The sequence below is a fragment of the Melozone crissalis genome, unplaced genomic scaffold (genome assembly GCF_028551555.1).
Source record: "Melozone crissalis strain CALT ecotype California unplaced genomic scaffold, PUWL_Pcris_2 ptg000106l_1, whole genome shotgun sequence".
Taxonomy (NCBI): domain Eukaryota; kingdom Metazoa; phylum Chordata; class Aves; order Passeriformes; family Passerellidae; genus Melozone; species Melozone crissalis.
Window position 1 is genome coordinate 4,404,848 of NW_026535883.1, and position 259,160 is coordinate 4,664,007.

Here is a 259,160-nt window from a genome sequence, read left to right on the forward strand (position 1 = left end):
ACCACAAGACCCCTGCGTGGCAAAACGCTGCACAACATCCCCCCCCGTTTCTCCAGATGGGAACTGGCGACGAGTTAGTGCTCGGCAGAAATAACACGGCTCTGTGCACCGCAACAGGCGACACCAGGAATGACACTGCCAACAGCAGGCTCATATGAAAGCTCCCCGGTGCTGCTGTGCAAAACTGATCAATACAACACTGCTGCTCCTCTCTCTGACCTGGGACAAGTAGGGGCAAACACCTCCAAAACACCTCAGATGTCTTTCAACGCACTCAGAAACTGATTTACAGCCCCTACGAGCTGGGCGCAGCGCTGGCTTTTACTGTGATCTCATATCCACGGAAACACGTGTTTCCTTAGGAGATTAGTCTGGCATCCCCGCACCCCCGTGACCTCTGCCGAAACATTAAATGAGGCGGTATTTGTGGCTGAGAAAAAAAGCCCTGATCAATGACAGCAATTACCGACCAAATAAAAATAACCACACCTCCCCTGTATTTTTCTTGTCTCTAAATATGTGACCTTAAAACATATGACATATAGTTTGAATTGCAGGACGGTACAGAGCGACTGCAGAAGACACAGGCCTCTCCTCAGTTCGGGGGCAAATTCCAACAGTTATTTGGAACTGCAAGAACATGCAAAGAAATATTACTGCAAATATTACTTGCAGAACGTGCAAAGAGATATTATTGCAAATATTGTTTGCAGAACGTGCTAACAAATACTATTGCTTCTTTTTAGCGTTCGACCTTAGTTTGTTCCGCGCAGGCCAGCGGGTACAAGCGGCCCAGGAGGGCGCTGAGCCCGCCCGGCGCAGCAGGGGCGCCCCCTCCGCCCCGCTGGAACCCCCGGGCGGGCAGAGCCGGGCCCGGCACCCCCTGACCCCCGGCGGGGCGCTCGGTGGCGGCGGCACCGGCACCGAGCGGCCCCGGCACCGAGCGGCCCCGCCTTCCCCGGCGGCTGCTCTGGGAGGCCGCAGGGGCCCGGCCGCGGCCCAGCCGCCGCCGGCCGCCGCCGCGACCCTGCCCCGCCGCCTCGGAGCCTTGGCGCGCCCGCCCCGGCGGCGGCGGAGGGCGGCCCGCGGGCCGGCGTTACCTGGGTGCCGGGGCGCCTCGGCCCGGGCCGCGCTGCCGTCCCCGCGCCGCCGCTCGCCCGCCCGCCGGAGGCGGAGCCGGAGCCGCCGCAGCCACGGCTCGGCGCCCTCTGCCGGAACCGGGGCTCGGCGGACCCGCTCGGCGCCCCGGGGCGGAACGGGGCCCGCTCCTTCTCCGCCCCGTGCCCGCCGGTCTGCGAGCCGAAGCGCTTCTCACGGAATCACGGAACGGGCAAGGCTGGGAGGCGCCACATGGTCATCTGGTCCAGCCTCCCTGCTCAAGCAGACTGTTTCAAGGGAGGTACGGTGAAATAAACAGGAATGTCCATACATCCAAAACATATATTTAGAGAGTCAAAAAAGCTACACCAAAAAAAAAACCCCTCCACAAATACTGAGTTATTCCAGCAATAAAAGGTTCAAAAGTTAAATTTTAGATGCATGGCACATCTTTCTAAGTAGCAAGTTGTTTCTTCTGTACTTACTTTCTTGCCATGTCTAGACCAGCTTTCAAGACCACATTATATCGAAGAGACTGCGCTACTTTTTCATCCCAGAGCACAGGGCACAGGATTGTGTCCGGGCAGTTGCTGAGTATCTCCAGTGAAGAGACTCCACAAGCTCTCTGGGCAGCCTGTTCCAGTGCTTGGTTATCCCAACAGTAAAGAAATTCTTCCTCATGTGCTGGTGAAATTTCCTGTGCACCATTTTCTGCCTGTTGCCTTTTGTCCTAATAGTTGGCACCACCAAGAAAAACCTGGCTCCATCCTCTTGGCATCCTCCCTCTAGATATTTGGGGCTGCTTCTCGCCTTCTGCACTCTGTGGTTTGGGAGCAGAGGCTGGAGGGAGCTGGGTGAGAGGCAGGAGGGCAGGAGGCTGAAGCGGGCGTCCTGCCGATCCCTCCTCAGCAAACCGGGAGGCTCCACGGGAGGAGCCCTCTGTGCTTGGGCCACCTCTGCCCTGTCCTCTGCTGGACGACTGGTCCAGCCACTGATGGTCTCCTGCTCCACTGAGATGTGCTGGAGCTGTTTCCCATTATCATTTCCCCAGCTTTCTAGGGAAGTTTTTTTCCTATGTTTTCAGCCCCTCGTGCTCTGACCAAATGCCCAAACCAGTAAAACATTTAAAATCTCTCACTGGGGAAGTCACTTCAGCAGACACACAAGTTTTCCAACCACACATTGATTTGAAGGGCTTGGCCACCACGACAATTTAATCCAAACCCCTCTGTGGGTTACTTTCCTTCACAAAACATCTCCCTCTTTTACTCTGCATCTCCATTACTGGAGGTAATTCATAATTCCTTTTCTGTGGAGCTCAGAAACTAGGAGAGGTCCATCCCCTCTTCTGCCTTCTCCCAGATTTCTCTAGGCTGTGCACCAATCTCTTGGTGCTTCTGATTGCTCCTTTTTCTCAGGATTTGGGGAATTCTCTGTGTCCATACAGAACAGGCACAGAATGCAATCAGATTGGTAGCCTCTTGTAAGTGGCTGCACAAGATTAAGGGTAATTTTGGCAAATGGAAAAGCTCCTCAACTTTACAGTTTTGCTTTAAAATGCTGGCCACCTCACCTGACAGACCAGTCATCCCTTGGAAAAATACTGGCAAATCTGAAAAGTGATATAACTGCAGAACTACTCCTGAACAGCAGCTGTGCAATTAGCATGGGCATTATAAGTGTTTGCTTAATTTTTCACCTGTATAAACTTTGTCATAAAATGTTTGAATGGGAGGTTTTTTTGTCAGGGATATTTGGTAATGGAGCAATTAACGGGCAAAGCTATTTCCCCTCCTTAGAAACTTCACTGGGAAGAAATCTCTGAACACCTTTGTGTCTTTATGTATTTTGAATGTTCCAGTGCTAAGTTCTGTGAGATTCTGACCAATTTCAGTTGAGAATATAGCCTCTAACTTTTTTAGGACTTTTCCCCTATATATCATAAAATATACATACATACTTACTGAGAGGGAGAAAAAAAAGAACAGTAAGAGTAACTTACTTGCATTCGTAGTGGCACATAGTGAGTCAAAACAGAAAAAAATGTCAAGAGGAGCATGGATTCCCTAAGCAGAAATGCTACCTTCTCCAAGGAGTAAAAAACCCCTCAGCCAAAACTCAACAAAAACCACTGCAAACCTGTCTTTCCATACACCCCATTCTCTTCAAATATTTCAGAATTTGAGTTCTCTCATGTAGGATTAATGATCTAACATTGCTGAGAGTGAAGTTAACTTACTCCTTGTAAACCAAAATCTAAGTATTAGTGCCTTTCTATGTTGTTCAGGTATTACACATCCTTATTACCCCTTCATATTGAATGGCAAGGTAAAGAGTGTGTCTGAAGTCACTCTGTCTTTTATATTTTAAAATATGATGATACTGTTGCATCTCACAGAAGCAGAAATTATTCAGATGCAGAGGAAATATGACTTGGTTGTCATGAGCAGGCATCACAAATCTGATTTATCTCATCATTTCGCAACCCCAAACAGAGACATCACCTCTGTCACACTTGCTGAATTTCCTAGTCCAGCTATGAGGGCAACTGTTCCAGTTGTACTGGTTGGAAAGGACATCATGTTATTATTACATCTCAGTCATGAAAGCAGATGCTTACCAAAGTTTTTTGGGATTCCCGCCCCCCCACGCTGCCAGGACTCATTCAGCCCTGGACTGTAGAGGAACTTCAGCGTCTCTCAGGTCTTCTTGTCAGACTCCCTGCGTGCCACAGAGTTGAAGGGTCATGAAAGGGAACTCCCAGCATGGGTCAGTATGTGCACTTTTTAATAAAGAACGATGCAAAAATTAAGTTGAGAATGATTAATCCTGCTTTTAATATATGGGACTGTAATTACAACCAAAATGTTCCGAGGGAGTGAAGACCTGTGTACTTTTTCTCAGTCTACCATTAGATGGCACTGAAAAGCTCCTCTCAAAGCTGTCACGGGCTCAGGCTTCCCGCACGAGAGGCTTTGCTCAAGCTCACTTCAGTCATAGCTATCTCTCTGCAGGATGTTCTTTAGGCTGCTTTCAGATTACTTTTTTTTTTTCCTTTTTTTCTTTAAATATAAAACCTCAGCAACATACAGTCAAAAGTTTCAGTTTCGGTAAGAAACAGTGATCATTTATCTCTGGCATATTCATGGTGGTCTATTTTTTTTTTTTTTTTAATTAGTCTGACCAAATGTGTTCTTGACATGGCTATTCTTATAGAGTTGATTAATTTCTTTTATTTCCAGTGGAGTCATCTCCTCTCTAGGAAGGGTAATTCCTCTCTTGTTTGATTTTCATTTTGTATATTTCACTATACTCCCTATGCCATTCACTCACAAGGAGATTAGTCTTTTAGGTTTGATAGCTCAGAGAGAAAATTCTCAGTAGCTTTTGAGCTGTATGTTTGAACCTGTAATTGGGAATTCCCTCCCCACTGCCTAGGGTTTTTTGTTACCTTTGTTTTCCTGCAAGGTCAGTCAAGTGACAGCACTGGATCTGCTGACACTCATTGCATCTCAAAATAAAGAGACCCATGCTGCCATTTGGGTGCTGTGAGTAGCTCTGACTAACATTCTGCAATGCACATCTCACCAGATCACTTGTCTCTGCAGATTTAGCTCCAGCATTGCGTTGTTGAGACCACACACTTTTTAACTTACAGTGCTTATTTCAAGGTGAGAAGGTGACTGGACAGTGTTCTATGCATATTTATGCTGCCTGGCCAAACAGAGTGTTCCCATACGAGCATCACCTTTAAGTTTGTCCATATTCATTTGAATAATGAGCTTCCTGACTGCTAATTCACCTCTTCCAATGTCACACCTATTGTAACTGCTTAGATGTTCCTTTTTCTTAGTCCATAGCCTAGAGACAATTCCTCTAGTTGGTTACTTGCATTCAATCTGTGACCAAATAATCCTATCATCTGTTTCTCTAAAGCCCCTCTCTGAAAAATAATGCAGCAGAATCTCCCTTTCCAGCTCTTCCAGTGCTGCCTTTTCAGCTGACACGCTGCTCTAAACTTCCCTTTCTCACACATTTGCCCATATAATCTACTGTGCTATCTTTTACTGTAAAATATTGTATTTATTCTCTTTAGAATACCTTTAATGTATTCAGCTCTTATCCCAGCACAGTGAAACCTCTGTTTCTCTCTACTTACCAACTCTTTGTGTTGCCATTTCGTCTCTTGTGGTAACAACTGCATTATGAACTTCTGTCTGTTTTTTTCCTGCAGCCACATTGACATCCTGCAAGAGAATCCCTTGCAAGTTTTCACAAAGCACCTTTACTTGCAGTTTACTTATTCCTTGAAAACCCATCTTAGACATTAAAGATGGTAATTAGGGGAGTAGGGGAAGGTGGATGAATTTCAGGTATTGTTTTGTATTTCTTTAAGTGATGGAGATACAACCACTTGTTAATGTAGCATTCTCTCTTTTTTTCACCATCCTTTTCGCTACCTGGCTAATTTGGCTTTTGTTCTCTTATTATCTTCTAAAGAAAGAGGCTACATTGAGCCATGATAAGAAAGAAGATGGAGGTGGATAATGCAGGTTGCTCTGATTTGCACTGAAGAAGTGATGTGAGGCCACTCCATCAGTCAGAGCATGGTGAACCACCTAAACCAGAAACTCATTGCTGCCTTGCCAGTGAAAACTGGTGTTACATCAGTGGTTAAGCAAGTGGGAGGAAAAAAGTGAGTAACTTCCTTCAGCCAGTCTGGTATTAAATCCAGCTGCACCAAGATTAAAAGCTCTGCAGTTTCACTGCTAATTCTTTCATTTCCCAGTTTGGTGAGAGCTTTGCAATGAGATTTGTTTTGTTGTTTCACCCTCACTTTCTTGTTTGTTAATTGTCTAAAACACAAAAATTTTTTGGTAGGAAAAGTTATCGTGCTGTTTCCTAAGACAGGATTTGAGACTTTCATTCATTCTGTAGTGAACGTGTTCAGATTCTGCTGGTGTTGGTTGCTGCTCTAGGATTTATCTACCTACACCAACAGTGAGTGGCAAATGCAATAAAACCCAAACCAAATCAATTAAGCATTCATTATTTGAACCTTATTTATTAGCCATAAAACAACATAGTCCATGAGCAAATGTTAAGTAGTTGGAATTATTTGTTTACTTTGGTGTTTCCTCTGTATCCTTCTCAGATTAATGTCTTTAGTTACTAGAAAATAATGTTCTCTTTTCTAATTGATAGCAACTAATTCAAGATATACACATGCAGGTTTAGCATTATTAATTTCCAGTGGGGAAATTTCAATTGTTTCTCCGTGTATGTATAATTAAAGTTTCCTTAAAACAAGCAAACTAAAAGCCCCAAACAAAACCAAACCAACAATATTTTGTGTCAGGTTTGCTTTTAAAAGCATAAAAAAGGCTGAGCAAAGGACTTCAGCTTCCAGTGTGACTCAGGGACCAAATTTTCTTGATTAGCATCTGTAAACAGAAAAATTTATCTGTTTCAATGCACCTTTGAGATACACACACACACACACACACACAAACACACACATAAAGAAATAATATCAATAAAGGTGCAGTAAAGAGGGATAAAATGTCAGAATAATATTGCTTGGTGTCAAGGCTGTCCTGCCCTTTCACAATGTGCAGCTCCAGAGGTGTAAAAGATGTGCGAATCCCATGGTAGAAGATCTGGGATGCTTTATCTCCCGGGGAAGCATGTCCTTGCAACACTAGCTGTTTCAGCTCTGGGTGTTCTCATCACCGTGTGACCACTCCTTCTCTGTACCTTGCATAATGATACCATGTGATAAAGTATTCACCATTTAAAAGATACATGAAGTCCTAACACTCCTAGTGATACATGATACATGTTTTCTTTCAGCAGTTCCTCTTTTCAAATCCTAGACTGGTCCCTTTTTCTATTATGAAATGGGAAGAATAGCTGATCCACTTTACACATGTTTTAATCCTATTTGTTCTTATTTTGATTTAAAATGTTGTGTCTTCCCATCCAACTTTAGATCTTCCTGTTTATCAGATTTCTCCATGGTTCGTTATCATTACTTTGTTATCTCTGCCTGTCCTCTACTCAAACTAGAAATTACCCAGAAAAGATTACAAAAGAATATCCCCTTCAGGATGCCATGCAGTAGTAATTAATTCTGAACCTAGGTATTCCATAAGACAGCTCTCTTTTCATATAGACCATCTTCTTGATAGCTGTGGGTAAAAATCTGCCCTGTTAACTGGCAAAGAGAAGGCAGTAAACAAACAACAACAACAGAAAACCAAACCACAAAACCAAGGAAACAATAGCAAACAAAAAAAATGGAAGCAGAATACAAGATCCAGATTGGAAGGTGCAAGTGTTTAACATTTCTCAAAAGAAGATAAAGACTTCCACTGCTATCAGAAAAAAAATGCTTTATACGCAGGGCTGAAAACATAGGTCCTGTAAAGTGTCAGGGATAGAAGAAATCCCAGCAGTCATAAACTAATGATGATGATTAAAATGACTAATAAGGATGCAAGGATTTTCAGTGTATATATTTTCATTTGTGTGGAAAGAAGCACAGCAAAGTAGCAGTATAGTATGAGGATAGCTAACTTTCTATCCCCAGGTAAGAGAGGTGATGCAGAATATCAAATCCAGTGAAAGAAATCACAGCTAGGGCTCAAGATAATGGTAAGAAGAACTTGGCTGCAATAATTGAAATTACTAATAAGTTTCGTCATAAAAGGAAAATTCAGGGAGATGGGAAAAGTGCTAACATTGCACTATTGCTCAAGAAGTGGAGTGAGATAATCTCAAAACTGCATCAAATCACAAACAAAACAAAACAGCTGGAAAAAATTGTTCTTTCTAAGCTGCATCAATGGAGCTGTTGCATGATGAAGTCTTATCTTGAGTAGAGTGTGCTACTTTGGAAAAGGTGATCTAATTAAGACAGATTTGAGAGAGTACAAAGGAAAGTGACAAAAAAAGCATAAAAATCCTGTGAAGAAAGCTTGAAGGAATTGAATCTGTTCCTCAAACTACAGGAAAATATAGTGGCAAATGTCAGAGTGAATAATCTATACTCTTTTAGGAGTTGGTGAAGAGATGTCAGCATCTCCAGGAAGTGATTAATCTATTTCAGATGTCTGTGTTGAAATGAGATTATTACGTCATAGAAGCACTTGTTTCCTTTCATCATCCATCAAGGGTTTCCAGGGAGCCTCACTTAGATGTAGATGGCTGCTGTCATGCAACCCTTCCTTCTCTCAGTGCAAAGTGTCTGATATGTTTTCAACCAGTAAACACTTCGCTACAAATCTGGTCATCATTATTATCTGTGCACTTTACTAGGCACTGCAATAAATTGTTGCAGTACAATGTAAACTTGCAGCAAGAAGACTTAAGAGAATATTATGCAAAGATAGTTTGGCAAACAAACAGAAGGCCTATGGGCTGGGGAATGGCCTTCACTGATTTTTTTTTCTGAGTGTAATGTTTAAACTTTCCTCAAATCAGAATAAATGGCCTTTGGTCATTTTTACTTCTTCATGTCTATAGACCTGTTATCTGACATTATGCCTCATGAGTGAAGAAAAGCTCTGCCTTGCTTTTGTCCTATTCCAAGTAGCATGATCCCAAACAATTCTTGACCATGGAAAAGTTCAGGGACAGCTATGTACCAACAGGCAGCTTAGACTTAGCCTCCATCTTCTGGAGACTAAGAGAGTTTAATAGTGTGGACAGGGTTAGACATGTCAGGTGGCCTGAAAGCCAAAGAACAGGCTCTGCTACCATTTAATTTGTTTGTATTGATGTCACCCAAGAGTTTGTTTCACTTAAGGAGAAAGGTGTGCTTTCAAGCAGATCTGAAGCCACACCTAATTGTGTAGGCTGACACCATCCCTTGAAGTCAAATGATCCATGGACATTAAAGCAGCAACCCTTACACATTTCTTCTTGAGACTGTTTCTGGAATCATAATTTCCCTTCTGCTCAAACTTCCAGGCTTACAATTCCAGGTCTGGAAATCATGGTTTTGTTTACTATGACTATAACCATAACTATACCTCTAACTAACCAGCCCAACACCTTTGTCTCAGACCAATACAGAAGGGAAACAGTGCCACTGCTGGGATCCTGGTTCTGCATCATGGCAGCAAGGCCCATGTCTGAAGACATGTGTAGCTGAATCTAATCAACATTTATTACCAATAAATGTAGATTTGCATTACCACCAATCATTAAAAGCCTTCCATTAAAAGCTTTACTAACAAAAATCTAATAGGAACCCTTCACTGGAAGAGGAAATGCAATCCTCAATATATATTCTGAGTTCTTATCCAAGACACATGCCAAACAGCTTTGTCCAGTTGTCTAAAATCAGTTTCAGCCAGTCCCATCAGTATTTCAGTCTTGTTCTGCAATGGTAGTGAAGATGCAAATGTAAGGAAGGGTACTTCAAAATATCTGGCAAATTTTGATTATATGGCTGGAGCTGCTGCAACACAGGTCCTTTCTACTAAACAAGCAGCAAGAGAAAGACCAGACTAACTAATGAAATATTAGGAAATATTAGGAAATATTGATGTGTGAGTTTCTCAAGGCAGAACCATATGCTAAAAATGGATATCAAGGAAACATCACCAGATTATGTCAGCTTAGATCAGCATATGTGGGCTAGTTGATGAACACTGCTAAAATGGACTTCTCCAAATCTGTCTTTTCTAAAAACATCAGGTTCTAATACATAAATTCACGAGTTCACAGGTGGGTATTAACTAAAATAACTCATAATATGACTCAGGTGAGTACTGAGAGCTGCAGTAGCCTGAGTAGCTGCAGTAGCTGCTTCACCCTGAAGTGGGTGAAGATACTGAGAGGACCCACAGGGTGTAGTAAGTTCTAATATATAAGTACTAAGTTCTAGTCTATGCACAACCAAGGAGAGTGAAGAGCTGGCTGGGGGAACACAAGATTCAATGATTCTCACTGGCAATTGATGATCCTCAAATATTTTGGATGGATCAAGATTAGCATCTTAAAGTTAAGAGTAAATTAATGGTTAACTCAAAATTATTTCTCATTCATTCCACTTAATGCTCTGTCTCCACTTATTTTGCTAAAGCTTTTTATTTAAATGTAATGTATTTAAATAAATTACTTATGTGTCTTGTAGACTTCTCTGCCTCTTTTTATAGACAACTGTTGGGGTTTTCTGCCAGTCAGTTGAGCTGATCTTGTTTTCCAGTGCATTATGCAAAGCAGCACAAGTTTTGCTTCTGCTCACTGAACTGAGAGCTATGCCTATTGCGAAGTTCAATCAGCTTAAAAGTCACTAGTGGAATATACACATGAACTTACATTTAACTCAAAAGATCAAGATCATTTTCTCCCTTCTCTTTGCTAACCTTTCTAATCAAATACTATGTATTTAACTGGGACAGGTGCTGACCTATGGATAAAAACTAAAGGAAGCAGAACAACAGGGATTCAACAATATTTAACACTGGGTCTCAGCATGATGAGAACCCTAAGAGCACACTGCTGTCAAAGGGTGTTTGATTGAGGGAGCACATTGTCTTTTCTGAAAGAAAAATATCTGAAATTCCTTTTGGCCACCAGATAGCAGTACTTCACTTCGAATGGTTCTCAGCTCACAGCATTCCTTGCCTTGTTGAAAAATCCATATATTGGATCCTGGGCTCTTGCTCAGATATATCTTTTGCAGACCTCATGATAGACTTCAGCTGTAAAAAAAAGATTTTGGAATTAGGAATGCAGATGATTTATGTGTTCAGGAGGAATCAATACTGCAGCTTTCCTGAATGGGGAAAGTTGGTTGTACAAATCTAATGGAGTGTTGGGCGTTGTAATTTCCAATGACAAAAGCTTCAATGAAAATCTTTGGCTTAAAATATTTTTAGCATTTCTCTCTTGCTGACAGAACATTTCCTTATTTATATTAGTATTTCAGGAATGGTTCAAAAAAGCTTTCTTTTGGCCTCCAAACATAAACTTTACAGAGTTTTACTATTTCTGTAATTTATAATTTCTGCCAAATGTAGTTAAACCTCGGGTTTTTTTCTTTATTTTTAAGTAGAGGAACAGACTTCACAATATTTTTAGAAAAAAGAATGATACCCTCATTTTCACTGGAACTTGTTAAAACACCAGAACTGCAATAGACTGTATAGTAATAATAATAATAGTCAGTTGTATCATGCTCTATTGGTTCATGTCACCTTACAAGAACTGTGCATCATCCTCTTTTTTTACAGTTACAGACCTCAGGCAAGATGCCCAGGTAGAGAGAATGGGAAAGGCCCTCTGACTGTTATTCTCTCATTCTCGTCTGTCCTGGTGTTGACATTTAAGTGTTTCAGCTGCTGCTTCAACCTGGAACAGCCAGTTATGATCCCTATGGGATCATGCAACAGCTGTATCACTTCCTTTTCTCCCAAACAAGATGGGAGAGATAATAATGGCAACCATCTCAGTCAGATTTACACTAGAATATTCTTTGCTTTAGCTATTGTTGAGCCCTAACTGGATTCCCTTCATTTTTCATCTCCTCCATGGAATCTGGTGTCAGAATCACGTGAGCCCTGACTTTATTGCTGTGATTCACATGACTTCTCTCACAGGAATTTCACTTTTCTGTAGTGTTAGGTTTATCTACTGAATGAAAAGGTGGCCTTCCTCCCCATGTGTGAGTCATTTAACTATGACAACCAAAACTAACTGTTGGCAAGGCGAAGTAGTGATAGAAATGTTTTCAGCTTTGTCACTCCTCTGTCATTTGAAGTCCACCACAGTTCTCTTCTTTCTCTCCTTATAGCTCCATAATCATGAAAACCCGTCTTCTGGCATCCAGCTTTCAGTGGATTCACAACCAGAGAATATTCAGAGACCATCAATTTGTTGACTGTTCCCATAGTTACTCTATTGACAGACTATGTCTCTTTATAGTTAAGGACTGGACTATGGCTGTGATCAGAATGAAGGAAATGTTGCTTCAGAAGTGCTTCAGACTTTGCATAGCTCTCAAAAGCTCTTTTGTCCTGGTTTGATATCTTTTGTCCAAGGATATCTTGGGTGGTACAGCTTGCAAAATGCCTTTATTTCTGGAAAAATAAAATTACCATAGCTTTGTCAGGCATTCTGAAAGAATTAATGAAAGACTTCGTTTGGAACGAAATATTCTTGTCCAACACAAGTCCCAGCACCTGGTTCTACAGTGAGGTTCTACACCACATCTCTCAAAGGTGATGGATTTCCTGTGCTTTTGGACTGAGTTCTAGCAATGTCCTTGGAAGCTCTTCAAAAGCAGTCCGGCCCCTGAAGATGGCCAATGAATTCTCTAGTGTTGGACTTGGGTATCTCCTCACACTTTGTTCTGAGATAAACACAAATCTGTCCAATTTTGAAACCTGTTTTGTCTGAGCCAACAGAAAATCTTAGATAGAAACAACTGGTTTGTGACAATAGAATCAGCACATGGGTGTCTTTTTTTGTAGTTTATAAAGAGGACACAGACTATTTTTGTTCAGTTGTCTGTATACTGAGACATCTGAAAGGTCATGTCAGGGCCTCACCAAATCAGTCGTCAGTCAGCCAAGGGGGGAGATAAAAGTACAGCATTTACTGAGCCAGAAGGTAGAACCTCACCTACACAGAGGCTACAGCTGGAAGAACTTTGTGTTCCAGAACTTGTTACATAGGTTTCTTTAAAGAATAATGGTAATAATAAAATATTTAGATCCAAAGAGTGCTTGAAATTGCAACCTGTGGTCTGAAGCCTGAGCACTGATGGTGAGGCAGCTCCGAACAAGATGGGATCTTAACTCCCCAGCTTTTTTTCCACTGCTCCAGCCATTTAGAAATATTTACAGCCACTTTTACCTTTCCTTCTTTCGCTCTTTTTTTTTTTTAATGGAAAAAGCCTTGTGTTTTTATAAACACAAGCGTTTCTCTGGAGTAACTGCAGCTCGAGCGCCACAGCCCTGTGCCAGTCCCTCCATACCAGAACACGACGCCGGCACTAGAGGGGGGCCAGCGCCTGTAAGAACCCAGGGGAGGCTGCAGAGCTCCGGGTCTGTCGGAGAGGGTTCGGCAGGAGCCGAGCGCGCCCGGTCCCGCGGGACAGCCCGGGCAGGGGCAGCGGAGCCCGGAGCGGGACCAGGGGGCGGCCGCGGCTTGCGGGCCCGGCGGGCGCGGAGGGCGGGAGCGGAGGTTCGGGGCGGAGGAGGGAAGGCGCGGCGGCGGCGGGGCGTTCACGGCAGCCCGCGCCGCTATAAAAGGGGCCGGGCGCGGCGGAGCGGCGTAACCCTCTCGTCCGCAGCCACAGCGGCAGGAGCAGCACCAGCATCGCGCCGGGACAGCAGCAGATGGGCATGGGGACGGCGCTGGCGGCGCGGCTCGGCCTGGGGCTCCTGCTCCTTGCCCTCCTCCTTCCCACGCAGGTGAGCCCCGGAGCGGCTCGGCGCTTTCCCTCCGCCGGCCCCAGGGCGAGACGCGGGAGCGGCCGCACCGAGACCCTCCCCGGCCGCCTCGGCAGCGGCGGAGGGCGGGTTCCTCCCGAGGGGAGCTCCCCCGTCCGTGTGCGCCGTCCCGGAGCCCGCCGTGGGTGGCGGCGGGCGGGAGGAACGAGCCCGGGCAGCCCCGGCTGCGGACGGGCGGGGATGGGCGCGGCGGGGCGAGCCGGAGCCCTGGGACGGCGGTGCCGTGGATTACCCCGGTCACATCAAAAAAGATCGAGTTGGAGTTGGCCGCCTTTTTTTTCCCCGTGGGATCCTCGAGGGAAAGCCGCGGAACCGCGGTGTGAGCGGCAGCTGAGCGTTCATTGCCCCGCTGATCTGGGGGAGAGCGATCCCTCCCAAGCCGAGAGAGCTCCGAGGAGGTTTTGCAGCGGGACCCGGGTCTGGTCCTTCCCCCACCCAAAGCTCTGGGGCTGCTCCTGGGCTGGGCTCTCGGCAGGAGCGGGAGGTTCAGGGCTGGAAGCGAAGGCGCCGGGCTCTGGCTGCTGCGCTGGCCGAGCCGTGCCCTTGGCGCAAAGGTGATGGATGCAGGGGCGATCCGCTTCTCTTTGAGCGGCCAAGCCGAGCGGGGCTCGCAGGTTCCGTGTCGGTGTGTTGTTCCTAAAGACCACCTCCTCAATAGGGTGAATAGCACAGTATCAGAAAAATGAACAGCAACGGCACTGCTGGATCGTGTGCCCTCCTCCTCTCTTTGTTTGCAAGGAAGGGCATTATCCCTTCTCCTTTGTGCTCAGTGGAGTCTTACCCTTGGCAGTGATTGAGAGAAGGATCAGACTCTTTGGGTTACCGGTATTTATCACATTTACCACATTCACGCTGAGAAAACCTCTGGGGTCCCATCTACTGTGATGCTGGGGAACTTGGACATAAGCCCATTCGCTTCCACCAAAAAAAAAGAGAAAATACTCAGCAACTAGTTTTTTTGTTTAAAACCAAGAAAACCTAAAATATACATAACCAAGAGTGGAATGATGGTGGAGTCTTTGTATGGAGACTCAAAAAAATTCCAGGGCAGGCTGGGACTTGCCTTGTAGGTTATTAACTCGGCAATTCACTATTGATCACTTTCAGACCGGTTTTAACAGAAACTTCAACACAGCGACTTTTATCCTGCAGTCCTAAATTGCTTCCAACACGGTGCCGATTGCCAGAAATGCTAAATATCAGAAGCTTTACACCATTCTTATGTTTTTCTATTGTATGGGGGTTTTTTTAGTAGGAAATATCAAAAGAAAATGCTTATGCAATTTTCTAATTAATTTAACATAGACTTCATTGCAACAGTATTGAGGGATTTATTTTTTTCCTCCTGCTAATCTATTTTCTCAGCAGTACTAGAAACATGAGAAAATAAGGACACCTTTTGTGGACAGAATTACTTCTTAAACTAACTAACCTCTTTTTAAAAAATATGGTTTTACTTGAATTAATTCTAAGAGCTTACCAGAATGCTCTGGTGGAGTACAAGTTTGCTGCCATGGGGTTGAAACCAAGCTTTCTGTATTAGGCTCATTTTTGGGGATGAGATATTGTGATTCTTGCTCTTGTCTTTCATCCTTGTGTTTCACGTGCTTTTTTTCACAGGAATAAACATACTTTAGGTTATCTTTGAAAATTTTCCTGTCCATGTATAGGAAATAACTTGATATTGAGGTTGCACAGAGTGCAAGTTTTTGTTCTGTCCCTATAATGCAGAGTTATGAGGGGAAAAAGGTATTTTTTATTTTGTTTTCTGTCAGCATTTTTTAAATTTGCTAATATATGGTCTTTTCACTGCACTTCTTTTTTTTTTGTCTTCTAGAATGCCAATAGGTTGTGATTTAATCAGTATGGTTTCATTGTTCTAACTTCTGCAGTTCAGTGCTACCACAGCAAGATAAGACAGGCTGAAATATTAAATCCACTCACATTAAGCCCCACCATTGCTTCAAAGGAAGCTGCAGACCAGCCCCAGAAACAGTATCAATAGATTCTTGACCATGGTTTCCTCGTATTTTTGTTTGTGGCTTGGTCTGCAAACACAGACTGCAATTCACACAGTTGTTTGAAAGTCTTTCTTATCCTAAGGTCTGCCTTTACATAGCTCTACATTTGCACTTTTTTTTCTGAGGTTTTTTGAAACCTATGTGTCTTCTAATTTAGGGAAGGATTAAAGGATTTCCGTAAAGAAATAGTTATGTAAATACATTTAGAAAAATGTTAGATTTATTTCTTCAACAAATCCCACACGTGCAATTCAGAATGTCTTTGTCCTTAAGTGCACAATGAAAGGCGTGAGCATTTGTATGTATCGTTGGAGTGCTGTGTCTGAGGGGGGCCACACGGTGTTCACTGCTTCTAATTTGTATTCTGACTTCTAAAAAGAGACAATATAACCCTTTTTGTTACTTCCTCTCCTTTCCACATTCTAGATCTACTGTGGTCCCAATGGAACAAGTCCAACACCTTCAAACAATTCTTCAGCAAATTCCACTTCTCTGTCAGCTGTCACAAATTCACTGAACAATACCACCACTCACGGACATGGAAATTCTCTTCACTCAACCACAAGTCTTTTTTTCATTCTCTCCGTTTCTCTTCTGTATTTTTGCTGTTAAGAGACTCTGGCATGGAAATGGCTACCGCTCCCCACCCCGTTTCCTGAACCGCCCGAGATGGCTAGATCTCCAACCCAGCATGAGAAGAAATCAATCCAAACTCCACATCAAACCAGCTTGGTTCCACTCCATACTCAAATCAGTACCAGTCTGACCTAGAGAAACACTCAGTATTCTGACTTTCAAAGCTGACCAGTGTGAAAAGATCAGCTTCAGCAAGGAGGTAAAATTATGAGCTCTTTCACCAAATGAGCTGGAATCTGAAAAACAAGATGGAAACAAAAAGAGACAGTACTGACAAACCAAATTTAAAGCTGAGAAGAAATACAGTATCTTATAATAAGGATGGATAATAACACTCCACGAAGAAAAAAGGCTAGAGAGTTTATCTACCATTTAGAGTAAGGACTTCAAGAGTTTTTATTTTTTGTTTAAGTTCAAAAACATCAACAGGCTCATAGAATCCCTAGAAAACACAGAAAAGCTCAAATAATTCTGTTTCTTGCACAGCCTGTATGGTTATAACTTATGGGTATTAGGATGTATGAAAAAGAAACAACATCAGTGAAAAGGGTTTCTTCTAGATTTCATTTGTATTAAATTGTTACAAGGCTAAAATAGAATAACAAATTTTTTGCAAGAATCCTCTTATTTAACCAAATGGTTAGCCAGGCAGGGCTAGTTTTGAAATAGCTAAAACCCCACCAGTTTTCATAAGAGTGGAATTATTTATGGTGGGAATTTGAATTTGACATTTTATTTAAATTGTTTGTATATTAAACCATATGTGCCAGAGAAAGGAGGTGTGGAAACATTAGAAAAAGTACCAGGAGCTTTTTGTAAATGAAATTCAGAAAGAATGAACAAACAAACAAGTCAATGGATATATGTCTCCTGTTTCCTTTATTTCTCCTCCCAAGTTGGATAAGGTTTTTGCTCCTGGAACTTTCCTTAATTATGAAGGATTTATGAAATCTTATGAATAATGTTATAGTAGTGCTTTTTTTTTTTCTTTTTTTTTTTTTTGGCACAAGGTGAATAACTTACTGTTTTTTGAAGAGTTTTAATTGTGATAGTCTACTTTAAACCTGGGCTAATATTTGTGGTGGGGAGAAGGAATGGGGAGAGGAGAGCAAACCGCCAAAAAAAAAAAGAAATTAAACGAACAGGTGTTTGGAATATGAAGACTGGAGTCTTAATTTAATCACTGAATTTAAAAATTACCTTTGTAAATACTACTTTTTAAAAATTTTTTCTGAATCAAAATTGCTACACTTGCACAGATTGTTTCTGTATCATCCAACACTTTAGAAAATACTATCTGGTACTTGATCTTAGCAAGCTTTGTTGAGGAGGTTCAACTACCTTGATGATGATACCTTGTCAGAAAAAAATTAACTATGTTGATATGATCACATGTGTGAATGTACATGATCATACCACTGTCTGTAGATATTTATCTCAGTATAAGATCATGTCAAACATGAGTGGCTCTCTAATTTTTTTTAATACACATCTGTCTTTCAGTTATATTACCACCAATTCACAGTATCATATATTAGAAGCAGGCTAACACAAATTCATGTCAGTGGGTGTACATGGACATTTCCTTATGCTTATCATTTGTATCCAGTAAAGTGTTAATGATTGTATTTTGTGTTTGTGTAATAATGCTTTGATTTATTAGCTACTGATTTTCATTGAAAAAAACTGTAAATAAAACAGTGGGCAGGCAATGCATTCTAGATGCACTTCCAGACACTTCTACAAAAACCTGTACCTTGCCTGTGTTAAGTGAATGAACTGTTAAGCAAGATGGTATATGTGATTAAAAACCTCAAGGTCTAGAAATGCTGAAGTGTAATTAGTTTTATTTCTCTGGAAGGTTTTGTGCCACTGGGAGTCTGGATTTTGCTTTGAAACCAGGCAGTGAGATTTAGTTAGCATCTCTGGTAACTGTAGTAAATTTTCCATGCTTATACAGACTCTTCCCTTTTAAAGCATGACTGTGTTTTCATGTTAGACAAACAGTGCTTAGACAGTTTTCTTTATTTCTTTTGGTGGCAATGAGCAGTTTTCTTTATGGTGGCTAAAACTGTTTCTCAGCTACTGGGTATCAAGCAATTTGAATTAACTGCTTAAGGTTTCTGCCTCCCACAGACTACCCTAACACAGTAGGTCTATGCCAATAATACAAGCTGAACCATGCTTGATGAAGGACAGAGACTGGAAGAGGTAGGAATTTGTGCAAAAAATTGCTTTAAAGCAAAAATTAACCAGATGAGCATTCAGTAACAAATAGTTGCAGTTCCTGACATTCCAAAACCGTGTCTGTGTTGTTTTCCAGGTATGTTCCTTTCTAATACCCCTTAAAGGCCCAGGGTTGTTCTCTGTGGTTATCTTCACTCCCTACATGTGGAGAAACACATTCCCAAGTGCCTAAGCACTTAGGCATGCCTAGGCTGCATTTGTCAGTGGGAAAGAGGCCCCTGGAGAGGCCTCCCAAGGCTGCAGAGGGAGGGAATGCGGCGTGGCAGGGCTTTGCTTCTGTTCCTTTGCTTTTCCAGTAGGCTGAGCAAACCAAGGAGCAGGATAAGTTTATCAAAGCTGGCTGTTTAACTAAATCTTGGAACGTGCAGGGAGTATCAAAGCACGTTGTTCCTTTGTTTAGCTTTTCTCCAAATGCTCCAGGAGAAAGCAGGAAGATAAACCAACCAACCCGGCTGTGGACATTTTTTAAAAAACATTTAACTAAAAATAACCTCTCTCCAAAGACAGGCAGACAAGGAAAAAGGCTGCAACAATGGGTCTTAATTCTATGATATGCCAGCACAATAAAAGAAATAAAGGAGTGTGTTGGAAGCTTTTGCAAAATAATCAGACATAATGGGTGCCATGCTTTTTTCAAAATTTTTATTTTTTTTTTAATTTGGGAAATAGAGCCAGATTGCTCTTCAATAGCATTTAAGCTATTTAAATTCTCTTGAGTTTTAGAGTTTTCACCAGACTAGATGAGTGATTTAGAAAAATGATCTGGTAACCTTTGTTCTGTTCCATTCCATCACAGGACAATGGAATCAGTGATGAAGAAATCCACCCAGGGAAAGAGGATGTGATGGATGCATTTAACAGAGCAGGGAGGGCGGGAGGGGAGGGGGCACAATGGAGCCCACGCACTTCACAACTCTTTAATTTTTTGAAATAACACCAACAATAACTAGAGCCAGCTCTTACCTGTGCCCCTCACTTTCAGAGGTCTGTCCAGCTGAAGTGTGTCAGGATAGTGTATATTGCAATGACTCTGAAACAATACTGCTCTGTCTGATGCATGGCTCTGCTTTCGTTGTAAACATGTGCTAGCCACACAAGTCCTGAATAAAGTGCAGTGTTATTATTTGAATGGAAATACCTAAAATGAGCCCTTACAGTTTGTGTGCAACTTACTACTCCCTCCTTCTCAACATCATACTCTGAATAGCCCTTAAATCTTTCCAAATTGCAGTTTTCAGCTAGTTTAGAAATCCACAGGGACTTTGAATGAACAACTTCCATTCAGCAAAAATCTCTGCAAGGTGAAGTATTTTGGGCCAGATCCAACACCACTGCCAGTGGCCTCCTTGTTTTCAGCAAGACACAGCCCTGTCCCCTGAGCCTTTCTCCACACCAGAGCAGTGTACAGGCAGTGCTGTCTTGTACCAAGGGTAGTCCCCCTTTGTCCACGTGGGGATGGGACATTGTTAATGTCTCAATAAATGAACTCAGGCTTATTTTGACAAGCCATTCCCAACTCTTAGCCAAACCCATCAAAGTAGGGTTTGCCTGTACAATGCACATACTCTCAAGCTAGCTGGAGGCTGCGGCCTGCTCTCTAATGTTATTAGTACATTAGTACATTAGTACATTGTTTAATATGCAGTAATTTCTCCCCAGAGTCGTTCTTATGCAGCCTGTTTGCCTCTGGGAGGGCTCATGGGAACAAACACTTGCAGGGCTGGGCTCTTTGTCACACATCTTTCCAAGTCAGCATTTCCCTGGACTCGGGTTACACCAGGCTCTGCAGTGAGCTCACAATAACACCTTGTATCTGAAATTGAGGATGGATGTGAATGTGGTTGTATTAAAGGCAGTTCAGAGCAATTTGCATTTTCTGTGCATTCAGGCTTATAGAGATTTGATTTCCCATACATGACTGAAATGATTTAGGCAGCAGACTTTATCACCCAGCATCTTTATTGTAATGGATACAGTTGGGAACGTTTCTTGTTTTTGCATTAAAGATAACTTTGAAACTGGAGCTGTCAGCTCTGCCTCGTAGCAGCACAAAGCTCTTCATTCTAGAACACACATTATGTTTGATGCACTGTAGAGGTCTACTGAGCCCCGACAGATGAAGGGGCTGGTTATTTTAAATCCATCAGTTTATCTATAGCAGCCTGAAGAGCAGCACTAGGCTTTCTGCAATACGTGCTTTGAGATGTGGTCTTTTCATCATTATGCAGTAGCCTCAGGAAAGATACTTGATCCTTACTTTGGTTATCAGCCTTCAGTTTTCCAAGTGAAACCCTCAGCATCCTGCTCATGAATGCATAATTGCTCTGGTTTAGACTTCATCAAAATGTCCAGAATGAATGACCTGGAGCTGAAGAAAAAACCTGATAGATTCTTTACTGCCCAATCAAAATCCTAAACTAACAGAATCTCATCTGTGAAGGGTCGTTCAATTCTCTCTTGAATCCAGCAATACTCCCTGCAATGTATGTGCTACAAATACATGAATAAAACATTTTCAGGCTTTTCAGAAGTGAAATGAGACTCTTTTATGCTTTCAGCTTAGCAGGCACTATGCTTTAACAACTGATGGGTGTACAATATAAAATTTGAGCACACAGCAGAATTAAATCGTGGTAGCTTGGTTTTGCTGCATAAACTGAATGATCACATTCCACGAAAATCTCTCTTGAATGACCTAGTGTGAAAAGTATTCTTTATGTGGCACAAATTATTAAAGGAAGCAACGCCTCTGTAAAGCAATTGTTCTGTTTCCCGCTTTTCATCCACTCTCACTGAAAGCACAGCGTGGACTTTTTCAGATGGCTTAGTGTGCATAAGCTGGACTTAAAGTCTGTGTTCATCATGCAGAAATATGTAAACTTCTCATGACAAAAACTGTATATTGTCTTTACTGGGTTGTATAAAACCCAAATGGTTTTTGGGGAGTAAGACTGAACCTTGAGTTCAGAGGGATACATACACCTGAGTACAATAACAAATGCATTTTGTGTGATTGCTTGGATTAGTAAGATTCAAAACTGAGCACATATAGCTCATGATAGCAATTAAAACCATAATAGCAAGAATTAAAAAAAAAATTAAAATGGGTAGAAATCATGTTGTGAGAACCTCCCTTGTTTGAGGAAGCAGGAAGAATTTCCTCTGAAAGCAGATTATCTGGTGGCTGTTCAGTAACAAAGACAGTCTGAAGCATATTAGTAGAATGAAAATGGACTTCATTGAATCACAAAACATGATATAGAATATAGATTTGGTGGAGTCTTTGCTAAAACATGGCAGTTTCAGTGTTTTAGTATGATGAAGTTTTTGAACAATGAGGAAGAAAAGTCCTTTGGAGGGCTGTGTGAGTAATACAAAAAAGATATCATTATTCTGAGACACAAGAATGACATTTGCTGTCATGTATCTGCTATCTACATTTTTAAATATATTTTCTAAAACTTGTTGGCATTTTGTGCCTTTTTATGTTTCCAACAGCATCTCCAACTTAATTTTTTAAGGTTGTTGTCACTACTCTGATTTTGTTGTCTTTCCTGTTTCAGGAAACGAACACAAAATTACATGCAACACAGCAATTTTTTCTCATTGGAATTATCCTCCATTCCAAAATTCTCAGGCTCCTGTAAGGTGTGTCCTCTTGCAAAGTGCCATCAGTAAATGAGCCAACCTGAAGCACTACCGGGATGACATACGGGATATTTTCTTCCCTGGTAATTTGTGTTTTTACTGAAATTAAAATATCAAAAGAACATACAGCTATTTTCAGAACACAAACTCCACAGTAATTTAGCCCTGCTCATCTGGCACTGACCTGAGGCCTCTGACACAGTTTTACTGCAAGCAAAAGCACATTGCCAGCATGGTGGAGGAACAGGATGAGAGAGGTGAAGCAGCCACGCATACTCCTGTGACCTCACTGAGATGTCAACTTTGATCCCAAAATGTGTGATCCATTCCACTAGGGGTTTGGTGGATTTTGCTAGGCTGCTGATGGGGGTCTGTGACTTTAATTAGTATTTCAATGTGTTTACATTTAGTGGGTCTGTTCTTCCTCAGCAGTGCAGGCTCACATTGTTCAACTTCTGCTTTATTCTTTTTTCTTTCCCTGCAGTCTGATATGAAGTGTTCCTCAGAGCACAGGCAGACTGTGCTGAGAGCTTGCAGAACTCCTGCTAGGCATTAGCCATTCATCAGCAGGTTTTACACCATTTTCTGTAATTAAAGCCCAGGTCTTCAAAGGTAATTTGGTGCCTGACTCGAATTCCTGTTAAGATCAGTGTCCTTGTGGGCTGTAGTTTGACGGCCTTCTGTGTAAAATCCCTGTATAATGCTGAAAGCTCTTATAGACCTCATGGGATCCCTGCTTATTTTTCTTTTCTGTTTTGTGTGCCTGCTGCTTTTGCTTCCTGTACTCTAGAACCTCTGATTGCTATGGCAGAAGGAGTGTCTGTAAATATCTCCACCAAGGTGCTGTCTTTTCCCTCTGCTGCAGCTGGATGGGGGGAATTTGACAAGGTCAGATCTGCCTGGGCTCTGCAGTCTGCCCACACTCCTGTCCCAGGCCTGCCCATGGGGATCAGCACCCTTCCAGAGCAGCCACACTCCTTGGTGCTCCAACCAGGGACAGCTCAGGGCCCCAGTCAAGCCCCAGTTTTGGGCTTGAGCCAATCATTGCACTAAAGACCAGAATGGGTCTATAAACCCAGTGATGGATTTATATTGATCTCTGACAAGGAAAAAGGAGGGGCTGAGTGAAAGGCCAATGAACTGACAATAAGGGAAATTGCATCCTTTTCCAGATGGACCCTTCAAATTTGATTTCCAGTGGCACTGAAATAGCATATTTACTCTTACTTATGAGCTGAATGTAGCTATTATAGTTAATATGTAGGTGATATATCCATATCAATATCTTTTATATAGCTAGTATAGAGAATTATAGCTAATAGGTTATAGCTAAGTGGCTTTTAAGATGGTTTCAGCCCTGAAGAGCTTGCAGTCTTGCTGGGTTTGTTCCATGTGGGGAAAGGAGGAAAAAGATGTGTTTAATTGCTGTCCTGCATATGACAGGGTGTGGGTCAGGAAGACTGGGGAGAAGGCAGGGGCTGGATTTGCTGGGAAAAAGGACTCTGCAAAAAACAAAGAAACTTCTGGAAAATGCTTAAGGCAGACACTTCAAAAGAAACCTTACAAGCTCCAAATAAGAAGTGCTGTGTCCAGTTTTGGACACTGCAATTAGCAGATGCTGACTGGTAAAATTTGGAGTAGGGTAGTGAAAACCACAACAGCTGTAGATGGGAAAAAAGTAGAAAGAGTGGAGCATATTTAGCTACAAAAAGAAAAGTAGGAAGCATATTGAAACCTGCAGGCAAAAAAGTTTCTGAGATGTAGGGACTTGAGAGCTTGTCCCTCCTGTGTGCTCTGAAGATAGCAAGTCACGTTCATAGGCATTGACTGAGGTTGCTGGGGAAGGTTGAGGATGTTTCTGAAAACAGGTTAGATAAACACCATTTCAAAATAATTCAGATCTAGCTGATCATACCTTTGGGCAAGAGGAAGGCTGGAGGGCCTCTCACAGCCCTTCTTTCCCATCTGGTTCCAAGATGATAGTGTTGGTGCAAGGATTTGGGGCATCTGGGGAAGCAATGTGGCCTCATTATGTAGGACTGGCAGGGTTGTTATAAGAACAACAGTAAATAAGGAAGACAGACAGCTTGTGTGGATGAAAGATAATTTTACTGATGAGGCATGGTGGGGATAAGGAATTGCTATCAAATCACTATTTCACTGCTTTTGGAGTTAACTTGATTGCCCCTTAGTGGAGAACCCCACAAACACTGAAGCCAAGGGATTCCTGGTGCTTCCTGAGTGAGCTGAGTCTTTAGAAAGGCTCACTGTCTCTCACATGGGATGAGTGTATGCTGTTTCCAATCTCTTAATTAAGGCTTTCAGAGGATGATTTTCTTTTCCTTAACCCCCTCATTTTCATGGGATGAGCAGGAATTTAATTCTGTTTATGGCTTTGACCACCCTGTTAAAATGTATTGACACGGGTCAGCGGGTTCTAACACTTGAATTAAGGATATGTGAAGATGCACATACACCACGTGGTCATGTAAGCCTAAAGTCAGTTAGACAGGCTAGAAATTATGTGAGCTTTAAATAATAAAAAAGTTTTCCTCCCTTTGATGGCATGAGTGAGACAGTAAGGAAGTTCAAAGAAGTTGTTTCATAATGCTTTATTCCTTGAAATATGCTCCTGTATGTGGCAACACTTAAATCAAATGGTGATAAGGCATTTGTCAAATACCTCCGATTTACTCTGCTTGAAATTGAAAGAGGGGTTATTGAAATTTTAGTAAGTGCACAGGAAACCCGAAGCTCATAATATACTATGAAAGGTTTGTTTGTTTTGTCTAATTTACATCTTTCAACCCTTCATTTTCTGTAGAAGGAGGTAGAATATGAATTGCTTTTTTTAACGCAGCAAAGATTCTCTAAAGGTTACTATAGTCTCTGTAGTCCATTCAGCACATTCAGAATGCAAATTAGCTCCACATCAGAGTCTTTTTGTGAGGCTTTTCATTACAGGGGGACATGTAAAGCACTCGAATTTCTTTTTTAATTTCAGATAAAGGTGGATCAAAAAGTGGATAGATCTCTTTATTTGTATTTTTAAGAGTCTTTTTAATACTTTTTCCTATCAAACATGAAAAGGGAAATAGTTGCATTTCTAGGCATATGGGGACCCCTTTGAAGCACTGAGAAAAGGAATGCTTAATACTTTGAAACTATGTATTATTGAAACTATCAATTACTTTAACATTTTTCAAAGGCAAAACAGGATCCTCACCAGACCAGCTTCGTGTCTCGTTTTTCTTGTTCTGAGAGATTGTCTATCTGTATTGTAATGAGAAGATGGTCAGACTAGCTTCATGTTTAGCACTTCTTACTTTTCATCTTCAAAATGCTTTGTGAACATCAAGCAGGCATATCAACCTGATTTTCTCTAGAAAACACTTGTGTTGAATAGATCATGAACAGATCATGACTTTTTGAAAAATTTTTTGGCAGTTGTTAAATACTAGTGGTTATTTTAAAACCTTACAAAAATGAAATAGAGCAAAATCATGTTTTAAGTTTTTTGAGTTTTGTTTTTTGGGTTTTTTTTTTCCAAACTAAAATAACACCTGTTGGATTTCTAGTGATAAATAACATTGTTGAAGATTTTGTATTATTGAGGCCTGGCTTTGTAATTTTGACTCAGATTTTTCTTGACGTCAAAGACTGCAACACTGAATTCTGTTTGAAGCAATTGTTTTATTATTTGCAATGGGTAGGGTTTGATTAAAGATTTTTTGGCTCCTCCCATTCATCTTGTTCTTGCTCACATTTTACTACCACTTTTAGAATGTATCAACAGAGATGAAAATTCTACCTAGACTATGTGCTGGGTCCTGACAAGAAGGGCAGGGAAGATACCATAAAAACCTGGTATCATAATGGTTTATTGTGAGAAAACTCTTTTGGGGGGTGGCTTTTGTTCTCTAAAAAGCTCTGGTTTATCAGGCAATATGTAAAGACTTCAGTGCTAGAAAAGGTAATGGAGAGAAGAAATGGACCAGTTAATTGTTCACTTCTGATATCTGGTACTGCTGTATGCTTATTAAATAAGTCTTGACTCATGCCATGTGCAGTGGTTAAAAAAATGAAAACCTCCTCATCTTGAAGGAAGAAATAATTTGGAAAAGTCCTGGAAGATTTCTAAGGAGGAGTGACACCACTGCACATCTTTATATTGTTGAACATTCAATATATTTATGTAAGGAAAAATGTGATGACATAATGAAGAATATAAATGAGATATGAAATTCTCTGACTATATGTTATTTGGTTTATGTGACCTGTCTTATTTTCTTTTATTTTCTTTTAGAAACAATATCTCCTTTTGCTTGTTCATCCATTTTCTTAGCTACTTCTTTGTTTTCAATGTTGATGATTTTTTTCCCTGGTGATATTCAGTGCCATAATCTATAGCTGGTCTTGACTCCATTTAAGTTATCCATAATCCTTCTCCCACCCAGCTTTAAATTGTGCAAATGCTCCTACAGCCTAGGAACTGAAACAATATTTTAAAATCTTGTTTCTCTTCCTTTTTTCTCCATTCCCTGAATTTTTTCTCCTCCAGGAGAAACTCTTACTGTTTTAATGATTGTGTAGAATTCATCCCTTTTAAAGATGTCTGTAAAAATTCTATCATCTTTCTCTGTTTTAAAATCATAAATGGATGATGCAGATGTTGAAATATTGTGAAGATCTTGAATAATTACAAAAGCTCTGTAATTACATTTATTATTAATGATTTTCATTAGCAAATTATTTGAGTTTATGTTGCTCCTTTCATTCTAAAGACTTATGGTGCTATATAGTAAAACATTCATTACAGCTGAAGACATCTCTGGAAGACAAATGAGTCCTCAGGCTTGTCTGAATGTGTGCAAGAGGAGCTGTAAGTGAAGGCTGCTCACAAGACAGGAGCTGTGGGTCAAGTCAGAAGACAGAATAATTCCAATGTGGCCTGACTTCTTTTCCCCCCGTACGTTCCAACCATATGAACGTTTTTATTTTTGGGTGCAATTTTGAAAGAGCTTTATCTACATCTCTCTGTGTCACAAGCATTGCCCAGGGGAGAATGAGACAGCTGGAGAACAAGAAAAGTGGGGATTTCTCTGGTCACACCCTGAGCAGCTGCTCCTGGGGTCACAGGGGTTTGTGCTTGCATGGGGCAGAGCTCCGGGGCTCCTTTTGCTCTGCTCCTCCAGGAACAGCTGCCAGAGCTGAGACAGCTCCTCTTGAACATGCACCTGAGTTTCCTTCTGGGTTTAAGCCCATGATCTACCCCTGCTTTGCCAGCACTCTCTGACACCCTTGAACAGAGAAACACACACTCTTTATGTGTTATGTCAGATACCTCTAACCTGTGCCTAGAAAAGAGGACAGAAATGAAGTCACCGTAACTAACTGTGACATTTATTGTGAATGTGCAACTTTTTCTTTTAATAACAGAGAGTAAAGATGTTCACAAGATGTTGTTTGGTGCTTTTTTACCCACGTTGGCACTGGAACACTGAATAGCTTCCAATTAATCACTGTTTTGCTGGAGCTAGAGCAAAAATCAACATCTACTCTTCTGCAGAAGTCAAATGCCTGAGTGTTTGTCATTAGTGGCTTCTGCTAATGGCATGATATTTCATCTTACAAATAACCTGAAGTTTGCATTGATCCATGGGAGTAGGAGGGAAGGCCAAGTTACCTATTAGATTTGGCACCTCACTAATGGACAGATTAAGTTTCTGCCCATAGTATTTCCTTGCAGTGCAGAGACTTTTTCTGGCCTTTTTTCAGGGAGAAGAGGGTAGGTGTGGGGGAGTAGAGTGGTGGTGAGTGATATCCTGGATGACATCAAGAAGTCGGGCACTGACACCTGAATCAAGGATATAAAATTCTTCATTTGGTGCAGCTGTTTTTTGCACCGTCTAAACTGGAACCTTGTGTTTTTTGGTTTTTGTTTTGGTTTGGTTTTTTGGGTTTTGTTTGGTTGTTTGCATGTTTGTTTATTTAAGTCATCATGTTAGAGCAATCTGCCTCTGATGCTGGAGCTTAAGCAAAGGAGCTGTCAGAACCTTTAAGCTCCTTTCCTCACAGGAATCCCACTTTGCATCTGCTGGAGGAGGAGAAATTTGATGGTTGCTGATGGAGTCCCTCCTCTTCAGGTGGGATTTGGTTATTCACCTGCTGTTTCCTATGGAATGCAAGGTCCTTTGATCAGCTCCTTTGATCAGGTGAGATGACAGCAGCATTTCTCAGGGTCTTGGAGGTGGTTTTCCACAGGAATTGCACAATCTTTTGCTGAACCTAGCAATTTCTTTCACCTTCCAGACTTACCAATTCTGCAGCCCATTCTGTTTCTAGTCAAGGTGGCACTGGCAGCAGTACACATGGATTCTAACCCTGCTACCTCTTGCACAAGCAACAAGCAAGATGCCCCTGCTTCAAAGACCTTACACTTGAAGAAGCTACCATTTGCTGTTGCTGCTTTGGGGCAGATCCCTGCCTTTTTACACCTCATTGCTCATTTTCACTCTTCAGTTTTAATCCCTCATATCTGACAGATTATTCTGTCAGAATTATCAAATGGGTATTTTTGATTTTTCATTATATTGTGAATAGGAATTATTTTTTGCTTTGAAAACTGTGACATGTCCAAGTATCCTTCTTATCTTTGGGCAGCATGAAAAATATCAGAAACTTTCAGCACCTTCTCAGTTGCTGCCTTCTTGTATTTCACGGCTGGAAGCAAGCCCTTCAACCAGTGACATCCATCCATTTCTTTCTTTTAATGAAAAGTGTTTGAGGATGCTAAAAATGATGAAGCCTGACAGCTCTTCTCAGACGTTTGCTGAGCATCATTCACCATAATCCCTTTTGGTTGTGTGCAGATTTATAAATATGCTATCTGAGCTGAAGGGGGGGTGTAGAAATGGTTCTTCTGCACTGGCACAGCTCCAGCTGTGGGGCTGGGACACTTACAAGTGTGAGAGCCACTCCTGCAGCTTGGTCTGAGCCTGCCCAGCAGGCTCAGAGGTGTCTCTGGCCCAGTGCAGGGGTGCCTGAGCTGAATGGCTGGCTCCCTTCTGTTGGCAATAATCTTCTCTTTTCTCTGGCTTCACCCTTCTGGGCTGAAATAATCCAGCTTGTCCTTCATTCCCATTAGAGAGTTGTTTGGATACAAGCAAAGCAGAAACATATCAATGAGTAAGTTGAGGACACTTGGAATGAAACACTTTTTTTTATGCTGACAGTAATTTCATGTGACTATATGAACACTCTGCAGTGCAATGAGGAATTGGGAGAGTAATACAAGAGTCCACCTGGCAGAAGAATAATATGTGATCTGTTTAAAATGAAAAAAAACCTGTGCCATCAACCCATATTCTGTTCTGATTTCAAATGCAAATTACACTCAAGAAATGGGAAAGGCCAAAAGGTAGATAGAAAATGGAAATTCTTTGTTCCAGAGAGGGTATCTCATGAAAAAGGCAACATTTTCTGAACCTTATTCACACTTTTGGCTTTATTGTTAAGAAAAGTCTCTGGTTCTTGTGATTGATAAAACAGACACCTAAAGTGGTAGGAATCATCACGCAACAGAAGGACTGTGGGATATTCTTAGTCTGAAAAGTTTCCATCCAATAAGAGACTAAATTGTGTGAAGTAGATTGATGGTAAGAAAAACTGAGTCCTGACAGTAAATGTCAGGGAAGATATATTAATGTACAGTAATGGAGTAGGAAATAGCTTTTTTTTTCTTCTATTGCAACTTCAGTAATTACTTGCACAAAATGTCTACTAAGTGTCTTTTAAAAAGACATGAACCAAGCTACGCTTTTCCTTATATAAAAGCTTGAAGCAAACTAAGGACTAATTGGACACAGTGTAGAAAGAAAAAACTGATACAAAAGGCTCCCATTTATTTTATAATCATGAACCTTACTTTAATATAGTGATTTCTTTCTTTGTCTTTTTTAGGAGAATTAGGCAAAAAAGTCAGTGATTTCTTATATAATTTTAGTGCTTTTTTTGATTCTTCTTATTCTTTTTTTTTTTTTTAAAGAAAAATGAGGAGAACTTGCAGCATGCTTCCAGTCACTCTTTTTTGAATGACCAAGGTGGTTGACATGAGCATCCTTACCTGAGCCCCTCCCCTGGAAGTGTTAGAGCAGAAATTCCATCCCATGGAAAGTCATTCCATCCCATGGAAAGTTCTTGCAGTTTCTGAAGTCTTTCTGTATCTTTTGTGGGAACAAACTACAAAGCAGAGCCTTTCAAATGCCTCTGTGAAAGAGAGCCATATTGACATGCCTAGTTTGAGATCAAAGCCCTCAGGTTGGAAGGTTTCATTTTGGTCACAAGCAAAACTCTCTTGAAATGTTCATGTTCTTCTGAGGTGTTTCATCTTTGATGTAGTGGGATATTTGGCTAAATACCACTTTGAAAATGTTCAGAGCAGGTCTGTGTTTGTGGTGCCAATGTGCTAGGATGAGAGGGACTTAAGTAGGGAGAGCTGATAGATGAGGAATTATGAAAGACCTGGAAAAGGAACATGAACATATAATAAGGTGTTAGCTGTGTGCAGGATCCAGACTGCTTAAATTGAGAGTCGGGAGCCCAAAGCCCAAGGCTCAGACTGTCTGGTCCTTGTACTGCAAGGTACCTCTAGTCTGTGCCTGAAAATTTCCTGGGCACTTGGAGAATTTGCCAGTGTCCTGCTGAGGGATCTAGAGCACATGGGATTTTTTCATGGCAGTGTGTAAAATGAGCACTGAAGCCAGGTGTTTATTACAGCCCTTTATTACAAATCTGTTTCTACATTCTCCATCCTCCAGCATCAGTGGTGGCAAGATCAGGCATTTTGTATGCTGCTGCCTTGCAAACATACTGATGCGTCCTCATCATTGTAGCTGACAGGATGTGCACTGCAAGTACAGGGTGTGGAAAGCACGGATTGCTTTAAAAGGTATCTGTATTTGTGTAGATCACATTATTTTTGTATTACAGGAATAAATGGACTTGAGACAGTACAGTCTTGTGGAGATGGAAGCATAAATCAAATTAATCATGGAATCATAGAGTGGTTTGTGTTGGAAGGGACTTTAAGGATCATTTTCTACTGGATCAGGTTACTCACAGCCCTATCCAGCCTGGTCTTCAACACCTCCTGGGACAGAAGTCTACAAACTCTCTGGGCAGCCTGTTCCAGGGCCTCACCACCCTCACAGTCAAGAACTTTTTCCTAACACCTATTCTAAACCTGTCCTCTTTCAGTTTCAGGCCATTCCCCCTTGTTCTATCATCCATGTCATTATGAAAAAATCCCTCTCCAGCCCTCTTGCAAGCCCCCTTTAGGTACTAGAAGACTGCTGTCTCCTCTCTAGGCTCAGCAAGCCCTGCTCCTATCAGTCTGTCTTCACAGGAATTAAATACTGGACAGGAGAATTTTCATATACTGATCTAGCACAATTACAATAACTGTTCAGTATTATGGAAAGGGGGGAAAAAAGAGGATCAAAGCTGGTAAGGTTTGGAAATTCGTGGCTTTGTTTCATGTATGATAAAAGCATTTCTATGTGAATCACATTTTCAGGCACTGATGATAACAGAAAATCAGGAATGCAGAAATAAGTTTTTGAAGAATTTGCATCACACACACACAAGTGGAGCATCTGGATGTAAATGTCACTGTCTGTGGTGCACCCTTCCCCACAGAGACTAAAAATATTTAATTTTCATCACATGAACATTCAGATATAAAAGCTCCATTACTCTTGAAAGTTCATATATAGAAAACTAGGAAATTAAAAAACTGCTTTTCTAAAGAATTACACACAGAAATGGAATCTGTGGATCCTGTACATTCTCACAAGATCTTTCAATTTTGCCCAGGAATTTTTCTTAGAAAGATGGCTTGGTGCCAGAGCTAGTGGCAAGTATTTCTGGTGCTCAGTTGACTTGGTTCCAGCTCTACCCTGTGCTACATCTTTGGCTGAGTGGTTGGTTCTGTACCCTGTTCCTCATCTGTAGAAACAGTGCCATGGGTCTTTTCCCTCCTGCAGTGGAAGTTTCTCTGCTCTGGTGATGTCTTTTATGATGAGCATGGAGGATGCAATCTTGTTTAGTGCCTCTGAGCTTCCACAGTATGCAATTCTCAATGTTAATGTCTCCAAATTGAGGAAGTGATTGGATCTAGCAGACTGCTTTGTTGTTTGTTTGTTGTGTAATTATCAGCATTCATTACAAACAGGTATGTCTAATTTTTCCAGCTCTCAGCAAGCTGACTACAATGATGGTATTATGGGTTGGAGTAAACTGACTTGAACTGGTGAGTGAAATGGCTGCCCTTCTGTTATGAATAAATGCAACAAACACAGAGCTAGGCAGATTAAAAAAAAAAAAAAGAGTGAAAAAAGGACTTGTTCAGTATGTGCATTTGAGCTCTCACAGAGGAGTTAAAAGCATGGAGCTTTGGTGGGATTTCCCAGGGTATTGTTTAACCATGTGCACACAGCATTCTTCAGTGGGCAAACAGCAGGTGAGAGAGAGACAGAGAACAGTAAAATTGGAAATATGGTCTAAGAAATATATGCAAGAGAGAAAGCATTTGAGCAGAGTCAATAGAAACCAAGAGCAAGGAGCAAAGAATCACCTGCTGTACCCAGAGACACAGGGTTCTGGCCAGCCCCAGCAGCACACAGGGTTATATCAAAGAGCCTGCCCTTGGCTGAAGGGCTCCAGCAGTTGGATTTCATCAGCAAAAAAAGTTCTTGCTCCAGCACACTGATGTGCGTCCTCTCTGTGGTGCAGATGGGAGGCTGAAGCTACACTGATGCTCTGCCTGACAAAGTCCTTGCAATTTTATAATCAGGAACAAAACCCAGATGGGAAACATTTTGTAAAAAAAACAAATCCCTTCACACCTAGACATATCTAGGGGTGATAATGTTTGGAAGGGAGAAATACCATCATTCAAGAGAACACCTTGCCATCACTGCTTCTCCTGTATTTTCCCTGCTTTAGTGCAGGTGCTACAGCTTGACAAAGACACGTGAAGTGCTCACAAGCACAGAGCCTTGTTCTCAGGTGTGCCGGCAAATCAGCCGGACCCAGGGCAGCCCCCAGCCCTGCCCAGCCGCCGGTTCCAAGCCCAATCCCAGGGACTGGGATGCGCTGGGCGAGGCCCCGGGCCTGGGGAGGGCCGGAGCCGTGCGTGCCGCCGGTGCCGGTGTGTGCGGAGCCGGCAGGGTCTGCCTGCATCGCCCGGGGCACCCAGGGCTCCGAAACCAGCCCTGCTGCTCGGGGCCGACACAATGGCTCCTTTGTTCACCGCGGTGGGAAGGAGCAGCCGGGCGCGGAGGATGCCGTGGGGAGCGCTGCCAGGGGCCGGGCAGGGCCCACAGGGAGGCCCGGCCCCACACTGGGCTGCAGCCAGAGCTGAGGGCAGCACAGAGAGAGAAAAAGGACTGAGTTCACCAAGAAAATGTGCAAAAAAGAGGCACTGGTGCTGTTTGGAAAAGCAAGGCGATGTTTCACTTGGTCTCAACAGCAGGAGAAAGCAGAAAGTGTTTATTCTCTGTTCATACGCTGAGGGTGGTTTGGCGGGGGGAGGCAGACCAGGCTCTGTGCAGGTTTATATAGGTTACTGTGCCAAGAGAAATTATGGGGTGTCACAGAAGGGCACTTTGGAGAGGTGTATGGTCCTGACCTTAATAAAGGCAGATGTCACTTGTGTGCCACGACAGGTAATTCCTACATGCCCTTAATTTTGCAGCTCAGGGTGCAATAAAATTCAGATGGCTAAAGTATTGCCTTGCAATGCACAGCAAAGCAATTTCTGTTGCACAGTTATGCAGCTGAAATTGGTTAAAGCATTTCATGTGGAGTAGACACCAGTCCTGACATTTGCACCCACCAAAGAAATAACCTCTTGTTCACGCACTTCCTAAGTTTGATACAGGAAAACAACACCACAAGTATGGATTTTTCCTGCAGATCTAGGTCTGAACTGCAGGAAATAACAATGGATTCTGAAATTGCCACTGGTGATGCAGAGTAGCCATCCAAAACCACAAATGAGAATGGATTCCAAAATTTTCTTAGTTGCAAACAGAATAAATAAATAGTGGACAGTTTGAGAAAGTATTTGGTGCTGGACTTACTTTGGCCCCACTAATGTTTTGCTCAACTGCTGCAGTCAGTTCAAAAATTGTATCCTAAGCACAGGGTAGATTGACAGAGAGAAGAAAACCCCAGTTCATCCCATATAAATGTTACCAAGGTTGTATCAAGGGCACAGAGACAGTTCTTTGGCTGTTAGAAAATATGCAAAGGGGTATTTCCCCTGTGAGTTTTATCCCGCCCTCTGTTTGTGTTTCTACATGCCGTTAGTGCCATGGCTGTATCAGGGTGCTACAAATTCCTCCCCGTTTAACCACAGTCAGTGTTTTTAAGGCTGGCACTCTGGGCCCAGTTTCAGATCTCTGGTGTGATGAAGGAAATATGAGAAGGATTTATTGCACCACCCAGGGTTTGCTCCTGCACGAGCAAAAGGAAGAGTGGGAGGCAGATGGGCAGAGACTGCCATGGAAGAGTTAAGGGGGAGCAGCAGTTAAAAAAAACCCCAACAAAACAAAGAGTAGGAATAGAACATACAGCAATATTACTTTTTATGCATAGTGTTTTGTTTAAGTTTCTTAATGATGTTTTGTGGGTGCTTCCTCCTGTTCTAATTTTTTAGTCTATTATCATAAGAGCAGGTCATGTAAGGTTTTCAGGTCTCTCTGATATTGTCAGTTTAAAAAGCTGGCTGAATATTCTGCCCTGTGCTTCTGTATATTTTGCTTCTCTGCACACACTTTGCTCTGTGAATAGTAGTTAAAATTCCAGTGAGCTGCCCTCCCATTAAAATACCTTTAATGTTTTATTGGGATACCTCCTACTTGAAATGGTTTAACACATAAAGGTCCTTTGCTCATTTGAGAAAAAAATAAGCTATACTGCTGATGCAGAGGCAAGATTGTTTGGGTGGCTCTGCTGTAGATTGCTCTTTATGCAAATGGTGCCTTGGGAACGGGCAGATTAACGTGTTTCAGGGCAGGATGGAGACGCAAATGTTGCATCTACTTGCCTGGGAGTGCTCTGATGCAAGAAGGAAAACAATGTGCTCTCCTGCACATTGCTGACTGCTCCCTTTCTGTTTGAAAGTTCCGTGAGTGTCCTGGAAAATAATTACTCATTTAAAGTAAGGAAGGAAAGTCCAGAGTGACTGTTTCTGAGCACTCTGCTTTCTTCAGGAAGAAAAGGTTTGAATCACTGTCTTGCTGAGGATGAAGAGTGGAAGAAAAGTAAAACTGGAAAAGGTGATGTAAACTAAAAAACAACAAAGAGAATTCAGATGAAATCTGAATGTAAAAAAAAAAAAATTAACCAGTGCAGTTTAGTTCTCTTGAGTTACTAGAACAGGATTTTCTATGACTGTGAAAACACATGATTAGCTGCTGGTTGAAAAAGGCATTTTCTAAGCCAGTCTAATGAAAAAGAAATCTGCATTTTGAGAAAGGGAGAAGAGACTAAACCATCCAAGCTGAGACCAGAGAGAGGCAGAATTCAACTCCAAAGATTTTGGTTAAAGGTTTTTTCTGAGAATCAGCCGTGTCTGGGTTTTCTTAGCCCTTATTTTAACATGCTTGGTGGCTGTCTGCAAAAATCTTTCCCTAAGTGTTCCTGTTGGGTTCTCTGTCTTGTTTTGATTTGATTGTCTGTTTTGGTTTGATTTCTTCTATTGTTAATATTTATCAAAGCATATTTATAGTGCAAAAAATGCTTTGTGCATCCAAACTGCTGTATAGATGTAACTTTCCTGCCTGTGTGCAACTGCTGACACAATCATGATGGGATATTTGGCTGCCTGCCCTGGGGGGTCTCCCCCAGGCTCTTGCCAGGACTTCAGACACAGAGCTGGGATTGCTTTGGTGGGGCAGTGGGACAGGTTTGTCCTCACCAGTGTCCTCCTCAGAAGGCAGTGGAACATGCTTCATGAATTGCTGAACATGTCCAGGGGAATCAAAGACCCTGGAGCCCACTTGGAATCTCTGAAAGAACTGGAAGATTTTGGGGGTGAAATAGAGTTATTTCCAGCTCTGCTCCCTGCAGGACTCTCAGCAAAAGCCTGATTCAGTACCAGAATTCACTCTCCAATAGCGTCTGTTTGGGCTCCATGGAGATGCCTGCAAGGGGTTGACTGTGGAAATTCCTGTTTTTCTTGCCAGCATTTCGTATGACAAAAGAAGGAATGGCACCTGGTGGGGGGTCTGAGGTAAATCCCAGCACATGGGTGTGTGTAGAAAACCTTGTTGTAGCTACCAGTAACCATGGCACGGTTTTTCTCTTTGCCACCCTTACACAGCATTTTCTTTGTCACTGAATTAGTTTCCAAACAACTTCTTGTTATCCTGGTTGTCAGTGTACCCATGGAATGCAGCAGAAGATTACAGGAAGCTTAAAGAAAGACTGGGACACCACAGGTATTGCAAAGAGCTAATGGGGCTTTCTTCATTTCTTTAAAGAAAATCTTTACATCCCCATTGAAATGGCTAAGCCCTTTTACTCAGTCTCTCTGCAAGGAGCAAGATGTTGACAACATCCCTTCAGAATGTATTATCCCCAATGGTGCCTGTAAACCAGGTCTCTGCCACTGCTATTTTGACATGGCTGTGTAATAAATATCATTCCAGCTATACAATTGACTGAAATATTATTGCTGCTTCACTTATGACTTTAGTTAACAGCTTGCTGCAAAACTGAAGTAAACTTTCATGCCCCATGCTCTGGTACAGACCTACTATGCCTCCCTAATTCAATCAAAATATCTGGGAAACTGTCAGGATCTGAAGGAAAAAATGTCATTTGCAGTTGTGCAACAACTCCTACTGGAATCTCCTTAACTACTACTAGAAAAGAGCAGATATTCAGCCCTTCCGTTTGCCCTCCCTCTCATCTGTCCCGAGGAGGACAGTCCATTTCCTCCACTGATTGAATTAAGGATGGAAAATTCAATTGGAGAAGGAGAGAGGAACTGAAGATTTATTTTGATATGCTAAAGTCTGGGGGTTTACTTGTTGGTTTTGGTTTGGGTTTGATTTTGGTAAGGATGAGGAGATTACTCTGGGGTGTGGTGTCTACTTGGAGCAAGATTTGTCAGAATTTGTGCTGTCCATCATCCAGGCTGGAGAACTGATAAGGCAGACAGGGAATATGACGGATTGATTGCTGCAAAAAGAAGTGAAAGTAATTGTGCCTAGAATGAACTGGCCTCCATTCCTAAACATAAATAGGTTTCTACATTTTTCTTCCAAAGCATTACCCATAAAAGTAAATGGAAAAAGTAAGAGGGAAGTGAATACTCAGTGTCCATTTTCTACTTGAATTGAATTTTCATTTGCAAAAAATGGGAGAAGAGGCAAAAATTATGGGAGTATGACACAGTATGTTAGATGCATCAGAAATAATGAGTGATTAGGTCTGAGCTGTTGAGGAAAGTTAAAGGAGAAAGTTGTTAGCAAAGTACCAAGGAAAGTGTCTATAAACCATATTTTTAAAGCCTTTCTGAACAGTATTGCACAGATTGTACAATATTGTATTGTATTGTATTTAATACAAGCTAATTTGCTCAATAGGGAAGTCTCAGGTGGAGAATGAGAACAACCTGGAAGTAAAATGATAATTTTCTTTCTTCCCAGCCTCTAAATTTCAAAGAGATCCATGTTTTTTTCATAATTAAGCAATTAAGACACCAAAACCTGTCTGTTAGATCATTGTAATCATATGGGATTGAAAATAATTCTAAGCCAGCTGTGAAGAGGAAGAAGAGATGCAGGTGCGTGGGATAGATGGACACACCAGTCAGTTTGCTGTTTTGGTGGCACAGCTCAGAATTTCTCAACCAGGAATTTACAAGCCAGCTTTGGCTGTCAATTTAAAGCTAAACTAAATAAAGGTTCTGCATGTGAAAATGGCCCAAAAAACACATTCTGAAAGGTGGGAATAAAAAACTTGTTAAAATTTTGAAGAATAACTTGTCTGGGAATTGTTGTTGTAGTTGTAGGTGACTTGTTTGGTTGGTTTTATACTAGTATTAAACAAAAAAGCATGACCAACAAGTAATTTTCATTCTACTTTTCAAAACATATCTGTTTTTGTTGGCAATGTTCTAGGTACCTGGAAGCCCAACCTGAGCAAGACTCTGCACAGAAGCTGGTTACAAAAAGGACTCCAAAGGTGGCAGTATCTTTTAGGCAGCAGGGAGAAAAGGTAATGCTGACACCTTTCTTGCACAAGGCTCATATGTCAGTGATCAGGGAAGCCTGGGACAGTGTTTCTTATTAGGTTTCTGTAATATGATGCACACTCAGATAAGTAAGCCACTCACTCTTCTTTTTTTTTTTTTTTTCTTTTTTTTTGTGCCTGCATCTCTAATCTAGGAGGGTCTGGTGGGATTTCTGTGCTCTTCTTTCTTAGGGGCAGGGGCTAGGAATAGCAGACTCTAACAGGAGACAGTGACCAGGGGCAGTCAGAGGTACTTGTGTAAGCAGATGTTCTGCCATGTACTACCTTAGAGTGAGTCTCTGCCAAGATCTATTTACTGATACAATTCAGCCTTCTGCCTGTCTTGAAAACAAGGATTAGAGGATTAGGGACATGATGCTGGAGGCAAGCTTGGAGTTCAGATAGAGATGTGTAGATTTTCTGAAGGAAAGGGAAGAGCAGCTGCATGGGCTGCTCAAAATTTGCCCAAAAAACCCACCTAGAACATGAATGGTTTAACGAGGAGGGTGACCATCCAAAAGTTCCATTAAATGATAAGTTCCTTATCATTTAATGGTGTAGATTGATCTTGAAATACAGACAATCACTAGAACAAACAAACAGAAGAATGAGTTGGTGATGGAGGAGGGAAGATATGATGCTGGTGAAGAAGACATGTAATTCCCATCCAAGATTCAAAGTTATGCTGAGTTTGTGAAGAGAAAACATCCCTGACAGTTGATGGAGTGCTTGGCAGTCTCAGTGACAAGGACAGCTTGACTGAGAAAGAGATTTCTGTGGGGTTACAGGGAGCTGCAGCCTCCAATACAAAAGCCAGAAGAGGAGTAAAATCTGAGAGAGTCTTTGAACTAGAGGGTTCAGAAGAGGACCATGAAGATGATCAGGGGGCTCTGATCCGAAGACAACTTGAGATACATGGGGTTCTTCCTCCTGGAGAAGAAAAACCTCCTGGAAGACCCTGCAACAGCCTTCCAGCACTAAAAGGGGGCCTAAAAGAAATCTGGAGACAGAACTGTTCAAGTTGAGGTTGGACAGAGCTTTGAGCAACATGGTCTAGTGGAAGGTATCCCTGTGCATGGCAGCAGGGTTGGAACTGGATGATCTTTATGGTACATTCCAGCTCAAACCGTTCTACAAAAATGAAATGTCTGAAATTTTAGAGGTGGAAATGTAGGCAAAAATCTCAGTCAATGGAACACGAGAATTTTCACAGCTGCCTTCTTTACCTGGGTTGCTTCAATGGCTCAGATGTCCATGGCTGACCTGAAAGAGGAAAGGAGACCATATTGAAACAGGAAAAAGTGTGTGTGTGTGCTTGTTTGTGTGTGTAAGAGTTTGCATGCACAGAAACTCTTCTTGGGTGAGAATTTTGGTGCCTCAATAATGGGATCATATCCTGGCGACACTGGAAGAGGAAACATAGTTTGATAAATCACATCATGATGTGATGTGATATGTAGGTTTCAGTTGTGGGTGTTTGGCAGGTGAGAGGATCCGTGCTGACCACGAGATGTAAAAATGAAGAGCTGGTAGAATTCAAGAGCTCTGTGTTTTGTGACAAGCTAAGCATCATTCCTGTGCCATACACAGCAGTGCTCCCTGTTTGTCCTCCTGCCTGAAACACCCTATCATGGGAAGTCAGCAAGTGTCACAGACATTTTTTCATAGAAATCCTTTCTTTGGGATTTGTTCATCTTCTGGGAAGCTGAGGCCTCAGAAAGAGAATGAAAACAATTGTTATCGGCTGCTGTGGAATGTAGCAGGTGCACCTGTGATTGGTCTTCTGTGAGTGTTTGGATTTGCCGACCACTCACAGGAGAGATTGTCCTGCTTTCTGCCTGGACACAGAACCTTGTTGTAGATTCTATTCTATTCTTAGCTTAGCAAGCCTCTGCAACTTTTCTCTCTATTCCTTTTAGTATAGTCATAATGTATCTTATATATTAATAAATCCAGACTTCTGATCATGAACCAAGATTCTCGTCCATCTCTCTCACCCTGAGGAACCCTCATCAAGTCACTGTAATAAGCAAGCACTCTGGCTTTTAGTTCTGTAGATGAAAAGTCCATCTGTTATTACAGTTGAGGGATCACATTAATTTTGGGTATTCTCTGAACACTGTTCCACAGATGTGATCACCTCTCTTTAAGCTGTAGGCTCTTATCCTTTGTGTAAGAGAACTGTCCCCTCCATCAACACACTCCTGCTGCCTACTTAGGGGGTTCTGTTGATGCTGTCCAAAAATGCTGCTGCTGCCCAGAAATGTGCCTGAATACATCCAGAAGATTTTCTCACTCATAAATAACAGGTTTGGTAGGGTAATTTCTTCCTTATGCCACTTAAACACAAGCTTTAAGTATTCAGTCTGTTCCTAACAGCACTGATGTCAATTTTGTGTAGATTACATGTGAGTCTCTGCTGATTCTTCTTAATTTATCTCCACCTGTTGCTCTGCTATCCCAAGGAGCAAGAGAATGAGGAAGAAGTGGGGTAACTTGGGTAAGGCAAAACCAAGGATAATGCAAAACCTTTGTATATTTACTTGGCTTCTGCCAACTGTGTTCCTGTTCCTCAGACCTTAGTTCTGCCTCTCTGCATTATGTTAAATAAGGGTTAAAACCAGCCTCTGTTCTGGAGTCACTGTTTAGGGCCTCCCAGGAATGCTGGATCTCATTTATATTTGCACCACACCAATTTGGTCATGGTCTGGTTGAAGTGTAGATGGTTCACGATAGGCGCAGCTGCTGGAGCGTGATTCCACACAGCGTGTTCCTGTCCTTGGGATGGAGACAGGGTGGAAATGAAGGAAGCTATCCCTTCCCGTGGTGCACCATCGTGTTCCTCTGATGTACAACACTTCCATTTGGAAAATGCCACCTTGCAATTGAAATGAGACCTTAATTTAGAAAAATACTGGTTTCTAAGTTGCCCGTGGGCAACCACCGGGCAAAAGCAGCTGTGAAAGTGATGCCACTTTCCATTTGACTGTGGATCCTGTGTACGTGCTGGAGCTCTGCTCCCAGGAGGCCCCACACCCACCACCCTTGATTATTTTGGGATGTGAGGGAAGGCTGAAGACTGACTGAGAGCTCACTGAACATACAGGGACTCTCTCCTCCCTCCAGCTGCTGCCTAGCGATGCATTCCCACAACAAAATTTTTAATTAGAAACCTTTTGCCTCGGGAGTCGTACTAAACTTGCTAAACTTCCTGGCTTCAGTGAAGTTCCGCTTTCTTCCCTAATTATTTGTTATTTTCTTTCTTCAAACAGGTGCTAGATACACTCCCTTCTCTTGTGTCTAAATTGTATCTCATCAGCATGGATGAGTGAGTTGCCTGAAAGGCACTGCCCAGTGCTCTGCTGATTTTATGGTGGTAACTGGACTGGTGAAACTTGTGGGAGTGCAGGGCAGGCTTTCTGTACCTGCCATTGTACCACACTGTACATTCTTCTTAGATTAAACATTTACAGGAGAAAAGTTGGGCTCCTGTTGCAGGAATCAATACACCTGCTTCACTCAGCACAGTGCAGTCTGGATGGGCCTGCCAAGGGCCACTCCTTGACAGGAGCCAGGAGCCACACAAGTGGGCTGAATGAAGCCCTTGGGTATCTGAGACAGGAGCACACCTTCTTCACAGCTCTTCAGTGATTTGATCTGGTTTTTGCTGCTGCCTTTACTGCAGTGGCAAAGTGCAGGGATTCCTCTGGCATGCAGATGTAATTAGGCAGAAATGTAGAAAATTCATGAGCAAAACCTTTTTTCTGTCTGACAATCCAAAGTGTGCCATATAATGAAGAGATATTTAGAAAGCCCTAGATGGAAAGGATGAAAGCTGGAAATTGCTGTCACATTTGCCAGCTGTATTTCAGGCCACATGAGATAAAAATCTAAGAAAAAAATTCTGGACTTTGAATATTTAATATTTTTGCTTTAGATAGGAAATTTTTGCTTTTCACATAGGCAAAGGTAATGTTATCGATACATACTGATATTGGAACCTTATGCTATTTCTTTTTTTCTTAAAACCCAGTGTTTATGGGGACTAACTGCAACACATATTGTACAATTAGCTCATAAATAGAGTTGCACATTTGAGTATTACCAGGTATTTCCATACAGACAGAAACTTCAGCTGAGTGACAGCTGTCCCTTCCCAAACAATAAAACTTTATATAATAAAGATGAAAAATTTTCTTTTTTTTGGTTAAAACTCCAATAGAGAAAGTTAGAGATCTTGGCATTGCCTCATTTATAGACATAAAGAAGTGTTTGGCAGTTCAGTAACTGATGTAAATTTTATTCCTTCAATGAACTATTTTAAAATTGGTTGTTAGGCCATAGTTGTAATCCACATGAATAGCAGGAAAATCAGAATGGCTGCAGCACCTCTTTGGGACCACGAGGTACTGAACTGTGCTTACAGCTCTGCACAGCTCACACAAGTGCCTCACACTGTGCTTGTACACTGAGCAATAGGCAGGAGAAGTGACATGACAATTTTCAGATCACTGCAGGGCTTAAACTGAGAGGGACGTACCTGCTGAAACCTGTGGATGCTGGTTATGCTCACCTGAGTGCTATCAGAGCAGCCTCCCTGGCTGGCTGTGCTGATGGCAGTGACTCACTCTGCCACAGCACTGAGCACAGACCTGTTGTTCTGCTTCCCAAGGCCTCCTCACAGCTTGAGCTGTTTGTACATTGTGAAGCTGGAAGAGCTAAACCAGGCAGATTCTCAGCAAGGCACACTAATACTAAATAGAAGTGATATTTTCTACCAGAAAAGACATTGTTCTTCAGGAGAACACAAATTATTTTGGAAAACAAGTGAATATTTTCCTCCAAAATAGTCCACCCACTCAGAGAAATCCTTGTCTCTGTGCTGTTGTTTTCAGCTGATGCTCCCACTTCTCCTCTTCCAAACATCTCTGGTCATTCCTTGCCATCCAAGGGAACACTTGCGACCCAGCAGTTCCTCGTGCTCCAGCTCCCACAGCACAGTGGCAGTGCCAAGCCCCAGCTGTGACAGGAGTGCGCCCCATCTGCAGCCTTTTCCCTGCAGGTTTATTTTCCTGTGTAGGGGTAAACTCTGTTTTTCCTCTGCAGAAGAGAAGAACCTGTGCGTGGGCTGCTGCGTGTGCCACAGCAGAGCAGCTGGCAGGTGGGAACTTGTTTATCTGCAGGAAGGAGAGCTGCTCCCGAGCCTTCCCTGCTCCCAAGCTTTCCCTGCTCCCCCAGCTGCTCCTGGGCTGGGGCTTGCCTGCAGAAGCAGGTGAGAGTCAGAGCTGCTCCTGTATGGTGTTGTGAGGGTCCCCAGGATGAGGTGAGAGATGAGAATTTGACTCTGTCTTCTCAGAAGGCTGATTTATTATCATATCGTATCATATCATATCATATCATATCATATCATATATCATATATCATATAATATCATATCATATCCTAAAACGATACTAAAGAAAGAGAAATACATCAGCAGGCTTCACAAGAATGAGAATGAAAACTCTTGATCGACTCCTCAGAGTCCGACGCAGCTGATGGTGATTGGTCATTAATTAAAAACAATTTACATGTTTGGATAAACAATCTCCAGACCACATTCCACAGCAGCAAAATATGGAGAAGCTGAGGTTTCTCATCTTCCCAGGAGAAGAAATCTTGGAAAATGGATTTTTCAGAAAATATCATGGTGACAATCCTGAGTTTCCCCTGCTCCTGAGCTCTCCCTGCTCCCCCCGCTGCTCCTGGGCTGGGGCTTGCCTGCAGAAGCAGGTGAGAGTCAGACCCGTGAGAGCTGGAGGCTGTCATGGGCTGACCCTGCTCCTACATCTCCTCTGTGCTTGGAGGAAGGCTGGAACCACAGCACGACTGCCTCCCAGTCTCCTGCACCCATCCCTACAGCTGTGGGGTCACCTCTGCCAGCCACAGCGAGAGCTACACAAGTCTCCACAGCCCCTGGGCTGCCCCTGCTGCCTGTTCCCCACTCAAACATGGGGAAGAGCTGGTTTCTTCCTGCTCTCCTGGGGATGAACATGTGCTTATATTCTGGCTTTGGCTGCCCATTACAGTGGGAGTTTCCCAGGGTAAGACTTATCCTTGCCACCCCTCCGTCTGCTTGCAGTCAGGAATAAGATCCAAACTGTATTTCTGATGCCTTTTTCAGAGTATGATGTTTTTCTCACTGCTGGCAGTGGCTGGAAAATGATAGTTGCCATTGCAATCAGCAGGAGCTGGAGATACTCAGCACTGCTCTAGATGGGCCCTGAGGCATGGCAAGGCAGACATCTGAACCTGAGCTGGTCACCCTAGTCACTTATTTATACACAAGATAAAGCTCTCATTTCACATGTTTTCCTCTGGCACAGAAGATCCAGGTGGTTCAGCTGTTAAGTGATTTACACTGCAGCCACCAGTGAGTCAAAGGCTCCCAGAGATGACAAGTTTGGCAAAACATCAGACTGATAGAACCTTTGCAGGGAGGGCTGGCCTCACTGTCAGGTGTTCAGGAGTGTGTTGCATTAAACTGCTTCTGCTGTTTACTGCCCTGCTGACTGATAGCAGAGAAAACACATGATGATTTCTGCTTTGGTTCCCTCAGTTGCACAACACCCCACTAGTCCTTTAGGATTACAGGAGCTGAGTTCTTTGATGTTGCAACTTGAGGCTACTGTAGGTTTGGTTTACTCTATAGTTTTAACTCTTCTGGAAGGCTCCAGTGAGTTTCCATGCAGATTACAAGAGCAGGATTACTTCAGGAACCCTTCTCTCTGATGAGAAAATGCTCTCAGCAGGCCCTGCCTCTTCAAGCAGAAGACAATAGGTTTTCTTGGCAGTATCTGAATGTTTATCAGGTATTCTAAATTCATTAAATGAAATGGAATGGGGCTTTTAGCAGTATTATTAGCAAGATGACTATAATTTAAGAGAGCAGGAGAGTGCTTCATTTCCTACCTTTAGTAATAAACTGAAAATAAAATGTAAATGTCAAGTGGTAATGTAGCAGTGCGCTTAGCAACCAGATGATCAAATGTTAGGAAAATGCCAACAGCAGTAAGTCAGAGCTGCCTGCTTGTGTGTTTGTGTGCATGTAAATAATCTTTCCTCAACTAGGGCCCAAGTGTCAGCAAAGGTTATTTTGCTCCCTTTCTCTTCCCTATTTGTGTCATAATTCAATCAAAAATATTAAAATGCAGTAGAGAGACAATATAACTTTAGCAGAAAGGCAGCCCCAAAATCTCCAGATACAGTAATATGCCTTGATATTAGCATGGCAATCGAAGTGGTAATAGGCAGGATGGAATTGAGACAGACTTTTCATACTCTTTACAAGGCTGAAGTTGGTGTGAGGAGGGGATATCTGCTAAGCAGGACATTATAAGCACTGCCCTTAGGCTTTGGGATCTTAGGTTAGCTATGTTTGTGGGGATTTAGATTAAAAAGGTATGTAAAGGGACAGCCTTGCACCTAAGGATGTTTGTGAGCCCTTCATATCCATTAGAAAATCTTGAGGCAAAGAGAAGGAACTCTTAGGGTTTGAAGAAAGCTTCTTGGAGGCATCATGAGGAAGAAAGAGAATTATTTCACAGGCTAGCCAAGCTTTAGTGCTAGGTCATGGCATGGACTTATTAACCATGGTTTCCCTGCCTTCATGGTTTCCTGACTGTATCATATTACATTTCTTTCCTTTCTCAAATATTTGCACTCTTACCAGTCCTTGGTCATATGCTCTTAAGAATTTTTCTCAGTTTTTTTCCCTGTTAAATCAGCCTCTCTAGGGCATTACACAATTTTCATTGCTTTTCACTGAACTGCCTGTATTTTATCAATATTTTTTTGAAAATAAGCTACCAGTTCTTACCCTGGTATCTGCTCTCATGTGAGCAGATTGCTCCCTTTGCTGGAATAGCTGTATTTTATAAAGCAAAGAGATTTTTCCCCCCCTTGCAGCCATTTCAAGCAGCCTGCAAACACCAAAGGACTGAGCCCACCAGAAAGCCCTTCCTGTGGCACCATGTGTGAGTTTTATTCATTAACACACAGCCAGATGTGGTGCTAGGAAGCCATAAATGTCTGTGGGCATCACTAGTGAGAAAAGGGCCCAAGTTTTTTCCCAGATAGCACACAGATTTCTGGAAAACCTACTCTACATGTAACCCAGGTAGAGTGGCTGCTGCTGCTCTGCTGCCAGGGCAGCCCTTACTGCTTTGAGGGGTCGACAGGCTGAGAGACAGAGCCTGGGCAAATGCAGTGCCTTATTTAGGTCTCTGTAAGTGTAGGATGGATTAAATCACACTCAGCATGTCCAGCCTTGCCCTGCCCCTCCTCCTGTATTGATTTTCTTCATGTGGGGTAGGAGAGCTTTGTTCACCTGGGAGCAGCAGCCCTGACCCCCTCTGTCCTGCCTGCCTGGAGCTCAGCCCAGCACTGCCTGCCTCCTTCCCCTGCCAGCCCTCTTCCTCAAAGGAAGGGCCAGGCATATCAGCACTGCTTCATGCTGGTATTCATCAGCAAAACAAAAGCCTCACTGACTTCACTGAGCACAGAAATTCAGGTTATTTTAGGGGGGCTGCTATTTTATTTATTTTTTTCCGAAGGAGATATATGATTGACTACAGTGTCCTCTGTGTTGTCTTTGCATCCAGTTGGTTTCAAGTGAAGGTTTGTCTCCTGAAAGTACAGGTATCATCTGTCAACCCAAAAGGAAGCATGAAACCATGAATTCCAAACAGTTTTTCAGTCTGTCTTCTCCCCTGTGCCTGTGCTGAAGGCTGTACTCTTTGGTAATGACTAGATCTAGGCAGGAGTTTGATTATTCCTCTTATGAGAAATTCCCAGGGTTCCCAAACATGCTATTTTTTACTAAATGGTCTAGAATAAAAGAGAAAACTCTTTTTCTGTGGGAAAAAAAAAAAAAAAAAGAAAGCAATCACAAAGGAAACAAAAATGAAGCAGTTCTGATTTTGATGGTTGTCTTGAAAGTTTTGAATATACAAATTTTAAAAGCCTGGAAAAGTATTACAAATCCTTTTGTAAATGAAGGAGCATATGCTAAAAAAAAAATGAAAAGAGCAGATGCTACTTCTAAAGAGAGTGTTTATATTCCAACTTTCTCTCAAAACAAAGCTGGCTTTCCTTTTAAAGGACATTTCCCTGAGAAAAATCTCTTGCACAGTAAGCAGTTGATGCCTGGTAGCTTGCTTTTCCCACCTGTGTTTTGGTTTGCTTAGGTCCCCTAAAGCCTTCTGGGGTGCAAAATCAGCTGGAAATACCTTGCACATGGACTCCTACATGGCATAGATGGACTAACTTTTTTAAGTGAGTGCAATGAAGCCAGTGGCAGGGATTTTGTAGCTAGATCTTTGTGCAGCTGAAGGCTGCAGGCTGTGGAAATGCTGCTCTTGGGGCATGGGCAGCAACAGTCCCTCTTGGCATGGTCCTCAGTGGAGACACAATGGAGACACAGTCCTGGCTTGCTTGCTAGAAACCAGAGAGGGAGTGGTTTTTAATGAATGTTATTACTAAAAATATCAGACCTTTAGAGAAAAAGTAGTCTATGAAACATAATTATCTTCTTCCATGGAGTTAATGAAGGGATAATAACTGTGTCCACCTTATTCTGCTGTAACTATTTTTAATACCATATCACCAACAGCAGCAGACTCTGGTGAAATGCTGGTTTTCTGTATTGACTTCTATTTAAATATTTTGTATCCAGATAATGACCAATTCCAGTTACAGTGATCTGAATATTGCAAATACAGCTAACTAACAGAATTATGAACTATTTGATGAAAAGAAGGTATGTTGGCAGCACATAAAAACTCCTCTCAAGTGTAACTACAAATCTACAGTAGCATCCTTTTGGGGTACCCTGTTGGTGACAGTGTACACACAGCCCTGTGTGAAGCTGTGGGTTCTGCTGCCCCAGGTTAAGTGAATTTCTGGCCCTGTCAGTGTGGATCCAACCTGGTCAGAGCCATAATGCAGCAATTCCCTCACCTGCACAAACCTGCCCTTGGCACAGCCCAGGTAGGGTTATTCTGGGTAATTCATGTGTTGACTACCAGATCATGGCACAGGCTCCAATTTGTTTGGAGAACTTGGACTCAGGGAGGAAAAGTTAAACAGGAGGCTTGGAAATTTTGTCCAGACACTGCAGCTGGGAAGAGGTTAAAGCATCAGAATATCTGGACTGCTGATATAAGAGAAATTCCTGGAAGCCTGGACACCGCTGCTTTCTGCAACATTGTGAGTTATTTTTGCTGTTAGTGCCACTTGTGCTCAATTATTAGTTAATTAATGTGAGTACAACTACGGTAGGGAAAAACATAATAATCAGTCTGCTTGTTCTTTCCACTCCCAACAAAAAAAAAATAATGCAAGCCATTAGTTTCTCCTTGATGATTTGAAAGCCCAAATAGTGCATTTTTATACCTTTTGTGTGTTTGTGTGCATTAAATTATAAAATTTGTATACAAGGTGGATGTTAATGAAACTGATTTTTAAGGATTCATGATTAATTTTATAAGTTTTTCCCCAAATATCTGGCTTTGATTATTTTCCTTTTGGATGTAGGAAGAAATTTTTTAGGAATTTGAATCAGCATCACAGGCTGGGGAACTTTTCTTAATGTGCTTGCCAGCTCACATTTCACAGCTCTGGGTTTTGGTGTATTTGTTTGGGTTTTTTCAGAAGATTTAAAGTGAATACAAGTGATACTGTCTTCTGACTGGCAATGAATGAGTTCAGGGCAGTTTTTGTCTGTCATTAATTTTAGCCAGTGATATTTTTGCCAAGATCTCTCTTCACTGCTCTCTAAATTGCAATTCCTCTTTCGAATGGGAATAAATGTTGCCTATACAAATTCTCTTGTATGGTTTTATGTAGACTTAATTTAACACATTGATCTCATCTCACTCGAGGCTAGAAGTAGAGCATCTCTCATGTTCTCACATTTTAAAATTAGTTCTGCCAGATTCGCTGTGATTAATTTTTCAAGAGAATTTAACTTTCAGAAATAAGAGAACTATCAGAGGGTTCGCCTTAATGAAGCTGTTTCCATTCTGCTCTACCATGACTGATAGGTTTTATCTTAACCAGTTAAACAAAAATGTGGTGATGAAAAAGGAACTTTAGAAAGAAATAATCTCTTAAGATATTCAGTGTACCAGAATTAGCTCTCTTCTCCAGGAGGCTGAACATATGAGTATATACATATCATAACTTTTCAGAGGGTTTTTTGGTCTTATTGCTATGTTTTGCACAGAACACTTAAACTGTCATTTAATCAGCTTGATATACTTTCTTAGGAAGATTAATAGATTCACAAAGTTCCTAAGAGGATTTAGATACATTACTAATCACAGAGCCAGCAGACTGGCAGTAGTTAAGTTTTAAAAACCCCAATTAAGCAATTTGATGAGACTGCAAGCACAGTTCTGCAGAGTTCACTGTTTTTATTTGTGTGTGCGAGGAGAAAAAGAAAATATTTTCTGTCAGAATCTCTGTGAAGAGCAGCTTGCTGTGTGCATTGTACATGGGCTGCATCCAGGATGTCAAATCCAAAGTCTGCCCCTCTGGTCTTTTCAGTGGGATGGGGTACATGTGGTGAGTGCTGTCCCTCCAAGACCAGTGATGGGTAATTCACAGTAAGAGCCCACAGCAAGTTACAGATTTTTTTTCCAATCTGTGTGGTCAACTCTTCCAGGGGGGAAAAAATAAAAAATCAAATAGAAAAGCTGTACATTCAAATGTCAAAAAGTGTTGCTCTCTTCTGTTGGTTCCTTTGGTTGGACTGATGCATCAGCCAGTCTGGACTGCAGCAGTAATGGATGCCTCTGGTGGCACCCACCTCAAAGCAGACAGGCTCACAGGGAAGGAGAGAGAAGAAAGGGAGGTTTCAGGATTAGAGCTGGAGGCATTTCTAAAGCCAATGGCTTAAAAGAAGTGGATTCCTGTACAGAAGGTGAAATATTTATCCAACTGCCAAAAGCTTTTGCATTCACCTACTCTTGTCTTCCAGCTACCATCAACCCTGGACCTTCCTTAACTCCCATTTTGAGCCAACGTATTATAGCTCAGTATTTTTAAAAAAACCTTCGAGTTACAGAAAAACTACCAGAAAAGCTGAGAGCCTACTCCAGTATCTGAAAGCACATAAAATTAAAACTTTTTTTCCTTGTATTTTTTCTACCCTTGGGTTCCTGCCCGTTACAGAATTGCTCTCTACCTCTTTTTCTGTATGGTTGGCATTCACAGTAAAATATACATTTTAGAGATGTAGTGAGCTGGGACTTACTCGATAAAGATGCAGAGCACTGGATATGGATATCTGTGTTTGAGGTATATTTTCAGTTCTTTTTCAGGTTGTCTTAACCTCTGTTAGCCTCTTCCACAACTGTAGGCATTAGAATTAGTCCAAGACCTCTAATAGCACTCACAACCCATTAAAAACACAGAGGCACAATGCCGTGTTTGATACTGCCGCATACTCCTGCTGCTCACTGTGGGATTGTGCTCTCCTCCAGCTGGTGCCATCAGGGATCCAGCTCAGCCAATCACCCCATGATATCCAAATCCTTATCAGAGCTGCTCTTTCCTGGAAGAGAGGCTTTCTGTGAGTCTGGCATGCATGCTTTGTTTCTAGATGTTCACTTTAAGTTTTATTATCTTAGTATTTGTATCTCATCCCGTCTACTCTTCTGCTCTGTCCCCCCAGTTGCTCCCTTTCTCTGTTCTTCAAGTCACTTGAATACTTGGGTCAGTATCAGTTTTTATACCTCCATTTCACCACTGAAAATTGTGCAGATTTAATGTCCTCATGAACCTGTCAGAATCCCACCTCTTCAATTATGATATCTTGTTTATAAAACCTGTGCTTGTAATTTCCAATCTGGTGTTCAGTGTTGACTCTTTTTTTCCTCCAATTTTTTTACTATATTAAATTACCTTATATATAGCTACAGTTAATATATCAGTGCTATTAATTTACCAAACTTGTAATATTACATAAAGGTCATCAAATTTATTTGGTAAAATTGATTTTCCATAAATCTGTATTACTGTCATTCCTTGTCTCATTTACTTTTACATCCTAATAACTGTCTCTCCTGTCAGGGTATCAGTTATATTGTCTTGGATTGTTATACAAGACAATTGTATACAATACAACTGATGCAGTATTTATTTATTTTAACTTTCTTTTGTAAGCACAATATTAGGACTCTTTCCAACCTTTTGAACTTCTCTAATATGCAATGAGCTACTGATAACTGGCATACTGTCTGATTTGTATAATTGTTTGACCAACAATTTTTAATATTTGGATACATTATTTCAGGTTTAGAATTTTTTAAAAAGCATTTAAGTTTTGTTTAGATTTAACTATTTATTATTCTTCTAAGTTACAGATGAAATAAAAATCTTACCAGCCTCTGGTTTAGCAGTACCATCTGGCTGGGTTTTTTTTTTAATTTGAAACTTATCAATGTTTTTTTTTTTTTACTGTAATTTCCTAAATAAAAGATACAAAACTATTTTGCAAGCAAGATAAAAAATGGAGATGTAAGTCATATAAAGCTACCTGAATAGAAGACATAAACATGTCTTCTATTCAGGTAACATAGACATAGAAGAGTATTTGTATAAACCCACAGAGTGATAATGAGTGTCCAAAAGTCCTGTACTTTCAAAGAAATCTTGTAGAAATCTGCTTGTATATCCTTAAAAAAAGACTTAAAGCATAGCCTTACACATCAGAAATATCCTCATCAGGTTAGTGGAAAAACAAAATACCCCACTTGCCTTCTAACAAATGTGGATTAAGGCAGAGAGATTCTTTGCTGTGAGATAGTGTTCCAAATGAATGAGAAAAAGAGAGAGAGAGAGAGAGAGAGAGAGAGAGAGAGAGAAGTGCCAGCAGGAGGCGAGGGTGGAAGAGTTTGCACTTGCATTTAGAAGCTTCAGTGTTTCCTGCCTGGAAGGGAAAGGACTCCTGGGGAACCTACCCAGCCCTGGTGGGCAGATTTGAGAGGAGATTAGGGAATACTCTACCCTCGTGGGTGGCTTCCCACTGAGGGGCAGGGGAGACAAACAGCCAGGTTTGCAAAGGAAGGTGAATAATGCTATTGCAGGTACCAAGAAGCCCTCAGGGTGCATTGCAGCCTGCAGTTCTTTGGATCAGCAGGATAGGAACTGTGCTACTGCCACGTATCCATGTGATAAACACACAAAAATGAAATCCTGCAGCACCTGGAAGGCAATAATTCACTCTGCAGGTATCTTTCCCAAGCCCTTAGACATGCTTCTAGCAGGTCAAGTGTGCAGTTTAGAGGGATAAACAGATGGTGAGGAGGACAGAGAGAGAGGATCCTTTATGGCTTTTTGTCTTCCTCATATGGCACCTCATCTTCCTCACCTAGGCAGCAAAACAGAGAACAGAGTAGTTTTGTGTTATCTACCCAGGACCAGCAAACTAGTTGAATAAAGCTCTGCAGCCCAAGGTAAATTTTGTTTTATAATAAAAATGATTTTACAAAGAAATTCAGAAAACAGGAAATTAGACTCCTTCTGGAAACCAGCCTTTTCCTCCTCTTGCCCCAGCTAATTTAAACATATTGACCAATTCCAACCTTGCCTGGCAGGAAGATTTGAGGAATTAGGCTCCTGCTGACTTTGTCAAAAGAGTTGCTGTGAGGAACCGTTCCAGGTCTGATGGAAGCTGCAGCACAGGCACAGTCCTTGTTAGCCATCAGAGAGCCCACAGTGTTGTTTACTTTCAGGATGTGAAGCACAGTACATTGGGTTCCCACGTACCTCACAGAACTGCTGCCTCTTGCTCTGTTTGTTTATTCCACATCCTATGATTCTTAATCTAAAACATTAATGATGGAACGATTTCCTGCCTGTTCCTCAATTTACATCATTACCTGGACCTGAACACAAAACTGCACTGACCCTTCTTCATTAAAGCAGAAATTTTGTTGATAAATACTTATGAAAGGGTGTAGTTAAGTTAGTCTGTAAACATTTTTGGTGCTTGTTGATGTTCAGGCTACAGCACTCTACCCTGAAATGCTCCTGGGGAGGTGGGCTGGTCACTCATCTGATGAGTGATGAGTGACTGATAACCTTTTTTGGGATGAAGTGTGGGAGGGTTGTTTTTACTGATCAAAAGCTGATCTACCATCTGCAAGATTTTAGAAAAGTTTTTGTTACAAATGTGTTACAGTTCCTTATTTAGTATTCATTGGCATCCCTGAAAAGCAAAGGGAGTTCAGATCACAGGAATCCCAGTCCCAAACACCCTCATGAAGACAAACTGATTTGTTTTCTAGGGCAAATACTTATCTAGGTTTATTTCTTCAATTACATTGAAACTGTGATTTGTAATACATCATAATGCAGCAGTTGTAGAAGTCTTGTGAGCAAACAGAAGCCACCCTTTGTCCAGGTGCCTTGTTAAAATGACAGCAGGGTCACCTTTTCAGAGGCAGTGAATTCGTGTGAATTACCAATATCACCTGAACACCTCCTGTGTCCAGCTGGGGATGTGAGAGGAGGAAAGAGGGGGCTGCAGGAACCCTCCACAAGGGCTGTGCCCTCTCAGGGCTGAGCCCACCCCTACCGCAACCCAGCACCTGCTGCAGGTGCTGCCCCATTGGAATAGCACCGTCTTTGGTCACACCGCACTTGTCACATCTCCTCTGTCACTGAGGCTCGTATGCAAATGGCTATGGTGGCAGGAGCCCCACTGAAAGCATTTTCTTACTCTCAGTGTAACTTACTTAAGGGAAAGTGTCTTTTTAATTATTTTGATGTAAAATCTTCACTTAAACCCTCGGGTACCTTATCCCCAATTTACTAAAACTTCTGCGCATGCCTAATGTGTTCTTTCAAGGATAACTTTTCCAAAGTGTAGAATTCAGCTTAGTTATCATCAAAGAGGTAAAATCCAGTACTTCAATGTTGCTGGTAAGACTTTATTAAGTCATTAATTGTGCTAATGCCAGCAGGGTATCCTTGCAAATTGAAAGAACAAAGGCAGTTATTTTGTAATATGCACATTCCAGGACATTTAAATTATTGACCAGGTATGTAAATAATTGATGGCTCACAAAAGTATCGCTGTAAGAGCCCTGGAAAGCATTGCATTCATTTGCCAGGGAGATGGTGGGGTCAGGAGTTGTGTAGTGAATAATGATTCATTCTTTCCTTCCCCACTCTGGTGCCATTATCCTGCCCAGCTGCGTGAGCAGGACATTTACGCCCCAGCCAAGGAGCAGCACCTGACGCATGCACTAAGTATGAGGAACATTGTGTAAAGGTGCCTTTAGTGACAAACACGTGAGCCTGTTTTCATTTCTGTCCTGTGCCCAAAAAGTGGCCTTGGAAACGAGGAAGCTCTGTGAATTTCTGAGAGTACAAGCTGACAAAAAGAAAACAGTGGTGTCCATTAAGGAAAACTGACCCTTACGTGTCACCCTCTTGCTGCCTCTGCTTTGTGCCATGTCTCCTGCAGCCCCAGCATCTCTGCCCTGGCACAGCCATCACAGGCAGGACTCCACCAAGCTACTCAGGTTGGCACAGAGGTGTCAGCCCTGAGGAAAAGTTGTGGGAATCTGCCCCATATGCAGCCTATGGCATGCAGGAACTGAGGTGGTTTTGGCTGTGGATTACAAACAACAATGCAGCCACATTTCCAGACCTCTAATGCCAGGCTCTCCCTATCAAGGAATGCCAAACCTTTGGTGGCGTGGCAGCAAACTGTGATCCCTAGGCAGTTCCGATGAACTCCCATGCCCCCAATGTGTCCTTGGCATAGGGCTTGCCAGGGCTCTGTGTGGGTCTCCTTTGGAGGCAGGTGAGGGAGGAACACGGCTGTGAGCCAGCTGCAGCCCAGGGTGGTGCCCCTGAGCTCCCCTTGCCCCTGAGGTGGTGCAGGAAGCCGTGACAATGAGCTATGGATCCACAGTACCACGTGTGAGCAAAGTCCATACTGCACAGTTTATAGACATGAAAATATTTGTGAAGTCAACCAGAAAGATGTAATATCTAAAAGCAAGAGAAGCAGAAGTCCTCTGTGCACTCTCTTGAGTGGGAAATTTATCCCTTTTCCTAATAGCTCTTGTGGATGCTGTTGGAGCCATGTCCACACAAATATTGAAATATTTTTTAAAGCCAGTTCAAGTCATCAGTTACTTAGGCTGATGTTTTTCCTTATCCAGATTTTGCCACAGGCTGGCTGACCTTTTTTTTTATATGCCAAAACAGGAGAAGGGGGGCATGGAAACATGAGAAGTGATGGGTGACCTAGAAGTAGAGATGCAAGAACATGATGAAAGGTGACCTGAGCTCACTCTGGGCAGTGGGGTGCTCCAGCAAAGGGTGAGAAGAGCAAGGAAAGGCCAGTGGGAAGCCCAGAGGAGGGAACACCAAATGAGGTTAGAAACCCTTAGTCAGGAGGAAGATTTAGTGTGTCCTTCCTTGGCAAATGAGAAACAGGAACAACATAAAAGTCAGGAACAGTGTGGAAAGGTGAATTGCAAAGAAAAAGCCTGGGCCTTGTGTAAGGAGACAGTCCCTGAGGGTACAAGCAGCTGCAGCAGCCTGAGACAGTGCCCTCCCAGGGTGAAGGAGCCTCACCATCCACCTTCCTCATGGATCAGATGCTCTCAGAACCAGTCATTACCCTCTTAAATCTCTCCAGCTCAGCTTTCCCTTTGGCCTTTAAGTGCAACACTCCAAAAGGGACTTAATAGATTAGTGCTGGAAAGAATGAAATTATGTCTCCTCTATCTCTCACAAGTGGCAACCCTCTCAGTATGCCCTAGGCTTACTCAGCTTCATGCTGCTCATCCATGAGAAATTTTGGAGCCATTTTACAGCCCAGGTCTTTTGCCAATCCTTGTTTTGTACGTGATTTCTCTCCTTCTGCAGTGTAGCATTAGCACTTGTCCTTGTTGAATTTCTTCATAGTGATTTCATACCCTCCCTCCAAGCTATTACTGATCACTTTAAGCTCTAACCTGCCCTGCAAGGCATTTGCAGTTTGTTGTTATCCACTCTATGTACCATCATTTAGTTGTTGATAAAAACATTAGGTGAGAGGGAGCTGCCAGCCTCTCTCCCCATCTGACAGTGACTCACCAAGAGCCCCTGTGCTGAAAGCAGGTTCTCGTTCTCAACCCCTTTTGCCCATACCTAAGGTTAGTTACAGCTGGACCATGTTGCTGAAGCTTGTTTATTAGGATGTCATGTGAGATGGTTGTAAGTGGTGCATATAGATTCCCCCTCAGCCACCAAGCTGGTCACCTTGTCAGAAAAGGACACTGGATTCATCTGGTGTAAGTTTTTGACAGAACAGAACTACTTGGGTTGTTAGCTTGATCCTTTTGTCACCTTGTGGGCACATGTGGACCAATTGTTCCTTTGTTTTCCTGGGATACTGGTCAGTCTGTTCTGGCATCCCCACGTCCTTTGTACCAAATTTGCCTTCTGCAGACGTCTCCTGTCTTCCACACAGTATTGAAAATAATTGTTGGTGATTTGAGGCTTTGTTGGCATGGTATATTATGATGAAAAATGCTCACCTGGGCAAAGCCCAGGTGATGTCTCAGACAGGGTCTCATAGAGTTTCAACAATTGTTGAATTTTCCTCACTTCTGAGAAGGTCAGTGATTGCTCAGAGTAGATAATCCAGCTGTAGATGAGAAATAAGCTCAGGGAGGTGAGAAATGGGGAGGGGAGAATTAGGCTTCGTAATGGCAGCAATGTTTCTGACAAGCATGGTATACAGCAAAACTTGATAAAACTTGCTGCTGTGAGAAGATGAGTCTTCCTGGTAGTCTTTCTTTTTGTTGGCTGCTGCTAGCAGGCACAAAATGAGAAGTATGGCATAGGCCTCCCTTTCCAGAACTGTTTTAATTTTGGAAGACCTGAGCTGCTCTGTTCTTTAGGCGGTTATTTTCTCAATTCTGATTATAGATGATAAGCAGAAATTCATCAAAGTCAAAGAAATCCATGGCATTTGTGTTTCCTCTGGGCCTCTGATTCCTCCTAAACCTAGGGGTTCAGCTGAGGGCAGACATGACTGCAAGAGTACCAGGAGAGAAGATAACTATATATTTAAAATATTTGAAGAGTCTGAGATAATAAATTTGAAGTCAGATAGCTCTCCTATGCTTTTGGAGATATTTTCTAATTTGAAGTGCTCTAATGCATAAACCCTATATATTTTAAGAAAATTGGAAAATAAATATAATTCAATGTGTCTATCTGAACATCATCACCTTGCTAAACCCAAGCTAGTCTCCCTAAGTTTTATTTACCTTAGTGGAGAGAAATAGGCCCCTTGAGAAGGTAATTCATCAAACCCACTTAATTTACATCACTTTGTGAGTCATTCTCTTGAGGTATCTGTAGCTCTCTGTTTCATATATGTGGAGATTAGGATGATGCCCATGTTAGGTGAAACAACTGTTCATCAGTAATAGGAGAGCCAATGAAAGCAAGTTAATATGCTTTAGCTACAGGCTGTTGGGCCCAGGAGAATTCAGGAATATTCAAATTTCATTTTTCTGAAAGGCAAACTAATTACTATTGTCAAATTTAATATTATAAAGCTTAGAGCAAATACAAAAGCATTCAAAGATCAGTCATTTCTGCTTTGCATTCAGTACTGAAGGAGCTGAACATTTGTTTTCCTGATCTTTTATGCCTACTTTATTGTCATATGTTGTTTGACATTCAGGAAATAACACAATGTTTTAATCAACAATGTAAGATTGCATTAAAACTTGATGGCCCATGGCTTAATGGCAAAACTGAGTAATTAAAGCTGTGGCGTAAGTAATACTTGGAGGCAAGTTCTGGTAAGATTTCTCCTGCAAACAAGGAAACTTCCAGGACTTACCTACCTGTGTCCAGGGACACAGAGCGGGAGGAGACATTTGTATTTCTTTCCTCTGTCCTGGTGTGTTTGGTGAACCCACCAGACTTTCAAATTGTCATGAATAATGTAGTACAGCACTCTTTCCAAAATGCAGCCCATGCTGATGACAGTGAGACTGTTACTTTGCCTGCCAGACATACTACCCTCTGGTCAGGTAGTTCTGTAATTGGGATAAACAATAGCAAGGATACCATTATTGCTAAGTCTTGAAGATGCTTCTGGTGCAAGCAGAGGAGGCAAACTCTGCTCTGACCAGCCCCACATAGGTATCCTGTGTCTCTGACAAGTTAACAGAAAGATTTTCATTACCACCAAGAGGAAAATCCGTACTGAAAAAATCTGGCATGAGATAGGTCTCCTGTTGTTTTCTGGAACCCTCTTCCTCCTCTCTTGCTGTCACAAGTCAGCAAATATGTCAGGTGTGGAAGTTGCTGTAATCTTCATCTTTCATGTCATGTCCAATATAAACCATGATTTGAAACTTGTGTCTGGAGTGTCTGGTTTGTAACATCTTCCAGTGCATGTGCAATAAAATAAAAACCAATTCTGGTACTTTAGAGAACATTGCCTTCCCAGAGATGTCATCCCCACACTTCCACCATTCAGGCCTCTCGGGTTCGCCCCCTGTACGTACCAGTTAGGAAAGGGAGCATCAAGAAAGGAACAGGGTCTCTCCATTTTCCATCTTCTGGATCTGTTTCTCACAATGCCATCATCTCACAAGGTGAGCTGGAGGTGGTGTTTGAGGTGGATGTGGAGGTGTTTGAAAATGAGAGCTTTGAAACCAATGCCCATGTGGCAATGTCCTTGGAAGGAGTCAGGGAGTGAGGGGACACAAACATGCCTCTCTGAGGACAGTGAGTCACAGAGCTCTGAAATTTGGCTGGATCTTAGAAAGAATTGAGAGGAGTGAGGCTACATCAGAGATGTGCTGGATGATGCCTCACACATCTCTGGGGCTGCATTTCAACCAGCAAATTGAACATAGTGCTTAGAGGTCTTCCTTTGTGAAATGTAAAATTACTTACTAGAAAAGCTCTCTGTATAATGTACAATGTTCCTGATCCCTCTATAGAATTGAATATCCATTAATTTTGCATCTGAAAGATGGCTTTTTAAAATCTTTAAGTGAGACATACTTAAGGTTTGTAGCACAGTGGCTGTAGCATCCTGCAAGTTCTTTTCCTCTTCCATAGGGCATTTTTTTGAAGGAATTCACTCATTTTATGGAAACAGAATCAGAGAACAGTTAGGGTTGTGAGATCATCCATGGCAGGGTCACCTAGGGCAGGTGGCACAGGAATGCATCCAGGTGGGTTTGAATGTCTCCAGAGAGGGAGAACCCAGAACCTCCCTGGGCAGCCTGCCACCCTCAGTGTAAATAAGTTCTTCTTCATGTTGAGGTGGAGCTCCTTGTGTTCCTTGTCCTGTCAGTGGGCACCACCAAAAAGAATCTGGCACCATCCGCTTGACAGCTGCCTTGGAGACATTTACATCCATTGATGGGTCTTGTATTTGTGGGTTCCCAGATGAAGGAAGGAAAGATGAATCTGACTCCATGTTCTTAAAAGGCTAATTTATTATTTTATGATGCTATATTATATTAAAGAATACTATACTAAACTATACTAAAGAATACAGAAAGGATACTTACAGAAGGCTAAAAGATACTAATGAAAACTCGTGATTCCTTCCAGAGTCTTGACACAGCTTAGCACTGATTGGCCAACGAGTGAAAACACTCACACCAGAAACCAATGAAACAGCCACCTGTTGGATAAACAATCTCCAAATGCATCCCAAAGCAGCAAAACACAGGAGAAGCAAATGAGATAATATTGTTTTCCTTTTTCTATGAGGCTTCTCAGCTTTCCAGGAGAAGAATCCTGGGCAAGGGGATTTTTCCAGAAAATATGATGGCCACAGATGGGATCCCCTGTCAGTCTCCTCTCCTCCAGACTAAACAGGCCTGGCTCCCATGGTATCTCCAGATAAGAGATGATCCCGACCCCTCATCATCTCTGTGGCCCACTGATGGACAACTGATTCCAATTAGTTTTCAAAATCGTTTGGACACATCTGTGGATCTATCTCATGGATCATTAAAAGGAAAAATAAAATCCTAAGCAAAGTATTGCTCTTGTTCATGCAGTGTTTGCTTCCAGTAGCACCTTCTTCATATAAAGTGAATTAAGTTCTTGGTTTTTCAAAAGGAATAATGTGGTTGCATTATCAGTACTATGGCAGGCAAAAAAACCCCTGCAAGCCGTACCCCTTTTGTTGTTCAGCGTAGAATGTTGAAAGGAGAAGATATTTATCATTGTACCCAAACCCAACTTAATGGCACTTGCTTTGGGAATTAGAATCACTTTCTTAAACTATTTTTTAAGATATTTTTATTGGTCTGGAGATAAACTAAATTAATTTGGGTCCTACATGGTCCTTCTCAGCTATCTTGTTAAAATAGTATTTTTCTGTGTTACAGCATAATAAATATTCTAAGTAGTAAAAAATAATGGAGCCCTTTTTTTTTTCTTTGTGGAGTATAGGTTTTGTCCTCTGTCTGTTTGTCTGTATGTTTCTACTGGTTAATAAATAGGGAAGAAAGAACTACGTTTTAGGATCCTTGAGGCCTTTGCTTTAGAGGCTGTGCCCTGAACTTGGGGTCCCTCAATAAAAGAGCTGAATTGTTTTATTCATGTGCACACTAGAGATATTCTACAGCCAGTCTTCAGTTTCTGTGTTTCATTTGAAAAGGACAGAAGAGACAAAAAGTAGTTTTGAACTGATATTTACAGCACAGTTCACCTCATCAATATGTAGCAGCAAAAGTGAGAAGAGGTCCACAATTTACCTTACCTGGGCTCAGGAGAATTCAGGAATATTCAAATTTAATTTTTTTGAAAGGCAAACTAATTACACTGATGGAGACAGAGCAATGGGAAATATGAACCTGTGAGCTCCCCAAAAGATTGCCCTGGCTGCATTTATTTATTCATGTTGTTCCTTGTCCAGAAAGATTATTCAGGAAAGAAAAAACTGATTTAGAAGACAAAAATAAATGCATTTACCTAGCAACTAATAGGATTTATGCCAGTATCTGCTGAACCCCCTGTGGAGCAATTCTTACTGATGTGTCATGGAACCTATCAAAAGACCTTTTCTAACTAGAGACATGCTGTATGTGAGACTGAAGCTGGTGAACCCTATTGCGCTCTGTTCCTGGAAACCTTTCTGCTCCTGAGACCAAAAGAAAAGATTAAGAGGTTTATTATTTTCATGTCCTTTTCATATGCTGGTATCTCTTAGCTCAAATAATTTAGATGCTTCTCAAGTGAAGTTGGCAAAGCCTTCAGAGTGGGAGAAATTGTTTACTTGTGTGTGCAGGTTAGCTACCAGGCGGCATTCCAAAAAATAGCCATGCTAATTAGGGGCTGAGATAAGGTCTACAGTCGGGCTAAGTTAATCATAAACTGACTTCTGAGTGAAACCATTAAAAAAATAAAGCAACAGAAAAACCAACAAAAACACCTCAGCCTCTTTTGTAATTCAGACCAAAGTTTCAGCAGGGAAGGATGAAGGGTGCTTGCACTGAGAGTGGCTGTACAGCCCAAGTGTTTCTGTGTGTGTAGAGCTGCGGTCAGGCTTTGCCTAATGATCTCAGGAGGCTCTCTTGTAATGGCCTGATAGCATTAACTTTTGCTCTGAGACCATTTAGATGTCCATTCTGATAAGTAAGCAGATTCCAGGAAGGCAACCCCTCCTCCAGTGCTATGGTAGTGTTTGGAGAGCTATTCAACCAAGGATGGGAAAAACACACCAAGAGCATTGCGAGAAGAATATTGAATGGTCTAATTGAGGGAGCAAGAGTGAGCGGTAAAGCTGATGTAACAGAAATGATGGGAAGAGACATGACTGAAAATACTGAAATTTATGGTCTTCTCACTTTGGTTTATTTTTTTTTTTTTACTCTAGAGCATTTTGATTTACATTCAAACAGCCTGGTAGGTTTAAATTTTAAATGAAGCTTGCTTAGAATTATGAATAAGGCCATTAAGTATTGCCTTAATAACCTTTTATTGCATGGAGCAACTTCTATAATTGCAACAGGGAAAAGAACTTCAAGCATTTGCATTTGAGTAATTGATGGGCAATTTACAATGTTTGTTTTCTATTTTCTGGGGGGAAATGAAAGGGCCCTAATTCTGTTGTTGACATTTGTTTTTCTCTAATGGCATTTTCAGAATCCAGTCCTATTGATCAGGTGTGCAGAAAATGTAGCCAGCGGGTTTGAACCTTGGAAGAAGGAAATCGCAGAAATTCTTGGGATGAGAAGTGGATGTAGTTTGGGCAAAGTAGTCTGTGCACACTTACAGCGGCTCTGTGGAGTTGTCAGCTCCACTGGTCTTACTTTTGGCCATCACCTTGCTGCATACTCCTGCTCTACTCCACCAACCCCTTTCCAGCTCCCAGAAAAGGTATAATAGAACCAAGACAGGCAGAGAAGAGGGGAGAGAAGGGCTGAAAGCAAACAAGGAATGACTAAATAGCCACTTTTCAACCTGGGAGCAAGGTGACTGAGTCTGGCAGATATTATAATATTGCTAGTGGGTATGAAGGACAAGTCTAGGGAAAAATGTTTATTGTACCTTTAAGCACCACAGCTAGGAGTCCTCAATCAAAACTTGTACTCAGCACATTCCCAACAAACAGAAGAGATAACTTCTAGGAAACATGCAAATAAACTGGAGAGCTTCTGACACCGGAATTTGTGAAAGTCTGAGGTTTATAACTCGTCAAAATGCAAGTGGAAAAAAAAAAAGGATTCAGAGGTTTGACCCCAGAGACCCTTGCATGGTGGACTGGGATATGCACCAAGCTCAGTGCAAACACAGCTGCTCTTGGACATCAGTATGGGCCACTGATGGAGACAGAACAACTGAAAATACAAACCTGTGATCTCCCAAAGTGTGACTGTTTTTCTTTTCTTATATTAACATTCTTCCAGTCTTGAGATAATGAAAAATGCCAAAACAATGGATGTGTTTTGCCTTTGTTTCTCATTGGAGATTAGAGCTGGTGGAAAACAGACGTTGGACACAAGAGTGCATCCAGACCGCGTGACCTCCACTTATGACTTGCTGGAACTGGAGTCACCCCAACAGATATTATACAGAGTGCACTTAAAAAGATCATTTCCCTGTGACTGTCTTGGCATGCTATTTGGTAGTACTGTGCAATGTGTCTCTGGAACTGAAATTTTGGTATATTAAGCTTAAACATCCACCAGTTTTCACAGTCTGAGCCAGAGAAAGCCCAGAGCTTTTGTTTTTCTCCATGCTAAAGCTAAAAGGTCACAGCATACAAATTCAACTGATAAGTGGCTTATGGGAAAGTGTACAAGAAGGTAAGATGGGAAGCTGAGTAATAAAGAAATGTTGTAAGGGTTTTTCCCCTCTCCCCCTCCTTACCTTATCCTTACCCACTAAATCTGTGGTTATCTGCCTTCTTATACTTTCAGGTGTGGAAGTGAAAATTCAAATGAAATGAAAAATTCAGGAGTTCTTTAAAAACTTAGCCTCAGACCTGTGCTTTACATTAAACCAGTTTTGAGCTACAGCAACCAATACTCAAGCTGGGCTTAAAATTGACATGCCACGATACTACATGTGAAAGTTTTTCCTGTGGAGCAGCCTCTACAGCTGAGGTTGCTGTTTCCAAATTCCTAAATGTGCATTTCCTCTTCAGCAGAGACTCTCTGAGGGCAGCTGCATGAAGTTCACTGTAGTGACTCCCTGTACACACAAGCTACACCAAGTGGAACTTTACATCCATATTACTTCCTTGGGCATCTGTTCCTTGGATGCCTGAAAAACAGGCTGAAAAACAAACCTGAAAAGAGCACCCCATAACTGTAAATGAAAGCCATATCCTGGGGAAAACTGCAGGCTTTCCCCTTTAGTGTCCTTATGTGCGCCAAGCTTTGCTGCAGGAATAGCAACCTGGATTAAAATCCTGGTTCATGATCAGGGCCACAATTTTCAGTGGCTGTGGCAGATGGATGAGGCCATTGCTGCAGAGTAAAAAGGAGGATTCTTGGTACAGTACAGCAGGACTGGAGGTCTGGCTCATTTTCCTGTTGGAGTAACAAAAGAGAGGAGTCCTAGTTATTGAGTGCAGTTTTCCTTGCAAAAGCAAAAAGGATTTTCATTACAAATGTTTTCATAATTTCTAGCAACTTAGGAAGTTTGCAGAAAACAACTGAGCATGGGGATTTTGAATCTTGATACAGAGCTGTCATCTGTAAATGTTAGTCACAGGCTGTGCTGGAAAAACAACTTGTTACAGATTCATTTGGGATGTATTTTTTCCTTCTTTCCTGCCTCTCTTTCTTCTTTTTTCAGTGTTTTATATGAGATGATTCTTACCCTGAGATGACTGCTAAGATCTTGTATAGATCTCATTGGTTTATAAAGAAGTATAAGGGAAGATGTTTTTCTTGTTTGGTTTTTTTTTTTCCTTTCCCCCCATTCTGATGTAAAAAGAAATCGTGGCACAAAGGTTGACGAACTTGCACAGAGCAAGAAATAGGAACAGGTCCAGTTTTTCTCATTTCCCTCTACCTTGGCATGTTATCTGCTGACTTGCATTCACTCTCCCACAATAAACAGCATAGCTAATGCCAGATTTGTCTCTGTGCATCAAGACTTATCAAGGACTGCTGCACTCTTCATACCTGCCAGTCACTTCATCCAAAGCTTTCACCCATCTATCGTTTCCTAGAGGTCAGTTCTTGTATTTGCCATGCAAAGGCTGATATGTTCCATCTGCTCTCTACTTTCACAGTTGAATATTCCAGGACTTGGCAAGTTATTCCAGTCACTTCCTGGACACCTCTTCAGGCAGAGTTTTCTTCATTGTTATTGCTGTCATCAGGACCAGCATAGACACCAGGCAGGGACAAGGCAGGAGATACTGTGGGACTCTGTCTTTTTCCCTAATGGTGCAGAAGCATCTGTGATGTTCTTTGCCCCATGCGGGAAAGTTCCTATCAAGCAATCTCTGAGGAGTAACTCAGGCAGCTGGTCAGAAGGACTGAAAATCAGTTTGCTGGTCAGTGTGCATGACTGAAAATCTCATCTGAAACTTGCAGAAGGCTTTATTCAATAAAATGTATTCAAGCCTAAAGTAAATGTCAGTGCATTATGCATCTTTAAAAAATTATTAGGAATATTAATGGCAGCAAATTTCTTCTACTACTTGTCATCACTTCCCACGCTCTAGATCACATCTTAAGAACACCCCATTGATGCTGCTCTTTTTTCATTTCCGCATTGGCAGATGCCACGGGAATAAATGTCTTGACAAGCAGTTGTCATAATTTCTTTTTCCTCTTCTTTTAGATAGTAACGTACTACCAAAATGCCAATTTTCCAACACACTGTGTCATACATTTAGAATGCATTATGTGTTAAATTACTTTGAAATAGTTGGCAAACGAACTGGCATCTCTCTGATAACTCCCAAGGAAGCCAAACATAATATGCATGCACTTTTAAATTATCTATAAGCAGTTCTGTTCAGTTTTCAAGGGTGAATGCTCAGCTGTGTTTCACTTCCAATGCATTTTTGTTTAAAGCTCATATTTAAATGTGAATGCAGTAGTGCATAGGGGGGAAAAAGGAAAATTAATATTGCTAGTGTTTCCATAAATTCAAATACTTTCAGTTTTTATATTTGAAATGAAACAATGAAACATAGGGAGAATTTAAAAACCAACATATTTTGAAGGGATTTTAAAGTAGGATCTTAAAGTGTATAGTTAAAAAATAATATTCTCTAGAAAGTAAATGCAAATTCTAACTTTTAATGGCAGTTTGCCACTTTGCCTTTAAGCACTGCATTTTCTCTATCAACACCCTTCTTGAATTTAAAAATGATACTACCAAGTTGTTTTTTATTAAAATTATATGTAAAAAAGACCTAGATGAAAAGCTATGAGAAAGCTCATAGTAAAGGGAGGGAAATACTTTTGTGCAAAAGAAGATCCTACCATGGCTGCATGGGCCAAAGAAAAATATGAGTAAGAGCATGGCCCAGCAGAAATGGTCCTGGCTGATGTGAGGAGATGGGCTGCTGTGCTTATCCAAATAACTGGAAATAGAGACATTGCAGGATTAGTGGTTACACAACCATCCAGTAGTGCTGTCCCCTCATATGACTGTGAAAATATGTCTTGAATCAGGATATAAATAGCTGTCTCTCTGATTGTCAGCATGGCAAGGGCTTGGGAGACACACTAGCAAAGCCACCTCTTGAATGAAGTGCAGAATAGCATCATTCCAGGGCAAGGGAGAGATTTGCAAACAGAATTTCAGCGGAACTTCAAGAAGGGCCCTGGAAATTGAAAGGAAAAGAAATAATAGGCTCAAGAACCTGAGAGTTCCTCTTGAGCTAATATCTTGAGGGATGCAAGAAAATGACAAATACCCAGGTACAGTTTGTCTGATAGATATATAGACATTAATCAAGTTAAGCATATGTTTCATTTCGGCCTTAAAAAAAACCTTTGAACTACCTTATTGCTTTTGGCTTCTGCAAATAACCATGAAAGAAAATGAATGCATTTGTCCTAGCTTGGTCTAAGAATTATTTTGATATTAGTTAACATCAAGTTATTTTGTCATTATCATTATAATCTCTGAACCACACAAGGGCACTGGCAATTCAGTGCCTTTCCCCAAAGCAGGGAAACTGATATTGGGATGCCTTCACTAAAGATGATGGCAGACTGTTTGAAAGCTGGTTGCATGGAGTTTTAATAGAAGGTGTCTCTTCAGAGCACAGCATTAAATAAACAGAACCTGCTGAACCTGTGCTGATTAGCACTTCCTTGAAAAATTATAATCAATATGTTTTAAATACATGTTTGTGGAACTCTGTCTTGGAGAAGGTAATAAGCTGCTACCTCAGTACTTGCTGTGAACCAAAATGTTTGTTACCATGATGTGATTATGGTAATTTAATTTCCATTATACACAGAACAAAACAGACAAGTGGTTTGCTAATGGGTCTGGAACACAGAGAAAAATCCCAGACAAAATAACAAGTGTAACATCTCAGTGTACTTAGACCTGACTCCAAAGGTCTCCCAGTCTCTGTAACACGGTAGACAATCTGGAGGTTGCTCCACAGCAGCTTCATCTGAGGCATATTCAGTACTCTGTCATCATTCAGTATCCATCTATAGAAGGGAAGCAGGATTTCCCTCTGCAGCCCAGGCTTTGCCAGCTGCTTGTGCTCTAGCCTTTTTCCTCTCTTTGTTTACACTTCCTTCTCTGAAGGAAGAAGTGCCCTGGCTTCTCTCCTCACCCATCACTGATTGCTGTCACACAGCTCTAGGAGGGCCTGGCATCCTTAAGCATCATCCAAACTCCAGGTGAATATTTGCATTCTTTTCCCCCTTTGTACTTTCTCCTACAAACTGTTCACTTGTACTCTTTGTTTGTATTTTGTAAACAGATTATTTTATTTGATTTTGTTTGCTTTTATTTTAACCTTTCTTTCCTTTGAGTGATTTTAAAGTAATTATCATTTAAAATCCTTCTGGCAATTTGAAAAGAGAAGATAATGGCTGTTTTTCAATCCACAAGCTCCATACTGTACTCCATGGGTTATCTCAAAGTGGGTCTGTCTCTACTACTTTGGAGAGTAGTTTGAAATTGGTTAAAAGGGTTTGGGAAGGGGAAATGTTTCCTGCTTATCACTGTCAGCCAGAAAAGTTCTCTCATATGTAGCAAACATGGAGGAGCTCACCTTATCTCCAAGGGTACTTGAAATTTCTTCTTTACAGATTGATTTCTCCTCTGAAGGGAAAAACATGGGTGTTTAGAATAGAGGACATCAGTTCCTCAATGACCACTAGCCCTGATTTAACAGTGCAACAGTTCAATTCTTTTAGTTCACATTTTCTTCATTTAATCCATTTAAACTAGAAAAAAAAAGAGAAGGTTGGGATGGGAAGGCAGAAATAAGACAAATTCAGTTTCAGGGAAGCTAATTGGGCGTAGCTGATAATATGAGCAAGGGAGCGTGGAATTGAGGCAAAGTCATTTATCCCTGTGTCGTGGTTTAGAAGGTTTTGCAGCCTGTGATGTCCTCAATATTACTTCAAGGGTTTTTCATGCGGCACCTGCCTGATCCAGCCAGCTCAGGCACATCTACTCAAGCTGCACTTGAGCAGCTCACATTGTCATAGCATTTGTTTTATGGGTAGCTTTTTGAATATTCATTGGGAGCTAATTCTACTTCCTGGATATTAAATGGAGTGTGAGTCTTGGCCTCAGTGACAGGCGATCACTCACACAAACACCATCCCCCCCTGAATATTCAGTAAGATAGTATGGCTTGGAGTGTTGTGTACGACCATATTAATATAATTTTTGGAGAGGATGTGGCTTTTAAATTGGTGGCAAAGTAAGCAAAAAGCAAAGTAAGCAAAAAGCTGTGGTGGGGTACTAAAGACTAAATAAAAATACAGTTGGCTAGCTTAATTGTCACTGGCAGTGAAATTACATGCCATTGGTAGAATAATGGCACTGAAACATTGCTGTGTTACCCATGCTTATTTCTGTGCATCAGCCTCTTGAATGGTCCCTGGCAAATGAATAGGCACCAAGTTTATATTCAGAAGCTGCTCACTCCTACAGCTGTGTATCCTGCAATCAGACACTCTGCAAGGAGGAGCAGTCACTGCTCCCCCCATACATTATGTACATTATATTGAATCTCATCATTTAATCAGCCATGTCTGGGAAGGGATGAGCATAAAGAAATTACTTTCTGTAATCAGCTGAGAAGCCCTGATCTTGGCATTGCAGATGGCTCCTTTCAGCTAAGTAATTAAGTGTAATGTGTAAGAAGTGTGTGTTACATGCAGCAGTTGACTAAACCGTAGTGAAGAGTAGAGGAACAATTTTACAATTCTCAGATGCTGGAGCATTCCCCAAAGGTGACTTTAAGAAACAAAACCACTCCTGGTAGTGGTGATTTCCTAGTTTCCTACCTCTGGTTCTTGAGAGGTGAGAGGAAACAGAGCCAGGCCAGATGCTCATACACTATAAATTTTCACTGTTCTGATGAGTTTTAGCCTTGCCAGGCTAGTCTTTGCCACCAAACCTAAATTATTTTTTTTTTAACTATTGCAAACACTTAAATAGACATAATTCTCCTTCAGTACACAGGTGGATTTAACTCTGAAGTGAAAATAATAATAATAAAACTTTTTCTTAGAACAGATACAAGAAATCCCATGTCATGCTATACCCTTTAAAGTCTTTTTCATGAAGTTATAAATCATAATGCCATAAAGGCAGCGTGTATTGAAATTTGCTGATTATTCAAGATCCTGATCTTCCAGGTTAGTAAGAAAGTTTAAAAGATTTAACTGACTAAATGTAGATGTCTACATATGAATTACTCACCTTCAGATGTCTTCACAGAGATACAGTTGAAAATGTAATAGGTTCATGATGAATATGGTTCATGCCATCTTGGAGCAGATTTTTAAATGTAGCTCAAGAGGAATTTCTCCTTCTGACTATCATCTGTTGTGCTCTATCAGATACAAAGGAGTTCCAGAGCATTTAGATATCTGCAGTATAATTATCTAGATCTGACTTAAAGTGAACTGTGCCTTATCATCCCTTCAAATTTTTTCCTGCAATGACAATAATGTTGAATGTTTGGGAATCACTCTGGGTTCAAATAGCAAAACAACATAAACTATGATAGTGCTGAGATGCCCTGTGATACTGCCTATATTTGCACTGCAAACTCAAGAGAAGAAAAGCCAGTTTGTGAAACCCTGCAGTACCCCTTTTCCCTGATATACCAAGTCAATGTAAACCACATGTAAGTGCAAAGAATCCCTCTAGTAGGCAACTGTGTTGAGTTTTCTTTGCTTGGACATCTGGTTCCTCATCATCCCCCACAAGAAACCTTTCATTCCAGGAGGCCTCATTTGGAGCATATCTGTTGTGAGGGGTCTCTGACTACATCAATGTAAGTACTGGGTTTGACGTTTTTAACTATAAAGTACGAATGCTCAGCTTTATTTCTTACCCTGCAAAACTCACTGAACTGTTGCTGAAGGTGACGCTGAGAGAATCACAGATTTACGCCGGGTTTTGGTGCAAGTTAGAATCTGCTTGCTTTCATAATATAGTTTACAGCATCTTCATAACCTAAAAATACTGCCAGTCTATGGCTCTGGATGCATGAGGCAGAGTAGTTTGTTTCCACTGATAGACTTCACAAGGCTTACAGTGATGTACATAAGGCTGGTTCTAGGAGGCAGCAGATACAAAAACCCTTGTGAAGGTGTTGGCAGTCACTGAGCTTTGTTTGGTGCCAGCGTTGGAACTGAGACCAGGGTCTGGGATTGGAAGATGGATGCTGAAGATGTTGTTTAATCACTAGGTCTGGCCAAGTGCTCAAGTTTGGAACTAAGGAATGGTGCCTGAAACAGACAGATTAATGATGTAAAGTATCTGGGGTGTAACGTTCACTCAGGGTGTAGTTGAGGCTTCCTTTGGGTTTGTTTACTGTTCAGATCCATCAGAGATACAAATGCTAGGTATTTCTGGGTGTCAAAACATACTTTTGAAGGGAGAATGATGTGGGGCTGCAATAGCAGTTTCAGGGGTTATATCTAGGTTTAGCCTCCCCTTAAGGCGATGGACAGCTGGGTTGGACAACCAGGCTTTAATCTGCAGAAGGAATGTTGCTCTGGCCTTAGTTATGGGTTGGTTGCAAAAGAGAAACCTATTTTGTGTCTTTGTGTGGCCTTCAGCTAAGGCAGAGGTTATGGCTAGCAGGGCCTGATGGAAAGTAGATATTTTTGTGGCAGTTCAGGGTTGGGACCGGTAGCCAGAGGGTAAGGGCTCATTCTCTTTTCAAGCTATGATAAGAACCTAACTCTAACTGTGGCCAGGTGTCATGTTAGGGAAACAGACAGCAGGGCCAGAAGACCAGTGTTTAAGGTGCAATACAGAAGGCATTGTGGACTAAGATATGGGCTTGTCCAGGAGGCAAGAATATTTCATGCTTCTCTACAGTCTACAGAAGGGTTTCAAAGATATGATCAATTTTACAGTTGGAAGTGGCAGATCCTGAAATACTAGTTTGACTATTTGACTCCTTGGAGGTGCTGTGTCTAGGAATCAAGCAGATATTGGCTTTGTAGTCTCATAATCCAGTGTATAACTATTCCAACTGGATATTGGATTTTTGGCTACCAGGCCCTTACAAGTTTAGCTTAATCCAGGAACACGAAGACTCTGTCTAGGACAAAGGGCTGTGCAAGATCTTGGTGGCTTTGAATGGTCTTCATATTACTTTGGCCTCTTCAGAAGGCTATGCACTCATATATAAGTGATACATGTGTGTGTATATTAATTAATTGATTTTCTATGCTTTTGTAAAGGGATAATAATCTACTTGTGCTAGGACTGGTACAGTTGTTAACAGCAGGTCCTGAAGATTTCAGTCTTCAAGTCTTAACCTCTTACAGCAAGAAACATTACTAGAAGGGAGCAGAGTCTTACTCTGAGTTGAAAGTTGTCTTACTTTGGGTTTGTTTATTTCCAGCTAGGCCTCTCTGTGTTAAGACTAAAGCCTAACTTTATGAGTTGGGAATAAAATGAGAAGTTTTGGTATGTCAAATTATATACATTTAGTATGCAGGACTAGTGTAAGCCAAAGTCTTGTCAGCAAGTCTTTTACAGTGAAGAGCAGAGGGGAATCATTTCCCCACCACTGCTGTGCAGCAACCACACTCCTGACAGTAGTTGTACCAAGAGACACATCCCAGTAGCAGAGGGATAAGGAGTAAAAGGAGTATAAGGAGTGTAAGGAGTTTGTTTCCTTTTGGTATCAATCCTCATCCTAATCTGCTAGGCCTGACAAGATTCTAGTCCTCCAGTAAATGAGGACTCTGCAAATGAACCATAACCACAAACTCTAGCCACAGGCTTAATAATAATAATAATAAACAACTTATCCAAACAAGAAGAAAGGTCATATTTTCCTACTGGTAGCAGTCCAGTCCACAGGCATTTCAGTATCTGTGAATCCAACTAGCTCTTCAGTTGAATCCTGTCTTAATTATACAGCCCAGAGCTGTCTCTTCTCTGCAGTTCTCCCTTGAACTTGGAGTAACAAAGAAACCACACATGGCCCCACATCTCATCCTCAGCAGTGGCCCTTGCATCACTAATTTGAGACCTTCAGCCCCTCTTCCATAACTCTCATGTCCTCACCAGTCTTAATCTTAGGTGTAAATAATTTTTCAAGAAAAATAAAATCATTTTAGCTACAGAGATGAACTTCTGACTAACCTTAATTCAGTTTCTTTCCAACGTGAATTCTATCCCACTCCTCTGCACATGACATGACAAAGCTGCTCCTGCTCTCAGCAACTGCAATCATATGAAGTAGCCTAACCCTTTTTCACAAATGTTCTAGAAATTAAAAAATAAAGGAAAAACCAAGCAGGACCCAGAAAATGTCCTAGCAATTTGATCCTTCCAGTTTAGAGCTCTACATCTAAGCCTATCCTCAATTTAGACTTGTTTAGGGCCAGAGAGATTCCTGCCATAGCAACAACCATCTAATTTCAGTATTCACCTTTATTCCAACTCAGAGTGCTTTCTAGCTTCCTTTAACCTTCTGTCACCTCTCTGCAGCACCAGTTCTAGCTGTAAACCTAACTATAATGCAGAAATATCTACTTGGACAAGAAAAAAAAGTGTAAGTTTTTCTATTCCTTGCTTGACCACATTTTTTCCCATATCAATGGACCATGTAGAAATGAGCCTTGCCTCCATTGCTGCATATGTTCATGCCTTATCTCTGTTCCAGCTCATTTTGTTCCTGCCCTACAAGTGACACCATGGTTGTTTCCCTACCTCTGAGTTTTTCTTTGGCTAAAGATGTGTGAGAGAATGGCGGGCTCAATCCTTTAAACACGGCAGCTGTTGCAGGAAAACACCCAAGATGAATTGCTTACAGATGTCCTGGACATCCTTCTGTTTCAGGAAGGAGAAAAGGACAATGAGTTCTTGGTAGTCTTTGTGTTAAAGACCTCTGAAGCTACTGTTCAAACTCTCTAGTTCTGGGTAAAGAGAGTGGAAAATGAGTAAGAACTTATCTATTGTTTTGCACTAATTTACACTTATCCAGGTATTTGCTTTCCTTGAGTTCTTGGAAAATAATGGTGCTTCTGATGGATCCAGTCCAACTGGTGCCTGGCTGGGGGCAAGCAGAGCTCCATCAGTGTCCCTGTGTGCTGCAGCCTCTGTGGCTCACCAGCTGGGCTAGGAGCTGCCAACTCTTTGGAGAGGGGGCAAGAGAATCCCCAGAGGGAGGAAGAGCTGGTGCAGCACCCTCACACTTCCAAGTGCAAATTCAGTGTCACACAGCCACCTCTCACCTAGGGGGTGACTATTACCAACAACTACAGGACATGCTAGATTACCTTTGTGTCTGTTAGAAACCAGACAAATTGTAGATAAATGGGGCTGAACACGTTTTTTTTGTACTGTCACAGTGTATCCCAGGTTCTCATGCTGTTTCTCAGGCTCTGGCAATGCTCCATGAAGTAGGATGCTGATAATCTCTCTTTAGTTTTCTTCACCACTCATCTTTTCTCATCAATTTCTCTTTACAAGTTCCTTTCTACTATCCAAAACTGTTTTTTACACCCAGTCAGAGGTTTTATCCCGTCTGCTATGGATGTCTTATTCTGATTTGTTTTTTCTTTTAACTTGCTAAAGCCTGGTAGTCTCTGAACTGACTCTATCCAGTTTATGTTCTTACTGAGACAGATTAAATACAAGTAAGACCTTTTCTCCTCCAAGGTCAGTTTTTTCTCAGGCCCTTGCACAGCAGTTTATCTAGCCAGGTTGTTTTGGGACCCACAACACCACGTGAATAACAATGCCTCCCATTGCAGCTGGCACCAGCTGCTAAAACCTGCTTTGGAATCCCCAGGAACAGACTGTCCTGCAGACCTTGGGGCATTAGCAAAACACAGTTACAGACCCAAAAGCCCCTTTAAGGGTGGGAGTGCACTTGGAGAGGGCCTTCCAGGTCTATTTTGAAAGGAGTTTGCATGCACCACAGCTGCCTACAGCACAGCACAATGCATGGTATGTGGGAATGATTAGTGAATTAACTTTAAAAGCATGCTGTAGCTCTGATTGAGGAAGCTATTGTAAAATTCCACAGTAGTATCCTTAGAACGGCTGCAGTAAGCCTCACTCAGACTAACACAAAAATAACAATTCTCTGCCCTGATGTCCTGGGGTGACCCGGTAATGTTGGTACTTTAGAGCACCAGGCAATTCACCACCTCACCCATCTTCCACACTAGGTTTTGAACCTTTGCTAATTCATTAGCCAGAGGGGAGATCTCTCATCTCTCCTGGGAACAGCAACAGTTTTCTCTTGCTTCTCATCCTATGTCCCTGCTGCCCCTGTTACCTCCTGCCAGCTCACAGGCAAAGGAGACCTGCTTACACCCGAGTTAAGCTTTAGTCCTCACACACGTCTTACACTAGTCCTTGCAATTTTCAGAGCCACCTCTGCAAAGTTTAGACCTTACTGGCAGTAACCTTAAATCCTTCTCAACCTAAAAGCTAAAATAAAACCTTCCAGCCCATGCCCTACTTGTATGACCTTCTCTTTAGCATAAATCAAACTCTTCACTCTCTGCTTTCCTAAATAATAAATCTTAACCTATCCCTAATCCCAGTGCAAGTAGTAATCCTGCTACCCCAGCACAATCTGGTATGCCAAATGACTGTGACATTTTGGAGCCTGTTGCTTAATGCTTTGGGGTTTTTTCTTAATTGAACTGTAGGTCATTATAGTCAGTGTCATTTCTTTTCTCATTTGTTGCCATTCTCCTGTTGATGCTAATGACACGTAGGCTGAGTTAGCAGTCAGGTTATGCTAACAGCACAGACTAAGGGTTGGAGCTGCTTCAGCATTCAAGGTCAACAGGATTAGAATTTGGGGGTGGAATTAGGGGTCAGGGTAGGGCAGAGAGCTCTAACACAGGTTGTACCAGTATTTCTGGGCAGTGATGAGGGTATTAAGGAGTTTGGATTTGCAGTTAGGGTGTTACATGTTGAAGAGATTGGTTTGGTGCTGGGCCCCAGAGAGCCCCACAGGCGGTCTGGAAAGGGCTCTCCCGATATGGGTACTGCCCACACCAGCTCCCAGTGCTCTTCTGTGAATAGTGGAGGGGATTTGGTGCTCCCTTCCCTTGGCCTAATTTAGGATGGGGCAGTTTGGTCAGACACCTGCTGCTCCTGTCATGGCACTGGTGTCAGTGAGCAGTGCGTGGACTGAGACAATCCCACTGCAGTGTCCTCATTACAGAAGCTTGTCTGAGAGCAGATGAGGTGCAGATGTCGTTCAACAGACATGGCAAGCAAGATTTTAACCTACTGAGAATTAATATTTATTCCATGCTAGTAGCACCAGCAAAATGCAGGCTCAAAGAGTTTTATTCCCACAAGGATTAGAGAGAGTTAAGGTACAAGTGCCTCCTTCATCATCCCTGTTAATTTAAGTGAGCACCTGAAACTTGCATGCCTTGCCAGCAGACCTGAGCCAGCATAACAGGTTCTGCTTGGAGTTGCCATAGCATCTTGTTTAACCTAAAAAATAACAGAACCTGAAGTTTTCTTGATGTGGCAAGAGGTTAATTTTGCTGAGCCAAAGGGCCTGCAGATAAAGAGGGATCTCGTGACAAAGATAAAGAGGCAATTTGCAATGATGGAGGTCCTTAAATATGCTGGGAACTGTATAAGAAAAAAATTATACAAACATATTAACACAATACCTGTAAAAACTGAATGTAAGTCTTGTTGAAACAGGTCATATTGGCAAGCCTAGAAAATGAATTCACTGGTTATGTAGGGCTAGCAGCAATTCATTTACCACAATTTACAACACAGGTCTGTTTGAAAGCTGAATTCACCTTGGTGGGCTTTAAGGGAGTCTGCATACATATCCCAAGCAGTCGGATTTTTCTGAGTGATGATGAAATTGAGGATTTAAAGGGCAACTTTCAAAAATATATTTGTATTTCTGAATCTCTCAGCTGCTGATGGAGAGCAGGTAGAAGAACTGATGTGTGGCCTGTTTTCAGCCTGATGTGGGTATGGGGCTGTGCCTCAGCCTGAGACATTACATACAGTGTCTAATCCTCTAAACCATAAAATCTCATGTGAATAGTGCCATTGATGAAGCTTGCAGGTAAGGGCTGCTTGTGTGAATGACTGCTTGAAGGACCCGGCCCTCTAATTTCAGTCTGGAGGGAACTTTCCGAGCTGTGTTTTGTGTAAAAACACCTAAAAATCAGATCCTAATAACATTCCTGGCAGCCTTGCTGCTGTGGTGTAGAAGGTATTGCTGATATTTAGCTGATGGCTATGACTGTGGAAAACGATGAACAGATTAAGGCTCTCAGTGGAGCTGATCCAACTGCACTGGGAGCAGACGTCGCTCCCAAATGTTGGTAAGGCTGAACTCTGGGACTGGGGATAGAAAACAACCTGTGAAAACACTATGAAATACAGTGGAACTGACCTTCCAGTCTCAATTTTATGCCCAAAGGAGAAGGTGGGAGGCAGGAAAGAGGGAAAGACTCTGGTTAATAAACTTGTGTTCATGATGTGAGTCATTCCTCCAGTGTCTGCAAAGAACCAGTTAATTTATCTACAAGGAATAAATTAACACTGTAACTGCTTTGCCAGTCTAATTACCTTGCAAGCTGAAAGGAAATGAGCAGTTGTTCCTTAATAGCTTTTTCTGCAATGAACTGCTACAAACATTGGCAGTAAAAATAATGGAGATGAGAGGCGTGTGTGGAGTGAGGCCAGTATCTTGCCCTAAGTAGTGAGGTTTGCTCACCCTTAGAGAAACTGGAGAGAGGCAAATTTCATGCTGAGATACATTGGATATATATGGCAGGCAGTTGTCTTGGGTTAAGCAACTTGGAGAGGCTTCTTCCTTACCAAGTTTGCTCTGCTGCATACAAGGACTGTTTTGTGATAAATGAAAATGATTCATGCTAACAATTGTAACTATATTGATATTTTAGAAAATAGTTGTTAAAAAGCAATAGAGGAAAAGGATATTTAATTAGTGCCACAAAACAGATGTTTTCAGATGTTCATGAGAAAACAGGATACAGGATGTAGTTTGAGATAAGTAAAATCCCAAAACAGAATAGGCCTCGGGATAAATAAAGAATCAGCCTTGAAATTGACAAAATTGAGATGATTCCAGGTATCTATGAAATAAATAAGGCTTATTTTTGGAATATAATGCTGGCTTCTATAACACAAAGCTTGGGGTGCATGTGCAGCCTGTGGGGTTGTTCAAAGGACAGTGATGATGAGGAGAAGCCGTTGTCAAAAGCGACCACCAAAAAGCCAAAAGACCCCTTAGCAACAACTACAGCATGGGCTGTGCAGTATAGTGGCCTAGAGTTCAAGAATCAAAAATAGGAGGAGATTTACAGGAAAACATTGATGAATATGCATTAGCATACAAGTATGTAAGTTGTGCTTGGATTCCTGTGCTTTTTGTACTTGAGGCAATGTGAGAAAAACCCTCCCCAAAACCCAATAAATGGTTTTGTTTATGCTTTGTCCAAACCACTGCCAAATTATTTTGTATCTGCTTGATTATATTTGATTGTATTATTCTATATAAAATTGCTGCTCAATTAAAATTGCTGCTAAATTTAACTTTGTTGTTTTATTGAATTAGACATAGAGAACTTCATTCAAAACAATTTCATTCCAAATACTTTACCTAAATGTGAACTATTGATCATTCCAACCAAGAGATATATAGGTTGGTTGGTTTTGGTGGTTGTGTTTTTGTTTTGTTTTTTTTTCTTTACCATTCTATATCTTTCATGCAAGGCATAACTGGGGTGATAATTCATGTAATTATTTTGACTCATATTCCAATACAACACTATGTTTTTTGTCATGAAATAGTTTTTCTGGTGCATCCAGGGAAAGGAATATTAAAACAAATACATGCCTGAGAATGTGAATTTGAAGGCTTCAGAGAGCCAAAACTCTAATTCTGTGTCTCTTTGCTCTTCTTTGGAAGTTTCAAATGATGCCACAAATTTGGTTGTGAGCACTAGCTGAGTTCTATGTGGAAGTTTCAAATGATGCCACAAATTTGGTTGTGAGCACTAGCACTAGTTTGAGTTCCATGTGCTGTAGCTGCATTGAAACAATTCAATGGCTATAGTGCATGGAACTCAAACTGAGGAGATTTGACAGGTAGTCATTTGTCACATGATAAGCTTGTTTCTAGATGTTTCTCTGGGCATAATCAAACATTTAAGTATTGTTATAAAGACCTCTGCAGGTGGGATTTTAAATTTTAGGCTGAAAATCTCACAGGATTTAAATGTCACAGTACTAAAATGCTGCAATATAGGTAGAGGGGAGGTGAGCTTTTTGGAGGCAGTAGTTGAAGCAGAAAGAATCAAGAAACTCACACTGGGAATATTTGTACCTGCAACTTCCCACTCAAACCCAGTATTTACTGTGAAGAGGCTTTCAGAGCCTGTCTAGTGTGACAGTTGCTTGAATTAAATGCCAATTATTCATTACTTAGTCACCAAAATGTCTGATAGTTCATCAGTTCCTTAGCAATTGTACAGCTGGTTAGAGAAAAAAAATAATCAATACAACACCTACTCAGCAGAATTTATTGATTTTTAGTCAAAACTAAAATGTTATGCAGAGATGGTTCTGATTCAGTGGCAGCCACAAATAGGTATTTTCTCCTGGGACCACTGTGCTTGACAAAAGGGGCTGATGCAGCTCCTCTGCCAGAGCTGCTACCCCAGCTGAGCTCCAGGCCAAGTGCTCCCTAAGGCCCCTCCTGCAAAACCAATCCTGGAAAATCAAAGGGAAGGATGGGGAATAACGAGCTTGACTGGTTAAATGAGTGAGGGAGTGCTCAGGTGGGAAAATCCTGGGAAACCGGATCCTCTTCTCCCTGTATGACTGAACTTGGAGGGAACACCCTGAGTGCCTGTGACTTGGATGTCCATGAACCAGGTTTGTTTTTGTCTTTATTTTGACTCCAGACAATTTGTTTCACTGGTTCCTCTGTCGGGTACCCAGGGTTACACCTTGGGAGTTTCCAAGCCCCACATCTCTGGGGCACTTTGGTTTTTTCTTTGGTGGTATCTGGAGGACATGCTAAATGTTTTTTATACTGACAGAGTTTTGAATTGTGCTGGAGACAAAACTGTTTCAAAAGGCTGAAAGTCTTCTGCACAGAAGAGTCTGATCTCCCAAGATGTCTCTGTTTTGAAATTAAAATTATATTTTGACTGAAAGTGCACTAAAAGGCAGGCTCAAAAAGTGCTGGAAACTGAGATATAAAGGTGGTTCCTGAGCAAAACAGTCAATTCCACGTAGCTGACATAGTGTTGTAGGAAACTGGAAGGGTAGTGAGATGAGTTTGGAACTCTCTTCAGGGAAAAATAATGCCAGCAAGCTTTGGAAAAGCTTACAGACTTTTCTACCACCCCTCTTCTTCCTGTGTTATCTCTCTGAAGTAGGAAGAGGAAGGTTCATTATGCAGTAATCTTCTCAAAACCTTTGTGAAGAATGCACTTTGGGGCAAAGAATTGAATGTAAGCCATAGAAAACCAGTTTGCCATGAAATGGCTGGAAATTCAGTGAGGACACCTCTCCATTTCTTTATTGCTGAAGGGTGTTTGAAATACAGAGCCTCCCTGTGTTGTGCCAGCAGGGCAGTGGGTCTCCCACACTGTGGGTCCATGGTAGCATGTGGCTTCTGTATGAAGGAAGTAGGATATCACAAATAAGGCCATAGAAAGTGATTTTATCCTCAAGTCTCTCACTGGTGGCAGTAATTAAAAAGATTAGCTATTCACATTTTGAAATCTGGAAAATTTGTGAGTTTTGGGGTAAAAAAAGAATTGTCAAGAATTGCAGAAAGAACTGTGCTTTCAATCTGTGTTTAGCTCCATTAAATGATGAAACCTAAAAAATTGCATTAGTCTCCTAATTCTATATTTTCAATAAAATGTGGTCTTACTTAAATTTTTGCTTTTGTTAATTCCTTTTTCTGATTCTTGATTTGTGTCCCTATTAATTAGTGTTTTGTATACTCTTTGAAACAACATTTGTTGATTTCCAATCATTTGGCCAGGAGACAGTAAGGAATCACAGCAAAAGGGGATTTTGATGGGCAAGAAATCCATCTGCTGGATTTTCTATTAGAGATCCATCATAGCTGAGAAAGCAGAGGTAGTTAGAATTTGTAGTTAGAATTTCAACAACAATATTCTGTGAATTGGGTTTGTTCCCTGACGCTAAGTTGGTCAGACACAACCCAAAGTATCTCTTGTTAATTTTAAATGTGCTGGAGATTTTTATAATCATCCCAGCATTGGGTGAAAGGGAAAGAAGAAGACTGATTGCTAGAGAACTAAATTATAACTGAGTATGATTGATTATATCTGTATTTTTTCACTTTATTCACAATGTATTTTTCTCTTAGAATAGTTTGTCTTATATGCCAAGATGTCAAGAAAATGTTTGTTTGGTGTTATGAATCTTACTTTAAGCTAGAAGAGGCAATGAATAAGTAATACCAAGCCTGTATTAACTTTTTATATATGTCCTTAGTTACTGAGGACTTCCTTACAAAGCTGGATCTTTTCATACCTCCAGGGTACATTGGTGTGATACACTTTTAACCATTATCTGCCTCATGCTCAAACGTTTTGAAGATTGTTCTGCAATTATTAGACTATTTTACTCACCTGTGGAGTTTTCTTTATGTTTGTTTATTTATTTATTTGTTTATTTGTTTATTTCTTTATTTATATACGCACACATATATTTCCAGTTGCTTCTTTCTCAAAAGTCAGGAGTAGTCACAGATTCCACAGTGTAAGAGGAAAGCCACAGTCTTGGAGAATGGGGGCAGTGAACCAAAAATTGAATAAAACTAGAATATAATATTATTAAAGTTGGTCAAAACCCAGTAATTCATTATTTCTGGCTAAGCTATTGGTGGCATTGCATGGTTTATACAAGTGTGCTGTCCAGAAACTTCCATTACCTGGGAGAGTCATGAGTTGTTATATTACAGTTCTTCATCTTAGAAGGTGGTCATAAGAAAGTTTAGTGCTGAAACTAGAGGAATTATACCAGAAATAAAATGCATAAGGTCATTGAAAATGCTTACACAAGCATGTGTGGCTATTTGATTATAAAAAGCCTTTTATTTAGTAAAATACCTGCTGTTTAGGAAAGGCTGGAATTCATATAAAGGTTGGTCTTAGACTTAAAATCTATTAAAAAGTATTGTGAATAATTGCTTGTGGTAAATGTTATTGACATTGACTCATAGGGTCTGATGTGCACTGGTTTAATGTTCCAAATAACAGGTCTTAAAATCCAGATTCTTCTACTTTCAAGTGTCCCTAATGCCCCAATAAATTAACTCTTAGATTAACACTTCATTGAATTAAGGTAATCAAATATGTTCTTTAGAATCTGCACCACTCATAAAAGAGTTCAGCTGTGTTTTTCAGAAATAATTAGAAATTTAGAAACTTTGAAAATCTGGAGTCTCACTTTCTTGTAGCTTTTGGAAAACTGATTAATTTTTCTTCTTCTGTCTTTTTCTTTCTTCCTGTATCACTGTTCCTGAGCACTGCTGAGCAAAGATGGGCTCAGTGCTGTTTGTGTGTCTCCAGCTCAGGACGTGGACAGCTGTGGTTGCTGTGGTGGAGAGAGCAGATGAGGAGAGCATGGCTGGAAGGGCTCAGGTCTGTTCTGTGACCGTGGTCACAGGGGTTTTCAGGACTAGAGAGAGGCGAGAATGTTGACTCCATGATCAGAAGGCTTGATTTATTATTTTATTATATATATACTACATTATAACTGTACTAAAAGAAATAGAAGGAAAAGTTCTCAGAAGGCTAGCTAAGGTAAGAATAGAATAGAAAGAATGATAACAAAGATCTGTGTCCTGGCAGAGAGCAAGAGCAGCTCTGCCGTGAGTGGTCAGTCAATCCAAACATCCACAGGACACCAATCACGGATCCACCTGTTGCACTCCACAGCAGCAGATAACCATTGTTTACGCTTTGTTGCTGAAACTTCTCAGCTTCAGCAGGAAAAATCCTAACGAAAGGATTTTAATGAAAAGATGTCCGTGACACTGTTTCTCTGTGTACTGAGGGGCTGTGAGCAGCTAGTCCTTGTTTTCAGGAGCATCCCTTGCTCCACATGCATTGTGCTGTGTGTGTGGTAGTTATGGTTTAAGGGTCTATCTTCAGTAAGATCTCCTTTCCCTGTAGTCTTTAGAATGAGGAGCCCCAGACTTTGGATAAGAACAAGAAAATCTGTCTTCTAAAGAGAAAGGTGTTAAGCCACAGCTGAGGATGACAGACTTTCCCCATGAAATCACTGCATTGCACTATGCATTAAGTGCTGTACCTCCGCTCCAGGTAAAGAAATCTTCTGTGAGGAGGAGAACTTCTGAAAACTTAATGTTAGTGACTATGTAAATATAATATGCTTTATTGGGCAAGTCAGTTCACAATTTCACAGAGTGTGTTGTGCTAGGGAATGATGGAATGCCATTTCACTCAGGCATGGCATGGAAATTTCTGTGCAGAAATCATAACAAGGCCCTCTGGAAATGTTCATTTCGCAGCCTATAAATAGGTGAGACCACCAGCCCTGTAAAGGGTTACTAGGTTGCTGGCACTTTCTGGGCAGGCTGGGAAGTCATAAAATGAGGATTTCATTACTTGGTTGTGGAACTGGAAAGAGAAAAAACATTGCTTTCAGAACTGAGGAGGAGAACTGAGTAAGAATTCAGAAAAGACAAGAGGAGCAGAATGCCTTCAGAAGACCGAGAGTGGAGGCTCCGTGGGTGCTGTCTGAAGGCTTTGGCTTGAAGGCTGGAGAGCCCAGCTAAGTGAACAACAGAGAAAGATTTTACTCTGTGATGGTGTTCACAGGGGTTCTTGGATGAGGGAAGAGACGAGGATCTGACTCCATGTTTCAGAAGGCTTGATTTATTATTTTATAATATATATTACATTAAAACTATACTAAAAGAATAAAAGAAAGGTTTCATCAGAAGGCTAGCTAAGAATAGAAAAGCAAAGAATGATAACAAAGGTTTGTGGCTCGGCTCTCTGTCTGAGCAAGCCGGGCTGTGATTGGCCAGGCTGTGATTGGCCAGGCTGTGATTGGCCAGGCTGTGATTGGCCGTTAATTACAAACATCCAAGACGGGCCAATCACAGATGCACCTGTTGCATTCCACAGCAGGAGATAATCAATGTTTACATTTTGTTCCTGAGGCCTCTCAGATTCTCAGGAGGAAAAATCCTAAGGAAAGGATTTTTCATAAAAGAAGTCTGTGACATTACTCCTCCAGAAAGGTTCTCTGAATTCCTGTCGCAGACAATGCCAGAAGGCTGGGTGCTCCTTACTTGTTGAGACACCAAGTCTTTTAAATTTGATCGAACAAGAGTTTACATTGGAAAGGATCTTAACATTAGTTGCACACTGAAATACACTTTGCATTTACTTTCATTTCTAAAATACCTATAGCCTGTGTAAAACACTAGAGCCTGTGATTATGCTTAACTGCTTCAGCTTCTGGGATTTTGGGGTGATTTAATTCTATTTTTCATTACTTAAATATTAACTAGAGTACATCCATGGCTGGTTGTGAAACAAGACCAGTCTGAAACACTATTGATGTGTTATTGGTTTGGTTGGTGTCCATAGATCAGGACCAGGAGTACAAAGGAAGCATTTCCCCAATATATCTGCTCTTGCCTGTTTTGGAATAAATGCTTTCTTACCTTCCTGAGAGGAGGAATGGCTTTGCACAGATCAGTTTAGGTGTGTGAACATAAAGCTTATCAGCAAATGCAGAAAATATTTCTTTGACTGATGGGGTAATGTCAGATGTAAAAGAGCAGGCAAAGCAGAATAGATAAGAAAAAAATAATTGTAATATAACTTGTACAATAAAAGCTCAATAGGTTTTTATGGAGGACAATGAAAATTAGTGTTGTAAAAGTGGCAAACAGCAATCATACTCTCTGCAGCCATACACATAAATCTCTTTACTATGATGGCAAATTTTGTGTAATTTTCTACTCATTTCTGAAGCAGCTTAAGATTTTACATTGAGAGCTCCATTTACTGTGAATAAGATGAACCTGTTTCAACTTAGAAAACAATTAAAGACAGTGGCTACTGGTGCCTCCAAACCTTGGAAATATCCAAGTATTTATGACATTTATTGTTGGGTAGGTAGAAAAGAGCAATATGGTCTCTACAAGAATATTTTTAAGACCTCATTTAAACAGCATTATGAATACACAAAAATTTAACAAATGCACTACAAACAGGTGGTTGGGGTTTAACCTGACCTACTTCTGCTTGCAATTGCTACAGCTAATGCTGCTGTTTAGAAAACACAACTTTCCTGTGATTTTGTAGACAATAAGAAGCAAGACTTGCTTTCAGCTGCTTTTCTAGATAACAGGCATTTTAAATCACGGGATAAACATATTCCTGAAAAAGATTTGGCAAAACCTTTTGCTTGTTTTTCTGCAGATCTGAAAAATAAGTTTTGGAAATCATTCTGTCAGTTCTCAAAACATGGAAATGTTCAGGTACACCTTAATAAGAAAGATATTTAACTTACAGTGAACAGGATCAGGAAATATTTTACAGCTCCTGTAAGTTATTTCTGTCCTCTAGGTAAGGGTTCAGTAATTAAACTTTGTCTATTAAGGGTGAAGAAGAGACTCTTTCTGTGATTGCATAATGCTTCTCTTCAACAGCATTTAGCATGTTTACTGATAGTCTTAAAATAGTCACATCCTGACTGTGATGTGTTGGGAGAACTTCTGTAAATATATGTTAGACCATTAAAAATCTGATTATTAATATTTGATTGTGAGTGTACCTCTGCACAAACACATTATTGCCCATGTCTGCACTACCTCTGGAATATGTGACTTTCTTCTGTTTTTAGAAAATAAACTTGTTAGGTTAATTTAACCACCTTCCCTGAGAAAACAGTGCAGACTTCAGGCAATTCTCCTGCTTGCTGTACAATTCTAGAGCTCCCAGATTCAGTGGAGGTTGGGCACTGTGTTTGTCTGAGCAGTGCTCTGTACTGACAGACCAGGAAGAATGTGTTTACATGCTGTGAGAGTATGGTTTCAGAAATGATATCATTTTCTGACCTGTAAAACCATATTTGCTTGATTATTCAAAGTCTACAAGTACTGCATTCATATCTACTGCTGTAATAGCTGAAAGACTACTTCCTTTGAGTAAACTGACTTGGACAATCTGTGGAAAACTTGGAATCAGTACAATCATAATTTATAACTTTAATTTATTTTGCATGTCTAAGGAATGGATTTGTTAAAAATCTAAAACAGGTGAATATTATTTCGAGTAATAGACACTTGTATTTGAGCATATAAAACTTGCATTTACCAGAAAAGTACCTGACCTATTGAGAAACATTTTCCTAAAAAGCTTCTTAAATTAAACTTTGTCAATTTGTAGGGGATTTTTGTAGGGGAATGAATAGTTTATTGTCTGGGGTGGATATGACAAAAAGGACATCTCACCTCACAGTAAGTCTAGGTAACAACAAAAGCTTTCCATCAAGGTTTCTAGACTTTCAGCAGATTCAACTAGTATCTATAATTAATTGTATGAACTGAGTTGAACTCTGGAAGAGAGCTGGTAAATTATTTCCTGGGATCCTTTTAGCTTTGCTTCCTTTTTCATTCTTTCCCATAACCTCACCACCTCCTCTGCTCTCCCTATCCCCCACCAAGGATCTGGTCATTAGTCCTTTTCAGAAAAGGAGTGAGCTTTCCTAGACATCCCTGGAAAATCTGTGCCACACTGGTTATAGCCCTGAGGTTTCTGTATCACAAGCAATGAGTCAACAACTAAATCAGGTGATAAAGCACCTCATGGTGTTGGTTCTTGTCTAGGGCTTTGTTTGTGGGTATGTTTTCCTCTCACTGTCAGACTGAGCATGGAAATCCCCAGATGTGGAGTTTCCTCCCCTGAAATGTGAACTTTCCTCCCCAGCCCATTTGTGGAGCCAAAGCCACTGTAAGAGCAACCCCCTCGAGGCAAACCAGGCAGTCACCACTGGCTTATTCCCAGGGAAAGCAGATTTAGAAACCAACCTTTAAAGGCCATCTGGATTTGAGATGAGATGGATTAACCAAGATGAATTCAGCTAGTACTTAACCAGCCCCAGATATGTGTGTGCTGCTGAGTTACCTGGAGTGTGCCATCCCTTCTTCAAGGAACTTGTCCTCGTGTGGTTTTCATTCCAAACAGAGAAGTGCTCGTGGCTGACAGACAGTCCCTTGTCTTTGGAAAGATGTCATTCTTAGAGTCATGGCTTTCTGCCTCAGGATCAGGTTTTGATCCATGTGTTCCTGTCTTTGAAAGAGCATGACAAAAAGAGAGAGTAACCAGGGCAAGCATATACATTTTAAAATACATTCCAAAGCATTTTTATGTTATTTGTTAGTGCGAGGTGCTTTGCTCACATTTCACCAGGTGGTATCTGGCTTGACTGGGAGTGTTCTGTCAGATTGTAGCCATTGTCATTTGCTGGGCACTTCAGAGTTTGAAATTTGGCTGAGCAGCCTATAATCCTCTCACATCATACCCAGTAGCATTTTTGGCAGTCAGGTAACGCACTTGTTTTCCGTGTGTTTGCTAAAGGTTTTGAGATTGCTTTGTACTATTTTAAACAATGGTATCTTGATATTCTTTGGACTTTGTTTCAGTGCCTGGTACAATTTATGCTGCATTTAATCAGTGGTGCCTGCAAGATCGTCTTTGTTCCTTTACAATGTAAGCTAATTCCCAATAACACTACTTAAAATAATAGCTCTTGCAAAGTCATAAAAAGAACAATCTCTTTGAAAGAATCAGAATAAGTGAGAATGAACAGAAGTTCACTCCTTGATTTACAAAAGGAGAAATAAAATTTGATGTATAATTACTTATTTAATCTCTAACTGAACATAGGAACTAATTTTCTAATGAGAATATGTGCATGCTAATAGAAAAATTTAAAAATATAATAGAGATATTTAGAAATTTTTTGATCAACCAGTCTGGTTCTTTTAATCAGTGGCTCAAAAGCAATAACAAAATAAGCATGTTCCACAATGTTACATATGGACTGTAGGACTTTGAATGCTGGCTGGGGAGTGCTTAAAGAGAAGGAAGAGGTTGTTCTTGCCTTCTGACTGGCAGCAGGGTCTAGTGCAGATAACTTGAGGACTTCCACAAATACTCTGGTATGGTCTTAATGGGAAGCTACACTGAAGGAAAATTCAATTCAGTTTGGATTTATATTGTATTTTCTCTTCCTTCTGGACATGCATACTGGAATCTGGCACTGTCTGAGAGGACAAACTGTCTAAAGGACTCAAGATGGACATATAGGGATCAATCAGATACAAGTTGCAGAAAAAAATCACTAAAAATTAGTAATTTGAATCACAGCCACATCAAGCCTTTCCTCTTCTTGTAGGCAACCGTAAATCCAAGGAGATTAAACTATCCTTCCCTTCTCAAGTTCTGCCAAGAAGTTACACAAAACTTCCTGATCAGCATTTTTCTTGATGCTTTTTGCAAAGCTTGGGGTTATAACTCATCTTTATTTAAGCCTGGAATAGTGCCAGAAGAGTTGTATCTCAGTCATTTGAGGAAGCAATTTCTGACACTTGCCCAGTCCAAAAGGAAATAAAACTTCCAAAAAATTTATTTGCAATGTCCGGATAGGTCCTTGTGATTGCAGTCCTTGCAAAGGAGAGTGCAGAGGCTGCTTCCCGCTGGTGCCTCCAGGAGGACACAGCACCCTGGTCAGCTCAGGGGTGGGGCTCAGGTGGCACTGTCACCCTCAGCATTAACCCTGGAGTGGCTGGCCTTCAAGGGAGAGAACAAGGTGTTACTAAAGCAGATGACTGTGACGGCGTTCACAGGGGTTTTCAGGTGAGGGAAGAGATGAGAATGTTGACTCCATGTTCAGAAAGCTTGATTTATTATTTTATTATATATATATATATATATATTACATTATAACTATGCTAAAAAGAATAGAAGGAAAAGGTTTCATCTCAGTAGGCTAGGTAAGCTAAGAATAGAAAGGAAAAGAATGAAAACAAAGGTCTGTGGCTCAGACAGAGAGAGAGAGCCAGCTCTGCCATGACTGGTCACTAATTCCAAACATCCACAGGAGACCAATCACAGATGCACCTGTTGCATTCCACAGCAGCAGATAACCACTGTTTACATTTTGTTTCTGAGGCCTCTCAGCTTCTCAGAAGGAAAAATCCTAAGAAAGGATTTTCATGAGAAGATGTCTGCGACAGACAGCAAAGTCCAGCTTCTCCTGCTCTGCTCCTCTGCACCTACCCCTGAATCCTTTGATATCCTTAAAATCAAAGGGAACTGATGAAGAGTCTGCCTAGAACTTTTTAAAATCCTAATTGGACCTCTTTCAGGTCATATAGCACTGATAGCTGGGAATGCCCCTGGTTTAATATTTTTTTTGACTCAACACAAGTGCATCAGAGGCTGCTGGTACCTGGAGGAAGGGACTCCCCCGCATCTCAATGAGCTGTGTGACCAGAATACAGCAGCACAGTGTGCTTGGGATGTGCAGGCCCTCAGAAACAAAGACCAGCAGTGTGGAAAAGGCTCTCATTGTTGAGGAGTCCTAGCCAAGCAGCTCTGCAGCTTTTTGTAGGTAACATTTTCCAGCTCTTATGTTTTATGACTGATGCTTAGGCACAGTAGAAATGGCCAGGGTGTGAAAAGAACAAACAGTTCAATGTCAAGAGCAAATCATGTGGCTGCGAGTCAGCCTGCTGCTTGCTGCACTGGAACTGCAGCCAGGTTACAGCTGGAAATTCCCAGCCAGGACATAAAATTAGAAACTGTTTTGCCAAAAATAGCGGAGGTGTGGAGAGAGAGAGACCCATCCACAGCAGCAGGGAAACCCCCATGTTCTTGAGAGGGTTTCAAGAAGGTGGAAAATCAGATTTTTGTGGTGAAGGTGAAATGGCAAAGGTTCCTGGAGGCTTCAGTGCAGTCCTTCAGAGATCTGGAGGTGGAGCCAGCTGCAGACCAAGCCACCCTGCTGGGCTGCCCACGCCTGCCTGCAGGATTTCTCCCTATCCCATCCTCACCCCCGCCCCACTGCCTGTGCCTGCTGCCCCTGGGCACACAGTGGCTGGGCACAGCAGGGCCCAGCTGGGGACTTGATGCCAAAACCTGTTTTACACAGGCACATTCTGGCAGAAGAAAGTCAAAGAGCTTTAGGGATGTTTATTTTTACTTCCACCCTCCTTCTTGCTTATTTTTGGCAGAGGTATATGCTGCACTTGCCTTAGCAGAGGATTGATGAAATGTAGCCTTCCCTTCCTGACGTGATGCTGCTCTCAGGGCAGCAGGACTCATTCTGCTTTCCCTCCCTGTTTAACAGTTAATGATCTGGAAAAGAAAACAAGGGGTAAGGTGACATTGGCAGGCTGCAGCTCCCAGGGGAGATGGGCTCTCTGCAGGAGCTTGTGCCCTCTCTGCCTGTCAGGGCCAGCAAGTTAAAGCAGCTGCTGGTGCTCCCCTATAGCAGCCACCCCTCACTACCTCTTTTCTCCTTGAGACTGGGATGGGAAGGCAGTACTGGGAACTGCAGAATGTCTTCTTTGAAAGCCATTCTGAATAAGGCTTGACTCAATTTACCATTCTGGATTTTCAGAAGGTGCATCATTTTCTCTCAGAAAATGTATGTTCAAGAGAAAAAAACAGCCAGCAGCAGTTCTAAAATTGCCACCTCATCACAACTGCTCAGGTATCAAGAATATCAGCAGTACAGCAGGTTGGTGAGAGCAAGGGACTTTAGCTCCCACCCTGGATAAAGACACCATGATCACAGTAATGATATGCTGATTCTCTAGTTTATAGCAGAGAAAAGAAACAGAGGTGGCAAGGAAGCATATTTCAGTTTTATACTCTCAAAAATGTTTCAAGTGTATTTATATTTTTCAATTGGGGGAATTGCTGGAAGATTAGAAGTTTTATTTCTTCCATGAATCCAAGTAAATGTGAAGCATTGATTTAAAAATAAATAAGCATTGATTCCTTTAGTCACTGTCACTTTAACACTCACAGTGGCAGTGCTGCTTGGAGAAGGTGAACAATGTACTTTGCTGGCTTTTGAGTCACACAGCAGAGAAGACAAAGCTCTTCCAGCTCAAATTCTTGATGGTGCGCTGCAAAATGAGATGATAATTACATCACGCAGAGCACACGTTCACAAAGTCAGCAGCTCAGTTTTGCTTAGCTTGCAGCATGCCATAGGCATTTAGGGATGTTCTTTCATTTGCTGGTGAGATGGAATCTTTTACACATCAGTGTGGCTTTGGGACTGTAGTTTGGAGCTCATCAGGAGGTATCTGCATGGTATCTTCTGTTAGACCTTCTCCTTCTGCTCTTTCAGCCAAATGATACATGTATACTCCCAATTCTAGTATTTCAGGTTTGGTATCAGTCTCTTTGGTTGTCCATTTGTTTCTGAGAAGAGTTCTGCTGCATTTTTTTACAGAGAGATGATCAAGAAATTCAGTCCCTAGGCTTCAAAAACATAAAAATGTTGTTGGTTCAGGTGCTTCACTTCAGAAAGTTGAAACCACAGCAATTCAGACTTCTCAATTTCCCTGTGCCCCATCATGTGAGACACCTTGAGTTGTGTTATTTGATCTGGAAGGGCAAAACACTTGCACAACTGGTCGCTGGTGGGAGGGTGAGATGAGGAGGCCCTGGCTGGTGTGTCTGCAGCCCTGGCAAAGGCTGTGGGGCTCAGGGATGAGGGATGCTGCAGTGGGGCACAGGGGCTGTGGCGCAGTGCTGCTGCCAGGGGTACCAGTGCTGAGAGCAGCTGCTGGGCAGCTCTGGTCTCTGGACACAGAGCTGAGTGAGCCATGGGGATTCTGAGTCAGATTTGGGGGAAATACTTCCATACAGTATTCATGGTGCTTGCTAAGTCATGAGCTCTTAAATTAATTCCCAGTAACCATGATCCCAGTTCAGGGACAGCGCCCATGGAGGCTGCTGGGACCTGGTTCACACTCACTACTTGTGCCAGCAGGTTTCCTCACATGAGCAGTCCCTGGTAACTCTGGTAAAGGATGTGGGCAAGGCAGGCTGGTCAGAGCAGCTCTTTGGGAGTCATTGAGTGCTTTAGGAAAGAAACTGTCCTGTCTTTGACCTGGCTGTGGAGGAGGCAGGGAGTAACTGTTGCTTAAAATGCAGCTCCAAAGTGCAGGAACCTGGTCTAGTTTCACTTTTCACACTCCTTAGGATGTGCCTACAGAGCACAGCTTATTCTGCTATGACCTGTCAGGTAGATAAAATGGTACAAGCTCATTAAAGTGGGTGGAGTATAAAGAGAGCAAGGTTTGTAAAGAAAAGTAGTAGCCCTTGTTACAGCAACCAGTGTACTGGAAAATAAACAGTGGAGATTTCAGGTTCTTGGGCCTTTTCCCAGATTGTCTGCTCCTTACACAACCATGGGTGCAGACATGGTTACTACAACAACGTAGATGTGCTGTAGTAACACAGCTGTTCCCAGGTGGAAAAGGTAACAAAGGTAACAAGCCCTGCAGTGGGTGGTTGCATTAAAAAAAATCCCCAAAACCCAAAAAACCACCCAACCAAATGAAAAAACCCCACAAGAAAAAAAACCCCAAAGCAAACCACTTTAACTAAACCATATGAACTCTTCACAGCTCAGTTTGGATTTAAATCAGGATTTACAGCAAAGTTTATCCTGCCACATATTACCAAAATACAACTTTGCAAACAAGTCCAAGTTTTCCATATCCACTTCTGCAGAGCAGAAAAAAATCATAAGCTTTTCCATTGCACTGTAAAGCAATAATAATTCCAGAATAGAAGAATGTAAAGCAAAAATAATAATAACTGATAATTCCTTTTGCTGACTGATCAGCTTGCACAAGGCATGTACACCTGGATGCTTGGGATAACTGGGATCTGAAGGCTCCATCACTGCTCCTGGCTGCAATGATGTGAGGTCAGGGCAGGCTGGAAAGTCCAAGCAGTCACTCTGAAAATTGATTAGTTTTGTACAGTTGTGAATAAAATGTTCATACATTTGTTTTCCTGATGCTTCCTGTATATTCAGAGTTTTATGCACTGAGTTCAAGGATTTCATGCTATCTTGAATGTCCATATTGCTGGTTCATGGATATGCTGTAGGAATTACGAAGGATGAACCTGGAAGGTTTTGACCCCTGGCTAGAATGTTACTGGAATTCAGAGTGGAATATGTTTTAGTAACACAATTATTTGTGAGACAGATAAAAAACCTCATTATCCAACAGATTGTCTGCAGCTTGGTGATCAAGGAGCCCATTGAAATGCACGAGGTGATTTGTGCTTTACAAACACCATGGATTTATTCTGGCTGCCAAATTTGGGGATGAATGCTGTAGCATTTGTGCATGTTTCATGTTTTCATAGCTGTTGATCTGGAGATGTAGATCCAAAATCAAAAACAAGGCCTTGAATTTGGGAGGACTGGGGGAATACTGAGCTCCACAGAGCAATGATGAAAGACTAAAATGCTGGATGCCATTCAGCCATTCTCCTTGTTAAGGCAGACTGTACCTTTGTTCTTGGGGGCAATTTTCTAGACTTTTAAAAAATTTCTTTTACTTTATTCCAACAGATTGGCAAGGAAATATTTCAGAACTACAATAACCTACCAGTGATATTGACTTTGAATTGAATCTAGTTTCTCTGTGCATTTGAAATAACAAGGAGGTCATTAACTGTGAGGTTGGTATTGGGCTAAGCAAACTGACTAAGAGGTGGTTACAGAGAATACAAAAACCATCTCCTAAGCAAGAGAATCCTTCAGATATGTGAGGAAAAGAGTTTTGGCTTTCAAAGTGGCTGTATAGACAATCGTTCTTTTAGGACACTTGACTGAAAAGTTGTTTATTTGATCTCACATGAAGATGGAAAATCTCTCAGCACAGAATCCTGAGCCATTAGGAGATTTGGATTAGGAAGGAATCATTTCTGTTCAGAGAGAAAGGGAATACTGCAGCTGAGATTTTTATCCTACAAAGATACATAAAGGGCTAGCAGCAGAACATTGTGCTGCTACATTGGCAAGATGACAAGATTTGAAAGTGGCAGATTTTAAATAAATAGGTGGAAACACAATTACTTAAAATAAATTGGGTTTTTCTCTCTTTATTTCACTATTTTTCTCACTTTCTTTTATTATTGCTGTTAAGGACTAATTACACTGTGATTTGTACAGCAATCTGTAAGAATAATTGGTCCTGTTTTAAAGAACATCCTATAAAAGCACCATGTTACAAGGCATTGATAGGAGAGTGCTAAATCCATTCTTGTTTGGTGTGCAATACATCTCTGGTAAGACACAGTCTCGATTTTAAGAATGAGTTTCTGTGGTTTTGGTTATTTATTCAGAATAACATCCTGCTGCAATTCAGGATCATACTAGAAATCAAAGTCAGGACTGCATCATTAATGCCTGAATTTATGTGGAATAAAGCAACTTCAACATTTAACTGCTTGTTATTGTTTTTATATAGCACTTCCTATAAAAGAATGAAAATTAAGAGTAAGGATATGGGTACACCCAAAAATTGTTTTTGCTTTAAAGGTTCATTTCTCTCTGTCTTCCTCTTAAGTGCAAAAACTACTCATGGAGCAAGATTGGGGCTTTTTTTAAAGGGAGGGGGGGTAGACAAAGCAGCACATAGTCAAGTATTAACCACAGCAATGTCAGAAACCACTTATCCACAATGAAGAAAGGCTGCAGGCATAAATTTGTTTAATGTCTCCTGCCCTTGGCTGCGGGGCAGAGGGGAGGCTCCTCTTCCTGGAGGGTTTCTGGTGAGCAGGGAGCCTCTGAGTGGGCTGGGAAGACTCTGCAGCTTCCACTCTGTGAGAAAGGAACTGCCTGGGGACAAATGAGCACCCATTTCACTCCAAGCCATGCCATGGTGAATAAATCAACTTACATGGAATGAATAAAACAAACTTTCCCCCCAAGGACATGGGGGGAAATAATTTAGCTGCTTATGCCAATGTGAGGGTCCTAGATAATAAACATAAAATATAATGAAATGAAATAAACATAAAAACTGGAAATGCTCATTTATGTAAATTCAATAGAGATGGCATTGCTGGAACTTGATGGGAATTTTCTGCTGATTGAAATCTTTAAATCAGTGGTAAAACTCTCTTCTGAAAGGTTTAGTGGACAGAAGGGGAATAGAAATGGCACTCTATGACCAAAAATAACAAAAGGACATGAATATTTTACTAGTGACAAATAACAAAGAAATTATCTCATGGACTGATTTCCCATTGTGAAAAGTGCAAAAGGGAGTAGGAGGGTCTCTGTGAGAGAAAAACTCCTAGTTTTTATGAGGAATAGGTGACTGGCTCTTCAGTTACCATCTATAATTTAAAGGAGGAAAAGGAAAATTGTGGGTTTTGTGGAGACATTAATCCAAATGTCATATGTTGGCAATCTCATGCTGCCAGCACTGAAACATCTTCAGAATCACTAAATAACATTCTTAATTTTTTTCTTTAAAATGACTGTTCCAGATATCAAGAACACTCCAGATTCTGCCTCAGCAGAGGAGAGGAAGCACAGTAGTAAAAATTAGTGGTACAATAAATAAGAATGTTCATAACTGAATTATGTTTGTTCAAGAAAAACAAAATGCAAATTAGTAATTTTAGCTGATACAATTTCACAAAGCAGAAAACAATTCTGAACTAAGTCATTTGTGGGAAAAAAATGTAAATTCTAACTGTAAATATCCAAGAGTATTTTCCAGGCTGCCTAATTAGGCATAACTGGGAAAAAAATAGGGGTAGATTCATTTCAAGAAAAACAACAACATCCTGGCTGAAAGGGAACTGTTAAAACAATAACCCTCCTCTCCATGAATGTAAAACAAGAATGGGGAAGCCGAGAGTAACAAATACAGGACATAAATTTCTAGCTGGAAAAGCTAATACAGCTTTTTCCATAGGATAAGATACTAATTATGTGGAATAAGGTAAGATATTAAACACTTCAGCCCTAGGCTTTCCTAAGAATAAAAATCCACCTTCCCTTCTCAGCCCAGCTGTGCTCCTGGTCACGCACTGGTGCTGCTGGCAAAACAAAATCTTTGTCACTTGGAGATATGTATAGATACAAACCAGAGACATCATAGCTATTTATATGACTGTACATCTTCCCCTCTGGTAACAAAGTGGGAGCGGGCCAAATTGCAGCTAAACATTTGAAAATGTGTAATTTCCCTCCAGGAAACCAAGCTGAGAGGCTGTTGGGGTGCGTGGTGCTGTGGGCACCAGGGAAGCCCTGAGGAAGGAGGGGAGGAAGCTGCATCTCAGAGATGTCAGGATTTCAGTGGGCACTCCCCACCATCAGTCTGTTGCATCTTAGCCACAGGAAAAATAGCAGAAACCATGGTGGGGGACTGGACTGATAACAAATTGAAAAGAATGTAATGAGTGTCAACAGATTGGTAGAAAGCATTTTCCTATCAAACTTGAAAAGTTTGTTATGTTGTTAAAAGAGGTGGCTGATATATATTATAACGTTGCCACTGTACATTTAGAGTTGTAGAGTGATTTTTTTTTCTTGGATAATGTTTGACACTTGCATAGAAATTGGGAGTGATACAAAACCAGTATAGCACACTAACATAAGTAAAGCCTCCTCCAGCTGGATAGTGATAAAAATTATTTGCTTCAAGTGCAGTCTCTGTGTATTGGCCTTTTCCTTGTAATATTTCATCAAACTCCTGAAAAGCAACCTCCACTCTGAGGCCTGACCAAGCTTTCTGAGGCAGTGACATGAGTAGAGAGCTAAGTCACTTCTGAAAAGGATCAGTTTGAAAATTATCTCTTCAGTGTCCCTGTGCAGCTGGTCTTCCTCAGTTCAGCAGAGAAAACCAGACCCTCCCAGCTATCAGTAAAGACTAATGTATTGAAAACAGAAAAATGTATCAGATGGTCTAAAAGTGGCATATGGGTAGGGACTTGACAATATTAGCCTTACAGAAACAGTTAAGTATCACCAAGAACTATTAATGAATAATGAAACTTATTTTCAGGTTTCATCTTTGGAGAGTTCATAATTTTTTAAAACTGTTTCTTGCCAATGTTCTTTAATGGTAATTATAAAAAAAGGCTAGTGCTTGCAGCAGGTCCTAGAAAAAAAAGACTTAAAAAATTGAATAGATCAATAGAATAATTGAGTGGTGTTTAGTCTTCTTGTCCCCCACCCCGTACATTGTGCTGATACTTAAGGCAATGTCAGCAATTTCTGGCTGTAAGAAATGGAGCTTGAGATGAGCTGAATTCTCATGTATTTAATAAGATTGAAGAATGCTCTAAAATACTCAATAGCACACTCACTCTGATAATACTAGACTGCATGGAAATGTAATGTTTGTTTAGTGAGTTTGTTCATGAGAGGCAGAGTCACTGGTTTAGGAAATGTCTGTGCTTTCAGAGTAAAATGTACCAGGAGAAGGAAATTTTTGACAAGTCTATGGGGAGGAGTACCCATAACTACACTCACTGATGTCTCTTCTCAATGACAGCACGACCAGTCCATTTACACCGAGCAGAATGAGTTCTGAAAGGTTTTCTACACCATCTCAGGTCTATCAATGAATTCTGTATTTGTTGGCCAAATTCATTGGGAAATCTTGGGTTTGAGTGGAACAAATGAAGTGGCATTGAAGAGCAGGAGTCAGAAATGCTCTACAGGAAAACTGCTGAGGTTACACAGAGAAAAGCAGTAGTTACCTAAAGTTCCTCTATAGCTTGTCTTAGGGTCTCACTTTTAAAGGAGAAAGGGAAATAATTATTTTCTTTATTTTCAGTTATGTTGCTAGGTCAGTGCAGGTTCATCTGAAGTCTGTTTTTCACCAGGTTCAAAGTATGTTAGATCTACTCCTAATCCTTCAGTGCTCTGATTTGCTCTTCCTGAGGCAATGGAGCTGGAGCAACACACTTCCCCTTCATCAGGCTGTTTGTAAATGTAACAGTGCTTGAAGAGCAAATGCATTAGAATATTTTACTGACTTGCTTGCAAAAACTATTTCCTCCTTTGGTATTTCATTTTTCTCCCCTCATTTTTTGAGGCATGCTACAAATTTCTCACCACCATTCTTCCCTGCCATAGCATGTACTCAAAAAGGCAAATTTGATTTTAGAGAAAAACATGCTGTGTGGGAGAAATACACTTGGCACCTGCAACATCTCAGTTTATATTCTGGAGACCAAAAAAAAAAAAAAGAGTAGTTTGGCTTAAGAGTAGTGTGTTTCACTAAGTTCCTCCCCCAAGAGAGATGCTAGGAGGTGTAATCTCCTCTCCCTTTGGCTGAAGATCAGGACAGCCACTTTGCTTGTTCTGTGGGGCAGTGTCCTGTCAGGATGTGCTGTCGTCCTGCTGGGCTGCCCTCAGGTGAGACCCTTTGGTCTTGTGGCAAAAATGTGCAGGACTGTTGGCTACAACACAGAGTGAATGATTTTTTGGCTTTGTAAGTGATTCTGTCAGATGGATGCTTTAAGTCCCAAATCAAAGAGGCATGAACAGAGCTGGAGTTTTGTTCCTCCCTGATAATGTTTAGCCATGTTCTCCATGGCAGGCCTTGGGATGTGTTATCTCTCTGATTGCACAGTCAGTGTTTCACACAGCCCTTGGGGCTTTTGTAAGTTCCTCACATCCTCCATGTGCGTGCTGCTATGGTGCTCTGAGAACTTTGTAATTGATTTAAGATTCAAAACTGGGATGGCAAATGAAGAAACACAAACTTCTCCCTGAGTCCTTGGAAGCCAACACTTCTGGAGAGGCATCAGGTCTGCCCTGAAATATCCCCAGAGACAGCCTTTGCCCTGGCGTACTGGGCAGCCCTCCCAGGGACAGCTTTTCCTCCTAAGTTCTCTGACTTGTGTCACTGAGCAGGTGGAGTCCAGCACTTTCCCACCTCCCCCTGTCTGCAAGCAGGCAAGCTAGTGTCCATGGGAGAGGGCAGATTGGCTCAGAGATGGATGATGCTTCTTCCTGAAGGGCCTTTTGAGGTATTTTGTGCTCTCCCTGAGCCAGGCTGTATCAGCAAAGTCCACATCATCAGCGTGGTTGTGAAGCACAGAGGACAGACACAAATACAACTCTAAATGGGAGATTTGGGATGAAGCATAGCTTATAGTTGAGTTCCACAGTGTGGACATCCCTCTGCCTGTCATATTTCTGGCTAGGGCTGCAATTGAGGATTTTGTTGCTTGTCTGTTTAAATACTGTGAAGCTAAAAGTTTACTTCTATAAAAGAAATTACATGGTTTTACATGCTGCACAAAAAAAAAGCACACAGCACAATCTTTGTGAAACAATTGTGCTCTTCCCCTGGCTTTTCTGCCAAAATCATGACTACAATATCCTTTTAAAGTAGCATCATCTTGCCTGTGTAAGTGATACCCTCTTCTTTCGTGGCTTATCCTGTCCACTTCTTTGGAGTATTAATTTTCACCACTAAACAAAACTCCACACTTTGCGTGTTAACAAGAAAGCAACATAATGGACCCTCCTTCCAGCCCCAGTAGCAGTGACCATCTGGAGACCTCCCCATTCAACTCTGGATGAACTTCAGCTGAAGTATGAGAGCCACTTTGGCTCCATACAAGCTGTTCCAGGCCTCATTGTTGCTATTAGCAGTTTGTCTTAGTGACAAGGCTGCATTTTGCCTATTGAAGGTTGGGTTTTAGTGATTCAGCGTGTTTCCATTGTCCACAATTGAGAGTAGATCATTCAGGCTCTTATGTTTCCAGTGCTGTGGATACAATAGCTCATTATCCTGGGGTGGCTTTTTTGTTGGGGGTTTTATGGGGGTTTTGGATAGATGCATAATAGATGCAAGCTCTTTTCAGGGGCAAGTTCTTTTCTTGATACCCACACAGTGTTTATTGCAATGGGACTCTGTGTGGTTTTACCCATCAAAGCAAGCCAGGCATGGAATAGAATGAGGGCTGTAACCCCAAGTTTTTGTTAAGAAAGGCTACAGCTCCTCAGCCTGCATGTAGCTTTCTCAATAGGTGGTTGCATCTACATGATTCATCAGGGCACAGGTGAGATTTACAGAGGCCACACAGGAGAAACTGGATTTCATTGTCCTTTAAGTCCATTGGCAGCAGTGGCTTGGAGAATGATTGCAATGAGGGTAAAGTTATGGTGATAAGGAAAGTTGTTTGAAGGACACATTCTTTGTTTCTGATGACATGAAGCTGAGATTACTGTTAAATCAGCAGAGAGTTGGACTGCTACAGGAAAAACTGGAAAACTCCAATAATCCAAATAGCAGTGATGAGAAGGAGTGCAAGGTCATGAACCTAGAGGCTCAATAATGAGCTCCCAGGAAATGGTCTCATACAGGAAATGGTTATCCACTGAAAGCCATGGAGGCAGAGCCAGCCCCAAGAGGACCGGTTAATCATAAATTGGCTCTGAGCTACAGTATGGTGTAATGTGGCTGAGTAAAGGACAAGTGTGATTCCAGGGTGTTCTGGAGAAGGATTTTTCAGGAGTGGCAGGGAGATATTAATGCTGTTGTGCTCATAAACATGCACCTGGAATTGCCTTTACAATACTTGTCACCTCTGTTGGAAGACATGGGTTCAGCTGGAGCAGGTGCAGTGAATGGCTACAGGGATAAGCACAGGGCACTCATATCCAGGAATAAACTGTTCTAGCAGAATAAAGGCCGAGGAAGAATGTAACTGTGCTCTATAAATACAAGAATGAATTAAACACATAAATTGAGAAAGCATGTTTAAACAAAACAGCCAATATTGCCTTGAGTAAATAGGTGTGTATGGCTTGGCTGATGTTTTAAGTTTCCAAGCAAAAGGTTCTTGAATATTAATAGGAGAAAGAAACAAAAAATACTTGTTAGATTTTAATAATGGAGATGACTGTATGAAATGGTTATTATCTATATAGAGAAATCAAGCCCACATGGTCCCTTTTGCAGTTTGTTCCAAGGCTTCCTGAAGTATATTGTTAATCACATGTTTTGATCTTTGTTAAACATGGATTTTGTGTGTTTGTGTCAGATGTTATATGTGCCTGAGTAGCACTTACCTTGGCACTAAAACTGGTGAATTAAAGTCTTAAATACTCTGGTCTTGGACTAAATCAAGTTGCCTCTCTGTTCAGAGAAGTACAACTTATAAAAGGCATCCACCTTCGAAGATTTCAACTTAGGAACATGAAGTCAAGGCCCCTCATTCACCAGAATAGTTCTGATGAGCTTTGTGGGTCCTTTCCACCTCAGAGTATTCTGAGATTATGTGTGCTTCCTCATCCCCATGTCCTTTATCTCTTCAATCTTCCTCTCCCAAGTCTGGCTACTTGAATGAGTTTTCAGCTTTTATGACACTTAATCCTTTCCCTCTTTTGTGTGCTTTCTACCTGTGCTTTCTACCTTTCTGATGTTTCTCAGCTTGCCTAGACGATATTTCTGTGCTTCTCAGTGTCACTTCCCAAGCTGAAACGTCCCCTCCTGCGTGGCACAATGAAGTGCCCACTGCTTTTCCTCCATACCCTGCAGTGCAGGATCTTGTCTCCCCTTTGGAAGTGGTGCTGGCAGACAGCAGGTACAGCCCAGCAGCTGTCCCAGGTCACAGAACAGTGCAGGCAGGTGCCCAGTGCTGCCAGACAGTACTGACCTCCTACGGCCTCTGCTCCTGCCCTGATCTCACATCCTCCTGCAGCAGCCATTCACACAGTCTGTCCTCTGCCCTTTCCTCTCCACATAATGCACCTGAGGATCCTGAAAGGGGCCTGTAGCTGAGGAGTCCCTGTTGTGCCCCAGGTGTCGGATCCAGCACACACGGCAGTGCCCTGTGCACCATGGGTCACTATCAGTGCAGCAAGGCAGGACACACAAATCCTTTCACCACTGGCTGTCACACACAGTGACATACAAGAGCAGTCTCTTCAGCTGAAAAAGATTACATTTCCAGCTCTTTGAAATCCATTTCATCATGTATTGTGCTGCAGACTTGGCTTGTGACCCTCTACAGCACTTTCACCCTTACAGTGACCATAGTCCAGGCTGTAAAATGGCACAGGACATGGCAAAGTGCCCTGGCTGTGTTCCTGCTGCTTTCCCTGAGTGCCCTGCACCCCTGAGCTAAAGACACCTTTTACTGCTGTTCAGCAGCAAGTGCATGAGGATGCCTGTGCTGGGTGGGAAAAAACCCTTTCGTCTGCTTAAAAAGAAAGGTTAGCTTGGATTCACTTAATTGCATCTGGACATTGGTCAATCAGAGGTGTGGTAAGCTAATTGGGAAGATTGTGTTTTTCATTTGTTGCCTCTCTCTCACATTCCTGTAACTGGATACCTTCTTTTTTATTTGAGAGACAGATGGAAAAATTACAAGCTTAGAAAAACCTTTTTTGCTCCTCTGGCTTTTTTGCTTATTTCTGTACTCTCTGGTGGCATTGTGGGCATAAATTTAACATGAAGTACAAATGCCATGTAACTCCAGCTGAGATTTTTAGGCATGCTGTGCACACCTCTTTCTCCCTTTCCAGCTGCCCATCTGTATGCAGTATGATTAGTACTGCTCTCAGTATTCTGGGGGGCAGAGCTGAGGGGGAGGCCTGTGGGATTCCCCAGGTCGGGTACAAAGCCCATTCCCTATTGCAGCTTTCCACAGATTGGTTCCTGGGTGAATCATACAACTCATGGAGAATGACTAGCACTTTGGAAGTTATAATGAATTTGTAGTTGCTATTAAGTGCATGATACATGGAAACTAGAAATGCAGGAACAGAGAAGGAGCAGCACTTAGCACTTAGCAGCAGCACAAGGTTAAATTTTGCTTTGAATTTCTTCTTTCTTTGAGTGCTCTTAAAGAGGGCGAGGGAAAAACTCATATGTGGAAACTGCATAAAGTGCAATATCAGATGGCAATTGTATTTAAGAACATCTTAAGCAAAAGCACTTAACAATTTTCATTTCAAAAAAAGCTTTTCCACTATACAATGTCCTTACAGGTTCTCATTACCCGAAGAAAAAACAATTTGCACCAAAACCCAGATTGCTTGTTTGCTAAAGCTCTAGCTTTTGTTTCTTTCAGGAAACACTGGAATTATCTGGGCTCAGTGTGTGCTAAGGTTACACCTACCTCCCACTGTGACCGTGCTGCAATGCCATGAAACTTCCAACTCTATTATTTCAGTGAATTGTTTTTCAAGACAGCTGTACAAAATGTTTGCATAGGCAGGGTTTTGGGCTTTTCCTTTTATTTTTTTTTACCTCCAGACCTTCCTGCTCCTTGGAATTCCTCTGCTTCTGTACCAAGGGGTTTTGGGAGTTTAATTATCTGGCATAGCAATTTTTCCTGTTCATAACTCTGGAGCTGTGACTTGGCAGTGGGAGCAGCTGCACAAAGCTCTGCTCACAACCACAGTACCTAGAGGCAGGCTGGGGTGGAAAGCTCCTTTGGAACTGCTGGGGGCTCCAGAGTCAACTACCAGTTTTTCTAATAAGAAGACAGCAGAAGTCTCTTACCTATTCTCCTGCAGTGTAAGGAACTCTTGCTTACCTCCTCTAGCAGCTTCACCAAACTGGTTCCTAAGTTCTTGCCTCTGGCTTGATGAAATTCCAGCTTTAGAAAGGGGAGGGCAGAAAGAGCATATAGGCATACAGTCCCCAAAAATGCAAACCAGCTAGGAGTGGGAAGAGGACAGAAATCTTGTTGGGACTGCTGTGAAACTGATAGCCCAGAAATTTAAGTATCTACCCAGGAGTTTGTTTTTTAAGTCTCTGCAATTGTTAATTCAACTGCTAACATACAGTTATAAATGCCAGGCAGAATGGGTGTCTGGCTGGTTGGTTGGTTCCTCTCCCACTGTGTATTTCCCCACACAGCTGTTCTATGCTCAGAAATCTGCCAGCAGCAGAAACTGAAGGGCCTGTGTCAGAACAGGTCATCACTGTGATCTTCTGAATGCTCCTTTAGAGGGTTCTCCAGACTGGAATTGGAGCCCCACTTCAAAAAAAGGCAGTGAAGATACAGGGACTCTCCATCTCTCTTCCTCTAACTGCTTGGAGCTGCTCCTCTAATTGCATGGAGTAGGGATCTATGCCTTGATCCAGTTTTCCCACCAGGTATCTCTTTACATCAAAGTTTTACGAGAAAGACTGCCAAGCATAAGCAGTGATCTTCCAGCAGGTCAGAAGTCAGTCTAGAATGAATTTCCAAGGGAAAGCACAGTCCTCAGCTTGTTCTCTTCTGCAACACTCCAAGGTGCTTCAAGTCTCTCCAGGAATGCTCTGCACAGCCAGGATTTTATCTCAAACTCTGGCCCAAAGACACTGACCTTTACTTTCAGAAACAGCAAGTGGTAGGTCTGGGTTTCAGATGTGCACATCAAAGAGCAACTATTTAAAGTACCTATCCAAGTACAGCAACTTGGATAACCTCACTGAGAGCCCTGGTCAGCAAGGTGCTGTAAGACACACCTGCATGGTTACAGTACACCTACATTACTGAACAATACATTAGTGAAAATATTTTATTAGGACTCTCAGTTCATCATTACCCACTAACAGAAAAAACAACTTCCCTAAAATTGTTCCATGGAAAGTTCTGTGTTCTATTAGCTTTTTAAATGGGGTTTTTACTGGTGTACCATTTTAATTGTGTAGGAAAGGTATTGAAAAAGCTCACTTTGGCATATGGAAGATTCACCAATTCACCTGCAATTTTTAGAAATAATGTTTTCCTTTTTTATATGGGTGACAATATGGTACATGACAAGATGTAATTCTGGAAGATTTATTATGTTTCCATAGGGGATTCCACCTCAGTCATTTTTCTCCCTCTACACCTTTTCCATCTCTGCATCCTGTACACTATGACTGAAAGCAAATCTGATGCAAAACATTTACAAACGTCATCCTTCATGTTTTTAACTATCAAGAAACGCAAAATGCAACATTTGAAACAGGTTAAGAGTTGTTTAGTAAGTCTTCCAGTCTGCATGATGACAGTTTGGAAATTCAGTTGGAATTACTATTGTGTTGAATGACTGTCCATGAAGGAATAGATGGCATTATTCCCACACTGAGTAAGAGCTCTTTCTTAGCAAGTGTTTAGGTGTTGATTATAAAGAACAGTGATGAAGGAGGAAGAAAAGAACTACTCAAGTACTACTACTACCACTACACATCTTTCCCCAGAAGATATCTGGACTTCATCATTCTTACACAGATATAACCACAGTAATCTAAATGATTTGTAAAACCAGAGGTAATTTTTACCTTCTGCACCAGTTAACTAGAAGTAGGGAACATTTTGGTTTTTAAAATGAACTAACATTTCCACATGTTGGATTTTGATAAAACAGGGATCTAAAGGCAGGTGTGATTTAGCTTTCTCACAATGGCCTTAATAACCACCACATAACAGATGTGTAGATGTGGCATTAGGGATATGATTGAATGCTGAACTTTGTAGTGCTGGGTTGGACTTGATGATCTTAAAAGTCTTTTCTAATCTAAAGGATTCTATGGTTCTAAGTTATTCCCTTGTTTCCCTTAGTATTTAACTTTTGGTAAACAGATCCTTGATGCCTTTGTTCCAACAGAGCTTGTCTGGTTGTTGCCATTACAAAAATCTACACTCCAGAAGGAAACCAAGCCCTTTGGCAACCATGAAATTTTCACACAACAGTTCAGGCTAGTTCTTTAACTGGTCAGATACCTTACACACCCTCTAGGGATTAAAAAATCAGCTTCACAGGCGTAACATACACAATTTCAATTTGGTATTTTTAATATCAGTAAGAAATGTTGCTTAATAACATGGTGATGTTTACTTAATGATTCACTTTGCCTTAATTACTCTGCAACAAGCTGTCGTGATTCCATCATGCATTACTGCATAACATCTTCTTAGGACAGATTATTACTTCTGCAAAAGACAATTAACTGCAGAAATTAGTTTCTTGACCATCCCCACAGCTGTCTTGCTCTAGCTGACTAGCAAGTCCCAGGCTATGAAAAAGAAGCAGATTTCTGATGCTGAAAGACATCACTGTCATGCCTCTTTACTTCTTCTAGTTGAATCAGTGGGAATTGTACTTGTTTCTCAAACCATTTGGCTACAGTGAGAAGCTGCTTTTCCTGGAATGAACGTCCAATGAACTGAAGCCCAACTGGCAAGCCTCTCTCTGAAAGAGCTGTAGGAACACTTATGGCTGGCAGTCCTGGAAGACAAAAAAAAACACATGCAAAGACTTACTATAAACCTTAGAGTAATTTCTGTATCAATTTTAAGAGAACCAGAAAAAAAAATGAAGAAAAAAGACTAGCTAAAATAATTTGATTCAATGAAGTGAATGCTAGATGATCACAAGAAATTAGAGAGATTTAAGAGGTCAGCATCCTCTGAAAAAGATATTCAGCTCTCCTTAGGAAGAGATTTCTGTCTCTGGAACAGATTCATCTTACCTGCAGCCCACACTTGACTCCAAGGTACTCTACTTTAAAATCTGGTCTTACATTTTCAAGCATTTAATAAAACTGTCCTTAGACCCAGTTATCACTGTAAGAGTTGGGACATGGGGGTGAAATATCTTGATTCTAAAAGAGAAGGTTAAATACCTAAAGAGACTGGACTTTTAAAATGATGAGGCAGGGGAAAATGTATTTGAGCTCCTGTCCCTACTCACCAGCCATGTTTGCAGCCTGTGTCAGGATGTCATCCTGAGCACTGCGGGTCCTGTTGTCTTCTTGGATGAATTCTGTGTAAGGTGCTGCATCCCTCAGAGTGGTGGGAGTGAGTAAAATATCAACACCACTCCTGAAAACCTTCACAAAGTCGTTGGCAATGAGACGTCTCACTTTCTGTGCCTTGACAAAGTACTTCTCATAGTTCCTAGAAAGGAATAGGGACATAAAGGCCTGACACTCTAATTCCCAAAATACAGAACTTTATTTTTTAGTTACTGTGGAAAAGACAAGCCCAGTAATCCTTTTGGACAAGGTTTTAACTGACACTGGAAGCTCAGTCACCACACATGTGTTTGTGCTCTCATAGCAGAGGAGCTGCCAGAGAAGGAAGAGATGAGGGCACACAGCTGAAGGAAGGTGAACGGAAAACAAAACCCTACCTTAAAATAATTAACTAAAAATCAAAAACAACACTTTTATGACCATTTGGAAACTAAACTGTGCATTGAATTTCACAGAACCATGGAAAATGCTGAGCTGGAAGGGACCCATCAAGATAATGAAGTCCAACTCCTGGCCCTGTGCAGAACACCCCAAGAACCACAAACGTGCCTGAGAGCACAACTCAGACTGGCTTGGTGCTGTGAGTCCTCCCCTGGGGAGTCTGTTCCAGTGCTCAGTCACCCTCTGGGTGAAATGCTGGAATCTAACCTAATTTCACTGTAGGGTAGCACAGCAAAGTCTAGAAAATACAGAACTACACAGGTCTGAAAAATAGGAATTAACCATTTAGGATTCAATCCAGCAAGATACTTGAAACAAATTAAAAAGTCCCATCATCTGTGGACAACTCCAAATGGATTTAAAACTATGTATGTGGTTGTAGTATACTTCTCTGTAGAAGACCTTATCTTGACCCATTTTTTCCCCTCATGTAAACATGTGGTCTATGGATTTCTGTCTTTACACAACTCTGAAGCAGAAACATATTGGTCAACTCTATCATTCCTTTTAACTTCATATGCAGAATTAGTAAATATAGAATCTTAAATACAGAGAAATTCAGTTTCAAAAGTAACTGTCATCTAAACCCTCAGCTATTTGGGAAAGAAAAAAAAAGTAAAGTGAAAGAAAAATGGAGTGGTGTATTATCAACTGCTACATGCCAGAGTGTTTACAGATAAAACAACTACAACTGCCTAAATCTCACTTTGTTAGAGTAATCTAAAGATTTAAGATTCCAAGAAACAGCAATGAAAATGGTTATAATCAATAAACAGATTCAAGTTAGTAAGTTATACAATGGCAATTAGACATTTTTCTACAATCACTTCAGAAATCCACCTAGCTGTTAACTTGATAAAGTCCCTAAGTGCCACCTCTACATGTCATTTAAATATCTCCAGGGATGGGGAGTTCACCACTTCCCTTGACAGCCTGTTCCAACACTTGACAATCCTTACAGAGAAGACATTTTTCCTAATATCTAATGTAAACCTCACAGGGTGCAATGTAAGGCTGTTTCCTCACATGTTACCTGGGAGAAGACACTGACTCCCCACCTCACCACAACCTCTTTTCAGGTAGCTGCAGTGAGAGTGAAAAGGTCTCTCCTTTTCTCCAGGCTAAACATCCCCACCTCCCCCAGCCACCCCTCATAAGATCTGTGCTCCAGCCCCTTCACCAGCTCTGCTGTCCTTCTCTGGACACACTCTGGCACCTCAATGTCCTCCTTGTTGTGAGTGGCCCAAAATTGAACATAGGATCTGAGGCATGGCATCACCAAAGCTGAGTACAGGGGGACAATCCCTGTCCTGGTGCTGCTGGCCACACTGCTGCTGATCCAGGCTGAGATGCCATTGGCCTTCTTGGCCACCTGGGCACAGCTGGCTCAGGTGCAGCTGCTGTTGACCAGCACCCACAGGTCCTTTTCCCCTGGGTGGTTTTCCAGCCCCTCTGCCCCAGCCTTTAGTGCTGCCTGGGGTTGTTGTGACCCAAGGGCAGGACCTGGCCCTGCAGAACCTCACAGCACTGGCCCCAGCCCAGCCTGTCCAGATCCCTCTGCAGAGCCTTCCTGCCCTCCTGCAGATCAACACTACCACTCCAGCTGGAGCTGTCTGCAAACTTCCTGAGGGAGGACTCAATCCCCTTGTCCATGCCATCTCTAAAGATGTTAAACAGAACTTCCAAACAATCACCTAGTCATTTTAAAACTTTGAAAAGCAAGATAAAAATAAGCTGTACAAGGCAACATTTGCAAGAGACACAGATGGGTTTTCTCTACTACTTATTCTAAGAATGCTTTCTGAACCCTGCACTCTGTTCTTCAAAAGTAATTTACTGTGGAACAGGAACACAACTCTCCTGTTCCATCTGGGTGGAAGCTAATTGTGTATTCCTCCACAGAAGAGTTAACTATGTGGATTTTAAAGCAGCCTCAGGAAAGCTGATCTGGACAGCTGTAAGCAGAGGGAGCACACTTGGCAGGAATACTGGCATTCCAGAAAAGCTGGTTGTTACAGACTGACTGACAACATTCCTGTCTCTGAGAGCAATCAGAAGTCACAGCTGATGAATACTCTTGCTGACAGAGCTCTTTCAAAGCAAGTGCACTACAGAGACTAATTACATGCCTAATATTTTTGTTAGTATCTGAACAAATTCAGACAAAGAGAAACAGCACATTTACTAACATAAATTAGGACTGCTGGATAAGGATTGAAAACTAAAAATGTAAAACTGATCCATGCACTAACTTCTCTACGTGAGCTGGATAAAACCCTGACTTCTGTAAGGACTTCAGTCCAATACTTCTGCCAATGCTTCTCTTTCCCTGTACTGAGACACAGAGCTGCAGTTAATTTAATTGCTATGTGTCTGGCTTTCTCTAGAAGATCTCACTAAAACGTACCAGCGGTTTCTCTATGCAGTTTTAATGAAATTAACAGCTACAGAACTTCTAACACTAAGACAGTAAAGACTTCAGTATGATTTCAATGTCATACCATAGGGTAGATTTCTGCCTAATTTAACTAATGGATGCCAATAATGCTCTGGTAGGGGGAAAAAATCACTAAATTGTTCTACTTATTTAATTTAGGACACTCACTGGTAAGACTCTGGGAAAACATTTTCGTTCATTATCAACAGGCATTATAGAGCTAAAGCAATAATAAAAATACAAACAGCTACTAGTGTAAGAGCAATTTCTTCCTCATGTCATGATGAGCAACTAATCATCATTTGCTCAAAACTTCATTAATCTGGAAAAGCTGAATTTCAAGAAGTTCTGCTTACTGTTTCAACAAGAAGTAGTTTCCTGACAGAATCCTTCCTCTTACGACATCATTGAAGCCCTCTCTCCGTGTAGCAGCATACAGACTTTCAGTGGAATCCTTCATGTCAGAACGATGGCCTGGAAAGAAAAGGCATTCTGGGTGTTAATACTTCTTGTAATCCTTTAGATTTAATAATGTCATAGTAGCACAATAGGTCACTGTTTGCTGCAGCCTGACGTGCTACTACTCTGGAAAAACAACAAAACACATTCCTGTTTTATTATGGAAATACTAAACTAGATTTTGAGCCCAGACACTAATATGCCTAGTAGTGAAATATATTATGTATTTATTTACACATTTTTATCTGCACAAGGTTTTTTACTATATTCCATCTTGGAGAAATAGTATCAAGCATCCAACCATGAAAAGAAAATCTATGAAAAACACTTTTTAATCTATGAATAACACTTTTACATGGCATCCAGCAATGTTTCTACTGTCTGAGAAAAAAGGTTTTTCAAAGGCCTTACCATATTCCAGTCCATCAAACCTGGCCATATTTGATGCCACTTCTGCTGTGCACAGCACATGATAGCAGACAATTGAGTAAGGAGTGTGTGGTAGGCTCACTTCAACCACTTTAGCACCTGCATTCTTAAACAGGTCAGCAGCTTTTGACCAGAGAGCCAGAATTTCACTTGACAGCCCTGGTGCATGATATTCCTTAGAGGAAAAACAAGAACAGGAGTTATTTTACATACTGGTTTACTTCTAATAGCAACTAAAACAAATACTCCTTGCTAAACATACATTGCAACCATTATCTCACCACTATATGATTTAAAGTGCCAATAAAAGCTTTTTGCATCTACTAAATCCTATACAATCAAGGGGTATTAAATTAACAGGATTGAGTCTTCTTAAGAGTATTATGTTCATTTCAGTAAGATCTACATATGTATCACACATCATGGAATTTCAGTAGTTTCTTCTGAAAGAGTAATTGCCCAGCTATTCCCTTATTTATCTATCAAGACCATACTGTACTGCTCTGCAGTCACAGGAACAAATTCTCCAGGTCTAAATCCTAAAACCAGGGCTGTTAGCCCCTGTTGTTAATGCTCACAATGTTATCAGTGGCAACTGGCACACCTTGGTGAAATAAATAAAACCACCCACCAAAGAAGAACTACAATCAAGGGGTTGAGAGAAGACTTAGATTAGCTACTTTCCTATTTCACAGACAAATTATAGATATTATATTAAATTTCCCTGTTTTTGAAGATACCTGCTTTAGTTCCAACCCATAATATCAAGGTCATAATACTGTCTGATTTCTGAGTAGCTATGACCCATGTTTAATGTATGCATGTATCTGTTTAGAATAACCTGTAGCAGTAGAAAAAACTGTCCAAAGGATAGGAAAAATTGAACAACATCATTTTAGATTTATCAAGATTTAAACAGTATGCAGCTGATCAATTTTCCAGGCACATAATTTTTCCATTCCACAGATTATGAATAATTGGTCAGTGGACATCTCTGCTTACCAAATTAAAACTTTTGGTATGCCTGTTCTAGCTTAGGTTCCAATGCTGAGAATACAATTAATAAATGTTATTTACATTGTCTCTTTGAAGGCAGAGCCTTTATTAAATTAAAAATAGGCTGAAGTCCCAAACTTTGTTCCTAAATTTCAAACAAACATGATTGAATTGCATACATCAGATGCCAAATTAGATGTCTTTCAGTTCTTATTAGGACTCTGCAAATCACAACTCCTTGTGCCATTCAATTGCCTTTAAAATTCTGCTCAATATTAAATGCCACACAGTGGCATTTAGGCAAGGATCCCAAAGCTCTGCACAAACCATTATCAAGCTCACTGTGTGGGAAGGCACCAAGAGCAACTTGTTGGAGGTTACAGAGTAGACTATGGAAACTGAAGTTCCCCATTTCCCCTAAGTTCCTGACAGTGCTTCCCCCCACAGTGACAACATGTTTTAGGTGATGCATTACTGTATGCTTACTCCAAATTGCCTGGACAGGCAACAGGGCAAACACAAACTGTTCTTTTCCAGGAGCTGCTTTCACTCTCTTCACTGTTTCAAATCATGGGAGACTGGGAAGTGGTGGGCAAGACACAAATATTTTTTTGTTATGTGTCTTTTAATTGTTCTTCTGGTCCATAACTGTTAACAGGATTTAAATGTTACCTTTGGAATTCCAATTGAAAGCTTGCTGACATCAGTCAAGTTAGGTAGTTCAAATGGCTTAAAGTCATCCTGAATTGTGGTAGAGTCCTTAGGATCATGTCCAGCAAGTGAACCTGAAAAAGACACAAAATGTGAAGACCAGGAAAATGTTAGTCAGGATTCAGTCTGTTTTGAGGAAATGTTGTAAACAATGATGTTTGACAGAGTAATACCTAATAAAACTGCTGCATCATCCACACATCTGGTTAGGATTCCTGGCACATCCATGGAGTTCACTAGAGGAATGAGACCATGGCGAGAGATCAGTCCATATGTTGGCTTTAAACCTACAACACCACAGTGAGCAGCAGGGTTTCGGGTGGATCCTCCTGTGTCTGACCCTAAGGCTCTATGGTTTCAAAAGGATCATCATTAGTAACATAATTCAGAACATTTCCAAATCATAAGAATGTGTGGCTTTGAGATGCATGGATTTAAAATTGTAAATTCTTCCAGACCAGGAGTCATAATCACACAGCCTAAATTCCGGTCTGCTCTCTATGTCTGTTTTTCATTTGTTCTCTGATTTTTCTTAGGGTCTCTGAATTTGCCGTTAGGAGAGTCCAGTTCTCTTTACAAAGCAAAGACAGATAGGTAGAATTCAGACCATCTGAAAACGGCCCCAAATGTCTTTTTCTGCCTTCCCTGTCCCAGTACTGTGGTCTGTTCCAATGCTGTGGACTCCAACTGATACATCTCATGTGATTTAGGGAACAATTTTCAACACTTATATCTTATTTATTGGGTAGCCAATGCACCATGAATCAGCATTTTCCAGGATAAAAATGAAGAACGACACTTCTTGCCCCTAACAAGAGGGCATACTTTGGAAAGATGCTTTTCCTGTTTCCAAATCTACAAAGATTGATCAGAACTCCCAGTTTACAGTAGCTTAGGTACAATTAAAACACAGCATATTATTATTATTGTGTTGAATTCCTCTTTCCTTATCCACAAGTGAAACCTTGTTCTTTCTAAATTGAAACTTTTATTTCAAAAATTGTATTGCAATGAAACATGCTGTTCTCTTGTTTTTAATAAACTTAACTCAAGCAGCATTAAAAAGATAAAGCAGTTTTCATTCAAATCTTTGCCAAAACCAATTTAAACTCCAGAAATAGGTATAATTTTTATTGAAGTGAGTATATGACTTTTCCCATAGCCATTTGTTTATGAGATGGCTGAACCAATTAAATTGACTTTCCTGAAGTGGAATTTTTTCCAAAGCATTTGTGTTAATGTATAACATCCTCAATTTTATAGCATTTTTGGACATCCAAATCCCAAACTGAAAATGTAAAGACTGGCAGCATTCCTGGTGCTTGAAAGACACTAATAGGATGGATATACAATAGGTTATATGCAATAAAATAGCTGGACAAAAAAAATCTCCCTGATCTGACAGTGTGCTGAGCAGTGCAAAATGGGAGCCCAGCAACTAAGAAAAGGTGCCAGACCCTCTCAGGATCAGCCCATTCTGGCTCAGGATTAGAACCAGCAGTCCTTGGGAATGGCTGCACTGAGTTCAATTTCAACAGTATTAAAATGTTGAGTAGATTACATCCCAGTAAATGGCAAGGATATGAAGAGATACAGAACTTTAAAAAGTAATTTAAAGAGGTGTAATCAACATTATCAAGAACATTTAAACAACTAAATAGATGTTTGTAATGCAGTCTATGGGCAAACACATATAAAGTAAATAAAGAGCATTTTTAAACACTTTCCAATTAAGAGCACAATTGAAATAATTTTCTATAAAACACGCTCCAACATGTATCTCTAAAAATTGCATAAAATGCAAGGTGTAAAGGTTTATGATCAGTTTTAACAATCAGATGGAGAAGACAGTATAGACAACTGACTTGCTAAACAGTGTGTTGATATTCCATGCAGTTAGTAATTACTATTTTTTTAAAAAGTCCAGTTTGTTTAAATTACTTTAGGAAAAAAACTCCAAACCACCATAAACACACACTTGCCTAAAAAAACACCCCAACACTAAAACTATTTTCTAAGTTAAAAACAGGGAAGTCTGTAAGTATCTATTTAGTAAGTACTCTATACTCTTTTGTTAAATAAGAGATTTGAAAGTTTTTAGGTCCCAAATCTCATGTACTATTACATAACTATACTATAAAAACAAAGGAGCACAGGAAAGATTATTATTCTGTTACAAATTGAGGGATCTCTTAATTTGCTGAATTACATTCTCAGTGTGTATTTGTGTAATGCAATTAGGGAGGAAGACGATGCACCACAAACCCCTTAAGACTTTTTACGAGATTATGTGGGAATAAGACTAAAACTGTCACTCCCTTACTGCCATCATAATTTTATATATATTTCACAAAGTGCAAAGTGGTCATACCACTGAATAATGCCTGAAATGAGTAAATCTAAATTTGCCTGCATGGATTAATTCTGGCTTCATGATATGCCATGAGTAACCTAGGGATGCTGAATAAATTTTTGCATGCCAGTGCCAATAACCCTGCTATTTCTTACTAGCTTATGAGAAAATTATAAAATTAAAATATTCCAAAAATATTTTGAGACATTTAGGGAAAGACAATTTTAAAAGCTTCTTACGCAAAACATGTGAAAGACGCCACAGCAGCCGCGCTGCCTCCGGAGCTCCCTCCTGTTATCACCCAGTTTGACTCTTTGTCCTCAGGATGGGATTTTGGGACAGACTTTTCCTTGTACTGTTTTGAATAACTCCAGGGATTTCTGACTGGTCCGAACACTCCATCCGTGCTCCCAGAACTGAGATAGTCATACAGGACAAATACACACAGAAGTGACAAATGACACACTTGTATTCATCAATTTAATTTTTTTAATCCAATTCCTCACCATGCTTGCAAATTCAATTTCAACACAAGAAGACTGGTGTACGTAAATCCTTAAGCAGTCAACTTCTACATCATTACATACAACTGTAAAATTCATAGCTGTTCATCATTTTCTGACACAGAACCTGAACTTGTACCTCTTTCTAACTTCTGCTAATGCCACTGAAATGAACAGAATCACAAAGACAGAAAACTGATTGAAGCTATGTAAAAGTACAGGAGCACATCTCTTTCAAAACCAAGGTATTCTGTTTTTCCAGCCCTGCATTTGATGCAAGATCACTGTTGTGAGGAAAAACATGCTGCTAGAGGAGGAGAAAAAGCTCCACAATACCAGGAACACACATTTCTCTGAAATGCCACACTATTATTCACCCTGTGGCCCTCTGCAGAGGGCACGGTTCACTGGTTCAGAATGCCAGACAGGCTTCTCAGAAACTGGTTTCAGCCAGCTTGTGTCACCCAGGTGTGAGCTGACACCAGAAGCAGGGGCAGGGCACACTTTCCTCCTTCCTCAGGCCCTCTACCCCACGCTCCCCCTGACTGCAAGGTGCCAGTGTTACCAGCTGTATCATCACACAGAACAGGCAGCTCACAGCAGAAAACAAACCTTATTCAGACATCACTACTTTAGAGCTGGATCTGCTCCCTGATCAAGAAATCACTCAAACACACACAGCAGAATGAGAAACTAGTATTGGGATAAGCTCTTTAGGAGAACCCTGTGCTTTAATGAACTTAGACCAGTTGTAATACTGCATTATCAGGTTTTTCCCAAGCTTTTTGCCTGCTCTTCTTCTGAGGAAGAGCTTTTTTACATAAAAATTACTTTATTCAAAACAATATTGTCCAATTACTTCCACCCCATCCACAGGAATTTCCAATCAAACCTTGGACTCTGGTTTAAGTATAATAAAACCCAAATACAGCATTTTTACTGTTTTTCACATGTACTAGAGTCCCAGAGATTCCCTTCCAAACCTGGCAGCAATTCCCATCCCTAACAGCCCGACGCCATTCTCTGCTACAGCTTGGCTGCCTTCACTGATTTGCAGAAGAATCAATTTGTAGGATTTTTCAATGTGCTCCTGAGAAAAACTCACCACCATTAGCTGAGGCAACCTAAAAGCCTTGCTCTTGATTAGCCTGTGTGCAGCAAGTCAGGGAGTACCCATATAAATCCCCCCAGTGGCTGCCACCGGGGGCACGATAACAATTACCTAAGGGCTAAAAGCTATCAGTAAGGAGAGAGGAAAAGGCAGCAATTAACTGTGCTGTAACCAATTCTATTAACACACTACTGAATCTACAAGAAGGCCACTTGTCCTCAGCCTTCTGCACAAGCTGGACTGCTTCCTGCCTCTCAAGCACATTTGAACACTATGTTCACAAAACTCAGCGTCTGTATCATTTACACAACACCACAAACACGCAGGGAAAAGTTCCTGCAGCTCTGTGTACCCTCCCAGTAAGTATTCATTGTTGTCTCACCTCACAGAAACAGGAGTTAAGGATTACAGGTAGATTGGAACAGATGGTATGTACGGTATTTTATGTAAAATCAGCACATTAAAGATAATAAACATCACTCACCCCATTGCAAATTCATCTAGGTTTGTTTTACCTAAAAGCACAGCTCCCTGATCCAGTAACTTCTGAACTACTGTAGCATTGTAAGGAGAAATATAACCTGAAAACAATCACAACAATTAAGAGCAACTGGTGAGATACAAGTTATTTTTACAAGTAGCTATTCTGAACATTTTGACGCTGTCATTACCACTCAGACCTTACATAACCTAGGATGAGAACTATGAAAATGACACAAGACCTCAAATGGTAACCAATTCACTTCATGAATGATAACAGGGGCTTCTTCACTCCCACTTCCATCAGGAACAAGGACATCACTCCTAATACTCTTTGCAATCAATCACAACAGGTCTGAGAATGTGCTTTAAGGAACAGCATCTCAGGTAATATAACAACTTTTACAAATATGAAGTCATGGTTTGTTTCTTCTGCTATTAAAAAAAACCACAATCAAATCAGAGGTCTGCTAATTTACTTCTGCTATCTTCCACAAGGATTAATATAAAGTTTTACTTTGTGCAGAATAAAACAGATATAAGAAAAGCATTATAAACATGATTGTATGTTGGGATTGTTAACATCTGCTTTTCCTACAGCTATATGAGAAAGCTATTTAAGTCACCAATTATAAACAGAACAAAAACAAAATAGGACTGTCTTTGGATTTCACTAGGTAGAACAGCACTGACTGCTCTCCTCTAGACCTAAAAGCAATGTGAAGGAAAATGTGAATTTTGGAACCATTTTATTGTAGTATATAGGTTTTTATTATAACTGTTGTTAAATGCATACAATTATAAAGAGATCATGTGCTTAGAAGAAGAAAAAAATGAACTTGGCTAGTGAAATTGGATAAATGTATTTCCTCAAATGACACCAGCTCATTTTTTGAAAATACCTGGGTTTCTAGAAGACTCCAGTCCATAAACCCTCCAAAGAGTGAAAGATCTGGTTTTACTTTAAAAGCTTTACTGTACCTTTTAGCATATTTGATGCACATGTTGTCTCAATGCCAGCTGTATTGAAGTTGTCTTTTACAGCAATAGGAATTCCATCTAGAATGCCCAGTGGCTGACCTGCATTAGAAATGATTGCAAAACAACAGAAATTAAAGCAAAATGTGCTCTATATATATAATGTTCTCATCAATTACTGTTTATTTTACATGTCCCTTTGGGTGGTTTTTGAAAGCAAGACTGCTTTCCACTTGGCATTTGATGGTTGTCTGTTCCATTTTCAAGAACCACCTTCCATTCCAACTCAAGCATTGAGCACTCTGCCCAAACCAGACCTCGTGTCTAAGCCCTCTGCCTGCTTTCACCCAGGCTGGCTATCCCAAAGGAGTGCATTCCAATGTCACCCCACAGGGCTTATTGCAGTCATAGGTGCTACTCAATCCACCCTGTCACTAGGCTGGGAGCCATAAACTCGGCCTACCTGACACACACAGTAGATTAATTACTGAAGCAGAGAAAATGCTTCCCAAGTAATTGATTATCCACCATCAAAAAAAAAAAAAAAACCCAGAACCAACAAAGACCACAAAAAAACCCCAACCCAAAACGTAAATGGCCTACATCAGGAAGCAAAACAACCTGCCTGACAATTTTATTGAGCTGTCAGAGAATAGCAAGCGTCACCCAGGAAGGAAAATGTGTACTCTATTAGGTGAAAATTTACCTTTCCTGCCTTTCTTGAAACACAAAGGAAAATGAGGATGGCCATCTTCTAAATGCTGCAGATAACAGGACTGAAAGCTGTTCTGTTCTCCAATTCCTAACTGCAATTAATAAAGCTGCATTATTTTAATTTGCTTTCTTAATTAAAAACACAATAGGTTGTGCCAGCTGTGTGCCTATCCCAGCCTGGAGGCCTGAGAATGACCACTGCATTTGCCTATTCATGGCACCTGTTGGCTGCATATTCCAAATGAACTGCTGAGCAGACACCAAGTAGTAATGCTGTCCAAGAGGCACAGAGCCTATTTAACCTGCAGTGCCTCGTTTGGTCCAGGTTTTCCCCGTTTTTTTGGCCTAAATACTCTCCTGAGTGCCAAGTGTACACCCATGGAAACCTCAAGTATGAGCTTCATCTCCCAAGAGTCAAACAAGCCAAGATACCCCTTTTAAAAAGCAAAGGTGCTTCGTCTAACAGACAGCTCCTCCTCTGCAGCTTTTTAAGGACTGACATTACTTACAAACCAACGTACCTCTTCTGTATCTTTCCTCTGATTCTTCAGCCTGCTTCAAAGCGGTCTCTTCCGCTACGGTGATGTATGCATTTAGAAACTTGGTGCTTTTGATGAGGGCCAAGCATCGCTGGCAGAGCTCCGTGGGAGCGACTCGTCCTTCCTTCAACGCCGCCGACACCTGGGAGCGCAGCCCGCCGTTCAGGGCAGCCGGGTGCCAGAGGCCGCGCCGGGGTGGGACGGGAAGGAAGCGCCATCCCCGCTGAGGGAAGGAGCGCACGGGACGCGCTCTCCCGGGCCACCCCGGGAAAGGGGAACGCGAGGGGAACCCGGTCACCTTGCGAACCCGCCCCGCTCCTCGGCATCCCCGGCAGGCGGACAGACCCCACTCACCTGGCGGAGAGAGGCGCGCAGCATGGCTCTCCCTGCCCGTCGCCGCCTCCTCACGCCCGCCGAGCGACCCCTATCCTTCCCCCGGCGCGGCGGCCGCGCGCCGCCATCTTGGCGCAACACCCCGCGGCACCATTGGCGGGGCGGCCAAGAAGGCGGCCGCCCATTGGCTGCGGGGCCCGCCGGGCTGAGCGCTGTGGGGCGAAGGTGCGACCCGGCCCGATCCTTATCCCGACCCTGATCCCGATCGTGATCCCGATCGCGAACCGGGGGCACGGCCCGGCCCGGCTGCCCCGGCCATGCTGTCGTGGGGAGGGGCGGGCGGCCGGGCGCTGCGTTGGGCGAACGGGCGGGTACCGACCCGCGGGTTCCGCGCCTCTCCGCGGGCGCGGATCGCCATGCCCAGCTGGGTCATAGACCGGTACGGCAGCAACGACGTGCTGCGCTTCACCAGGGAGATGATGTTCCCCATCATACACTTCCCGAACGAGGTCATCATTAAGGTTCACGCTGCGAGCCTGAACCCCATCGACCTCAGCATGAGAAGTAAGTGCCGGGATGGCAGGGGCTGTGCTGGGGCTGCGGCTCCGGCGGCCCGAGCGGTGCCAGGGCAGCGGCAGTGACCAGGGGTGGCTCGGCAGTGACCAGGGCTCCGGCCCGGCCCGGCAGCGACCAGGGCTGCCTCAACACACGTGTTTCCCCGAGCCCTTTGGAAAATCTCCGCCTCTTGGAAGCTCCACTTTTTTCAGGTTCTCAGGGAAGAGCGATACAAAAAGCCACTGACAAGAGTGTGCGTGTGCGTGTTGAGAGGGTGAACTTTGAATTGAATGATTGTTGTGCAGCTCTCTTTACCGAGATACGCCCGGCCAAGGAGCAGCATTCCCCTTAAGTGATGCTGCATTTTCCCATCTCCTTGAGGTGAATGGAGCTGGAGGCCCAAGTTGCTGCCAAGTCTGCTTGCACGACCTAAGGCAAACCGCGGTGTTCATTGCCATGCCCATCCTAAATTGGCATCTGGAGACGTGCTGTCATCCCGCCCGGGAAATCTGTCTCTTTCATTGCCCGGCTCTTTGTATTTGACACATTTAATTAGGTTTTTTCCCCCAGTTTCTGGGTTTGAAACACGAGAAGGAAGTTGTGGTAGTAGAATACCTTATATTTCCTGTAGTGTAGAAGTGCTTACATATTGAATCAGATTCAGTAGAACAAGCAAATATATCTGCAGGAACCACAGCTGTAATCTGTGCTTTGGATCTCTAATAAATGAATTCTAAAAAAATCTTTGAATATAGTTGGGGGTTTAGTGATGGGACATTTCCTATCTGAGGATTCCTGTTAAGACACTTTTTAGCATGATAGGGCCCCTAGGTGGTCTTGTCCAAACACTTGAGTGGGTATACATGCCCAAATGCAGGCTCTTTATAGGCTGATCAATGTTATTAAATGGGTAATTCTAAGACTACACAGCATTTGTTGCTTACTGAATAGAAGTCCAGGTTACTCATCTTAGGAAATATGCCTTATTATTTTTTACACTTGCTCTTTATCTCTAAAATCTGTGAAAGTGTGAAATATCGCAGATTTTTTGCATGCTTCAGTTATAACAGAAATGAGGCATGTTATGGATAGCCAGTGCTTTCTAATTGGAATTGCACTGTTAACAGATGAGCACTCAGTGTGGGGTGTTGTGGTTGATTCCATGTTTTGCAGGTGGTTATGGTGCAACCGCGTTAAACATGAAGCGGGATCCCCTGAAACTCAAAGCGGGCGAGACTGAATTTCCTCTAACACTCGGTCGAGATGTCTCTGGTGTGGTTATGGAGTGTGGACTGGGTGTGTCTTATTTCAAACCTGGAGATGAGGTGAAACCAACAATCTCTTATTTCTTTTTTTCAAAATATACACTTAAAATATACTATGAGATCTTCAGCATTCATTCTCTTCATAATTTTTTTTTTAATGCTGTTGCACTCTTAATAAGGCCTGTCTGGCAGTAAATTCCTAGAATACTTTCTTCCCTTCATTTTTATCTATGAAAAACATGGTCTCATGGCCTTTCAGAGACTTACTTCTGCAAGTTAATTTGCCTTCTGGGTTTTAGTTTTTGGACCATTGCAGCAGTAGCAAGAGTGGAATTTGCTTGTTTATAAGTGCACACTCAAAGTGCCACTTTGTTTTTAATTGAAGGTAGAATTCTAACAAGAAGGATTTTGTTTTTATTTTTCTTAAGTTACTTGGAGTAGGAACTTTGGCTTAACCCAAGAAGGACTTCATGGGTGCCCACACAAATACTGATACTGTTTGCTTTCACCTTCACCAGTTGCTTTCACATTTCACTAGTTTTAGCATAGCAAATCCTGATTCTGCACCATCCTCACCCCTCTAATCTGGGCTTTTCTGGCATGGGAGTAGTTTGGGGGAATTGAAAAATGATGTTTTATACACAATGCAATGGTACAATTTGTTAACATAGCCCTTCAGTCCTTCATTTAGTCGGTTTTGTGTTTGTTTTTTTTTTTAGTGTAAAATAAGCTAAAACTTGTTTCTGATAAACAGTGAAGACATTCTGTGAATTAGAAAAAAGGTTTCTTTAACAAGGGAATCTTTTGTGCACATACACTTGTGTGCAAAGCTACAAAAATTAATAGCTGTTTTCTGTTTGGTTTTAGGTGTGGGCAGCAATTCCCCCATGGAAACAAGGCACTCTGTCAGAGTTTGTAGTAGCTAGTGGAAACGAGGTAAACTTTCAAAACTCTGGATAACAAAACCTCAGAGTTGTAAAGACTGGCATTTTTCTTCTTCAGTATCTAAGTAACTTTATTTCTTAGTGCTTGGATTGATTCATACTCCAGCTAGTTTTGAAGATGGCTGAAAATGTGCAATACACAATCTGCAATTCAGTGAAGCTTTTTAAAATATTTCACTGTCACATAGGAGCTGCTGTGTGACTTAGTTATGGTTCTATTTCAGGTATCTTTTAAGCCAAAGTGTCTCAGTCACACAGAAGCTGCTGCCTTACCATATGTTGGTCTCACTGCGTGGTCTGCACTGAACCAAGTGGGAGGACTGAACCAAAGTAACTGTAGTGGGAAAAGGTAAGTAAACAGTTCTGGTGCCAAAACTAAAGTTCTTCATTTTTATATTGACGAGCTGCTTGTAAGACACATCCAGCAGTGATAAAGACTGTTACACCATGACATTGATAAATATCAGCTGTCTGAGGATGATGGATTCTGTCTACACAGCTGCTGAGAGAGGCTTCTTTAGAGGAAGGCTCAGATGAGGTCCCTGTGTAGAGGTAAAAAATGCCCAGAGAAGTTGTGGATGCCCTCACATCCCCAAGTGGAAATACTTAAGGCCAGGTTGGGTGAGCTCTGGACAGCCTCACCCAGTGAAGGGGGTCCCTATGCTCAGCAGGGCAGTTAGAACTAGATGATCTTTGAGGTCCCATCCAACCCAGGCTGTTCTATGATTCCAGTCCAATGTATATCTAATGTATGGGCTGTATAGAGAATTTGAGGATGTTATCTCCAGGAATTTGTAGGGGCTTTGCCCTTCTGCCTGTTGAGACAGCTGGCCAAATGTAATACCCTCTCAGTTGTACTGGCAGCTCACAAAAAGCCCTCTCAGGGACAGAGATGTGGTTCACTCACTTTCTGCCTGTGTGGGCCATTTGGAACAGACTGGTTTTCCAGCTTTTTGAGAAAAATGCGCAGGTGACTGACTCTTATTTGACCTGCAGGCCAGAACTTTGATGAGGTCAGGAATGCAGACAAGGAAAGGAGAACGTACACGATGAGCAGCCAATCAAAGAGAAAAATTGACTTTGTTTATCAGTCTGTTGATCTGACAGTGGCAGATGAGAAAAAATGCAGTGAAAGGTTGGAGCAAATACCATTTTTCTCCTGATAATTGAAATTTTCAGTTATTTTGACCTTTGGATGTTTGAGTAAATAGATAGCAAGATCTTCAGAATGGAAATAAGGACAAAAGTAAAACTATGGGAGTTGAAAAACTGTAGTTAAAATTACTGTGCTGCATCACAGGTTTAGGTCATAAAGTAATTACTGGGCAGCAGAAGTCTTGGATGCCTGACCTCTTCTTATCTTGGCTGATACTTTGTAATGCAACACATTGCAAAGAACACTAGATTGATTAAAATTCTTCACCCACATCTCTAGAAGACAATAGAGTGAGTGGTCATTCATGTGTCACAGTGAACTTCATCATGAAAATATTATAAGTAATTGTAATTTGTAAAGATAAACAATGTTTTGAGAAGATGAAATTGCAAAATTTAAAGCACTTTCAAAGAGACATCATTGAAATTAACTTCCAGCTAGTAATAAAATTCTAGATAAGATCACCTTACTTTTTAATTTTCAATATTTAGAGTTTTTATTATCTTAACTTTCACATGTAAATAGAATTGACCTAAAGATACGCTGATAGGCTAGCCTTGTTTAAATTCTCTTTCCAATCTTCAGGTAAGTGTTTGGATTGTTGACAGTAAAATTGAAACTGCATTTGTAATGTGTCTTTACATTTAATATTTACTTTCATGTTCCAAATAAATTTTTAATTACTCTGTCAGCAAAAACCCATTTTAATGTACTTTAAAAATATTATATTTCCTATCTATAAATTTTGAACTGTAAAACCAGCAGTGAGTGACTTATGTGATGGTACCATTTTTCCTCCTGAAATAGTGCTTGTAGGAAAGTGTTTAAAGTGCATTGAAGAGGCTGTGCAAAATTATATTCCATGAATCCTCAGGGCAATAATTTAAAAATACAACAGTTTAAACAGCATTTCCTAATTTCTTTAGATCATATATTTGGTAAGAAGTTACCTACATGTGTGATTTTGTGTCAGCCTTTTTGTCTCCTGTAGTTGTAGGTAAATAGCTATGTAGAAGGGTGCACACACACAAAAATGTCTTGTTTTGGCAGAGCAGCTGTATTCCTTGATGAAAGCTCCTTCACTGGTGCTTTAGTGCAATGTTAAGACATCTTAAAAGCAGCAATATTTTTCTATTGGTGGATATTATTGTTCTTTTTGCCTCTTTTGAGGTGTTAGCATGGACTAACCAGAAACACTTGCTGTGAGTCCAGTGTCTGGTTGTGCATTGATCTGGCAGATTGTCTGCTCCATCTGCACATACTTTCACAGGTTATGTTCATAGAAGTTTCCTGAAGTGTGCTCTCATTGTTTGTGAACCCTCCTGCAATTCCAGTCATTTTTCCATAGCCTTTATTCTATACCACTCTAATTAACATCCATATTCTTGTAGAAGCTAAAATGTTCTTACTGTCCTTAAATGTTCAAAATTACTGTGTTGTGTTGAAGCTCTCTGTGGCCACCTGTAGTTTCTCATATGTGCCACTGACCTGTTTCAGTAGAAAGCTTTCATATTCAGTAAATATGTTTGTTCAACACTAGCTATTCAATATCTTGCTTTCTGTATTCACAAAATGCGTGACAGAAACAGACCTGACAGTTTGAGAAGTTATTCAAAGTGCTTACATTTCTTTTAAATAAAAGTCTTTATGTAAATACAGAGGCAATATCTTAGACTTTCACGTATGCTGGGCAGAGATGCTGGATTCTGTTAATGTAAGCTACCAAACAGACTCCTGGTTCATGTGGTTACAGTGAAAATTTGAATGGTTTAATACCCCAAGAAAATATTTTTTCAATGTCTGTATGTTATGTCATCATTTTATCTGTTGAGAAGTACAAATTGAGTGTAGGTTGTAAAACTTCTTGATAGGGTAAACACTGCTTGATCCAGGAATAAATTTCTTGAGGACATTTTGTTGGCATAATTAAATGAAATATAATTTTGTATCTAAATAAAGTTGATATATTTAGTCAATACATTAATTTTTCAACTATATAAAATCTCTGCATTTATTCAATTGTTATCTTGCATGTAACTCAGCCACTGAAATTTTTTAATTATTTATAATCTGGAGAAAATATTAGTCCTTGATCTGTACCCACTCCCCACCCTGTATGTGTTCTGGTGGGGGGCACACACAGCTGAGACAGGTCCTGCCTCTCTGATGCTCATTTCTGACCACACCATAGCTCCAGGCAGGGCCTAGGGAGATGGGCCAACTTTTCAAATCTTGGTGTGCTTATTTGGAGAGATCTGCTCCCTGTCATCATTTGAACTGCTGAGCCCCATAGGAGGCTTGGTGAATGTTGTGCCTCTGTCAGAAGGGAGGAAAGCCTGGGCTACAAATGTTCTTTTTGTTCTTTTGAAAGAACTGGTTCTCTTGGATCCCTGCCCAGGTCAGAAGATTTGTTAATTTGGTCCCTTGCATATTAGTTTACTCCTGAGCTCACACTTGCAGTGAAAACAGGTAGTTTCTATGATGTGTTTTCTCCTGGCTGTGTTTTCCTGAGGCAGTGCAAACAAAACTGTTCCTGCTTTGGCACTTGCCACCATCTGTCATTCAGTACTGTCCTAACAGGTCCTGCACCTTCAAACACCACCCCTGTTACTTGTGTGTCTTGCTGTTGTCAGTGCTGCTGGGCTGCTGCAGTGGATCTCCTGTGCAGATGTGGTTTGTCTCAGAAATGAAGAGCTTTCTTGAAGTCACAGTGTGTGGAGAGAGTTTTAATAATTGGAAGGTGTGATAGAAAATTGCCCATGTAACATAGAAACAAACTGAATCTGGAAAGTATTTCTACCTGAAGGAATCCTGAAGGGCTTTTATTGAAGGAGAAAAAAAAAGTCCTAGCCAAGCTGCTCCCCAAACTGAAAATGTTACCTAAAATCCTTTGAGCAAATTGTACTTTTTAGGATGGCAGCTTTCCTCCAAATATGTAGTAGAAGAAATGCCCTTTAACTAAGGAGTGAAATTGTAAAGGCAGTTTGAAAAGGTTTTTTTGAAAGGATTTAATTGTGACTGTCCTTTTTAAGGATAAAGATGGGTTTAACCCAATATCTTGAGTGTAGGATCCTGGAGCCTTTTTGAGTGTACTGAAATCGGAATATGCATGTTGCTCTGGGCATCTGTTGTTAGAAGCCTGGTTTTGAGGATAAGTACATTTTGGCAGATTTAAAAGCTGCAGGCTTTGTGGTATTGTGGTTTCATATTCTTAATCTGAATTTTGCAGCTTGGATCAGTGAAAAGGGAGGGAACAGAATCTGATCATTTACAAAAGGAGCATTTTAAAATGGATAGTGTGACCAAAGCCAAGTCTCTTAGGCTGCTTCAAAGAACTTTTGTAAACTGAGACTCCAGATTGTATAGTACAGTTTTGTACTGTAAAAAGCAATTTCCTTCAACATCTCTTACTGTGAGATTTAAAACAGGAATTTCACCAGCTTCTGAAGATTCAGAGATTTTTCTGGCAAACAGAAGCTCTGAGAAACATGATGTTCCCCTATCCCGTGCCAGGACTTCATCTTGGATCTTCTTTTTGTCCTAGAATTAGCAAATGGATCCAAAGACAAAGCACTGTTTGCAACTTGAGCTGCAAGGTTTTCTTACTAATTCACTTTCTGATGTTTAGTTATTTAATAAAATATTTGGATTGAATTTTTGAACAGTGATTAGGCTTCTAGCAGTAAGGTCCTCACACAAGTTAACTTGTATTAATTTTTTTTTTTAAATTTAGGGTTATCAGTTAAAATGAACTCTCAGTTGCTAATAATTTGGCAATATACTCTTTCATTTTCTTGCTTGTGTGCCAGTTCCTACAAGCTGGCATTTACAGGGTCTTGTTGAGATGTACTGGAAGGAGCTAGAAAAATTTTACTGCTTTTTTTTCCTAAAGAAAAATACACCCATCTTAATTTAATAAAAATTAAACTTGTTAGTGGTGAGGGTACTTCATTATATTTTTGTGTTTTAGATGAACATTATGCAATATGGGAAAATTATGTTCCTTATGTTCTGCAGCTCACAGTCTCCTTAAACAATGTGATACCAAGCTACTTTTTCTCTTAGGTAAGACTGATTTTTGTAAAATGCTGGTGAATTGCATTTTTTCTTTAGGAGATGTGACAGTGGACTCTTGACAGGAAGGGCTCTTGATTGATTTTGTCCCAAATGAAACAATTATGTTTGGTAAAGTGAGGACAGGTCCAGGGGTTTTGAGTGATAGAAGTGCTACTACCTGACAGCTCCACTGCCTGAATTTAGGGGAAAGCATATATGAGGAAGTCTCTTTGGCTGTGTGAGCTAATGCTTTTGGCACAGGACACGTGATCAGCAAATCACATTTTTGGCTATCAGAACAGTTAACCACTCTTGAATAACATTGAATGACAAAACCAATCTTTTGCTAAAAATAATTCAGTGTCAGAGATGTATAATAAACATTAGAATACATAGTTACTTCAGAGTTTATTTAAAGAACTATTAAATATATTTTAATTTTCTCTTACAGAATATTAATATTAGGAGCTTCAGGAGGAGTTGGTACATTTGCTGTACAGGTAATATTATCCAGCATGCCCAGGATGAATCTTCAAGCATTTCAGTACGAAAAAAATAACAGAAGTGGAATTGAGAAAAGGAATAGAGAAATAGCAAGCTCTCTATATAGCAAGATTAATAGCAAGATCAGTCTGCTTGATCAAGAAGATTGATATTTCCAAAAGTAAAGTATTTTCAGATGTATTGCTTTCAGTTTATTATGTTGTATTATTTTAAAGTAAAAAGCAGGGACTTTCAAAGAAAGGAGTTGTGTGTAAGATCACATTTCACAATGTGGGTGCAGGAAATCTCTGATTGGTGTAAGTTGAAATATGTAGGCTGTTCTCAATATCTTTCATTCAGCTCTGCACTCTATGAGCAGAACTTGGTGTATGAGTAGGAAATCTGATGGAGAATGTCACCTACCACAACTACTGTAGCTGGTCAAATGATGTGAGAGGCCATCAGGCTCGTGTGTGCAGTGGCTGTAAAGCACAGAGGCTTAGATTTACTTTCCCTCACTGTCTTTGGCCTGTTTCCCTTTTGTCTGTCTGTTCAGTAGCTCTAAACTTTGGAAAGTCAGCATGCTCTTTTGTTGCTTCGTTAGTTGTGGAACATCCTCTTTCATGCTCTCGGGTAATTTGCGAGTTTTGATTCCAATTACTATCATCTCATGCTGAAAATCTTTCTCTTGAGATTATAAAAAAATACAGAAGTTGGGTCATTACATCACTGCTTTCTGTGTTACTAGGCCATAAGCACAGTGAATTTTTTGTGGTATGCTATTTGCCTGGTCTATGATAAAGCAGGTGACTTTCACTATGAAAGACTGACGAGCCACTGACCAGTTACAATTTGTAACTGATCAATCCTGGATAAACTAAGTTAATTAACCTGGAGTAAAGGTAAAAAGTGTTACTGTGAATGAAAAAATGAGATGCTAAAAAAGATAAATAACTAGCAAAAGTCCTTTACTTTGCTATAGCTTTTGGAGTAGAAGATAACCTGATATTGTCCCTGGGATAAATCAGACATGATTTCCTTCTTTTTCTTTTTACTAGTACTTAACCTATTTGCAGTAGTATGAAATACTTAAAGGGCATATTTAATAATATCTAATGGTACATCTGGTGCCAGTTTGGTTGATTGGCAACTTGGACAGTATGTCTTGGTGTATGTTTAGCTGGTAGACTAAACATACAGATGGCAAACTGAGAGCCTTATTTTTCATGAGACCTGGTATCTTTCAGTGGCATTAAAAAAAGCCCACACTCTTTCGTTCACATCAACTCCTCCCTCCCTACAGCCACCTTAAATATTGATAAATTCGAGCCATTATTTTGTCTGTGGGATTTGTGACAAATTATCCTGTATTGGAACAGTCTCCCCAGTCCCTATTAAAGGTGCTCGTTTGTTATATAAATATAATGAGACTCTGGCTTTTTAAGTAGTTCTCAGTATTTCACACAATTTTAATCTTTGGACTTTTTTTTTACTTGTTTTTAGCTAATGAAGGCGTGGGATGCTCACGTGACAGCAGTTTGCTCTCATGATGCCAGCACACTGGTGAAAAAGCTTGGAGCAGATGATGTGATTGATTATAAATCTGGAAATCTGGAGGAGCAGCTTAAAACATTACCCTTGTGAGTGTTTGTGTTGCTTTAATACTGAGATAAAGTGTAGGGGGATAGAATATAAGAAAATAAAGATAGTGCAGAGAATAATCTTACCCCTAAGGAGTTGCAGCTGGGCCAATTATCAAAGATTAGAAACAGGCCTGCCTTTACCAGGCCACAGCTGTACCCAATGAGAAGAAGAGTGCTGTAGAAGAGGGGGTTGGGTGGTTGAGAAGGGAGTTGGAGTCAGTGGCTGCTTTGTGTAGAAGAAAGAGTCAGTGCTCAAAGGAGATGCCCACGAGAAACACCAAGGAGGTATGAAACTTTTGTGATAAGGAGACAACAGTATGGAACCCCTGCAATATGATGACAACAATGAAGGAGTTGGTGGTCAGACCTTCTGCCTTTTGATTGCTTGACTCTATCAGAACTCCCTAAATTTTCCCCCCTGTTTCTAAAGCATTATTTTGTAAAGTAGATCCCTTTTTTTGAATGCAGTTTGCAAGTGAGTATGCCCAGCACAGATTTCATTGTAACACTTAACCAGTTAATTGGGAGACAAGCTCACTTCCATGTGCTTCTCTTCAGTGACTGTAATATGAACAGTTTTGTAGCTTCCATCCAAGAATCTTGGAGAATATACAATGCATGAATAAATTGAAATAAATCTTTGAAATCCTGAATGAAGCTGGTAAATATAAACTTGATCTTGTAGAGGAAAGAACTGTATTATGAAGGAGCAGTGACTTGCCACTGTGCAGTGCAACTGGGAGTAAATTTCCTTCTGTAACTGATACAGCTACCTCTGAAAAACAATCACATTTATCTTGTCACAGCAGCTATGTTTAAACTAGCCTGGGATTTTTCTCTAGAACAGAAGTATTTTTTGCTTTTGTCATCTTCCCATCTGTTTAAACGTAGTCTACTGTGACTTGTATTTGAATATGATATTTACACTGCTCTTTTTAGCTAGATTGAGCTAACTTTCTGGGAGAGGAAACAGAAGCTGTTTGATCTGTGGAAGGATTTTCCTGGTAACTGTGCTAAGAAGCCATGTGCCCTGTAACCATAGTGTGATTGTCAGCAGGCCTGAGGGCAGTGACACTGTCTGTACAGCAGGATGGACTTTGCAGTTGGGGCAAAATTTGCCTTTGTGAACACTTTAAATGCTAAACACCCATTCTAGTGAGTGACCCTTTCTAAGAGACATCAACAACAGTGTCCTGGGGTGCAGTTTGATGATGCAGCTAGGCTGGTCAGTCAGCTCTACTGAGTGGGATGTTCCTACTTCCCTCCCCTTTGCAGTTGTACTGACTCTTCAGAACCCACAGTCAGCTACTCTTTCCAGGAGCATTAGTTTTCATGGTCTTCTCTTGTTGGCAGCTGTTACACGAACTGAACTTTAAACATGAAATCACACCCTTGAAGACAGGCAGCAAAATCATCGTTCCAGAGAAATAAGGGCTTTTCTATTTAATTTGCATTAAGTATTTTCTCTCATATCTGTAGATTATTTAGATTAGAGATATGTGTATATACATATCTATTGCAATCTGGAGATTGCTGGAAATTTACAGATGAGAATGAGTTGTGCATTTAACAGAACAGGTGCATAGCTCCCTATTGCCCTATTCAGCCTTTACAGGCTCACATGCTGGTATAATGAGAAGGAGCACTGAAACTGTGGCTTTTTGCCAGAGGCTGCATATACCCATTCCATGGGGGAAGGTTTTAGTTCCTTTGCATTGTTAGGTTTAATGTTAAACAGGTAGATGTGAAGAAAAGAGCTGTCAGGAGAGGTAAAATGGCCCCTAAATAAATCAGGTCAAAAAAAAAAAACTTGGAGAAGTGAAGCTGAGAAGTAGGTCACAGAAAAGATGTGAGGAAATAAGGGTTAGTAGAATAATTTGTTTACGTAATTTTAGCCACTGGAACTGACTTTTGTTGAGTACAGCATGTACAAGAGCTGTTCCTAGTTGAGGACATGAATCCAGACTGGTTTTTACATGTACATATCATATTGTTCAGTGCTAGACCTCAGGACTGTTCCAATAGTCCCTGTGGGAGGGCTGAAGAGATAGAGCTCAAGAAGGCTTTAAGCAAGTACAGAATGTAGTTGTGCATCTAAGTTTGCTTTTTGGAGTTTAAATGTACTTTCTAAATAGCCTGTGTCTGCTGCACAGTAAATGGCATAACCTGTAAATTTGAATCCCATTGTACATTAAGCTGGGACTTTTTTGAAGTCTCTGGACTTTCTTGCTGCTATCTTGCAGGCTGATTTTTTTTTTTTTTTTGCTTTTGCCTTGCAGTGACATGTAAAAATGTGAACTATAGCTGATTTCTGCTATTAATTAGCTTAATTACAGTGAAGTTATTTTTCCCATATCAGGATTTTAAACCTGTTCTTTGTACGTCTGCAGGTTTGATTTTATCCTAGATAATGTTGGTGGATCCACTGAGAAGTGGGCACTAGATCTCTTGAAGAAATGGTCAGGAGCAACATATGTTACTTTAGTGACACCTTTCCTGATCAATATGGACAGACTTGGAGTGGCTGATGGCATGTTGCAAACAGGAGTCACTGTTGGTTCCAAAACTCTAAAGGTATTTGACAAAATCCTATGTACTTTGGTATTTTGTAGTACTTTAGTGACTGCTGCTGTGGCTTGGATGTCAGTCAGAGCTCATGGAGAGGCAGCTGTTGCATTGTCCTCATATGTCATTAAGTATACTGTTCTTTCTTTCTTTCTTTCTTGCACTGAAATGTGTTGGGGTGGTGCTTCTGGGTGTATGTAGTAGTTTGGGGAGCTTTGAAGTTTGATTCCTTATTGTGCTTTCCATTGTGGCCTTTTCCATATGGCCTCCCTAGCGAGTCCTGCTGACAGCCAGGGTTTCACAGTAAACACAGCCAATCCCTGCCTCACTGCAGTGGGGGCACTTTTGTTACTTGCTTTAGGCTGCTCAGGCTTTCTCTCAGAACATTGCTCTGTGACTGATTCTCTTCATCCTGTTCCAGCACCAGAGTGTAATAAGCATGGTGGAGGGTGGCTGGGAGGTCTTTCATCTCTTTCATGTTCATGTGTCTAGATGGTGATACTGATTTTTCTAGTTTTCATAAGTGGATCTTAAAACATTCTGCCGGTGGCCAGATCAGTGGGGCTTTTTAGAACTTTTCTCTTTCTTCCCTATGCTTGTGTACTTGCTCTCCAAATGAATGCTTTTTAAGCAGTTGCTATGGTATTCCTGCAAAGGCTTGGCTGAATGGGATTTTAAGTCCTGCAGCAGTACCTTCTCAAGAAAGCCCAAAGACAAGATGAAAAGGCAAGGAGAAATAATGTAATATTATTTCTCAGTGTGCATGTTTCCATGATGAAGAAGATCCTATGCCATATATAAAAATCACCTCTTTGGCAGATGATGGCTTTTATTCCTGTAATGACTTACTCAGAGGAGATGCTCTTGACTTGTGTGTGTGAGATCTTCCCAAAATGCTTTTCATGTGAGCTGTCATCTGTCACTGGACAGTGATGCCTTTGGCAGATATTATGGTGGAGAATGAAGTCACTGATACTGAAGGGGACGGTTCTAAATGTCACATTGCTGCGTTCATTTCACCCGTTTTGAGTGTACATGAACACTATATAACACCATTTCTTTCTTATGTAACAAATAATGCTGTTTCTAGCTGCAGAGACAAGGTAATGGTTTTTCTCTACTAGCTGACCTGTGCAATTGGACACACAATTCCCCCTGATCCTATTGTGGTAACACAACATCCTGGTCTGTACATTTAATCCACATGCTTAGGTGCCATTTTTTTCAGAGACTAGCATATAATTTCCATGTCTTTTCCTTAAGTTACTTCTTCAGAAATTCTGTCATTAATTTTATTTCCCATTTCAGTTTGCTCTCATGGTATTTTAAGAGATTTGTCATCTTTCTTGCAGCATCTCCTCAAAGGAGTCCATTATCGGTGGGCGTTTTTCATGCCGAGCGGGCCAAGTTTGGATGAAATAGCAGAGCTGGTTGATTCTGGAAAGGTATGTCAGTACTGGTTACTTGGGTGTTTGGGCTGAAAGATGCTGCTTGGGCTCAAAAATGGTGTAGTTCACTGCTGAGAAATAAAGTGTTATGAGAGTCATGGTAAGGAAAACTGGGTAAAAATCAACTTGTTCCAGTTTCTGACTTCTGCCTTTTGCCAGGAATTTAGGAGTTCATAATGCTTAAGACTGTTCTGCCTTGTCCTTCTTGAGTGTACTTTTTAAAAACACAAAGCTTACAAAGTTACAAGGAGTAATGTCCAGTGATTATTTTTGCCAGTGGGAGTAATTTAATATGAACTCTACATGAAAACTATGTTTTAAGAGGTCTCACTTGGTTCATTTGGGCAGAATAAGCATATGCAAAATTGCTTAGCCTGGATGGTTGGGCGTCCTGCCTGTGGTTTGCACAGAACTACAATATTCTGGTTATTGCAGGTAATAGATGATCTTCAATGGCAGAGTGGTGACAAGAATCTTGTTTTTCATTATTTCAGTGCTGCAGATTCTGATGTTTGTGCTAATTCAGCACAGGGACTTGGAATATTGTGAGCATTCATAAGCTTCTGGGGAATCTTAGTGGACTTGGGGGGAAAAGCCAAGACAGATTAAGTCTGCTCTTGTGATCTTTTTGGGTTTATGAGCTTGTACAAAATATATTGTGAGAGTGACCAGTTGATTTCCTGTGTTTTGGATTGTGTGATGGTATAGGCCCTAGCAGTGTCCTCTTTGGGAATATTGACAACATGAAATTACCCAAGAATAGAGAAAATGGACAACTGCTGTTAATCTTTCCATGTGGTAGATAAGCAGAAGAGTAAGCAGAGTCTGTCATGACTGCTGGTAATTCCAGTATGTGAACTGCCATCTTGTGCTCCAAATTTGTGCATATTAGTAAAATTTATATCTCTCAAAGTCTGAGTGTTGATCCCCCTTTTTGGGTATGCAATATGTTCCAGAGTTTGGAAAAGAGTCAATAAACTGTTCTTGTACTGAAGACCTGATTGCTTCTCTTCTGAAGACCTGTTTTGCCACCTCAGTGCTACTGCTAAGAATAAAAAATTTTCTGCTTTGCATAATGTCCAGTGCTGTAGGCACAATCCTGTGGTCAAGAAAGAAGCTGTAAAAGGTCCTCATCCTGTGATTGCATTCAGTCACACTGCTAAACTATAAGTGTCTAAGAAAAAGAAATGCCCTTGTCTTTGTTCTTATCATTTGTCCTGTTTTCAGCCAATTGCAATTTGTTTTGTGTTCTGCTTCTACCTTGTATGCAAAACAAATGCAGACTATGCTCATGAAAGCCTCTTGGGAAACAGCTGTTCATGCAATAGAGATAGGGCTTAATCAGGTTCTGTGCTCAATAACCTGGCCAGGTGAATTGCAATGCCACTTCAAACGTACGTCAGACGTACATGGACGTCCTGATGTACCTCTGGCTGTAAGATGATCATGAGGACAAAGATGTTTGCTTGGTCTTTTATTCTCTGTTCAAAAACAGGTCCCTAATGTCAGACTGTTTGTCTGCAGAGTCATTATTCTAGCAGCATTTTACTCTATTTTGTGCAATGCTGTAAACATGTGAGCTGTCATCGGGATTTTATAAGACTCAGTTGTGTTCCATTTAGACAGATATTAATGAGACTGTGACCTTTCTTGTTTAGACACAAGAGTTCTCGTAAAAGGACAGACCATCCATTCAGAAGAGAGTAGGTGTTTGGGAAAAAAGGCAGGAGAGAATCACTGGAGAAATTGTACCACAATTTCCTATAAGTAAGTGAAATGTTTGTGTTTGGATAGGAAAGAATAAAGGAGAAATTAAAAAAAGCAGAAAGCAATGAAGTGTTTCAAGAAGCTTGGGGAAGCCAGCAAACTGAGCTCATGTGGTTGAACTTGTTACCTTTGAGTGAATATTTTTGAGTGATGCAGGGTTTTTTTTCATTTAAGTATTTTCTGTTAAAGACATTTTAATTTTGAGATTGTATGAAATGAGTAAGAGAGCAATTAGAAAGCTCCTGAAAATGAGAGGCTTTTTTTCAGGAATAAATTATATGAGGGGATTAAATGTAAGAAATTAAAAAGACATGATGGTTTAAAGAGATGTTACAGTAAGTGAAGCGTTGAAGAGCATATCTCTGAAACATTTACAGATAATTTTGATTTGACAGTGTTTCTCCTTACAGTCCTTCTGCACCAACAGAGATTTTTAGTTCTGATGAGTTCATCATCTTCCTTTGTGAAAGGAAAAGGATTCTCAAACCTTCAGTGGATGAAGAATGAGCAATTTTGTTTAAAGTTACTTGGTTTTCACCTGGATGATCTTTGCAGCAAGGAATAGAGATTTGCAAAATGTCAGCTCTGAGGAGGAGTTCTTTTAGCAGCCTTTTTTTAATGGGGAAGCAAAGGAGAGGATTTGATGAGTTGGTAGCACAAGAAAAGAGAATAATTTTCCTTGTGTAATTTACCTGCACATCAGTCAGTTCTGGGAATTGTAGAATGATTTTCAGTTTATAAGCTGTTTTCTCTGCCTTGCAGATGGACATCTTGCAAAAATACTATTGCAAGACTGAGGGGCTGGGAGGCTGCTACAACAATTATGGGCATGGAGAAAACCCAGTATTTCCTTGACAAATTTTAGAGAGACTGGCTATTTTCTAAACTGCTGGAGAATCCCTGTTGTGGTTTGAATTGCAGCAGTTAATTGTGATCCAGTAAGGACTGGTTAATGTGAGCTCCACCAAATGAGTTGACAAAGCCCATGTCAGCTCTGTATCTCTTTCCATGGTAGAATGTTCCTGGTGAATTACAATTCTCATCTTAAGACAGCTGAAATCAATAGAACCTTTAATTCAGGACACAGATCTGCTGGCACACTGCTCAGTGAAGCATCATCACTGAAAGGCTTGTTAGGAATTAATTTGGTGTATTTGTGGTGAGTGTTGTGGATTTAACATTGACAGTTTTGGTTTTTGCTGTTTGCCCAGCATCTTCCTCCTAAGGACATGTCATACAGTCCTTGCTGAAAATAGGCAAAATTCATGTAAGTATTTAAGGCTTGGTGGAGGCTTGGTAGAAGCCTCTAACTCATAACTGAGGAGTTACTTTGCCTTTTTGAAAGCCTGGTTGAGGAAAGCAGGCTCAGAAGGCTCCTTAGTGACACAAGCAGGAGCACTGAGTGTGTTGTGTGTTCCTGCAGGACCATAATAGGATGTGGGCTAACATGCAGCCCAACAGAAATGGGACATTTTCATTTTAATTCAGTGCTATTTAAGTGCAGTGCACGTGTGTGTGCAGTGTTTCTGGTGATTTAATACTCTTTCCTTCAGAGCATTGTTGCATCAGATGGGCTGATGGGTGAAAGTTGTTTTTGCAGAAGGAAGGCTAAACGTCAGTCTCCAGTCATGAAATGAATAGCTCATTCTCTCTGATATTTGCTTTTAAGATAGATGTTCCAGCACAGGTACCCTTAGGAAGAACAACTGCCTGCCTTTATTAATGTGATTTGTGAGTAGTGTTGATTATACATTTTGCTGAAGGCACTGGATGCTTTGGACTTAGCACCTGCTGCTGTGGTTTAGGGAGCAGGATGCTGACTGTTCTTTGGCCCTGCTGCTGCCTTCTTGTGCAAAACAAATCACATAACCTTTTGCTACCATAATTTCTTGGTCTGCTAATGAGGGCTAATGCCCTTTATTCACCTTTGGTGATTTGCTCTGAGATACCTTGTTAAAATGAGGATTTTAATTGTCTTCTGTTCCTGGTCTTTCCTATTCAGGAGGTAAATAACACAAATGGATGGATATGGTCATCCACTTTGACATGCTGTGGGTTCTGAGAGTTGTTTAGATGGCCATTAGGTCTTCACAGCTTCTGGACTGTGTATCCTAACCTGTGTGTTGATTTGCTTCCAATTCATCTTGTTGCAGTTCTGCAAATAGCTTTTCCCCTGGCCCTTATTGCAGTATAGTTGCATTTCTCTCAGCTCTATGAATATCAAACAGCGAACGCAACACTGAGTCCTTGAATGTTCTCCAAACATGGCACCTATAGATGTGGCCTTCTGTACAGTAATTCCAGACTTTATAATTGTGCTAAGGTATCCTCAGATCCCTGAGAAGTTGCCCTTGTGTGGTACCTGCTTTAGTCTCTCTGAAAAAAGGCACTAGGGTACCTAAGTATAGGGGTTTCTACACTTAAATGTCTCCATTAACTAGAGATCAGTCCTTCTTCCCAGTCTCTGTAGTCACTCATGCTTGTTCTGATGACCATCTTTCTTCATGCTAAATTGCAAAGCTTGCACCTTTTTTTTTTTTTTTGCTTTTAATTTTGTGTTTTCCTGTTGCAGTGCATTTGTTTGCCAGGTTGGTTGGCTAGAGCACAGAGATGTTGACCAAGGAGGGGTTGCCAAAAGCTCTGTTCAGCCCTTTCTCTTCCAAAAAGAACCTCAATCTGCATTTTGTCACAGCCACCAAAAACAAGCTGCTGTGATTTTTATGAAAACATACCTGCTCCCTTCCCTCCAGGACATGGTGGCTTGCCTGTGTGCCGAGTTGTGTGTGTGATACATCACAAAGTATCTGTGAAGGGCACCAATGGAAACTTTGTATGCTGTGGGGAAATAGGGTTTCAATATGTAAATTCACTTACACCACAATGAGGTCTGGAAAAAAAGCATCATCACCTACCAGGCATTTAATCAGATGTGTTCCCTTAGCCTGATGTAATTGTAAATTCTGTGGTAAGCCAGGCCTGGTGTTCTGAGCTCTGGCCTCCTGGTGCAGGAGGGAATTGTGCCTAGTGCAGGGGTGAAGTGCACACAAGGCAGCCCTTGTCTGCTGTGAGTTTATTTTGCTGAAACTGGGAAGATGTGGATCATGCAGGACTAATCTTCTAATTTCTACATATGATAGGCTTTCATATGTAAATATGTGTTTATATTTAACTGTACCAAAGTTGGTTCTGCCTTATGTATATGGTGACATTGACCCAGATTGCTTTAATTACCAGCATAAATATCAGGATAAGATACCAAGAATGTGCCTTACCAGGGATTCTAGAAGAGATTAATTGTGCTTTCCTTTAGTTAACAGTTTTTTAGCATGGTCCAGTACTAAACCCAGCATCTTCCTTATTTCTACTGATTTAAGCTTGGGCTAGGCTGGCACACACTGCAGTTCTGGGCTTATCCCAGTTTCTTACTGCTCTTTATTGTGTTCTGTAGAAGCTGTTCTGCCAGGGCTAATTAAACAATGAGATTTTGAAGCCTTTTCTACACTCTGAACTGTACCCTGATAGCCTTTTTAACTGGGATTTTTCTGCTAGCATTTTAATAATTGTACATGAAATATATGAGTTCCTGTGGGCTGCTGTTAGAGATTTGATATAAAAAAATGTACTTTGGCTTATTAACCAAACATGTAAGACCTGATAATGCAGTTGTTGGTAAGAGGTTGTGGGATTAGACCCTGGAACACTTGCCTTCCATTCCCATGTCTTCACCACTGCAGCACCATTTTTGTTATGGGTGTATTGTTTGCTCAGTTTTACTTCTCTTAGAAATTTGGGACAGAAATATCATGTACATGCTGTCCTTTAATGTCCTCATGGATGAAAGTGCATATTCTCTGAAATACAAGTTATTAAAAAACACAGCAAGGAAAGCTTTTTACAAAACATTCAGTGATGGGGCTCTGAGCAGTCCGGTCTAGTGGAAGGGGGAGTTGGACTGAATGGCCTTTAAAGGTCCTTTCCAACCCAAACCATGCTGCAATTCTATGCTGGTGCTGTGCAGTTGCAGAGCTACCTGTACAAGATGTGACCAGAGCCAGCTGTTGCAGAAGATGAGAACTTCATTCTTTGTCTTCAGTGAGGGCTGACCCTGGCCCTTGTTTACCTTATTGGCAAACAATACGAGGCTCAGCATACGTTGTTGGATGCCTTTTTAAGGGGAAGAAAGAATGAAGAAGGGAGTGAGATTTGGATCCAAGGAGCATGGAACAGGAGTATAGCAGAGAAGATGCTCAGCTAAAGTAGGAGTGTCCCAAAACAGCATCTTTTTTCCCCATAGGATGACAATAAAGTAACAGGTGTATAACCAATTTTTTAGTTCCAGGACAAGGACTGTTCTTTTTAATGATTTCTCTTCACAATTCTTGTTGACATTGATGAGAGACTCACTGAACACCCAAGGAGACTCTAAAGCTCTGCATTTGTGCTCAGGGACCACGGTTAGGCCCGGTGGTAATTTCTGGAGGAAGATGCCTTTGTCTGTGAACTCAGCTAGTCAGATCAGCAGGCAGGTCTTTCCATTACGGCAAGCCCTCGCGAGGGCACATCCCAGCTTTTGTTCTGTGCATGTGCGAGTTCCTTTCCTGGAGGGTGGTGTGTGGGAGCCTGAGCAGCCTCACCAAGCATAGGAAGGGAGGCACTCTCCGTGCAAGGCTGCCCGGCAGCTGTGACACGGCCATCCTTTGCAGACCTGGAGGAGAGCCAGTGCACTGTCACTGTCCTTTGCGACGGCACTTCTGCCCTGCGCTCTCCCGAGGCGTTCGAGGCTCTCGCTCTCCCTCCAGTGGCAGGAAAAAGCTCCACACTCAATGCAGTCACTTGTTGCTACTATGAGGGTCGAAGCCGTCTCCATTCCTTTCACGTTTTCTCACTTGTCCGCTCCTGATAAACTAAAACTGCGTCCTTGCTATCACAGAAGGTGGGACCTCCAGGGGTGGGCCTGACTGTGCCATGAGCAGAGTGCGTTCCTGGTGACCAGTCAGCTCCTGCCAGTGCTGTTCACTGCCCACTGCATTCAGGGCTGGAGTGGCTGGGACACCCCTCTGTGATGTGTGTAGGATAGCCTTAATCAGCATCAGCAATTACTCTTTTTATTTTTCCAAACACATGAGTTCATTGCAAGAGACCTGAGATTAATTTCTATAGTATGTCCTGCATTGGAGAGAATGAAGAGGAAGAAAATACCTTTCAGGCCCCATCTGTTTTCAGATAAACATTTCAATGTGGGTATGTGTAATCCTTTCTCTCCCAGACTTTAGTTTAATCCCTTTTCCCTGAACAAATAGGTGTCCTCTGGCAAGGAACTGATGCGTGGCTGTAAATAGGCAATGTTTTTATTATCCAGTTAATCTCCATTTAGTATCACACATTGAACAAACAGCAGACGCTCCCCTACTTGTTTGTCTGTTCACAGGAAGAAATTTTATCTTAGTCAGTGGATTATGGTAAAGGCTGAGTGAATCACTGTGCTGCAACATGGTCAGCCCTTTCAGGGTTATTCAAACAATGGGACTGTCCAGCCAGCCAGATAAAATGTTTAATGCTCTAGATTGCCAGGATCATCAATTTGGTATTCATGTCTCTCTATAGCACTGCCCAAAGCCAGCATTTAAATGAAGCTAGAGGTTACATCAATGTAGCAGATGGGCTTTGAGCATGTGGTGGCTGCAATACACACGGTGTTTTGAACTGGGAGGTTGAATTCAGGGCTCCTCTGAATCACTGTGTCACCACTTTTCAAATGCAATGTTTTAAACTCTACCCAGCAGGCTGAGGATGTAACATACCTCACTCTGTCAGAGTTAAAGTTGCAACCTAGAGTAAGGGACTGTGGATTAGCATAACTGTGAAGTGTCTTGTTCGTGTTTTCTCATTTGCTGCACCTGTCTGAAATTAACTTCTGCCTTTCCCCAGAATCCCTTGCACTTCACATCCCTTGTGCTGCTGCTCTGCTTTCTTCCCTGAATACTTTTCCTCTCCTCCTAGCCTGTTGCCTTGTCAGGGTCATCTGTGTCCATGCACCAGCAGGCTGCATTTCTGTATCTCTTTTTTCCCCTCTTACTTGAAGCACAGCTTTGTGCACAACTCCCACTAACAATAAGAACTGTACAAGTCCTTGACTCAACAAAGTTCCTGAACTGTGTTTTCCCAAGCATCTGCTGTGAAAGCAAGGGTTGGTCAGTGCTGACCAGCAGCACGTTCCTCCTGATGGTCACAGCAGCTGCAGCTGCACTCAGATGCTCAGTTTACCCCAAACCATTGTCTAATTCAGTGGTTTTGCTGCCTTGAGTCCACGTCCCTGACTTTGCTGATGTCCAAGACAACATTTCCATTCTGTGCTGAATGCTGACCAGACATGAGTTTGTCTTGAACATGATCATTTATACCCAACATTTTTTCCACAGTTGGGCTATCTTTGTGGCTCCTCTGCCACGTGGTGCTACTCACTTTGCTGGGGCTTGGTTTACAGACATTGTCCAGGCAGAACAAGGGAAATAAATTACTAAGCCTTGTACCTTGCTGCATGGCAACTTTGAGGCACTTGGTGATTTGGTGACTTTATTTTTTTTGCACAGTTGCTGTCACAGTGATTTGCCTGCAAATTCTAATGCATTCTTTGGAGGGAGTTCATTAATTCCTGATTTTCTGCTGTGTGAAGTTTCACACTATGGCTAAGCTTGCCTTGACAAAATAAAAAGGAAAATCCAGATGATATTAGGGGATACTGTGATGCAAGTTAGAGTACTGATGTCTTGGATTACTGCTATCATACAAGCAAAGCCAGTAGTTATTTAAGTGCAAGGAGTGGATGTTAAGGTAAGGCACAGTGTATAAATGAAGAGGAAATTAGGAGATCTAAGAAAAGGACCTCCCTGAGCATGGACAGCTATCAGAGAGCATTTGTTGTGCTGCTGGGGAGGGTGCTGGGTGGTCAGGTCTTGCTAGGAAAGTGTGTGTGTATGAAAACCTTTCCTTGGTAGTGCTGCACACTCACCTTCTAAGCAACACATCTGAAAGCAAAACCCTTTGTCATATGGTAAAAGCAAGGCAGCTTTTTGGAAGGCAGCACCACTCCAAAGCTGCATGTTGTGTCCTTATTGCTGCTGTATTCCTTTTCTGTCGAGCATGTCCTGCCAGCAGAAATTACCAGTTCTGGCTTATTCAACAAGAGAGGGTGCATGCTATGAAGAAAATACAGAAGATATTTTTTCCCTGACACAAGTGAAAAGGATCTTCTTCTAGCACTGTAGATAGTGTGTTTGGATCTTTAGTACTTCAGATCTTCATCACTGCAAGCACTAGCTGCAGACTCATGTACTGGTCATCGTTTCCTCTGATAAGAGGATTCTGTTCAGTGCATCAGGGCAAGGATATGCACTGGGTTGGTGTTACAGGATCCAAGGTAAAGGACCAACCTCAGGGTAGGCAGGTCTTTGGTAGGAGGTGTGAGAGGTGCTCTCGTAGACAAATTATTTTTTGGCATTTGGAATGCTGACTCAGAACTTGACAGGAGAAAACAACCTCTTCCCTTGGACCAGCAGTGACAAATATTTTTCAGAAGAGCTGAAAGTTCTTCTGCTTCTTTTGGTACACCATGGCATCCAAAGAAAATGCTTATAGGGGTTTCAGGCTCCTTAGTTAATAATGGGGAGGGTGACTAAGTAGTTTCACTGTTGTTAGAAATGAATCTGAAACAATCCAGAAGGCCACTCTACAAAATTAATGTCAAAATAGCAGTTGATGCCAGCTGGACTTAATAATGATTTATGCCTCCTGGAATACACAGTGGCTGAATTTATAAGTGTAGTTAAATGATTCAGCAACAAACATTGGTGGACAATTTTTTTACTTCATTTGTGGTCTTTTGGGGGTACTGAGCCATGTACTGATGCAGACAGGCTTCAGATTTGTAAGTATCTTTAGAATATCTGACATTATGAGAATTCTTGAGTTTAACAAGAAAACCAGTACAGAAATATGAGGAAAAAATATTCTTTCTGGAAGTATATCATTGTGGACAACAAAAATTTAAACCACAGTGTCAGTTTTGGAAAGGATGTAGAAGTTAGAGCCTTATGTGGTGACATTAGTGGGAGAGGCCCCAGGTAAGGGCTCCAAACTGTACTAGTAGAGGAGTTTCAAAACATGGGCAAAGAGCAGCAGAAAACTTTCTTCTGGATCCAGTAGTATCCCTGAAAAATCTTAAAAGCTAGTGGCTACATGGCAAGTTCTGTCCTACGTACCATAAAGAAACCTCCCTCCCTTCTTCATACAGTTTTGAAGTGTGAGGGTGATACATTAATTTATACTCTATTCCTAATATAGTGAAATTTTTTTCTTTATTCTGTAGATTCAGCCAGTTATTGATGAAGTCTTCTCATTTTCTGAAGTTCCAGAGGCCTTTCTGAAGTTGGAAGGAGGACATGCACGTGGAAAAACAGTGATCAATGTAATTAGTAGACAATAAAGTATCTCTAATCATTATTCTGCCTGCAGTCAGTCCTTGAACATGAATTGGCATTCAGTGAGTGTTTCTTTTTTAAAACCTCATACAGGCTGCATAACTTATAAATCTTGTTTTAGAAAAGGCTCTGATTCCTTCATACACTGCCTGTTATTAAGCAGACAAGACATACTAATGCCTCTTAAGCATTTCTGCCTGAAAACCATATTAAAAATGTAGTTGTGAATTTTGCAGAACACCCCTCACTCTTGGGATAAGAGGAACAGTCTGCAGCATTTTCTTTTTGTATATCTTGGCGCTTTTGTTTTTCAGGTGTAAGTCCTGAAATGGTGAGGCAGACTCTTACCTACTTGTCTATAGAAACCTGTGCTGTTTTTCCTTGGTTGTCCTACTTCTGTTTACCTTCACTAATGCAGATTATTACTCAAGCTATTTCATTCTTAGAACTAAATGGTCACATCACTGTCTCAAGACTGATACTTCAATCTGTTGTGTCAACTCTCTCATGACACAGCTAATCTAAACAGAAGCATGGAACAAAATCAATCTGTAACTGATAATTGTTCTAATTGCTCAGCTCCTGGCCCAGATTCAGCTGACTGCAGGGTTTGTGCAGGTAGGGTAGACATGATTTTGTGTCCCTGTTCCTGCTGTGTCTCATCAGAGCTGGTGAAGCCCTGGAGGGAGTGTTTGTGTCTGGTGGGCTGTTCCTCAACTTGCCATTTTGCCAGATGGGCTATGGAGTAACTTCCCCTGCAATTATGCAGGTGGATTGAAGGAAAGTGGCAACTTCTTAAGTGAGAGCTGTCCATTTACTGCAGTGCAGCTGTGGTGATGCACAAACCATGTCATGCACTGCTTCCACCAGGGGACAGAAGTGGCAGCTGTGTGAATGGTGGCCCTGTGCACAAGTGCTTATACAATACCTGTACAAACATGTGCAGAAGATTCTTCTTGTATAGAAGAATCACCCATTCCTCAGAGCCTGCAGCTACTCTACACCATGTATTCACTCAGGGGCTGGCTGTGGCAGAGGAATTATGGACAGAGATGGGCACAAGATGAAAGCAAAACTAGCCATAAAATGTAATTTTTCTACTTTTAAAAATGATTACAGTAAAGCATTACCTAACTTAAATTTATTTGTAAAATGCTATATTATATATAGCAAGAGCACATCAATATGACAAAGTACCACTGTTTGGAACCAGTAACATCATATTTTCTATTAAGGACTAAAAGCAGCACATTTCAGAGCAACAAAACTTCAGTGCTTCTTTACAAAAGGAAGAAAATTAGTAAGGCACTTCCTCTAGGGTGCTAACAGCAAAAGCACCAGTATCCTTTGAGGCAATACAATAGTAATGAAAATGTTAATTTTAAACAGATTTACTATGCAAGACAAAGGCCTGGATGCTCCTCAGAGCAGCTTGTAATAACACTGGTCTAAGCCAGAACAAAACACAGCAGCATAGTACCAGAGTTTGTATTTTATCTTTTTGCCAGCATCATTAAGGAAAACTAACATGACCAGGTTCAAAGCAGAGCAACAGAAGGACCTCCTGCAGTCATCAGAACATCCCACAAGCTCTTCACTAAACCAGTAACACTTGCTTGGAATGGGCACAGCCCTCGTGGCTGGGCATGTATCCAGGCCTGGCTGTGCCCCTTCCTAGAGGAGTCTGACACTTCTGTCCAACAGGCAGCCAGGAGCCCACCACTGTCATTGCTTTTCAACAGCTCCAGAAATATTGGGGAGTTGGGCATTCTCCATGTTGGTAAGCCCAACAGGCTGGAAAACTCAATAACCACAGTGCTTACAGGCTGTTGTAGTCATCTGTAGCAATTCTTTCCCTAAGAATTCTTATTTCCTATACAATTTTGGAGTTCAGTAAGATTCTACTTACTGAAACTGTTTTAGAAGGTACAAATGTCTTGGCAAAGAAGAAAAATACCCACAACTCAAGAAGTTAGGCAACCTAGAAAATGGGCAAATTCTTCAAATTCCAATGCATCCTTTTGCCAGCCTTCTCTTTTTCTAACAAAATATCTGCTACTTTACATCGTCTACACATGAGAAAATCTAGATTTTTTTCTTAATTTAGGATTTACTATATTAGCATACTAACTATACTTGAAGCCACATGTAACATATCTTTGGATGTGCTGTACTAGCAGTCTTTAAACTTTCAGTAAACATAAGTTTGTTCCAGTGAACCAAATATATTAATTTCCTGTAGTGAGTATTTCTCTATACCACAGCCCATAGGTCCAAGTTGCTATACCCACATACACACTGCTCTCCTGTCTTTCATAAAATAAGTTACACTTACTGACTATTCTGGGTTAACTACTTGCTGACATCATTGTAACTCCATGGGGTCTCTCCCCACGGGGTCTCCCTCAGTTGTTCCCTTCTAGCCTGAGGCATACTGCCAAATCTCTGTCCAACACTGAATTGTAAGGATTTAAAAACAAAAAAAAAAAAAAAATAAAAATAAAGGAAGGTTTTGAGATACTCAAGCTTTTATAGGGGAAATAATCTTGGATGGGGAGGTGAAGTAATTCTGTTGCTTGTTCTTTTAAGATTGTGAAGAAAAGACAAAAGTCTCATAGTTGATCCTGCATCGTTCAGAGATGGCAGTGCCAATTCCAATGTCCAGAACAGTGGCCAATCCAAACATAATCTTTGCTTCACTGGATTTATACAACCAGTGGTTCCCAACACTGCGTTAACTTTTCTTCATTGACTGTGTTGACAACAACATGGTCACAGTCATACTGAGTGCCTCCTGTAGAGAGAAATGTCAAAGAGGGGAGGTTATCTTTCAAATAACAGACAAATACTCTAGGTTCAGAAAAGCTCTGTAAGAGCTGGTGTAGACAATTTATCTTCGACCACAGCTCTGAGAAGACAAACGTATTTTCATCACTGCCTGCTTTTGGAATTTATTTTTGAAACAGTTTTTGAATTAACCAAGATCAGTCTGCCTTATTCTCTCCACCCCTTTAGCAATTCAGTTTCTCAGCTTTTTCAGCCTGGATGGAAAAGGAAAGAAACACTGCAGTACAGTCAGGTGCAGCTCCCTGAAGACTGTCACTTCCCAAACGTCACACTTGACTATTCAGTTTTCCTGCAACAATTGTCAATTGTCACTTGGCTCTAAAAACAGAGTGAAGATGTTTAGATGATGAAGTAAGTCCTTCTGCTACCAGACAATACACACGTGACCAAGTCAGAGACCAGGTCTGGCACTCATTTACTCCTTGCCATTATAATCCTTTATTTTGACCAAATGAATCACAAGTCATCATGCCCAATGTATCACCCAGTGTTCAGCTGTTTCCACTGGCAGCTGAATGTATCTGAATGCAAAATAGAAACATTTCTTAGGAGAGCTAATCTACTTATGTGGTACAATGCCAAATATGTTCTCATAGAACATAGAAGAAACTGAGAAGCAAAGACACATTTGACTGGAGCTGAAAGTCAGAAGTGGTGGTTTTGTCCCTCAGATCTAGTATGTACTGCAGAAATGTAGGACACGTGCATTTCCTGCAGTACAACACACCTGCAAAGCAGGTGGTGTTCCCACTGGAAGTAGCAGTCTGTGCTGACCACTTATACAAAGCACCAGGACAGTCCCACAGACACTGTCTTTTTGTTCTGAACCCCCATTGCCTCACCCTCCCTGACTGAGCAAAAGACAAGCCTGGCAGCTGAAAGCTTATGATGAGTCTAACATACTGAGCTATGTAGGTAATATTATTTTTTTTTTGTAGCTCAGTTATCACTGTGAGTGCAGAAATTTTTTTAAGTGGTGTCTGATAGAATGTAAACATGTTAAGATGGGATTTTGTTTTTCAGTGGATAGAGAAACAATTTACTTTGATAGCATGATGCTCTGGACAAGGTTTTGTGCTATGCCAGTTTATCCACAAGGTGGCATTGGCAACTGCACAGTTTGCTGTGCAAATAAATGCACAACTGCATTCATTTACTGAGGAATTCTTTAACACACAATTTGTGGTCTGGAACGGATCAGCAGAGTTGGCAGAAACAGGCAATGTTCTTACTAAGCTTTCTCAAATAAAAGCTACGTGTATCTACTGTTTTGTATTTATTGTACAGATTTACTTTGTTTTAAAGCTAAGAGTGCATCAATACTCCTACTACCAGGCCTATCCATTGTAAAGTTCTTCAATTATAAATGCAGAATTGCTTTTAACATGATTTACTGAAGAGAAGGCAATGCAGTAGTATTTCTGCTTGTTTGGAACCGTCTCCCCAGAGAAGTGGTCACAGCACCAAGCCTGATGAAGTCCAAGAAGCTTTTGGACAATGCTCTCAGGCACATGGTGTGACTATTGGGGTGTCTCTTGCAGGGCCAGGAGTTGGGTGTGGATGATCCTTATAGGTCCCTTCCAGCTCAGGATATTCTATGATTCCACACGATCAGTCCTGTTTAGTTCTAAAGTGCTGGCTGTTGACTGTGCTATTTTTCTGGTTGGTTTGGGTTTTTTTGAGGGGTAGTGGTCATTGTAATTGACATAATTAATTTCACAGCATCAATTTTAAATCAATTCAAAAACAGCTAAAAAAATAATAGAACGTATATAGAAAATGATTACTCTCTTCACCCAAAAAATCAGTCATGTAACAACATCTGATTATATTAATTCTGCTAATCATTCAATCTGCTACTTTTTTAGACCTTCTGTGAAGCTCTGAAAATGAAGTTCAGAAAGAGTATCTACACAAATCAAATTACTATGACAAAAGTGATTCCAAAATACATATCAAGTGCTTACAGACCCCAGGCTGCTATGGCAGAATCTCACACTTGCCATATAGGCACAGCCATTAACAAACAAAAGAACCCCACCTTTTGGCATCTAATCACATCAGTATACAAGCCTGCATTTACATCAGTATACAAACCTGCCTTTGCTTTCCTAATATCCTTTGGCTATTGCACCTACAACTGGTATGTAAGAAAATTTGCACTTACAGAAATTAAAGTTAATGAAAAGTTAGGTTGTTCTTGCTTCACCCTTTTAAATAATCATATTCACATTGCCTAAAAATTAACTGAGGCTATCTACAGCGAGTGGTCACTGAGAATACAAGATAAGCAAGTACTGTGGGTTACTAAATTGTATGTAGGAGAAATGAAATGAAGTCTTAGGGCCTGTATAATTCAGGAGGTCAAACTAGCTGATCGGGTCTTTTTTGCTTCTAGATTAAAGCAACTAAAGCACCATCCTTAATTTAGTGTGTATCCCACTGCAAATACCATGTAATTAAGACCCAATGTAATGAGATAACATTTGCTTACCTTTGATATCTAAAACCAGCTTGGGTTTCATCTTGCTATAAATTCTGCCATCGGGACTAATATGCCAATATTGTTTGTCTTCATTCCGTTCAAATGACAGACCGAGTTTAGAGCCAGGAGTTATAAGATTTCCAACAATTGTCAAGCAGCAATCCTCTGCCATCTGTGTCATCAGAAAGGCAACAGCAATTACTCAGAATGGCTTTACTTCTACTGTCCACTGTTGGTTTTTTTTTGTAATCAAATTGGAGAGATAGCATCAGGTGAGAATAGAATTCAGGAATGACTTTCCCTCCAGGAATCCATTTTTGCCCCAAACTCAAGACTTATCTTTCTTTTGTTCCTGTTTATGCCAACACTCTCTTCTACACAGGAACATTAAAATAACTATGTTCTATCAGATCAAAAGGAACAATTAGCACCTGTCTATAGCAGTGGCCAATAACTGAAGATTACATTGATACCATGGAAGATTAAATTGCCAGTACTCTTGTATGAAGTATGTTCTTGGTTATCTCTTCCAGGCTACAGCAATTGCCAGCCCAGAGACTTTTCTATGCATCCTGGAATCTTTAATGCTCATCTTCTGTCCCATGTATGAATTTATTAGTCACTACCCACCAAGATCAGAGTAACCCTTTCATGTGAGCTCCCTTGTGTATTTTAACCCTTCCATACTGTGGCAAGCAGTTCGAAATCCTAACTACCATTATTTAAAAAATATATATAAATTAAAAATAAATTTAGATGCAAGTAGTTTTATTTGATGTGCTCCTCGTGCTTGGATTATTTTAAAGGATGTGTTGTCTATGCTATGTTTGCAGAGACTACAAGCACATCATCCCTCAAAGTGTACCCTTTGTAGGCTAAAATGTCCTCACTATTTTGTCTCTTCCTTGCAATAGAGGCTCTCCATTTCCTCTGAACATATTTTTTTCCTAAACATTTCTAGTTTTGCAGTAACCTTTTCATAAAGAGGACATAGCTGCACAGTATCAAGTGTGTGAATTTCACGGGGTCTAACAGTAACATTTGCTTCTTTGTTCTACACTCTTTTCCTAGTCACTTGTATTACTTGAATCCAAACATCTGCAAATGTCTTCTTGGTTAAAAAAAGAGCTGGCAAAAATCAAGGTTATTTCAAAAGAGTGTTAAGGCTAAGTAACAGTCAATTTTTCTACTTAAACAGTGATTTTCAGTAGATCATCATAAACTGCACCTTTAAACTACTGAATGCACTTCTGTGGCAGATTGAACGCTCATCTGTCATTGTTGAAATGGCCCTAAATTATTCTACAAGTACTTTTGAAAGAACTTTTTCTTGAAAAAGTCGTACTTCTGACTGTCATAATCTAGAATTAAAGAAAGTTGATTTGGTTGTGAAATTCTCACTGGTATCTGAAGCATTCTCTAGTGGGACAAGGAGAGCTCTGAGCTTAGACATTAGGTTCCCTAGGCCAGAACTTAACCCATCTCCATGAAACTCGTGAAGAGTAAGGAGACCTGCATTCACATCTGAAAAAAAGAGCAGAACTGCTTTCATATCTTGCTTACTGGTTATCCCACATACTTGAAACAGCCCTTCCTTGAAAACCCCAGGCACAGCTCAAGGTCCCATCTCATGACTCAGTCCCTGAGATGACCCAAGCTTACAGGAAGGTGCAGGTTCTTCCAGTGACCTGTGTCTGCCTCTGTGCAGGGAGTTACTCACCCAGGAGCTCAGTTTTCTTTGGAATATATGGGCGAACCCAATTTGTGGTTTGTGCAAAATGGATTTACTACCATTCACCAGAAAGATGGCAGAGCTCTGTAGGAGTTCAGTCACTTAAGATCAATGTTGCCAGCTTGCACTCTGCACTAAGCTACCCGATTGCTATACAGCACAAGCCGTGGATTTTCTGTGCACAGAAAAATTGCTTTATGAGATACAGAAAAAGGGCAAAAACCAGGAGCATTTATCCAAAGCCATATAATACCACACTGTCTCAATATGAAAACTTGTTGACATGTTTGAGAAGCACCATCAAAAGAGAAGTCTTTTATATGTCATATTAAAGCTTTTAGCTTACTTTGCATCATTTTGCTGTCTGCATAAATCCCTTTTACAACTGCATGTGTCCTGTAAACATGTCCGAACAATGCCTTAGCTTATTAACAGTAAAATTCTTCCCTCCAGCATAGATGACATAGTTATAAATGGCTCCTTTGAAGTTATACAATCCTATAGAAAAAGTTCACATGATTCTTTGCAGTCAAGCTGTTTAACAGTATTAAAGTAACTTAATTTTCTTTTGGCTGGCATCCCTACCAAAGACTGTTCATGCTCTAACATTATATGAACTGTGCATACCTCTGCTCACCTCAATGACAATTTGCACATGATTAGTTTTATGGACTGTGAGAAAAGTAGGGCTTCATTTGGAAACTTGCACAGAAGAAAGGAAAAAGGATGGATTTGACTAATACAGGGATAACCAGAAAACAAACAAAAAACCCAAAACAAAACCAAAAAACCCACCCCTAAATGGCACAAAAGAGTGGGATTTTATCTTTAAGCTTGCTTAAATGCAGAAGAGGATATTGTCCTAGGGTGACTTTATGATGTTTATATTTTTAACCATCTGTTTCCTCCCAAATTTGCTCTAAACCAGTACAAATACCAACCTACATTACACTAACTGTCCTACTGCAAGGTATGCATAGTTCAAAATATTATCAGGAAGGGTCTCTCTCCTGCTTTGATAGTTTTGCAATACTTTCTTTCCAAATTTCCATTATATCAAAAAGTATCATACAACTAGTTTGTATCACCTGAAAAAGCTAGAGTTGGTTAAAACAAAACAACACCCACAAAAACCAACTCCCTACAGAAAGATTACATTATAGCTGAAACAGATTAAGCCTATAAAATAAATGAAGATGCTGCAGTAGGAATTAAATTCATAAAGCCCTACTACTGGAGAGGAAAAGAGAAAATGCACATTGAACTCAAACCTTACCCGACACCTTATGAATCCATCCTGATAAACCCAGATTTGATCATCTGAGTCTGTATCTTCTGCAACCTGTATTCTGAGAAGATTCAGATTATCTAGGTTGCCATCAGCTGACATGAATTTTCCTGTTTCCTTGTTTCGAAGCCTGAAGTACACACGTTTCTGCACAAAACCAAAGATCTCTTTAACCACAATCTCAGCAGAGAACGCATCCTGCTCCGAGTTAACTTCAGAGCAGTTACTGTCAGTGCTGAACCCCAAACATCCCTCTTTCTTTCTGAAAGTATAAGTTTTTAATTTGAGAATGTAATGCAGAAGCCCATAAACATCTGGACAAGACAAGCTGTGAGAACTCAACACTCTGCATGGAGAGTTTTAGACTTTTCTATGCACTGAAATCAGCACACAGTGGAAAGCTAAAAATTTTTACTTCAGAGCAGAATGAACTTTTCTCTGCTAATTCCACTCCATATATGCTCTAAGCTTTCATTAAGGGTGCATTTGTGTGGCCTCTTACACATGAACACTTCTGTTCAGACAAGCTCTCAGCAGGGCAGTCAAAATGCATTATTCCTAATTCTGCTTAAGGCTATGCAAAGACAAAGCTATGACAGCAAGCAAATGAAGCTGGTTACAGGTACAAGTAACCTATGACTTAGAAAAAGCTGTTTCTCCAATGAAATATGGCTCAGCAAGAACCTCAAATGTTAAAGCTCCCAGGACTGCTGAATCATTGGACAAGATCACATGGAACAAAATATTATACATATTTATAGAGCAAAACACATTTATAGAGCAAAATAATGAGTGCATGACAAGAATAAATTTTGCATTAGATTTGCAAATTATTCTGCCAAATAATAAACAGGGAGGGACTTTTCCTCTTAAATCAACACAAAATCACTACTAACTGAACTATCTTTTTTTCTTTTTTTAACCAATTTTCTTGTGTTCCATAAATAATGCAGACAGTATGTCAGCAACCAGTCTGGGTGCTAGTTATGAAACAACTTAAAATCATTTCTATGTAGCAGTTATAGCCATTATTTATTAATCCTTAATTAATCCTTATATGCTGTCTTCTGTACTTTGGTTTAAAGGATGCTTAATTAACAGTTTAAGCTGCAAAGCCATGTAACATATTCAAACAGCTTTTATTACACACAAAACTCCGGATTTCTTTACACAATTGCCAATGCTGAAGTTTGTCACATGCCTGTGACAAGGCTGTAATGCTGCTTACAGCTCCATAATATCTCCCCAACCCCATGACAAGATATAAATTAGTGCTTGACAAGTCATGTCAGAGCCCACTCACCTGCAGTAAAGGTCTCAGAGAACCTATCTGACAAAAACCACTGGCTTTATACCAATCTGGAATTTCATTTGGTGTTAACATCATCTGACGTCCCCTGTAATTACTGTGTTCATAAATTATCCATCTATGAGGAGAAAAAATAAGACAATGTTTTAACTGCCAAATTCTGCTTTGGAATCAATAAATGAGTTTAATAGAAATCTGTCCCACAAGATAGTAATGTTTAGCTTTGGAAAGCCAATTACCTTCTTTGTAACAGGCCTTAAAAAATAATAAAATAACATCCTGATTTAGGTCAGCCACACTGAGATGGTACACAGGAGTTCTAATTTTAGAATCCTATTATTTAAAAATTACAAGCTGAATGAAGCACAGCATTTTCTTGGGAGAACCCAACTTTTAAATACCATTTGTTTTCAGGAGGCACTGTGACTCCTCAAGGAGCACAGATCTATATGCAGTAAATGCTACATTGCTGCAGGTGCAGAACCAGCTGGTTTGTGTGTCTGAATTTGGACAGGCCTGGTTCACATGAGAAAGAAAGAACTACTATGGATGCAGACTGGAACTAGCAAATACTGGAAACTGCAACAGGGTGAAGTTCTCTTGGGTATTTTGATAGAGGTTTTATTTTATAACATCTCTATTCTTTCCAAATACCTGCAAGGGGTGGGGAAGAGACAGAGCAAGAGTGCACCTCGAAAAAATTTGTTTAGCACTCCCTAACATGCATCCAACTATGCTTAAAATCACACATTGAGTGTAATCTGTCAGAACCCAACTTCTGATTCTCCATTATTGGCACAGCCAGTGAATTATGTCTGGGCTTCAAAATAGGCTGCCATACAGTGCAATTTCTAGAGTTTTCTCACAGTGATGTGCTGGGACTGTCTGGCAGCCATGGGGGTTTGAGCACATGAGCACTCAATATGCTCATTTTCAGGTTACCTCCCTCCTCTGACTGATTTGTCACCAGACTTCTCCATCCAGAGGCAAACTCACTTTAATTTTGGTGCTTTTTCACTGCCTAATACACATCTATCCCCAGGAATTATAAATGGAGGTATCTTAGCAAAGGAAGAGAAGATGAAACTCTCTTCAATAAGGGAGGCAGCAGGGGCAAGGAAGCTGTGAACCCTGTATTTTGACACATTTCAGCAGCTGACACTGCTATAATGAAATCCAAATTTACATAGTACATTCTATGTTTCCAGTGATCCACCAAAATAAAAAAAAAAAAAAACAAACCAAAAAACAAAAACAAGAAAAAAACACCCCACATATATTCACTGGCAGGAAACACACACAATTCACAATTCCATTACCTAGAATAGTGATACTGGCAAAGAAATAACTTGATGTTTGACTTCATGTTATGGAAAGTGAGAATCAACTATATTGTGGTTATGGTGAAAGATACTGAAACCTTTGGGGGATTCACAGTACAAACATTTACCTTCTCTTACAACCTTTGTTTCAAAGTTCAGTTCAGTGTGCTAAGAAAACTCTTTGACCAGTTTATCCTGATGGGGAAAATGATTTACTCTACAGATTGGCTTATTAGCTATCCACTTGAGGGCAGTCTTAAGCTACCCAACAGCATCTCTTAGCACACATCTTGGAAATTTACCTCTTCAAAAGAACACATGTAAATGCAAAGCAACAGTAATATGGACCTATCATTAAAACAAAACAAAAAAAAACCCCGAATCACTAAACCAAGCAAAACTGGGGGGCAAGTATCTTAGAGGTAGAGATTAACAACAGGGGAAAAAAAAACAAGAACAGAATTCAACAGATCTGCTGGAATTCTAGAATATAGGACAATAAATTTTAAAAGCATTTTAAAAATCCTTCCAAACAGCTTTTAAACTTCATGACAGAAGTTTAAAATGAAGTAAACTTCATGACTATTTTTTGCATAGTCTTCAAAGGTATGTTCAGAGAACACAACTGCTTAAAAACAGCTACCAGATCTAACTGCTAGATTCTCATCCAATTCCTGAAGTAAAAGGGACTATTACTACTAACACCAGGAGAGGTGAGCTCATGGTCTGATTGTACCTCTGTGTCCATAGCAGAGGTTAAAGGATGACCATGAAGACTTATTAAAAAACATTTTGAACTTATAACACAGATCACAAACCAAATTATTTTTTACAACTGAGACATAAACCAAGAGCAGAGAAGTTGGTTTTAAGGATGCTATTCAAGCTGATTTTTATAATATGACATGAGAGAAGACATGAGTTTCCCTGAGAGCTTGATTCAAATTCATTTCAACTCCTAGCAAAGGACATGAGTCAGTGATAATATATTGTTGAGACAGGATATGAAAATGCTCTATAAGATGAAATGGCATTAATGCACCACACACATGATATTCTAATTTTACATTCTGTGGTTCCATTGCACCTGTAAGTACTTCACTCTAAAGAATCAAAAGGTGATTTTAAACTTACATGCCACCAAGGACTTGAAGTGAAGCTATGCGAGGATTGTAGCCCAGGAACTGAAGATTTAAGATTTCTGCACTGAACTCGATTTTCTTTCCTTGGAAACCCGTCTTTTCAAAAAGAGCTATGCAGGGCTCAGACAGCTCCTGCAAAGGAAGATAAATGCTTTTATAGGATGTTGGAATTCCAGATGGTGACTGTAAAGATCAGTACTCCACATACTCCTTTTATTTCAGAGGTTTCTTCTGGAATGTTTAAGATCAAAAACCCTGAATGTTTCTGCTCTTTAACTCTCTAATTAAACTTGAAAAGTCATAAAAAACCCTTATACAAAATACACGAGGGATCTGCTTGCATGGAACACAAACTTCCTTATCTTCAGGCACAAAGACCTCTGTGGCTGGTTCTTGCACAATACCTTAAGTATGTTTTAAAATACATTTTAATCAATGCCATATCTCTCTTCCATTGCACTAACCCCCACTCGTGGGAATTTTCATACAAAGAGCTGAACAGACAGTAAGATAATATTGGTTTCTACAGCTTCAAATGATGACAGCCTTGTCAGCACCGCTTATCACTTATTGCATTAATTTTTAACTTTTACAGTAGGTTACAGCAACTTCAATCTCTGACTAGACAAAAGATTCAAGATTCATACTACTGAGGTAAAAATTCACGACAAGTGAAAACTGTAACATTGGAATCCTCCAGATTGCTGTGGGGAGATGATTCTTCTCTGTCAAAATGCTTCTGATGTCAGAGGGATTCTGCCCACACAAAGCTCTCTACAACGTTGAATCCAATTTGAATGTTTTCTGGAAAAGGAACTTTGGACTCTTTTCTGTGGGGCAAGGTATCTGTAGTGGACTGAAAATAACCTGTCATAATGAAGGCCTTCCTCTGGAAGCTGGGAGGTAGGGTTTGAAACTCCCCAGGGTAAAGTCAATTAAGCCTGAGTGTCCTGGTGCTGCAGCGTACACTCATAGACAGAAATGACACTGCCACTCCCTTTCTCACAAATCTTGCAGCCAACAACTGCATCAACCCAACGCCGCAGCCAGAGGAGCTCCTTCCTTCTGGCACTCACACATCAGCTGCGTCGGGAACGCCTGACATGACGCAAAGTCTCGACAGACTCCCGGCCGCCCTCAGGCATGGAAACAGGCCTGCATGCAGAGCTGGCTCCATGCATGCGTGGCAGCTCACATATGCATGCTTCCATGGGAATTTATTGCGCAAGACCTCCCATCTACCCATTTCTAACAGTGCTTGAATTCCTCTTTAATCTTCCTTGAGATGTTTAAGGGCTCAGATGACGGCGTTGCATGAGCGTCACCATTACCTTCCCAGCAGTCCAGTTTATCACAGAGCAGCTGAGCTCTGCTTCCTGATGGCACACATGCTGCTAGGCTGTGGAGAATTCCAGGAGAGGCCTTTTCCCTCTACTCCAAAATCAGAGTATGCTCAGCCCCACCATGAAAGGCAACAGCAGTTAGATTGCCATGCACCACCATGGGTGAAGAGCTCAATGGGACCAGTCACACTGTGATGACATCTCTGAACTCTGAGCCCTTTTACAGACTGGCACCTGCCCTCTGAGACATGCAACTTCTCAGACAACAGCCTTTCAGCCTCATGCCATGCTTTAGAAATAATCCTCTTGTAAAGAAAACAGAAACAGAAAAGAAAATCCTCCAATTTTCTGCCACACCTTACACTGGGCTTTTTCTTTTTTTTTTTGATTCAGCAGCAATACTGTTATATAAAACAGTGACAAGTGCAAGGTCAGCTCATAAATTTTCTGACAGTTTTTTCCCATGTACTGCACTGTACCAAGCTGGTGTTCCTGCAGATCTACATTTAGTTATTCCACAGGGTTTCTCATTACAGATGATTGTTCAAGTATAAACCACATTCACAGCTGTTTTTTATAGTATGCTCAGGAAGAAGAACATGTGTCAAATTCAAGAAGGAAAAATGCTATTTTCTATCTGCAGCACAACGACGTGGAGGATGTAAAGCAATCACATCCAAGATATAGTGAAATCTAATCTAACCCCCCAAAACCCTTGAGCTTATAAACAGCCCTTAATATAATTTCATAAGTTCTCTTATTTAAAAAAGCCCTTTTAGCTTTCACTTAAAGTGTATCAAATATCCCTTTAATTTCCTTTTTTATGAGCCCTTAAAAATGATCCCTTCAAAGAGGTGTTTAACTAGATAAATACAGTATCATGACATGAAAACAGCAAAGGTTGTTCTTATATAGAAATGTCATGAAAAATCCTGAGGAAAGTTATAGAAATGGCAGATGGTACGGAGGAATTAAGATTGGCACTGCCAAAATACAGTCCCAAAACATGTCTGACAGGTGAAACCAGGAGCTAAAATAATAAGGCTCAAGCTTTAGGAAAATCATGAAAAATAAACAATGTAAGTAGTAAGACAGAAATAATCATTCCTTCTATTCTGGTTTGCTAATAAACCAATGAGCAAAGTAACCCATTCTCCTCTTTTCTGCAGCTAGGGAGCCTCTGAAGAAGGAAGCAGCAGCACATGATTTGCAGACAGATGCAGCTCTGTGCTGCTGTCTGAAGTGTGATAAAATGTAGGGCTAGAACAAGTTTCACAAGTGTAAAGAACTTAAAGAAGCACAGAACTGGCATTTGTGTTTTAACACATCAGTCTCTGTCACAAATAGTAAATCATTTAAAAGTAAGCTGATCCTTCCAGCTTGAAACAAGCATTTTAAAGCCAGGAACTATTGAAATGTATTTTAATTCATGGCAATCACCCACCAAGCTTGGCTAGAAGCAGTTCTATTGTTTTTAATAAGATCTGTCTACTAGACAGCCCAAGAGTTCAGAAAGCAGACCTACTTGCTGCAGTTGCTTGTTTAGAGTACATAAAAATTCTCCAGAGCCATGAAAGAGGATGACACATTTCAGCTCTCCTTCATCAACTGCTACACCACTCACAGGTTGCCAAAATTACAGTGGAGTGCTATAAAGCTGCTGAATTCAAAGAGGAGATTCAAGAGAACTCATTTTTTAAAAGAAGTACTATCTCCTCATGTTGCTGTAAGTTCCTGGAATCTTGACCACATTCTGCTAGTAATTACTTTGATCTCAAAAGACACTTGCAGATTCCATAAGTGATCCATCATAATCATTGGTTGTAAGCTTGAGCAAACTCATTCCTGGCCACTGATGAGTTACAAAATATGTAAATGTAGTTTAGTTTGTATCCACCACACATAACAACACAGCCTGATTTTGCCAAATAGTATTGGGTGTTGCTTTACCTTATCTAGAAGGGTGCATTATTTTGTGATTAACTCAAATTCCATTGTCCTGATGATAACAACAGTATCTTATAATTACATGTATTTCATGCAAAGTTGCTTAATTAGGCCTGCTTTTTAAATATGCATCCAAAACAAGGTCCATGGTACAGATATTTCTTCACACCATCCTACCACCTCCTCAACCCATTCTAAGTGGTCTCTCCTACAGGAAATAGACTTGACTCTTTACAGAAGTTATTTTATAAGTTATTATTAAGAACAGGCACCCCAGGCAGTTGCTTCTGTAACATCTTCTCCTTTACAAAAACAGCACAGAGGTCAAGAAAACCTGACTAACTGCAGCTAGGACATTTAACTGCTACTGCACAGAAAAAAACCCCAACCAAACCAAACCAAACAAACCAACCCCCCCACCACCCCAAACCCTCCTCTGTTGTATGCATACCCTAGAATTTTTATGTTGCAAAAAAAGGTATCTTCACTGTCCTTATCTTTACAATATTTGGAATAGGTTTTACTTACAATATTTATGATCTGTAAAGACTTTAGAACTGCTTGGGGTGAACAACCCATTGCTGTCAGATCAGGATAGATCCCTTCTTCCAACACATACTGGTTACCGGCGAATTCCTCCTGGTCAAACACTATGCAGCTGCAAAAAGAAGGAGAAGAAGTTCCCTCTTAAGACATCTGTGCCAGTCAAATGCATAAAATGCAGATGCATTATTTACAATGCTTTGCCTGAAAGATTAATGTGCAAACAGCAAAGCATTGTTCTCCCTAAGTCCCCATATATGAAACCACCTCATGGGTTAGAAAGCTGGTTGCTTTTCTAAAACTTCTACTATTTTAGTGATTTTGCATTATTCATTCAATATAACTTACCTGCCATCTAAAATTTTTGAAGACTTCACAGCAAATGAATCAATACATCTTGTGTTTTTTTCAAATATTTGGCAGTTACCCTTGAATTCAGGCTCTGAAAATAACTGGACCTTTAAAAAGTTATAAACATATTTAAGGAAATTAATTCTTCTACCTTCAATTACATCTTTACCATTAATTCTATAATTACATAAAAACACACTTATAACACCCAGTCTTCCTTGGTTACCTATGTTTGTCACTTCTTCAGTGTTACAATCCTTGCTCAAGAGAGCAAGGTAACAACTCCAAAAATTACTTCTGGCTGTAAATCATTTAGTGACATACAAAATAATTAAAACAACAATAACAAGTATATCTTCTTGGTGTATCTGCTGGGTAAGATGTTTAAATTCCCAAAGAGTGGCCAGAACAGGCACACCTTTATTAAAAGGCCATAAAAAAGATTTCTTTTATATTACTAATCTGCTTAATCTCCAAAAGCCATACTCTTCCCAATAAATGAAAACTCCCTGCCTCTCAGAACACTAATGGTGTATAATCCTGGCAAAGTACTCAGACAGTGTGCCAAGAAGCATGGTATATATTCCCAGGGTAGATGGGCTTTATAGGCCTGTTACAGCTACAGACACAGTCTCATGTTCTTTCTCTGCTCCAAGGATAAGAGAGGATACATCCCCCAGAGTGTTTTGCCTCTATCAAAAAATAAAAAAAATTAAAAATTCTAAGCAGCAAACTTGCTAATTTGGCTAGAGGATAATTAGCCATGATCACACAGAAGTCATTCACATTACAACATGCCTACCAGCTTTATTCACTCTTAACAGAGATAGAAGTGTGGGCAGGTACAGCATTCTCCAAAGAGGAGCACGCTGACAATGGATGCAGTCTGTTGGCTGCAAGCCACTACTTCTTGTTTCCTTAGGATAAGGTCTTCCTTAGGATAGGGTCTCAACAGGCACATAATGTAAAGATGCAAATTATTTTTCCTGCACACAGCTGAAAGTAAGCAGCCTTGAGATTTTTATTCCCCATAGTTTATGCATTATCCCTGTGCAGGGGATTCCAGTGAAGCGTGCTACTAATCAGGAGTAGCAAACCAGGACAGCTAAGAATCATCTCCTTGGGTTTTAGGGCTGTGATATACTCACTACTTTGACTGAAATGAAAATAAAAATAACAATAACTTTGTATAGGGACAAACCTGAAAACTTGAAAAGGTTCAGAAATTAAGAAGGATGAAAAAAGCTGCCCATTAGCCTCACTGCCAAAACTACATATTAATATTTGCACAAAGGAGACAATCCAATGTAGAACTATATTAACTCACTGAACAGACAAGTTCTCCCCGCCACTTCCTTCCCTTATGTTATTGACAAAAATGGTATTAACATTTAAGCACAACTCAGCAGTCCTTGTGAGTAAACAGCTCCCTTCAAGTGCAACCACCACTAGCAAAACTCTTAACCAAAGAAATAGGTTCACAAGGAATTAAGTCAGCTGTAACAAGAACAACATCTATCCTGTAGTGCCCTCACCAAAACATCATCTGTTTGTAGAGCCCTCAGCAACAGACTCCAGGTGCTGCACCTCTGCATAGAGGGCTGCAGGCTCCAGCTCCATAAAACAATCACTGATACCCCAAAACACCTCACTTGCTGAACCAAGACATTGCCAGCGCCCTAAGAAAGTTCTGATAGCAACTGTGTATCAAATCCCACCTTCCTTGGGTCTTAATGTGCCTTACTCAAGAGGTTTGGAAAGTAGTCTTTCTCCACCTGCAGTCTTCAGTCCTTGACTAGTCAGCCATCTATGCAAATACCTGAGTGTTCCCCTGGACAAACAGCCACCTTTTTATTTACATGTTACAGACACTGCACAGTTTCATGTGCTTAGAGAAGTATCTTACCTTGACTTTACCCCTCTCGCTTCCAACAATATCCTGCAAAAGTTTTGAGGGGAAAGAAGAGAAAAAATATTTTCAACACCGATAAAATAAAATACAAAATTTACTATTAATTATCATTTAAATAATGTAAATAAACTGAATTTGATAGAAAAAGTAGAGTTCCAAATACTTCAGCAAAACTTGCAAAACAAGTAGGAAATTAGCTCCTTACCATAACAATGGGTTGAACTGAAGATATTTTGCAATTCTTTCCCCCCCATGCCTCAATGCTGGGATACAGCCCTTTAGCCAGTATATACTGCTCCCCTGTAAACTCAGGATTCTCATAAGCCACCCATCTAAAAGAGAAAGAAGAGGAGAGTGGTTGGTAGAAGTCACACTACTTTACCAAAATGCAGATGTGTACATTCATTACTGTCTTAATGTAAGAACAAATAAAGTTTCTGAAGTGCCAAATTGTGATGCTGTTAAAACCCTAAACAAACCAGTGTATGTGATAGTGCAAACCCTATGCAAATTGTATTACCTTCTTGCACTATGTTGATACAAATCAGAGTGAATGAGCTAAAGCAAAGCACAAGTTCAGACACATCACATATCCTAAAAGTTATCTTCAGTAAGAATATTTTAAGATGTTTTACAATTCTCCTATTTTACCAAGGTCAAGTTCTTCTCTTTAAAAAAAAACCAAAACAACTAAAAAAACCCAAAAAAAAGCCCCCCAAAAAACCCAAACAAACAAAAAAAAAACACCCCAAAACACCAGACAGATATCAGAATATAGCTTTTTCAACAAAACTAACTTTCAGAGCAATCTGAACAGTAAATGTAGCAATGCTGACTTTTAATGTTGCCTGTAGCTACAGCTCAGTTGTGTTCAAGCAAATACACACCCCAACAGGATGTTGAGCTGCAACAAGAGGCAAATATGCTAAGCAAGAGGAGACTGTTCCTTACTAGCAATCAGAGAGAGCAAGAAGAATATCCTTGAAATCTAAGCACCAAAACCACCACAAAATTGACCAGATCAATGTAATTAAATGCAAAGCTGTTATTGTAACTACTCAGCTGGATCTCATGCTTGACATAGGCCACAAACTCGGAGATCTGCATCAAGTCTTCTGTCTCAGTCAGAATATGCCTTTTTGAAAGACTTTCAACTTTTGACATGATACACACTTGAAGTATTGGAAAAGCAACCAAAATCACTACATATATCTCTCTGATGTCCAATTACTCCTGCAGTCTTTAGGTCCAGTCTTAAATATCTGCTATCAGTTAGTCTTGCTAAGAATAGTAGACTACATTCAATATATCTTCTATTACAGTGTTCTTCTCACCCTGGTTGCATAATGAAAGCCCAAAAAAAGCACTTCCTGCATCTATACTACCTTTGATTTTGTGATAACCTGCAGAACTTGACTTGCTTTTCACTACTATATTTCCCAAGCCTTCCTATACTGACAACTCTTTTTTTATCTGTTTGGTTGTTTTTTGAGTGCCCATATGAGATCAGACCACAGTAGCAGCTGCATTTCATTCTTTATATTTATACAGGAATAAGGACATCTTGCTGGCTCCTGATTCTACCAGAAAAACTTCTACTCAGAGTCAACCTGCTTTTAATTTTAGCCACTGTAGTGCATAATGAGTATATGCTAGGTTATGCCAAAATTCACTTTCAATTGGCTCAGAAACTTACTGAGTTTCTACACTAGCAAAAATTTCATATCACAAAGCAGTAAAATGATACAGATCTTAAAATCTGCAGGGGAAGGTAACTCTCAACATCAAAATTCCCCATTAATTTATGTGAGTTGATCAACTGGATTCTACTAAGCTGCAGTTTTACTCCAGGTACAAATGCCAGAGTCTCTGCAGATACAAAAAGTGGGATAACTTCAAACTGAAATAAAGGTGCATCAACATGTATGTGCCAAGAGTATGAACTTTGTTTTACTCGTCCATGGCAAACACTCAAACAGTGAATCACAGACATCACTATTCACGTCTCTTGGTTTGCCTCAGATATAATCAATTATTCCAACTTGTTACACACTAATTACTTACGGCATATTTCAAGGTCCATTTCAAAATCACCTCAGAGTAATTCATCAAAGAGACATTGGTATGTACAATAAATTGAGCAGAGAGTTCAAATGTCTCAGGTGTGTCTATACCTGTGTACCTGTGTATCACATATGCCAACAGCAGTGAAAATGAGGTTTCCTTAAGCGATTTCTTCAGGAGGCATTCATTAGATTTTTCAGTGCTAAGTGCCAGGATACAACTATGGTGCACAGTAGTTTTACTCAATTGAAATCTATGCAAACAAGTGTTTTTGATATAAAATAAACTGTAAGACATATCAGCAGCCTCCTAAGAACCCCTTGATAGCAGTTATTTAGTTCCCCCATCTAAAAGCCTGAATGCAGAAGTAATCAACGAATCCCACTTGCACATGTTTACATTTAAATAAATGGGATTTAAATAATTAAATGCCACTCTTCTATGCAAGTCAGACAGTTCCTAGAGTCAGGGCTTAGTGGTGAAATACTTGTGCTTCTCCACTTCATTCAGAAGCCCATATAAGCTGCTGAAAGTAGTAATAACATCATCAAGGACAGGCAGCTGAATTCAGTACCAGCTAAACCTGCCAGACCTCAAGATTATCCCTGGGAAGGAGCACTGCCTTAATCCAACTTCTGACTTCACAGAAAGGCCTGGAGAGCAAGATATTGCCTCCACAGCGGAGCAAGAGAGTCACACTCCAGCTGCCAGGCACAACAAAATCTGAAGTGCTGCTCTGCAGCATGGCAGCAACCATCCTGCCCCACAGGGAGTGAGCTCTCCTGGCACGACAGATTTTGTAACCCCCAGGTGCACAAACTGCCCTCGTGAGGCTGAGCAGCAGCTCCATCCCAGGCTGCTGGCAGGAGGGTGCTGGAGACCTTTCCTCCTGGGCACCATCCATGCCCCTGAACCAGAAGCAGCATAAAGCTTTGATTGTGCTTTATGTTTAATTGTCAGTACTATTACACGCAGAGAATCTTTCTCCAAAAACCTCTATGTACGACATCTAGGAAGTGCAGCTCCAAACAGAGCCTGAATGTACAGGCAAGAAAATAATCCAGACATGGGTAGCTCACCAAAAATCAGATTTGCCCTCACTTAGCCCAGGACTCACCTTGTCTGACTTTAGGAGGGAGGTCAGAAAGTTACCTGGCACTTGCAGACTTGTACAATATTAACAGATAGAATGAGGTAATAAAATTGTATGTATAGGAGAGAGAAAATGGGTTCATCCTGCCCCTTTGTGACTGTGATTCTTAGTATCCCAGGGACCTGCAAGCTTTAATTTTATTACTCCTTAAAAGATTTTTTTCTGAACATCAGTTCAGATATACAAAGAAGTTAAACCTTTGTTTGAAGTGCTCTCCAGTGGAGTATCCAAGGGTACTTGCCCTTTTCAGCTCCCAGTGAAGGTTTGTTCTTGTACCTTGTGTCTCCAGTTTCACTCATGTTACCCTCCTGAGTGCATCTAGGTTAAATTTAGTATCTTCTGGTTTCTGTATGTGAACCACTCATTACCTAATTATTTTCTTAATATCACTCACTATGCATACATACTCTAGCAGCAACCCAATCTACACTGTGGATTAATTACTTGAAAACTAGGGGAAAACCAGGCTGATAACACAACCACAATAAACAGATGACTACATAAAATAAACAAATCTGGGAAAATTCTTCCAGCAAGTTCAAAGGGAATTGACTAAAAGACAAGAGCTTCTTCAGGAGTTCTGGCAAAAGTCTGGCGTGTTTATGGTTAAAGAAAAGGCACATTTCAAACATGCAGTTCCTGTGATTTTGATAATTATTAAATAAAAGCTTGAAGGAGTTTTTAAGCACAGGGGAAATCAAAATAGTACAACACTTGATTTTAGTACTTGTTTGAACTTGTAAAGGGTGTTACCTGTTGCTAGCAAATAGTTCAATTTTCCGCCACTTCAAATTCTGCCAGTTTGAAAGTTCAAACCCTACTTAAAAGAAGAAAGACCCCTCCTATTTCCAGGCAGCCTGGATTGCTTTCTCCCACCCTAATGGCAGAAAAATAATTTTTGAATTTTATGTTTGGGAGCAAAACATTTTCATTTTTAAAGAAGTACATTTTCATGTACTTGAGATTTTTCAAGAAGTCAATCCTCATCTCCTTAGGATATATTTTTCAGGATGTCTTTACAATGGGTTTAGCAAAGACATGAAAATATTGCTTGGAAACATGTTTAGAAACATTTAGAAATTTAGAAATTTTAATGCAGCTAGTACCCCAAAACTGAATAGTTACCACCCCAAATGCAGAGCTGGGCTGTCTCCAGCAACACAGTTCAGAGCTGCAGTTGAGCTCAGAACTCATTCCATAGTAACTGTGCACTGCAATGTCAGGCTTTCTTTTCTTTGATATACCCTTTAAATTACAGAGCAATCAAATTAATTATGTGGGAAATACAGATCATCTGTTATCTTTCTGCTCTAACTGCTTTACCCCAGATACCTGCAGTTAAAAAATTGCTATGAAAGGTTGAGGGCTTCTTAAATTTTTTACTTAATTACGTGTTTTCAATATAATACCAGGAAGGTTACTTCAAAATATTATGACAAGCTTTTATTGAATCTGTCACAGTTCACCATGTCATCATCTGCACCACAACCTAAACAGCTCAGGAAATTGCTCAATGGATTATTCATTGCCCCGTGACAGATTTCTTGGAAGGAAAGATATAAAAAAAAATCTTCTACCTGAACAGACAGTTAATATTTAAAATAAAGCACTGTACTGCCAAACATGACTTCACACAGATCATTCAAGCTTTCTGGCACTTTAACATCTAGTAAGATCACCACAAAACCCCCAAACACTCACAACTTCTCTGGAAACAGAGGGGTTGTACAAGATTCTCAAGAGCTGAGTGCTAGCCACCTGTTATGAGCAATGCATCTGAATTTTTTAAAACCTTATTGCTACAAATTACATCTTTTGGAGTCTACAAGGTGAGATTACAGAAGTGGTAGCAGAGTCTGTAGTACAAGTTTTGTTCATAAAGACTTCTAGCCACCTCTGCCATCAGTGTTAAAGCCACTCTTAATTACTAGAACACTCAAACTCATGTATGATTCCTATCTCAGATGCAACAGACACATTTACTAGAACAACTACATGAAGGGCATGATAGGGAACCCACAATTTGTTTCCCAGCCTTCAGAGACGACTCTTTCCCAGGAATCTCTCTTGCATATTACAGAAGACAAAAGAGCACAGTGGCTTCAAAGGTCACCAGGCAGAAAAAAACCTGCTGTCACACCATATTCATACAGAAATTAAAAGCATTCCTCTGGAATGCACTGAGCTTGATCCTGCAGCCTTTATCCAGACAAAACTTGCAGAGATATAGCACAGATAACACAGGAAAGATTTTGGGTGTGGTTGGGTAAGGCAGAGCTTCCAGCAAGTCACCTGCATGCATACCAGGCAGGGAGACAGACTGTACATTTCATGCTTTTTTGGTTCTGGTACTTTAGTTAATTTTGTGTGTTTGCAGACATGATTGCCGCAAATCAGCAATTTGTCAGCATTTGATATGGCCTGCAAGGCTGTGAAACTCAGTCTGCAGTTGATGGACTTGACTAATCAAACAGCAAAGTCTATCAGCTGATCAACTGCATGTGATAGCACTCATGGCACTAGGAGGTGGTTTGTTAATGGCCAGGGCTAATACAGACTTTTGGGAACCCTATGTTTAACAAAACCCCAAACAAACAACACCAACACCACAGCACTTATCCACTGTTAAACCTATAGGATTCACTGCAAAAGCAATGTTAATTTTCAGAACAGTTACTCTCCCTAGTATCAGAAGGTATTAGTGAGCATAGTAAAAGTTATCTCTATTTAACTCACCAGAGCAAGGAATCTACCTCTGGTCAAATGCAAGAAGCCTGGAAATTAGTTTTAAAATTGGAAACTATTTCCATAACAATTTTGCTGTTGAAATGCTTCAAACAAATGGAGCCACAAGAACAAGCTATTCCTCTCTTGATGAAATCTCATCTCATGCTTTCATACTCTGTGTATCAGAAAGTCAATGCTTCCTGGGACCATCTTATCTTATTGTAAGAAGAAAGATGATTTACTGTACATATTCACCAAAACTTTTCACATTCTGTGGTCAAGGGCAGAAAATTTTATCTGAAGACTCCATATAGAAGTCAGGAGTCCCAAAAAACTGCTGCAAACACCATCAATTTCTATAAAGACCAGCATATCTAAAATGAAGGAATGAATAAAAATAGCACTTACACGCCACTTAGCACATTTATAGACTGTGTCCTCAGCCCATATCCAGTGTCTTTCAAATTGGAAATGATACCTAACACGTTGATATTGGAACCCTTTGATCCAAAGTCTTTTTCACTGTACATTATCATATGGGAGCTTGTGAAGTCCTGTTAAAACAAAGAGGAGCACCATAAGGAAAGTGCCACATGACATCTCAGAGCACTCAGGAGATGCCTGCTGTGTGTTCTTGGAACTTACACCAACAATTGGTCGCAGGGACTGCACCTCCTCATCGTAGCCACCCCAGTCTGCCCAATCCCGATACGCTCCTTCTTCCAGCAGGTACTGGTGGCCCTCAAAGCCAGGCTTCTCGTAAGCAACCCAGCTGAACAACAACAACAACAGAGTCTGAACATGAAAATGGACAAGTGCCACTCCATGTTTTCATGGAGCAGATATAGATATGTAATATTTATTCTTTTGCTGTGAATATTTTCAAATTTAACCCTGGTGTATACCTCAACCCAAAAATTACAAAAACAAAATAAACAGGAACTGGATTTGTCCACTGCAACTTCCAGCCTATGGAGTTACTATTTCAGCTGGATGGTAAATACCACTTTTCCACACTTACACTCCTCCCAGTACTTTCATGGATCCCACTGATGTAAGTGGAAGTCTTGTCTTGTCTTCTGATTCCTTGTCATCAAGCATAAAGACCTCTGATTCTATTTCCACATGCTTTCCTTCAAAGAAAGGTTTCTCATACACAATTACCTGGAGTAGAAATGAAGGAAAAGAAAAATTGCAGGGAGGATGATGAATTCTGACAACAGACAGTTTCTTTAGCATGGGCAAATAGAGGGAGAATGCAAAATGATGAAACCAAGTAGTGAGATCTCTCGCTCCTCTACAAGAGGCCTTTCCACTAGAGATGCAACGTGAGGGCTTGAGCATTCATTACCCATCTGCATCATCTGGATTGCTGTTAATATTGTCATTTATGCATGTGAGGGATGCAGAAATGTAACAGAAGTTGTGTTTTCATGGTGTGGTCACATAAAAAAGGGCTATCCAGTAAAGCATCAGTATCCAATCAAAGCACACTTATCTACCCATGTGTAGTTCATGTGCTGTAAAACAGCTTTGGACAATCAACACACACTGACTTTTACCTTTGGCTCCCCACTGGATTCAACTTTGCGACCACCCTGTTAAAAGGAAGAAAAAAGAAGAAAAAATTAAGCTGTTCATGACTTAGACACTGGTAGATGTCTCTACAAGGCATCAATTCTTTGCAAAAAGTCAGGACTAAGATTAAATATTCCTTAAAGAATGCAAGTGAAAACAAATGACAGATTAATGGCAAAGATGGATGAAATCAAATGTTGTAAGTTCGAGAATTTTATAGACCAAAAATATCAGTTTTTTTTAAAGAGCTACATTTTTCTAAGTCTTGAAATCTAACCACCTTAATACATTATTTCTAACATATAAACATAGGTAATTTAACCTATAAGTAATAGCAGTAGTTTACCATTTTCAAGGGTCTCATGGACCTAATGTAGGCTTCCTTCTTCTCCCAGAATAATAAATTAGGATATTCACCAGGCTCCAACATTAAAGGGACTCCCTGGAAACCAGGTTCTTCATAAAGAAGCCATCTAGAAGTAGAGGGGTGGAGGGACAAAAGTAAGACATAAAACCCCCAGAACATTTCTGAACAGTAAAGAACAAGACAATATGCTTACTTTAGGAACAAGATCATTGTTCCCTTTAAAGGGAGATTCCAAGCTAATATAAACTGGCTCAAATTGGTGTAGTTTCATTGCAGACACATGGCTCCAAGAAATAAGCAAGGTGCTTTAGTTTCATTACTGTCTGTAGCTGAATGTTTGATACATTGTGGGCCCCGTATTCACACCACTCAGTAAACCCTTGGCTTGTGGCTGGTCACACATGGTACTTCCAAGGGCTCAGTACTGGGGTAAATTCTGTTTAATACCTTCATATTAACGATTTGGTACTTCCAAGAGATCAGTACTGGGGTAAATTCTGTTTAATACCTTAATATTAATGATTTGGATGAGGGGGTTTGAGTGCTCTCTCAGCTGTTTTGCAGATGACAAGAAGCTGGGTGATCTGCTGAAGGGTAAGAAATCTTTACAGGGGGATCTGGATGAATGGGCCAAGGCCAATGGGATGAGGTTCAACATGGGAAAGTGCCAGGTCACAACATTCCCAAGCAGTGCTTCAGGACTGGGGAAGAGTGGCTGAAAAGCTGCTGGACAGAAAAAGACCTGGGGGTGCTGGTCAAGAGCAGTTATACATGAGCCAGCTGTGCCCAGGTGGCCAAGAAGGCCAGTGGCATCCTGGCCTGTGTCAGCAACAGTGTGGCCAGCAGGACCAGGACAGTGACTGTCCCCCTGTACTCAACACTGGTGATAACACACCTCAAATGCTCTATTTCAGGATCAGTTTTGAGCCTCTCATTACACCAAGAACATTGAGAGGCTGGATCATGTCTGGAAGAGGACAATGGAGCTGGTGAAAGGTCTGGAGCACAAGTCTAATAAGAATGGCTGAGGGAGCTGGAGGTGCTCAGCCTGGAAAGAATGAGACTCTGGGGAGACCTCATTGCTCTTTACAACAGCCCTGAAAGGAGGTTGTAGCCAGGCAGTGACTGGACAACAGGAAGTGGCCTCAAGCTGCACCTGTGGAGGTTTAGACTGGATATTAGGAAAAAATAGTTCACTGAAAGAGTTGTTAATCACTGTAACAGGCTGCTCAGGGGAGTGGTGGAGTCACAATCCCTGTAGGTATTTAAAAGATGTGCAGTAGTGGTGCTTAGGGACATGGTTTGGTGGTGGCCTTGGCAGTGTTGGGTTAATGGTGGTACTGGATGGTCTTACAAGGCCTTTTCCATCCTAAGGGATTCTATGACTAACTTCACTGCAAGAACTGACACACATGGAAGAACAAGGAGAGTACAGTCAGAAGATAAAGGTGCACTGACTCATTTTTGTTGGCAGCTTTTAACAAACAGCAATTAAGCATGAACACTGGGAAACTTTAAGATGATACAACCACACCCACATGGCAAGGTGACTCAGAATCAGAGCCTCCCTCACCTGCCAACACAGTGAACTATGTCATGCTTGTAAACTAAAGGCAAAAAATCCCCTAATCCTGCAACATGCAAAAAAGCAGCAGCCATCTGCAGAATTTCTCATGGAAGTAACTTCTTTCTACACTGGACTAATAAACAGGTATCTGAGAAAGACAGTTGAAAAATAGTATATTTCACTTCCTGGGAAAAATATTAGTCTGCTTTCCTTCAGGGATACAAATGCAAGAGATATTAAAGCAGCAAGAGCTCACATGGATTTAGTAAAACAATGCTGTTACACTAATGCAAAATAAAGACAACTCAGATGTGCACAGGCTCTGCCTTCTTCCAAAAAAAACTGTAATTTAACTGGTCACAGATAGCTTTTAAGTGAGACAGAAATAAATGTGAGACATAGATGAAGTGAATTAACAATCAACCTGCAAATAACATATCTGATTTCCTTACTCTTGCAAGACATGTAATTTGGATTGAGGTTGCAGTTCACCAGAAATAACTTCCTGTCAGAGAACCAACTACTTGGACATTTTCAAATTTGCCCACATACCAAAATGCTTCATTTTTTTCCACCAATCAAGGTGTAAATATTTACTCAGATAAAATATCCTTTGCCTAACAACAAAAATGTCTGTATATCATGTGGTAGATTTGAAACATCTTTGCTTTACATATTTCTATAAAAAGCGATATGTAACACCTGCCTTCAGCTAGGCAGTTTTTGATAGTTAGACTATTTGCAGCAAGGCCAGTGCTATAAGTGCCCAAACATAAGAGCTAACAACCAAGGTCTGTACACCCTGTAAGAAGTTCTGCAGGATGACTGGAAGTGGCTCCAGTCTCACTTTTTCTGAAAGAAGCTTCTTTCTCTCTTCTGCATACTTCTCCCCGTACTACTTTTTTACTAGTTTCTTTATTAAGACATGAAAACTAATACTGGTACAGCACCTGGATTGCTCCTTAGAGGTCTCCTTTCTCATAAAAGCCTGCTTAGTTCACAATATTACTCTCCTAACTCAGATGGCCAGATATTTTCATGTGACATAACCTCTTTGTATTACACATCACCATAAAAGCCCAGATCAAAATGCACTGTGAAGTACAACAATGTCACGTGTGGACACTCTAAAGCACTAAGTCTTAATTTATAACAGAAGGACTTTTTCTTCCTTGGATGATTTCAAGTTTAGAAGAAAGCAAGTGGGAAATGTGGTCTTACTATAACAATGCATTCCCCACCCTCACTTATGTTAAGTTTGGCTGAATGAGAAAAAGCAGAAGAGGCAAACTCATTCCTTGGCTACAAATACACAAGGGTTATTCAGTATTTACTACACGCAAGCAGAAGAAAATCTAGCTCTAACAAAACATTCTAGGTCAGAGTCCACAAGAGTGAAGCATTACAGTGATGTACTAACTCTACTGTCAACAAATAGATTGCCAAAATATAGGACTAGAATAAATATAGCCTGCTCACGAGTCTGACAGGTGTAACCAATGGTTTAAACCAAATTCCTGTCATCACACTCCACATTCATACAGAGCTGCATACTTACATGCCCCAATGCACTTTAATAGAACAAGTCTTCTGAGTGGTTCCAAACACCCCTGTTTCTTCAGTGTCATCAAAAAAGGAAGTCACGATTCCTAACCCTTCAGGCTCTGTATACAAATCAATTCGGCAAACCCTGTAATCCTGAAAAATGAAGATTGCCATAATCACTTGATCTGTGCTGGGAGTTCTATAATTACTGTGCATAACTAAATCAGTTTTGAAACACCTGTTTATTTTAAATTGTTTCCCCCCCCTTGTCAATTGCTACTGCTATTAGATGCCTATAATAAAAGTATAGCTAAGCCAGTTTGCCTGTCTCTGTTTGAAGCAAGACAGTCAGTCAATCTCTAATCAGCATTTACATTGTTTACTTTCTGCCATCTAGGCAGGAATGCATCTTCTTTCATCAGTTAACATCTCCTCTAGCAAATTAAATCCTAAGATAATACCAAACAAGCCATCCTTGAAGAGAACTGCAACTTAAACAAGAATTGTAGTTACAAGCAATATACCTCCTTTTTCCTTTCCTACTCAAATAACTTTATGGCTTGTGCTTGTTTCGGTAACCTGCAATTGCAACTACTTAATGGTAGGTTAAAAGTGCATAGAAAAGATGTTCCATCATGTGTGAAACTCACTGGTAATTTTGCCCATACCAGGCAAACCAAAGTTTGGTGTTTCACAATGAAGTCTATATTGAGTGCAAATTTGGTATTGGAAAAAAAGAAAAAGCCCTATTTGGAAATACCAAATTACTGGTGATTTTCTGGGATGCTTTTCCTGACACTGACCAGACTACAAAGCATATGCTGAATGCAGCATTTTGGTGGCTATTCTAATAAAGCCCACCAAGTTCTGTTCCTGCCCTGTCCTTCCTCTTGATGTTACCACAAGCCCCACTGCACAAAAGCCCCCACATGCATTTTGTGATTAAACAGGAAATTCAACATAGAATATTGTTTCATGCACTTGTAGCTCATGTTACACTTGTGTCCTAATAGACCAATCACATGCTCTATCAGTATAAAACATCACTATACATCACTGTACATCACTATACATCAAGATCTATTAAAAAATTTTTGACTTGTATTACTTGCCTTAACAACATGTTTTATTGAACCAATTACTGCAGGCTTTTGAGATGTGCAGTCACTTTGCTCTTCAGAAGCACCTGCACCCCAAATATCTGTGAGTTCCAACTCTCCTTCTTCCAATGGAATAGAGGGGCCTTCAAAATTTGGTTTTTCATAGAGTATCCAGCTTAAAATAAAATTTTAGAAATCTAATTTTTCATGGTGCTTTATCAAGTGTGATTTGCAAAAATCATGATCCCACTTAACAAACCGTTTCATACACAGTACCGTTTCCAAACCCTTGCCATTTCCCCAATACACCTTATTTACCCAACACTGCTGATTCAAGCCATTTTCAGTCTCTATGATACTTTAAAAACAATGATAAAAACAAAAAGGTCTACTGTTAAATTGTACTTTCACAAAAAACTCCTCCACCTTATAAAACTGATAATTTGGGGCAGCAAAGACTACTGTCTCTGAATACCAGACTTCATATGAGATACTAATCAGAACCAATTTGTGCATTAGAGAAAACAATGACACTGCAGACTGCTGCATCGTGTATTAACAGGCAAGTTGCTTGGATCCTGTGAACAACAGCCTGGAGTTCCACAGGAGCTGGGGTAGATGTTCCAGAGGATGATAAGACTGCTCAGAAGACAAGGACAATTTCATTTTTAATGGCAGAACAGAATAAATAACTAAATAAGAACTTTATCCATCTGCAAATACATATCCTTCACTCAGGCTCTCAATGGAAAGAGGAAAAACCTCAGACCCAGTCCCTCTAGACCACGCTAGAAAAGACAACCTGGTTTACAGAGATCAAAAGGTTTTTGTTCCAGCTTTCTGAAGCTAAACAGCAATCAGTTTGCTTCCCAGTACCTCCTACTGTGGCTAGCCCTTGTGTCTGCACCTCACTATCAGATAATTACTTTTGAGAACCTGCTATTTGACTGCATTATAGCCTGGCCACAGCATAACTTGCTGTGCTAGCCACACTGCTAATGGCCCCTCTGTTGACGCCATGAAGAAAGCAGGAGATGAACTTGCTTTGAATTACTCTTAGGCAATACAGCTTTTAGAGCAAAATCCCTCCTTCTGCCAGAGAAACAGTAAATTATCTCTACAGTACCATCCTATTCCTTTAGTCAGGAAACAATTATGTAAGACCTAGCTTAAAACTTATTTGCTAGCCTTTTAGCACAATCCAAATACTATGCAAGAATCCCTAATGACCAGAGGAGTTGAAAGGCAAAAGAGCTGAACAGAATCTGTCATTTCATCCCACACCTATGCCTGGTGACATCTCGCACTCTGCCAAATGGTAGCACTAACTCAATTAGTCAGCAAAATAGGTTTTCCAGCTCAGAACTTCCTGCTGCAGAGGTAAAATGCCCTATTTCTTGCTCACAGCTCTACATTGTTACAAGCCAGACTTACTGTGAATCACATGCCAGTTCTGCTTCAAAACATTCTTGGATAAAGTAAAAATCTTTGCATAAAGAGTAAAAATTGATCTCTTACCATCCTCTGATGACTTTAACTAAAATTGTTGGTGACAGAACCCAAGAACTGCAATCTGGAACATCATGGAAAACTTCAATGCCAGCTTTTTGACAGTCTGAGTCACAGTATATCACCAGCTGTGTTAAAAAAAAATCCAACAAAACAGAAAAACACACCAGTAACATATAGTTCTATCTTCCTAAGCTTTAAATATAGAAAGGAACACTAAAACTATTAAAATTGATCTCACCTTGCCAGGTCTGGGATTGATTTTACTTTGTCCATTTCTTGGAAGTGTCTAATAGACAGTGAGAAGAGAAAAAAAAAATCACAAAAAATCCCCCACAAAATCAAAAGCATTTTCAATAAAGATACTCAGCTATAGAAAAAGGGCTAGTAGAACAAAATTAAAAATACTCTGAATAGTAAAAGTTGGTAACCTTTTAACTATACCTACTTACAACTTCAATCTCTACTTTCCCTTGTGAAGCAGCATCTTGTCACAAATGTATAAATTTATACACTTTTTTAAAACTCTGAATTTTCACCTTACTGAAGTTGACTAACCTCAGATCTGAAATGCTTTAAAATCATCCTGATCATTTTCCTACATACCCCAGGATTTCAATACCAAGAGACTGCTTTAAAAACTGCCACTGATAAAGTACATGCTGTACAATAATAAAGATGAGTTGAAATGTCTAAAAATGTCAAGCCATAAAGCATGGCATATTTTTAAGAAATATATGAAAATACTGAGGATGCATGATGGCACATACATGTATGAGCTAACTAGCATAATCAATTTTGTAACAAGTTTCCTCAAAGAGCGTGAGACTGAGCACTAAGTGATAAACTAAAAATATTCAGAACAACTAAAACACATGGAGGTATACAAAATCTAAAACAATGCTGAAGTCAGCAGTAAATTGTATGATACAGAATACATGGGAAAGTTGTGGTTGTGTCACGTCACCTTCAAACCAATAAAGCAAGCATTGAAATTATGTGTTTGGTTTCCTAGCAAGGATAGGAGTGTTCATTCTGGGACAGGGTCCTGCTCTTCTAGAAATTATTCATACAAACAAAAAGACAAAAACAGATCCTGCCCCTAAATAGGCAACCAGCAACACGTGCAAAGAATTAAAGAGAACATGGTAGTTAACATGCAGAGCAGGCAGTGGTCGCAAGGCACTTCTTAACCACCACCAGGTTTTTGTAGGCATCATCAAGACATGTTGAAGCACGACTGGTTTTTTAGCCTGCGCTTCAATTCCAGTTAAAACTTGTTCTGTGTTTTGAGGAATGCCAAAGTCATTGTTTTGGGCTGCCCTTACTGCTTCCTTCACATTACCCACTAGCCATTGCATCACCATTTTTTTAGTCAGTGGAAGATGCACAGCAGGTACACCTCACAGAAACATTTCTGATTCCTAACTTGAGCAAAACATTTCAGTCAGCAGCAGTGCCACAGAAATCCAGAAACCCTTTCAGCAAAACATTTCAATCAGCAGCAGTGCCACAGAAATCCAGAATCCCTTTGAAGCCTAAAGGGTTAGGTATGAAGCCTAAAGTCTTAGGTATGTACACACTCCACTACTGTATCAGACCTCCACAGTCTACTGCAAAATTGAAACCCACTCAAGAAAAACAGTTTAAGTAGCAAAAAACCAACTAAGACAGTACTAGGCATTCAGCTTTAAATTCAAGTTTTTAAATCCAAGCAGGACCAACAGAATAAGAAAGCCTCTTTAACTGGTAATATAAATCTACTCTGCTGTAAATAATCCCCTTAATTTTCCTCTCCACTCTAATTTAAAAAACTTCCCCATAAGAGAAGAATCTACATTCTCAGAACTGCAAGCTACCATGGATGATTGTCTCCTGCAAGGTGACAAAGAAAGGAGCTAATTCTACTACCTCACTCCTTTTAGCAGAACTGCTATAGCAGACAACCATTAGCTTTGGAAAGTATTTCTCAAACTTCTTACATGCTGCTTCAATTCCACAGGTCCCGTTCATGGGGCTATATTAAACTTTAGAAAACATATCTCTTCCCATGGTTTTTAGATCTACTGATTATAGTTTTCTTCTCAGGTCACAATAAGGGCTTACATTAACAGAAATAGCAAATACTACAGGACATTGGTTCATCATTTTAAAAACAGAAATTAAAAATATATTCCATATTAAAGCTCTGAGGGGAAAACATAAGTCTGTCTTCAGTCATGAAGAACAGATGGTTGTAATCAGACCAAAGGACAGCCCTGCACTGTAGCAGCACTTTCAATAATCACTACTATCCAGTTATAACAGTATTCTTAAAGAATATATGTATGTTTCTGCCAATACATGGGAATACAATAGAGAGCTAAAAAAAAATTGCTCTGTTACTTATTTAACTGTACAATGGCTAAATGTTTTGTTGGAAGAGAAGAAAGATTACTTCAACAGAAGCTTTCTGAAGTTCATAGAAAGAATTCTACTAATTTGCAATAAAAAATTAAAGTTAGCATAAGATTTGTTTCAATATAACACAAAATCAAGTACAAAGACATATTCAAAAAATGCTTTCCATTCATATTTGCAAAAAGTCTCATTTTCCTTTTATGATAAAACTAGTACCATACCTAAGTTCACCTCTATGCATTTATAATCTATATATATATCCCAAAGAGGGGAAACAAAACAAGGTATGCACATGGTCTATCCAAAACATAAAAGCTGGATAACTTTTCAGGCAGCTTTTTAAAAGCACAATACTTACATCCACATCTAATAAACCAGGGGGGACATTTGATTCGTATCTGCTCGTTCCTAACCAGCTCGAAAAACTTTTCTCAGGATTGCCATAGTTGGGCATTTGTAAACTTAGTTCTTTTTTGGCACTATCTGCTTGCAGGTACTTCTCCACAAAACTTGGAAACTTCACATCTGAAAGAGACTGAATTGCAAAATCAAAATTAACAGTCATTCAGCAGGTCAGCAAACATTGTTCCACTTCCTGAATGATCTTTATTACCTCAGATTTTTGAGGCATGATGAATGGCCCAGAAACATCCTGTTGTAAAGGAGGCATCCCCGAGGAGTCAGTTGCAAAAGGTGTTGTGTTATTTACTGAAGTGACAGAAGAGCCAAAAAACTTTTCTTTAGAAGACAGCAAGCTTGAGAAGAGGGAGCTTTTTTCAAGCCGTGATCTCTTAATTTCACCATCTGTACAGTCAGTGTTCTCTTTCCCATTTATTTCCTGAGTAAAGGCAGGTTCCTCTCGACATGACTGCAGAGCTTTGAATATGATACTTTGCTCTGCTGATGCACGCTTGGGCCTGACTTTGGCTATTGTTTCCAGGCTTTGCATTTTAATTTGTTGCGCTGGTAACAAATCCTGTGTTTTTTCCCTCCTCAGTCCCAAACCAAAAGTAAATACACTGGGATCAAATACTTTCTCCAAGTTGTCTTCATGAATGGGAGGCATTGCAAAGTGGGGTGCTGGAGACTTGGGAAGCTTTGACCTCTTCTTTTTCTGAGGTAAACAAACTGAGCTGTCCAAGTTTTTAATTGTTTCAGCAAACTTCTTCATGTCAGATGGGGAATCAAAAATGCTGTCGTCTTCAGCAGATCCATTACAGGTTTCCCCTGGGCTCTTTTGTGTATTGTTGTTGTGCTCTGACTCCAATACACTGTCTTGATTGCTGTCATCATACTGCAGTGCTGCAAAGCTCAAATCTCCTGGCTTTACCTTTTTATCTCCATTTTCCATCTTAAATTCTGATCTGGACACCTGAGATGGTAGAGGATATTTATCATCGTTGCACGGTGATAAAGCCTCTGTGTTTGGCAGCACTTTTTCTTCATTTCTATGGAATTCTGAGCTTGTGCAATTTCTTTGGTAGAAAGGATCTTGAGCATTTTCAGTTTTTACAGGTGAGTGCAAAGGCAGTTTAAAAGGTGAACTTTCTTTCTTTGCTGTGGTTAATTCTGATTCTGGTTGCTTCAGAGAGATACTACCAGCATCACTTCTGCTGCTTTGGTTAAAAAGGGATATGGCAGCTTTTACTTTAAGTTCTGTTGTCTTCCCAATATCCTCATAAGAGGTAAAGATTTCTCCATTTTTGCCTTTAAACTCTGCAGTGCTTTCTTTCTCCACTGTGCCATTCTCAAACAACTTCTGGCGACTGCTTTGCTTATTTAATGTTTTATCAGGCTGTTCATTTTCTTTAGGTTGTTTTCCAAATTTCAGCTTTGCTCTGCCAACAAATGTACTTGGTACAGCATTATTTTTTGAAGCAGGGATGTCAGTAGGTCTCTGGCTCTGGCTAGCACATTTGTTTTCAAACAAGGAAATTTTGTTGGCAATGTTGCTGTTAGTTTTATTAACTGGTTTTTCAAGAGCGTCCTGCTCACTTTCTAAACTGTCTTGATTCGTAGGTGTTTTAAAATTCAGCTCTATGTTCTTCGGTTTGGCTGGACTACAGGAGGCAAAGTGACACAGAGTGACATCTTTAATTAATCTTGAACAGGCTTGTAGCAATTTTCAAAACAATAAAAAGTAGAATTATAAACCACAGACTTAATTCAAATTTTGATATCTCAAAAGGAATCAACTAAAAGAGGAGTAACTATATGGATTAAAAAAATTAGACACTAAATAAGGAGTATGTATTTCAAACATGTACTTAGTTCTTTCAGGTTAGTAAAACAAACACAGCAACTTACAGCATCTGCAATTGAGGCAGAGAACTCAACTACTTATGACTGACAGACATTAACATTTAGTACTGAATAGGCAGAATAAATTATAAACATGCAATTCCCTACAGAGTTTAGAAAACAAATCCCAATTCATTAAGGTGATAATGAGCCGGTTAACATTTACATATTCTCTCCAATGAGTTTTGAAGACATCTGACCAGATTCTTTGCAGCTTTTACACCTACACTGCAGAAGCAACCTCAAATTGAGTGAAAACTCTTCCACTCTCATGAGTGCTTGCAGAAAATGTTAGGTGTCCCCAAGCATTGCATCACCACCCGGGCTAAGCGAACACAACATGTGAGGACTCCTCCACTTCCTTCATGTAAACTTAGCTAACAATTTAAATTGTGTAAACTAAGCCTAATAATTTTACAAGAATTGAATTTGGAAACACAAATCTTTTCTATCAGAGTAGACAGAGAGGCATGTACAAGTAAATGCAACAGTACTCCTGTGCTATGGCAGAAGGCACTGCTGAGTGTTTCAAGCTCTTTTCTCTGAATACCTACAACTAGAAAAAATTATTTGTCCATGTAACTTGCTGCTACATACTGTACAGTATGCACAGCTGTGAAGATGCAAGGCAGATGGCTTCAAAATTAATCAGTCAGATCTAAGGAGTGTCAAGGAGCCCACCATCACCTCCAAGACAGTCCTGCTCTCCAGAGAGGAACCTGGGGACACAGCAGTAGAAGGACAGGTAGAAACTGCCCTACATGAAAACTGACAAAGGTGGGAGATGAAAAGAAAATAGCTTGAAGCAATCTCCAGGGTCCCAAATGCTCTAGCAATCAATAGATGATTCTGGCATTTAAGTGCTTTCTTCTTCTTTTACCTACACAAACTGTGTTCACAAAATTCTCAGGCAGCTCTTTAGCCCAAGAAAGAGGTGTGAGATATAGGAACAACCCAAAACATGAGATCCATTCCCCTCTTCCTCCAGTGATCCATCCCAAGTAAGAATTTAAACCCTTCTAATGCAAGACTCTCCATTGTGCAAGCTTTATTTCTTGGGAATACCATGAGGAACAAACTTACTGAAATAACAGGAGGATTAATAGTTATCTACAAATCTGTACAGAGAGCAACTGTTAAAAATCATAGAATCATACACTACTAAGAGACTGCAATGGATCTTAAAAGATCATCTAGCCTCTACCCCCCTGCCATGGGCAGAGACATCTCCCACAAGACCAGGCTGCTCAAAGGCTTTTCCAACCTGGCTTTGAACACTGCCAGGGTTGGGGCATCCTCAAGCTCCCCAGGCAACCGTCTGCAGTGTCTCACCACCTTCACAGTAAAAAGTTTCTTCTTAATATCCAGCATAAATTTCCTGTCTCTCAGTTTATACCCAGTACTCCTTGTCCTATCACTACAGTTCCTGGCAAAGAGCTCCTTTTCAGCTTCCCTACAGACCCCCACCTTCAGATACTGGAAGGTTTTATGAGGTTTCTGTGCAATCTTCTCTTCCCTGTGAAGCCCCAACTCTTTCAGCATGTCTCCATAGGGAAAGTGTTTTAGTCCTCTTATCAACTTTGTGCCCTGCTCTGGATTTGCTCCAACAGTTCCAGGTCCTTCTTGTCATCATGTCATTTCAGAGAAGACTTCCCAACCCTGCTCCCTCTAACTACCAGCCTACTCAAGCTAGTTCACAACTTGATGAAGAATTATGAAAAATGCATGATCGATAAAAGAGGAAATAGCAAACTTAAAATCCACTGGCCATACTTCAGATAGGTGCTAATAAAACACACTTGGAAAATTTAAGGAAAAACAGAAAACAAAAATGTTCCTGAAAGAGGGAAGGTATGAAGGGAACTGTCATAGAGCATAAAATTAAATTTATTGAGGCATTACTTTTCATTTGAACTACAACTGGGTTTTCCTAGACTTTTAAAAGTTAAATTATTCTCTGACTTTTCTCTTTGGAAAATGACTATGAGTTGCAAGGGACCTCTGAAGATCAGCTAGCCTAACTTCCTACTCAAAACAGGGACAGCTTCAAAGTCAGATCAAGTTCCTGAAAGCTTTGCCTGACCAAATTTTGAATAACTTCAAGGGTCAAGATCTCACAACCTTCCTCATGAAGCACTGCAGCAGGGCAGCCACTGTTGCTGTGAATTATTTTTGCCTTATATCCCATTAAAACTTCACTGCTACAACTTGCAGCTGCGGCTGTTGTCCCTTCACAGCTCAGGGACAAATCTGGCTCTGCCTTCTCTGTAGGTAGTAAGAGGTGACAGAGGTATCCTTTTCTCAGCTGAAGAAACCAAGCCGGTTCAGCTTCTCCTCATACCTGCTTTGCTCCAGAGCTGTCACCTTCTTTAATGGCTCACTGCTGGACTCATTCCAATTTGGGAACATCTCTCTTATACCAGAAGAGAGTTGGAAGGGGAGGAAGAGCTACAACTCAACAGAGTGACCCAGATGTAGACCCATGAGCACCAAGACCTGCTGGCTATGCTCCTGCCTATGGAGCCTTCACCTGGTACAATGATGCACTACTGACACGTACAGAATTTCCTCCTCACCAGGATCTTTCATATCCTTTTCTGATCAGAAGATAAATGTACTTATCCTTTTCTTTTACCTGTATTTTCAAGAGCTAACACTAATGGCCCAGTTATCTTAACAAATCATTTCCATACCACCCTTTGTCAGCCTGCCACTTGCACTACTACGTGCATTTATTTCAACATAACACGTATCTTCCCCATAAAAATCTGTCTCTCTGTATGCCCTGACATAAGCAAGTTTAAGGGCTAACAGTGATACTTATCAGCCACATCTAAAACCTCTTTTAAATGAAAAGCTCACCCCTCAAAGGTATAGTTTCAAGCTTTGCAAATTTATGCAGAAAAAACCACTTCAACACTTTGTATTTTGTATTCTGCAGTACTTCTGCACAGCAGCAGCAGCCAAACAGCTGAGACCAAAGAGCATGAGAAAGCTCAGCCCTGCAGCTCCACTCACTACAGCTGGCCTCTTCTAATCTTCTCATTACACCTTTTTCCACACTACAAAATACAGGTTCTAAATACAGCCAAAAGATGCACTTTATTGCAAGAACTGGGTCTCCAAGCATGTTTAAAAGGAAATGTTGTTTGAATGTCCTTTAAGCCTTCCATCTTGTATGGGGAAAAAACAGCACAAACATTTTCTTACAAAGAGTCCGGTGTGGCTCATTCCTACTGATCTGCAACGCCAGGAACAAGCAGGCACAAGAGAAATACCAATGTCCTTCTCTGTGGTTACACCTTGCAGCTAAACTGTGGAAGCAAGCAGTAAAACCTCTCCCAACAGTCAAAAATGGAAGGTGAGTCACCCATCAAGCTTGCAAGTGGTGCCAAAAAAACACTGATGCCAAAATATCAGATTGAGGTGAGCAAAGAAAAATGGCATGTGAAAAGAGAAGAATAATTCAACAAGTGGGCTTAAATGTAAAGCAACTACAAAACCATGCCTGAACATAAAGTATGACAACTGAAGCCAAGTTTTCCGCTAAGCACATCAAAGTGACTGCTGCCTGAGGTTTTATTTGCCAATTAAGATTTACCATCAACCATTTTAGTCTCAAATCTGACAGGTTTCCCTTTCAAAAGCTAAAGCAAAGTATCCTGTGAGTTTCAAGTTATCCAATACACAGACATAAATGGAGAAAAGAGAGAAAATGCTATCTTTATTTACAGGAAGCCTGCATTTCTGGAGGTGACTAGAGAAACTAACCTGTTTTGAAATTGCTTCCAAAAGAAACCTGATTCCCAGAACTGGCACAATGTCATTAGTAAGAGATATCAAGCATTTTTAAGGGAGAACTACTTGTATTATATAAAATCCATCTTACAAGGGGCCCAGGAATCTCTAAGGAAATGGGTATTTTTCAACCAGAAAGGAATTAATGTGAACTATTAAAAAAAACTTTTTGACCTTTGAAAATGAAAAATTTATCTGTTCACACTGATAACTAGAGAATAAAAACACACCATCTTCTAGTAATGGCACCATCTTTCCCCTTCCCATTTTACAGCACCTAAATCCCCATCCAGGTTTATAGTTCATATGTTCTAATGAATGACTCTAAATAATACCAGATAACCAGAGCATGTAACTCTGGCTAAAGAAATGGTGTGGTGCTGTGCTATGACAGCAATCAGACACATCAGAAACCTTGCAGGCAACACGGCAGTCCCCACCCAGGGCTAAAGTTCCTCTAGCAGCAGATAAAGCCAAGACACTGTGTCACACACCCCACAAAAAGGGATGAAATAGAACAGGTTGTTTATTGTTAAAATTCGGTCTTTCAGACGGGACACTTGTCTGTTACTTATGAGTACAGTAAAAGATAATTCACTACAGCAAGCCCAGGAGATACACAGAAAAAACAATATGAAAGCTACCTTTCCTTTGAAGCTGTGAAGATACAAACTCAAGAGTTTAAGATCTACACTGCCAGATGGCAAGGCATCACCCAGTACAAAAATGCCACAGTTTAACTTTCAGTACTAGGCTTTTGAAACTTAAGTTACAAATTAAGGACTCAAATGTAGAGTATTACAAATTGTGCAAAGGAAATTGCTCCTGTGCTCCTCAGATGTGGGAAGCATAATTGCAAACAGACGTGTCTCTTAAACCATCATGCTGAACCTTCCCATCCCTCTAACACAAGGACAATTATCAACACTCAGTGTACCTCAGGTGGCCCTACAGGATTCAGAGTGCCCCCACACCTACAACTGAACATGTCAGAACAAGGAGTGCAACAGCACACAGCCCACAGCCGTGGCAACCAAACAACACAAATGAATAATGCAAACAAATCATTGCCTGTGGATGAGAATGCAACAGTATCCCAGTAATCAATCACTGCTCTCATACAGGTGATAACAGTGAACTTTTTAAACACAGCTGCTTCTTTATAACCCTAAGGAAAGCTCTGACCACCTGTTTGACAGAGACAGCTTCTTCAAGTGTAAAATCAAAAACTGAAAACTAATATATGCATCATTCTGCAAATACCTGATGTTATTCACATGCATCAAAATTTAAGTGATTCACCCTACACATACTTAAGAAAGCAACCTTATGTACTCAAAACTTTGGAATGTGATCTATCATATCATTTGAACAATCAAGTTTTACATTGCACGCTACATTTCTTCATAAAATAATAGCAGAACTTAGGCTGCTATAAAACATAAAAAACTTGAATACATTTCTAATTCAAACGATTTTCACATACAAAATCTTCAACCACATTCTGATTTGATGAGAGAAAAATTAATTAAGGTCAATGACAGATGAATTAATCTGATCCACGATGATGACTGAGCAGTTTTTATATATGTTAAATTATTCCATATAGTGGATGCGACAAAGACCTTCCCTATCAATTTTAAAAAATTAAAAAATTAATTATTTTTCTAATATATGTAGACTACAGTGCTTGTTAAGTGGTAGCTTTAGTTATGGTAGCTTACATTTTTTAAGGGCAGTTCTTAACTGAAAACAATTTAGACAGATAACAGATACACAGCTAGTGTTTCCATAGAATTCTAAACACAGATACAAGCAAAATTACAGCTACAAGGACAAGGTAAACTGGTTTGTTACTTACAGGCTAATCTTTGTCATGACTGTTCTGGAAGAATCCAAACTCTTCAGCTTCGAGGTGTCTAAATCAGAATTTGTCTGTCTCTCAGCTGACAGACACAGGTCTCCGTTTTTAATTCCATCAGTATGCAAGAAAGCTCTTCCATCTGAACCATTACCATTCTTTACTGCCTTGGTATCATTTCTGCCTTCAGAAAACACCAGGTCTTCTGTCTTAGCAGCCAAAGAAGCTTTGGGAGACTCCAAACTGTCTTCCCCAAAAGCCACAGGTATAGCTCCCTTCTCCACTGAAGTTCTTTTTGTCACTGAGTTAGTCTCTGGCGATGTTAAAGGTTGCCTTTTTGAAGAGTAATCTTTCACCTGACCCTTCAAACCAGTAGGGGAAATGGGTACAGTATCCGACTGATTCTTTTTATATGATCTTCTCCTTGCAGAGCTTGTGTTTGAGATCTGCTGCTTGCCCTTGTCAGCTTCAGCTTTAGATGCCGCTTTGTGAGCAGATCCAACTTTTAGGTCCTGATTGCTACCTGAGGAAGAGGAATTTCTTTCAGGAGTCTGTTGAAGAGACCTCACTTTCCGCTCAGAGTTTATTATCTTGTCTGAAAACACCTCAGAATGGGCATCATCCTCAAAACCAGATTCTTCCCTTGCAGTATTCTCAGACTGGTTTCTCTCTCCATTTGGAATGTCTCCAGATGATTGAGACTTTCTCCGTTTTCCAGATCTTTTACTAGCAGATTTTTTATCCATTGTGTCCAAATCACTGCAATTTTCTTCCGATTTAAGAGTCACGGGTTCATTAAGGAGCTCCTCTGTTTTTCTTAGATAGATATCAACAGTTAACACTCTAGCAGAATATGCGTGCTCACTCGCTGCAGATTCCAACTCGTATGGCAAATCCTTGGGTTTTGCATGCCCGAGCTCCTCAGACACCCACGTGTTCACAAGCTGCTTGTGACTTAAGATACTCTTTTCTAAGTCTTCACTAGACAGATTTCTCAAGCTCTGTATGAAATCTGGAGTTGTGGAATTATTTATATCTGTGACGGATTCTTTCTCCAGCCCCAGCGTTTCCACATTCAGGCTGCTCTCACAGAAGGAGTTTTTAATGGTTTCGCTGCTGCCGCTCCAATCTGCTGACCACTCGCTGTCAGAAGAGACTCCCCTACTGCTCCATTCTGAAATCGTATCGTGGTACAGAGGTCTCACTTCCCCACTGAAATTATATTCCTGTGCCTCAGGAAGGGCACTGACGTTTCTCACTTGTTTCTCTACTTGAGGAGCTTCGTGTCCTTCTCTGAAGTGCCTACAGTAGACTGCCTGCGCCCCGTGAGGAGAACCTGACCTCTCACCCTTGTGACGTGAAGTGTGTTCTAGTGAACTTTTGACAATTTTCCTCTTCCCCGTACCAAACAAATTTCCAAGTCTTTCCAAAACAGGTTTCTTTTTATTCTCTTCTCTGGAAGAATCTGGAAGGTGTGAGGTTGACTACAAAAACAAACAAACAAACAAACAAACAAACAGTTGGTTAATGTCAAAATTGTTTCTATAATACATTTTTTTGTTCTATGACTACCTCTAAATTAAAAGGACACAGTGAATGGAAACAAAACAGTTTACTGAACAATTCTAGCTCTCAAAAAAAGAAGAACAACAAAACCCTTGAAAAACAATAAGAACTCCTCTTTGCTTCTGTACGTTTTTGCCTGCATTTTTTTGCAAATGTGCTCATCTTACTTTATAATGGCAGCTTTATATATCCCGAATCTCAAAATTTTGCACAATTAGCTGACGTCACCCAAAATGTTATAGAAAAGCATCCTGGTGCCTGCAAGACTGGGGTAAAACTTCACAGTCAAAATTTTCCTTAGAAAAACAAGAATGGGGAGTTTAACTTTCTCTCCATACTGGCTGAGTCAGTTTTCACACTTGTGCCGGTAGAGAATCGTTTCAAAGGTATAAGTTGTCTTACATTTCTCATTAATGAAATTCAGTAAATATTTGGGTTGTGTTTTGGGCTAAAATTCCCAGAAGTATAAAAGTCACTGCATCACTCAGTGAGCATTACTGGGTCAAACACTGCCCTGGATTACTCTTGGCGAAGTTCTGCCTTACAACTTCTAATTAACATGGTAAACAGGAAACACGCAACAGCATCGCCGAGTACACATGCATATTTGCATTTTAATACATTAGCCCTTTTTACATGCCGGTACGATGAATACTTGTTTTGAGACGTCTACTTCAAAACACCGCGAGTACTTTCTACCCCGGCGCACCAGACCTCTCGAGGAGAGCGGGTTCCCTCGGCAGCACGGACCCTGTTTCGGCAGTTTCCAGCTTGTTTCTGCTGCAGACACCCAGCTCCCCTGCCACTGTCAGTGCCCGGCGTCCCCCAGCGCTCAGGGCGGGCCGGAGTTGAAGCCCCTGCGCCCCCCGATCCCTTCCCCGCAGGTGCGGCTGCAGAGAACCAGCCCAGCACTTCCTCGCCGTAGGAGTCACGGCCCCCGCTCCGCGCGTCACCAGGAGGGTGAAGCCGCCCGAAGCTGCCGCTGTCCTCCCCCATCCCAAAACGGGATAAGCAGGAGAAAGGTGCCGCGTCGGGCTTTACTCGCCGCCGGCCGCATCGCATCCTCGCCTCGCCTCACCGTTCCTCACCTCCCCAGCCCGCCGAGCGCCCGACACTCACCGCTCGGCTTGGCGGCCCCTACACGAAGCCGCCCCACGCACGCCGCCGCTACTCGTGGCACGGCTGTCCCGGCGCCGGCCGTCTGTGCGCTCCGCCCCGGCCCGCCCCCGCAGCCCGCCCCGAGCCACCGCCCCGCCGCGGGCAGCGGCTCTACCTGGCCTGGCCTGGCCGCCCCTCCCGGCCGCTGAGGGAGGGGCGGCGGAAGCGCCGGACCGGCCCCCAGCGAGGCCCGCGGGGCAGCGGGAAGCGCGGGCGCCCCCGGCCACGGGTGAGGCCGTCGAGGGGGCGGCGGGGCTCGAGTGGGCGCCGCGCCGCGCCCCGTAGGTGCCCCAGCAGCCCGCGCTGCGGCTGCCGCCGACTTGTTATTGAGGGCAAAACGCCGCCCCGGGCAAAACCGACGCCCTTTGATGTTGAGGGAAAAGCACCGAGGGTTGGAGGAGGGCGGTTCGCGCCGCCGCCGCCCCGGCGAGCTGCAGTGCTGGCTGCCCGGCGTGAGCCGGCGCCCGGGCCGGGAGAGGGGCGGCGCAGGACAGGGGCACCGGCTCGTCCCTGCCCGGCACGATGGCTGCGGGGCAGCGGAGCGTGTGGAGCGGCCGTAACCCGGCCGCCCCCCGATACCGGCCGCTCGGAGGTGCCGGGAGCGGGCGTGGCTTTCCCCCAACCCCAGGAAGCGTGCGGGGGCCGGCCCCGCCCGGCCGCCGGGGGCCCTGTGGGACATCGGGGTTCAAAGCCCTGCGGGGAGATGAACCCGCACCTTCCACCTCGCACGGCGGGCGTGGCTGCTTGCCGTCTGTGCCGCCCGACTACGCCTGCCCTGCCTGGCCGCCCCGGGCACGCCGCCCCCGGCCGGGGACACGGCTGCCGGCGGCTAGGGCTGCCCCGCCTGCCCCCGGCCCCGCTCGGGCCGGCGTGAGAATGACTCCGCGGCCGAATGGTGCCGGCGGTCTCCCCGGGCGCTCAATTAGTATTTAATGTTTAATGAATGCTCAACAAGTCCTCTTCTAATTAACGCTTAATGACTTATATGAAGTGGAACAGCTTCAACAGGAAGGACCACGCAAGTCTCACTTCGGAGCGTCTGAGGGCCCAGCGCGGAGGCGGGGGAGACACCAGGTCAGCCGCCTGCAGCCGGCCGGGGTGCCCGGCCTGCGGTGTGTCTGCCCCCTTGGCTATTGAAGAAAATCAAGACCTTTTTTGTGGAGTCACTTCCTCCTCCAGCTGGAAAAGTGTTAAGTTAGTTATTTTTTCTTAATCAACAGCCTACACAGTCTTGTCTCAGGGGAGCCACATGGAACCTATTTAACGCCAGAGAACGTGCAGCAGCAAGGCTTGCCCAAGCAAATGAAAAATACCAAAAAACGTGAAAAACACAGAGCTTAAATTGGGGAAAAGGTGGAGTTGACTTATGCTGCCACCTAACAGAAATCCACGAAACCCTTGTCTTTGCCTATTCCTGTTTACCAATGTCACTCATTGAACTAATAAGCAGCTGTAGCACCGAGCAAGACCTGTGTCCTCACACAGTGATCTTCCACCTCTGGCCTTCAAATAGGCAAGTCTATGGTCATTACCTTAAGCTCAAGTTTATGTATTGTTTGGGGTTTAGGTTTTATTAGGCAGTGAAATAATCTGCAAATGAGATAGATAATGCCTGTCTTTTTCCACTCCCTTTGAGGACTTCTTTCAACCAGTAGAACCAAAACAATTAAGTGAAGAGCAATATTAAGGGCTGCATTAAGTTCATACAGCTCAGGTGGGTAAAGTGCTTTAGTGATAACAAAACCACCTAGAAATTTCCCTATCAGATCATGAGTAATGCAGCCCAATTATTAATTTCTTATTCTATGTATGTATTGCCAGTACTAACTAATTACAGGGAAAGGATAAGATGACAATAATGAACGTTGCCAGCTAAAATAAGCAAAAATACAAAATTTTCACACTTGAGCTAATAAGGAAAGATACTGATTTCTCCCATAATTCATAATATCTACAAGTGTGAGGAGGATGACTATTGTTCATGCTAAAAACTGTTGGAACACCAAAACAGGGGAAATTTAACTTTATTATGGTGTCAACCATCATATTAACAATTGGATGGAAATAGCTGTCAGTCTTCTAAAGTAGGTGGGAGTACATTATCAACCTGACCATCATTATTACACTTGCTGTCAAGTTTTTAGTTTGCAAGATTACACCTAGAAAAATTAGTTATTTGAACTGGGGATCTGGATTTCTCTCTTCCCAGCCACTGATTTTCATAAAGTCCATGGGAACTTAATTATCATTGAGATGTCTCCCCCTTTCAAATGTAGTTTAAACTACAACCAACAAGTTCAAAAGGTGTTGAATGGAAGTGAGGAGGGACAGCCAGCCAGTCCAGTCACATAAGCCTTGTTTCCTCAGGGAACAAGGCTAAAGATTTTTCCTTGATCTTGAAATAGCTGCCCTATGTAAACTGTTTTGAAGTAATTTCTTCATACAAAGTACCTTAATTATATACAGCTCTTTCAAAACACATAAAAGACCAGGTACTTGCCCTGAAGAGCTTGTATTTTAAGTCAGATAAATGTAGGTGAGCCAGTATTGCCAGTGCAAGAGGGCACAGAGACCAAGCATCCCAAGGGACTCCGAGTGGGACCCAGCCTGCCAGGGCACAGCATGAGAATGCTTGACTTGAGAGCACTGCATGTTTGATTGCAGAAGGCAAGAAATACCCTTGTTCTGCAGATCAGGCTTCTTCAATGTGCTTATGCTCAAGCATTCTTACTCTTAAAACATTAGCTGCTTGAGAAATACCTGATCAAAGGCATTGGCAACTGAAAAATCTACAGGGCCTGCCTATCCATTCCTTGGACAGTGTGGAGGAAGCCATTTCAAGCACTCTGCATGAACCTTGAAAGCTGTGTTCTAATCTGAAAGCAAAATGCTGCTGCATTCTTAACCAAGAAATGTAAATGTTGTTTGTATTTATATTCATACCTGTTTATGCTAGCATTAAATATTTCCTCTGTTTTCGGCTGGGTTTTTTTTCTCATTAGCTAATGTAAGTTGCCACAGCCAAACCCCTAATTTAACAGTACAATTAAACATGTGCTTTGCTGGTCTCCAGTGAAAAGAGAGCATAAGCTACTATGAACTGTTGAATCAAAACTTCAGGATGTGTCTTGAGGGATCAATTGGTTATTTTCTTAGATGAGTTCATCTGAGTCAGCTGAACATAAATGAAGACACTTCTTAGAGCACACATTAGAGAAAAAAAGCAGTATTTTTACTAGTCATTAGCAACTTTGTGGTAACTAATAGATGGTAATATCTACTGTGGACAGTTCTTTAATTTAAACATTTATTTTCCAGAATATGTTCATCTTCAGAGGGGAAAAAAGCAACAAACCATCTAGTGAAGAATAAATTTAGGCTTTATCATTAATTAGAAGGTCATAACTGACTGGATTTCAAGTAACATGAAAACTTCTGAGACCCTTGTATCCTCAACAATTCTAATAGCGTAGGACCCTTGAAAATTCATGCTGGAAAGCCAGTAATGTCAAATATCTTTAAATCACACTATTGAAATTCATCCAGCCTTGAGAAACAGAAAGCCTGGAAGTTCTAGCAGTCACATGACCTCCCAAAAAGTGCTTTAGCCAAAAAAATTTAAATAAATAAACGATTACTCTTCAGGCTTTAGCATTCTGCAGAGACTGAGACTGAAATATATCACAGTAACAGTGCTGGTCTTTGTTAGTCTGAAAATTGCTCTGGAGTATTGCTGGATCAACATGCTGTGAAAATATTAGTAGAAAAACTGGAAAGAACAATGTACAAATCAAAGCTAAGAGAAAGAAAAGTCTGAGAAGCACAAGACCCACTCGAGAGGAGAGTTTTCATATTGCTTTCCTACAGGTGAGTGCCATAGCTACTGGCAGAGAGAGAAGGAGTGAGTTGCAGATGGAAATAAAGGCTTGGTGCTTATTTTCTTCTTCTAAAAGCACGGGGGGAAATGTACTTAACAAAACATGTGACCTGAGTAAATTCTTGTTGTGATTTACTGAAGAGGAAAAAACCAGTTATATTTTAAGTTAATCTAAATGATCTCTAAACTTAACCAGTTTAACTGACCTTGCTGTCAATCAAATGGATTTGAATTACTTCAATTCACTATATTCATTGTTCATTGTTTATGCTGACCCTTCTCAAAGACACCAAGGGGGGGTTAGTATTAGGAAAATGTGGCTTATGTTATTTTAACTCCCAAACTGCCTTCTGAATATGAAGAGTTTGACATATACTCTCTAAACCTTTTTTAGCATTTGTTTTAACTATACCATGTTCCAGGTTGACAGTGTTCTCTTCAGAGTAAGAGAAAAAAAATACACTCTAAATTTAACAGGTCCTCTCTAGCCTTTTCCAGCTCTTTGCCTGCTATGCAGATAGGGGATATAAATAGCAAAAATTGGATTTTAAGCAATTTCAGCTTTACCTGAGCAATTTGTGCAGGGAATACATTTATTTTGATTCAGGAACTTACCTGAGTAAGCAAGGGGCTATAAAAGCAAGACTTGAGCAGAGTGAAGTGAACCAAATGTAAGTTTTCTTAATAGTCATATTTTTACACATACTGTATTTTCTAGAAAGTCAGGGTATTTTAGTGAAACATTTCAAATCTTCAAGAGAACAGGACCTGTCTGCTTCCAATTTATTTTTTCACTGTAAAAGTAGATTTTTAGTTCTAATGTGCATCGAAAATTGAATACTTTGCAACAGCATATAGATTAATGAGACTAATAAGCCTGCATGTTTAATGGATTTTTTGGAAAGGAAATAATCAGCTCAAGAAGCATAGATGCATATATAAAAATTATCTTATACCATAATATTTCTTAGGTGTCAAACACCAAGATTTAGATATTGGATGTATTAGAAAAGAACAGGAAAACTGAAAGGAGCAAATCACGTAAAATCAAATGAATGGAAATCTTTCAAAAAAGCTCAGGAAAGACAAAGAAGCATTGATAAAATGAAACAGATCCTTACATGAGTATTTAGTAGAGAAAGGAGATAAATAAGAACGGGCATGTCAGAAAAGGCATGTCTGCTCCCATCTCCTTTTCCCCAGAGCTAGTAATTTCCACAAACTAAAATTGTTCCCCCCTCCCCTTCTGTCAAGAGGAGCATCTGTTGGTTAAAGAAACGCTCTGTAAAACTAATGGAGATCAGTAGATTTTATGATTTTAAAAAAGTAACTGTGTATCAACATGAAGATTTCTGATGGGGTTTAAAAAAGGAATAAAAGAGAGTGTTGTTTGCCTTACCATGATGATGATAATTCTTTCTGCTGTTTACAGAAGAATAAACAAACTATGGTGTGTGAGATGCAGTCCTGTGTGTCAGTAACCAAACCCTTTTTCTTAGCAATCCTCCCACGCTTTAACCCTTTCTTTCTTCTGGCAGCACTCAGGTAAAAACAAGCAAAAAAAAAAAGGAAGTAATATCTGACTTGAGCCTTTCCAACTGATAAGTCATTTGGCAGACAAATTAGAACTATGAAAGGGGCTCAATTAGAGGACAGGAGAACTGCAGAAGGGTGGCAGCAAGTCCTTCAGTAAGCAGCTCTACAGAAGCAGAGAACATGTTGCAAAGAACTACAAAGTTAGTGTTGGGCAAACGCCTTACGTGTATTAATTAACGTGCAATACCAGAGCACAGATATGCAACAGTAGGGGAAAATGTACCACACACGTTGGTTCTCACAGACCTGGTTACTGTTTTCTGATCCAAATTTAGGATAGCTTAAGAAAAAAAATCACCTGTGCCTCTGTGCCTTTATGCAGAAAGAGACTGATTTATGTTGGCATCCTTGGTTCTTCACCTTCCTAGGTTGATATATTAAATCTGTATTTTTCAAGCTATTAGTGGTAAAATGGTACTAAAAAGGGACTTGAAGAAGCAGAAAAGAACTAGCACCAAAAGCAGGAGCAGGGATTATTCAAAAATCAATAACTGAGAGAATATTTAAACTCTCTTGAACCTGAAAGTCATCCAGAAAAAAATTATATGCAAAAAAAAATCATACTAACATAAATGATTGCACTTGCAACTCTTTGTGTTTCAGTACAAGAGAAAGTGATGAAGTTTGATATGAGTTAGCCTCACATCTTTGCTCTCATGATTTTGAATCTTGCTGCTGGGTCAGAGCAGTATCACTAGATAATCTTCTTAGTGTAAATATTCATCAAAACTATCTCTTTCAAAGTCAAGAGTGAAAATAAACATGTGTATGTTTTGCTCTAAGAGATAGGAACTTGAAAGTACTTTTTCTGTTAAGCAATAAAGGATTAATGGCAAAAGCATTTTGGAGAGGAAGAGAATGGCTTGGAGTTAATTTTAAGTCTCCCCTAATCAGAAGCCACAACTAACAAATGTAACCCCTTTCCTTTTTTCATTTCTGAATGCAATTCACAGTGATAAAGAATCTATTATGTCAGTGGTTTTGATTTAGCAGGTCTCTCTCTCCTATGCTTGTAGATCTCTTCTGTTTTGTGAGAGCATACAGTGTCCTGTCATTAACTCTAAATGGTATAAAATAGTTAGTATAGATTTAACATAAATTGTCTAATTTAGATCCACAGCTTACTGCAACACTTAGTCCTTTTAGATGAAGTATTTGTACATAGTTACCAGAGACAAGAAATAAGATTCTTTTTCTGCAGACTTAGGAGTATCTGTACCACAGACAGAGCAATCAGTCTCTGGAAATCAGCTCTTTCTTAAGCACCATCAATCTTCATCTCTTCCCTGTGCTTTCACACAAAACTGCTGCTGTCAATAGGAGCTCAGCAGCCTGGAAAGTCTATGGCACTTGAAAAAATATTGCACCATTACATTAAATGATTATAGGGCAAAAAGGAAATAATCTTACAGAGCCACATATATTATCAGTCTCTGCCAAAGAAGGCACTGATGTGGCTGCTCTGTGCTGGTTAACTGAGCTGGCTTTTCCTGGGCATCTCTACATGACACTGCACCTGGCCTCACCTTGAGTCCTGTGTACATTTTTGGGCACCACAACGTAACAAGGATATTAAGCTGTTAGAAAGCTTCCAAATAAAGGTCACAAAAATGGTGAAGGATCTTGAGGAGAAGCTGTATGAGGAGTGGCTGAGGTCACTTGGCTTGTTCAGCCTGGAGGAGACTGAGGGGAGACCCACTGCAGTCTACAACCTTGTGAGGGCAAGAGGAGGGACAGGCACTGATCTCTTCTCTGTGGTGCCCAGTGACAGGGCCTGAAGGAATGGCCTGAAGTTGTGTCAGGGGTGGTTTAGGTTTGATATCAGGAAAAGATTCTTCACCCAGAGGATGGCTGGGCACAGGAACAGGCTCCCCAGGGAAGTGGTCATAGCAGCAGCCTGACAGGGTTCAAGAAATGTTTGGACAGTGCTCTCAGGCACATGGTGTGTCTCCGGGGGTGTCCTGTGCATGGCCAGGTGTTGGACTTTGCCCTTCCAACTCAGGATATTCTATGATTCTATGTAGCTCAAGAGTAAGGCAGAATTTCTAATACACTCCTGTGCCCAGTGCTTCCTTTTAGCTGGCTGTAAGTTCTCAGCAGAGGAAGGTTATAGATCATCTCACAGTACTAGGTAGGAAACCTAGGTCTCACCTGCAGTTTTAATTCAGTCTAGGGAACAGATGCCCAGGAGTTAGTTAACTAAAGCCCCAAAGTGTCCTTTGGGCAGCTCTAGCTCTACATACCTAAAAGTAACTCATTATGTAACTTGAAATTTATAAGACTGGAGGTTTTTTCCTTGGGTAGCAGATAGTCTGAAACTATAAATGGAAAACTAAAAGCCTTGCTAGCAACATGGGGACTTTCCCATGGTCAGGCACAGTAGAATAGGCTGTCACAGGGCAAGAGGCAGAAAGCCATCCTTGTGAGCACTGTGTTAGTAAGGTGAGGCTGTTAAATTGTGAAAGAATAAAGACAGTAAACAAACTGCAAATTAGACTGCTAATTTGATCAAAGCCAAATTTCATAAACAACTAAGTAAACTACATGTTTAACATGCCGGCTTTGGAAAGTTGATGTGATGGTTCTGTGACAGAAAAAATTAATGTATGGTTCTGACTCTGAAAACTATTCAACAGAATGAAAAATGACAATATTTAATCAAACTGTATTTAAAAATGAAATTAATGTAGTCTCTCTTCTCCACAGAAGCTCTCATTAAACAGATTAAAATCATGTGATGTAAATCCTATTACACTTCATACCAGGGTATCATTTGGTACTTTTCAACTGAATTGTGTCTCAAGTCAGCCCCCCAATATTGAGGTGCCCAACACAGCAGCTGTTTTGGAAAATTTGGGTTTGATAACCTGTGAGCTTCAAAAAGCCCTTTTATGAAATGTATAAAATGTTTACACTCCTTGGTAACTTCTTTGATGTACAGATTTTCCAGCATTTACAGATGAAGAGCTTTAAGCACAAGGAACTATTATTACTAAAATATCTTATCCTGACTTCATAAAAATCAGCTGGATACCTCATTTTACATCTGAATTACAATACTATAACTTAGCATTTATTCCAAATAACAGCATACACCTAAGGCTCCCGGAATTCATTAAAATTATTTCTTACAATAATTATTACAGCGAAGTGCCTCAATATTGGTTAGAATAAACTTTATTAAACCAGTATGAAGAAAATGGGAATGGCTCCAAACCCACTGATTCCCTATAGTGTTGTGGGCAAAAATGTAAATTAAGTGGAATAGTCCTTCTAACACTTTGCTTATAATCCCACAATTACTTCCATATCGCAATATTCTCCATTAAGCAAGAGAAACTTCTAGGAGGAAAAGTTCTCATGAAATGCATTTTTATTCTTAGGTGTGTTTATTTTAGGCTCCAAACAGAACTAATTAATGTAGAAAGCATTAAAATAAACATTGCATCTGTCTAGAAAACAGATATATTATTACTTATGAAGAAAAAAGGGAGATACATGTTTTCCTGCTATTACAGATTAATTACTACAGTCAGGCTGCATTATGCTACTGTGCACTTCAACTTCTAAATATTAGCTACTAAAGAGATACAACTACAACAGCATTTAAATTGCACTACTGTTATTGGTGGATAATTGGATAAAATTTCTAATTCCTACTTGGAATTAAAAAACCCACATCATGTCTTACCTCTAAAAAGATATTTTGTGGATGAACAATAATGCAAGCGGGAATTAGATTAAACTGGTTCAAACTGTACAGTTCAGAAACACCCAGATTTCCAGGAAATGTCAAGAAATACAGAGAGTTATTGATTCTGCACTTGAATTTCTGAAGTTGTTAGTTTGGATATAGGCCAATCCAACATAGTCCACGATTGCCTTTGGTATCTGTGGCTTAGAACAACAGATTTGACAAAGGTACTTTTAAAGCTAACCCTTCAAAAAGCATCATAACTAACCATAGTTTTAACTACAACAATTCTAGTGTTGGGCTCAAACTATTTTAGATACTTTCTAAATAAATTACAGCACAACCACTCCATTACCAACCCCTGGAGTCCCCTTTGCATAAGCTCACTCCATTATTTGCTGGTGCTTTGGAATGCAGGAGGGAGGTGGTTGTCGACCATTAAAACCTGGTAGACAACAAGTGTTTCCTGTATGCAGAAGGCAGGCATGAGTCTTCTCCCCTGCTCCTAATCTACCACTTCCCTCCCACGCCTTCTCGGCACCTGTTGGGAACGGCTGGGAATACAAATCCCTCCTCCTCTGCAGGGTTTTTCTCCAGCTACCTACCCTTTTCCTCTGCAGGTGACTCCATTGTTTTTCTCTCCTGCAGCCCAGGCTTTCCCAGCTGGCCACACGGTGAACCTGACAAAGCTTTTCAGTTTCCCAGCTGTGCACAAGGCTCTGAACAGCAGCCAGCCACAAGCAGGGGGAGCTTCTCTTTTGCTTGGCAGACACTTGGGAAAAAACCCTCACTAACTGTCTACACATCTCCCATGTTTGGGAAGTGGAAGTCTTTTTCAGGTCCTAGAGACAGAAATTTATCTAATAAAAACTGTCTGACACACCAGACAAAAAAAAGATACCTTTTGTGTTTCCAGAAACAAAACCATCAAAACTCCCACAGAGAAGAGGGAGGGGAAATATCCAGAATTACCTCTGATAAACCTTTTAAAATCACAGATTTCTCCAGAGGAAACATAAAAAAACTAAACAGATCTTCATGTTCTATCTGAACTCTGGTTGCTAAACATTTATGGCGTAGTTTGTCAGATTTTTCAGACTTTTCAAAAGCTAAACTTTTTAATCTCTGTTTTCCTCTGAGACGATTATTCTCTTTTGTTGTTGTTGTTGTTGTTTTTTTTCCCCCAGCAAATATACCCTCCTAGAAAGCAAAATGGTAAAAGGAAAAGAACAAAAAAAAAAAAAGGGAGAGGAGTATTGTAGAGACAGGAGAAGAAAAGAAGATAAATTTTCATTTTCATGTCATAACGTGTGATTCAGAGGAAATTAAGATGTCAAACTTCCATCATAAAAACCAAAGTCTATAATACAAAACATTATATTCTATTTAAATCTTTAGATAGTATTTGTAACCACAACAAACTGAAAACTTATCTGGTGAAATGTTACCCCCCTGTGATTTTGAAAATTGTATGAACAAGACTAGTTTGAAGGAATGGTAGATTTCTTTTACAATCTCTAAATCTTATTGAAACAGTAGTTTAGGCAGTTTGGTTTTTTAAGTGGGTCATGCTTTGCTTTTGCAGATATTGAGCCATGGCAGGTTGAGTGCTTGTTTTAAAGAGGTAAGTGAAGAAGCATTCCAGCTTATTCACTCTAATTCAGTTCTTGAGACAATAAAAACAGAAAGATGAAGTTTTTCATGACTACCCTCTTCAAACCCATTATTACACTGCAGCTGGCACTACAGAGCAATAAATTACACATATATGTATGCATACACGCACTCCTAATTGTCACACAGAGCTTAAAAAGTGGCAGAAGCCTGGTCAGAAGGAATGGACTATTAGCACAAGCTGTGTGTCGCAACCTCCTCAGATCTGAGGGTACTGTGAGCCACCTGGTCACGTAGCATGGCAAAATGGAAAGAGGGCCGCACCCAAGGAGAGAGCAGAGCTAGCTGCCAAGGTTCTGAAAACCATTCCAACACATTGCACAAGTGTGGAAATGGTACAAGAAAAGCACGATGCAGGACAAGTCCTCAGCTCTCCAGACTGCAGATCACTGCACAGCCCAGCATGGAGGCCAGAAACAAATCCCTGACTTTACTCACCAAGGGAAAGAGCAGGGAGGAGTATACCCTTGGGAAGAAAGCAGTAAAGTGCCGGCTGTCATCCTAAGGAAAAGTTACATGCTAGCATAAGTAACACCTGTGCAATGTTGAAATGCTATGTAGCTGCGTGTTTGGCACGATGATGCACAGGGGCGGGGCAGATAAAGGATGGTCACCGACAATACCAGACTGCCTGGTGCACACTCCCATGTCACCATTACCACAGTCATTTTGTACTGTCAATGCTTGATCATTGATGACAGACCTCCTAAACAATTTGCAATGCATGAAGGGTTCGTTGCCTTCCCTGGGCAATACCACAGTGAGTATGTGGCTGTCCACATTATCTCACTCGTGCAAAGCGCAGACGTGTGCTGGTTTGATAGACCTTTTATTTTGTCCCTGCCTGGGAGACTGTAGTTTATTCAGCAGCCCAGCCCCGAAGACCTCAGCACTATCACATTCCAGGACAACTGCTCACATGACTTTAGGCCATCATTAATCCTCTCTAAAGGAAACACATTTTGATCCACTGCTTCCATTAAATCTGTTCACAATATTACACGGAGCATGCAATAACTCAGATGAAATTCAATTCCAAACAGAGCTGAATATGAATACTATTCAGGATTCAGATGCAATATAGAATTGAACATAACCTTTTTATACTTCACCTGCATCAAGATGAATGTATTGAATTGCTTGGAAGGACAATTGTCCAAGTGACAGCTGTCTAAAGTTGCCAGCCAAGAATAAATAAATGCAAATTGTCTGATACAAGTTCAAGTTTGTTTGGGTGTTTTTAACTGTATATATAAAACCCCAACAATCTCCTCAATAAACTTTGTGACTTCTTGAAAGATGTCTATCAGAGTAAGAATTTACTGGTATCCCCACCTTCAAATATATTCTAAAGGAGTGAAGGGAGCCTTCTTGACTCAGTACATCCACTGCCATCTTGAATGCCAAAAGTATTAGACTAAAATATAGATTTCTCCTACACCAATATTCCAGGACCTATGTTCCTTCTATGAAAATGATGCACAACTCCATACCATCTTCCTTCCTGTGTTTTGCCCTTCTGTAAGGCCCATGGTCATTGTCAGCTGTAGTCCTGTACACCTACCATCAACCACAGCTTAGATGCTCTCCTGTTAATCTCACCAAAAAACAGCAGAAATATAAGAGATGTTTTCAAGGTCTCTGAGCCAGCCATAATAATGGGACATAACCTAACCTAGATGTTATTTTTAGGAAATAAGAGAGTTGGTGTCTTAGCCATGTTGGAAACAGCAAAATTAAAACCTTTGTAAGTTAATACTGAAGTGAATTTGTGGTTCAAATGGGGATAAGAGGAATAATGAGCTGAGAATATGGAAAAAAAGTTAACCAACAAGGAAATTGCCATGATGCCATCAGTCTAGTCAGCAGCACAGGATTTTATTAAGCAGAGAAGTAATTTTGTTGAGCAATACTCTGAGAGCTTTTGTCATGGATAGCTGAGAACCTTTCTTGTGCTGTAATTAGCCACAGATTTCCAGACTTTTTGGAAGACAAAAGGATGAGCATGTCTTCAGCAGGCTAAAGCCAAATCACAATAATCAGATAGTTTTCTAGTGGACCTGATGCCCAAGCTTTTTGACATCTTGACTTCTCAGAATTTTGGTTCTCTGCCTACACAGTGAGTATGACACCGCATGCATAACTAGTTGCTTGATTCTTCTGTCTTCACTATTAGGAAACATGGCTGAGTTGAGGACACCTGTCATCTTTCTCTGTCAAAGAATCAAATCTTTGTATCCAGAGAATCTCTGCTGCAGTGTTATGAATGCTTGCTGTGTCCTGGGAAACCTGGGCAGAATGATGCTTGACCAAAGGTTTGTATCATTATGGATACTCTAAACTAAGGAATCCTTAATTCTGTTGTGTGTCTCAGATCAATCACATTAGAAAGGCAATTCTACTATGAATCACTTAATCTTTTAGGGATGCAAATATCAGAATTGCAGTTCTTTAAGCAGAGACATAAAATAAACCTGGCTTACAGCAGAATCCTAGAAAAGTACAAACCTTTTATCCTGTAACCAAAAGCATTTAAACTACAGAAACTGCTTATTCAGTCTTCTGAACACTCCTACTTCCATTTTTGGGTTAATTTTCTTTCCTATCTGCTGTGAATTTAATCTATTAATAATTAATTGTTCTTGATTTGTGATTTTAGCTTGTTTTTGTTCCATCTTTTAGATCTCTCCTCTCTGGCCTTCCTCTTGTCTCCTCTTCCTTCCTCCTACCAAGTCCTTAACAAAGAGCAGACACAGGTAAAGCAATGGATGTGCAATTATCACAGCCCAAAAGCAAATGGGCTTGATGTACACCAATTCCTATCACATTCCTCTCTATTATTTTCCATAAAACCAGACATGCTATCTAGGTTCTATCAGTGCAATAAGCCTCACCAATGCTGACTTACAACTGCAGCTGGCTGCCCAAGTGTCCTGATTCAGCATGCCTACAGGTACAACAGCACCTGTGCAGTATTAAAAGTAATATAAGAGCTCTGCTACTTCTATATTTTTAAGTATTAATGTTGAGAAAGGTCTGTGTTAAAAGACAGTACCATGTGTTATTAAAACTGAAAGAATTAACAAAAGCGAAGTTCAGTCCTCCAGTCTTAGTGCTGTTCTTTAGGAAGAGCTCACCTACATGGGGGTTCTTGCTGGCAGGTGGTATTAAAAAGATTATCTAGACATGATAGGGTAAATTTTGCATTGTTTCCATGATCCTGAGCACCCCTTTCAGTTAAATATACTTATGGTAGTCAACACTGCCATTATGCCTCGACCATGCTCCTAAATATTCTCTCTGCAGAAAAAGCTTTGATAGAAGTTATATTCAAATTATTCCCCCTGTGCTTTGTGGGTTTTAACATCTGCCATGCCATATCAGTTTACTGGTTTATGACACTACTCACCAAACACTGTGGAGAAGTAAATTAATATACAGTGGCTTTTTGGAACACAAGTGTTTGTGGGAGACATCACTGTGACTTAAATTGTCAGCATTTAAATTCTGTCCCAGTTCTGCATTTCCTGGCTTCCATAATGATTTCAGTACTCTCTAAATGATGGTTTTTTTCTTAATGTTTATGGTGATGTTGTGTTTTTAATTATGAATTGCATATTTATCAACTAAATAAATCTGAAAAAATATTTCTGTATTAATTATTTCAGAGCATGACTCAGAGCTAAACATCTTAAAAAACTCCAAACATTTAAGGGACAGAGCAAGTTAAATATTTGTTAAGTGTATAAATACTTTGTCAACCCTATAAGAAATACTGGCATGGCCAGGGCTAAATGAAGCATTCTTTTTCCCTTCCCTACTCAACTGGTTTGGTTTTAAAATTTGATTACTTCCCCCCCATGAATTTCAAAGTAAAGACTTGAGTGTTCTTCTCCTATTAACATCATTTTCTTGTCCAAATCACATCATGGTTGCAGCCCAAGAATAGGAACAAATTGCATTGAAAGGATAATAAGGAATTACTGTGCTGGTCAGCACTACAGCATCCTATTAAAAGCCATACAGACAATGAATAATGTAGCTGTTCTGGGTGTTGTCAAAGAACTCTCATGTGATCCATGCTTCACCACATCTGTTCTTTTTCCATCCTCTCTATATACTGTTTTCTTCAACTGATACAAAGACATCAGGACAGCAATCCCAAAGCCATGGCTTATGAATAATATCCCCCAAAACTCCTTCAGTTCATATCTACATTTAAATATACACCCATACATACATATCTGTATATGTTTATAAATAAAAATTTAAATAAAATTACTACACATATTTTAGCCTATAAAGTATTTATTGCTGTTTTTTTTGATTGATTTAAATGAAAGAAATGTATTTATTCAGATTTCCCATAAATTGGTGAACCCAAGGCACATCACACGCAGGTAACTCTCACAAGCAGACCTGTCTACATGAAGAACTTTAAAGTTATACTTTAAATTTAAAACATGGGAAGCTACTCTCTCCTGTGCAGGGATGATAGTGGGGAGCAACATGATTAAAAGGTAGCCCCAGCAGAGTAAGCACAAATATGAGTAACTGAAAAGGGAGTAAGTGAATGCCAGCTCTGTGTAGGGATTATCAAGGGATTTTGAATCTATGTGTCTATTAGCGAGGGAGAATTCCTAATAGAAAAAAAAATAAAAAGGAAGAAAAGAAATAAAAAAGGAAAGGAAAATGATTCAACTGGTTAAGCCTGGTAGGGAGGTGGAAAGTGTGACTATTATCTCAGGGAAACAAGTTACACTTGGGGAAGGATGGTGGCTGGAACCACTTGGTAGCAAATGACCTGTCTGCAATGAACATGCCCTCTCAGAGAGGAGCACAAACACCCTGAGTGCCCTGGCCATATTTCCCACACAAGGAATAACAGCAATTTTACCAGTAATTTTTATAACACAACAGTTATACCAAAGAAGAGGAAAAGAAAGTTGAGCATAAGTGTAGTTAAACACAAAAACTTTGGCAAGAATCCAGACATGCAGCACAGCACCGGGCAGGATTTTTTCCCTGTCTTTTTCCAGGTAATAAAATAAAAATTTGTCCTACTGCAACATTTAATTATCTGGAAAGATATAACCTATTCCAAACAGCTGAGAGAGGAACTATCTAGATTGTAAAAGAAAACAAAACAAAACCAAGGAAAAACCCAGCCCCCTGCCTCATCTAGGCCTCTCTTAGGTGACTGCCTTCCTCTAACTCCCCTTCACCTCAAAAGAAAAAGATGCTACAGTGTCATATAATTTCCTCTCCTTTTCTCCCTTCAGTCTTTGCACAAGGCAGGTTTGTGTTCTCTTGGAATTGTGGGGGCTTTTTCTCCTTTGAGAAAACCAGCACCAGCAAATATTGTTAGCCCCTGCATGACTCACGTTGTAGGACCTTGGCTACCAGGTTTTGTTTAGCTTTCTGTTCCAAGGAGGCCTTCTCTTCTTTCGGTCTCAAATTCTGGGAGGAGATTGGTTAACCACTGAAAGGCCTTATCTATTAAAAACTGGGGTGAACCTTAAGGCAACAACTTGTTCTCCTGTGGACAGGTTCCTCTCACCTATCCATGAACTGATAATTCTGTTGTCTGTTACTCTGGAAAGTGACTCACCCGCTTTTTCACTTACTTGGTATGGAAGTTTATCAACTGACAGTACAAAATGCTTTCTTTCTACCATTTAAACATAACTCTGGGAGGTAATTTAGTAACCCCATGGATCCCAAACAGACTTTAGGTTTTGTTATTTCTTGAGAAAACAAACCACTGTAAGAAAAAGCAGTATGATGAGCTAGGCTGAATGTCTTGCTAACATTTCTCCAAGCAAGGCAGACAAAAATTAAAGCAGCAGATGAGGAATCCTAACATGAAAATACCATAGACCTTGATGAACTATCATCTTGAAAGATGAGTTACAAGAGCAGGAGGAATTAGGGATCTGCATATCTGCTGTCTCAGGAATATGGCAAAGGCAGCGATAGAATAAACTCGTTTAATCCACTAATTTGACACAGAATCAAAATGGGCTTCCATAGCCACACCTGGGTGTTAGAAGTACTCCACCCAGTTTCCTTCAATGAATATTCATGTCATAGAACTGAATCTTTGTGTGAAAGGCAGTGGCTGTGTTCAGGTAGCAAGTAGGTGTGAGAACTCTTATCTAGATGAAAAATCCTGAGAAACCTTTGGACAGGTACCTGGTTATAAATCTGAAAATATGACTAATCAACACCTGAATATAAGAGCAGAGACAGCATTAGAGCACACAGATGTGACTTAGAAAAAAAGATGTTGAAACCTAAGTATCTCACATGGAATTTTAAAGTCTAGATTTTTGTGTTCATTATTCCTAATGCAGAGGAAATATATAAATAATGAAGCAATACAAACTCTATTTTCATTCACTCATTTTACTATCAGCAGAAGCCAATCTAAATTTGAAATTGTTCTCTAGGGGAATAGATGTCTTTCAGTGTAACTATACAGAAGCCTATCAGCTTAACCTGTGTTTGTCTTTAACTACATAATTTAAGGTCATTTGAGTTTGCCATAGCACAAGTAGGACCTTCACCCTTGGTATCAGTATTTTGTCCCTGCTGAAGCTGCATGATTGTAAAACACACATTTCATCCATGATTTGGTTCTCAAATTGAATTATTATTTATCCAAAGAGAATGAAATGAGCCAAACATTCAGGAAGTTGTTTCTTCATTCATAGTGAGAACACTGGCCACATTGTTTTATTAATAAGTCTAAAAGATATAAAAAACAGATAATAAAATCATAGCCACAGCTATCTACTTCATGCAGTGTAGGCTATATGACAGCTCAGGCAATCCTCAATGTGAATCCACACAGGCATTGTAGATATAAACAGGAATCTAAGAAAGCCATTCTCCCTTCACTTGCAAACAAACTGAAGTGAAATGCTCCAAATGTCCCTATTTAGGTTCAATTAGAAAAACTGGAAAATGTAACCAGTGATGTAATGCATTACTTGGGAAAAGGAATAAGCTGAGTTTTAGAATCTAGAAATAGTGTATTTCATGGATCTGACATCTAGAAATTATTTCTGAGGACTTTCAAATATTTAATAATGTGTTATCAAAAGTCTATTTGCCAAAATACCAGAAGAAAAATAGCTAGTCTTCAATTTCATGAAACAAATGTTTTGCACATTAAATAGCACAGGGCTAGAAAATTCAAGAATCAAACAGAATCACAGAATATTCTGAGTTAGAAGGGACTCACAAGGATAATCAAGTCCAACTTTTAAGTGAATGGCCTATAAGGGGATCAAACCCAAAAATGAAATATATACTCAAATTTATATGATTTTTTATTTCTCATAGATCCAGTTACCTCCAATGACTTAATAAACATATGCAATTGGTATTTTTATAGGAGCACTCTGAATCTCTCTTTCATTGTTATATAATTGACATTCTTGGTTGTTCCAATCAGAAGCTTACAATAAACAAAATTATAGATTCCAGAAGGCCTTGCAAAGGAAAAGAAAGTGGAAATCTCTACAGAACCAGAAGAATGTCTGAATCAACACCAGAAGTATTTGATGAGAAAGAAATATTGTTACAGAAGGATACCTCTCTTTTCCTAAGAAAAGAATGTAGCGAAAAGAAGTATTTTTGCCATATAATTTGGGCAACACAACATTTACTCATTGAGTGATACTATCAAGCAAGTCATCTTAAACAGTTTTTAATACCCTGATGTTTTACTATCACTTTGGAAGTCAAAGAAAAAGAAAGAGAAACAAAGTTGCACTTGAGCATCAAGAACAGTTGCTGTGAAGTACAGGAAGAGGCGAGATGAAGATTTGTTAAACAATCCTGGAAGAAGATGAAAAGGGAAAACCAGGGTACACTCAGATAGCAGTTTATTATAGACTAGTTTTTGGGTGGAGAGAAGTTGTGTTTTTTGATTACACAAGGAAAGCATCCAAAAGGACAGAAGCTGATGGTTTTAATTACTTTTTGAAAATAATTTTTTTTCTGTTGAAAAATAAATACAAGAAGGAGACAGTCCAACAAGTTCTTGGAATACGCTGGGGACAGCTTTTTCTTTAGAAGCTAAAGAAAACCATTAAGGGAGTGGCTATTTTAGATCTTCTGCTGACTAGTAGGGCACGAACTGGCTCAGAGTGAAAGGCAATCAAGGTGAAAGTGAACACCATCATTTAATAGCCACTACTATAAAAAAGGAAAGAAGCAAAATCAAATTACATTTTTTTGCCCAGAAAACAAAACTAAAGTTTTATGAGCTGCAAAGACTGATAAGCAAGATTTTATAGGAAGACTGTTTAATTAACAAAAGAATGTAGGAGAGCTTGTCTTAGTCATTGCTGGAGTCAGTTCTTAATTACCCAAGGTAAAGGGAATAATATGAATTAGGCAAAAACAGAGGATAAAATAAATTAGTCTGGGTACATTATTCTGCAAGACTCTACTCAGTACATTTACCTTTGAAAGGCTTATGAACAGATTTCCATAGAAAGAACAGCAACAGAGAGGAGCCTGATGCAAACAGCTTATGTTTTCTAATCCACCATTTTCTACCACTCTCCCACAAGAAATGCCGAGGGAAGGCAGGGCTTCCTTAAATCCCAATCCCCATAAACCATCTGTCATCAGCAGGTGACTGTGTTATTACACATATTAGGAGATTATCCCAATACAAAGGAAACTGCTGAATTCACACACACACACGAACACCCCCCAGGCATTTTCCTTGATTTTATAATTTATCTAACAATCAGACTTCTGCATTATACATCAAAGTATAAAATTATGGGGCCTAGTCTCACTTACTTTCAGGAGCTTCATTTAAAAGGCTTTAAATGTTCTTAGTAAAAATGGATTGATTCCAGGTTAGAGAAATGACACCCTAACCATTTAATTTAGCTGTAAGTATGAACAAATTTTTCCAAAAGAAGAACTAAATGCCAACTTAGAGCTTTCTAAGCAACAGCTGAACCCTCCTATTCTTTCCACTGAAAAACATCCAACATCTACTTGCTTTTCTAGAAGTCCCTGGAAGAAGCTAATATACAAGACAGCAGTAGGGTGAACAGCAATTTTTTCTATTGGAAAGCCAATTTCACAGCCAGCTCTGCTAAAATGCAATGTCATCCCAGCACAGTAAATGTGCCATTCTGCTGTTTTGTGAAGAACTGAGATCTTTTTGTAGGATATTTCAACAGTACCAATAGAACTAAGATCCTGAATGAGACCAAAAAGGGTTATTTGGGGGTTGTGTTATTTGTGTATTCAGCTAAAGACCAATGAGTCTTTTCCAAACGCAGAAGTTAGTAGATGAGATTTGCTGGCTTGAGAAGACTGAAAAATAAATGTGTTTGTTTTAAAGACAGAATATTTTAAACCTTCATCAAATATATTCAGATGAATATTAGTTCCACAACCAAGAAGAAAGAAACTTTTTCAATTACTGGCCTGCTGAGTACTTTTGTTAATGTGGAAAAATAGTATTTCTCTCTCCACGGAAACATTGCAATAAAGGCAAGAATGGCATTGCACAACTTTGTCTGCAATCTGAAATTAAGTTCTCACATTAGAACAGGAGTAATTAGCATTTTCCCTAGCTTGCTTCCATGCAGTAATACTGCTGCCAAGCAAATGAGTAACACTACATGAGCTAAATGAACACTAGAAACAAACGTGTAGCCATTCCTCCTTCTCTGGGAAAAAAACTTACTGAGTGTCCTGATTTAGGGCAAATTTGGGAGAAAAACAGTATGGGGTAAGTGGGGAATTGTAGAAATGTAGGTGCTGCTCCTTTATTATTTTGGCTTACATATTTTTTATGAACAAAAGGAAAAAGCTATATGGTTTGTGGGAGCATGTGGAAGATGTCCTCGAGCCATTTTCTTTTTTGTCTCTTCATGCCAGCTAAAGTCATTATGTACCTTCCTTATTTCCGTACATGTTATTAATTTGAAAATTTTCCAGTACTTCAAACATAGGCCTTTTAAAAGAAGATTACAATTATACCTTGGGTTAAATTCTTTTTTCAGAGTAGACACCTTCATGATATATGTAAGTGTGTTTATCTGTGTTTATACAAACACATATATTTCGTTTTCTCCTACCTTTCTAAGTGCAGCTGGCAGTGAGGCAGTAGACATTGATATCGCTGGGAGGGCGTAAGAGTGGGGGCAGATTACTGAGGGTGTTTGGTTCTCCTGAGCAGTGCAGCGCCTGCCCGACACATCATAGTACCTGCAAGGAGAGGAAACATGGCTCAGTTAATGCATCCTAGCAAAAAAAATAAAGCCTGAGTCAATGTTTGCTGTATTTCTGATAAAACACTAAGATGTTTTCTCCTGTTACAGTGGTTCCAGGCCTCTGGTACTTGGAAAGTTTACTGCTTTATTTTGGCTAAGCTACTTGCTCCTCTTCTTAGACATTAATTCATCCCACCTGCTTTAGGTCTCTGAAACTAACTTGTCAGCTTTTTCCTGGTAATGGAACAACCAAAATCCAAATACAACACTCAGCAGGATAACCACATCAGAGCCACAAGGCAGAAAAATTAGTCGTCTTATCTCCTGTCACTCCACCTCTTCAGAGACAGCAGATTACAACATTTGGAGTTTACAGCTCCACATTACATCACATGTTCCGTTCACTTTCCTTCTGGAAGCCATCTCAGTAAAGGATCAGTTGAATTCTCAGAACAAGTCACTTTTTGGGAAGAGGCTGTCCCAACAGAAGTGTATACAATCTTTAAAGCAATACATTCATTTCAAGCAAGTCAGTCCTAAAACTTAAGGAACCTAATTTGGTTATGTTTACTCCACAAATTCTGAATCCAAAGAATGTGAAAAAGTTCACTTAGTCTCCTCTCAAGAGAGAAATAAAATAGTAAAAACTGACCAAGTTATAAAATCTCTTCCATTTCACTGTCTGAAAAGTCAAAGTAGCAAGAATCCAGAATTCTCTGAAGATAGTTTTATTACAAGGTTGATAAATATAACAGTTTATATATTTTTGTCCTTTAGATGATTCAACAGTTGGTTAAAATATAGCTTTTTAAAAATGGTATGTATTTTGATATTTTTATTTCAAAATTTGACTGAATTTTTCATAGGACAATTTAGGTTGGAAGGGACCCCAAGAGGTCTCTGGTGCAATGTCCTGCCTGAAGTGGGCTCAGCTATGGGAACACATCAGGTTGCTCAGGACTTTACCCAACCAACCCCTGAAAATATGCAAGGGCAGAAACATCACAACCTCTCTGGGCAACAGTGAAAATGTTTTCTCTTACATCTAATCTGAGTCTCCCCTTTATCAACTTTTTGTTCTTGTCTTCCCACCATGCACCACTGTGCAAAGTCTGGGTTCGTCTCCATTACACCCAAAGCTGTCTCCTCTCCAAAACTGAACAAGTTCTCCACCTTCTCTTCACAGGGCAAGTGGAGCCTCACAGGCAACCACCTCAGTGTCAGCCATCCAATGAACTCACCCAAGTTTGAAGCATTGAAAGGTCTCTAGGCAGAAAAAATACACTCATCAAATATTTTGCTTTCACAGAAAAAAAGAAAGTTTCAAAATGTTCTTGTTTTGTTTTGTCCTCAAAATATGCATATTTTCCATTTTGGTTGGAACAAAACTACTTTTTTTCCCACAGGCTTCTTTTCTAGACTCATCATATTGTCCCAAATCCAGCTCTGTTTGTACAGCTTTATTTGCAAATTCAGTTTTATAACTGACTTTCATATAGAGTTTTCAAAGAGTGAATAAGTGAGCAGAAAAGCCTCAGGCCTATTTATAAAGTTGTTCAGTTTATTGCATAATTGTGGTGAAAATGTTTTGACATTTTAACACATATCCCAATAAACATGTGCAATTATTTTGTTTATTTACCTATTTCTAAGGAAGAAACTGCATCACTCTTAATAGCTGGTTACCTTCCCCAGGACATAGCTGACTTTGAGCTGTCCATCTTGATTTTCATGTTCTGCCTCCCCTGATAGAGCTTGCTTTTGGGGTGGTTCCACACACATTGCATGTGAGAAAATTCAAAAGTCACATTAAAAAGCTACTCAGGTAGTGCTGAAAGATCCTGTGGCCCCCTACCACCCTGTCCATGGTCAATACTGCTGAAGGGAGCAACAGTAGGCTGGGGACTGTCAACCCCGTCACCCAGAGCAATGGAACAAGTGACGTGATATGGGCAGGAGACCTGGAAGGTGTTTGGCTGAAGTCTGCACAAGAAGTCAGGGTGAGGAGGAAGAAAATAATGGCACACCAAGGGAAGTGGATGGAAGAGCTGTCAACTGTTGAGGTGACACTGACACTCTGCAAGAGGCCACCATCTGCCTTGGTGCTGCTGGGCTGGGACAAGCATCTGCACCCCAAGTGATACACAATGAACCTGTGTCAGAAATAACACATCACTAATGCCAAATGCCAAAAGGAATCCAGAGGAAGCTCTGGAAGCAAACACTTCCTAGGTAGGAAGGCAGGATATTTCACCAGGATATCCTTTGTCCTGCTCCAGAAGGGGGCTGTGCTGGTCCCCAGGCAAGCCAGCAACATCCACCTGGGAGGCACCTGCTAATTCCCTTCCACCAATGAAGGCTGGGCCTCCTTGGGGACATCCTCACACCTTGTCCCCTGTGCCCACTCCTCATGGCCATCAGTCCCTAAGACACCACTAGGCCTCAGGGTGCTGGAATGTCTGCAGTGGGGTAGCCAGAAAGCTGCTGCTTTCAGAATGCAGTGAAGCAGCACTGATTCTTTCAGGCACCGTTTTTTTTTTTTTAAGGACACAATTTCACACCAAAAACCAGAGTTGACAGAAGCAGCCTGGGAGGTTTCAACCCAAAGATGTTGCACTGGAAAACAGCCAGCTCCAGATTTCCAAACAGGTGAGAAAAGGTGCTCTTTGAATTTCTTCACAGTTTGAAGTCTATCCTCCCAACAATCTGCTGATGAGCTGAGCTCACCAGAGCCTCCAAGTTTTCCTTTATGGCACTGGGCAGTTTTCCAGGGAAACGCTGCAGTACGCTTCCCGCCCCAAGGCATGGGCACACACACAAGCTCCCGAGGGCAAGACAGGGTGTGAGGGCACAGGGCTGCACCTCCTCTGCCCCAGCTGCCCAGCCAAATTCTCTCCTTCCAGCCCAGATGCAGAGCTGCTCACCCCAATGCACGGTGGGGAAACTCACTGTGGGGCAAGGGCAGGTGGGGGACAGTCACCATAGGGAAACTGAGGCACTGTCAACCCACACCCTTGCTTTTCTCACCCAGGCGTGTTTGTGTAACCATTCCCACTTGCTCAGAGCCCCGAGGCTCTGGGGGGAGAAGGTGCTTGCAACACACTGAGCATGTTATGAAACCCTCCCAGACATTTTGCTCAGCAGTAACTACAATAGCCCCACGTTACCTCTGCTGTTTCCAGCACAAATCCAAACCATACCCCCCATACCTGCTATCATGAAGAAAATTAACTCTATGCCAGCCAAAACCAGCACACATAATTTCATACAGCTATTAGTTACAGTAATAACTAATTTTACAGTGAAGCAAAGAGAAAGAGGGAGGTCTTAGAAATTATAAAGCTTTTGGAGGGAGCATGAGGCATGAAAAGGAGGAAGGAAAAGTTCTGTAAGTATATCCATCTTCTCTTTACCTGATTTACAGCAGAACTACTGACTTGAAAAGGAAACCACCAGATGGGAACTGACCTGGCAGTGCTCTCTCTATGCTGCAGACCACACAGTTTGGCCCCATCACTCTTACCGGTCCATGCCTTATTCCTTAGTAGCAACACAATGTTATCTTATTAACTATCTTAACATACTGACTTGAAATATGACAATTACAAATAATTTTGAAGGGAAATAGCTTGTAGACAAAAATATGTAAAGACAACGTAGGAGCAATGAGCAAACAACTCACTAACAAAAAGAAAAGAGTGGGTTGCCGTACATTTTAACCTAACAATGCTTACTAAACTAGTATCCTTATAAATTTTACAGACATGGCTTCCCTCATAATCCATCATATTCAGCCCTGCAATCCATCTCCCATCTGCTGTTTTTCTGCAGTCTGTATCCAGTATATTGTTCTTGCCTATTAATTCCCACTTTTCAATCAACACAGTATGAGATAATTTTTTAAGAGAGAGCATGCATGAGCAAGAACAACTTGATTACAATGGAAAGATATTTTGTTTGTTTATTCAGATCCTCTATCCAGTCTTCCCCCTCCCACACCATATCAGGACTAGAATTTTTCCCTGGGAGCAGCAAATATCAATTTGATCAGCAAAATGACTGACTAAAGATTTACTCCAAAACACAGAACAACATGAAGAGCAGTAAGGGGCATTTCTCTGGCTCATCCACCACCTCAGTGCTCATGACTATGATATATGCATCTATGCCAACAAATAATTTACCTCCCTGGTTCATTCCCTGGTCCTGGTGCCCTTGCCAGCCGTCCCACACATGCAGCACCGTGTGCTTGGACTCTTCCTGAAGGAGACAGACTGCTTCTCTCCGAGGAAAAGCCAAGGCTTTTCCAGCTCTGTGGATCATCCAGACTGCCCTGAGGATGTCCCAGCAAGGACAGGACTAGACCAATAGTGGCTTCTCCTGCCCTCCACCATCCCAACCAGCCTCTTGTCCTCAGACAGCCTCTGTGTGCCCCACACCCTACAGCATGCAGCATACTTTTGGCATAATGCTATGAAAACACCAGTCTTGCAGGCAGCAAAGCAACCTTCACATTACTTCAAACACTTTGAACTGAAGCCACAAAAATATAATTACAATCTTAGAGCCATGGGGGCATCAGACCCAGGTCAAATGTTAGGCAGCACAAACACAAACAGTTCACTCCAGAGGCAAAAGAGTTGTGGATGCATCCATAAGGATCACTCCTTGGGGCAGATCCTTTAGCTGTGCAGACTGTTTTAAACAAGGGTTTTTTAATTGTGCATTATTTGAGTTGCTGTCTTTACAGCCTTAATATATTTTGAGCATTTCAAACAGCCTGCTCTGGGCTGAAGTTTTCCATACAAAGCTACTGCTTGTTATTCTTTCTGTCATCTTTTCCACAGAACCAGTATGTGGACTCCCTGAACAGTCTGCAGCAAGCTGCTTACCACATCTATATCACCTCTTCCCACTGCCTCAGCAATCCCATTTCTGTGTCCCTGGTCACAGAACAGAAGCACCAACTTCAGCTCTGTTACACAAAGTGATTGCTATGCTGGGACACCTCTTGCACACACCTACCTACTCACACAGCGTTTCAAGGGGTGGAAATCTGGAGCAGACACATGTCTTTGAACAGATGTATGCTTGGGGGACATGTACTGCATGTCCTTCTATTGTGGGAGTGACAGGATGTGTGTGTGTGATTTTTATATGGAAACTGAGCATTTCAAACTTCTCCCAGGCCTTGGGACAGATGTTTGGCTCAGAGCTCCTCCTTGGGCATGGCACTGAGAAGTGGCGGGGAGGCACACAGCCTCTTGTGCCAGCACCCTGCCATCTAATGGCCAGGCTTCAGATTCACAGGTGAATTGAGTTTTATCTTTCTGCCTCTACTGTTCTAGATCCTAGAGATAGAAAAGTCTGTTTAAACTACCTTAGGTCACATCTTGTCAGCACAGAAGTATTCCTACTGGCTTACTTCAAGGTGTTTTCTCATATGTCTTAATAACAGGGTTAATACCTCACCTAAAAGTACCCTTTGTTATAGTTACTCCACTCTGCCTTACTAATTCAGCCTAAATCATTCCTTCCTTTGTTTGGCAAATTCACACCATTTAAATACTTGCAGGCTTCAGCTGTATCTCTCACTCACAACCATTATTTAGCATCATCTTCCCGTTCTGTGAAGGAATTCCCATGTTCTCCTCTCTGTTTCCTTCTGACAAGACCTCTCCAGCAAAGCTGTGTCCAGAGCTGCCCGCAGTGTCCCTGCTCGACTCACACAAAAAACCACAACGAGCAGGTCTGCTGCCTCGTTGCTTTGTTCCACGATACATTTGCTCACACAAAGACTGCACAGAGCTTTTCTGAGCCACCTTCACACCACAAACTTGTCGTACTTGTTGTCCACTTCCACTCCTATATGTATTTGTTTTTTTCTTTCTACCGCCTTCCCAGTACAATATATTAATTTCAGGTTATTAAATGTATTTGTTTGCATTTGGCAGTTTGCTGAAGCTCTGAGCAACTTCATCATGAGATGAAATGGCTCCAAGCTTCTGGCTTTCCTGCACTTCAAACAGCAGGCAGCTGGAAATGCTACAGTCATTAGGCCTTCAAAACATGTTTTTCTGAGTGCTAACACAGACACAGTGCTGCTCTGCCAAATCTTTAACACAGTGAATCCAAGCAGCTTCTGCTTTCTCATTCCAAGTGATCTTCTTCCATTTTACAAAATCAAAAAGCCCCTCTGTCATAGAAATTACTGCAATTATTAAATATGTTTAAACTTTTTTAGCACCTCTATTAACTAGGAAAAAAAAATCCAGTAAAGACACTTCAGAAAGATGAATTATAAAATCCAACTACAAAGTTGAATTATAAGGTTATCTGCTAGATAATCTGGAAATTTAATGAATGATGGAGTTAGCTGCCTAGAAATGTGTCATTATATAACTAGTTAAAATATTGATGAATAGTAGCATAGAGTTTTACCTATACCAGGCTTCTGCCAGATGCTCATTCACCCTTTCACTATTTTGCCTCCTGATGTTCTCAACTATGGAATTAACTGTAATAAATTTAATTTTGTATCTTGCTGTCTTAAGTATCTTTGTATCTTAAGTATCTTCACAGCAACTCACTTTTTATACAAACCAGGTTACTATCATTCTGTATTGACATTCCTATGAGGAGATACATCATAAATTTCAGTTAATACCTACCACAAACAATCATTCCCCTTTAGTTGTATTTCTAGCCCTCATTTGCATAGGAAAAATTACAATTTAACAACAAACAAAAATTTGGTTTGATACAAAATAACTGGAACTTGTACTGATCCACTTTCTAAAACCTCATTTCAAAGGAGGAATACTTTTTGTCATTTCATCACTTGGAGACTATTCAAATTACTGAAGCTCTATTTTTATTCTGTAATTTGAAGACCATTAACAAATTTTGTCAGTCACTACTTTTTTGTGAAACTGAACTCTGTGCTGATAGCGATGTTTAAAAAAATCCCAAAACTTAGTACAATATTAATATAAGATGTACTCCTTTAAGTAGTTTTTTCCCCCCTTTTTTTGGCCTTTTTTAATTAATCAGAAAAGCTCATTATTATCATCCAGCCACTGGGTGGCACCTCTACATAGATGCCAGGTGTGCCCCAACAAACCCACGATGCCTTCAATAACCACTCCATTCCTCCCACAGCCAAGTGTTGACATTACATCAGCTTCATGTACACAGCCATGTTTGGGAGACAGCTAAAGTTGGTTATGAAAAATTGGCCTTGTAAAATATTCCTGGAATTTTCTGCTGTAATTTTTCAACTCCTAACTTTTGGGAAAAAATGAATCTGTACAGAGAAACCTGTCAGGGGAAACCTGATTCCTTGAATATGTGTAAGTATGGGCAACTTTTGATAGCCTATGAAATTGTTTTGACAGTTGGGCCAGAGAAAATATATAATGAACTTTGTTGCTTTGTAGTAATATAAAACAAATCATGTCTAATAAATATTACAGTAGCATCCAGCAAGCCCAAGAAAAGTTAAATTCCAGTTTTGGTGGGCAATGAACTAATAATATCCCTGCCCCTAGGCCAATTGTAACTATGTTGCACTGGACTATCTCAATGAGTGAAAAGCTCATCTTGATATTTATGCTCTGGCCTAGCTTTAAAGCATTGTATAAACAATAATCATCACATTGAGTTACCTAACACAGGTAATATCTCATTTTATATAGTAAGAAGCTCAAAGAACCAGATGAAGCAGTTTGACTGAGGAGACAAAAAGTCAGCATCACTCATTTCTTTAAACACATGATGCTTGTCTTGCTTTGTTCATATTGACTCACCATGACTTGAGGAACAGAAACATCACGTTACTGCATCATTTTCCTACTTTCTGTAGCTACACTGGGAGATACAGAAGGCTGTTTACAAATTCAGGGACATGAAAACGCTTTTGAACATCCAGACTCACACTTGCAACATTTCCCCACCTGCTCTTTTATGTGAGTTTAAGCATTGTGGTTCAAAGTGACAGTTGAAAAAAAATCAGCAAGGTCTGTGCTCTTTAAAGTTTGTTGTGAGTATGTTGTAATCTGCCTTGGACTAAAGTTCCACTTTAGTGGAAACAAAGTGGAACTCAGAGTAAGTCCAACTCATCTGGACAATTCTAAATACAGGGCAATTTCAGCAATAGGTAGGAAAGTCTTTAATTCTTGGGAAGAACGTTTCTGCCCACAAGAAGGGATAAAACAGGTTTGCATACACCAAAATAAGGCTCTCAAATTCCCACTGTCCAAAGGCAGGAAAGGCCGTGCAAGATGGGCACAGAGGCAGCAGGGAGGGAGGGATGCACTGTTACACACACCTGAGTGTTAAGCGTGTCCTCAACACAAGACCTGTCACAGGGGAATGAATGACCACAGCTCCGGCTGTGGCTGGGGACTGCAGCTCACAGCAAGGGCCCCTTCAGCACGAGATCCCAGAAGATTCCTTGGCCTTTCAGCAGCCTAATGCCCTCCCCTGCACCCCCTGGGCCAGTGAGGAGACCCTGTGCAGGCTCCTGAGCCCAGCATGAGGGTGAGCCCCTGGCAGCACAGCCTGAGAGTGGAGAAAGGGCCAAATGAATGAGATGCAACCAGGACTTGTGAGGTTTGGCCGGTGCTGCATAAACTCATCCATTTATCTGTGCATCAAAATCTTCATAAACCACACCCTGCAATTTCAGCAAAGGAACTGACCTAAAATGAGTTGATTTCATGAGCTAAATTAGCCCACTGTCTAGAACAAAGACAAGCATCTAGTGTGGTACCAGCCATTCCACATTTGCATCAATTATGCTGAGCCCAATTGAAACTCAGACTTTTGGCAACAAGGCACTGAGCCACCGTTTGCTCACAAAATAACACAGCAGCTTACATGCACTGGAGATTTGTGATTACAAATTGCATTAATGTAGATTTATTATGTCACTTCTGAATATCAACAGTCTAAATACCTAGGTAACCTACAGTTGCAAACATGCTGCAGAAAAAAAAGCAATCATTTTTCTTTTTTAAAGTGGCACTAGAAAGGCACCAATTAAGAATGTAGACTTAGCTTTGTAAATTCAGCTTTGAAAACTGGCCATTACAATTTTACTGAGCTTTAAGAAGAAAGAAAGAACAATTTACTAAAATGATTAAACTACTTTTTGATGTCAGAATGGAAAATTGAATTGAAATTACAAATTCAGTAAGAACTAGCAGGAAAACATAGAATTATACTTAGACAAGTCAGCTTGTGTAATATGAGACATTTTGTTGCTTCCAGAGTTAATAATAGACTTTATCATTTCAGGCTTTAAGTAATTATAACTTTATTGCAAAAGTTATCACTATGGATTTTCTCATTTGCCTGAAAACACACATCTGCAGAGATTTCAATATAAATCCTAGATAAATTGCTTTCATTTAAATTCCATGTGTATTTCAATATGGAGTATCTGAGTGAAGCATCATTTCTTAAGAGATGACAATACTGAATCACAATTTATGAGAGTGTTTAATGGGCCAGGTCCATGACTCCCATGTCTTGGAGCAAACAACCTTCATCTTTTATGTGTATGTACAGTTACATTTATAAAAATAATTTAAAAATGCTTAACACAGACATCTTTTTAGATACAACTTGTAAAAATCTATTCTCATACTTCATATGGCTTTTCTAGTCATGTGTCCAGCAGAAGTAGTTCAGGCAAGTCTTGTAAAGTATTAGACCTTTCAACAAGGTAACAATAAAGAAGAGGAAAAGGCAACTCAAAACTTACATAAATTGCAGTCACAGATGCATCACAGAAAGTGATTTTTGTCACAAATTTTAGCACAGCACCAATGTAAGATCCCATTTCACAGCACATCCCACAGCCCTACCAATTACCATCGCAGTTCTTCATTCTCACATTCCTTGAAATGCCATTAATACAGTTATTTAAATTGTCAAAAGTTGCACATCAAAATAAACTCATGGATGTGGATGGGTTTTCTACATACCTCCACAGAGTTCAGGCTTTCTGCCAGCTCAAACAGACATCACAACATGGATTTACACTATCAAGTGCTTCTTTGAAGTCATATTGGCTTCTTCAGAAGGACTAGCTTACCGAGTAAATAGCAGCAGAATTCAGGATTCCTTCTGGACACAAGCTCACTGAAGGCAGCCTACCTGCATCTCTGCATCTTTACAGAGCCAGAAGACCACGGGCTTCACCTTCACAGTTTGTTTTGCTTCACCTTTTGAGGAATGACTTGTCTCCTGACAGTAGTTTTGCCTCTTGTCAAATCCATTTACCACTCTCCTGTTTCACTCCCTTCTCTTTTCCACAGCTACCAAAAGTGATCTTGCAGGCAGTGAGAGAGGAAAAAAGAAAGGATCCAGAGAAGAAAAGAGAGGGGGAAATGAAAAATGAAAATGGGAGGCTCCTGGGAAAGGAGGCGCAGACAAACTAGGGAGAATATTTTTTTAACTGGGACACTGACAACCCAGTTAATTTTGTGTAAGGCTTTGTTATTTAAAATGATGAACATTTTGTTACAATTCAGTACACTTACTTAATGTTGCTTCCACTCTGTTCATTAACAGCTCTCTTCTGGATTACTAATCTACAAGGCCTTCAACTATTGGTTTTGAACAGCTCATCTTCCAGCCTCAATGCTTGATCATCCTAGAATGCTTAAATACCTCCCGAGCAGGAAACACCTTATGTTAATTATATTAAATGTCTGAGCTGGAGCCTGCCAAGTGCTTCTGAACACAGTAAACCAGGCAGAGACTTTGTGATGAGAAAAAACAATGTGCTCCTATAATAGAATCATTACATGTAAAGAAAAATCCTCAGAAAAAACTAAATAAGGTTTTAACTTTGAGGAAGCTGGTTACAACAAACTATTTGTATCTCTGGCACTGATCTGTGGCCACACCTCTATAAAAGAAATAAGTTTATCTTGTCTCTTGGATTTAACAAACAGCCAGAGCAGAGGTGGATAATCTCAATGCACATGCACTTCTGCATGAAAACAAGTTTGATTTGTCCACCACAAGCATTAACTTTCAGCCACACCTACTCTTCTGTTTGGGTCAAGTCTATAATTAATGAAAGCTCCCTCTCCATATGACAAGCAAATTTTTATATCATCTCCCTTATCTTTAATTAAAGATGCTATCTATAAAACTATAAGATAACTATGGTAGTGTTTGAAGCTGATTTAAGAATAAAAACTTAAGAGAGTGAACTCGCTCTTAATAGCCTGCAGCTACAGCATCACATATCCTTACATGTACCTGTACTGGTGTGCATGGAGCAGGAGCAGCCTCCATGGTGCTTGCTGAAGGGAGGAATTTTCATTGCAGTGAATGTCATGCTTCAGCTCTTTGTCATCAAGAAAGGAATTGTTTCAGTGCAGCACTCAGTGACAAACTGCATTGTTCAAGTGTGTGTGAACACCATCTAAGGGACTCTGACGCTTTACGGGCTCTCCGTGTGCAAGCTGCTGAAAGCTTCAGGTTTTAAAATGTCCACGTGACTATTTAAAAACAAACAAAAACCCAAAAGCTCCACACACAAAGTTTTTTTTCTGCTGCTCTTTTGGAGCCAATGGTGTTTGTACCATCCCAGTGTCTCAGTAGGTTGAGCAGCTCACTTTGGCTCTGGGTCTTATGCAAGACATCTAATTGACAGTTGAGTACAAAGAGTAATTAAGTAAACATCTCAAATCACAAAAAATAATTCTACCACCATTTCAATCACATTTTAATTTTAAGACAGTTCACACAGTAAACTTTATCCTAAAGCATCATGTGGTACAAATGTATTATGAGCCTTGGACTTTAGACATGAAATGCAAGTCGCTCTGGAGCCAGTTCAAAGACTGACTGAAGTCATTTAGGATGTCCTATTTACAATAGCTGACTACAGAGTCATCTGCCTGCAACTCTGTAGTTACCTGCTAAAACCTTCTATTTTAATTTCTGCATTTGCCTACTTTCAACCCTCTGAGGGTTAGAACCAGTTTAACAAGGCATTTATCTCATCATTGTGACCCAGATGGGGCAACTCATTCACAAGGGACAAGAAATCAGAATCTCACACAGATAAAGCCTCAGGATCTGGGGGAAAACTATTTTTGACACTCAGTTTGAGACAGCAAAGTATTTTGGCTTGGTGATTTTTCAAAGCATAATGTAAACCCCTCCTTTCTTAACCATATTCCCACAGCTAAAGGAGCCACAGAGTCCTCTCCAAAACCCTAAGTAATCTCCAAAAGGGAGCATGAGTAAACAACTGAGGTAATCAACACTCTCTTACTAGAATCAGTTATGCAAGGGAAAAGAAAGAAAGCTGTCATGTTTTCCCTGTATTACATGCACAGTGAAACAAGGGACAGGTTCAAAATCTTTGGACCCAGTCTCCAAACCCGACCTTCAAGCATTCTAAAAGCCTTCTCTAGAATACTGTGTGCAGTAAATGCACACTTGAAGATGCAGTCAACCTGGCAGCAGACCTTTTGGGCTGCAAAGTTTCTTCTGGCAAAGATACAGACCCTGAAATCTCTGTCAACGATATCCATTAACCATAATGCAGAACTGTACATTGTTCTACCTTCAAATGTGACAATGCCAACTTCAAAGAAGTCAAGGATCAGGAAGAGGTAACTAAGGATGACAAATAACTCCTAAATATTTGACATTTATTTTTGAGATAGATAATTTCATTGGTTCAAATGTTATAAAATAGCAAATTATAGATGTAAAAGTAAATTTGCATGCTTTTGCAGAAGCATCGTAAAGAAATGGACTTACTGAAAGACATCAGCTGATCTGTTTCCATCAGAAGGCAGCACTGTGGCCTGGTCTGTAAGTCTGTTAATTACAAGTCTTTAACATAAAAAAGTAAATGAAACTCACCAATTTCTATTAATGTTTCCATTAATTAACAGGGAAAAAAACCAGGAGCTACAGAAACAAGAGGACACTGAAGTCTTGGTTTCCCTAATGAGAGCTAGTTCAACAGAATTTTAATAACTCAGCTCTCACTAATTAAAACATGCAATAACATTTTTAGGAACTTCAGAACAACAGTGGCTGTACCTGGAAGCAAGACCCCAAATCCTTCTCAGGCAATGAGGTAAGTTCAGTTGCTCAAAATAACTTACACAACAATTCCCAATACTCCTCTTCCTTAAGGATGTGTCAGAAGAGTAGTGAAAATGGAAGCAATAAACACGACTCAAACTTTATAAATTTCAGCACAAAAATCTATAATTAACAACCTTTATTTTACACACCCATCTCACTATCAGTGTGAAACCAGCTAATTCATTGAAAGTTTATTTTCTTATCACGTACATCTGTATAAGGTAAATACTACCCCAAATCCATTTTTATCCTCCCAGTATTGATCAGAACTCCCAAAATAGGTTGAAATGAAATGTCAGTCTCCTATCTTAAAATTTCCAGCTAAGGTATAGCTGGTATGGCCAAATGCCTCCCTCTGTTAATTGGCACAAAACAAATTAATAAAAGAGGTTGTGATGGAGAAGAAAAGATGGAAACCCTCTAGAAGACAAATACAAGAAGGGGCAAACCAAACTGCCTATGTTATACTCTGCTTTTATTTTGCTTGGTTCTATGTCTTCAGTAATTCTTTTTTAGTGCCCTACTAGGCAAATACTCAAAAGAGTTGGCTCAAAAGTCAGTTTTGCGATAGGAACTTCATCAGGCAGTTAGCAAACTACTTCTGTTAACAGGCTCTCCTCATCCCTAGTAAAAAGGCACACAGTTTTCATTAAAGAAAAGCCTCAGTTCCCCCTTGGCTTTGTCAGCCACATGCAGCAGCAGTTCTGCACTGCACTCTGTACACAGGGACACGAAAGCAGAGCTGCCCTTGAAAGTCTGGGCAGACTGAACCCATAAAAATCTAGAATTTTTTGGACTGCAACACAAGAAGATGCAAGAGGACTGAAGGGTTTTGTTTTACAGCTAACTTTTTGAACTAGAACTGTCTGTCCTCCTCAACCCTCACCTTCGTTATTAAATTGTAATTTGGACTAGATTAAAGGACAATAGAGCAGCATAAAAGGGTGCAAAACTAACCAAAATAAACACATTTAGGACAGATTATTGAGCAGATGTAAATAATGAGACTGTTCCAGCATATGAGACATAAAGAAATCAGAGTGGAAGAAGTAAAGCACTTCTAAAAGTATGAGAGATGAAGGAATGTGAGGATTTCTTCAACAATTAACAGAAGAAGGATTCCTCAAGCCCTTTTTTAAATAATTAATTTCTTCTTCTTGGAGGAAATTGAAAGAAGTTTTAGGAAACTTAATTTGTATAAATATTAAAAAACTGTCTGCAGTGATTCAGGTTTTTGCAATTTGTTGTTTTCTGTTGCACTTGCTCTATGTAGGTGCCATGTAAAAATTCAAACTCAAATATTAAGTAATACAATGTAATCAACAGGCAAACTGCATTAAAGCAAAAAAAAAAAAAAAAAAAAAGTAAGAGATAAAGTTTAGTAGTATTTGCACTGCAATGATGCTGAGAATCTCACTGTGGTAAGTGCTGTACCAAAAACTTAGTAGGTCCAGTAAGAAGGAAGGGAGGAGACACAATTACACTGAAACATCTGCAATTATCCTAACAGCTTCATCAGATTTATCAACACCAAGACCCAGCACCTGCCAGGGAAAACTTGTGTCAGGAGGCACCAACACCACAAAGCAGCTGTGTGAACACCAAAGCCACAGAGAGAGGACATCAGCAACCTCAGTGTCATCAGTGCCCGAGATGGACACAACATCTGCACCTCCACGGTGTTTCAAATCAAAATCAAGGGACAAGAGTGACATTTCCAGTAACCTCCAGGGCAGCAGATGTACCAGTGATAGCATTTCTCTACTACCTAAGTAAAGCAGGGCAGCAGGGAATGTCACACTGTGGTAAGGTATGATCAGCTATTTGCTTGGACATGGATTTGTGTCCAAATTCATGCTTGCGTGGATAGAAATATAAACATGGAGGTTCAACAACAAGTATTCAAAAATAAAGCCTACAAGGAAGAAAGAAAACTTACACAATAAAAAGTTAGACAGTGAAATAATGTTAGATGTGCAAATCTGTATTTCATTAAAGCATTAAAAAGACACTATTTAGTTTATTTTATAAACAAAGTAGGGCAAATTTTTCTCTAATTATGTGATAAAGCATATTGGGCAAAAATGCCCTTTGCTGTCTTTCCTAGGCAATATTATTAAGCTCTGAAGTCTAGGATTTATTTTTCCTTGCTCTAAGATTACTAACTACAAATGTTTTAATTTGTAAAAATTATCAAGGACTTTCCCAAAACTAAGCTGCAGCTCTGACCTCATGTGCACCCCAGACAGTTCATTTCAAGAGCTTTCAAAATACAATGTCATTTTTCGATTCCTTTAAGAAAAATCAGCCTTAAACTTCCTTTATTGATTTTGCAGTTCCTACATTAAAGATCCTCTGTAGGTTTTAAAGATCTATAGAACAGTACTGCTCATCAGCTTTATATAAGAAAATATTCCTTTTTTTGCCAACCTGAATTATTTCATAGTTACTTTTCTGATCTTCCAAGTCACAGCTGGTTCTTTTTTCCTCTGTCTTCCAGATTATCTACACACATAAAACTCACCACCTTTAACTACTAAGGTTCTTCCACCAATTTATCCAAACACAAAGTGATACAATAAATATTTCAGTGAATTACAAATCATTAATTATGAATAAGCACCTAAGGGTGTGCACTGGGTCTGGCTGGAATGGAGTTAATCTTCTTCATAGCACCTCATATGGTGCTCTATTTTAGATCAAAACAAACAAAAAGAAACCCCATCACATCAAAGTTTCAGCTACTGCTGGACGGAGCTTGTACAGCACCAAGGGTTTATCAATTTCTCACACATTCTCCCCAGCAAGAGGGCTGGGAGGGAACAGCTGACCCAAACTGACCAAAGGGATGGATATTCCACAGCATGTAACATCATGCTCAGCAATACAAACTGTTTTTGTGATGTTTTCCCAAAGTAGCTGCTGCTCAGACACTGGCTGGGCACTGGTCTGTGGTGGAATTATTGAGGGACTGTGCATTGATTTGGATTGGTTTTCCTCTCCTTTGCTTATTAAGATATCCTTATCTTGACCCATGAGTTTCTTCTTGCTTTTGCTCCTCCAATTCTCTTCCCCATCCCAGTGATGGGGAGGAATGAGCAAAGTGGGTAAGTGTGGAGCTTTCCTGTTGTGAGGAGGGTAAATGCTTCATTGCTGGCCTAGGTCAACCCATCACCAAGTAAAATACTTCTCTTGAGGCTGGGATTGGGACTCCTGCACAATAAGATGTCCTCAGGAGATTATACATGTGCCATATTTATGAAATTCATATTATTTTTCAGTTATCATGCAAAAACATACACTGCTCTGGTTTTGCTTTACTATGCCATCATGTTGGACTATTTCTTTCAAATAAACAAAAATGTTTTAATTCAATCCTAACTGTTATAAAAAGAAAACTAAAAAAAAAAGAAGATACCAGAGTTAAATCAGTACTGGCCATAAATACACTCCAGTAGAAGCATATACACTTGATGAGTTTTTTGTAGCAGTACCTATGTATTTGATATTCTTCATATGTAGCTCAATGCTCTTTGCATTGATGTCATACAGGAGAAAACACACCCAAAACTTCAGTTTCCTCATCAGCATGTGATCCCAGTCTGCCATATATGTAGAGCAAGTGGCTGCAGGAGGTGCCTATGCACTACATATCTTCAGGAAAGCTAAGTGACACATTAAAAAAAATTCCATTCTTCTATTTGTGGTTGTTCACAGGCACACACATGAATAATAACAAAGGAATAATCAGTTAACTTGGAAGTGGGAAGGGAAAGGAAGACATCAAGGAGTTTTTTGCTGAAATTACCATCAAATTTGGATGCCCTCAGAAAACAGGCAGTATTTCATGAATGTGGAACTGTAAAACTGTCCTCTGGACCTCCTAAATAAGATTAACACAATTTATGACCATGCTGGAGGTGCTACTTCCCTGGCAGCCTAGGTCAGTCGAGCAAATCCATCACCTGGAGGACACTGGTTTATAGGCACAGAGCCTGCTCCCAAGGTGTCTGCTGGACTACAGCAATACTGACAGGCTGTTTGATGTGGTGGCACGGTGCCACTTCATCACATCCTAGACCTCAACTCTCTGAAATCTTCTGTGGGGTGCTCATCTACAATCATTTCATCTTGGAGGATGAGCTGGAAACAGGATCTCCAACACCTGAGAACTCAATTACTGTCTTCCAAACATTTTCTTGCCATGGGGACTCCCCCTGGGTAGATGTGGAGCTGAGGAGTCTCTAATTGGGCCACGCTGTCCCCTCATAAATGCCTTGCATCTCTAGACCATCCCAGAAACCATCTTTTCTTTCTAGGATGTACTCATATTGCCAAAGACTGAGAATATTTACGCCCATCACATCCTCCTAAATTCCTGCATTTGGTGAGGAGTCATAAAGAAAGGCAACACCCTTCCTCTGCACAGAGGTAACTCTGGGGCCAAAGGCAGCAGAGTCATGACAGGAACTGAATGGCATCAGCCAGACCATTTCAAGGGCTGGAGCATTAGTCAGTGCTGCCTGCTGCTCACATGCCCTAACCTCTCTGCCAAATATAACCTGGCAGCCTGGCTTGTGCCAGCAGTGGCACTGGGCACCACAGTGATAAAAAGGATGACATAATCACAGGGAGGGTAGTGCCCAAATTGTTTCCTTATTGTCCCTTGGTCATGACCGACCCTGGGAGAGATGCAGAAGGCACTGGCAGTGCCACAGCACCCGTTCCTCACCCAGGCACTTCAGAAACAGGTCACCAACAGCCAAAGCTGCATGAGCACCAGTGGAAAATATTCATGCTCACAGTTCTGGGAGGTGCTCACTACTCCAGATGCCTCCAATCACTGCCTTGTTTGTTCATGTGTCCTTCAGCTTTGTGAACTGGGTGACAAAGGACCTAAACCAATGAACCCCAGCTTATTAAACGTATTAGAAAATGAATTTAAAAACTCCACAAGAACAAGAAACTTGCACTTAGGCTGAGGAGCATTTAAAACAGGGGAGGTAGCCTGGCCCTTTGTTCCTCTGACAGGAAGCACAAGTGGCAGTGGCAAATCTGTGGATCCTTGTGGATATTGCCAGATTAGACAGTCCTTATGTTTGAGCACAGTAACCACACACACATGCATCTCTGAACCTGAAATGAAGACCACTGCTCAAAAGCAAACCAGACTATTTGAAATAAATATGCAGAGAAAGGTTCTGCCAAACCCTTGTTCTGATAAGCTGTTGCAGGAGTAATTTCTCTATTTTTGACCAAGTTCTAACATCTCCTGTAAAACCTGACACTAAAGTTCAGAAAATGGCACACTCAAGACTCTCCAAGTTTTCGTATTCACAGGCTAAAATTACAAGGAAAATAGAGGCAAGTGAGGGCAACCCAGGGAAGCCAAAAAAAATGCTAAATCAAGTAAGTCTGTCCACATTTCAGTATCCAGTTAGACAGAATTTATTTTCATTACTTCAACTCTCAATAGCCTTTATTTCACAGCTGTTTCCCCTGACACTACTAATGTGATTGGAGAGGCAAAGGCAACTGCATGTCCTCTTCCCACAGACTGAGTAAGAGGCCACTTGGAAGAGGGGTTCAGAAGTCTTTTCACAAGTAAAAATGACTCAAACACTAGATGGAATATTATACACACTAAGGAAAAAAAAGAAAATAAAAGCACCAACTAACAAAATCTACCCTTGGAGAAGCACTCTGGTTTCTTCTGAAAGTAAAAAAAAGGAAGCACGTGTATCTCACACACATCATGGCCTGCTGCTGCCAACACCTGGCTGCTCACACTTCTTCATTAGATGACATGAACACTTAATTTGTCATCAGCAGCAAAATTTATTTATAATCATCTGCACATGTAAAGGACATCCTGCTAGTAAGAAAACGCAGTAAATCAAAATGCACATGTTAGAATGAAAACAATTATTATGTCTTGTATATAAAACTATATACAAGACATAATAATTTTAAATTATTTAAAATAATTTGAATTTAATAATTTAAATTTTAAAATTTATATCAAATCTACTTTACACACCTGTGCTGCAATGCAGCCTGTAGATCAGTGAGTCCTCTGGAAGTGAAAAAAAAAACATATTTCAGAACTATGAGATAAATCAGATGGTGGGTAGTCTGGGGAATATTATGTCCAGAAAAAGAACGGAGGGATAGCATGTTGGAAAAAAATAAGTAGTATTACTAATGAGGGGGAAATCCTTCTACCTTGGTTGCAAAGTCTCAACCAGGAAATTGATGGTAAACTCTTGTTAACTCCTACCTGGTGTGAAACAAAGTCAGAACCGATACATCTCACTGTGGGAAGAAATTAATACATAATAGCACATTGCTTTGGCAGCTGTCCCACAGTAAGGACGGGAGAATTCAGCTGGAACAGCCTATCCAGGCCATTGCCAGGTGAGAAAAAACTCCATGGAAAATAATGAAGAATAGTGGGAATAGAAGGCTTCTGGCCTTTGACAAACCTTAACCAATTATCAACATGTGGAATCTTGACAAACCTTATCCAATTATCAACATGTGGGGTCTTTAGAGCATAAAGGACTGGCTTTAAGCTGGATGCAGGAGAAGCACTACTGCAGAAAACAAGCAGGGAGGGGGAAAGCACTGTTCAGAAGAATTACACAAGGAAATATGTCAAAGGTTGTCAAGTAACTCAGATCTAACTCAGAAGAGATTAGACATGTCCAAACAGGTACACAGACTTTTTTTTTTTTTAAACCAATCAAAGCCAAGCAAAACTAACTGTAGCATGTGGCAAGTTAATCACAACGGCAGTGATATTAATAAATCACCCTGATTATATTTAGCAAAATAATTTAAAAAAATAATTTAAACAATTCCAAGGAAAACAACTGACAAATAAATCTTTGAAGACAAATCAGATAAAGTAAACATGCATCCAACATGTTTGGATTCAAATACCTAACAGCAATTAAACATCTCCCATGGCCTAATCATATTTTGTACTTTTAGAAGAAACCTGACAGAACATTTAAACATAAATACTCCTCACAAAAATCTTGATTACATCAGGCAGCACTACAACGTCATCAAAAATACTCTGCTCAATATTTGAACTTGCTAGAGCACATGTAGACACAGAAATTGAGAATTTAAAGCTGCCAAGTTTTTGTTGGACACTTCCTGCTCAGTTCCTCCCCGGCAGCCAAAGCAAGCATCCTGTAAGATGCAATCCTCCCTCGAATACCTCCGGGTGAACCCTGCACTATTATTACTGCCTCCAATGCTGCCCCACTGGTTTGGCAGCCACTGGGACATTCTTCCAGTGCCAGCAGCTCCTGCCAGGCTCACACACAGCTGCTGAGCACTGTGCTCTGCAGTGCGGAGAAAAGAGATATAAGCCCATTAAATCTAGGCTCATTCAGGATGCAGAGGATTCATAAAAATACTCAGGACTAAAGTACTACACTGTTTCACACTGTTTATACATGAGGTCGCTTTTTGATCGTGTTTTTGTATGGAAGTCTCACTACCACGCTGTGGTTAGTACTTACAGGGGAAAAATGGAGACTTTTCACAGAACAAAACAGACTAGTTTATCATCTAGATAGACTAGATTTACTTCTGACAAAAACTTACATTCTGAACTATATGCTGATTTTCTAAACTTTTATTTCTTTGTAAGATATTCCTAGCGCCCTGGCACACATGTATAAGTTTTTTGGGATAAGACTCCTTTTTGTTTTGAACTTCAGTTTATAAAAATTAAAGCATCTTCTAAATTATCCTTTGAGGCGAAGACAGTATGTTTGTGCTAACAAATAGTTCTTGAAAGTCAAGATGAGAAGAGAGGAGAAGCTCATTATCTTAACAGAAAAAGCTGCATTTAGGCCTCAATTTTAATGTTAATTTTATTTTTTCTGTTTGATTTATTAACTATAATGAACCAGGAGACAGTACTGTTGTAACTCTACTAATTTTTCTCCTTTCATATTGAATTATAGTGAAAACATGAGGTCTCTCCCATAGAATCTAACTTACCCATAGATTTATTTCATACGGAACACTGAAAATCCTGTGTTAAAATGACTACCTTCACCTTTACTCAAAGGCTATATAGTAAAGTTTTCTACTCATCCCAAGAGAAGGAGATACCATCTACATCTTATTGAAGAACTGGTTAGTTCAATTACCAGTCGCTCCAAGCCACAGATCCGTGCCCTCAGATAGTGCTAACAATGACACAGACTCATATGAGTAATAGTACAGCTCTGGCTGCCTTTGGATTTCTATGCTTCCATCAGAGAGCACAGAAACCTCCATAATTCAGATTTGTTAGAACTTTAAATAGAAGCATTTTCCTGAAAACATAAGGAGGTTTCAACCCAAATACAGAAGACTACACTGCATTTCTGACAGGAAACATGACAGGAATGGGCATTGAGCTGTTCATCAGGAACCAGGGAGTCCATTGCACGTGAGTACACTCATTACCTGCAGGACTGTCACTTACGTTGTATTTAAAATACTCCCCTGTGGAATGTTCATAGGCCTCTCAGCCTCTTTTTTCATTCTTCATCTCATACACACCCATTAAATTACACAAGGACTAAAAGGCCTGATAAGTTCCGCTCTGAAATTGCAAATGATATGTACTCATTCAGAGCTTCTGAAAGATGCCAACTTTTTTTTTGGTCTTTTGTGCTGTTATTTACTATTTGCATAGTCAAAATCAGAATCCATTATTCCAGACATTTGATAAACACACAACCCAAGCCACCACAGCCTGGGAGAGATAGTCAGTAAACTAACAACACAGACAAAAGGTGTGAGAAAACAATTTCTTACTGCCTAAACTGAAAACAGACAAGGGTACCTCCCACTGAATAAGTTAAGGAATCCAGCCACAAATCAGAAGAATCTCACAAAGTTAACTCAGAATACATCTACAAGGTGGGGTGAGGCAGATGTCTGTGTTTAATGTGTCCGAGCCCAAATCAGCCAGGTAAAAAGCAGCTGTGGTTTACAAGCCATGTCACTGTGTTAGCTGGGTGCTGTCCCTGCACATCCATCCTTCCAGGCAGACTATGTGAGCTTATTCTCAGTGCTGAAAAAACCAATCCATCACCCAACCAACCAATCTGCCTCTCTACAGAACATGACTGCATGAAGCTGCTTTTGCTAATGCTAGACAAACCCAGCTATGGTGCTTCCAAACAGAAAGTACCTTGCCCCTAGACAGCTTCTAACCCAGGGAGGCGACACCCCCCCTGCAGTGCTGCATCCAGCTCTGGGGGCCCAGCACAGGAATGACAGGAACCTGCTGGAGCAAGTCCAGAGAAGGGACACCAAGTTCATGAGGGGGATGGAGAACCTCTCCTCTGAGGAAAGGCTGAGAGAATTGGGATTGCTTAGCCTGGAAAAAAGAAGGCTTCAGGGTGACCTAATTGCAGCCTGCCAGACTCAACAATTTTTTCCTTTTCACCAAGTGCACAAATCTTCAAAGAAAAAGAACATAGCCTTTTTATTTCCAATAGAGAGAATGTAAGATTTATATCTTATCATATCCATCTCTATTTTCTCCCCTACTCCTTCAGCTTTTGCACACAGCTAAGGGAGGTCACAAAGATGCTTCAACAGGGAAGCTCCAGCATGTATCTACAGGTCTCCTCCCTGTACCATGGAGAATTAATTATTTGTACTTTATCTGTAAAACAGTATAACCATGGGTGAATCATCAAAACACTGTCCTTGAAGATGGAGATGGCAGTATAATGTTATAGAATCTTTTTAATAATCATATGGCTTTATTTAATGCCAAATGTGTTTATACTGCACTAAAAATCCTAAATATATATTTTGTCTCAATAATTACTGGTTCCTCACTAAATAATTCATAAGTGGCACAGGATTCCCAGCCAAGGGAAGGAAAATATGTCAGAACTGCTAATCACACAGCAGCTCCCTGGTTGTTGTGGAATGCCCACTGTGAAATCCCACTGGTGGTGCTCAAGGGATTAAAATTATGGAAACCAAATCAAACAGATCAGTAAAACCTTCTGAAAGTCAAAGAATAAGAAACTATAGGGCCTTCCCCAGAAATCCACAGGTTCACAGTGACACTTGGAATTACCTTGCACTTCTCAGTGCCAAGTCCCTGCAAGACTTAGTCTTCATATCATTCTACCATCAAGAATTATCAGCAGCACAGCCTTGGCAGTGGGGGCCACCTGTACATCTCCTGTACATGAGAAGTGTACAAAATTATGGGACTGCAGAGAAGGACCACCAAGATGCTTAGATACGGGGATATGAGGTACAAGAAACACCTGGATGAGTAGGAACTGGCTGCTTAACAGGAGCCAATCTGTCCTTGGAGGTGCACAGGGCAGGACTGAGAGAGAAGGGGTACAAGTTGCAGCATGAGAAATTCTGCCAGCCTTCTGCCAAGAAAAACCAGAAAACCTCCTAATTTCCTAAAAAGCAGCCTCTTCTCACCAGTCCACTGATTTTAGAGGTTCTCTCCCACTTTCCTAGCATTAATTACAAGTCATCTACACGACCCTACACGAGTCCTAAGAGACAATGTTGTGGCACCTGCTCCTGGCCATAAAGAAGGGACAAATGGAAAATGATGTTTTCCACCAGGCCATGCAACTTAAACATTTTCTGCTTGGCTGTTCATAGTCTGTGAAGTTGGGCACTGATCCTTCTGGATTTGAAGGGCATCAGACAGTATTCCTGACCTACAGCCTTGCCTCAACAGCAGCACCACAGATGTGGCACCAGCAAATTTCAAAATACTCTGGAGACTATAAAGAAGTGGCTTACATAGGAGAAAGACCAACAATAAAAAAGCTGGTCAAAGGATGCACAGGGGCCCCTCTGTCTGCCTGTATTTCGTAGAGTACTTATAGAGTGATTAAACTGTACAAGGAACATTGTAATAAGGTATCCTCCCTAAATTTTTTCTATTTCCTTTTGTCAAAATGCTGGAAAATGCTAAATACATAAAAACCTCCTTAAGGAAGGATATTTGATATCTGATCGTTGCATACTTTCAAGTCTAATCAATAAGAAAGGAGCTTTAATCTGAAACAGAGAGCAGCCCACAAGCTCTAAGTGATGTGCAGGTGTTAGAAAGACAAATTACTGGTTGGTAGAATTGCCTTGCTGAGCTTTAGGGCCTGGCAGGTTTCAGTGATCTCACACCCAGAGGGAGGTTAACAAAGCTGGGGAGAAGGATGCACCACTGGCAGCAGACACAAAGAATGCAGAATTTATGGGCCACAAGGACATTGGGAAGAACCCCCAAGATGAGGAAGAAACGAATAAACCTTACCCAGCAACTGTGCTGAGCCAGCTGAGACTGGGCAAAAGGGAATTCTGCAGGGGGAGATCCCAACCACCACTCACAGATCACTGACCCAAAAACCCACCAGCCCAAGAGAAGAGAAACACCGTGGGACTGATTAGCATGAGAAGAGAGAATCCTTAACCAATAGAAGAGAGAACACTAATTAATACAAGAACTATGAAACTTGTAGCCCATGAATTAAGGCTTCTGTTTGCTAAAATGTACAGTGAAATATTTTGGTAGTGTTGGCTTTGTGGGTTTGACACCCAGCACCCCTTTCTGCACAGAACTGTAAATAAATCAGGTACCTTGACTATGTGTGTGGATTGGCTCCTCACACACAGAATAAAAGAACTTATTTTGGGACAACAAATAAAGTTTTGCTTCTGGCATTGCACTCTACCTGAAACTCAGGATTTGGGGAATTCATCAAATATGCCTATTCTACAAATTTTCACAGCTCAGGAAATTTTGTAATTTTAGTTTGGTTGACTTCATAACTGTGAATTCTAAATGAATATAGGATTCAGGTACCATAAAGAAATTGTATCCAACTAACATTTTTTTAAATTTCTATTTCAGAATTTCCAAGTACAGTTCCAGAATAATACAGAAGATGGTATCTTATTTTCTTTAACTATATACTCGGATTTTTTTTTTCCAGAGAGCACTAAAGGAGGCCAATCTTTTATACTGATCAGTCTTTGCCTATCTTTTCCTTCTTGTCTCAAGGGAGCACCAAATGATGAAATATTTGATGACAGATTGTGGGAGCTCACAGTACGTGGCTGCATGAACAAACACGTGTGAAGATGTACAGCAGAAAGTTTGCTGGTGTGACAAATACAAAAATCATATATACAAAGATACACCCCTATCAGATACATTATATGCAAGCAAATCGCTGATGACTTCTGTCTGTTTTGAAAGCTGAAGGGTTTTTTTTTTCCCTCTTGTACCTCTGGTGACAGAACAGGTCCTCATGTTTTTATTCTATTTTTAAATGCAAGCTGTTAAAGGAAGAATCACCTAACACTAACAGTTCTCCTTCTTTCTTATCACAGGATTATATTTCCAGCAGAATTTAACTTTCCTAAGCATTGCTATTTTGGCTAAACTTCTGCAAATCAGACCATAAGTGTAGCAGTGTCCTCTCCCTTTTCTCCTGCTTCCCCTGTTCTCTTTCCCAAGCTGTCTGGGAAAGGTTTGTTTTCCATGCCTTTCCCAGACATCCCAAGAAAATGCAGAAGTAGGGATCAATCCCTGTTCCCTAAAGAAACTTGGGAAGTCTTAACCACAATGAAATGAATAACAGAATATCCTGAATAACAGAAATTATGCAAAAATGAGTCTCTCAAACCAGACTGCTTGTGAACAAAGAAGGTGCCTTAAAGCTGCATGTGAAAAACCAGAACACAGTCAAACCACTGTTTGACTTTGCACTGTAGGATCTCCTACATGGAAGTATCACTCTGTGGACTCCCCCACATTGGGTAACATTGATGGAATTTAGATGCCCAAATTTAGATGTTGAAGGTGTCACCTTCAGGCAGCTTTTAAAGTCAATGAGAAAAAGCTTGTACTTCTAAGATGCAATTCATTTAGCCTGGTTTAGACACTCACCTTAAGGTGAGATGCACTGCACACCAGACATGACTATTTGCCCTCCTCAATTATAAAGTGAAGAGCTATTTCAGATGCAGATATCTGAAATTAGAGGATATGGATGTCATCTTGTATATGAAGTAAATGAAACTAATTATATTGACCCTTTCTATAACATACTAATTTCTATCCACAAATGTTGTCCTGCCTCTTCCCTGAGATCACCACAGGCACAATAAAGCACCACTCTTCTCTTTGTTCCATGCAAGTAAAAATCCACTAGAGTGTGCAGCATAAACTGCATGATGTAAATCTTGAGAGGATGGAGAGGGAGGGAAAGATGGGACAGAGTTGTAGGAGCAAGGACCAAGGCAAGGAGAAAAGGAAAAGGCAAGAGATAGGTGTGCTGAGAAAGAGTAGAGACTGAAAACTGCTGTTTTCTCACTGAGACAAGTGGTACTCACTGAAGTGGTATGCATTCAGTATTTAACATTGGTTTTGGCACTCCATGCATTACCAAGTGCCAACTGTATGTACCTGCATTCAATAAGAACTTTTTGTTTGTGCACCTTCCTGGGTGTTTTCTACAGTGGTTCTTTATAACAGTAATCTCCCAAAAGACCTTTCTAGTTTTATTTGTTACTGTTTCCAAGTGTGGATCTGACACATAAAAACCAGAGGTGCCAAGACTGGCACCTAGTTTGAGTAGGATAGAAACTGCTTTTTCATAACACTCCTTGTTTTAACAGGCATTTAAATTTTCAGTACAGAACTCCTATTACCTGAATGGAACTCAGCACTACTGTGGATCAGATTCTCCTGGATACAGTAAGATATACCATCTCTTCAAATAAACATCCAACAAAGCCAGAAAGACCCAGAAAAAAAAAAAAAAAAAAAAAAGAAAGAAAAAAAATCTTTGACTGTGAATGGCATGAGTCCACTAACTCACTTTTTCATTTTTTTTAAGATTTGTTTCTCCAGATTAAGTGAAAAAGCATGAGCAAAGAAAGCCAGCAATTTTTGTGCACAACATCAGTCAGGAATGAGATGCCACTCTTCTCTACCAGGATCTACCTTTCACACCCTGACATCCAAGCAGGCTGACCAGGAAGGCATCAGCAGTCTCACTGGTTCATATTTTTCAGACTGTCATTTCATTTTGAAAAGGACAAAATGAAAAAGAGAGTGTTCTTCAGCCTGTTGTTTACACAGCCACCAAACCCACGAAATCAGCAACACAGAAATAGCAGCTGACGTTAAACCCATGCAGGAAAGACAAACTACTACTTTCATGGCACAGGTGTCATTACATTGTCACAGGACAGTATTGTTTACTTCTTAAAAATGCAAGAAAAAAGCAAATGAGTGTTTTAGCATGTCATCCCTCTTATTTAGTATCTTTCTAGAAATGTATTTTTTTTCTAAGGATCAATTTCCTCATTAGGTTACAGTACAGAAAACAACTCAGAAAAAAGTTCTGCTTTTAATTCTTTGATTGTGATATCTTAAAAGATCTTCACTCCCCTATAAAAAAAAATCAAAATACTAACTCTTTACTCCTAATGTGTTATGCTTACATTACAGATTACTAAGAATCATACATCAAACCGAATTACCCTCGTCCATTTCCACCTCCCACTAAGTGCAACTAGAACACTTGCAGAAATCCATATTCAGTCTTACAAAAGAACACAGGTGAATGTTTCCTTTTTCTTTTTTTCAACCAGACAATGCACAAATGTGAAGTCACCCATAAAAAGTACATTGAATTGAGGGTTTGTACTTTACAAAACAGCAAACTGTGTAACGGTTTTCTACATTTTAATCTTGCCAATCAATTGAGCTACTAATAGTCTGTGTTATTACACACTTTGTTTTCCACAGGATGAAGCATTTGTTCTCCATCTTTTTGCAAAACATGATGTTACACGTGGGCTGTGCAGCACAGATCCTTCACATCTTCTAACACAGAAATCACAGAAGAGTAACTTAGAGTAAGAACATGGAAGTAGGGAAGAGATACAAGATCTTGGTCTCACTGTCACTTTCTCCACTAAAAACAATGTTTCTTCACCTTCCACATATCTCGTGGAGGTGTATGTTCCTCCCCAAGACAAGGTATAATGCCACAGTAGGAACTTTCCTTGGATGCAGCCTAATGCTGTTGCCCTCTCATGTTTATGCTATTACAGAACGATTAATATCTTTTATTTCCTTGCCAAATCACTGTAGAATAACAGTCACAAAAGTTTCTTCGCCTTCACATATTTAGCATGTTAATGAAGATGAGCTGAGTTCATTTAGAGCAGAGGAAAGTAATAAAAACAAGGAGTGTTGCTGGTGGTAGTGTTTCTAACATGCTAATATCAAATATCTATGTTTCTTCAAACTGAGGAAGTAATAAGCAGCAAAAACATCCTCCTTTTTCACAGTGATTATACTGATACATCTCAGGCAAGAATCTAACTACTTTTATAGTAGCCAACTCATAACTGGACAAAGTAACTTGTCTGGTCTTGACCATCAAATACAAAAAGCTCAATATTTACAGGGTAGCATACATTGTGAGAAACACTGCTAAACAAACACACCCAAAGATAAACAGGTTTTTTTTTTGTCCTCCTGTAGTCAGCTTCCTGCTACAAAGCTCAATTCCAAGCCATCCTCTTCATTTTTCAAGTTGCCATTGGGTGGAGATCATTGAGTGTCCAAACCATGACATGAGGACATGACCTCCAACAGACCAATAAAAAAAATTGTTTTTTAATAAGATGCAGTTACCTACAGCATGGTGACAACTGTAATTCTTTTTCTTTTCACTGCACCTACTTCTGTTAAGAGGCTCAAACTAGTAGCTGTTATCTGAGGGAATGAGATTCTACAAGCTCTTGGTGGAAAAAGTAATCAGAGGAGTTCATCTGGCTGCCCTGACACCCATGAATGCAGGCAGTACAACACAAATTTCATAGACAGGAGAATCCATCCTTGTAACTTCAAGTTTAAGGAGCTGGGATGCTTGTTTGGTTTGTATCACAAGATTTTTTATGCCATGCTGGGTACTGCTCTTCTAGATAAATAACCAACAGCAAGGAAAAGTACTGGCTACCTGAAAAAATAACATAAGAGGAAGCAAAACAGCTGATGATGAGATAATGTTTAAATTGGAGTACCATATAAATAGGTGTCTTCAAACTGACAGCTGTCATGTTTGCCATGTGCCAAACCAAAGCTAAAACCAAGGCCCCTAATTAAGCATCTCATATCTTCAAAGTCATCCCTGTTAACAGGACACTCTATCTGTCCTATACAGTACTCTTGAGACCAAGCATTACAGCCTACCATTCATGCAATAAAAATTAAATACTTCAAACCATGTCTTTTGAGAAGTGCTGTCATAATCTTCAACATATTTTTTAAGATGTATTTAGTGGTTTTGGCTGTACACTAAAAGCTTAGCTTGTTCCATTTTTTTTAAGGCAAGGGTGGTAGAAAGCTACACAAACAAGAGAAGTTTGTGCCCTCTGAAGATGACCAACTGCAGTTAAAGATGGTGACATACCCGTGTATTTTCATGTGCTGAGCCTGTCATCAATAGCAGAAGGATTGGCTCCCTGACCAAAACCCAAACCCCCCAGAGTTTTGTAACAGCAGTTACAACCCTGTCCTTTCAGGAGACTTGCAATTATTAGACTTCTCTTGTAATTTAGGCACAGAACTTGAAAACAAATTTATGCAGTAAAAACATCCTGGTATCTGGAAGAAAAAGGAACCCACACCTAGATTAAAGACTTATGCCACCATTCATTTGCCCATACATAGATATTCCATTCAGTTTTGGGCCCCTCAATACAAAATACACTGATAGAAAGAGCACAGGGCCCCAGGATACCGAGGGGCTGACGATCTTGCCCTGAGGGGTGGCTGGGGAAGAAGGTTCAGCCTTGGGAAGAGAGGAGCACAGAGAGAACCCATCACCAGCCTGTCAGTGTGCACGACAGGGCCACCAAGAGCCACAGGGCTCTTCGGTAGTGATGGCAGGTGCAGCACAAGCTATGAATGGAAATGTGTCCCAACCTTCTACCAGAAGAAACTATTTCACACAAGGCAGGAGTAACTCAGCTTGGCCAAAGTTGTTGTGCACTCTCTCTTCTTGGGAGATTTCAAAACTCAAGTGGACACAGTCCTGAGCAACTGGGATCTGAACTCAGAGTCAGCCTTGTTTGTGGTTCCCTTCCACCCTGAGCTACACTGTGATCCCATCCCCTTCTGTTTTATCTGGTCTCTGGAAGGCAAAAGAGGGATCTGCTCCTCGTTGAGATCACCTGCAGCATTACCTTGAGCTTGGCCACTCAACAGCATTCTGAAATACATCATTTCCCAGTTTAAAAGTTCTGAAAAGCAGACTTCATTTTCTCTTTCCTACAAACATGTAAACATACGTGCCTTTTTTTCCTTTTATAGAAGACTTTGGTGTTTAAAATCTTCAATAATATATTTCAACACAAAACACGAACATAATTAGACTATACTTTAGTGAGGTTCTGATGTCTGTTTTTCAGCAAGTACTAACATTTTCATACAGAACCACCTTCTGAAACTTACAGATTTCTCAATTTGAAGCAAACACCTGAGAGATTAATAGCTCACAACTTTTTTTTTCCCTAATGCAGGCAGCACTGGCATCTTCTCACTGCCTGGCTTGTGATGTTCTGAGCCAAGCAGCATTAACCAAACCCTTTCCTGACGCAGCCTCAGGTTCACCATATGCCATATGCTACTGTGAATTACCTTCACGTCAGAGGTTTTACTGCTCGGCAACCCCACAACAGTCTCACTGAGGTTCCTTGTGCTGCGGCCACAGGCTCTAAACATCCCTCGGGGAATACCTGTGTCCCCAAGAAGCCAGCATGCACTAGACAGTCATTACTCATGGGAGACTTGCACCACCACACCGGGGAGCAATAGCTATGGGGAGCACTGTAGCAGAGTGCTGTCAAACCCTTCTCTTTCATCTCCCTCCTCTATTACGTTCAGAAAAGCGAGCACAGAGCAAGCCCACTGCTGCAGAGGAGTACAAGCCATTCACACACGCCAGCCGCCCTTGGGAGGCTGGTTTGGGCCAGGCAGCCTCCCCCTGCTCGGGGCACACACTGTTACTCATTCACACGGCGCTCTGTTTGTCAACACGGCTCGGGCGCCGCTCCGCCAGCACGGTGGGGCGGACGGGCACGGGCAGGCGGCTGCGGGACACGCTCTCCCCTCCTGACAGAACAACCCTGGCCCCAGCCGTGCCCGGTGCCCCACCGCCGGCTCGGGTGTCGCCTTACCGGGGCGCCGGGCACTCGGGGTGCGGGGCGGGCTGCGGGCTCCGGGCGCTCTCCCGGGGATGCTGCTCCTTCTTCTTGGGGCGCCAGTGCGGGAACGCGGGGCGCCGCTTGGGCGCGGCGGCGGCGGCGGAGGGGCGGCGGCGGGGGGCAGCGGCGGCGGCCGCCGCCTCGGGCTCCGAGTCCTCCGACTCGCTGCGGCCGAAGAGGCGCTGGAAGCGGCCGCGCCGCGCCATGCCGGGCTCTGCGGGGCTCTGCGCGGGGATCTCCTGCCGGCAGCGGCAGCGGGGGGAGCGCGGCGCTCTCGGGCTCTCGGCGGGCATGGACGGGGCGGCGGTGGCAGCCGCCCGCCCCGCTCTATGCGTTTAATAAGGTGATTCCCTGCCTGCCTCCCTGCCCACCGCCGGACGCGTCGGTCCCTCCCCGCGGAGCGAGCCCAGCCGCGGCGGGCGGGCTGCGCGCCGCTCGCACAGGAAGGGAGCGGCCCACGTGTGATCCGTGCCCAGGTGCGCATTAGGGGCCATTATCTTGTTGTTGTTGTTTTCTGCTAACCCTGAGGTGTGCCCCGCGCCCCGGACACTTGAGCGAGGCGCGGAGAAAGGCCACACGGCGCGCCGGGGGCTCCGCATCCTCCCGCGGCTGCCCCCCGGCCCCTCCTCATTTAAGGAGGAAAACATGAATAAAGAAATCCAGCTGTACAGCCGAGGGGCTCAGGAGCCAACACACCCCAAACCTCGCAGCGCTGCTTTTTGTCTCGGTGCCCGCCACATTAATTAATTAGCTGCTTATCCCTCTCGCTGGAAATAAATTGGCTCTGACCGCCCTGCTGGCTCGGTGTCCAGCCGAGGAGGATGAGGAAGGGATTCCCTGGGGAGGCAGAGCCGCTCCCGCGGGAAGGCTTGGGCTCAGACACCTTGCAGCGGGGAGGATCGTGTCGGGTCCTATCGTGACCAGGACCTGGCGATCCCATGTGCCCCTCGGTGCTTTTAGGAATCTTCTCTTAAATGACCCTGAGGTCCAGCTTTCCTTAGGAAACGCTGTTGTGCGCCGATGGATACCGTCAGTCCTAAATGGCGTCTAACAAACACGCATTCGTCTGATGTAAGGAGCTTTTAGGGCTCTTGTGCTTTTGGTTCTGACTTTTGCTTATTACTGATGCGACATAGATGTTATAATTCTTTGCTAAAAATACTAAGATGACATAATAAAAATGTTGGAAGTCTGTATTCTGGAAAAACTTTAAATTCTGCATTATGCAATGGTCATAATCTGCCAATAGCTGACAATCACTACATAAATTGATGGATATAAATTAATGGTGGGTTTTCTGTGGCAGAAGGAAAAGGAGGTGAGCAAGGCAGGGGAACAAAATACAGAAGTTGGCTGAGCAGCTAAGTTTTTATCTTTGTTACTATTTTACCTCAAGCAATATGGACACTTGTTTGGGGAGAAGATTCAATTATTTTGACTTGTAATTTATTTGGTTAGTGATTAGCTGAACAGAATAACCTAAAAATAAAGTTGTTTTCCCAAAATTAACTACATGTCATGCCAAAATTGGGCAGAACTGGAAAGAAAGAAAGTTGTACTCTCAGGAACTGCATAAGGGATTGAGAATAAAAGTCAGTTTCAGTAAAGTAAGCTATATAAGCATGAAAATTGTAGAATCACAAAACACTTTAAATGGGAAGGGACCTCTGAAGGTTGTCTAGTGCAGCCCCCTGCTCAAGCAGAATCAGCAAGAGCAGACTATTCAGGACCATATCCTTTTGGATTTTAAGCATTTCTAAGGACAGAGACAGGAGACCTGATGCCAGGTAGATGCTCTCCTTTATGGATGACTAGGAACGAAGCAGAAAGTCCTGCCTCCTATAGCTGGATAGCATTTTTGGACACTGGGTAGACACTGTAAAGACTCAAATAGCTATACTACTTCTCTTACTTTAGCCTAAAATTATTCCTTTCTATTTCCTTGACTAGAGAACCACACATAACTGTGGCATTTTCTGACATTCTTCATTTCTGAAGAAGCCATATAAATACATTATCAGATCTGTGTGCTACATTTCCATTTAGGTGTCAGTTATAATTGGGAATCTGCTGTGCCAGAGCAAAGGTAAATTAATTGGTGTTGGTGAACCACTTCCCCTAAAACAGCACTGGAGAGAAAGGAGTCTTGGCCACTGCAGTCGTGGTGTGTCTTCTCCCTGCCACTCTACCCATTAGATACCTTGAGTTGATAGCAGATCAGGCAGATGAGGGTACGTTCAGTAGAGCTGTGCTACTTCATTCCACTCAAAAAAAAAAAAAAGAAAAAAGAGGAAAAAAAAAGAAAAAAAGAGAGAGAGAGATGTGTTTGGCCTGAAAACATACAGTTTAAATGACTGTACGAGAGAAAAGGGAGAAATGCAAGACGCACATTTTTTCAAATCCTTTTAGATTATTTTGGCAGGGTCTGGATGAGTATTAGCACCATAGAGTACCTAGAAAATGTGCAGAGTTCCATAAGTCTCTGGAGAGACACATATAAGAAATGTGCATTCCACATAAGTCTTGAGGTATCCAGCATTTGTGCTCCAGTGCTGACATATCCTAAAAAATCCTGATACACAAACTTAAGTGAAGGGGTTTGATTGTTTTTGTTGTTTTTCAAACTTTGGCCAAAATTAAAGTCTGGTTGTTAAATATGGCAGTGTCAGAACAATGAGTGATTTCAATCCAAACAGATCTGTCAAGGCCCTGTACTTTTTGTTGTACCTGTCTCATGTAGAAGGTTTGGACCTCAAGTCAGGAAAGGCATTTTTAAGGCCATTCGTTAAGATAGACATTCATAAGAATTATCCAGTCATTCAGGAAACTTTAAATGATGGTCATGTTTATGTCAGCAGCTAGTTTATGTCAGTTTAATCCAGACACATGCAACAGAACAAGTCAGTCTAGCTTTATCAGAACCAACACAATTTTGCAAGAGGTCATAGTACTTCATACCTTAGAAAGGTATTATGCAACAAATGATCCTTCTCCTGTTTGCTATCATTCCAGCATGGTGAAAAAGAAGATGATTGAGTATCTAGATTAGACTTCACCATACTCAATAGTCTTGCTTGACTGCAAAATGTACATGAGATTTAAAAAACAACCAAAAAACCCCCTAAACCTGAAACATGCTAATATTTGAGTAACAAAGATAATCTGGTAAACACGGCCTCAACATTTTTGAAGTTGTTATAGAAATCAGCTAACACACAGGTTGAGATAATACTATTAAATCAAAGAATTGATTCTCCCTTTTTATTGCTTCAAAACAGAAACAAGCTCTGTTCTAATATAAAACTGTTCCAATATATGGCACAATAGCTCTGAAACAAACAAACCTACAATCTAAAGCCTATGCACAAATTACAGAAAAATATGAATGGATTATCATCAACTTTGTCATCAAATATCTTTTCTTCTTTTCCAATAAAACAGAGGTGTGAAATCTCCTTCAGAAATGGTGCATGCATGCAAACATTTGAGATTCAGATAATTCACTGTCAGAATTTATAAAGACTGTTTTGGATTTCCACACTTTGGAGTGGTGGTAAAAGAGCAATAAAGTACACAGGGGACAAAATCCTCCCTGTGTCCCACATAAAACACGTAAGTCCCAAACTATGGTCCTGAAATCCCACATTCATTTGACACCTAACCCTGTGGGCACTTAAATTCCAGGGTTGCCTCCCTGTTTGTCTTGAAAGTGCCTCAGGTTCTTAGGGATTCACTTCCCCACATGCTCAGAGTTGCCTCAGTCTTCACGGGACTGTGTGTTGGGTGCCTGCTTCTTGCCCAAGTCTGACAAGGAGCTAAAAACCAGGTATGGCTTGGCCTGAGTCTCTGCTGGGACTCCCTGTGGTTGCATATTTGGATCTTCATTAACTCATGCTCTAACAGCAGGCTCCATACAAAATGCCATATTGGCTTCCATTTTTTTCCAGGTGTTCCAGGTGTGATGTAGAAATAGTGATAGAAATGGTAGCCTTAATTTGGGAAAATCCTACCTACAAGAATACATTCTATCTCACAGTCATGTCCCCGCTAATGTTTGTTTTCTGGCCCAACAAGGGACTAGAGGTTCCCTGGCCACACCTGAAAAGAGGAGCAAGTCCCATTCCATGCCTTGAAAAAAGAAGGCATAAATTAATGTCCTCAGTAAATTGTCAGGTGGGATACACACATGGTGGGATGTGGGTGATGACCCCTGGGTGTTAAGGACTGCCTGGAAAATGCAACTAAATATTAGGACCAGGAAGAGCCAAGGCTAGGAACTAAATTAGTTCAGGAACATGGCAGCCAGAATTGTAGCAAGAGTAATATGTAGGAAGCCAGGGAAGAAAAGAGACCCTTAAAAAAATAGCAGGGCAACCCCCTTAAAGGTGAGCAATTCCATGTCACAAGGGAGGACTTTGGAAAAATGGCAAAGCTTGACTGAGAGTAGGACTAAGAAATCTGGAAACAAGGGGCAGTGGTGTGGGCTTCAACCAAGCGGTAAATTTGGAAGTCAAGCTTTTCTGGGATTGCCTTATGTACCTGGTAGGTGAGGCAAACCATCACCCAGGCTCCAAGGGTGTTCATTATTGGCGTGCCAGTTGCCATGACTTACCCTGCTCTGTCTGGCAGCACATGGCTGGATTGCCTGGGGAGACACACACGGGAGCACACAGGCACTGGAGCTCAAGCAGATGGAAGCACCTCAGGCTCTGGGGGTATTTTGGAGTGGGGGTGAATTTACATAACCTCATGCTCTGAATTTGATCTCGTACACACTGTGTGATTACTTCAGGCACCAATTTATATTTCCATGTTGGATGCATTTGGTCTTATTTTAAGTTGTCTGGTTCCCATCATGGTTCAGTTTGGGATCTTTGGTATTTAGGTTCATCTGTGAGCTAATACCTCTCCTGAAAGCATGCGATGTCCATCTCCTAGGTGCTAATTATTGATCAGATAAGTAAAAAATGGATGTGACTCTTAATTTATAACACACTTATTTGTGAATAGTTCTGCCAAACCCTTCGATACTCTAAGATTTTTATTCTGTAGACTGAGCATTCCACGGCAGATAGGTGTGAGTAGAATTTTTAATGGAAAATTAGCATGTTCAATTAATCAATTCAATATTAGCATGGTTTCTTATTGCTATTATTTTTGCTATAGAATGCCAAAATTTATCTGAGCCTTTATCTGAGTTTCTTATATATTCACATAGATGAAAAATGTAATATAGAACTCCCTGCTACTCACACACCTCCTGTCTGCTACTCAAAGAAGAGTCCTACAACACATCTTTGGGCCTTTAAAGAGTCTTTTGCATTAGAATCCTACAACTCAAGGGAAGCAAACAAAATAAGTCATGTATCCAATCCATGGGGTTGTGTAACTTCAGTGCTCACTCATTAGAAGTGTCCCACAGCTATGCCAAGGTGTAGCATGTGGTATTTGACTTTAACATGAAATGTTATAGTGCTAACCAGAGCCATTGTAGGTTTTTTAACATACAAGTGAACTACTTGTGCATCAGTTACTACCTCCACATAATACTCCCATTGTGATGCTAACAGTGAGAGTGCCCTGTTTGGTTTCAATGCCAGCTGGGTTCAGCCCATAAGTCCAGGCAGATAGCCAAAGAGATTTCAGTTATGAAATGTTCAGGAGTTCCCAGTGTGGAATATTCCTCTTTTTCTTGATAATACATCCATGTCAGTAGTTTTCATTCTTTCTCCAATCACTTGACATGGAAAAAAAAAAGTCTCCCAGAAAAAATATTTCTTTCAGGGGTTTTCTTCTCTGTTACCTGCCAGGTGCTTTTCTAATTCTGTTAATAACAATCCAATGTAACTTTTCGTTAATGATAACTATCTTTCTCTGAAGTGCAGTGTCAGTACAAAGCCAAGATACCACCTACAACTCACCTACAAATCACTTAATTCTTACTCTAAGTATCCAAGTATTTTTTTCTTTTGCCCACTTCTAAAAGATGAATGTTTCCTCTGTGCATTTTTCAACTAACAGTTTCTTGAAAGCTTTCAGTCTTTGGACTTACCAGTTTGCATAAAGAGTTAAAATGAAGATTTTGAGCCTTCAACTAGTCTGAAACAAATTGTGTGGATGCTACTCAGTGGAGAGAACATTCCACATTGTGGCTACTTTTTTTTCTTTCCCATCTTAGTGGGAAAGGAGGAAGGAGGTGGGACATGCTGCTCCTCATGGGAGCAGAATGCCACTGATTGGCAGCATCATCGATGCCATTGTGTGCATCAGGGGCTCCAGCTTCCTCTGGAGGTGGATTAAAAGGAAAAAAAAAGTATGTGAATTCTAGCACTCAGTTCTCCTGTAGTCACAATTTAAAGGTATACTAGTAAGACCATAAATTAATTCAATTAGAAAAATACCACAAATTAACATAACAATGAGGCATTAGGAATATAATACTGACAAATTGTTAATTTACTGCTTAATATCAATATGTGCTTATGTTCTCCTGAGCAGATATACCTTGGCTAAAATGTATTTATTTCCAGGCTAATATTTTATGGTTCTGTTTCTCTTGCTTTCCAGTTTTGCACGGGTTAGTGTACATAGTACTGCTGCACTTTCATGCTTGGCCAAAAGCAAAGCTATAGATCATGTTCTTTTCTGGTCTCAATTTTTGATTATTCTCTAGGTTGAAATTAATTTGTCGCCTTAAAGAATAATTTTTAATTTGTTTGTCTGAAACAGAAATGCCATTCTATTATATTTTCATCATATTCTCATGGAGATCTATCAGCCAGCAAGGCTTAAGTTAGGATAAGATCTTTTGCTTTTAATTTTTAAGAAGGAAGGCAGAAACTACCAGGAAATTTAAAATTAATTATTTCATAAATGTTCTAGGTATATTACTAAATCAATAGCCCTGCAAATTAGATACATAATTACCATTTGTGTATTATTGCTCATACTGATTAACAGATGAGCTGGGAAATGGACAAGGATGAAGGAAGGTAGGTCCCTCTCTGTCTTCAGCAATTTGCAGTCTAGAGCCAATGTGCTAAAGAATTAAATGTAAGCACAGCTGATTAAATTGCTATGGAATATGAGCATCCTGTGACAAATCCAACAGCTATCCAGTCTTCTGTAACCTAGTTGGGTGCTAAAGAATCTGCAATTAAATATTAAGCTGACCAGATGTAATTAAAAGCATAACTGTTCTTATGTATCTGCAGATAATACAGGAGCACTACTAGGAAATTGAAACTGTCTGTTCATAGTTGTGTTTACCAGTCACTTGTCCCTCCTGGATATTACACAGGGTCTGTAATACAGATCCTGTGAACACCATCAGCCTCTGTGCACCATCAGCTCTGCCCTCTTTCCAGATGAATATAAACCTTGCACTGTCCTGTGAAAAGTCATCCAAAGAGGAGGTGTTGAAACAGCCTGATGAAACAAACCAGTTATTGTGAGGCCTGGGGAGGAGAAGCACGAAGTAGTAGAGCTGTTTGTCAGCATTTGCTTTTCCCAGGATAATCAGTTGCGATTGCAGAGAATAAAGATGTAATATTTAAAACAAACACAGAGAGTGACTGTGAGAATGTGGGTCAGTGAATTTCTACTATTAATAAACAATAATTAGGGAGTTATCTATCAGCTGTTCCACAAAAAGATAGAGGAGGGAGAATGCGTAAGCTAAGCTAAGTCTTTATAAACATGCCCTTCCCAATAAGTTATCAAGGAAATTACACTATTATGGGTTCAGGAAAACAAAAAAGACAAAAAGAGTAAGAGTAATCAATATGAGATGAAACAAGGAATGGACTTCCTTAAACTTCTCTAATAAGATTATTCTTATTTAAGCTATTTCCTTCTCTAGGGGCCAATGTGCCTATCTACAGGTCAGACCTGCTGTCAGGAAGCTGATTGCTAGTCCTGGGCCCTGGTGCAGGACACCACAGAAGGACCAAGAATACGTTTGGATTATTACTATCTATTACTGCCTTTTCACTGTTCCTGTGTACTTCTTACCCACCTGGACACGAGTGTTGCTGCCAGAAGAGAACTCGAGCAGATCACAGGTAACTGCTGTGCTCTGAGCTATGGTAAAGAGACAAGGTGGTGTTCCTCTTTCCCCCTGCCATTAAGGACATGGCTTAACAGGAGAGGATGTATTATGCAGATCAAAGCCAGTGTAGCTGGTGTCACAGAGAGCCTTTGACTTCTATGTCCATGGATTCTGGGAGTGAGGACTGGTGGGAAGTGATGGCAACAGCATAAGAAAGAAAAGCAAGAGCACCTTTCCCAATGGTCTTGCTGTTGAGAAAGGTTTCTAAGCAGGTTCATCAAAGTATGCAGATCAAAGCCTAAAGAGAAGTGGGAAAACAGGTTCAATTTAAGATGCTGAGGGAAGCAAGGAAGGCACATGGCAAAACCCTGAAGTTCAGGGGAGTGGACTTCAGTTTGGTCAGGCAATGGGTCAGCAGGAATCACTGGGGAAACAAGAAAGAAAAAAAAAGTTGGTCCTCAAATCAATCTCCTTGAAGCACTAGAATGGCCTATTGTGATTGCACAAGAAGATGGGCAGATACAGTGGGAAGCCAGATTGGCTGAAGAGGAAAGTTCTAGTTGAGCTTAGACAGAGAAAGGAGGTTACCAGGAATCTAGCAGCAGCACTCAGGCATTCAAGAGTCAAATTAGGAAAGCCACACAGCTGGGGTCAAAACCACCAAGGAACACAGAGGACAAGATGATCTTTCACAGATAAGCAGCCCTGAAAGAAAGGTGAATAAAAATGTAAACTTGCTGCTACATTGTACAGGCAAGATGCAAGGGATGTAGTGATAAATTGCATAGAAAAGACTGGAGTACTTAATAAATGAGTACTGGAGTACTTGTTTGCCTTGTTTTTACTGCCAAGGTCAGGTCTTCGAGCCTAGTAGAAAAATTGTGGGGATTGAGGCACTAGCTGTCCTACAAGAAGATTAAATTAGGAATAATTTAAGTATTTCTGGACATAAGCAAGATGCATCCATAGAGGTTGAGACAGCTGATGTGTTTGTGAGGCTCCCCTTTGTCATCTTTGAAAGGCTGTGGCAACTGGGGGAACTCCCTAGTTGCTGGTAAAAGACAAGTATTACATCAATATTTTTTTTTAAATCAAGAAGGAAGGTCTACAGCATGGTCAGCTCCTGGGAAAATGAAGGAACGAGTCCTCCACATTTTAGACACATGAAGGACAGAATGGTGACTGGAATCAGCCAGCAGAAATTTATCAAAGTTAAATCATCCTTGACCAACCTGATTGCCTTCTATGATGAAATGGCTGGCTCTGTGGATGAAAAGAGAGTAACAGATGTACCTTATCTGAAGCAAGACTTTCAACACTGTCTTTTGTAGTGCACTGGCAGCTAAACTGAGGAGATGTGGACTGGATGAGTAGACTGCAGGGGTAGTGAAAAACTGGCTGGACTGCCAGGATCAGAGAGCAGTGGTTAATAATTAAATGTTTATTGGGTTTTTGTGGCAAAGTTTTGGTAGCAGAGGGGCTACAGTGTTCTTCTATGGGAAGGTGCTGTAAACTTCCCCCATGTCCTACAGAGCCAACACCAGCCAGCTCTAAGATGGACCCACTGCTGGCCAAGATCAAGCCTATCAGCAATGGTGATAATAGATTTAAGAAGGGGAAAAAACACTGCAGAAACAGCAGCAGAGAGAATATGTGAGAGCAGCAGCCCTGCAGACACCAAGGTCAGTGGAGAAGGAGGGGAGGAGGTGCTCCAGGTGCCAGAGCAGAGATTCCCCCACAGCCCGTGGTGCCGACCATGGTGAGACAGAATGTCCCCCTGCAGCCCATGGAGGTCCATGGTGGAGCAGATACCCCCACCTGCAGCCCCTGGAGGAGCCTATGCCAGAAGGATGCCCAAAGGAGATGGTGGCCTGTGGTAAGCCTACATTGGAGCAGGCTCCTGACAAGGCCTGTGGTCCCATGGAGAAGAGTCCATGCTGGAGCAGGTTTCTGACAAGGCCTGTGGTCCCATGGAGAGGAGTACATGCTGGAGCAGGCTCCTGACAGGACCTGTGGTCCCGTGGAGAGGAGTCCATGCTGGAGCAGGTTTCTGACAGGACCTGTGGTCCCATGGAGAGGAGTCCATGCTGGAGCAGGTTTCTGACAGGACCTGTGGTCCCGTGGAGAGGAGTCCATGCTGGAGCAGGTTTCTGACAGGACCTGTGGTCCCGTGGAGAGGAGTCCATGCTGGAGCAGGCTCCTGACAGGACCTGTGGTCCCGTGGAGAGGAGTCCATGCTGGAGCAGGTTTCTGACAGGACCTGTGGTCCTGTGGAGAGGAGTCCATGCTGGAGCAGGTTTCTGACAGGACCTGTGGTCCTGTGGAGAGGAGTCCATGCTGGAGCAGGTTTCTGACAGGACCTGTGGTCCTGTGGAGAGGAGTCCATGCTGGAGCAGGTTTCTGACAGGACCTGTGGTCCCATGGAGAGGAGTCCATGCTGGAGCAGGAATGCTGGCAGGACTTGTTACCCTGTAGCAGACCCATGCTGGAGCAACCTCTTCCTGAAGGGCTGCACCCCATGGAAGGAACCCAGGCAGGAGCAGTTCATGGTAACTAGTGAGTGATCTCTCCCTGTCCTTATGTTGACCCATGAGCTTTTCTTTACATTCTCTCCCTGTCCAGATGAGGAGGGGAGTGACAGAGTGGCTTTGGTAGGAACCTGGCATCCAGCCACAGTCAACCCATCACAAAGCCACGAAACACGTTTATCATTGAGCTGGACAAGGAGCTGGAACACACACTTGTTTGGGTTTTGGGTGATACAAACTAGGCAGGGTGGAGTGATTGATATGCTGGAGGGCTGAGCTGTTGTTCACAGCAATCTCAGCAAACAAGAGGATGCAAGAATCATGGAGTTCAAGAGAGGCAAATTCAAACTCCTTTGTAAGGAAGGAAATCAGGCATACACTGGGCTGTGTTAGACACGTAGCCAGCAGCTCAAGGGAAGTGATTTCCAACTCAGCTCCCTCAGCACTGATGAGGCCACTGGTAATTATACTTCTCATGGAATAAGATAGACTTTAGGATTTTTACTTTTTTTCACCATCAACTCGAACACCCATTCTCTTATTTTACATGCATCTTATTCTTACTTTTTCCCTGAGAAATCAGTAATTTAATTGCTAACTCATATAACAAATGTTCAAATACAACCAAGAGGAAAACCAGAAAAACTTTAATCCAATACTGATTTTAAATCTACAGAAAGGTCTTTGTAAATTTAAATCTCCAAAAGAGACGAGATTTATCAGTGGATAAACAAAGATATATCAGAGCTTTGAAACTGGAGTTATTGACACTTCAGTACTACAAAGTTGTCAAAGTGAATTTGGAATCATTGAGAAAATTTCCTTCCCTGGGTAAAACTACTGAAGATCATCTGGTCTTATTTTAAAAAAAAACCCTTTGTCTGCAATAGAGAAATCCAGTGTTTTATTAAAAATCTGTACTATTTCTTTTCAGAAATCTAAGGAAAAAACTGGCCTACATCAGATGTAATAAGACATATATGTTTACTGAGAATTGAAAATTACTTTTCTGAAGTCTTGATGACTTGGATGGGTAGGGAATATCTGGCTGTTGTCTCTGTGTCACACTTGGCACTGTGTTTATCCATGAACCTGTATGATATTTGGTACTTTATTGCAAGAGTAAATCAGGTTTCATAATATAGCCAATAGACCAGGTTGTAACGAGTCTAACTCAGATGCTTGCAACTACACAGTGTAACACAGAAAAGGAATGAAGTCCTTATTCAAATGATTTTGATATAGAGCTGTACAGCAAGAAGTGTTCTTACCAAGGTATAAAAGATTACCTGACAACAAGCAGCTGTTAATTCTGGTTTAATTTCTGGGAGTTCCCAAGTGCTGGGTGACACATGGATGCTTAGTGTCTTGTGCTGAGGGCTGGACTGCCCATGTCTCAGCAGTTGACATTTCAATGGTATTAACAAGGTAGGTTATTGGTGAAACCTCTTCTTGCCTAAAAGTAAACAACCTAAAGGCTGTTCCATTTTCCAAATAGCACAGGATTATTGTACTATCTTCCTTTTCTTTTGTGTTACTTTCTGGCTGTGCTGTGATTCAGCACTAAGTTAGTAGTGATCCTTGGTCATAGATGACTAAATTTATGTAGGAAATATAGATGGAGCCAAACCTGTCCCATACTGAGATAGTACTGACAAACCCATTAACTTTTTGTTAATTAGTATTCCCAACAGAAAAAACCAGATGTGTCAGGAACCATCATCCTACCACCTTTTGAATTCCCCTCTATGATAAGAGAGAATACTTGACAGAATAGGTATTACTTGGTTAACATGCAGAAGGGTAAAAATGTGAACAATGGGCTAAGTGAACTATGGGCTGTTGGCATTTTCAATATATTAAAAAAGAAAGCTTATGATCTGATTTCTGTTCATAAGAAATCTCCACATGTACATACTGTGAAATTTTAAAAGGTGATATTTCCCTTCCTCCCCACTAAGACCAAGATGTCTTCATGAATCTACAATGAAGTAGCAAAACTAAGAAATTTTGTTCAAGGTAAGTAATAAGTGGCAGACCTAGAACCAGGATTTCCTAATGTCCAGTCACTTGGTTTAGCAGTAAAAGATTTTTTGGTAGTCTGAAATATGATTTAGGAATTTTAATTTTGAACTAAAATAGTAAATGGGGGTTGGAGCTAGATTATCTTCAAGGTCCCTTTCCAGTGCAAATAATTCTGTGATTCTATGAAATCAGCAAAGTAAAAAAGAGTTAACAACTGTGAGGGAAAGCTAGGACAGTTGTCAGAATACCTCAGTTATTTAGACAAGAAAGAGTTTTAAACCAGTCTAGAATATTTAAAAATACATTTGCTGTTATAGAAGACAAATATTAGCAAGTGAGGAGAGCATGAAAGGAGGATTACATCTAGATAAGAGTGATTTTTACTTTTTTTTTTTGCTTTCACAAATTTATAAATGGAATTAAAATTGTATCTGGAAAACATTAGGTGCCATCTCATAATATTTCCAGGAAGTTGTCAGATGAATGAATCAGCTTCTCATGTAATTAATCAAATTAACTCTTCACTGGGAGTAGGCAACCATGAACAATTTAGCTAGATATAAATAGCAGCTTTATGAGTTTCATTTGACTCTAAGTCACTGTTGCATATTAAAAGGTGTACATTAATGGTTCTCACAATCTGGTTTTGTTTACACACTCAAAAGACAATAGCTATAAAATTAAAGTATGTTTTGCTTTCTACAGAAAACAGTTAGGGAACTGAAGGGAAAACAGCAATATGATTGCTGATCATTTGCTAATAAAACAACACTGGAACAGGTAAAGTTTCACATATCTATGTGTTTTGTCAATGATTTAATGGAGTCTGGGTTTTATAGAAGTGGAGCCAGGACTGAATAAATGGAATATTTTCTCCACCTGCCAAGGGTATTTGTTATACATCCATTTATGTATAACTTGCATAAGTATATACATTATATACTTATAAACTATCTTTACTTTGTGGTATGTTGGCTGATATAAAATATCAGTTTTATAAAAGCACCATTAAATTCATTCCATGTCATCAAAGCAATGAATATCAGTAATCCCACTTCCAGCAAAATGAAGAGGGAAATAGTATTTCATGTTTTATTTCAGGTCACTTTGCAGCAATCAAATGGTGGCATGATTTGCCTTTGCCAGTATGTTCTAACTTTGTAGTTACTCCCACTTTGAGGAGGGGTGCTGGCCTGGATGTCAGGGAAGAACTCCAGAGGTCCCTTCCAATGTAAATTATACACTGATTGTGCTTACAAATCTTCATCTGCACTACCATTACACAAAAACATAACTGCCCACAAATATGTAAACCATCTGTTCCATTTATCTTATTTTTATTAGAACTAATGCATCTTTAATTATAATCTTGTTTGTTACAAGCATCTTCACATTCCATGTGCACTCAATAACAGGTATTTTGATTCAGCTGCCATTAGGCAATGACTCACTGTGTGTTGTCTGATGATGACGTTTAAAATGAGGGAATACTGCTTGAGGATCTTTGGAATTGGAAATATGTTTGTTGAGCTCTTCCCCTTCCAATTTAGACCAGTCCACTGTGCCGAGTGACAGTGCAACTGAAAGCATTAGATAGCAATGTGGAAAACCGTATGTCAAAGAGGTAATTCTCTTTTTATTGTGCTTATTTTGACATTACATCCTAGCAGTTATTTTTAATATTAGATTTGGGTATTTTATTTATAGTCATAATAACAGCAAAGCTAGCATTCACTTCAGGTTTAGTTTATTTGTTCAGTAGTCACATTATATCTCATGTGTTTATCTACAACCAACTTTGTCTCAGTAGCAGAGCCTCATTTACCTACAGAATTATTGTCTTCAAAATCTCACATGGACAATGCACCTTGCTGTATCTGTGACTGGTAATTACACCAGCACAATGTTTAAATGGGAAGATAATTTAAGTAGCAAGTTTTCTCACTTTATAACTTGACTGAGTTCTATTCTTGTATCTAGATCCAGCAAAATACTTGGGTGCTCGATGGAGTTCAGTTTTCAGCCTATGAAGTGGAATCTACATGCCTGAGTCGGGTGCCTATGTTCCTTATATTATACACAAGAGAAACATGCAGAAGTAAATGTTTAATCTGCTTGGTAGTCACTGTAAGTAATCAACAGAATGCTGATTGCACAGTCTAGCAGGCCAACGTTGTGCTTCAAGAACTGCAGTAGTGGGGTTGAGGACAGACCTCAGGAGGTGAGCACAGGCAGCATCAAGGAGTCACATCCTAACAGGGTCACTGATAATAGCTTGCAGACTCCTCCCTGACTGTGAGAAAATAAATGACCTGGCATTACCTTTAGTGATGCTGCTACGATGATCAATCAAACCCTTCAGCCTACACATCCCACCAAAACCATCCTTTTCTACAGGAGACCTCTGAGGAGCTCATAGGGGGAAAGGGCAAAGACTAACCCTGTGGTTCTCCTTGATTTCCTGTAGGGATATCCCTATGTGCAAAGCTTTCTGAAAGCTTGCAAATTATGTAATGAGGAAAAATCTTTGTAAAAATCTTGTTCTTTTTTTGTCTGTTCGGTCGGGGATTTCTGTTTGTTTGTTTTTCCAGTGGTGCTGGCATCTCACAGCACCCTCCTGAGACTGCTTTCAGCAGGCCTCTAACAGCATTAAGGGGGTTCCTTGCAGAAACACACAGAGAAGCCTTCAGTAAATGTGCAGTGCTTGTGGGTTGGATGTCTCTGTAATTGTGGGATCAGTTCTGTGCATGCCTCCTGCCATTCCAGGTTTGCAGGGCAGTAATTTCCGCCCCATCCACACTAGTTAAAACTGCTGTGAGTGCACAGAGAATACTTCTGGAGGAACCTCTCCCCTTCCACCATCATGCCCAACACATGCAAGGTGAGTGTAGCTGCCCATATTCAGGAGTGTAAAGGAACTGGTCCCTTCAGAGCATAAAGCCCTTGCAATATCACAGGTGCTCTGTGCCTTCTTTCCCTGTCCTTGGGGCAGGCCATACCAAATAGTAAGTTTTCTCCTTAAAAAGTTTACCTCCTTTTTAAATCCATGTGTCACAGAAAAATTGAGAGAGAAGGCAAAGAAAGCTTCCTTGTGTATGCCTCAATTCACAAAAGTGCCATAGCTTAACTTTTTGCTTATAGAGCAGTAGCAAAACAGATAATTATTTATTAGGCTTCATGTTTGGAATATTATGTTTTACCAAAAAGAGGTTATCATGATGATCTCATTTAAACTGGGAAAAATTTAAAATAAGCCTTTCAGACTTTTCTAATCTTTCAGACAACTGAAAAGATACTAGAGTTCCACAAATCATACTGTTGGCTCAGCAACACACAAACTTATTAAAATGCCAGTCTTTGGGTAAACCCCACCGAAAGTCTGTGATAACTGCAGCTAGTTCCCGAATTCCTGAAGACTCCTTGAGCAGCCGCGGCCACTGCATGACACCTGGTGGCCACAAGGCAGCACGGCCAGAACGTGGCACTACTGAAACCGCCGCCCGTGCATCCTCTAAAACCAGCTCTCATCCCAATGAGCCAAACACCCGCTCTGAGATGTTCGCTCGCTGCTGTTGAACACTTTGCCAACAGCAAAGTGGTACAAAGTGTGAAAAATGCATGTATTTTATGATTGGCTTTTCACAAATATTGCAATGAATATTATATGTGTTGTGTTAGAAAGTAATGCTGTATTAATTCTCTTAAGTAGTGTGTTAAATATAGTTTTAGGTTATAAAAATTGTTAAAATAGAAACGATGCTATGTGAGATACTTTTTTAAAAGAAAGGACTCGCAGATAGCAGCCACAGGACACCTAAATCTTTCAGAGAAAAAAAATTTATTGCCGTCTTATCAGAAGAAACAAACTTCTTCCCAGCTCGAGGGTGCTGTTAGGATTTGGAGGAAGAAGTTGACGATGACCAGACAGAATCCTGTATTTGAATGGAATTTATGCATCATGTATGAAGTGTATGAATATGCAACAGGCTGTTATTTTTAAGGGTTAATCCTTTGTTAACGGGGGTCCTTTTTTGGGCTTGTGCTGCCAGAAAAAGGTACCTGGACATCCATAACTCTTTGTATTTGTTGTCTCATATTGTCCTAATTCAAATTGTCCAAATTATTATTATTCTAATTGCATTACTATTTTTATAACCATTTTATTACCATTAAACTTTTAAAAATTTTAAAAACAAGTGATTGGCGTTTTTCACACCACGGAACAACCCAGCGTTGACAACTGCTAGTGTGTAGCACAACAGGATACACATCTTCCTTGGGAGTTATGATGTTCCCCGCCACCAGTGTTGATCTTCCCCTGCACTCCTGCAGTTGTAGGACATTGAGATGGGGATTTGCAGAGCGACAGAATTGTGGGAGATGTTCTTTGAAGCGCACAGGTGGAATTCACTGTGGACTTGCATCTACCGAGCTGATAAAAACCAATCCAGAAGGATGCTTTGGTAGGCAAGAGGTGCCACTGGTGGCGACAGGTACTCCTCATGTGACCTTGGTATAAAATCACTGAAGTGTAGAATATGAAGAACTGGAAGGGATTTTAAATATTATCTAATCCAAATCTGCCCTGCCATGGGCAAGGATGCCTCCCACTGGACAAGGTTGATCAAAGCCTTATCCAACCTGGCACTGAACACTGCCAGGCTGAGACACCCACAGCCTCCCTGAGCAACCTACTCTACTGCCTCACTACCCTCACAGTAAGGGATTTCTTCCCAATATCTTAAATAAATTTCCCATTGTAGAATACATAGCCTCTAAACAGAGAGAAGCATAGTTCTCCCAAGAAAATCCTGGGAAGCTGTGTAAAAGCTGTCAGAAGCTTAGAAGAAAGAATTCAAACAATTATTAACTTTCTTTCTGTAACCATTGTTTATAGATACAATTCTCCAAAGTGTGCTATTCATAGTTCACCAATAGTATGAGAAATTTTCACTTTAAGATCAATCAAGTATCAGCTTATCAAATCAGACTATAAAAGTCACAACTTCTTCCTAAGAAACCGATTCTATTTCACCTTCTGATGACTACAGTCACTCATTCCATCCCTGACTCAACAGCGTCACCCCATCTTTCAGTTTGTCCCCATTCCTCCTTGTCCTGTCACCACAGTTCCTGACCCAGAGTGCCTTTCTGGCTTCCCAGCAGGCCCCTCAGATACTGCAAGGTTGCCTTGAGGTCTCCACAGAACCTTCTCTTCTCCAGCCCCACCTTTCTCAGCTTCTCATTGCAGGGGAGGGGCTCCAGTCCTCCTAGCAAATTTGTGGCCTCCTCTAGACTGGCTCCATCCACCACGGTGGGTAAAATTCTACCACAGGAAAAGTCACAGAATATTCTGGTTTTGAAGGGACCCATCAAGTCCCAACTCCTGGTCCTGCACAGACACCCCACAAAGTCACACCATGTGCCTGACAGCATTATCCAAGCGCTCCTTGAACTCTGTGAGCCTTGGTGCTATGATTACTTCCTTGGGGAAGCAGAAAAAGAACAATCGGGTAAAAGAAAACAGAGAGATTAAGCGCTCAAAATCCCCCAACGCGCGGTCCTGCGGCTGAACGGCCCCGCCGATGCCTCAGAAGGCTCAGAAGGGGGCCCATGGCCGGGTCCGGTACGGCTGCGGCCCTGCGGCTCTCCGCCGCCAGCGCTGCCGCACCAACAGCGCTCTCGGAACGGCTGCGAGACCGGCTCCAGGAGCGGCTGGGAACCGGCGCTGGGAACCGGCGCTGGGAGCGGCTCCCGGCTCCCGGAGCAGCT

The 259,160-nt window shown here is 40.8% G+C and overlaps 4 protein-coding genes across 6 annotated transcripts in view; 1 reads left to right on the forward strand and 3 right to left on the reverse strand.

The window, feature by feature from the left end:
• MTRES1 (mitochondrial transcription rescue factor 1) overlaps positions 1-1,162 on the reverse strand; it is a 4,428-nt gene extending 3,266 nt beyond the window's left edge. Inside the window, exon 1 of the mRNA XM_054291727.1 lies at positions 1,101-1,162. The gene's annotated coding sequence lies outside the window, so the exon portion shown is untranslated. The remainder of the gene's footprint in view (positions 1-1,100) is intronic.
• A 103,174-nt stretch (positions 1,163-104,336) lies between these two features.
• On the reverse strand, positions 104,337-119,085 carry QRSL1 (glutaminyl-tRNA amidotransferase subunit QRSL1). 2 transcript variants are annotated; one of them, XM_054291780.1, is made up of 11 exons: positions 118,996-119,085; positions 118,624-118,783; positions 117,392-117,490; positions 116,415-116,511; positions 114,556-114,732; positions 112,137-112,312; positions 111,925-112,037; positions 110,239-110,431; positions 109,725-109,842; positions 106,427-106,632; positions 104,337-105,961 (listed from the first exon to the last, which is right to left on the reverse strand). In XM_054291780.1, the coding sequence occupies exons 1-11, from the start codon at positions 119,017-119,019 to the stop codon at positions 105,750-105,752; spliced, it is 1,575 nt and encodes a 524-aa protein (XP_054147755.1). In that variant the 5' UTR covers positions 119,020-119,085; the 3' UTR covers positions 104,337-105,749. The 2 variants fall into 2 exon arrangements, with proteins under 2 accessions (XP_054147755.1, XP_054147756.1); XM_054291781.1 differs by lacking the exons at positions 118,624-118,783; positions 118,996-119,085 and adding an exon at positions 118,095-118,212.
• A 96-nt stretch (positions 119,086-119,181) lies between these two features.
• RTN4IP1 (reticulon 4 interacting protein 1) lies at positions 119,182-143,345 on the forward strand. 2 transcript variants are annotated; one of them, XM_054291803.1, is made up of 9 exons: positions 119,182-119,538; positions 120,703-120,854; positions 121,662-121,730; positions 121,963-122,087; positions 127,402-127,450; positions 128,937-129,073; positions 131,467-131,650; positions 132,994-133,086; positions 143,222-143,345. In XM_054291803.1, exons 1-9 carry the CDS (start codon positions 119,292-119,294, stop codon positions 143,336-143,338), a joined length of 1,173 nt encoding a protein of 390 aa, XP_054147778.1. In that variant the 5' UTR covers positions 119,182-119,291; the 3' UTR covers positions 143,339-143,345. The 2 variants fall into 2 exon arrangements, with proteins under 2 accessions (XP_054147778.1, XP_054147779.1); XM_054291804.1 differs by lacking the exon at positions 143,222-143,345 and adding an exon at positions 134,748-134,908.
• A 1,168-nt stretch (positions 143,346-144,513) lies between these two features.
• On the reverse strand, positions 144,514-240,991 carry CRYBG1 (crystallin beta-gamma domain containing 1). The gene is given in 26 exon segments (XM_054291726.1): positions 144,514-146,127; positions 148,675-148,837; positions 151,674-151,832; positions 152,989-153,112; positions 155,451-155,590; positions 159,277-159,406; positions 159,640-159,749; positions 161,549-161,581; positions 161,760-161,886; positions 167,907-168,052; positions 168,144-168,270; positions 168,520-168,662; positions 169,061-169,096; positions 169,423-169,549; positions 172,569-172,708; positions 173,674-173,830; positions 175,174-175,292; positions 175,406-175,453; positions 177,923-178,099; positions 178,178-179,624; positions 185,525-187,008; positions 188,251-188,436; positions 188,439-188,525; positions 188,528-188,779; positions 188,782-188,833; positions 240,759-240,991. Coding segments are annotated over 26 exon segments (6,036 nt in total). The 3' UTR covers positions 144,514-146,038.
• Positions 240,992-259,160: the final 18,169 nt, after the last annotated feature.

What these genes read in the sequence shown, in the direction of transcription:
- QRSL1 (XM_054291780.1), bottom strand. Translation starts at nt 119,019, where the DNA reads ATGCTGCGCGCCTCTCTCCGCCAG. An exon ending in TGCATCAAATATGCTAAAAG is followed by an intron (nt 116,512 to 117,391) that starts GTACAGTAAAGC and finishes GATTGTTTTCAG; the next exon opens with GTTATATTTCTCCTTACAAT. An exon ending in GTTTGATGGACTGGAATATG is followed by an intron (nt 109,843 to 110,238) that starts GTAAGGCCTTTG and finishes TTTTCTTTCCAG; the next exon opens with GCCATCGTTCTGACATGAAG.
- RTN4IP1 (XM_054291803.1), top strand. Translation starts at nt 119,292, where the DNA reads ATGCTGTCGTGGGGAGGGGCGGGCGGCCGGGCGCTGCGTTGGGCGAAC. An exon ending in CATCGACCTCAGCATGAGAA is followed by an intron (nt 119,539 to 120,702) that starts GTAAGTGCCGGG and finishes CATGTTTTGCAG; the next exon opens with GTGGTTATGGTGCAACCGCG. An exon ending in ATTTCAAACCTGGAGATGAG is followed by an intron (nt 120,855 to 121,661) that starts GTGAAACCAACA and finishes GTTTGGTTTTAG; the next exon opens with GTGTGGGCAGCAATTCCCCC.